The sequence below is a fragment of the Pseudoliparis swirei genome, chromosome 1 (genome assembly GCF_029220125.1).
Source record: "Pseudoliparis swirei isolate HS2019 ecotype Mariana Trench chromosome 1, NWPU_hadal_v1, whole genome shotgun sequence".
In the NCBI taxonomy this organism is placed as follows: Eukaryota; Metazoa; Chordata; class Actinopteri; order Perciformes; family Liparidae; genus Pseudoliparis; species Pseudoliparis swirei.
Genome location: NC_079388.1, coordinates 764,523 through 1,052,880, shown reverse-complemented (window position 1 = coordinate 1,052,880; position 288,358 = coordinate 764,523). Strand labels below are relative to the sequence as shown.

Sequence of the window (288,358 nt, the reverse complement as noted above, 5' to 3'; positions counted from 1 at the left end):
TGCAGCCATAATGACTCAGTCATTTGGAGTTTGGTCAACTTCTGGTAGACTTTCAAGTTATGTGTATCAATTCCAATGTGTTGTATTAACTCATTTGATCTAAACTGACATTACATACAGTGGCTGTGTCTGAAAACGTGTTCGCCTCGCAAATCATATCAACCATTATTTCTGGTTACAATAACGGTGTAATAGGATAGTACAGTGTCTATTTCTCGGTAACTTTTGAAAAATCTAAGCAAGAAAACGCCGAAAAATGTACATTCAGTTTTATTTTTTCAATTCAGTTTATTTGTATAGCCCAATTTCACAAATTACAAATTTGTCTCGGAGTGCTTTACAATCTGTACACATAGACATCCCTGCCCCAAAACCTCACATCGGACCAGGAAAAACTCCCAAATAACCCTTCAGGGGGAAAAAAAGGGAAGAAACCTGGAGGAGAGCAACAGAGGAGGATCCCTCTCCTAGGATGGACAGATGCAATAGATGTAATGTGTACAGAAGGACAGATTTAGAGTTAAAATACATTCAATGAATATGACAGAGTGTATGAATAGTTCATAGTAGGCATATTCCACGATGGAGACCTCCACGATCCATCAGGCAGATGGCGGTGGGGAGGAGGAGTGGCGGAGTCTCAACAGGACAGTGGCGTAGTCATGAGCAGGAATTCCACGACCCAGACGATCCATCAGGCAGATAGGATCTATGCCGTCTCATAGGGTCCGATGACCCCATGAGACGTAAAGTCAAAAGGACTTCCGGGAAGAAAGCAGAGTTAGTAACGTGTGATTGAGAGATGAAAATTCATCCTTAAGGAGAGAAGAAAAGAGGAGATAGGTACTCAGTGCATCCTAAAACGTCCCCCGGCAGCTATAAGCCTATAGCAGCATATCAAGGGGCTGGACCAGGGCAAACCTGATTCAGCCCTAACTATAAGCTCTGTCAAAGAGGAAGGTCTTAAGTCTACTCTTAAACGAGGTGACTGTGTCTGCCTCCCGGACTGAAATTGGAAGCTGGTTCCATAAAGAGGAGCTTGATAACTAAAGGCTCTGGCTCCCATTCTACTTTTAAGACTCTAGGAACTACAAGTAGTCCCGCATTTAGTGAGCGTAGCTCTCTAGTGGGGCAATATGGTACGACAAGCTCCTTAAGATATGATGGAGCATCACCAATCAAGGCTTTGTAGGTTAAGAGAAGAATTTTAAAAGTGATTCTTGATTTTACTGGGAGCCAGTGCAGAGCAGCTAGTGCAGGAGTGATGTGATCTCTTTTCTTAGTTTTAGTGAGAACACGAGCTGCAGCATTCTGGATCAACTGGAAGGACCTAAGAGATTTATTAGAGCAGCCTGCTAATAAGGAGTTGCAGTAATCCAGTCTCGAAGTAACGAACGCGTGAACCAATTTTTCTGCATCTTTTTGAGACAAGATGTGCCTGATTTTTGAAATATTACGTAGATGAAAGAATGCAGTCCTTGAGATTTGCTTTACGTGGGAGTTAAAGGACAAGTCCCGATCAAAGATAACGCCAAGATTCTTTACAGTGGTGTTGGATGCCAGGGCAATGCCGTCTACAGAATCCACATCACCATTACATACATTTACATACAAAACACGGCTGTCAGCGGAGTTTAGTCCGCCATCTTTGTTGACAATTTCCAGTTGCCGAGGGAGCTGGCGCAGATGTGTGGCTACACTCAAAAAAACGATTCAAGCCCTTCTTCGAGGTGACACATTTAAATATTGTTTGATACATTGAAATAAATCAATTACAAAACGAAGATATTTATATTGAATGGGTGTAACACAAAATGTATGAATACTTTCATTTATTAGATTTATTTAGGTTACACTCACAAAAACGATTCAAGGCCTTCTTAGAGGTGACACATTTAAATATTGTTTGATACATTTGAATAAATCAATTACAAAAATAGATATTTATATTTAATGGGTGTAACACAAAATGTATGAATACTTTCATTTATTAGATTTATTTAGGTTAGATGGTGTGCATATCAACTCAAAATAAATGTGTTTCATTGAGGACTACCCTTTGCGCATGCGCCTTCTGAAAATGAGTTGTTTACATGAGGTGAAGACACTTTCAGGGCTGTATGGTGGTGTAGTGGCTAGCACTGTCGCCCCAAAGCCAGAGGGCTGTGGGTTCAATTCCCACTCGGGGCGTTCTTTCTGTGTGGAGTTTGCATATTTCATTAGTTAGTTAGTTTATATTTTGAGTTGGACAAACACAAATTTATTTAATTTAATGAATATCGTTATTTTATTTTAGATGTATTTGATACAAATGAGTTGGACTAACTTAATTACATTTTATTGCACTGATGTGCTAAATTTGAGTTGGAGTTGCATATAATTATTGGATGGAAAACCTGCCAAAAATTTAATTGAGTTCATCCAATGAGTCATTTCTTTGAGTGTAATAGGCAGCTTCAAGGCTGCATCGATGCTAAGGGGAGAGAGGTCGTAAGACAGTGGGTCTGTCTTTTCTGTATGTAAATGTACATTTTTTGGCGTTTTCTCGCTTAGATTTTTCAAAAGTTACCGAGAAATAGACACTGTACTATCCGATAACATCGTTATTGTAACAAGCCATAATGGTTGATGTGATTTGCAAGGCGTCAGTCAGCCAACTTTCTAACATTAACGCAGTTTACAACCCTACATTTTTGTGATACAGGGTTGCAAAATCAGGATGAATGACTCCATACTCTGCGTTTTGGGGATCTAGACAAGCGATCTATTTCACATCGACGCAGCGCACCAGGGTTGCCAGGTCTGTGTGACAAAACCAGCCCAATGGCCAATCAAAACCAGCCCAAAAACCAGCCCAATATCAGAACTCAAAATATGCCCGTGCCAAACCATATACACTGCTTTTAAAGTCCATGTCCATGTGTGCACGTGCTGATCTGGAGTCAGTTTGGTCGGATTTGGGTATAAATAATTTATTTCATTTAAAATATGGATTTTTATTTAAAGATATTCATGTAATTTGCATGCAAAATAGGTCTACCCGTACCAGCGGACAAAAAATTCAACCCGCGGCAATACTTCAAAAGTAGCCCAATTCCGCGGGATAACCGCGGACCTGGCAACACTGCATGTGGGGCTACTTGTGGTTCCTAGGGTCTTAAAAAGTAGGATGGAGCCAGAGCCTTCAGGTATCAAGCTCCTCCTCTTTTATGAACCAGCTCCACCTTCAGTCCTGGAGGCAGACACAGTCCCCTGATGGAGACTGAGGACTTTCCTCTTGATGGTCTTATAGTTAGACCTGAACCAGGTTCACCTGGTTCAGACCTAGAGATGCTGCTACACTCAAAGAAATGACTCATAGGTGTAGTGCGTTGTTCGATTATGTCATTAAGTCTGCATTAGAGTTTGAGTCATGCATTCACATGAACCGCACTAAACAAGGCTTGTGTGAATGCGCCCTTAGTGACGATTGTGTTGTGTGGACTTGTGTAGGTTGAACTGTGCACTTTAAACCCTCTCTTAGTCGATGTGCATTTATAGAAACCATGCCTTTGTTTAATAAACTGGTAAATTCATAGCAAAACACACAATGCCCAGCCTCCTTGTATTGTCAGACAGCACCTTGGTGTGAGTATCAAAGAAATGTTCTAATGAGTAAGCAGTGATTAATACTGTTGAGAGAGTGGGAGAGGTCACCTCACTCCCTCTGCATTACAACATGGCATTAGTTACCAAACATGGACTCCAAATTGAAATGAATTTATTTATTTAGTCATTCATTATAATGTTGCTTTTGATTTTTTTTTAAAGCCTGTAACATTTCATCTCTTAGCTTAGTGACAATGCCTTATTGTGCGTTGGGTTTCATGAGTCCGAAAGGTAGGAGCATTTCCTAAACCCATAAAAGAGAATGTACTGCTTCAATTTCACTGAAAGAATAACACCAAACGCATTTTCATTAACCTTTATTTACACGTGCCTTTCTTTACTTTAACAATGTTATACTAAATAACATATTTCACCTGATAATATCATTTAAAGTACTTCATGGATACAGGAAGGAAAAAAAGCAAAGGCAATTAGCATTTATAACATATATAACTTGATGGCTCCCATTCATCCAGACACGTTCAGGGATTTACTGAATAGAACCCTGTTCGGTTCTTCTTGGGCGTGTCCCCCTGTAGAAAAAGTATGAGGAAAAAAATGTGTTTACATGCATGTACTACATACAGAATGATACAAATATATAAGCACACATACTGCACAGGTCTTACTGACTCTCTACTAACTTGCAGCACTTACAATGACTGGGGTATACCCTGGCTTCTGTGTCACTGGGGTTGGATGTGAGTCCACGGGCAGAGGGCTCGGAAGCGGTTGTTTCCTGTCAGTGAAATATGGATCGTATGTAGTGTCCATTTGACTGCTTTCTGTTGTCATACAACACCATCGGACCAACTGAAACAACAAAGCATAGAGGCAGAGTTCAGACAGTAGAAGTAGAGTGAACTACCATATCACAAAGCTATATCCCAATTAAATTCCTCCAACAAATAGCATGGCCTTCAAAGGAGCCAATGGATTGATCCTAAACCCAATCCCCAAATACGACAAAGGGAGTTCAGTTCAGCATACTCAGGGTATCTGTTGGTTATTCGGTTCAACAAAGCCAGACAAGTGTAATCTCTCTCAACGGTCCTAATAATAGCATTGAATTCTATGAAGCTGGTCATCAACTCTGTAAATCAACCAGGGTTTCTCAATCTGGCTTGTTTGCATTATCTGACCATCACACCATCACACATATTCAGACCAGAATGAGACCAGCTCTGTCTGCATTTTACAGGATTCTGAGAGCCACAAAGGCGCTAGAAGTTATGATCTCCATATTTGACCAGAAGAAGGCTGATATTTGGGAAAGCCAACTTGTTTTTCTCGCAACTGGGTTGCATATTCACATAAAAGGGAAATTGGTTTGCCCCCATTAACTTAAAAGGTACAAACTTTCAGGTTGTGGCTTCGAAACTCAACTTCTTCTTGTGTTTCAACCTTCCAGTGATGATCCTACTAGTAAACAGACTGTCCTTCGGGTTTGCACCTTCAGAATTAGTGTGGACACGATGCATTAGGTGCTGTAAGATTGAGGTATGAGGGTATTCTTTATCTTAAAGTCCTTAGGCTGTGTTGACCAATTTTCAGCCAGTCGGGATCAGTATGGTTGGGTCAATTCATCTAGCTCCATCCACTGTACCCATAGAGTCAAGTAGAGGGCACGGATTGTCTAACTGTAACAAAGGTTACAATATTATAACTCTAGTAAGGGGGCGACCCATGTCGATGTGTCCTTGGGCAAGTATGAATGTTCTATGAATGGCAGGTGGCACAGTCCCATCAGTGTATGAATGGGTGTGATTGGGTGAATGATGACAAGAATACTAGACAAATGCTATACAAGTACAGGTCCATTTAATATGTACCGAGTTATATAAGCACAGAGTGAGCCTTCTGTCAAAGGTGCCTGCCACTCCCAGAACAATCGCTGAAGAGGGTGCACAATAGCTTAGCAGTTGGTTGTGCTGCCTTAGAGGCCCAGACCACCTCACCTTCTCCTCATCTACAAAGCTTGATTGGCTGACTAGGCTTATGCAAATCTACAGTAGGAGAAGGGGTGACCACAGGGTGCAGTCGTCCTAACTAGGGTTACAATGTTGTAACTTTTGTGATGGACATACATTGAAATAAGTCAATGTTAACTTTAGGTTTCACAACAAATGAGAAATTATATTGTATTAAACCTGCTTGATGACTCACCATCATGATAAAGATGATTATGACCAGCAACAGGATGGCAGCGGCCAATACTAAGAGGGCAATACCCCATCCAGGTACCCAGTCACTGCTCCCATCTCTGCTGCTGCTGCTGGTGCCTGATGTCTGGGGATCAACTGACGTTCCAGTTGAAACATTGTGCGAATATGTCTGTTTGTCATTCACAGTTGTCTTGGTGGCTGAAGATGTTGTTGCAGAATCTCGGGTTGTAGTGGCGGATGAGAGCGCTGGAGTTGTGGGTGCATTGATAGTAGGTTTTGTAGTTGTAGATGTTATGGTAGTTGTAGGTGTGGTAGTTTTAGGTATAGTTCTGGTAGTTGTAGGTGTAGGTGTGGTAGTTGTAGGTATAGGTGGGGTAGTTGTAGGTATAGGTGGGGTAGGTGTTGTAGTTGTAAGTATAGGTATCGGGGAGGTAGTTGTAGGTGTGGTAGTTGTAGGTATAGGTGGGGTAGTTGTAGGTATAGGTGGGGTAGGTGTTGTAGTTGTAAGTATAGGTATCGGGGAGGTAGTTGTAGGTGTGGTAGTTGTAGGTATAGGTGTGGTAGTTGTAGGTATAGGTGTGGTAGTTGTAGGTGTGGTAGTTGTAGGTATAGGTGTGGTAGGTGTAGTTGTAGGTGTGGTCATTGTAGGTATAGGTGTGGTAGGTGTAGGTATAGGTGTGGTAGTTGTAGGTATAGGTGTGGTAGTTGTAGGTATAGGTGTGGTAGGTGTAGGTATAGGTGTGGTAGTTGTAGGTATAGGTGTGGTAGGTGTAGGTATAGGTGTGGTAGTTGTAGGTATAGGTGTGGTAGTTGTAGGTATAGGTGTGGTAGGTGTAGTTGTAGGTGTGGTCGTTGTAGGTATAGGTGTGGTAGGTGTAGTTGTAGGTGTGGTCGTTGTAGGTATAGGTATGGTAGATGTAGTTGTAGGTGTGGTCGTTGTAGGTATAGGTATGGTAGGTGTAGTTGTAGTTGTAGGTATAGGTGTGGTAGTTGTAGGTATAGGTGTGGTAGTTGTAGGTATAGGTGTGGTAGGTGTAGTTGTAGGTGTGGTAGTTGTAGGTATAGGTGTGGTAGGTGTAGTTGTAGGTGTGGCCATGGTATGGGGAGTCCAAGGATGTACATTGCCAACTAAAGAAAAACAAAAGGTATTGATTATGTATTCCATATACATAATCAATACCTTTTGTTGATAAAGAAACAAATTTGAATTACACGTACAAAATTAGATCTTACCGGTATACTCTGGGTCTACTTTGAGAGGTTGGTTTATGAGGTTTACGACATTAAATCTAAAAATGTTTTCGACAACTGAGGGATTGATAGCGTTGGTATCGAAGACAACAGTTGGAGTTGCGATCACTGATCCATGGCTGAAAGAGAAAGTATGTTTTCAAGAAAAACAAGTTATATACATCTATGAACTATTCATACACTCTGTCATATTCATTGAATATATTTTAACTCTAAATCTGTCCTTCTGGTCACATGACATCTATTGCATCTGTCCATCCTGGAGAGGGATCCTCCTCTGTTGCTCTCCTGAAGGTTGCTTCCCTTTTTTTCCCCCTGAATGTTATGGTTTGGCACGGAGTGCGAACCCAAGCGCAGAACCAGAGGCAGAGACAGGCGTTGTACAAAAACCCCTAGAAGGGTGTATTTATTATAGGGATAGATAATTGTCCAAGGGGGATAGGAGAGGAGTAGTCCGGGGCTGTGGAGGTTGGCGATGGCGGGGCGTGGGTTGGCGTAGACCGGTGGTAGAAGAGCTGATGATCCCACGGAGATCTACAGTACGATCCAGCCATGTGATGGAGGGAGAACCCGGGGTTTTATCCTGAAGAGATGATTAGTGAATGGAAGGCAGGTGTGCTGATGACCAAACGGGAGCAGGTGTGTGTAGTTGGAATGAAGGGAGCCGGAAACCACGCCCACGCCAGCCAGGAAGGTGAGGAAGTGAAGCAAAAACTAACAGTCAGGCTGGGGCCTGACAGTACCCCCCCCCCCGACGGACGCCACCAAGTGGCCCTTGAGGCTTGTCTGGGTTGAGCCGGTGGAAGTCCTTGATGAGGAGGGTCTAAGATGAGCCCTCGGGATACCCAACTGCGTTCCTCTGGACGTAACCCTCCCAGTCCACCAGGTACTGGAAACCCCGACCTCACGACGAACATCTAGTAGCTGCCGGTCCGTGTAGGCGGATGATCATCGATTATGCGAGGAGGTGGTGGTACCTCAGTGGGAGGAGACAGAGGGCAAGAGGAAACGGGTTTGATGAGGGAAACGTGGAAAGTGGGATGGATGCTGAGGGAAGCGGGTAGCTGGAGGCGGACAACAGAAGGGTTGATGATGGTGTCAATGATGTAGGGGCCAATGAATCTGGGTGCCAGTTTCTTGGATACCCCTTTAAGACGCATGTCTTTGGTGGACAGCCACACGCTCTGACCTGGTTGGTAAACCGGGGCCTTGGACCGGTGACGATCAGCGAAACGCTGGTTCTGGGTAGTGGAACGGAGCAGAGCGGCCCGAGTCTCTCGCCACACCTTCCGGCAGCGACGTAGATATGCTTGGACCGACGGGACCGCCACTTCCTTCTCCTGGAGTGGAAGTAGAGGGGGTTGGAATCCAATGGAGCATTCAAAGGGAGACATCCGGTGGCTGCGCTGGAGAGGGAGTTGTGCATACTCCACCCAGGGTAGAAGTTTGCTCCAAGATGATGGATTCTGGGCTGTGATGCAACGGAGGCTGCTCCCAAGTCCTGGTTAGCTCTCTCCGTCTGGCCGTTGGTCTGTGGGTGATACCGGAGGACAGACTGACCCCTGCTCCCAGAGCTTGGCAGAACGCCCTCCAAACCTGAGCGGTGAACTGGGACCCCCGATCCGAGACCATGTCCGTGGGAATTCCATGAAGGCGAAACACGTGTTTAACCATTAGGTCAGCGGTGCCGGAAGCTGTGGGAAGCTTTGGCAGGGCCACGAAATGTACCGCCTTGGAGAACCGGTCAACGATGGTGAGGATGACCGTGTTCCCCTTAGATGGTGGAAGCCCGGTGACAAAGTCCAGGGCGATGTGGGACCATGGACGGCCTGGAATGGGAAGTGGTCGTAGGAGACCAGCAGGAGGTCGATGGGACCCCTTACTCTGAGCGCACACCTTGCAGGCGGATACGAAGGCTTTAGTATCTTTATCCATGGTTGACCACCAGAACTGTCGACGAAGGAAGGATAGAGTGCGTCGAACCCCCGGATGGCAGACGTGGCGGGAAGCATGAGCCCACTGAAGAACTTCGGACCGAACCGAATCCGGGACAAAGAGTCGGTTCTCCGGCATGTTCTCTGGGACTGTCTGATGTTTTTGAGCCTCCTTGACCACGGACTCAATACCCCAGGTGACAGCTCGGACCACTCGGGACTCAGGGATGATGGTGTCAGGGATCTCAGGGGTCTCCACAGGAGTGAAGAGGCGAGAAAGAGCATCAGGCTTCACGTTTCGGGAACCCGGACGGTAGGTCAGGGTGAAGTTGAAACGCCCAAAGAACAATGCCCAGCGAGACTGGCGGCGTGAGACGTTTTGCAGATTGTATGTAGGCCAGGTTACGGTGGTCCGTCCATACAATAAATGGCTGTTCAGTACCCTCAAGCCAATGCCTCCACTCCTCCAAGGCCAACTTCACTGCCAGCAACTCACGGTTTCCTATGTCGTAGTTCCGTTCTGCTGATGAAAGTCGACGAGAGTAGAATGCACAAGGGTGGAGTTTTTGGTCTTTGACCGAACGCTGGGACAGCACCGCCCCTACTCCTTCGTCCGACGCATCAACCTCTACCACAAATTGTCTTGTGGAATCCGGGTGGACCAGCACAGGGGCCGAGGTGAAGCGCCTCTTGAGCTCCGTGAAAGCTCTGTCAGCTGCTGGTGTCCAGGAAAACGTGATGGTGGATGAAGTGAGTCTGGTGAGTGGAGCTGCCACTCGACTGTAGTCTCTGATGAACCGACGGTAGAAGTTTGCAAATCCAAGGTAGCGCTGGAGTTGCTTCAGATTTGCAGGTGTTGGCCACTCCTTTACCGCCTGGACCTTCAGAGGATCAGTCTTGACTTGCCCCTCCTCGATAATGTAGCCTAGGAAGTCAACAGAGGTGACATGGAACTTGCACTTCTCTGCCTTGACGTAAAGCTTGTTCTCCATGAGTCTCTGGAGAACGAAACGTACATGCTGAATGTGTTCCTCTTTGCTGTTAGAAAAGATGAGAATGTCGTCGAGGTACACGAAAACGAACCGGTTCAGCATGTCCCGGAGGACATCGTTTACCAAGGCTTGGAAGATGGCAGGGGCATTCGTAAGGCCGAAAGGCATGACCCTGTACTCGAAGTGACCCAGGGGAGTGTTGAATGCCGTCTTCCACTCGTCATCCTTACGAATCCGAACTAGGTGGTAGGCATTTCTGAGGTCCAGTTTGGAGAATATGGTGGCCCCATGAAGTGGTTCGAATGCTGATCTGATGAGAGGTAAGGGATACTTATTCTTGATGGTGATGTTATTCAAGCCCCGGTAATCAATACACGGGCGCAGAGTCTTATCCTTCTTGCTAACAAAGAAGAAGCCAGCTGCGACAGGAGACGAGGAAGGCGTGATGAGTCCGGCAGCTAGGGACTCTCGAATATATTTCTCCATGGCTTCCTTCTCTGGACGGGACAAATTGAACAATCGACTTGAGGGCAACGGGGCTCCTGGAAGGAGATCGATTGCGCAATCGTAGGGACGATGAGGAGGAAGAGAGTGCCCGCTCCTTACTGAACACATCTGCCAGGTCATGGTACTGGGAAGGCACTAAGGACAGATCGGGTGGGGTGGAGATAGGTCTGACCGGCGTGGTCCTGCCAGGTGTTTGGGCGGACTGCAGACAGTGAGAGTGACAGAACACGCTCCATCCATTGATCATGCCGGTGGTCCAATCGATCTGTGGGTTGTGGCACTCCAGCCAGGGACGTCCTAGAACCAGACGCGTAGTGGGTGTCTTGAGAACATAGAGCTGAACCATCTCCCGATGATTACCGGACAATAGGAGAGTAACAGGAACTGTGCGATGGGTAACACAGGCCAGCAGACCTTCATCTAGTGCGCGGGCTTCTAGAGGGACTTCCAGGACCTCCGTGGGAATGCCTGCTTCTCTCACAAACTCCACATCAATGAAGCTTTCATCGGCTCCGAGTCAATCAGAGTGTTAACGGGCAATACCTGATCCTCCCACAAGATGGAGGCATCAAGCTGCTTACGGGGTTGAATGGGCAGTGTGGATCTGGTTGGACTCGCCAGTACGCCCATTGCTACTGACGGGCCAGCTCTTTTGGCCGCTGGGGACACAGTGCGATGACATGCCCAGGAGCTCCACAGTAAAGACACATTCCCATGGAAACTCTGCGCTGTCGTTCTGTTGGAGATATTCTGGTGCGACCCAACTGCATGGGCTCCTCCTCACTGGGTGAAGAAGACCGATTAACGAGCCGTGGAGTGGCTCTAGATTGGGAGTTCTGCTCTGGGAGAAGCGCTGATGCCGGGGCACATGGGAATTGTAGTCTGTGGGTCTATGTGACTTCTCTCGTCTACGCTCCTGTAGGCGATTGTCTAGCCTGATGGAAAGCTCTATGAGGTTGTCTAGACTAGTAGCCCTGTCCCTGACCGCTAACCCATCCTTCACCTCATCGCTCAATCCCCTACGGAATGCACAGCGTAAGGCGTCATCATTCCATCCACTATTAGAAGCTATAATTCTAAATTCAACTGCGTATTCGGCTACGCTATGACTAGCCTGGGAGAGCGAGAATAATTGGCTGGCAGCATCTATCCCTCGGCTAGGGTGATCAAAAACTCTCCTAAACTCTTCTGTAAAAGCTGAATAGGAACTATTCATCTCCGATCCCCTAGACAGCGTGGACTCCGCCCACGTAAGTGCTCTACCAGACAATAAATTTGTGACATATGCTACTCTTACCTGCTCAGACACATACATAACTGACTGATGTTGGAAAACAAATGCGCACTGCATAAGAAATGCGCGACAATCTCCTAACCTGCCATCGTAACTCCTAGGGAGAGCTATCCTAGCCTCATGAGGAAATGATGATCGCTGGTTAGGTGGAGAGGGGTGAGATGGGGGAGAAGCGTTGAGCTGGGGTGGAGGCCCAGTGACCTCTCCGGAGGAGGTAGAGGAATCGGGGGGTGAAAGGACTTGGTCTACCTTGCAGGTGAGGTGCTGGACCTGGGTGTTGAGGGTTTGGAGGGCGGTGAGTGTCTCGTGAAGAAGTCTTTTGTGCTGCACCACGAGCGCTCCTTGGTGGGTGAGGGCCTGCCGGAAACTCTCCGATTCCGCTGGGTCCATAGTAGGCTGGATCGTTCTGTTAGGGTTTGGCACGGAGTGCGAACCCAAGCGCAGAACCAGAGGCAGAGACAGGCGTTGTACAAAAACCCCTAGAAGGGTGTATTTATTATAGGGATAGATAATTGTCCAAGGGGGATAGGAGAGGAGTAGTCCGGGGCTGTGGAGGTTGGCGATGGCGGGGCGTGGGTTGGCGTAGACCGGTGGTAGAAGAGCTGATGATCCCACGGAGATCTACAGTACGATCCAGCCATGTGATGGAGGGAGAACCCGGGGTTTTATCCTGAAGAGATGATTAGTGAATGGAAGGCAGGTGTGCTGATGACCAAACGGGGAGCAGGTGTGTGTAGTTGGAATGAAGGGAGCCGGAAACCACGCCCACGCCAGCCAGGAAGGTGAGGAAGTGAAGCAAAAACTAACAGTCAGGCTGGGGCCTGACACTGAAGGGTTAATTGGGAGTTTTTCCTGATCCGACGTGAGGTTTTGGGGCAGGGATGTCTATGTGTACAGATTGTAAAGCACTCCGAGACAAATTTGTAATTTGTGAAATTGGGATATACAAATAAACTGAATTGAATTGAATTGAATCTATATTCCTCATGTTCCTGTGATGTACTTTTGGCAAATATGTACATTTACTTGCATATATACATGCAAATGTAGTAGGACTTTGGAGAAAATTATGAAATACTAAAATACTAAATATCAGCCTCCAACCTGCTGTTGTTCCTCTTGTGCCAGGAAGTGGAGTCTGTGCTGCCACTATCATCTGGCAGACTATATACGCTGTACCTTTATGATTCAGAAATGAATGATATTGATGATACCTGAACGTCATTGCGATAACACCTCCATAGAACTTATTTGTAGGACATATTTTGTCGGAAGTGCAGTTATAGACTTGTTCCAACTGCAAAAGAAGAAAAAAACATCGACAGATCAACAACTCATCCGTAACCTAAATAAAGAGGTAATAGTACAGTGACAATGGACTATAATGTAATGTTGAGCACATATGTCATTACTGCTCACCCTACCTTGCAGCTGGACTGCATCCAGACAAATCACCAAGCATTCCTAGCCAATGGGGAGCAAGCTAGCTTGCCCTTTACTGTGTATAGAAAAATTGGTTCACGCGTTTGTTACTTCTAGACTGGATTACTGCAACTCCTTATTATCAGGCTGCTCTAATAAGTCTCTTAGGTCAACTTCTTATTATCAGGCTGCTCTAATAAGTCTCTTAGGTCAACTCCTTATTATCAGGCTGCTCTAATAAGTCTCTTAGGTCCCTCCAGTTGATCCAGAATGCTGCAGCTCGTGTTCTCACTAAAACTAAGAAAAGAGATCACATCACTCCTGCATTAGCTGCTATGCACTGGCTCCCTGTAAAATCAAGAATCACTTTTTAAATGTATCTCCTCACCTACAAAGCCTTGATTGGTGATGCACCATCATATCTTAAATAGCTTGTAGTACCATATTGCCCCACTAGAGAGCTTGTAGTACCATATTGTCCCACTAGAGAGCTTGTAGTACCATATTGCCCCACTAGAGAGCTTGTAGTACCATATTGTCCCACTAGAGAGCTTGTAGTACCATATTGCCCCACTAGAGAGCTTGTTGTACCATATTGCCCCACTAGAGAGCTTGTAGTACCATATTGTCCCACTAGAGAGCTTGTAGTACCATATTGCCCCACTAGAGAGCTTGTTGTACCATATTGCCCCACTAGAGAGCTTGTAGTACCATATTGCCCCACTAGAGAGCTGCCTCACTAAATGCGGGGCTACTTGTGGTCCCTAGAGTCTAAAGTAGGAGGAGCCAGAGCCTTCAGGTATCAAGCTCCTCCTCTTTTATGAACCAGCTCCACCTTCAGTCCTGGAGGCACCGTCCCTTCATGTAGACTGAAGACTTTCCCCTTGGTGGTCTTATAGTTAGACCTGAACCAGGTTCACCTGGTCTAGACCTAGAGATGCTGCTATAGGCTGAGAGGCTGCTGGGGGACGTTAGGATACACTGAGCACCTCTCTCCTCTCTCCTCTAGGATACACTGAGCTCCTCTCTCCTCTCCTCTCTCCTTATGGACGTTTAGGATACACTGAGCACCTCTCACCTCTAGGATACACTGAGCACCTCTCTCCTCTCCTCTCTCCTTATGGACGTTTAGGATACACTGAGCACCTCTCACCTGTAGGATACACTGAGCTCCTCTCTCCTCTAGGATACACTTAGCACCTCTCTCCTCTAGGATACACTGAGCACCTCTCTCCTCTCCTCTCTCCTTATGGACATTTAGGATACACTGAGCACCTCTCGCCTCTAGGATACACTGAGCTCCTCTCACCTCTAGGATACACTGAGCACCTCTCTCCTCTTCTCTCTCTCCTTATGGATGAATTGTCATCTCTCCATCACACAATATTAACTCTGCTTCCTCCTTGGAGTAAGCAGGATCGTGGTCCATGCCTACTACTAATTATTCATAATTTCTGTCATATTCATTGAATGTTTTTGTAACTCTGTTCATCTGGTCACATGACATCTATTGTTCTTCTGGTCACATGATCTATTGTTCTGTCCATCCTGGAGAGGGATCCTCCTCTATTGCTCTCCTGAAGGGTTTTTACCTTGTTTCCCCTGAAAGGGTTATTCTATTTCTTGGGAGTTTTTCCTGATCTGATGTGAGGTCAAAGGTCAGGGATGTCGTATGTGTACAGATTGTAAAGCCCTCTGAGGGGAGTGTGTAATTTGTGATATTGGGCTATATAAAATAAACTGAATTTAATTGAATAGCAACCGTATTTCTATCGGTGCATTCATGAGACTCCAATAATACTTAAAGCAATGCTATGTAACTTTTCACTTTTGGCGCCCCCTTCAGGTTTTAGGTATTTAGGTATCGATTTCAGTGTCATAAATACCCAGTGACGATAGATGCAGCCTCGCATACACTTGTATTGAGTTGGGATCATGTGTTGTCCTGTATTATAATATTATTATTATTATTATTTGTACGTGTCACGGGTTATAAAAGGTGACGAGGGGGAGGTGACGCGAGTTTTTTTTTGTTTGGAGCGAGCTGACCGACGGCGGACTCGGAACGGCAGCAATCCGGCGACTTTCTATTTTGGATTCATACCAACGGGTGGGATCACTAATAGAAGACTGCGCAGGAACACTGTGAACTGGCCCAGCACCGACCGGACTAGGGTGAAGTAGCGCGGGGATTGAACGCGGCGCCTCGCCACGTCTCTGCCTGGTCGATCAGCTGTTTGTCGGCTTTTGGGGGGGGGGGGGGCGCGCGTGCAGTCATTTCCTTTTGTTTTGGGGGACTGCAAATGTGGAGTACGTGTGATCGAATACAATATTGTTGACAACACCAAAAGCTACATAAAAGCTACCCTTATACTGTAGCTGCGAGCGTCGAGTGGCACTATATGACATTGCGTAATCACTGCCAGAAAGCAGGTCGAGTACATCCGCCGGATATACCGGGCGGCTCCAGAATCTTACATAGCGGAGTTATTTCCCCACAGACCCCCGATGGCAATAGCGGAGACGCAAATCGTCATATTAAAAGTCATTGTAGCGGCACAAATTTTTTCAAGCTGTTATTTTAAGGTCCAAAAGTTACATAGTGTTGCTTTAAGTACTGCTGTAGGGCAGAAATCACAAACGTATACAATACATACAACACATGACACCCTCTATCACGGGTCCGTCACATCGAAAAGGAAAAGTTCCCCCAAAAGACGCTTGGCAGACTCCCGTTCCCCGTAAGTGAAACTAAGGGGTCATTACCATGGCCAGAAGTGCAATATGTCATGTGAACAGCAGTCATACAGCACTACTACCTCCATTTTGCATTATTACCTCCATTTTCACTGTCGGTGTTGTGTTTTATAAGTGCAAAACTTCCTATCTGCAAAATGGTCGCGGAAAGGTAGGGGGGAACCTCTTATCTGAACTTTGTGTATTTTCCTTTTTTTCTCTTTAGTATGTATTAGCTTAACAAATAGCATTATGCAAGAAAACAAGTTTTCAAAAAAGTGTATTTTGTATTTACATTTATGTTTGTACATAGTAGCTAAAAGGTCATTATCTCGTGTTCATCTTACCAGGTCATTGACGTCTTTATACATGGTCTGGTATTCTTCAGATTCTTGGTGGAGCAGTGCAGGTGTGAAAACCTTGTTGGTGATTTTAATTGACATGTTGTAGACTCTCCTTGGAGGAGAGCTCAGCCACTCCACACTGTGAACGTCATGCAAGGGAAGAGACTGAAGAGGCGGAAGCCCTGCACGCTTCACTCTGACTTCTTTTTGGTTGATTGGAGAGAAAAAAACATGCACCAGAATATCACTCCCACTGATGTGTCCCATCAACGTCAAACATGTCACTTCAAAGCATTGAGGACAACATGGACACGTTCTTCAAGAGCTCCAAAGAATGTCATTGTTAGCATTTACAAGTCCATGGCAACTGGAAACCTCTGAGAGAGGTTGTGTGATACGACTGAAAGCTCCTGAAAAGCCACTGTCTGAACTTTGTGTTGAGATTACCAAAAACGGACACTTGATTTATACCTGCATGTCTCTATTACCACTCGGATGTCGGCATTTAAAAGCTCTCGGCTCTTGAGCATGTTCAATGAAGTATTCTCATTTAAATTCACTAACATGCACAAAAACACAAGGACAGGAAATTGAGCAGGACATCTAACTTTATTTGAGGACTTGTAAATGACACAAATATCAACATGTCATTCTTCACCAGTCATAATGAGTGTTTCCTACCTGAACTCGCCATGGTCACCAAACACAGAGCCATGGGCCACAGACATCTCAGTCGTCCCATGGTGGATACAAGACAGTAACTGTTAGTCCAATATTGCTCTGATGGTCTGCGCTCCGTTGCTGCTTGATTATAAAAATGGTGTTGTTATCTTTCACGTCAAGGGTTTTATTCATCAGGATAAGAATGGGCAGGGATTAGAGGCTGGTCCCCAAATGAATGATATCTCCTCCGCGTCACTGATTGTATGATTCAGACGTAAATGCACATCGGCCTCACATGCAGGTTTACTTTGGCTTGAAAACAGGGTTAATTGAGCTTGTAGATATCTTTGTAAATGTAATCTTTTTTTTATCACTTTATTGTGATTCTATTTAATTGAAAAAAACGGGTGTTGCAGGAGCATGTTGTACTATTACCAGGGTTGAAATGAATCTAGTGAAACTACACTCCTTAATTCTTTCCCACAGGTTGACTTGAGTCACACACACACAGCTGTAAATGTTAGTCATCATACAAATATTAGTAAGACAATAAATAGAAAAAATTTGTTCAGATAGCTAATTTAATTGACAATAAAATATCGGTTACGTTTTTCTTCGTAAGATAAGCGTACCGTATGCACTAAACTACAACTTACACATGTCTCGGGGATGAACCGCACAATACAATTCATAGTGTTCAGACTTGGCATGTCTTGAGTTAAAATATTGAACCCAAATCAAATATAAATATTTGATTCAGTGTTTAAGAACAGTTGCCATTTTGAGTGTCAAGGCATAGAAATGTAAGTAACTTTATAGAGTATACATATAGACCAGTGGCGGACCGCCCGGGCCTTCTAAGCCTTCTCTGAAGGCCTCAACATAATTACAAAGTTATAGATATTAAATTTGTTTTACACTATTGACTTCCTCTGTTACTGCGCTTCCATCCGGCAGCGCTGCAATTTATTTTAACGGGAGCTTTTATCCAATCAGATGTCAGCTCCACCGTCTCTATGGAAGTAGAGCAGCTCGTCTCAGGCCGGTTCATGGGGACCGCGTCATTGAGCTGTGTGTTGGCAAAGAGAGGAGGGTGGACTTTAACTTGAAGTCAGTGAGCTGCTTGTTGTGTTCTGCACTAGTGTTGTGTTCACTTGTCTGTTGTTTTTACGGTTATTTCTGATTATATTGAGTGAGGCGTTTTAGTGCCACAGTTCTGTCTGATTGTGTTGTTATATATAAATGTGGCTGGTTCTTGTAAATGTGTTTGTGGCAGCTGTGGGGGTGGGGTCTCTAATTGGTCTCGGCTGCTGGCTGATTGGTACTCAGCCAGCTGCTCTGGCTGCCTCGGCTGCTGGCTGATTGGCAATCAACCACAGCAGCTGGCTGAGTACCAATCAGCCAGCAGCCGAGGCCAATTAGAGACCCCACCCCCACAGTGTTCTTGTCATGGTGTTTATTACGGTGGTGAGGACTACAAGCATTGTCCGTTAATGACGCAGCATCCCGTCATGGCGTGTTTATTTATCTGCACTCTGCAGGTATGTATTTGTAGGTGTTGCGCTTCATGTAACATTTTATTTCACTTGTCGCAGTGTCACGTGAATACGACTAACAACCCACAACTCCTCTTTCCGTCTCCTCCTTCACAATAAAAGCCCCGCACCGGAACACTGGTGAAATAATATCTTACATTAGGTTGGTCAGCTGTACTAAGACGGCATTGAAGGCCGAGGGAGAAAATACACGGCCCACCAATGATATATAGAGAGATTAAAGTAGACCTATTATACTGTGATGTGTGCCTTTAACGTTAGCTCAGTATTAATGTGCTTAAACATACTCTCTGTTTTACATGTTAGCATGAAGCTAACTGCATCGTAAGCACAGTGACTCTCAGTGGGACATAAATGTGTCATTATTATTTCTGTTAAAAAAGACACTTGATGAATAAAAGTGATCATATTAAATGGTATATTAATGTAGGACCTGTTTCCATATTACACTAATTGATAGATGGGCCAGGTGGCTCCTCCCATCAGTGTGTGATGACATGTAGTGTTAAACCACTGAGTGGTCAATGACTAGAACAGAGAAATACGAGTGCAGAGCGTTCAGTAAGTCAGACCAGATACATTTACTGAAGAGATACTGTAAAGTATATTGTATAATTAATATTGTCATTTGTCTCTTTTAATAACGTTTGACTTCAAGATAAATTTGTTGTGTTGCTCAGTAAATGTTCATTACCTGTAATAAAGGATTACATTTTTTTATACAGGTTTCTTTACCATTCTGGGTGCATGTTTTTCATCTCACCTTTTTAATTAAATAGTAATTACTCAAGCCTTTGTGAGAGAACATGTTATGTTTGTCTAATACGACTGGATCAGTGATTGTCAATTGGAAATGAAAATGCCAAAAAAGTTTAAATGATGTTATGCTTTATCTTCAGAGCAGTAATATTAGTATTTTTATATATTTTTTTCTCTAAGGCAAAAACATCATTATAATCTCCTCCAATGATCACGTGTGTAAAGTAATAGTTATTTTTAAAATCTTTTTTTGAAAGTTTTGAACATACTCTTTACCTTAGTTTTGTTATTAGGGCTATACAAATGACATTATCAGGATAATCCATGAGCCCTCAACTGGACAATGTCTCATTGAAACATATGAAGCAGGATGGCGCCCCCTCCTGGTGGTTGAGAGGCATGACATAAATAGCGTTGGTCTCTTTCACCTGAAAAATGTCTTGAGACCTTTCCGAGGTTTGTTCCTTTTTAGTCTCGAATCCCTGGGTGCTGCTCCAAGAGGGACATCAGTCCCAAATGATTGATTGATTGATTCAGTTTATTTTGCCACAGAGTGCCTCGTCAAGGGAGACCGGAGCACTCTGCCGGAGCCGGACCCAGGAGCTCGCCAGGCTCAGCCCGGGAGGTCTTCAACTCCCACCTCCGGATTAACTTCTCCCACATCCCGAGGGTGGTTGGGGAAATGGAATCCGAGTGGACCATGGTCCTTCTATTGTGGACGGGCCGTTAGGGGCTGTGGTCGGAAGGTCATCGGTGCCTGTCTTGGCGGCAACCCGAGAACCCGGTGGGGGAAGCCGTCAAGCTGAAGAAGGAGGCCTTTCGGGCCTGGCTGGTCTCCAATATGGTGGCTGCAGCTGCGGTGGTTGCGGATGGGAAAACTCGTGCATGGGAGGAGTTCGGGGAGGCCGTGGAGGACGACCTTCGGTTGGCCTCAAGGAGGTTCTGGCAAACCGTCTGTGGCAGCTGTGTCTGATTTGGCCTCGGCTGCTGGTGATTGGCAATCAGTCAGCAGCCGAGGCCGCCCTTATAAAAGCTCCCACTTGAGAGTGGAGGGTGAGGTGAGCAGAGGCGCGTGTTTTGCGGTCTGCTCGGTGTCATTGTGTGTGCAAATAAATATGTCCGTGAACAAAACCTCTTGCTGCCTGGCGGATCCTTGGTGCTGGTGGGGGAAGCCCACGGGTGGCGGGGTCAGGCCTGCTACAGTGGAGCCCAACGTGGGGCCCCTGAGGACCCAGTGCCTGAAAGGGATGGAGCCAGACCAGGAGGAAGAGCTGATGAGCAGCTTGGGCCAGATACTGGCCCGGATAGAGGAGATGGGGCGGGCACAGGCGGAGGAGAGCCGCCTGTTCCTCGGAACCCTCCGAAACCCGCCGGCGCTGTGGCAGACTCCCGTTCCCCATGACCCGTCGCCGCAGCCGACCCCCGAGCCCCGGGAGCCGTCGGAGCTGCCGACCCCCGAGGTCCGGGACCCGTCGGAGCTGCCGACTCCAGAGCCCCAGGACCCGTCGGAGCTGCCGAACCCCGAGGTCCAGGACCCGTCGGAGCTGCCGAACCCCGAGGTCCAGGACCCATCGGAGCTGCCGACCCCAGAGCCCCAGGACCCGTCGGAGCTGCCGACCCCAGAGCCCCAGGACCCGTCGGAGCTGCCGACCCCAGAGCCCCAGGACCCGTCGGAGCTGCCGACCCCAGAGCCCCAGGACCCGTCGGAGCTGCCGACCCCCGAGGTCCAGGAGCCGTCGGAGCTGCCGACCTCCGAGGTCCAGGAGCCGTCTGAGCTGCCGACCATGTTCCAGGACCCCGGGGGGAAGGTCACCCTGGTTCCCGGGACGCTGCTACCAACCCTGATCCCGGGGCCCGTCGGTGGCGCTTGTTACCCTGCGTCCCGCCCCATCTCGGCTGGCCAGCTCCCGTCCCCGTCCCAGTCGACCCCAGAGCCCCACGTCCTGAGCCGGTCCCACAGAGCCCTCCTCCCGAGCCCGGTCCCGTCCCCAGAGCCCCTCCCGCCCTCTCTCATGGGGGAGGGGCTAGGCCGGATGGAGCCCGCCTAAATCGAGGGTGGGGGTGGGGCAGCTGTGTCTGATTTGGCCTCGGCTGCTGGTGATTGGCAATCAGTCAGCAGCCGAGGCCGCCCTTATAAAAGCTCCCACTTGAGAGTGGAGGGTGAGGTGAGCAGAGGCGCGTGTTTTGCGGTCTGCTCGGTGTCATTGTGTGTGCAAATAAATATGTCCGTGAACAAAACCTCTTGCTACCTGGCGGATCCTTGGTGCTGGTGGGGGAAGCCCACGGGTGGCGGGGTCAGACCTGCTACACCGTCCAATGGCTCAGGAAGGGACAGCAGGGCCGACCACAGGGGGGCTGGACATTGTTGGGCTGTCTTGGCTGACACACCTCTTCAATGTCGCATGGGGGTCAGGAACATGAGGGTCAGGGACATGAGGGTCAGGAACATGGGGGTCAGGGACATGGGGGTCAGGATCAAGGGGGTCAGGAACATGGGGGTCAGGGACATGGGGGTCAGGAACATGGGGGTCAGGAACATGGGGGTCAGGGACATGAGGGTCAGGGACATGGGGATCAGGTTCAAGGGGGTCAGGAACATGGGGGTCAGGGACATGGGGTCAGGATCAAGGGGGTCAGGGACATGGGGTCAGGATCATGAGGTCAGGATGGGGTCAGGAACATGGGGTGGACATGGGGGTCAGGGACATGGGGTCAGGATCAAGGGGGTCAGGAACATGTGGGTCAGGATCAAGGGGTCAGCATGGTCAGGGACATGGGGTCAGGATCAAGGGGGTCAGGGACATGGGGGTCAGGGACATGAGAGTCAGGAACATGAGTCAGGGACATGATAGTCAGGGACATAAGGGGCAGGGACATGGGGGTCAGAGACATGAGGGTCAGGAACATGAGGGTCAGGGACATGAGAGTGAGGGACATGAGGGTCAGGGACATGGGGGTCAGGGACATGAGAGTCAGGGACATGAGGGTCAGGGACATGGGGGTCAGGGACATGAGAGTCAGAAACATGGGGGTCAGAGACATGAGAGTCAGGGACATGAGGGTCAGGAACATGAGGGTCAGGGACATGAGGGTCAGGGACATGGGGGTCAGGGACATGAGAGTCAGGGACATGAGGGTCAGAAACATGGGGGTCAGGGACATGAGAGTCAGGGACATGAGGGTCAGGGACATGAGGGTCAGGGACATGGGGTCAGGACCACAGGGTCAGGGACATGGGGGTCAGGATCAAGGGGGTCAGGGACATGAGGGTCAGGGACATGAGGGTCAGGGACATGGGGGTCAGGGACATGAGAGTCAGGAACATGAGAGTCAGGGACATGAGAGTCAGGGACATGAGGGTCAGGGACATGAGGGTCAGGTACATGAGGGTCAGGGACATGAGGGTCAGGACATGAGGGTCAGGGACATGGGGGTCAGGGACATGAGAGTCAGGGACATGAGGGTCAGGGACATGGGGGTCAGGAACATGGGGGTCAGGGACATGAGAGTCAGGGACATGGGGTCAGGGACATGGGGGTCAGGGGTCTCGGGGTCTCCTCTCTGCTGTTTGCAGATGATGTGGTCCTCCTTGGACCGTGACCTCCAGCCTTCACTGGGGCGTTTTGCAGCGGGGGGGATGAGAGTCAGCGCCTCCACATCTGAGGCCGTGGTGCTCTGCCAGAAACCGGTGGAGTGCCTACCCCAAGCGAAGGAGTTCAAGTATCTCGGGGACTTGTTCACGAGTGAGGGTAAGATGGAGAGAGATCGACAGGCGGATCGGTGCGACTGTCAAGCAAGGTCAAACAAGGTCGCGAATACAAACAGCCAAAATGAGTTTCCTCCGTAGGGTGGCCGGGCTCAGCCTTAGAGATAGAGTAAGGAGATGAGTTTCCTCTGTAGGAGCCTTAGAGATAGAGTAAGGAGATGAGTTTCCTCTGTAGGAGCCTTAGAGATAGAGTAAGGAGATGAGTTTCCTCTGTAGGAGCCTTAGAGATAGAGTAAGGAGATGAGTTTCCTCCGTAGGAGCCTTAGAGATAGAGTAAGGAGATGAGTTTCCTCTGTAGGAGCCTTAGAGATAGAGTAAGGAGATGAGTTTCCTCTAGGAGCCTTAGAGATAGAGTAAGGAGATGAGTTTCCTCCGTAGGAGCCTTAGAGATTGAGTAAGGAGATGAGTTTCCTCTGTAGGAGCCTTAGAGATAGAGTCAGGAGATGAGTTTCCTCTGTAGGAGCCTTAGAGATAGAGTAAGGAGATGAGTTTCCTCTGTAGGGGCCTTAGAGATAGAGTAAGGAGATGAGTTTCCTCTGTAGGAACCTTAGAGATAGAGTAAGGAGATGAGTTTCCTCTTTAGGAGCCTTAGAGATAGAGTAAGGAGATGAGTTTCCTCCATAGGAGCCTTAGAGATAGAGTAAGGAGATGAGTTTCCTCCGTAGGAGCCTTTGAGATAGGGTAAGGAGATGAGTTTCCTCCGTAGGAGCCTTTGAGATAGGGTAAGGAGATGAGTTTCCTCTGTAGGAGCCTTAGAGATAGAGTAAGGAGATGAGTTTCCTCCATAGGAGCCTTAGAGATAGGGTAAGGAGATGAGTTTCCTCTGTAGGAGCCTTAGAGATAGAGTAAGGAGATGAGTTTCCTCTGTAGGAGCCTTAGAGATAGAGTAAGGAGATGAGTTTCCTCTGTAGGAGTCTTAGAGATAGAGTAAGGAGATGAGTTTCCTCTGTAGGAGCCTTAGAGATAGAGGAAGGAGATGAGTTTCCTCTAGGAGCCTTAGAGATAGGGTAAGGAGATGAGTTTCCTCCGTAGGAGCCTTAGAGATACGGTAAGGATTCAAGATTCAAGATGTTTTATTTGTCACATACACACACAGTAAGGAAATGAAAGTGGCCTCAGGAGCCTTAGAGCAAGAGAGGCAAGGAGATGAGTTTCTCTGCAGGAGCCTTAGAGATAGGTAAGGAGATGAGTTTCCTCTGTAGGAGCCTTAGAGATAGGGTAAGGAGATGAGCCTTAGAGATAGAGGAGATGAGTTTCCTCTGTAGGAGCCTTAGAGATAGGGTAAGGAGATGAGTTTCCTCTGTAGGCCTTAGAGATAGAGTAAGGAGATGAGTTTCCTCTGTAGGAGCCTTAGAGATAGAGTAAGGAGATGAGTTTCCTCTGTAGGAGCCTTAGAGATAGAGTAAGGAGATGAGTTTCCTCTGTAGGAGCCTTAGAGATAGGGTAAGGAGATGAGTTTCCTCTGTAGGAGCCTTAGAGATAGGGTAAGGAGATGAGTTTCCTCCGTAGGAGCCTTAGAGATAGGGTAAGGAGATGAGTTTCCTCAGGAGCCTTTGAGATAGGGTAAGGAGATGAGTTTCCTCTAGGAGCCTTAGAGATAGGGTAAGGAGATGAGTTTCCTCTGTAGGAGCCTAGAGATAGGGTAAGGAGATGAGTTTCCTTAGGAGCCTTAGAGATAGAGTAAGGAGATGAGTTTCCTCAGGAGCCTTAGAGATAGGGTAAGGAGATGAGCTTGCTGTAGGAGCCTTAGAGATAGGGTAAGGAGATGAGTTCTCCGTAGGAGCCTTAGAGATAGGGTAAGGAGATGAGTTTCCTCAGGAGCCTTAGAGATAGAGTAAGGAGATGAGTTTCTCTAGGAGCCTTAGAGATAGAGTAAGGAGATGAGTTTCCTCAGGAGCCTTAGAGATAGAGTAAGGAGATGAGTTCCCTAGGAGCCTTAGAGATAGAGTAAGGAGCTGAGGTTCCTCTAGGAGCCTTAGAGATAGAGTAAGGAGATGAGTTTCCTCAGGAGCCTTAGAGATAGAGTAAGGAGATGAGTTTCCTCAGGAGCCTTAGAGATAGAGTAAGGAGATGAGTTTCCTCAGGAGTCTTAGAGATAGAGTAAGGAGATGAGTTTCTCTGTAGGAGCCTTAGAGATAGAGTAAGGAGATGAGTTTCCTCTAGGAGCCTTAGAGATAGGGTAAGGAGATGAGTTTCCTCCAGGAGCCTTAGAGATAGGGTAAGGAGATGAGTTTCCTGAGGAGCCTTAGAGATAGGGTAAGGAGATGAGTTTCCTCCAGGAGCCTTAGAGATAGGGTAAGGAGATGAGTTTCCTCTGTAGGAGCCTTAGAGATAGAGTAAGGAGATGAGTTTCCTCCATAGGAGCCTTAGAGATAGAGTAAGGAGATGAGCTTCCTCTGTAGGAGCCTTAGAGATAGGGTAAGGAGATGAGTTTCCTCTGTAGGAGCCTTAGAGATAGGCTAAGGAGATGAGTGTCCTCTGTAGGAGCCTTAGAGATAGAGTAAGGAGATGAGTTTCCTCTAGGAGCCTTAGAGATAGAGTAAGGAGATGAGTTTCCTCCAGGAGCCTTAGAGATAGGGTAAGGAGATGAGTTTCCTGCAGGAGCCTTAGAGATAGGGTAAGGAGATGAGTTTCCTCTGTAGGAGCCTTAGAGATAGGGTAAGGAGATGAGTTTCCTCCGTAGGAGCCTTAGAGATAGGGTAAGGAGATGAGTTTCCTCCAGGAGCCTTTGAGATAGGGTAAGGAGATGAGTTCCTCTAGGAGCCTTAGAGATAGGGTAAGGAGATGAGTTTCCTGAGGAGCCTTAGAGATAGGGTAAGGAGATGAGTTTCCTCCAGGAGCCTTAGAGATAGAGTAAGGAGATGAGTTTCTCCGTAGGAGCCTTAGAGATAGGGTAAGGAGATGAGTTTCCTCCAGGAGCCTTAGAGATAGGGTAAGGAGATGAGTTCTCCATAGGAGCCTTAGAGATAGGGTAAGGAGATGAGTTTCCTCCAGGAGCCTTAGAGATAGAGTAAGGAGATGAGTTTCCTCCTAGGAGCCTTAGAGATAGAGTAAGGAGATGAGTTTCCTCTGTAGGAGCCTTAGAGATAGAGTAAGGAGATGAAGTTCCTCTGTAGGAGCCTTAGAGATAGAGTAAGGAGATGAGTTTCCTCTGTAGGAGCCTTAGAGATAGAGTAAGGAGATGAGTTTCCTCAGGAGCCTTAGAGATAGGAGATGAGAGCCTTAGAGATAGAGTAAGGAGATGAGTTTCCCCAGGAGCCTTAGAGATAGAGTAAGGAGATGAGTTTCCTCAGGAGCCTTAGAGATAGGGTAAGGAATGAGTTCCTCCAGGAGCCTTAGAGATAGAGTAAGGAGATGAGTTTCCTCCAGGAGCCTTAGAGATAGAGTAAGGAGATGAGGTTCCTCTGTAGGAGCCTTAGAGATAGGTAAGGAGATGAGTTTCCTGTAGGAGCCTTAGAGATAGGGTAAGGAGATGAGTTCCTCCGTAGGAGCCTTAGAGATAGGGTAAGGAGATGAGTTTCCTCTGTAGGAGCCTTAGAGATAGAGTAAGGAGATGAGTTTCCTCGTCCAGGAGCCTTAGAGATAGAGTAAGGAGATGAGCCTCCATAGGAGCCTTAGAGATAGAGTAAGGAGATGAGTTTCCTCCGTAGGAGCCTTAGAGATAGAGTAAGGAGATGAGTTTCCTGTAGGAGCCTTAGAGATAGAGGAAGGAGATGAGTTTCCTCTAGGAGCCTTAGAGATAGAGTAAGGAGATGAGTTTCCTCTGTAGGAGTCTTAGAGATAGAGTAAGGAGATGAGTTTCCTCTGTAGGAGTCTTAGAGATAGAGTAAGGAGATGAGTTTCCTCTGTATGAGCCTTAGAGATAGAGGAAGGAGATGAGTTCCTCTAGGAGCCTTAGAGATAGAGTAAAGAGATGAGATTCCTCTGTCGGAGCCTTAGAGATAGAGGAAGGAGATGAGTTTCCTCTAGGAGCCTTAGAGATAGAGTAAGGAGATGAGTTTCCTCTAGGAGCCTTAGAGATAGAGTAAGGAGATGAGTTTCCTGTAGGAGCCTTAGAGATAGGGTAAGGAGATGAGTTCCTCTGTGAGCCTTAGAGATAGAGTAAGGAGATGAGGTTCCTCTGTAGGAGCCTTAGAGATAGGGTAAGGAGATGAGTTTCCTGTGAGCCTTAGAGATAGAGTAAGGAGATGAGGTTCCTCTAGGAGCCTTAGAGATAGAGTAAGGAGATGAGTTTCCTCCGTAGGAGCCTTTCAGATAGGGTAAGGAGATGAGTTTCCTCTGTCGGAGCCTTAGAGATAGGGTAAGGAGATGAGGTTCCTCTAGGAGCCTTAGAGATAGGGTAAGGAGATGAGTTTCCTCTGTAGGAGCCTTAGAGATAGAGTAAGGAGATGAGTTTCCTCCCTAGGAGCCTTAGAGATAGAGTAAGGAGATGAGGTGCCTCTGTAGGAGCCTTAGAGATAGAGTAAGGAGATGAGTTTCCTCTGTAGGAGTCTTAGAGATAGAGTAAGGAGATGAGTTTCCTCTGTAGGAGCCTTAGAGATAGGGTAAGGAGATGAGTTTCCTCTGTAGGAGCCTTAGAGATAGAGTAAGGAGATGAGTTTCCTCTGTAGGAGTCTTAGAGATAGAGTAAGGAGATGAGTTTCCTCTGTAGGAGTCTTAGAGATAGAGTAAGGAGATGAGTTTCCTCTGTAGGAGCCTTAGAGATAGGGTAAGGAGATGAGTTTCCTCCGTAGGAGCCTTAGAGATAGGGTAAGGAGATGAGTTTCCTCCGTAGGAGCCTTAGAGATAGGGTAAGGAGATGAGTTTCCTCCGTAGGAGCCTTAGAGATAGGGTAAGGAGATGAGTTTCCTCTGTAGGAGCCTTAGAGATAGGGTAAGGAGATGAGTTTCCTCCGTAGGAGCCTTTGAGATAGGGTAAGGAGATGAGTTTCCTCCGTAGGAGCCTTTGAGATAGGGTAAGGAGATGAGTTTCCTCCATAGGAGCCTTAGAGATAGGGTAAGGAGATGAGTTTCCTCTGTAGGAGCCTTAGAGATAGAGTAAGGAGATGAGTTTCCTCCATAGGAGCCTTAGAGATAGAGTAAGGAGATGAGTTTCCTCCGTAGGAGCCTTTCAGATAGGGTAAGGAGATGAGTTTCCTCTGTAGGAGCCTTAGAGATAGGGTAAGGAGATGAGTTTCCTCCGTAGGAGCCTTAGAGATAGGGTAAGGAGATGAGTTTCCTCTGTAGGAGCCTTAGAGATAGAGTAAGGAGATGAGTTTCCTCCCTAGGAGCCTTAGAGATAGAGTAAGGAGATGAGGTGCCTCTGTAGGAGCCTTAGAGATAGAGTAAGGAGATGAGTTTCCTCTGAAGAGCCTTAGAGATAGAGTAAGGAGATGAGTTTCCTCTGTAGGAGCCTTAGAGATAGAGTAAGGAGATGAGTTTCCTCCCTAGGAGCCTTTGTGATAGGGTAAGGAGATGAGTTTCCTCTGTAGGAGCCTTAGAGATAGGGTAAGAAGATGAGTTTCCTCTGTAGGAGCCTTAGAGATAGAGTAAGGAGATGAGTTTCCTCTGTAGGAGCCTTAGAGATAGAGTAAGGAGATGAGTTTCCTCCGTAGGAGCCTTTGTGATAGGGTAAGGAGATGAGTTTCCTCTGTAGGAGCCTTAGAGATAGGGTAAGGAGATGAGTTTCCTCCGTAGGAGCCTTAGAGATAGAGTACGGAGCTCGGAACCCTCGAAAGGAGTCAGCTGAGGTGGTTTGGGCCTCCTGGATGCCTCCATTTAGAGGTTCTCCAAGCCCGTCCAACTGGGAGGAGACCAAACAACAGGCTTTTTTTTCCTTTTAATTTTCAAGTCTGTAACTATTACCTTTTGTTCCACGTGTTCCTGTGAAAGATCAGAAATCAGAAGCAGAATTTCAAAACATACAGACGCAATTAAATCCTAAATGAGACCAACGCATCCTGCCAATCGATCCTGTGTCAACAGACAGAGTAAAGATACTCAATGCAGTTTGTTAAACAGGTAACAGGCTAGGGAGAGAAAATATCCCCACAGGGATGATTACTGTGTCTTTATTAGTATTATACAGGGATGATTACTGTGTCTTTATTAGTATTATACAGGGATGATTACTATGTCTTTATCAGTATTATACAGTGATGATTACTGTGTCTTTATTAGTATTATACAGGGATGATTACTATGTCTTTATTAGTATTATACAGTGATGATTACTGTGTCTTTATTAGTATTATACAGTGATGATTACTGTGTCTTTATTAGTATTATACAGGGATGATTACTATGTCTTTATCAGTATTATACAGTGATGATTACTGTGTCTTTATTAGTATTATACAGTGATGATTACTGTGTCTTTATTAGTATTATACAGGGATGATTACTGTGTCTTTATTAGTATTATACAGGGATGATTACTGTCTCTTTATTAGTATTATACAGTGATGATTACTGTGTCTTTATTAGTATTATACAGGGATGATTACTGTGTCTTTATTAGTATTATACAGGGATGATTACTGTCTCTTTATTAGTATTATACAGTGATGATTACTGTGTCTTTATTAGTATTATACAGTGATGATTACTGTGTCTTTATCAGTATTATACAGTGATGATTACTGTGTCTTTATTAGTATTATACAGGGATGATTACTGTGTCTTTATTAGTATTATACAGGGATGATTACTGTGTCTTTATTAGTATTATACAGGGATGATTACTGTCTCTTTATTAGTATTATACAGTGATGATTACTGTGTCTTTATTCGTATTATACAGGGATGATTACTGTGTCTTTATTAGTATTATACAGGGATGATTACTGTGTCTTCATTAGTATTATACAGTGATGATTACTGTGTCTTTATTAGTATTATACAGTGATGATTACTGTGTCTTCATTAGTATTATACAGTGATGATTACTGTGTCTTCATTAGTATTATACAGTGATGATTACTGTGTCTTTATTAGTATTATACAGTGATGATTACTGTGTATTTATTAGTATTATACAGTGATGATTACTGTGTCTTTATTAGTATTATACAGGGATGATTACTGTGCCTTTATCAGTATTATACAGGGATGATTACTGTGTCTTTATTCGTATTATACTGTGATGATTACTGTGTCTTTATTAGTGTTATAGTGATCATGTGTGCAGACACAAACTTCTGAGAAGTCTCTCCAGCTGTTAAAGGCGACTGATCAGCCATCATCAGAAACCTGTGTCTCCACATGTGACACTTAAGAGGAAAGGATGCCTCGTTTCTCTCAAGACACATGTCTTCCTCTCTGGGTTTGGTACCCTGAGTCGGTGTCTTGTAGGCGCTACAGTGAGTGTTCATGTTGCTAAACTGTTCCAGTCCTGTTTCCCATGAGAGACCCATATTAAAGACTGTGTTGGGGGGTAAATGGTTGATGGACATGTATTTAATATATAATTGCCTGGGAATTACGCCCTAAACACATCATCACTTCAAAGATACTTGACTGACGGGCACAATATAAGCGAATGACTCCTTATTGCAACAGTAGGTGGCGATAGTGCTCCACTATAGGCACCACCGAAGAAGAAGAAGAAGAAGAAGAAGCCGTAGCAGCGGTAGCTTCAGTAGCATCACCAGGAGCTGCAGCAGCATCACAGAGAAACGGTTCATAGTTCTCATAAGATTTCCATTTTCTATTTTCAAAACGTCGTACGCAATGAGGTAATTATGTTTTACTGCATTTAACATTACATCTTGTTTAATTGTACATTTTACAACAGAAGCGTTGCCCGTAGTATCTCACCGTCCCCCTAGCTAACGTGACGCTAGCAGCGTGCACTGTTTGGCTATTAGCTAACATGTTGGAGAGGAACGGTAGCCGTGTTATAAACGTCATGTATCGCCTTACAGCGTGTGTATATATAATGTGTGTATATATATATATATATACATGTATGTATATTTGTTAGCTCATTCTGGAGCTACAGGAGATGCGTGTTACTTTGACAGAATCAACGGTACGCTATATCCCATGACTTACCAGCGGGCTGAGGCAGCTAGCCGCCTAGCCAAGGAGCTACAAGAATGAATGAAACGCAGACAGGTGTGTGTGGGGACGGAGCAGCAGATACCAGCGTTAGCTTCGCGAGGTGAAGTGGTTCCCCAGTGAGTCGCCACGGCGTCACGTCAGTGTGTGTCAGGACTCTGAACAACAGCTTTGATCAATGCCGACGTGTGTGTTGTGTGTGCAGAGGGGACCGCGGCCGGGGACGGGGAGGCCGCTTCGGCTCCCGCGGAGGGCTGGTCCAGGGGTAAGTCCAGCCGCCTGCAGCCTTCATGTATCTGGAACGCGTCAGGGGGCATTCTGTATATAATTAAACATGTAAACACATTGTAAACCCTGGGTTCGTACGGTCATGGAAAACCTGAAACGGTCAAGGAATTTTAAAATGGTCATTTCCAGGCCTGGAAAAGTCATGGAAAAAACTTAAATCATAATTTTTGGAAAAGTCATGGAAATTTGTTAAAATCACATGTTCATTCACGCGGAGTTTAAAATAATTAATGTTTTTAAAGAAAGACGCTCAAAATATAAGCCAGCGATAGCTCTCAATACGCAACATTTTCTACAGTTTTCATGTTTATGCCAAGATTTCAGTTTGGTCATGGAAATTTGGTTAAAAGTCTTGGAAATCCATTGGTCAAAATGTGTCAGAACCCTGTAAACTCTGTCCCGTCTGAGCTGAGTGGCACGACTGATGTGAAAACACATCCCCTTCCTGAAACAACAGACTGGCCCACTCCCAGGGTCATGGAAAACCTGAAAGGGTCATGGAATTTTAAAATGGTCATTTCCAGGCCTAAAATAGAAGCCGACATACGCTCTCAATACGCAAAATGTTCTAAATTGTTCATGTTTATACCGAGATTTCAGTTTGGTCATGGACATTTTCGTTTAGTCATGGAAAAGTAATGAAAGGATAAACGGCCATATCCCAATCACATTGAGTGCACTCAAGTAAATAAATACAGACTGAACAGCAGTGTTAAGCCTACCTGAGACACTATGGCTTTCCATTTATTTGAACAAAACAAGACGTATGATTAATAAACATTCACAAAGCTGATGGTGATGTCGTTCCATTATTGGGATAATCGTAAATATTATCACACGTAACTTGAAAAGGCCGCCCAGGTAAAGATGTAATGGTGTTTCTGTCGGTGTGTGTAAACAAACCAGTCGTAGATGCTCCATCCATCTTTATTTACGCATGGAGACTTATAATCATCTTTCATATTTAAGATTTATTTCAATACAAAAATATGTATCCCATGATTTGCTTACTAACAAAATATAAGGAAGGAACAAAGTCAGGATATATTTTCTGCCATACTTGCATAATACACAAGTGTTATGACCATAAGGAACCATAATGACAACAGCTTTTATCCGTATCGCCTCGCGTTGGTGTGAAATGATCCCGTCCATTCAACTCTATTCTGTTGGCGTCACTCAAAATTGGATGTCTGGTAAAGTAATAATTCAGCCAACGACCTTCTCTCGTTCTCTCCTTTCCAACGGGAGGATTTATTCTCTGGTCACATGTAAAACACGAGCTCGATGCGATTGCAATCACAGCGGGAGTCCTCTCCGTCTCATACTTCAGCTGCTACGGTCTGTTTATTCTGAGGTTTGAAGGGACCTGGATAGGACAGTCCGATTCAATAATTCAGATTAATATGAACAATGCCACATCATCTACATCAGATTGTTTTTATGGCCACTGATTGACTCTTTTTGTTTTCTACGTTCAGGTACCGACCGTTTGTCCCACACATCCCGTTTGATTTTTATGTGGTGAGTAAATAAATAGATTGTAATGGGGGGGGGGGGGGGGGGGCGTGTTTGACCTCCGCCTGCAGCCCCTGAGACGTGGTCCCACAGGGAGATGAGATGTTTCAGAGGGTGTTGAAGGAACAACGTGTCATTTCTAGCCACCGCACACCAAAGAAATCGGGCACATCATTTGACCCCTACTCCTGGGTCCAGACAACCCATGTTTTAGAGCTGTGTGCAAAGCACCTGAGACTCTGGAATGTTCTCAGGTGGCACTCAAACCTGTGTGTGTTTCACCTCAATCTGGGGAGAGGGAGCCCTCCTACTGACGGTCTACAGACCACGGGGTGTTACTGACGGTCTACAGACCACGGGGTGTTACTGACGGTCTACAGACCACGGGATGTTACTGACGGTCTACAGACCACGGGGTGTTACTGACGGTCTACAGACCACGGGGTGTTACTGACGGTCTACAGACCACGGGGTGTTACTGACGGTCTACAGACCACGGGGTGTTACTGACGGTCTACAGACCACGGGGTGTTACTGACGGTCTACAGACCACGGGGTGTTACTGACGGTCTACAGACCACGGGGTGTTACTGACGGTCTACAGACCACGGGGTGTTACTGACGGTCTACAGACCACGGGGTGTTACTGACGGTCTACAGACCACGGGATGTTACTGACGGTCTACAGACCACGGGGTGTTACTGACAGACCACGGGGTGTTACTGACGGTCTACAGACCACGGGGTGTTACTGACGGTCTACAGACCACGGGGTGTTACTGACGGTCTACAGACCACGGGGTGTTACTGACGGTCTACAGACCACGGGGTGTTACTGACGGTCTACAGACCACGGGGTGTTACTGACGGTCTACAGACCACGGGGTGTTACTGACGGTCTACAGACCACGGGGTGTTACTGACGGTCTACAGACAACGGGGTGTTACTGACGGTCTACAGACCACGGCGTGTAACCGTCAGAAAGGGGCCGGCCTCCAGAAGAACACCCCTGAGGTCTGACGTGGGCGTGTCCTCCGCAGTGTGAGATGGCGTTCCCCCGCGTGAAGCCTGCGCCCGATGAGACGGCGTTCAGCGAGTGTCTGCTGAAGAGGAACCAGGACCTGAGCCCCACTCCTGCAGAGCAGGTGAGGCCACGCCCCCGTCCCGCCCACCGCGCGGCTCACTTGGTGTTTGCTCCCTGACTGATGTGTGCTGTCCCCGTCTAGTCCGCCATCCTGTCGCTGGTCACAAAGATCAACAACGTCATCGACAACCTGATTGTGGCCCCGGGAAACTTTGAAGTGGTGAGTCCTCTTGTTTCCTTCACTGCACCATGACTCCTCTGACTCCTCCCCCTAGAGACACCTTCAGTCACGTATCCGTGTGAAATGAATGACGACACAGGCGTGTGACTGAAGGCATCAAAACATCACGTGAGACTGTTTGTCTAATGTCCTCTCGATGTCGTTGATGGACGTGGAGCCTGCCGATATGACGTGTGTCTTAAAGTTGGCCCACATGACATGTTAATGTTGTTCCTGTGTTTCTTTAAAGCAAATTGAAGAAGTGCGTCAGGTGGGCTCCTACAAGAAGGGAACCATGACGACGGGACACAACGTGGCCGACCTGGTCGTGATCCTCAAGATCCTCCCGACATGTGGGTGATGAGTGTTGCTGTCAGACATCCATCACCCACAGAACCTTCCAGAGAAGTCGTCTGCTAGCTGCTGGTTGTTGAGGCTGTGGTTCAGGATGAGGTCGTATAGTCGTGGCCCCCGGGGGCCTCTTCAGTCTGGTGGAGCTCAGAGACTCAGACTGTTCCCACCGGCCGAGGACCTGAGCTGTAGTCTGTTGTTCTGACCGGGTTCAGAGTCCAATGTTTCAGTACCAGTGCTGATCCAATACAGTTTACGTGTGTCCCTGTCACTAAACGTGATGACGGAAGCATTTGGCCAGAACATTACGTACCGATGCTGAAGAGCCGGTCTGGGCTCTCTGGTTGTCTCAGACGGTTGTTTGGCTCGTGGTGTTTTTCTTTACTTGGAGTCGTCTGATCCGATGTGTGTGTGTGTGTGTGATGCTCTCCTCTCAGTGGAGGCCGTCGCTGCTCTAGGCAACAAAGTGGTGGAGTCCCTCCGGACACAAGACGCCGCGGAAGGTAAACTCCTCTGGACCGTCAGTGTTCACTGGCTCTACGCTTCTGATTGGTCGATACCTCAGACGATAAGACCGTGTTTACAGTGTGTTCTATGAAACTCGTGTGTTTGTGTTTCAGTGCTGTCCATGCTGACCAATGAGACGGGCTTTGAGGTCAGTTCAGCTGACTCCACGGTCAAGATCCTCATCACCACCGTGCCGCCCAACCTGCGCAAGCTGGACCCCGAGCTTCACCGTAAGAGAGAACACGTCAACAAACAAACACTAATGTGTACACGGCATTTAACCCCGTAGCACACACACACTCCATGAGCCTGTCAGGCCTCTACTTCATCTCTCTGCTGGCTGGGAACAAGTTTTAAAAGATTTTTATTTATAAATGTATATGAACTTCCATTTTGGATCATTATGCTCTGTTTGGATAGAAAGGTGATTAAATAATCTCCAGAGTTCACACGTGTTTCTGGTCCAACGTTTGTATTTTTTATTTTAGTTCTGATGTGTGAGGCGTTTTGAGTTTGATGTGGAGTGTCGTGATATTCTAGGTGGTGCTCATGCTGACGGCTAGCTCTTTGTTTTCGGGACACTTGACTCGGGCCGCCCCACACACACACACTTGGTGTTTTCTGAGCCAGCGGTGCTTCTGCAACAGATTCATATTCATAAGTCGGCCTGTAAAAACCTTTCAGTTCTCACGAACTAAATGTGCCTGGTTGAAACTAAGATGTTGATCTGAGGGTTTGTTGTTGTTGTTTTCCCGTCAGTGGACATCAAGGTGCTGCAGAGCGCTCTGGCTGCCATCCGCCACGCCCGCTGGTTTGAGGAGAACGCCTCCCAGTCCACGTGAGTCTCTCAGCTCATTGGCCCTTCAGGCTGCAGCGCGTTGTGATCACCTGGTTCTCCTCTTCAGGGTCAAAGTGCTGATCCGCCTCCTGAAGGACCTGAGGCTGCGCTTCCCCGGCTTTGAGCCCCTCACCCCCTGGATCCTGGACCTGCTGGTAGGACCACACGGCGGCTTGACCCGAGGGCTGCAACAACGAATAGATGCAATCGATAATAATCAATTATTCAAATAGTTGGCAACGAATTTCATTATCGATTCGTTGTGTCGCGCGATTATTACGGCCCTCAATAAGTCACGGAGTATAAACAGAGTTGAGTTGAGCACAGAGCGGCGCAGGAGAAACCAAAGGGAGGGAGAGGAGAGACCGATCAGCTGAGCTGCTCCGCTGTTGATGAATCTAATTGGCTGCTGCTGCTCACGTGGCGCTGGAAGCGGAAGTCATTCACGTCGTCGGAGACATTCACGGAGCTGTGAGCGCCTCCGGGTGATGTCATGACCCCAGACACCAGGGCGCTACATGTTACCACGTGTGTGGCATTTCCACAAGAAGTATAACGTAGAAAAAGTGGTTATTCCGTGGCGTAAAATATTTTTCGCCGGAGATAAGCCACACCCCCTCACAGATGCGTATGACGCAGTTAAACCACAGTTGGCTGAGTAAAGCTGTCAGTCTGTTTGTGACGGGTCATCCACATGCTGACCAGTGGACCTCATGACCTTTAAACCAAATGTCCATGACCAAACATTTTGTGAAAACTCTGTGAAGACATGAAAAACTGAGAAGATGTCGTATTTAGACGAACAATGAGAATTCCATAGCATACAGTTTATGCTGTTTAAATGAACAAATGAAGATTAACACGTTTGCATTACTTTTCCAAAACTTTTGGGATCTTTTTTTCAATGGCTTTTCCGGCCTGGAAATAACCATTTTAAAACGCCATGACTTTTCCACGATTTCTATGAGCCTACGAACTCTGTTTTGAATAAAGGGTTGAAAATAACACTTTAGTTTTTTTTTATCCGATTAATGGAAAAATTAGTCACCAGATTAATCGATTATCAAAATAATCGTTGGTTGCAGCCCTGCTTGACTCCACATGTCCAGCTCCAGAGTGGAATATGGGGACGGAGCTTTAGTGACCTCGCGGGCGGCGGGGTCACGTGTCCGTTGTGTTGCAGGGCCACTCTGCCGTGATGAACAACCCGTCCAGGCAGCCCCTGTCCCTGAACGTGGCCTACAGGTGGGTGTCGGCTCCTTTCAGCTTCAATGTTGACCCGGCCCCTCGGGGCCGTGGTCTTGAGACTTGTCTGCCCCCCTGTGGTTGAAGGCGCTGCATGCAGATGCTGGCTGCCGGCCTCTTCCTGCCCGGCTCCGTGGGCATCACTGACCCGTGTGAGAGCGGGAACTTCAGAGTGCACACGGTGATGACGCTGGAGCAGCAGGTAGGTCTGGAGAGCTTCTTCTATCCATGTAACCACTACGGGACAGAGTACTGACTGTGTGTGTGTGTAGGACATGGTGTGTTTCACAGCTCAGACTCTGGTGAGGGTGCTCTCCCACGGAGGCTTCAGGAAGGTCCTCGGCCTGGAGGGCGACGCCAGCTGTAAGAACACTTTGTTGTCTTCCTGTTTACGAACTCGTCCCGAGAGCATCATGAGACGTTTCAATGAAGCTAAACACTTTCTAAATGGTGACGATGCAGCTCAGAAGAGTCGCGGTACCAGAGATGCAGCCATGTCGGCATGAGAGGAGAAGAAGTCCTGTGAGGATGTTTCCATACATGACGCTGTTTTCTGCCTGCTGCAGACTTGACGACCGAGATGTCCACCTGGGACGGCGTGATCGTCACGCCGTCAGAGAAGGCCTACGAGAAGCCGCCAGAGAGGAAGGAAGAGGAGGAGGAGGCGGCTCTGGAGGAGGGAGGGGATGTGGAGGCAGAGGAAGAGAGCATGGAGACCCAGGAATGAGGAGGTGAGGTTTGAGCATCACTCCTTCATCTCAGGCCCACCAGGAGGCGGGGCTTACCCGTGTGACCACGCAGGTCTGGGGATGGTGATCACTGGTTGGTTGCCACTAGGTGGCGCTATGACTTTAATTCAAAATGATCACATGGTTTTCTTTACGGACATTTTCATGGAAAATTGTGTTTGTTGCTGCTGCCACACGCTCAGTTTTATAGATGTTTTTTGTAGGGATGCACCGATATGATCGGCCGATATTCCCATTATCGGTTTTGATCGGCGTTCACAAAACGGCCGATCAGATGACGTAACATCTGCGAGAACTATCAGACGTTTCAATCGCGGCGCATTGCAACGGAGACGATGCGCCCGGCGAGGGCCGCAGAGTGAGAGGTCCACGAGGGGATCCTCACCACCGAGCGGCGTCCCCGTCCCCCGAGTTGAATCTCTGGGTCGACTCAGCCGACATGTCTGAGCCCCTATAGACTGATGTTGACGGTAAACGCATTCGATCGGGAGCGCGAGGGTTTTGATACAGTTAGCGGAAGGATTTACGTAACAACATCCGGTTTTGCAAAGTTAGCGGAAGGAACCACGTGAAACAACATCCGTTTTTCAAAATAAGATGTCGACAAATCATACACTAACATATAAAAGTAAACAATGAAGTGATTTTGTATCTTTATAGATCGTTTCTGAGATTTAGCTTAAATTATGCTAACATTAAAACATGTTTACTGTACCAAGGAAGAGTTTATAAAAATAAGTCAGACTTTTGTCTGTTAAAAAAAGTCCTGTATATAGATTCCCCAAGAGTTCCAGGAAATGAATGATGCAGATGTGTGCCATACATATCTGAAATCCCCTACAATAGCAATCAAACAATTTTTATGTATCAATTAGGACATTTTTCAAAGTAAAAGCACTAAATGTTTAAAGAAATCTGTAATTTCTTTAAAGTAACATTATGTAACAATTGTATCTTAAAATAACAGCTTGAAAAAAATTGTGCCGCTACAATGACTTTTACTATGGCAATTTGCGGCTCTGCCATTGCCATCGGGGGTCTGTGGGGAAATAACTCCGCTATGTAGGATTCTGGAGCCGCCCGATCCGGGGCGGATGTACTAAGACCTGCTTTCTGGCAGTGATTACGCAATGTCATATAGTGCCACTCCACGCTCGCAGCTACAGTATAAGGGTAGCTTTTTTTATGTAGCTTTTTGGTGTGGTCAACAATATTGTATTCGATCACACGTACTCCACATTCAAACATTTAGAAAACAACGTATATAGGCTGAAAACGCGATCGGTATTTCATCTAAACTAAATGTTGTCATTCTTTTAGTTATGTTGTTTCATTCGCCCTTAGCAACTCAATCAAGGGGAAAAGGTACAATACGCTAAAAAAAAAGGGAATGGGCGGATCTGAGTTCTGGTGTAAACTCTCTCTGCTCAAATGGTGGTAAAAGAAAAACAGTCGATATGCGGAAACCCAAATGTTATTTTATTAAATCAAATTCAATGCATCTGCAAGCCCCCAAAATGAACTCATACACTACAAACAATCAAACCCACTCAAAACGAAGTATAATCCCCGGATCCCGACAGCCCCAAAGTCTTTGCAGTCCCCCAAAACAAAAGTAAATGACACCCCCTCCCCCCAAAAGCCGGCAAACAGCTGACCGACCAGGCGGAAACGTGGCCCACGCTACTTCACCCTAGTCCGGTAGGTGCTGGGCCCAGTTCAGTGTTCCTGTGCAGTCTTCGTAATAGCAGGGCTCTCAAGTTTTGAAGACAGACAAGAGTGACATTTCCATCAGCATGTTTAGAGCGCGCCTGTCAGCGCGCTCTAAACAAAAAAACCTCGCGTCACCTTTTATAACCCGTGACACGTACCAATAATAATAATTATAATACAGAACACATGATCTCAACTCAATGCGAGGCTGCATCTATGGTAACTGGGTATTTACGACACTGAAGTAAATGTTAAAAACCTCAAAAACTGAAGGGGGCGCTAAAAGGGAAAAACTACATAATGGGGCTTTAATGTTTGAGTTGCTTTATATATGTATTTCCTCATAGTCCTAGGCAATAATGCGACACAAATAGAATGCTTCAATCAACACCGTGATCGGTGATTGGTATTTTCGGATTGGCAGATACTGATTTCAGTGATCGGTGATCGGTATTATCGGTGATCGGCAGATATTGATTTCGGTGATCGGCACCAAAAACCTGATCGGTGCATCTCTAGTTTTTTGTAATCTTTAACTTTTTACTACTATGAGCTTAAGATCAAACTGCTTACATTTTAAATCAATCAAGTTTCATTTAAAGAGTTTGTTATTTTACAACTTCCTATAACGCTAAACAGGCTAAAAAAGCAGATGGAGTGATTAAGTCAGGGCTCCAGACTGCGACCAAATGGTTGCATTTTGCACCTAAAATTAGACACAGTGCGAGTAAATTTTTCATCAACTCGCGCATGATTTTTTATTTTTTATTTTGTTGCTGACAAACTTGTTCTACACTTCAGCCCACTATAGTTAGCGGTAATGCCTGAATGACTGGTTTGCTAACCGACATTAACTCCATAAGAAGAAGAAAGGAGACGAAAACAGAAGAAGAAGGCTGGCCTGTGTGTGAGAGCGGGGGGGGGGGATGACCACGGTTATAGGCTAATGTGTGAAAAGAGGCAGATCTTGGGGGTTATCGCGCGAATCCAAAGATTTTACATAGCGGTGTCTCCTGTAAACAATGGACAATGGCGAAGCGGACTATCAGTTCGTACTTTCTTCCTACACCTAATGATATAGAGAAGACAAATCCCAAGAATGAGTCCGACTCAGATTGTGAGGAAACGGTCGTGGCGAAAAAAGGCAGGAGATTCAGCTTTCGCGATGAGTGGATGCGCGAGTTCACCTGGCTGAGGTATTTCAGGGAGACCAATTCAATGAACTGTACATTCTGCTGTCGATTCCCACAACATGCGGGGAACACGAAATGTGCTGATAAAACTGGCACTACACAATTAAAACACGACACGCTGATCAAACACAACGCCAGTCTGAAACATAAAATGTGCCGCGACCTGTGCAATGAACGACTGCGGTCAACTCAGCCGTCACTCGGATCTCCGTGGTCAACTCAGCCGACACTTACATTTCTGTGCACCTATAGACTGATGTTGACGGTAAACGCATTCGATCGGGAGCGCGCGAGGGTTTTGATAAAGTTAGTGGAAGGATTCACGTGACACAACATCCGGTTTTGCAAAGTTAGCGGAAAGAACTACGTGAAACATCCGTTTTTCAAAATAAGATGTCGACAAATCATACACTAACAATACAAGTAAACAATTAACTGATTTAGAATCTTTATAGATCGTTTCTGAGATTTAGCTTAAATTATGCTCACATTAAAACTTTTTTACTGTACCAAGGAAGAGTTAATAAAAATAAAACTCAGACTTTTTATGTTAAAAATTCCTGTATATCGATTTACCCAAGAGTTCCAGGAAATGAATGATGCAGCTGTGTTCAAGACAGTCCTGACTTCCATTATCCTGGAAATCAAACAAATCTACGGTCCCAATTGGGAGATATTTCAAATTAAAAGTCCTAAATGTTGAAAGAAATCGGTCATTTCTTTAATGTTTGAAGTGCTTTATATATGTTTTTCCTCATAAGCCCCGGCATTGACTGATGCAGCTGTGTTCAGGACAATCTTGACTTCCAACATTAAAGAAATGACCGATTTCTTTAAACATTTAGGACTTTTAATTTGAAATATCTCCCAATTGGGACCGTAGATTTGTCTGATTTCCAGGATAATCACGCTGAAAAAAACTCTCGGCTATTTAATGTTTTAATGTGCCGCAGCGCGCAAACATGAGCTGGCCGCGCTGCCCTCACCGTGGAGGAATCAAGCGCTCCCCTGGAGTTCTGCTGTGAGGAGCCACTTATCAGCCAATCAAAAAAAAGAAATGGTCTACACAATAGCCAATCAGAAAACAACCCGTATCTGGGTAAGATTCAATCCAGCAACCAATGAAAATAAAGCATCCTGGAATTGCGCGCGACTGACTAATATCCGAAAATTGCGTTCTGCGAGGGGGGGGGGGTGCTGATGGAAATGTCACTCTTGCCTGTCTTCAAAACTTGAGAGCCCTGCGAATTGCTATTGAAGTTTAACACGGCGTATTTCATTGCCGAAGAACTTTGCAAGTCGATTTATAGTGTGCGCCTCTAAATTTTCTGCTTGCGCCCCTAAAATTTTAAGTTAGGGGCCACTGTGCTCCTAGTAAAAAAAGTTAGTCTGGAGCCCTGGATTAAGTGGTTATTTTATCAACATATTTGTGGACTATACTGCACGTTTGGTGAGGAATAGGCCCAGTGATTTGGAAGTTAGGCTCCGCCCCTTAGACATTCATTGGTCCTTCTCTTTTAAACAGATATCAACACACTTTAAACCAATAAGGATCCACAGGACATGTTTTAAGGATCAGACCCAGAGTTGTCACAATTTTTTTTTTTTACAAAGTTCAAAATGGCAGGAAATCAAATTGGGTGCATTTTAATGCCATGATGGTTTTTCTGTAAAGCAGAACCACGGCTTTGAAACTCCAGGGGGCGCTAGAGGCACTTCTTCACACCCAAATGAGAGACTCCTCACATCCTGAAGTGTTCCCCAGGCTTGATACAGTCACATTGAACACCAACGGGTCCCTCTGGGGCCCCGATGACCGTAGACCCACCAGGACCTGGTTCTGGTTGTGAACCAGTTCAGCCGGACTGGGTGTAACTGGTTCTCTAACACACGGCTCTGCTCTTCCACAGTGGCCCTGAACAAACAGCAGCAGGGGCCACGGCCCACCTGGAGGAGCCTCTGGTCGTCCACTTGTCCGGTTTTAATTTTTTTAGATTTGACTTCCTCATTGTCATAGTAACGTCCTGAATTAAACCTTTGTTTTTGTATTTAACTCTGGTCTTGTTCTTGAAAGCAGGGCCAACGGTTTATTAACTCTTTAATGTCAGCAGCAAGAGAGCAGTTTCTCACACACACACTACAGGGACATGGCTGATGGAGTATTAGTGTTATGTAACAATCTGACAGTCCAATCGCCATGGTAACGTAATAAATGATGGCCCAGATGCAAATGAGCTCTTCCTGTCACTCGACCTCATTGGGTAGAACTCGTTTGAGCTGCACGACAAACTACATGTTCAATTGTAGATCCGATCACATTGTTCAGATCGTGCAGCCTCTGTTAAATCTATATATAATATAACTAGTACATCCATAAAGTATTCACAGCGATGAGCCGTTCCCACATTGTTACAGCCTCACTACTTTCCCCCTCAGTGACGAGATATGAAGCTTAAGATGTTCAGCAAATGTATTAAACAACACGTATTCACAGCCTCAGGTCCGAGTACCACGCTGGGCCCGCCTCGGGCCGGTTCTCCTTTGGGAGCTTCGTGTTCAGACGTTGAGTCGCCTCCGAGTCGCCATGGAGACGCTCCCGTGTGGTCTTGGCCGTGTGCTTCTGGGGCACAGTTTAAATCGCGATGTCTAGTCTGCCATTTCCTGCCGCTGCAATAGATGATAACCTAAATTCCTGAAGCATCCTGGATCCGTTCGGTCCCCTAAATGACGCCCACGCATCAGCACGGCCCACCACCTGGGAGACGGCGCTGGACCACGTCGAGGGCTCACCGGGGTCCTTGGTGTGTGTGTCGTGTTAGACTGGACGGGTCCACATGGCGGCGCTCATCAAGTTTCTTTATTTAGTTTTATTTTGCACCCTCTAGGATGACTTAGCATTGAGGACTGATGAACATCCTGGGGGCGGAGCTTGATGCGGTCGGCGCCGCTGGGTCCCGACTCGTCCTCCGTGAAGCGTTGACCGGGTCATGCAGGTCCATTATTGCCGCGAGCGAGAAGGTTAGTGGAGGCGGTGCCATGCAGAACAATCTGCGCCTGTTAGGAGTCTCAACTCAGTCCACCCTGTGGGTCCAGCGCCACTCCGGACCTGGGCTCACGGCTTGAGTTTGAGCCAGGGGTGCACCATGGCGACGATGGAGAGGACCGAGGAGGCCAGGCCACAGGCGCCCACGAAGCCGGAGCCTGTGGGGTAAATGCCGAGCCGGTCCAGGGGGATGAAGATGTCACACGTGTTCTTGGCCAGGTCCAGCAGCAGCGGCGGGTTGCTGCGCAGCACCGTCGCCAGCAGGCGAAGCCGTCTGCGCAGCCGGATCCACGCTGCGGTGGCGGGTGTGGAGGGGGCCCACAGGTGGTCCGCTGACAGGGGGGTGCTGGGGGAGCGGGGGGCTTTGGAGGCCCTGTAGCGGCCCTCACACTCAACGAGGAGGCGGAGCTCGTACAAATCTCGAGTCAGGTTGAGGATCAGAGCGAAGAGGTAGTACCTGCAGACGCAAGGCATTCAGAAAGGATGCTGCTTTAACCTCTGAATTTATCTTTTAAATCCATTTGATGGATTAAATCAATTTTAATACAAAGATTTTAAGAGACATTTTAAATTGAAAACTAAATCACAAGGTCACAGATCAGATTCCTGCAGCTCGATCATGTTCAGCAAGAATGATCCGACAAGACATCAAACTTCTGTCAGATGTCTTTCTATATTGGATAATTCCACGTTGAAGTGGCCTCAGTTAATATTGTTTTAATACAGACGGTTACAGATTCTTTAAAAGGTGTTATAGATGCGTCACACACACACGTTGCAGGTAACTAAAACACACCTATAAGACCGCTGACTCCACTTGTGCTGGTCCAGAGAGGGGGCGAGGCCCGTCTTCCCGGCCCACAGGACGTTGTCACAGACGAAGTACACGGCTCTGTTGAGGTGGCCGATGGTCAGGCACAGCCGCGGCACGCTGTCCGGCAGGTGGATGGCCCTCTTGGCCGCCTGCAGCGCCTCCACAGAGTTCCCCAGACGCAGCACTGTGGGACACAGACCGGCACATCAGCCCCCACCGCCTTCCACAGGTGGCGGGAGGAGAACTCCACGCGTCACTCACACTTCCGGGTCAGGCTCATGTGCGCCTCCAGCTGGGTGACCGTCCTGCGCAGCTCCGCCGTGGCCCCGCCCCTCTGCAGCGTGTAGCCCAGCAGGGCGCATGCGTACTGGGCCGCCCTGGGGACGCGTCGTCAGTACAGATCACATCGCACCTCGTTTGATATGCACAACAGACGAGCCTCGCTCTGATTAGATGTGCTAGCAGCGATGTAGCATTAGCTTGCTAGCACTGACAGTAAACATGTACATTATTAACAGTTGGCTAAGCCAACATTCACATGACAACCTCACCTGATGACCCGCTCCTTGGCTTGGCTCTGGGCGTTGAACCGGACCCACGCGTCCATGCTGGCGGGTTCTCCTCGGCCTGGACCCGCTGCTAGCAGCTCACTGACCCGCTGAGGTCAGAAGCTCGTGAGCTGCTAGCGACTAGTTAGCAGCTAACTAGCTAGCTTCTACTAGCGCGAGTCCAGAGCAATACGTTGAGGAAAGCTTTGATCAAAGGAGAGCTTCACTTTATATTAACCCAACACGCTGTCCTCACACACACTGATGTGAGTCTGTGACTAACAGACGAACTGGAAAAGTTGCTCAACGGCGAGTGGCGCAAAATAAGTTCGACTGCCGAGTTTAGAACTACGGAAGCCCTGCAGGGACGCGTGCATCAGAGGAAGTCCCGCCCCTTCCAGTGGACCGCCAATCCGTTACGTCTTTGTGTTTACTGCCAGATAGAAGCGCACACTGCCGCCACCGTACCTGTTAAATATGGACCTTTATGAATTGACTGAATCATCAACTTGAGTTTATTAGGAAAGCTTTTGATTCTTGATTATTGATTACTGATGGCCTTACTAAAATATTGAAAGCAACTTACCATACATTGCAGCATCGTTTGCGATAACTAATGAAATCAAAATATCTGACCTGTATGCATATGACCTGTGTCTACTTCTAATATATGTTCCAATATTTCTACTTTAAATATGTATATTTAAATATGCTTCACAATCCTCTGAAACACATGTATAACTGCAGAGGACCTCACACGTATAGTCATAAGAACTTCATGTATTAAAGTTCAAACTTAGCTTTATTGTCAATTTTCCAATGTTAAATATTCGATTTTCTGTATGTACATTGGAAAATTGACAATAAGTTTGAACTTTAATACATGAAGATAAGTTTGAACTTTAATACATGAAGTTCTTATGATTATACGTGAGGTCCTCTACAGTTATACATGTGCTTCAGGGGGTTGTGAAGCATATTACGGCTTTATGACAGGGTTTCATCATTATGACAATGCCACGTGTTCATCGTACTTTAATAAACAGTCAACATTACAAGAGCAGCACATTTTTACAATAAAATAATTACAAAATTAAAAGAACAATATTCTAACAAAGCCAAAGTCAACTCTTTAGTACACATATTGTTTCAGTGTCATCATAAACATGTTTAATGTTTTATAAAGGGGATTGTGTATTTATTGTTCTCACTTCGGGTCACCAAGTGGCCTCTGAATATTAAAAAGTGGATGACAATGGATCTTCGGTGGTTTTAGGATGAAGTCAGATTTTATTGTGTTTTATTTGTGAGGTGGAAAACAATGAATTCAATAAATGAATGTTGAAGACAAACCAGTTATGGAAATGGACGTTGCATTTATTTCAATCTGTAAAATTGTCTGACATTTTGAAGTGTCGTTGCAGCTGTAACCCGATCCAACGCCAGTCATCCCGACGCGTGTCGATATGATGAATGTCGTAACGGGTTATGATCGTTATCATGTCATCTTATTCAAGGTTAAAGAAACAGAGATCATCATATTGGTAAATGATCTTTCCATCTAAAACAGGACACACGTCTCCTGATTACACAGAACATACGTCTTGATGCATTTACCTGTCTGACAATGATGTTGAACATCAGCAGATTAAAAGGGTTTTATTATAATTTGGCTTTATGCTGATGATAGTTTAGTGTTTTGATATTAACCAACGCTGTGACGACCAATCAGACTGATCCGTGTGGGCAGCGCTCCACTCGAGACGACGTCAGACCAGAGTGGATGTTTCGTTTTCTGAAGAACGTAAGTTATAATTTCCGAGGCGTTTCCTGGAGACAATTATTTAATTAGGTTGTAATCGTTTTAAAAAATTAAATAAATAAACTTGAAGTTGTTACACTGTTCATGAATGCTGGTGGACTCCAGTGGTTTCTGTAGCGGCGGCCGAGCGGATCAGATGTCTCGACGCCTGTTCCTTCAGTTAGTGGCGAATGAAACCAAACTTTCTAAGAAACTTTTAAAGAAACTTTCTAAGAAACTTTTTAAGAAACTTTCTAAGAAACTTTCTTGGACGCGATGAGGGAGCTGAACCAAAAAATGAAGCGTCACAGACAAAGAACAGAATGGAAGCCCACAAGCAAAGTCACTATAATGCAAACCTGAAAATGTAATTCCACAATAGCATTATAAATGTCCACATGTTGTGTAAATACTTTCATTTAAATGCATGAATCCAATTTGTATTTTTCATTTAAAAATTTTAAAATATGATAGCTGTCTGACATTAATATCCAAAGTCATACCACACATGAAAATTTGATTTAATAAATGGATTTTTTTTTCTTCCTATTTATACAAGCATATTTTGCATAAATAGCCCAAATAAAAGATGCCATATTCTAAGAATCTGAAAATAAAAACGACATTTTATCATCTGATTGGCAAAGACATCACGTCACATGTCAATAAGCCAACAGTCCGTTTCATCCACACGTCAGCACGCTCCATGGGTGCCACACACACACACGCACGCACACACACACACACACACGCACACACAGGGCTGCAGTCCTACTGCATGACATTAAAACACAACGTGTGGTGGATCCGGCTGACATGACAAACATCTGTTCCATCTTCATTTAAATGGTCCGTACGACAATGTGAGTCAAAACACACGTAGAACCATCGAGTTTGAATCGTTACACATGGAACTCTTCTACGTTCTGACGCTGTATGACATCATCAGACTGCAGCCTGACGTGCAGTGAGGCTGCAGCGTGACTCCATGACACACACTTGTGTAATAGAGACGCACAAACGGAGCATTTATGGACACATTCCTGGAGGTGATGTGATTGGAGCGCGATGGGGACGATGAAGATGAGGATGAGTGGTGATCGTGGTCGGCGGCGACTTGAACACTCGTACCTCCCTGGAGACGGGCAGAAGAGAACCGGCAGGCAGGACCGCTGTCCGGGTCGCCCGTGCCGATATTGAAACAGTGCAGCGCGTACTCGTTCATATTTTACACTCACAGAAGACTAAGGCAATAAATAAAACGACTCGGGGTGAGGAGGGACGTGACACCTGGGGAAGTCTCCTCTGAGGGAACCACGGGAGACCGTCCCCCACAACGGGCCACACCTCCACGAGACCGACCCGGCAACTAAAGGCACAAAGCACACACACACAAGCATATGGTGGCTCTTTGATAAGCAGCTGGATCACATGACACACCTCTGGACCCCTTTGAACCCCTCTGGACCCCTCTAGACCCCTCTAGACCCCTCTGGACCCCTCTAAACACCTCCGGACCCCTCTGGACCTCTCTAGACCCCTCTAGACCCTCTGGACCCCTCTGGACCTCTCTAGACCCTCTGGACCCCTCCAGACCCTCTGGACCCCTCTAGACCATCTGGACCCCTCTGGACCTCTCTAGACCCTCTAGACCCTCTGGACCCCTCTGGACCCCTCTGGACCCCTCCAGACCCCTCTGGACCTCTCTAGACCCTCTGGACCCCTCTGGACCTCTCTAGACCCTCTGGACCCCTCTAGACCCTCTGGACCCCTCTGGACCTCTCTAGACCCTCTGGACCCCTCTAGACCCTCTGAACCCCTCTAGACCCTCTGGACCCCTCTAGACCCTCTGAACCCCTCTGAACCCCTTTGGACCCCTCTAGACCCCTCTGGACCCTCTGGACCCCTCTGAACCCCTTTGGACCCCTCTAGACCCTCTGAACCCCTCTGAACCCCTCTGGACGCCTCTGGACCCCTCTGGACCCCTCAGACCACACAGTCCCCTCAGACACCCACTAGTCTGACCTGTGGTCCACGTACACCACGGTGACCTGTACATCACACAGGACGCACATGTAGGGTCCTGTACTCTCTGCTCCTCTGCGTACTGATGGCATTACCCACAGTGCTTTGCTCTATGCAGAGACATTGGCGTGGAGCTGAAGATCAGTCGAGGTTTGACCACTTAGTTTGGGTTCTGGCTACAAGCCGACAAGAGAACCTTTAACTCACAGAGGGAGTTTACTCGTAATAACTCTGTTCTGCCTCGTGAGGTCAGCGAGGCTGGAGGAGGTCAGTGGGGCTGGAGGAGGTCAGCGGGGCTGGAGGAGGTCAGCGGGGCTGGAGGAGGTCAGTGGGGCTGGAGGAGGTCAGCGGGGCTGGAGGAGGTCAGCGGGGCTGGAGGAGGTCAGCGGGTCGAGCTCCGTCACGACTCTCTCCTCTGTGTCCAGACAGGACTCTAGGGGAGGGGCATCTCGCTGTGGTTGCAGATTCTTAGTTTTAGGTGACGATGCTCTAATGAAAACATCATTATGAATATCATAACCCATTCCCGCTAACAGATCACTGGAATGCTACACACTGGCCCTTTAAGATGGACTTGAACACATAGAGGACACAGATATCAAATAGTAATGACATGTTCAAATGACCACATGGCGGCCATCTTACCTGGGTCCAGCTGACCAATCAAACGGCTTCGATTGTCTTGTATTGTATTTCTCTATCAACGCTGTTTCTCGTCTAGACTGACGGAACCAAAACAAAGTATCGTGGTAGAGTTGTTATTGTTCGAGCTCCAAGAGAACAGATTCAAGTATGAACATAATCTCATGATTGTGTTTTTATGCTGCGGACGACGACTTTAACCCTCCGTCTGTCTTTGGCTTCGTGGCTCGTTGGCGACGTGTCGCTCATCGCGAGCCACAGACCGCCGAGTCAGGACTCCTGGAATGTTGGTTTCTGTGACGTTTGAGAGAAGTCAGACGAGACGACTCAAACCTGAACTGTCTCGACTCGTGAGAGCAGGTGGAGGCTCCGTCTGGGGGCGGCCCCCTGGGAGGGCTCAGTGGGCGGAGCTGTCGGGATGAAGGGAGCGGTTGAAAAGCTTCGGTGGAGGTTTTGGGGCGAAGCCCCCAGTAGAACTCCCGAGAGCCTCGGCCGTCTCAAGGTGACCTTCCCCCCACTGGAGGACTTTACTATCTGATGCTGCTCTGTGACGATTGGTCGACGGCATCGAGGTCGCTAACCGGGGAACGCTCCACGTTTACGTTGGACCATCGCCCTCTGAATTATGATTGTCTTGAGATATTATGAAATGAGATTACAAGCACCTCTTGATCATGAACACGTTCTATGTTTACTCTCACCGGCGTGGCATGCAGGTGCTTCATGGTAATAACTCATTTGTCACCTAGATGTTACATTTGAGCTTCGCCAGCTGGCTATAACTCATCTGTTTAGCTAACGGAGTTAGCAGTCAACAATCACTCTGAGTTCACTGACGCTTCTGTAGTTCTAGTGTCGACTCACAAGTCACACATCTCTCCTCCTGTGTCTTTGGTCCCTCTGGTAAAGTCATTCAGTGCTGCTGCCCCCTGGTGGCCGTTGAACCCACACCCAGGTAAGATGGCCGCCGGTTATTCCGACAGTGATGACGTAACGTCACATCCACTGTTTTACATCCGCGCGACCCACCTCGTGGAACTGGAATCATACGAGAAGCACTCGATCATAAGAATGCTGCTCACGGTTTCAACGCGCTACTCATATAGTCTACATTTCAAAATAAGAGCGCACTCTCTACTTAATATAAATTCGTCCGGGAATCAACCAATCGATCCTCGAGCTTCTTCCACAGCGAATGAGTTGGATGAGAATAAACAGCACGATGTTCTGACAACGGCCGTGGGTGGAGCCACGCTTGAAGAGGAGCGGGGCCCTGAAGGTACCACGACGACCCGGAGGTCACCGGAGAACAGACGGGCACTCGGGTTTCTGTCTCCGGGGCTGCCGGCGGTCGTCTCCGACGTATTCCAGCCGCGACGTGTAGAGAATAAGGAACGTTCCACGGAAACACAAGCAGCCAACACCGAGCAGCGCGACTACACACCACCGCACGTTACACAGCGCAACACAGACAAAGCTTCGGGAGGGTCGTCCTATCAGAGGGCTCCGTTGATTGACTTCAGCCGGTCAGTGACGAACAACGCCTGTGTGCGTGTGTGTATGGAGGACTTAAAATGACTTAAGTATAAATAAATAAATAAATGAATGCATGAATAAATACAAGAATAAATAAATAAATGCTTAAATAAATGTATAAATAAATAAATAAATGCTTAAATAAATGTATAAATAAATACAGGAATGAATACATATAAGTTATAAATCAACAAGACATCATTAAATAAATATATTTCTGCATTTCTGTATTTCTTCATTTATTTATTTCTCTATTTATGTGTCCACACGTATTTCTTCATTTATTTATGTGTGACATTTACGTGTCCGTATATTCAAATGAGCTGGGGCGGTCCGAACCTCTGTCTAAAGCATGATTGGTCACAGGAGTGTGATGCACCTGGTGTGTTGTGCTCTACTACTTCTGCCTGGCACATGACGCTGAAGTTGACTCGCTCAGCTAACCGTTAGTAGAAGTTAGCCTAGACAGATTTTTGACTTCAGCCGTTTATCAATTCCAAGTACACTGAGTACAGACTCGTGTTCTTTTGGAGTCTGGTCTTTGGAGTCTGGTTTTGGGAGTCCAGACTCTCGAGGACGCAGGACGGTCTTTCTGGTCTTGTGACGTCACCACATCAACTGTTCTTGCGCATGAATTTACTCAAATTATTCACTGTAAAATAATTTACAGTGGAGTAGAATGTGTTGCGGTGTTCACTGTTGTTTGGCGTAGGCTACGAATAAACGATAATAAATATACAACGTCTCGTAGCTTTCCTGACCCAGGGTCGCTACAATATGAAGTTATGAATCTTAACCCTCAGTCAAATTGACGTAACGTTATCTTTTAGTAAATAATAAACTCGTTGTGCTCTTTAGATCCTCAAAAACCTAATTATATCTCATGTTTAGCCGCTACGGAGACGTCAGAGCCAGCGGAGCATTTCAAAAAGTCCTGCCGAGATCAGGCTTCTCTCGGCGGCCACACAGCGCGCTGACCGCCCGGAGCTCACTGGTCCCGCGAGCAGGACATCAAATCTCCGTCGCATATCCTTATTAGACTGAATCTCGATAAACCGACCACAGATTTGATGCTTAAACAACTAACTTCTCGGCTGAAAACATCCTTAAATTACATTCCGTGACTCAACAGTAGTATTTAGAATGTACAGACAAGAATGCATAATAAACGCTGTTCGTCTACAGATCCAAGTGCTAGGGATCGATTGCTTCTGTCTTGCTCCCTGACTTGACCAATCCTGTTCAACAATGAGGTTCGGACCGCCCAGCTCATTTGAATATACGGACACGTAAATGTCACACATAAATAAATGAAGAAATACGTGTGGACACATAAATAGAGATATAAATAAATGAAGAAATACAGAAATGTAGAAATACATTTATTTAATGATGTCCTGTTGAGTTATAACTTATATATATTAATTGCTGTATTTATTTCTGTATTTATACATTTATTCTTGTATTTATTTATACATTTATTTAAGCATTTATTCATTTATTCTTGTATTTATTCATGCATTTATTTATTTATTTATTTATACTTAAGTCATTTTGAGTCCTCCATATGTGTGTGTGTGTGTGTGTGTAAGAGGAAATGTGACTGCACTGTAGTTATGAGGTATTTTGGCCTTTGGTGATTGACACCGACCCTTTGGTTCCACAGCGGGCAGCGCTGCTTCATCACGACTTTAAAGCTAAATGTTTTGGGCTTTTCTTTGAGCCTTTTGGTACAAAAATAATATAGTTGGAGCGGCGCATAATAAGAGGGCTAACCAGCTATCAATGCTAACAGTGTGGATCACCACACAGAGAGACACGACGGGTTCCCCTCATCTGAGGTGGGTTGGAGGTGAGGAGACCTGTGGTGCTGCCTGTGGTCAGTGTGAATGTACATCTGTCGGGGTGCTGCTCTCCTGGAGAACGCTCTACATCCGTGTGTGTATCCCATGGATGAGTGCAGAACACTCAATACTATTAGAAGAAATCCAAATTGCATATGGGGGAGCTGGGCTTCTGAACCTCCTCCCTGGATCCCTGCAGTGCACACGGAGGTCTTCAGACGAGGAGGTCTGAAGCTCCGCCTCCGGAGCTCCAACTCCCTCGTGTTTGACTTCAGATTATAAAGCATCGGGGGAAACCATCGACACCTGCTCTCCGTAGATTTGCTTTGTGGTATCGACTATAGATAGCATATTTGGCAACGTGTGCGTCTGTGTGTGCACATTGATCAGAATCCAGATTGGAGTTTGAACTTGGGGGTCCTCAGTTGGCCGGCCCGGGGTCGGCCAGCGGCATGGTGTGCAGCACCTCGTCCAGGAGCTGCAGAGCGCGGTGCAGGTGGACCTCCACCCAGCAGGGCGTGTGCTTGATGCTCTGCCGTGGGTAGTCGGGCCCCCAGCCCTTCACGAAGCTGAGCCGCAGGATGCACAGGCGCCGCAGGTCGTCCACGCCGATGCCCGCCGCTGCCGACAGACCTGCAGGGAACGGGGAGAACCGATTGGTGCTCGCTGTTCATTGCTCACACACGAGTCATGCTGGGCCTCACGCTGTGTGACGCACCGGAACCTTTGTGAGTTTACTCGCTTGACCGTTCGTGGCTTTTCATGTCATTCGTGCCTTAGAGGGGGCGGGGCTTAGAGGGGGCGGGCTTATATCTCTTTCTTTACTCCGTGGAAACAGTTATCATCTCCTTCATCCGCCATGAAGAACTAACCACTAGTTCTGCTTCAGACTTGTTGAGGACGTCCCACAAACGTCTGAACATGTAACGCCCTCGTGTTTGGGTTCATAACATTAATATCAGATATAAATATGTAATATATATATATATATATTTATACATGACATCCCCCGTAGGCTCACACAGCCCGGTGACCTTCACCTCTAGTCTGAATGTCTCTTCAGCTCCACTAGAGCAGCAGTTAGATTCACCAACGGAGGAGCAGCTCAACTCTGATTGGCTCTCACAACTCTTTGGCCAATCTTGAGCCAAAGTTGAAATATTGAAACTTGAGGCGAATCACGTGAATTTCTCGCTTCGCTCAATATGCGTGATTCGCGCCGCCCGGCGAAAAATTTGCGTCAATGGCAAACCGCTCGCGTCTGGACCTGGACTTTGTTTATGGGATCTCGTCGCGGGGAACACTCTCCACGCTGTTGTTGTGAACGCAGCATCAGCACCTCGACCCGTGGACATTTTCCATTTCATCGTTCAAGGTCAAATGCGGCGTGTGAAGGACTTACTGACTGCCGGTGCGATGCCTCCCACGCTGCCCGGCCCGGGGATGTTTCCAGCCACGGCGGCCGCCTGCACAGCCGCTGCAGCCTGAGCCGTGGCGGCCTGCTGCTGCATCTGCCTGTGGCACTGCCGCAGGTCAAACACCTGGCCAACACACGGCATTCATCGGCTCACACCTTGCTCACGACTCGCCGGTGTTCTCGAACCAACGGCAGCAGGTGGACAGTGTAAACACAGAGGATCTGACCTTGATGTAGGCGCCGGGGTAGATCTTGTGCACGGCGTCGCCCGGCGCTCGGCCCGCCTCCCTGTCCAGGTAATAGCTCTGCACGAACACGGCGTGGTCGCTCATGCAGCGCATCCACACGTCGCCCTCGCCGCGACACTCCAGCTGCACGCCTTTACCGATGTGCAACCTGCAGCACACACACACACACACACACACAAGGGGGGGGGGGAGAGACAGACGTGGAACCGCACTTTAGTTATTGTGGAAATAAACAAAAGAATAGTATTGTACTGGTCAGTTGTGTCTTTTCCTGACAGATGACAAATTGGGGGAGGGAGGGGGGCAGAGAGAGAGAGAGAGTGAAAGAGAGAGAGTGAGAGAGAGTGAGAGAGTGAAAGAGAGAGAGTGAGAGAGAGTGAAAGAGTGAGAGAGTGAAAGAGAGAGAGTGAGAGAGTGAGAGAGTGAGAGAGAGTGAGAGAGAGTGAGAGAGAGAGTGAGAGAGAGAGTGAAAGAGAGAGAGTGAGAGAGAGTGAAAGAGAGAGAGAGAGTGAGAAAGAGAGTGAGAGAGAGTGAGAGTGAGAGAGAGAGTGAAAGAGAGAGAGTGAAAGAGAGTGAAAGAGAGAGAGTGAGAGAGAGCGTGAGAAAGAGAGAGAGAGTGAGAGAGTGAAAGAGAGAGAGAGAGAGTGAGAGAGAGAGAGAGACCACCACTGGAATCAAACTGTTTTATAGTGGCGCTGTAATCAGCTACAGAAGCATTTTGTCTTTGTGAAGATAAATTAATCTTCATTAATCTAACTCCACATCAGAGGTCTTTGGCCCAGATGAGCACAAGGCTCTCCAGATGTGCTGCTCAGGTGGGTGATGAAGAGGAGAGTGGTCATCTGTTGTTGCTCATTATGCTAGATTGAATGACTTCTACATTTGTGGTGAAGAACAGTGAGCCTTCAGAGCAGCTCACACACTCCTGCGTTCCCGGGAACAACCACCGCACTACACGAAGGCCTTGGCCCAGAGACGGCGCCGCTCTGAGTCTCGTGGCGTCGACACACAACACAGTGAGGAGCGGGATGCAGCCGATACGGCCTTGAATGTTACAGATTTACAGCCACACAAAACCACCACTCATGAGTTTTGAATAGCCGTATATTAACTAACATTTACACGACAACAAAACCAAAAACACAAATGCTGTGATTTCATGTTACATTACACTACTTATCCAATCATGTGACACACACACACCGTAGACACAGCTACAGGGAGCATTTCAGGGTGAAGTGTCTTGCCCAAGGACACATTGACTCCTTTGGAGAATCTGAATCCAGTGGCAGCTGGAAGAATAGTTTGTGAACAGCTGTGTGGGCGAGGAGCAGAACGCCACACGGCGCTGGATCTCACAAAGCATCCGATTAGACCATTTATCTTTCCCAACGGACGACGACAAGTGATAGAAAGAGTCAAAGAGTCAACGAGCTAACGAGTCAACGAGCCAACGAGTCAAATAGCTAACGAGCCAAAGAGTCAAAGAGTCAACGATTTAACGAGCCAAAGAGCCAGAGTCAAAGAGTAAACGAGCCAACTAGTCAAAGAGCCAACGAGTCAAAGAGCCAACGAGTCAAAGAGCCAACGAGTCAAAGAGTCTAAGAGTCAAAGAGTCAACAATTTAACGAGCCAAAGAGCCAGAGTCGAAGAGTAAACAAGCCAAATAGCGAAAGAGCCAACAAGCCAAAGAGTCAAAGAGCCAAAGAGTCAATGAGCCAACGAGTCAAAGAGTCAAAGAGCCAAACAGCTAACGAGTCAAAGAGTCAAAGAGTCAACGAGCCAAAGAGTCAACGAATCAATGAGCCAACTAGCCAAAGCGCTAACGAGTCAAAGAGTCAGCGAGTCAATGAGTCAAAGAGCCAAAGTGCTAACAAGTCAAAGAGTCAGTGAGTCAACGAGTCAAAGAGCCAACGAGTCAAATAGGCAAAGAGTCAATGAGCCAACGAGCCAAAGAGCTAACGAGTCAAAGAGCCAACGAGCCAAAGAGCTAACGAGTCAAAGAATCAACGAGTCAAAGAGCCAACGAGCCAAAGAGCTAACGAGTCAAAGAGCCAAAAAGTCAAACAGTCAACGGGTCAAAGAGTCAATGAGCCAAAGAGCTAACGAGTCAAAAAGTCAACGAGCCAACCAGCCAAAGAGCTAACGAGTCAAAAAGTCAACGAGCCAACCAGCCAAAGAGCTAACGAGTCAAAGAGTCAGCGAGTCAAAGAGCCAACGAGCCAACAAGTCAAAGGGTCAATGAGCCAAATAGTCAAAGATCCAACATGTTAAAGAGCCAAAGAGTCAAAGAGCTAACGAGTCAAAGAGTCAATGAGTCAACGAGTCAAAGAGTCAATGAGCCAAATAGTCAAAGATCCAACATGTTAAAGAGCCAAAGAGCTAACGAGTCAAAGAGCTAACGGGTCAAAGAGTCAACGAGTCAAAGAGCCAAAACGTCAACGAGTCAAAGAGTCAACAAGTCAAAGAGTCAATGAGCCAAAGAGCTAACAAGTCAATGAGTCAAAGAGTCAATGAGCCAACGAGTCGAAGAGTCAAAGAGTCAACACATTAACAAGCCAAAGAGCCAGAGTCAAAGTATAAACAAGCCAAATAGTGAAGGAGCCAACGAGCCAGAGTCAATGAGCCAACGAGTCAAAGAGCCAACGAGTCAATGAGCCAACGAGTCAAAGAGCCAAAGAGTCAATGAGCCAACGAGCCAAAGAGCCAACGAGTCAAAGAATCAACGAGTCAAAGGGCTAACGAGTCAAATAGTCAAAGATCCAACGAGTCAAATAGCCAACGAGTCAAATAGACAAAGATCCAACAAGTCAATGAGTCAAAGAACCAACATGTGCCAAAGTAAACCTGAGTAACTTACACTTATATTTCATTGAATATTTATTAAATGAATATTTAAAAATATATATATTTGGCACCGATGCTAATTTGGAATACAACTATTGGTATTTCCCCCTGCAGTGCCTTTACGTCCCCCCAGGTGAGCACGCCTGCTCCACTCCCCTCCCTGACAGGGTGTCATGGCGGTGGCTGTGAGGTCACCGCCTCACACATGGCACGGTGACGGCGAGCGGCTCGTGGATGCATGAAACATGGAGGACAGCGCTCTGAGGCGTTTGGCTTCCAGGAGGATCTGGACGGACACACACCTCGCTCTCTCACTTGCGTCTGTGCGGTGGACGTTACTCAGCTGTCCGAGGCAGAAGCGGTCGCCTCCCGACGGGTCGACGTAGCCGTCCACGGTTACGATCGGGCAGCTGGAGGGCACCTTGAACATCTCGCCCACCTGGACGTCCATTTCAAAGTAGGAGATGGAGCACCAGAACTCGGGTCCTGCAACGAGAACAGAGCTGGGGTCTGTAGAGTATTCTGAAACTGGGCACTTCGCAGATGATGGAAAACAGGCTTCCGGACGCGCGTGAATTAAGTTATCAACATTTAATGGCAGGAAGTGTAGAACAAACATTCAAAGCGCTCTTCCTCGTGTCCCGGCTCCCGGCTCCTCCGGGAGCTCAGCCTTGCGGCCTCGGAGCTTACTTGTGGAAGAGGGCGATCTCTCTAAAACACGGAGTTTCATCTCACGGTCGAAACGTCACTTCCGGTCCAGTCGCTTTCACAATAAGAGTCCCGTCTTGTTATTGTCCGCATTAAAGTCACTTTCACAATAAAAGTCTCTTGTTATTGGAAGTCACTTGACGGAATTCAATCGGCCTCGTCAATCTATAATACTAACATACAGTCACTCTCATGCAATATACATTAATTCTTGCCATTTACATTTGCATAGAGTAAACATTACCCCTATGCTTCACAATACATTAATAACAATATCAATATTCTCCCTAATATTTTCTATTATAATATCTTTCTATATGTATTAATTTAAAACATAAGACCTCTGCAGATGTTATCAAAATAAACTATTACATCTTAACAGGTCACAGGTCACTGCTGACCCTGAGGCATCTGGGTGGAACGTCTCCGGCATCAGCCATAAATACACATTCACCAGAAGCTCTACCATCCCCATTCCTACAGAAATCTAATATTATTTTCTATACCAACTGTCAACGTACAATATTACAACGTAAATAAGGACGACAGATTGGATAAACAAGATATGAGCCCTGTGCAGCGCGACGTTTATCATAACAACAACAACAGGAAAGAATTCAATGCCTAAAGACCCGGTAGGAATTCAGATCAATTACATTTATTTTATAAAGCCCATTCTCACAAATTACAAATTTGCCTTAGAGGGCTTTACAATCTGTACACATACGACATCCCTGACCTTTGACCTCACATCGTACACATTAGACTGCAGATCGTATGTGAGGTCAAAGGTCAGAGATGTCGTATCTGTACGGAGTGTAAAGCCCTCTGAGGGGAGTTTGTGATTTGTGATATTGGGCTATACAAATAAAACTGAAAAAAGAACATCGGATCAGGAAAAACTCCTTTCAGGGTAAAAAAAAGGTGAAGAAACCTTCAGGAGAGCAACAGAGGAGGATCCCTCTCCAGGATGGACAGAAACAAAGGTTGTTATGTGACCAGAAGGACAATAGATGTCATGTGACCAGATGAACACTAGATGTCATGTGATCAGATGAACAATAGATGTCATGTGACCAGATGAACAATAGATGTCATGTGAAGCAGAGTTAATAATGTGTGATGGAGAGATGAAAATTCATCCATAAGGAGAGAGAAGAGGAGAGAGGAGCTCAGTGTATCCTAGAGGAGAGAGGAGCTCAGTGTATCTTAGAGGAGAGAGGTGCTCAGTGTATCCTAGAGGAGAGAGGAGCTCAGTGTATCTTAGAGGAGAGAGGTGCTCAGTGTATCCTAAGCGTCCCCCAGCAGCCTCTCCGCCTATAGCAGCATTTCTAGGTCTGGACCGGAGCAATACCAGGACTATGTCATATTAAGTTAATATTTTGATCCATAGTGACATCATCTCTAACCTGGATGGTTGGACACAGAAGTAGGGAAAGAGGCGGAGCCATGATGCTGGGACCCTGAAAGCAGAGACAGGAGAACCTCAGTCTGTAGCAGAAACAACACACAGATGAACCAATCACGTGACAGTGTGGCTGTAACTCCTCGTGGTACTAATCAAACGTGTGGCCAGTATTACTGTAACGCAATAACAATATAACAGAATATAAGAATTAAGGCAAGATGAATGCGACTGTAATTCCACAACATGTAATACAGTCTATAGAAATTCTCCAGGACAGATACACAAATACAGAATCTATTCCTGCAGCCATTGAGCGGTACACATGCTAGAGGTTACTTATGATAAGATCCAAAATATCTCATAAGCTGTTCAATAGGAAGGAGTCGGTGGGGTTAAAGCACCACTCACAGTGGTGGTTTGGATGATGACCACGCCCGTTCTGGGGACCTAAGGGAGTGTAGGAGGCCGTGCTGCTGCCGGTCCAAACTGCTGAATGACAGGGAAGCCAAATGTGACACATGCATCTTATTTACACTATTCAGTTACTGAAGTCTAAACATGTGACCAGACATTAAATACTTTATAGACTTGTATTACAGTCCAGCAGTGCAGCTCTGTCACCAAGCGTCATCGTCATATTATGATCACTTCATGCTGAAGTCGGTTGAAGTCTGAGTGATATTGTTTATACTTATTATTAAGATATATGATGAAAGATAGCAAATGTGTTATCTATCACTTTCATGATGAATGATGTTGTTATTATCTTCATTTATTATTATCTAAGATGTTTAGAGACGAGGAAAGGTTGTTGTATTATTCTTATATGTTTTAAGTAGCCATATATTAGCCTACGTTCACACAGCAATAAAACTAAAACACAACTTCACATTTTAAATCAACACTGAATGCTGCGACAGATGATACATTTTTCCGGGCGTTGCGATTTGGGCGTTTTGGGAGATTATATATATATATATATATATATATATATATAAATATATAAACACAATAACAGCGTTTGGATGTTCCGCTCTCATAGCGCTCAAGCGGAAGCCTTTCAGACGTAACAGATAACTTAATCGGTGAAAGACACCGAGCTGTGTGAGCCTACGGGTGATGTCATGTATAATATATATATATATATATATATATATATATATATATATATTAATGTTCTGAACCCAAACGAGGGCATTAGATGTTCACACGTGTGTGGGACATCCTCAACAAGTATGAAGCAGAACTCGTGGTTAGTTCTTCATGGTGGATGAAGGAGATGATAACTGTTTCCACGGAGACAAGTAACAGATACAAGCCCCGCCCCTCGCGGAGCTTCGCAACGCTTTTGGCGTGAACACGGCAAATGGTCGCGCGAGTAAACTCAAGCGTTTTGGGCCTTTTGGTGTGAACGTAGCAGGAGGGTCATGTTTAGTGTTTTCTCCTTCATGCAACTTTTAGAACTTAGTATTATTATTTATTCATAATATTTTTGTACATGTTCAAAATAAATATACTACATTATTCTGCATTCTGTTTCCCATTCCTTGGAGAGCAAACACACCATTGTTATTAGTAATCCTCATGTGTATCCATGTATGTAAGTGTGACTCACTGTGGAAGGCCGCCTGGCTCTGAGCGTGTTTACTGCTGCTGTAGCCGTTCTGGCCGTCCGGGTGGGGGGGAGGCAGGAGGGGTTGCTGTGGGTGGGGGGGCTGCGAGGCTTGCTGGGCAGCCTGCTGCTGAGGAGGGGGCTGGGTCGGGGTCGGAGGTCGCGGCGCCGAGGTCATGACCTGAGCCTGTGGAGACGCCTGTGGAGACGCCGTCTGGAGGCGGCCGTCACCGTGGCCGCCCTGCAGCGGGAGCATGGAGCCGGAGCCCGACACTGGGAGGGGGTCAGAGGTCAGAGGAACCAGTCAGGCCTGTTGTGAGTGACCCTTAACCCGTCTCGCCCCAGGTTGCAAATCACTAAATGACACATTATTGAATAATTGCTGTACTGTATTTTGAGTCAATACAAAAATAGCTAAATTGTCCATTTCCTTACTATGTTACATGTTATAAATATAAACATAACAAGATCTGCATGAGAAACTAGAACGGGCACTCGGTAGAGCGCATACCTTCGCAGATCACAAGTTTGGGCATTTAATTATGAACATTTTGGCATTAGTTGCATGCCAATTGGATAAAAATTGACCGCGCGCTATGGTAAAAAGAAGATTTTGACCTTTTCATGACCTTGACCTTTGACCCGATCGATCCCAAAATCTAATCAAATGGTCCCCGGATAATAACCAATCATCCCACCAAATTTCATGCGATTCGGTTACATACTTTTTGAGTTATGCGAATAACACGCACCCACGCATACAAATAAATACACGGCGATCAAAACATAACCTTCCGCATTTTCAATGCGACGGTAATTAGGAAACAGAATAACTATTTGGTTTTAATAACCATCCGCTTACAGCGATGCATTTAAGTGGGACAGATGTGAAACACTACCAGTGGTTTTCTATACTGTAATGGAGTAAATAGTATAAACCATCAGGAGTCCGCTAGCCATTCAGCACTGAACACAGACCTTTGGGTGAGACGGGCAGGTTGGTGTATCGGGTGACCGGTGGGGGTCCGTGGGGTTCAGAGGACAGCTGGCCATAGTGGTCTGGAGGAGGGAGCTTCATGGCCGCCTGGTGGTCGGCCAGAGGCATGCCAGGCGGGAGGTCCATCTGTATACAGTCATGGATGTACTCCTCTTTGATCAGGCTGCCCGGCGCTGCTGCAGGAGGCGAGAGGGGATGTCAGAGTGGGACGCGGAGCGGACGCCCAACTGTATGAGGTCATGAGAACATCGTAATACAAACAGGCCCTGAACATCAGTGATGGATAATCAGGAAATAGTATCGGAGCTCGGGCCATTAACCTTCCACCACGCCAATGAATGAAGCCACTACTAGCAACCGAGAGTCTGTCGGCATTACATCTCGTCATGAGGGTTGGGAACCGAAAACCGGCGCCAATGTGGCCGTGCGGAGCACATCAGCGGTCAGGCTGGGCGCGATGGGGAGACGGTCTCCGGTCCCCCTGAACACGTGGAAACCGATGATGACAAGAGCCGTAACTCAGATTAGTACCGGAACGTTGATTGCAAGTCATGCATTCATAGAAGTAGGCCAACAAATAATAAATTAGCCAGTATAACCATGTTTAAGCTCGTATGTTTAAGCTAGCTCATAGCTACGAGCTAGCTTAAACATACGAGCTTGCGCTAGTTACGAGCTACGAGCGTGACAGTCTGATATCCGTTGTTTGTCAGAGCTCCATGATAACGGCTTTCACAGGGAATCTGGCCGAAGAGGTTTTTAATGTCCTCATTGTGCTTCTTCTTTCGGTTCAGGCACCGTTTATTCACCGGTATCGTTTTAGAAGTACCGGTTCAGCACCGCTATCGGAGAAAACACAAACGATACCCATCCCTACTCGTCATTATTATCAGAAACATTTCAATGCACAGCGGCGGAGACAGAACCTTTCACTTCTATCAAGTGATCAATGCTTTTCAAAACTAGTTGTACTACAACTTCATACATCATTATTACATTTAATGTGTGCCTGGTTAAAGAGCAAGGTTACGCAATGTCATGGTCCGATGACAGTGCTGACGCACTGATGAAGCTGTTGTCAGGGTTACAATCACACGAGTGGGCCCCCTGCTGTGAGCGGCATGGTGGCGTCCAATGAAACAATGGCCTCGTCTCTTTTAAATATGACTGTCTCTCGACCTTCAGTCCATTCACGTTGCCGTTACCCCTTCACCTCCCCACCTCCCCATCTCCAAGGACTCTCTTCACGTTTCCTGACGTTTTCCTACTTTGAATTGAGGCGTCTCGTACTCAAACGTTACAGTCAAATGTGATTGGTCAAGCCTTGTGACAGTCGTTTCACCTCATAGCTCCTCCTCCATTTAACTTTCATTTCTCTATAGAAAGAAGGTCAAGTCCAACACCCACTTGGTTCAATCCACTTGACTCGTTAATCACTGAATTCTACTCAAAACATTACAGAAAAGCAAAAAGCTTGTGGGTTTAATTGTTCTACATTATTACTGAGCTAATCAATTCCAACGCCTCATGAAATGGAGTCAAAAGGAAGGAAAAGATTGCAAGAGCATCTCCTCGATGACCAGCAACCCAGAAACGTTTGGAACAAAAGAATAACAAGTGGAAGGAGACGCACCCATCAGCCACCTCCTCAAATACCACAACGCCACACTTACCACCTCGACCATAGCAATAGGGACAATGTTGCTCAACTGGAAATAGAGACCCAAGTTAACAACAACACAAAGCAGAACACCTCAGGGGAACACGTCACTGCAGTTAACAAAACACACAGCTCGACTCGGTGAAACCTGAACCTCGGAATTTGTGTTTTTCTGTTCTTTGTACCGTCGGTTTTTACTTCTGGAGTAGCAACGCTTTATTTGTTATTGCACACATTTAAGTAAAAACAAATAGAAAGGTCGTAAAAACAACGATGTTATTCACATTTAGCTTTGACTTGCTTATTCACATAAGAGGCCATCACATGTATGGAACAAGGTGCCCGTGTGAAGCGTTAGTATTTAGTATTTTGTAGGCGGAGCCTGGACAGTCCAAACTATAATATTATACATTATCAAGCTTGCTGCTTGCTCCTTTGACCTTGTCCTAGAGCGTGTTCCGTTTCTACAGGTTTTCAATCATAAATCGGGTGGAGTAGCTCTTAATAGCAACATGCCTTGGATCAGAAGAAAACAGCCCTAACTGTAATAAAAGCTATGACTGCATTCAAACAGTGGGATTTATACCATTCTTGGCTTAAGGGAGGTCAACATGTCCCACAGTTAAATCATGACGTGGTGCAGTAGAATGGAACTCACCTGTATTTTGAAGGCTGAGGCCGACTGTGAGAGAAGACGAGAAGAGAGAAGAAGATGAGGTGAAACCACCTCGCGCAGAAAATGAAGCATCATCAGCAAAGATTTAAACAACTGTGTTGAACTATGTTTGCAAATGTGTGTCAGTGATTCAAATGAAACTGTGAAGTGTGACCCACCGATGCCTGGCGACACTACCCTCTCATAATGGTAGGGGTTGACACATACATTGTCGTACTTCAGGTCAAAGGCGTATTGGCAGAACTTGACATGCTTAAGTTCATTTTTGTGGAGGTCAGGCCAGCGCCACAGCCGTGCATAAATGACGTGAGGAAAACCTTTTCTGCCTGCCACCTGGGGAGAGAGCACAGCATCATTATAGCCTTGGTGTCATGTCAACGGAATCTAAGTATTATTTACATCTACTCCATCCGAGACCTCCTCAGGGCTCCATATGACACACGATGATCCGGCACAAGGAACGCTATGCAAATCTTGGTGGGGAAAATCTCATCTGGATTTGGACTTTTGACCTCCAGCAGTAGATTGTTTCTTTAAATATGTTGGTTCCAATAGGCTTGCCAAAGAGTTAACGAAAGTGACATATAAAACGTAACTAATGGCTATGGTTTGTTTACGGTACATTTAGCTTGTCATCTAAGTGATGGTGTAGCGGTATTGGCAGAGATATGCACGTATTACACCTATTTAAAGTCAGCAACCCACTTCCAAAAACCTTCTTCGTTATAACCTGCACCGTGACATTGAGGGAAGTAGAACTTTAGGTACGTTGACTGGACGCAACAGTCACTCATGCTAACGTAGCTCCCAGTAACCTACAGCATAACATTGAGGGAAGTAGAACTTTAGGTATGTTGGCTAGAAGCAACAATCACTCATGCTAACGTAGCTCCCAGTAACCTACAGCGTAACATTGAGGGAAGTAGAACTTTAGGTACGTTGACTGGACGCAACAGTCACTCATGCTAACGTAGCTCCCAGTAACCTACAGCGTAACATTGAGGGAAGTAGAACTTTAGGTATGTTGGCTAGGCGCAACAGTCACTCATGCTAACATAGCTCCCAGTAACCAACAGCGTTAGCTTGAGGGAAGTAGAACTTTAGGTACGTTCGCTGGACGCAACAGTTATTCATGCTAACGTAGCTCCCAGTAACCTACAGCGTAACATTGAGGGAAGTAAAACTTTAGGTACATTGACTGTACGGAACAGTTATTCATGCTAACGTAGATCCTAGTAACCTACAGCGTTAGCTTGAGAGAAGTAGAACTTTAGGTACGTCGACTGGACCCAACAGTCACTCACGCTAACGTTTTCTATTGTGTAGCATTATACCTCAGTTGACCTGACCATGTAGCTCTGATCCTGTGTATTGCTTTTACAGTCTGCCTTTATAATTAGCACCAGCTTCATAATAGTCCTGCTTTACAAACCTCCCAAAATGTGTCGATTTCCCATTTATTTATTTATTTTTAATATATGAGGTATTTCATGTCACTGACCCCTCCCATCCTGGTCACACCCTGTTCGAGTCCCTCCCCTCTGGTAGGAGGCTGCGGTCCATCAGGACAAAGACCCATGGACGGATTAAGAAACCACGGGCCCCTGGGCCTGGACGTGTCAAGGCCCCCCCCCCCCCCCCCGCAAAAAAAAAAAAATCCCAAAAAAAATTGTACATCGCTAACAAAACAGTCCGTATGGAACAACGATACCGGAGCTGAGCAGACAACATAACGCAAATTATATGACCATGACATGAATGACTTAAGCCTAGCATATACCGGCTATGGCGCATCGTGTCATATCATCATATCAATACAAAGTTAATAACAGCTACTTCACGCAGAGGCTCTGGCTCACGGGCCCCTGAGCTCACGGGCCCCCTGAGCTCACGGGCCCCCTGAACTCACGGGCCCCTGAGCTCATGGGCCCCCTGAGCTCACGGGCCCCTGGTGCCGGTAGGCTCGTTCGGTAATCCATCCCTCAGTAGGACTTTTGGGGCCTTGTGACATGAATGACTTAGCCTAGCATATACCGGCTACGGCGCATCGTGTCATATCATCATATTCATATCAATACAATGTTAATCACAGCGACGTCACGCGCGGAGGCTCAGGCCCAGGGGCCCCCTGAGCTCATGGGCCCCTGGGCCTGGGCCCGGTAGGCCCGTTGGTTAATCCATCCCTGCAAAGACCTCCCGCCACACCAAAAGTTTTTTCCCGTCGGCAGTTGGGCTCATCAATGGAGCCCGGGTCCCCCACTGACTGACTCTGTCACCCCCAGGACTACCTCCTCTTCTTCCTCCTTCCTCTCTCCTCCTTCTTCCCCCTCCTTCCTCTTCCTTCTCCTTCTCCTTCTCCTCCTCCTCCTTCTTCTTCTTCTTCTTCTTCCTCCTACTCCTCCTCCCTCCACCTTGTTCTTCCCTCCTGGAGGCCTCCTCCACACACATGTCACTTTAACATGCACTTTAACTGGAGGCCTCCTCCACACACATGCCACTTTAACATGCACTTTAACTTAAACACACGTCACATGTAACATACACTTTTAACTTAAACACACGTCACTTGAAACACACACCTAAACACTTTAACATTATTTGTTGTCCGAGCACTTTATCTTTATCTTTATCTTATCTTATCTTATACTTAAGTTCACTGTTGCTGTCGCGTTGATTGTTGTTTGTCATGTCTAAATGTTGCACCTTCCGCCAAAAATAAATCCTCGTTTGTGTAAACATTCCTGGCAATAAAACTGTTTCTGATTCTGATTCTGATTTTGTTTCCACTTTTCTTTTAATAAGTCAACCAAATTAAGATACATGGATCATTTAAGTTTCTTCTGTAGTGAGGTTATTGCTAACGTTCTTCTTAAGAGTCTAATTTCATCTGTATTGTTTCTCTTAATACTTTTATTTTTTCCATTTTAATTTGCTCAGTTATTGTGGTGTTATTCAATATGCTTACAGTAATGTTTTCACTGTGTATTAGTGAAGTGGATTGCACTGAGCCAACAGCCACAGTCTGTTAACATATGCAGATCTGAGCCGCTCATAATTGCGTAGTTCCTTGGTTTAATGTGTATATTCTTTTTTCCCATTGGTCCCACTTTAAAACCTCCCACATTAGAATGCTGCTATGTCTGCTGCTATGACTGTATTACTAATTTTAAGAGATGCCCGTTACTCTCTGGGCTGCACGGTTGTGTGGTGGCTAGCCCGGTCGCCTCACAGGAAGAGGTTCAATCCCATGTCAAGACATCCCATAGCTCCACATGGGTTCTCATAGTAACAGCTTGTTGTTACTTCTGCTGGGAGCTTGCATCTTCTCCCATGTCAATGTGGGTTCTCTCCGGCTTCTCAAGCTTCCTCCCACAGTCCAAAGACATGCAGCTCAGGTTAATTGATGACTCTACTTTGTGTGTGAATAGTTGTCTCTTTGTGTTGGCCCTGTGACAGTCTAGAGACAGCTCCAGGGTGTACTGTGCCTTCGCCCAATGTCAGCTAGGATCAGCTTGAGCCCTCCAACCCTAAACAGGAGAAGCATTTACCGATAATGGGTGGAGTGATGGAACTCTCTGGTTTACACACTAACAAACACTTCCATGGAGGAGAAATGTCATCTGGACCATCCTCTTTATAGCTCCCCTCACTTCATGCTTGCATTTGGTTAGTGGACTGTATTTGTAAAGAACTTTTCTAGTCTTCCAACCACTCAAAGCGCTTTCACAATACATGTCATCATTCACCAATTCACACACTAATGGGAGGTGCCACCTGACCATCCGGACCAACTAACATTCGTACAACGTTCACAGAAGCTGGGTGAAGCTGGTTGAAGCTGGGTATTGAACCATCGATCCTCCGATTGAAGGACGACTACTCTACCGCTGAGCCAGTCGCCACATTTCTGATTCACAATCCCAAAACCATCGAACCTTCTTTCGCTCTCATTTTCTTCATTCATACTCAAAGTATTCTCAACCAGAACAAGTCCTTTTTATTCTTCCCCAACCTATCATACGACTTTCAAAACACTTTCCCCCTTGCCTTAACCACCTTTCTCTTCACCTTAAGTTGTGCTACTATCTACTTTCTTCATCTCTCGATCCTTTTCTTTGCTAACCTCTTCCTCTGTATACTTTCCTGTACTTCTACACATCATCAAGTCTCCGGGTCTTCCCTTCTCTGTCCAGGTAACACACCTAAAGTACTTCCTCGGTGCTGCCTCACCACTTCTGCAGTACTGTACTTTTTGCAACTCAGCGACAGTCTTAATTCCCTAGGTTTGAAAATATATTCAAACATTCAAAATATATGAAACACCCAAAATGTATTAGGGTCAGACTGAATTCATGTAAAAAAAGACACTTCAGATCAATAATTTTATTGCTGTTTCAATTCACCGTGCAGTGATTCGGAAGATTAAATTACATTTCATTGGAAAAGTGGCCATCAAATGATTGATTTTTTAAACGTGAGACAAATTCCTCTCTGTAAAATGTGAAAGCAAGGGATATTTTCAATATTCAAGAGATATCTAGATAAATCCTTGTGCATATTGCACAGCACTGATACGAAAGGGAACCTAGAAGTCATGCACGTGTAACAGTGAAGGTTGAGTGGACTGTTAGAGGTGCACTGACCTGCAGCCGGCCGTCCAGTGTCCTCTGGATGGTGACACACTTGCTGGGATGGACACCATTGGTGGTGATGGCGGTGATGAGCGAGTCCAGCTCGTCCTTCTTCTCCTTCAGCTTCTTCACCAGGCTCTCGATGGCCCGCTTGGCGAAGCCCTCGTTCTCTCCGCCCTGCCGGTGACACATGAGGCTGTGGACGATGCTGAGGCAGGCGTCATTGCTGCTCGGGGGGTTCACTGACATGATGCTGCTGCCACAACACACAGGAGGAGGGCGTGTTATGTTGAGAAAAGAGGTTGTATTAATTCCATCTGCACTGGTTCCCTGTAAAATCAATAATCACATGTAAAATTATTCTCCTCACCTCCAAAGCCTTGATTGGTGATGCTTAAGGAGCTCATATTACCATATTACCCTACTAGAGAGCTTGTAGTACCATATTGCTCCACTAGAGAGCTTGTAGTACCATATTGCCCCACTAGAGAGCTTGTAGTACCATATTGCCCCACTAGAGAGCTTCTAGTACCATATTACCCCACTAGAGAGCTTCTAGTACCATATTGCCCCACTAGAGAGCTTGTAGTACCATATTGCCCCACTAGAGAGCTTGTAGTACCATATTGCCCCACTAGAGAGCTTGTAGTACCATATTGCCCCACTAGAGAGCTTGTAGTACCATATTGCCCCACTAGAGACCTTGTAGTACCATATTGCCCCACTAGAGAGCTTGTAGTACCATATTACCCCACTAGAGAGCTTGTAGTACCATATTGCCCCACTAGAGAGCTTGTAGTACCATATTGCCCCACTAGAGAGCTTGTAGTACCATATTACCCCACTAGAGAGCTTGTAGTACCATATTGCCCCACTAGAAACCTTGTAGTACCATATTGCCCCACTAGAGAGCTTGTAGTACCATATTACTCCACTAGAGAGCTTGTAGTACCATATTACCCCACATGGAGCTTGTAGTACCATATTACCCCACTAGAGAGCTTGTAGTACTATATTGCCCCACTAGAGAGCTTGTAGTACGATATTACCCCACTAGAGAGAGTGTAGTACCATATTGCCCCACTAGAGAACGTGTAGTACTATATTGCCCCACTAGAGAGCTTGTAGTACCATATTGCCCCACTAGAGAGCTTGTAGTACGATATTACCCCACTAGAGAGAGTGTAGTACCATATTGCCCCACTAGAGAACGTGTAGTACCATATTACCCCACTAGAGAGCTTGTAGTACGATATTACCCCACTAGAGAGCTTGTCGTACCATATTGCCCCACTAGAGCTTGTAGTACGATATTACCCCACTAGAGAGAGTGTAGTAGCATATTGCCCCACTAGAGAACGTGTAGTACTATATTGCCCCACTAGAGAGCTTGTAGTACCATATTACCCCACTAGAGAGCTTGTAGTACGATATTACCCCACTAGAGAGAGTGTAGTACCATATTGCCCCACTAGAGAACATGTAGTACTATATTGCCCCACTAGAGAGCTTGTAGTACGATATTACCCCACTAGAGAGCTTGTAGTACCATATTGCTCCACTAGAGAGCTTGTAGTACCATATTGCCCCACTAGAGAACGTGTAGCACCATATTACCCCACTAGAGAGCTTGTAGTACCATATTACCCCACTAGAGAGCTTGTAGTACCATATTGCTCCACTAGAGAGCTTGTAGTACCATATTGCCCCACTAGAGAGCTTGTAGTACCATATTACCCCACTAGAGGGCTGCCTCACTAAATGCGGGGCTACTTGTGGTTCCTAGAGTCTAAAGTAGGAGGAGCCAGAGCCTTCAGGTATCACACTCCTCTTTTGTGGAACCAGCTCCACTTTCAGTCCAGATGTAGGTTGTGTGTCAAATGTATACAAAGGTGCATTAAGAGACTACATCTTGTTTGGTTATCATTATTATTGGAATCTAGAGTTGATAATCTTTAGTAACGAGTAACAAGGAGAACAATGGGAAAAGGTCTGGAAGAACATTTCATTATATTCCCGTAAAGAAAACAAAACCATCTGTTGCTTATTATTTATCAACTCTCAAACAAATGACTGCGTCCTCTCTGAGCAAGGTCTACATAAACATTGTGCTACTTGGGAATGTCCAAGAGGTGCATTCTGGGAACAGACAAAACCAATATTGATATATTTTATGAAATAAAACATGTTTTCAGCAAACTAGCAGAGCGTTGTCAGCTGCTCTTCTTCAATAAAACACGACTACTAACGTTTCCTCGGAACAGCCTTCACACGGCCAAATGAGCTAAAGAAAAATGCGTGAACAAGGGAACGTATTGGGTTCAGTCGCCGTGTCTTTAGGCTCTAAACAGTTTATGGTTACCAACAAATCTGTGCTTAAACCGTGCGTATGAATGTCTGACGTACAAATCCCCGACTCATCAATATATTTCTTACCTGAATTTGTTCTAACTCTGACCATGTGACTGAAATCACATTTAAAAGACAAAGACAACACTATTTAAAACAGTTAACGTTAGTATTTTATTTTCCAAATGTAATAAATATCTATGAAATGGATACCTTGTTATCCAAATCAGTTATTGTCATAATTAAAATACATGATATATTAAAATGCTCTATGGAGTTTTTTTCAATGACACTTTGTAGTCGTACTTCAGGATGCTGTCGCAAAGAAAATATCATCTGATATTACTGTGGTTGTTTATATAATTGTAATTTATGGTAGAGTTAGATTGCTGCATCCATAATAAGGGAGCATGCAGTTTTTGAAAGGTGTAATGTCATTTTTTTAAATTTGTTATAATACTAATAATATTAGTGTAGCCTTATCTTTATCTGCAACTGGGAAGCAGTACAGAATCATCATGAATCATCGCCACCCCGATGGGAACACCTTCCACCTCAGACACGATGGTGTCATCTCGTCGTTGGCTTGTCCCCCTCTTCACAACATATCTCCTGCTTTCTCCAAGACAACCGTCGAGGCAAACTTATTTCCCGATATAGAGAGCGTGCCAGTCTACTGACTGGGAGCAGCAGGCACCGGGGGTCAATTCAGAATGATTCTGATTCACGACATACTCGGCTCCGCCCCTCCATGTGACACCAACCACCTCAGAACCTGGAGCTCAGATCCGGAGATGGATGCTGCCGACAGTAAAAACGCTATTTCTACAATTCTGACTTTATAGAAACTGTCCCACATCTCGCCTCATTGTTATTGTGGACGATGACGTCACTCAGCTGGAAAGATGAAGGATATTGAAAGCTGATGATGATGAATCCTAAAACTCTTTGCAGAAAGAGTTTGTAGACGGCCTGGAGAAACGCCCACGGGACAACAACTGGATGAGACCACATGAACAGGTGATTGAATTATGACCCTTCAACTGGTTACAGACCCTTCTGAAGAGTTATTCTTGCAAACGACTCAGAGGAAAAGAAACGACTATTTCGCCATGTTGACCAGAAAAGTGTTGCAGTTCGGATTTGTGTTCAAAACTGGAGAAACAATATTTAGCGACAGACTTTTATGACCCTCACTCTGCAACACACACAGACACATAGAGACATAGAGACACACACACACACACACACAGGCCAATAAAGCACATTGGATGGACTTGAAGGTAAATGGGGATATATAATATTTATTCTGCTCCTATTTTAAAGAATCTCCCAAACTAAAGTTCATATTTGCGTGGCCGGGAACCAGGGCAGCAGAATGCTCAGGAGATATGAAATCTGGACCTACAATCTACACCTGCTGAGGAAGACCAGGGGACACACTGGACTCCATCACTCTGCCAGCCTCATCTCATTCCTGCTGCTTCCTGTATCCTGGTGAGTATTTACACAGCGGCCGTGGATCTGCACAATCACTTCTATCATAAACTCAAATGACAGGATAGTTATCTCACAGCTTTAAACTACAAACAAGCAGCACGCTCAGTCCACGTTGGGAATGGGGCTGTGGAGCCAGGAAGTAGATGCATCCATTCAGACCACAGCTCCACGTGGACAAGGCCTATCAGCCAATCGCTGCCTGGCTATGCATTGTGGTCATTTGATGGTCTGACTTGCCGTCACACAGGTGTGCTGTCCTCCTTACCTGGTGTTAAGTTGGTCAGCCAATGAGTGACCAGAGAGTTCACTGGCATCATGATGGCCCAGCTCTGAATCAGTCCCTGTTGGCACAGTGGGGAGAACGTCAGTTAGCTGGGAAAATAAAACAGTTATCAAAGATTAAAACAAAATGATCAGAGGTATTAAATCCTTTCCTCAGTCAAAAGTTGTCATACCACATTAAAACGAGGACAGTGTTATTATTTTAGGCCCCCGGTGTCTGGGAGCAGCTTCAGAAACACTCAGAATAAAAAGAAAAGTGATTGAGTCGGAAATTTGAGTTGTCCTCGCGTTCTTTGGAACTGGTGAACAAGAGTAGGACTTGACAAATGCATTTGGTGTAAATTAGTCTCCAAATGATGACATCACTCAGGCTTCTCTCCGACATACAGATTATACAATACTACCAAACCTAACTTTATGTGTACAATTGGAACGGTATCCCTTTAAGTAAACACACATTCGTATCATCAGCTAAATCTCCTCAAAGCATCAGAAGTTAATGGTGCGTGCTCTGCTGGCCGGCCCTGAAGCAGCCATTATGGCCCCGTACCTCGGCTCTCATCACGCTGCAGAGTCATCCACGACGGGTTGTTTACCGATGTGAGGATGATGCTCACTAGTTACACTTTAAGAGGTGCTAGGTCACAAGAGGAGACACTGAGGCATTATTCAGACTGCCCAGCACGTTTTTTGGGAATATCCAGATTGATGTGAGAGAGTCTGGACCGCTAAAGTCCACCTGCACGGCCCTTCGTTCAAATGAAATGCGGAGGTGATTTGCAATGTGATTCTAGTCACATTTCTACAGGCATCAGTGCGGCCGCCCTGGTCGCTCAGATGGGATTTCAAAGTGTCAGATCCAGAGAGAAGAAAGTGCTTGAGAGGTCGACGAAATGACGAGGGTGCTGTCATCTTGTGTGTGTGTGGGGGGGGCTTCATTACAACCTTCCAGAACACAAAAAACACATTTATGGATATCTCACAAAGATGTCAAAAGGAAAGCCCAGCAGGTTGTCTCAGCCACCGGTCAACAGGCGCCGGTTTCCATCACCGGTCCAGAGGCCTACAGGCGACATGATTGACCTTCACTTCTCATGTTTCAGCAGTGGACGGTCTCGTCACCACCAGCGTGGCTACGTAGTCTCCGACTCTCCCTCGGGATGCGCGCTGACAGCTGGCTGACTTCAAGACAATAAGGACTTGATAACAACAGTGACGACAACAAACCGGTCTTCAAGATCGGATTTGTCTTCAATCTGACCAGAACCTCAGAGCGCAGGCCGAGAGGCGTCAGGACCGTGAAGAGTTGGAGAAAGTTATCCAACATGGCCCTTTGAGCCTGGCGTTAATTATTTGATCCTCACACACACACACACACAGCGATGGTCCATTGCTTTCTGCTATCTTCTTGATTTAATGACCCTTTTCTTTACGATCATGTTATTACTTTTGACGCTTGGACCACATGTTTCGGTTGACAGCGTGTCAGTAAAGCGTTTGGGATTGAAACTACATCAATGTTCAAACTGCAGGCAACAGAGGCCCAACTCAGACGTGTTTTTCTATTCATAACCGTGGTAACAGCACACCTCACATGGACTCTGTTCTATTACTTCTGATTTGGGGCCACATTCATGTTGCTGGAATCCTAAATCTACTTTTCAGGACAGAAAAGTTGTAAAATGTACTAATAGCCAAATCCCTCCGTTGGTGTTGATGGGAAGGAGAATGAACCGAGGGCAGGGGGAGGGGCTTAAGGAAACACTCCTCTCCTCGCTCTCATTTGAATTTTAAACTTGGAAATCAAATTTTTTCTTCATGCGCCACTAAGACTCTAATGCTGTCTCTGGTTTTCTTTGTAAATCAGAATCGTTTATTCGCTAAGTGTGTTAGACACACAAAGAATTTGACTTGGCAAACAAAACAACAACAATCCAAAACAATCAACAGTCAACATAAGATAAAATAAATAAATCCAAGGTTGATAATGTTAATACGACGTCACTCGTGGATATTCACGTGGATGCGTTCCGTTTGCGTCCACCATGATCGTTCATCCTCGTGGCACCCTGTCCACACAGGTGTTCTGTGACTTCCGGTTGCATTTATCACACTTCCACGGTGGCGGAGTCCCTCTGGTCTGGATCATGGAATATGCCTATTGCCAACTATGCCATGGCCCTGTTGAGACTCCGCCCACTCCTCCTCTACCTCCATCTGCCTGATGGATCGTGGAGGTCTCCATCGTGGAATATGCCGACTACCAACTCTTCATACACTCTGTCATATTCATTGATTGTGTTGTTACTGTGTTTTAATTTGTGTGTAATGATTCCTTCTGGTCACATGACATCTATTGCACCTGTCCATCCTGGAGAGGGATCCTCCTCTGTTCTCTTCTGAAGGTTTCTTCCCTTTTTTCCCCGTGAAGGGTTATTTGGGAGTTGTTCCTGATCCGATGTGAGGTTCTGGGTCAGGGATGTCTATGTGTTCAGATTTTAAAGCATTCTGAGACAAATTTATAATTTGTGAAAATGGGCTATACAAATAAATTGACTCTGTGAAGGATCAGGGTCAGACTCTGAAGCTCAACCTGAGGGGTGAACTGTGACCTGCACAGAAGCCGTGTGTTCACACTGACCGCATGTCTCTGCTATTGTCTTTTTTACACATGCGGGTCAGTTCTGGACGTGATCAGTTCACGCTGGAATCTGATATTGGCCACATTTAAACAAGATAAAGTGAGAAACCAAAAGAATCACACAAACACTTCCGAGTTCAGCAGAAGGGTCGCAGCGTGAATGTCATCAGACACAACATCGCTCACAACTTGTGAACGGAATTTCTCTTCTGATCTTCTAAAGACTAAAAGATGGATCTAAACGAATAAAAAAAATTACAAATTATGTATTGAATAATAAGAACAATTGTATCATTGGAAATACTTACGTTGCATACTTCAACCCTGTGCAGCAGTAGCAGGAGTATGTGGATATGTACTTGTCTATCATACGTGTCACGTGCATGGACCTCATTTGAACATGAAGAGCGTTGGCCAAGTTTTTTCCACACTGTAACATATATATATATATATATTTACAATTATTATAAGTGTAGCTCAATAACTGAAACAGCAAAAAGCCTTCAAGCTGACAGTCACAGGGAACTAATGCTACATAGACACACACACACACACACACACACAACACACAATGAGACACCCAGACACAGACAGACTGAGAACACACACACAACACATACAGACAGACACACAGACACATACACACAGACACACACACACACAGACAGACACACACACACACGCAGACATACACACACACAGACAGACACACACACACACACACAGACAGACCCATACACACACACACACATACAGACAGACACACACACAGACACACACACACACATACACATACAGACAGACACACACACAGAGACAGACACACACACAGACGCACACACCTCCCGTCCACGCTCCTCTCAGGAGCCGTGGGGCCCTCCCGTCGCTCCAGTCGGAGACCCGCAGGGCCCCACGGCTCCAAATGAAACTTCCCACACCGGCTGTGGCTCCGCGGCCACACGGGGCTGAGAGCACCTGAGCAGCGGCCAGGCCGTGCGGTCCCTGCCGGTCCTCCGCGTGGCCCCCACTAATGGGACCAACGCACCGAGGGGAGACCCGCCATCTATGTGCACGAGCATTCATCGCTGCGTGAAGTTGAACGCGATGGTTCGTTGAGCCGCTGGAGGCCGTGAGGAGCGGTGCCGCTGGGCAGCAGCACCCAGCGCAGCTGCATTGGTTGCAGATAAAAAGCAGGTTACAGCCACAGAGTAGCAGGCTAATGGGACCGACTTCTCCCTCGTCTTCTCGGCCAGGCTGTCCTCCTGCAGCCCCGGAGGGAGCCGGAGGAAGACGAGATGGATGTTACGAGTGTGTACTTACACATCAGCCGGAGTTGGGAGAAGAAGTTGGACAAAAAGATCTTGGTTGTACTCCAGAAAGCGGTCCGCGTTGTGTGTGGACCCACTGCTCTGCGTGTCCTCTTTGTATCCACCGGGTCCCGCTCTGCGTTTCTGGACCGAGCCGCGGTTCTCTGCTCGGCGCTAGCTTGATGTTTCTCGCTTGTTTTATCCTTTTATCAGCGCCGCTGTCTACTCGCGCATCCTGTCTGTTGCCCTCGCGCACGCCACAATAACAATAGAGGGGAGACGTCGTGCGCGTCAGTGTCTCGACGCGCCGCAACCAATGGGCGGTCGGCTCTCACGGGGAATCCGCTCTCGACCAATGGCGTGGCGGCTCTCGCAACAGGGCCGGGAGCCAGGGACTGTCTGGTTCGTCGAGATTGACAGGTCCGCGAGACTGTTTTTTTAAGGTGGCGCCGCTGAGATTAGCCCCCCCATGCCCCCCTCCCCCCACCCCACACACACACAACCCGACACACACGAGCTGCCACTGTGGCTCGGTGGTCAGTTAACCTGCTCCAGAAGGCGCTGCGCCATGTCCAGGTGATCATGGAGGACTTTGAGAAGCGTTCACATATATGGTCGCTGCGTCGTGTGTGGCTCAGTAATAGCAAAGCAATAACTGGGGTCCAGAGCGGATGCTCTTTCTTTTTTAAAGAACATGACAGGAGCTCTACATGGATTGGAAATATCTTACCGATGCTGCTATTTCTGATAAAAATGAATAAACACCTTTAAACAAATCTTCCAAATTCTGCCATGACGCCATGTGGGGTCAGGTGATGAGATATAGTATGGATGCTTTCTTTTCTCTCCATCTCTTTCTATTGAATTATCCAGTAAGTCCTTTCTTCCAGGACTGGGGTGCTTGTGAGGTGCTAAGAGCAATAAATCATCACTGTGATATACATATAGTCTAATACCTTCATGTTGTGGTGTAATTAACATTCCAGCTATTTATTTCCAAAGCTCATTGACAAAGAAGTAATATAAGAAACAGTTAAGCACAAGCTCAACAAGTTGAGATGTATATATATGAAAAAAGCACAATCAATACGTGGGCATTATTAAGTTGTATCATCTTGGTATAAGTCTAATATCAAACCCGATTAATATCATTGTTTTTTCTTTGTGTTGCATGACATATTTATGTCAGCAGAGCTTTTTCGAAGTGTCCTTGAGGAAGACACTGAACCCCCATTGCTCCTAATGATGGGTTCAATGCAAATAACACATTTATGTATGTAAAAATATGTAATATGAACAAAAGAATACGGAATTTACTTATAACAGCGAAGGCAGTTGCATCCATAAACCAATCTTCCATACACAGATAAGTGGAACATGTGTTCTTCATTGGAAAATAAGACGCTGAAGTTAAAATGAAGTTTAAGTTAAACCTGCAACAGACCCAGTTTAGACTAGAAGACTAATTTAAACCAGGGGTGGTCCTAGAGGGGGGCAGTGGACCCCCTCTGGTCCCCCGAGCTGTGGGGACCAGAGGGGGGTCCACCCCGCAGTTATCCCCACAGAGGGATGATTAACATTGATAACAATGTATGTCAGCACAGAAGGAGATGATAGTAGTTATACAGAAACATGGAGGTGCCATCTGGAACCGAAAAGGGTTCTTCAGAGTGACGCCATAGAAGAACCATTTCTGATTCCACAAAGAACCTTTCAAATCAGGGTTCTTTAAAGAACCATGTCCTTAAAGAATTCTTCAAAGAACCTATAAAGGTGTCTCAAAGAACCTTAAAACATGGTTCTTTAAGGCAACATATCTGGTTCCACAAAGAACCCTACAAACCAGGGTTCTTTAAAGAACCATGTCCTTAAAGAGTTCTTCAAAGAACCTGTAAAGGTGTCTCAAAGAACCTTCACCAGGTGGCTCTTTAAGGCACTATTTCTGGTTCCATAAAGAACTTTTCAAATCAGTGTTCTTTAAAGAACCATTTCCTTAAATTATTCTTCAAAGAACCTATAAAGGTTTCTCAAAGAACCTTCACCAAATGGTTCTTTAAGGCACCATTTCTGGTTCCACAAACAACCCTTCAAACCAAGGTTCTTTAAAGAACCATTTAGAGTTCTTCAAAGAACCTTCAAAAATTGTTCTTTAAGGCACCATTTCTGGTTCCACAAAGAACCTTTCAAACCAGGGTTCTTTAAAGAACCATTTCCTTAAAGAGTTCTTCAAAGAACCTATAAAGGTTTCTCAAAGAACCTTCAACAAATGGTTCTTTTAAGGAACCATTTTTGGTTCCAGAAAGAACCTTTCAAACCAGGTTTCTTTAAAGAACCATTTCCTTAAATTATGCTTCAAAGAACCTATAAAGGTTTCTCAAAGAACCTTCAACAAATGGTTCTTTAAGGCACCATTTCTGGTTCCACAAACAACCCTTCAAACCAAGGTTCTTTAAAGAACCATTTAGAGTTCTTCAAAGAACCTTCAAAAATTGTTCTTTAAGGCACCATTTCTTGTTCCACAAAGAACCTTTCAAACCAGGGTTCTTTCAAGAACCATGTCCTTAAAGAATTCTTCAAAGAACCTATAAAGGTGTCTCAAAGAACCTTAAAGCATGGTTCTTTAAGGCACCATTTATGGTTCCATAAATAGTTCTTCAAAAAAACAATAATGGTGCCTTAAAACAAAAAACTGGTTCTTCAGTAGGTGATGGTTCTTCGTAGAACCACAAAGCTTTTTAAGAACCAGTATTTTTCTGTGTGTGTCTTGTTTATCTTTTGAAGAACCAAACCTATTGGGTGCTAGTTGGAAGACTTTCTTTCCCAGTCTTACCCTCTCACAAGCTGCCTGAACCCGTTCTGTCCACACGAGGCGCTCCTCGTGTAGAACCACGCTGCGGGGACATCATTTATTGTACAGCTTAAAATACATGTGTAAGTGTGCAGTGCCAAAAACATCCAGGTTGCCATGTAGTCCCCCAAGCTTCCATTCTTGGGCCGCTGCGTCCACCTGTCGGTGACCTCCAGGTCACACACAGCAACACGTGGTGCAGCGGTTCACGAGGTGTCCTCTGAGGTTCACGAGGTGTCCTCTGAAGTTCACGAGGTGACCTCTGAGGTTCACGAGGTGTCCTCTGAGGTTCACGAGGTGACCTCTGAGGTTCACGAGGTGTCCTCTGAGGTTCACGAGGTGTCCTCTGAAGTTCACGAGGTGACCTCTGAGGTTCACGAGGTGTCCTCTGAGGTTCACGAGGTGTCCTCTGAAGTTCACGAGGTGTCCTCTGAAGTTCACGAGGTGTCCTCTGAGGTTCACGAGGTGACCTCTGAGGTTCACGAGGTGTCCTCTGAAGTTCACGAGGTGTCCTCTGAAGTTCACGAGGTGTCCTCTGAGGTTCACGAGGTGTCCTCTGAAGTTCACGAGGTGTCCTCTGAAGTTCATGAGGTGTCCTTTGAATCAGTACTCCTCGTTGTTTACGCGTTTCCCCCAAAAGCCTCTCATGCGTGGACATGTTTCGTGACATCCACAGCCTTTTCAACACAATTCTGTCTTCACAGGAAACGCAGTTGGGTTTAGGCAACGTACTTCATTAGGTTTCGGCAATAAAAAATACTTTGGTTAGGAAAAGATTTAGAAATACTTAAGTTAGTTTTAGGCAATAAAGCCACTTGCACCGCTAACTAAGCACCGAAGTGAAGTGCATGACATCAGCCACTCAGCCGGGGGACCAACGATGCTTATGAATACTGTCAAAAGTTATGTTCTGTCCAGATGTTTTCAGACTGGAGAAAACTATAATGTAAAATGTGCAATTAAATTACATTTGTGATTACATTTTTTAAATATTGAAATTGTAGAAATGTGAATCTTTCATTATAACCATGGCTATCAACGAATGAAAAGTGCATCTGGTGACTACAGGTTGTATGAAGCCTCCTCCTCCTCCTCCTCCTCGAGCTTTTACTCCCTGGCAACAAGCGCCACCGCTGTGCTGCTGGAGGCCCCTTGGCTTTGGGGCCATTGGAGAACCAGAACCGGGGTCCTCAAAAGGGATTCAGGCCCTCCAAACACTCCCACTTTCATCCAAAGGAATAACAAAACTACACACAAGAAGAAACGTCCTCATGGTAGCTTGAATACAAATGTTTTTAATGTTGATTCATTGATTATGCAGTATTCATTCTTTTAATTTACATTAATTAACAATAATACACCTGGTGTTTCAAGAGTAAAGTCCTTCATGTGGCTCTTGATAAAAAATAAAAAAAGGTACACAAAAGAAACATACCACATAAAAAACAACACTGCAGCTGCAGTTGGTGCCAGTGCTCTTGTACATGATGAACATGCTGCATCCATTGCATTTGCATTGTAAATGTTTTGAGATGTACAATTTAGTGGGATTCATTTTGTGTGTCTGTGTCCATTGTGTTGAGCATAAAGGGGCATTGTCGTCATATCATACATCCACGAGCAGCCAAACAAGGGTGTGTTGTACTGGTCTACATTACCCTGGGATGACATTACGGTTGTGGTCATTATTTACATTTCACTTGAGGGTTTAGTAGTTATCGAGCCTGTAGAATAAACGTACGACCTGGTGTTGCCGTTGTTTTGAGTCATTTTACGGCTGAACAGACTGCAGACAGGACTTTTATCTGAAGACAACCTTGGCCAAAGCATTGCAGGCGAGCGTGTCGCCAGACCAACGGCTAACTGCATGTCAGAGGAAGACGTTGCTCCTGGTGTGATGGCGTGTGAGGCTCACCGAGCAGCAGGAGGCGGCTCACCGAGCAGCAGGAGGCGGCTCAGGGTTTGCTGGGGGAGCGCGAGGCGAACGCTCCGGAAGCCTCCAGCATGGTCTTCCGTCGAGCCGTCTCCTTGGCCACGTTGTGGTTGAGTCGTCTCAGACGCTCCTGGGGGAAGAATGATGAAGGTGATGGTGTCAGATATGGTTTGACAGTGTCTCTGGTCGTTCCTGTTTTTAAATGTTAAACATTATGGGGTAATAGTAGTAGTTATTAGGAGGAGTAATAGGGTCCATTGGACCTGGCTGTGTCTCAGGCCTCCTGCCATGGCCCTGCTGATGCCCCCCCCCCCCCCCTGCCTCCTTCTATTTCATGGATCATGGAGGTCTGGATCGTGGTCCATGCCTACTACCAACTATTCATACACTCTGTCATATTCATTGAATGTGTATGTAACTCTGTTCATCTGGTCACATGACATCTATTGTTCTGTCCATCCTGGAGAGGGCTCCTCCTCTGTTGCTCTCCTGAAGGATCCCCCCCCCTTTTTTTTACCCTGAAAGGTTTTTTTGACTTCTTGGGAGTTGTTCCTGACCCAATGTGAGGTCAAAGGTCAGGGATGTCTATGTGTACAGATTGTGAAGCCCTCTGAGGCAAATTCATAATTTGTGATTTTGGGCTGTAAAAAATAAACTGAATTTAAATAGTTGCAGCAGGACAGTGGTATTAAACCGACTCATCTGGAGCCATGTTCAAGCGCTGCTTGGATGGAGACAGACAAGTTGGGGCTGAGATGACAAAGAGTCACAAGTTGGGCCGGAAAAATGAGCAAAAATGAGCATCTCCAACCCAGCTGTCATGTTTCCATCACTGACAAACACATACCTGTGGCTACTGAGTCACTAACAGTGGGAAAGGTAATGGTTGCAGTCGTGGTGTTGATCTTAGCTGTATTAACAGAGGAACAGGCCAACATGTGGAATGGAGGTCTAATATTCACTTGGTCTCTACCAGCTGCAGAGAGGTGCCGTCTCTTTAGCTGCTGACCATGTTTACCGTAGTCTCTAAGAGTGTCGGCTGTTTTCTGCTGAGCAGGTAGGGCACGGTGGGGTTTAGAGCCTTTTCTCTGAAAAGAGTTTAAAGGCCAGAAAATCTAAAGAAGTTGAAGTTGCTAAAAAGCCCTGTAGAGCCGAGTTGGTGACACATTCGGCATTAAATATGAATTGGAGCAGCTTTAAAAGGTGCCACGCCACTGACCTGGGCGTTCTGCAGGATGTTGTTCACGAGCACTACTCTGCGCCTGGCATTCAGCAGCTTCTTCACGTACGGGTCCAGGTCCAGAGCCACCTTCTGGTGTTCATTAATCCGGCACAACTCTGTACATTCAGAGACACGCATGACCAATGCAATGGTTAACAAACAAAGTGATTTAATGTACTTCATACGTTTATCTTTAAATGCTGTGTTTGATATATACACTACCGGTCAAAAGTTTTAAAACACACCCATTATTTCAACCTACAAGTGCAACACATATGTGGGACCTTCTGCTCCAGTGTTGGGAACAACTTCACAAACAATATTTGATATCCATTGTAGAAAGAATGCTACACGAGTGTGTTTGGCTGTTATATCTGCAAGAGGAGTCAAACGTGTAGATTACAAGAGGAGTTAGACATGTAGATTACAAGAGGAGTCAAATATGTAGATTACAAGGAGTCAAATATGTAGATTACAAGGAGTCAAACGTGTAGATTACGTTGTGTTAAACAAAACGATTCCATGATTTATTTGTGTATCTCCCATTGTTTTTTCTATGCTTTAATTTCAGAGTACATTGAGAAATAAAACCGTGTACATTTGAATAAAAACTGGAGAAAGGTGTTCAAGAAGTTTTGACCGGTAGTGTGTATCCCCAATTTAATACAAACAAATAACAATTTAGCAGACTAGTACATGCAATAAATTACCTGTGGCCAGATTGTCTATATGTTCTCTTAATTCTACCTGGCTTTCTCTGTGAAGAAGAACAAACATCCCATTAATCCACAGTAAGGACACAAATGACCACACACAACATACATATTGTAAACTGTGACATGTTACAGCTCAAACAATAAAGGCTTATACATCCTGCGGGAGAGATAACTAATATACGTATAGCAACGATAACAACTCAAGAGTGAAAGAGAAGATAATAACCCGGATGGACACATTGCGGACAGTCACGAGACTGCAGGGCTGCTGCGGGGCACAGAGACCCGGGCCGCGGCAGAAACCCTCAGGGGAGCCGCGTGTACCTGACTGAGTGCACATGCAGGTCGAGCTGCTGGATAGCCGGTGTCATGAGGTCCAGCAGCCCCTCGGCCACCGCATCTTTACCGGAGGAAGTCGCCGCTACAGCCGCTGTCGCCATTTTAGTAAAACCAACAACACTGGAGTCAGACCGGAAGCTGCTCTACGTGCTCGTGACGTCACGGGCCTCTCCATTTTCTTCCAGTGGCCAGTACATTAAGCTAGCAGCACCATTTTAGGGAGACGCGTTGTGAAGCCTGTTTCCAGCATTTCGTGATTAGTCTGAGAAAGACCCGAATTCAGCTCGAGTTCGCTCATTTCACACAGCGCTCAGCTAGGAAGGTAGCGTCTTGTTATATTTCAACAAAAGACTAGGAGGAACCGCACACGGCCACACCGAGCCGGTAGCGTTACAAACTAGCTACCAAAGCTAACCCTAGCTGCCAGGCTTTTCTCCAACAACGCATCATTCACTGTAAGTAAAGCATTCTGGATAGTATTATTAGTAGTATTATAGGCACGTGCACGTAGTTGAGCTTCTTAAATGCATCTAGAGTTGACCAATTGGGCTCCTGGTGTTAGAAGCCCACGTCGGCCCAGCTAACTGAACTTGTTTGTGATAGCCAACGTAAGCTAGCTTCTTGGGACCAAGAATAAAGACGTGTGGAAAACGTCCTCATGAAGCTCCTCACTGGATGGAGGTCTCTACCGTGTAGTGGCGAACAGCACATCCTGTGGATCACTGTCTCAGAGCATCGATACATTCATTCAATCCACAGAGCCCTTCACCAAATGCATTAGACCGCAATGATGCATTAAAAGAGGTATAAAGTTTAGTTTATTTATTTTAGTTTATTTAGGATCCCCATTAGTCTACACCGTAGTGGAGACTATTCTTCCTGGGGTCCAGGCAAAAAAACATTACAATACAAATACATAAAATGCAGTACAGCATGATCAATTATCACAAAAACTCTTAGACTTAGAAAACAACATTTACATTTAAAGTAAAATAATAATACCTAAAATAATAACCTAATCTCCTATAATTTCCTTTCTGATTATTGCTGCCTTAAATTTCCTTTTGAAATCACATGTATTTCTTGTTAGTCACACATGAGGGGAGCACATCCCAGTATGCAATGGCTCTGTACATTACTGAGTTCTTAAGTGCATTGGTTCTGGGTAAAGTCTCTCTGGTGGGAATAAAACCAGCTCTGGCTCCTCAGGAAAGAGACCAGCTGTTAAGACGTGTTACACTGAACATGCGTTTCCTCCAACGGGAGTTCATGTGTCTGAATAGTATTTGTAATACTATGTATGAGTTCCGTAAGAGTCCCACAGCACAGAGGTGCAGTGGTGGTTCATTGGATCGAAACCCTTTTGAATCTAATTAGATTTTGCCTCCAACACTTGCAACTATTAAAGGATATTTAATAACTAAACCTAAAATATACTTATTTAATATACGTTTGTGTGGCCCACCTCCATTAGCCTATGCTGAGTTACTGCAGGTCCACATTCAGAATCCTGAGGTTGATGAGCTTTAAGAAATTATAGATGTATCTACATTTATCCAGGAGACTCTTGAATGATCCAACCAACACATCATTTCTCAAGAGATGAAACATCACTCCGGGTTTTGGTACCACCTAAACATGTAGTTCATCACATTGTCGTATTAAAGAGTGATGTCCTTTCCCCCACTGATCATCTTCGACAGCACAATAATTGATATGTGTCTCCAGCTAATGCCACCAGCACCATGTTGTAATTCCACCAGACAGCAGTGGTTAGACTCTGATGATGTTTTCACAACCATATCAAGATGGATCAGTTAGTAAAGTTAAAAGCTAATAATACCAACAATTAACATTCCTCTGTCCAACGTGATGTCAGATGGCCCCTCTGGTGACCACGTGTTATGTATTGTAAAGCGTGCTTACTTTCCTTCTTATGACCACCAAGTTGATCTTGTTTTATTTTCTGTCCCCTTCCAGGAGCCTGCAAGCAAAGTCTGCCAAAATGAGCGCACCCTCCTCCCAAAAAGTTGTGCTGAAAAGTACCACCAAAGTGTCCCTGAACGAGCGGTGAGGCGCCACGCACCCTGTCAGCAGTTACACACCCGATGCCAGGCCCCGCCCCGGCTTGTGACGGTTCTAGTGCTCCCGGCGGAAGGCTGCGGTCTGGGGGACCGGATCCGACACGGATGCTATTCTGGCCGTCCCCAGTGTGTGCACTGCTCACTCCACTTTGTAGATGGGGTGGTACCATTGAGAACATGGGCCGGCCTTGTGTGAGCAGTGCACACATGGAGACACGGGGAGAGGGTAGTGGTCGCCCTGGGTACGCCTTGGCTAGCCGATGCCGGACCAGACCACCTTCTACAAATGGCGTGGTACTTAAACAGCACAGTATACATGACGTATACACCTCCAATGGGGAGAGGAGGGCGTAAACTAAAGCAGGACGGAGGGTCGCCTCCTCATCCCACCTGCCTCTCTCCAGCCAGTGAATGTGAAGCACATGCTCCTTTCTGTCCTCCTGTTCTGTCTTTCATCCTCTTCTCTAAGTCTATAAAAGACCAGATACTCAGTCCTAGCTTGGACGTGACAAAGAGCTCCCCCCCCCCCCCCCCATGCCGTCATCCCCTCTGAGCCTCTTCATGGTTTAACCATACGTCACGGTCCATGCTGTAAGTGGCTGGGTGGCTCGGCACTCCTCAGGTCCAGGGCCTCGGCGGCTGCAGCATGATGACCCCCCGGCCAGTCAGCTGGAGGCCTGTAAGTGGCACATTGCGCTCTTCTCTGCTTCTGTCCCTCAGTCTGTCCTCGCACTGTCAGCCTTTCTTTCAGTGTGTCTTTCTTCTTCTCGGGCTTGTATGAAAACACATGCTAAATTCGAGTATAAGTCCTTCTGGATGGTCATGTCATTGAGAGAGAACGTGAGTGCCAACAAGTGGAACGTACGTGTTGCATAACTCCAGAGCCGCCACATGATCCTGTGTGGCTTCATCCATTCTGTGAGAACTTTACTTGCTGTGGAACCCGGCTTCCTCTTCTGTGTATCCCCTGTCCCCCTCTTTTACTTCCTCCCTCTTCTTCCCTCTCGACTCCCAAGCTTCACTAACATGCTGAAGAACAATCAGCCCACCGCGGTAAGCATGCGGGCCACCATGCAACAGCAGCATCTGGCCAGTGCTCGCAACCGCCGGTTGGCCCAGCAGATGGAGAACCGGCCCTCGGTGCAGGCGGCGCTGAGTCACAAGCAGGTGGGGGAGCGGAGCGAGCGGAGCGAGCGGAGCCGTGAACACTCGTCTGTCTGAGGAAAGACGACGCGGTCATGTTGAGAGGAGGGATGGGGATTAAGCAACTCTCTTTAGTAAGAAGGAAAAGGTGTCTAATGTAACCACATTGGTGTCACGGGGCTTTTATGAGTGACCTGTTTCCTCCCTTTTCTACTCTTTTGATTTACTAAACACAATGTCAGCCAGGGACGTAACCGGTCTCGGCTGTTAAACATAGCATCAGCTTCACCTCATCTCTGGATGGTCATAGCGTCACCACTAGAACACATCTGTATGAAGGCAGTGGATTATTCAGGTGGTTACTGAGTAGAACAATTAAGAATTTGGTCTGGTGAAACCATTTAGGATGTGCGTTTATTCAGAATGACAGTTTTATCAATAGTTCAAATGGCTCACCGTGTCCACGGTCACATGGTTACGTCATGGAACATGTGCTCTGCTATGCGTGTCAAGGATGAAACGTGAGATGCCACATCTGACAATAAGAAAGTTTACAAAAGAGGCTGTAATGCGTCCTGATAACTGGACTTATCTATCAAAGTCTAATGTCGCTCTAACTATCCTGTATTGTTATCCTGGTCATTAAAGGTGATTACATGACAGTAAACGCACTCTACTTCTCACCGTCTGCAGGTTGATCATAGCATCAGTCCTTCATGAACCTGTGGGGTCTGTTCTAGGTAACTTATGTAATGTTAGCCACTAAACAGCAGCCACAACCAACCAACATCCGGTTCTTGAATAGCACTCTACAGAGTTCTCGGCATCGGTTTTCTCCTGTTTGAACGTGGCCTCGATGGAGAGCCTGTGACCACCACCTGCAGAGTTTCCCTCCTTGTGTGTCCGAGTTGCTTTGGCCGTCATTTCATGTGTGAATACGTTGTCAGAGCCTGAAGCAGCGCCTGGGGAAGAGCAACATCCAGGCCAGGCTGGGCCGGCCTGTCGGGGCTCTGATGCGTGGAGGAGCTGTTCTAGGTCGGGGGGGAATGCGAGGAATGAGCCGGGGCAGCCTCCGAGGACGAGCCCGGGGAGGAGTGATGAGGGGAGCCCTGTCCCTGAGAGGTGCGACTCCACCTTCACAGAGCCTGCACCATGAAGCTCGTTGTGTCTGCCGTTGAGTGACATGATGTGCTTGTGCTGCACAGCGAAGCGAGTGTCCTCTACGGGCGGGCCCATGCGAGGTCGCGCCTCTGCTGGCCGCCTGGCCATGCGTAGAGGAGGCCGCCAGCGCGGAGCACCTCCTGGCAGAGGAGGAGCTCTGACCAGAGGAGTCGTACGAGGAGGAGTAGCCAGAGGTCAGTGGTTTAGTTGCTCTTACTTTAACTATGTCGTACTGTAACTGTTGATCGATGCCATTCAGTCACTATATCTGCGTGCGTTGGTGGACAGGCCGCGGTGGACTGCGTGGGCGCGGCGGTTTTGCCGGGCGCGGCGGCCGCGGACGAGGCCGAGGTGTTGGCCAACAAGGCGTGACCCGAGAACAACTGGACAACCAGCTGGACGCCTACATGTCGAAGACCAAAGGTCACCTGGACGCCGAGCTGGACGCGTACATGGCCCAGGCCGACCCGGACTGCATGGAGTGACCACGAAGAACTGAAGCAGACACATGTAGAGTCACTGCACGACTGGACAGCTGAACTCGCACATGCATGTTGTTTGACACCAGATTAATGGGCTCTGAATTCAATCTGTTTGTAATTTAGATGAGTGGTGACAGTCCGGGGTCTCAGCTCTGAAACAGCAGGACATCAAGTCCCCTTGACCACGACTCAATTCTGCATCAACCTGCTCACTCCCTTTCAATCTGGAAAACAAGTGTCTAGGGAATCTTTTAAACATTAACAACTTCTGTTGTCTGTAGACATCATTTTTTATAATTCGTTTTGATTTTTTATGACCTAAAAAACCCTTTGTGCGTTTGGGACGGATCCGTCGTGGTCAATGATCGAGGTGATGTCTCCAAACTAATTTAGAATTTCATCTGTTTTTTTAAAAAACTTTTTATTTGACATGTGATTTTAGCACTCGTGTGCTGACCTGTGAGGATTCATTCATTGGCTTGTCTTGGCAACATTTGCAATGCAAAACTTTTCTAAAATATTTGTTAAAAGAATGTAATCGAACAGTTTCCATTTGCCATTGTTTTGTATTTAAAATATGTCGTACTTTGAAGTGTTTTGTCCCTCTGTCTCTTCCACCTGTCGGCGTTCTCCAGGGGACGAAACCTTCTAAACTTGTACCTGAGAGCATTTGTATGACAGTATCCAAAGCAAGTGAAATAGGTTTTAATTAAAATGGAAAAGTGTTCCCTAATTGTGTGAATTGAATGAATTAATTGCCATCAATTGAATTGATGTGAAGCAATAATTAAATCAGCCAGTGTTGGTGTAATCCCAAAACATGAGAGCCTGCCTCAGTACCGTGGTACCCAACAGACGTCAATAAGTGGTTCCCAACCTTGTTGAGCCATTAAAGTTGAGAATTTGTCCGCCTTATGTTTCCCTAAGAAATACTTTGAGGACAATATCAGATTATTGCCGCTGAAGGACATTAGACTTCTTCACTCTTTACTTAATCATGTCTGATTCAGTCAGTGATGTCATCAGTTTGCTGGATGGTTCATGTTCTTAGTACAGGACCAGGGATGCTGACGCAGCAGATTTAATCCTCATGAGGGTTTCTCTCACATCTGTTGTGGCTAAGGAGTGAGCTGTGATTTGTGTTTAAATAACAGAGGGGCGGAATCTGGTAATTCCACTTCATTACACCAACATGGGCGAAGGTATATACCTTCGCCCATGTTGGTGTAATGAATACACCAACAACTATAGTTGGTAGTTTATCCCACATATAGAGACAGACAACAATTCACGCTCACATTTACATCTACAGGCTTGCAATTAACCTATGATTGATGCATTTGGGCTCTAGGAGGAAGCATTTATATATGTTGAGAGAATATCTGCTGATAAAATGTTGAACACGTCATCTGTCGAACCACAACCAAACAAAAAAAATACACTTTATTCCTTTGTTTTGAAAAGTGCTGTATAATTAAAGTATTATTATTAAATAGCTACTAGAGGAAATGTAAACAATATTGCCAAAACAACCTGAAAAACCCATATACAGTGTTTCCACATTTATAGCTTCAGGGGGTGGGACCGACCGAGACAAACACTTGAAACATGTCACCATGGAAACATTGTCACTGACATATTGTTGGAACGAGTAACTGTCACTCGCTGTCACTCCCTCACTGGTAAAAAAAACACTATATATATATATATGTACATATATATACGTGTATATTTATGTACATATGTATACATATATAAATGTATATATATTAATATATATGTACATATGTATATATATATAATACATATGTATATATATACATATGTATATATATGCATATATATATATATATATACTGATTGTATCATTCCTGATATGTTAAAAAACAAGACAATATATGAATATCATAGAAAGAAAGACAATAATTGAGCAATATTGGACTTAACCTTTGAACTTCCCTAAAATGTGGACAAACTAAACAAGACATTTGAAGACGAGTTTTATTATTTTATGACATTTGAGGCAAAACAAATGAACGGTAAAAATAATTGACACGTCAATCGACAGTGAAAATAACTGATTAGTTGCAGTCCAAATATTTTGGGTCAAAACGAAAAGAGTGCAGAAACAGAAAAGGTGGTCATATCCAGATATATATGGATATATACATATATATGGATATATCTATAATATATATATTATATTATATGTATATATACATAAAACTTTGATAACAACCTGGATATATATATAAATAAGATATATATAACACAAGGAGCCGAGTAAAGCATGAAGCACGCACTGCAGACTTCAGAGAGAAGCCAGCGTTCTGCTTCATGACGGAATTAGTTTGTAGAATATGCCAAGAACATTTTATATTTCCAACAAAACATACGATGGTAGGATTTCCGAGCTTCCCTGAACGCATTGGGTGGTTGTCGAAAAGTGGTCTCAACTGACGTAACTCACCCTATAAATAGGTTTGCGTCACGTCGTATGTTCTCTTCTCACGGCTCTCTGACTCGAGTCCACACCGGAGTCGCCACCGCATTGCAGGTAAACGTGACTGACCGCATGGACCCGACTCCACTCAACGCTTCACGCGCCGCCGTTATACGCCGTACACTGTACCTGGTTGTATTGAGCTAGTCGTTTACAACGTCGCGTCCTCACATTTTGCGCGCCACGTTGTACTTGTTACCAGAAAAGCTAGCTAGCTCGCAGCTAGCGTGACGCAGCAGCTAGCTGCAGCTAGCGTGACTGAAGTATCGGCTTCCTATAAGTGCATACGGTTTATGGTTTCACTTTGAATGTAACGTTAAGCCAACATCCGCCTCAGCTTTGTTAATTGAAAAACTACTGTGATTTAACATCATTAATAGTTAGCCGGAAGGCTCTTAACGGCGCTCTAGTCACGTGGGACACGACCGGGGTGTCCCATGAGCCTTCAGTGACGCAATCATCACGTTCCTCCCCTGAGCTGTTGAGCCAGTAGTATATTTGCTCTATGGCGCTTCTGAATGTTTGGATGTGTCGAATAAGTACGTGATTTAAAAAATACAAATATGACATGGGAATTTATTTGAGCAGCCATCTTGATGTCTCGCGCCACGTGCATACCTGTGGGACTGTCCTGCGCAGTGGGCTTATCTCCGCACTACTGTGGCCATAGTATTCATGTCAGGTTTTGCTTTCACCTCTGCACTGTTGGTTGCTGAACTGTGACAATGAGGCCTGGCACATACACACTATTGGCTGTTTATTAGATGCATGAAATGCACTGAATATTACTAATTTTATATTAGGTTACAAACTGCTTTACTTGTAGAGATTGAAACGTCTCATTAAAATAAACTCTTTCCTGCAGGATGACAGCCAAACTCTTCCCTGTAGGATATGACTTACTGCCACGTGTGATGGAGGGAACCTTACCCGACTGTTGGAGCTGCCCTTCTGGGACATGAGGTACGTTTATATTTGTAAAATCTTAAACTGTTGTCACGATTGTAAAAATCAACTTACACTTATACAATTTGATAAATGTTAGGGTATAGTCTTAACAGATTGTTTGTTTCATGGCTACTGTAACTTATATTTTAAATTCTTAACAAGTTACACAAGTCTTTATGCACTACACAGTAATAAATATACCCAAGCAAGTTATTTCACCAATGAATTGGAAAGGCTGTTAACTGACAAATAAATGAACTACTCTACATGACCCAAGTTATTTATAACGGCGTGGGTTTCTCAGGTTCACCGTAATGCAGCTTGATGTGGAAATGCATACCATCGCCTAAAACATGCACAGTGTCTCAAACTCGTCCCCAAAGGGAGCAGCAGGAAGTAAACATGAAATTGAAGCTGTTCATCTCGTTGGCACAGTCTGAGCTCTGGTCCTGTTCGGTGGGCCATAACGCTCAAACAGTGCACAGAGCAACTGCTTCTCTTGCAACCCACTGCTGCTCAATCAGTAGCAGTGTTACTTATGAGAACTGACATCTGTTCACTTGTTTCAAGTTGGTGTAATTGAATGTCAACTCTGTCTTACAGTGCTTTTCTCTTGACAGGTGCTGTGGAGCTCAGACCAGCTTGGTAAGTAGTTTTCCAGATAAATCTAGTCTTTACTATCGTCATGATGATTGGCAAAATGTTCAACTGCTCTGAAGTGTGATGATGGATGCCCCTCTGAACATCATGCCTTCCTGCTGATGAGAGTGCATAGCTGGAACACATTATCACGATCCTTCTGCCTCAGTAGGTTTCCTCACTGCCCGGGGCTTCTGCACCGATGCAACATGTGAAACATCATGTAAGTACAGAGGCCACACTCACCTGCATGAACACAGCACTCTGTATCTGCAACCAGTTGTTCCGTCAGCTGGATTGCTCAAAAGTCAGTGCAAGACAAACTCACCATCTGGCATTGTTGGTCTCCTGACAGCCAGTGTCTGGAGTCCTGGTTGATGGCTGAAACACAATGCATGTACTTAGCATACAGGACGTGTCAATGGTCACCTCAGCAATCTGTACTGTATGGTAACATGAGACTGCAATAAGTAATTTAAAAGGGGAAATTATACATATAAGAACATAGTTCCACAACAAAATGTAGAATAGTCTTATTGTGTGCGCTAGCTCGATGTCTTCATCAGCGCTTCGACCCCTGGCTCCACTAGCCCATGTCCATGTGTCATTGGGCAAGACGCTAAACTCAAATTGCTCCCGTAGCTGTTCTACTGTGAATGTTGGTTTGGGCTGGTGCTCCTCCGATCTATATGAATGATTTGAAGTGTTAAATGCACTTTGAGTGGGTGGAAGACTAGAAATGAGTTTTACAGGTCTCTTTATTTGTCTACACCACAAGGTGGAAAATGAATATTACAAAACGTGTGTATAAAATCCACCCAGTTCTCAAGGTCCTGACGAACTTGTTCTGTTTCTGCTGCAGTGAAGGATGGCCTGCTTATCCCAGACCTCAGCAGGGATTTTGCTTAAAAAGGTGAGTGATCTGAAAGTTGTTAATGAGACAAGTGGTCTGAGGTCTATCCCGACTGACCTTTAACTGTAGGGTCGTGTCGTTGGAAATACCTCACATAATAAATCTGTAGTTTTGCTTTATCCACGTGTTCACTGCCATTAGCATGCTGGGATATTACTGCAGAACACCTAGTAACATACCGGCCCTTCTGGTTGACCAATGGTGAAGTACCTGCACTTGTGTGTGTAATATGTACATGTGTGTTTGGCCATTTCCAAACCATGAACCACTTTTGTAATTGTAAGGCATGAGGTCCTGTAATATTAGTTCTGTTCCCGTCCATTAGTGAAATCCAAATCTGTGTTTAAGAAGCTGGTGCTCCTAGTCTGTTAAAGGTCTTATTGACATTTCAAATTTTCTCCTATATTTGTGTCATTCTGAGATTCATGCTTTAGCTAACCAAATGTAACCATGAGGTTGAATGCTTCTGCTTTGTAAATGTGTTTTTGTCAACGTCACTGAAAGTTGTCTTTGTCTTTAGTCCGTTGTGATGCTGGAGCTCTGAACTTGTAGCAGGCTGAGACTGAACTTGAAGCAGCAGTAAGTGTATTTCATTATCTGTACATGAACACAGCACTCTGTATCTGCAACCAGTTGTTCCGTCAGCTGGATTGCTCAAAAGTCAGTGCTAGACAAACTCAACATCTGGCATTGTTGGTCTCCTGACAACCAGTGTCTGGAGTCCTGGTTGATGGCTGAAACACTCTAACTTGTCTTTAAAATGCAGCAGTTTTATTTGTCTGGTGTTGAGAGATTTGTCCAAATGCATCTGCTGATGACTTGGTCGTGATTGGTTTGTGTCCTCGTGGCTGATCTCTTCTACTCGTTGTGCCTCCAGGTCTCTGCTGCTCAGCGAAGCCTCGCATCAGACCAGAAGGACCTAAACCTGAGGTGAGAATCGGAGCCGAGTGTTCAGAGAACCCCGAGGTCTATCCCGACTGACCTTTAACTGTAGGGTTGTGTCGTTGGAAATATCTCGCATAATAAACCTGTAGTTTTGCTTTACCCACGTGTTCACTGCCATTAGCATGCTGGGATATTACTGCAGAACACTTAATGTAATAAAAGTGAATCAATCCACACTTTCTAATCAGATACAGTTTGTTTGTAAACATCAACGCTTAAACACACTTTGCTGTGAGAATTTTGTTTTAACTTTACCAAATGAAATTTTCAGATTGTGAATTGATCCTGGAGGCGTGGCATGAGGAGCATCTCTACCTTCTGGCTGTAAGTAATGGTTCATATTATTGGTCATATACCAAGGCTCTCAGGACAACCCCGTTCCTGTCTCGCTGTGGAATTGACCAGAAATCAACCCCCATCCCACAGGTCCTCTGCAGCAACCGCTCAGAGGACCTGTGGGAACATGTTGTCTTATAATGTGAAATAAAACTGATTGTTTTACAGATTGGACCGACATTAATTTTACATTTTCAGATTGAAGTGATCGTGGAGGCGTGGCTACAGGAGCGTCGCCGCCTGCTTCCCTCTGTGAGTAACGGTCCTGTTCTTCATGTTGGTCATATACCAAGGCTCTCAGGACTCCCCGTTCCTGTCTCGCTGTGGAATTGACCAGAAATAAACCCCCATCCCACTGGGCCTCTGCAGCAGCCGCTCAGAGGACCTGCTGGGAACATGTTGTCTAAAGTCAGATCGTCTGTAAAAAATAAAGTAAATGAAGTGGTGGACTGACCTCCTTGCTGGTGAACTTAATGGCTGAACCTTTCCTTGTCAGGTTGAGCTGATCTGCTGGTGACCGACGGAGACGCAGCTGTGAGCCCTCTGATTGGCTGTGTTGTCTACTTATTATCTAATAAAATATTACACACCACAACTATCCTCACTTGTTTTTATTTTGTCTATGAAAAAATGTGAATTTGATGCAATGTTGAGCTGTCTGTACACTTGTATTCATTGAATGAGTTTAAACTCTAGATTCCTTCTGTTCATCCTGGAGAGGGATCTTGCTCTCCTGAAGGGTTATTTGGGAGTTGTTCCTGACCCGATGTGAGGTCAAAGGTCAGGGATATCTGTGTACAGATTGTAATGCCCTCTTGAGACATTTGTGAGAATAGGCTATACAAAATAAATTGACTTCACTCTTCAAAATGACTTGTCTGACCTCCTGGGAACCTTACGGTCCTGATGGGGAGCTTCAATCTGAAGCGTGGGTTTATGCACAATGATTGTCTAAATGTTTAATCTGAAGCAGTGAGACATTAATCCAGCCTACGATGACTGATTGGAATAGTCGTCACTCGTCAGCATGGTGCTACCAGCTCATTTGGAGTTGCTCAAACATGTTTGGATCTTGACCTCATGATGCATTCAAGTGTAGCAGCGTTATTCCGCCACTAGTGGGCAGTGTCGGCCCTGTTTTCAGGTTCTGAGGCAGAAGTTAAGAAGCCCATCACCCATTGCTTCATCTCTAAAGTAGTTCAAGATCTTCACTCCTGGATAAGAAGCTGGTCTCATTGCTACGTGTGATTGTTGGCCACTTCACATTGTGAAGCTCCCGTGTCTTCTATGTGATCTGTTTCTTTTGGCTTCAACCTTGTTAAATATACTGAAGCTATTGGAAGTATTTCAACATCTCTGCATGTTGATGTGAGCATTGATGGTGCCATAATCCAAAGGTGGAACATTTCACTATAAACCCCCACCAGGTGCTCAAGAGTGATCATAGAGTTGTGTAGGACCTCTTGTGGAAGAGCCTGTCAGACTAATTTATTTTAAAAAACAAACCGTAATCCAGACGAGAAGCCGGCTGAAGACTCCGCGGTGCAGTCTGGATGCATTCATCCGCTCCATGTTTGGAGCTGCTCCTCCACCCAGACACTGGAGGGGATCATTATGGGATGGGCCTGCTCGGCATACGGCTCTGACTGTAAACATGGACCGAGACATTCCAGATATAAAATCTGCTGCCATCCACCAGGATGAAGATGAGGCATGTCCAAACTATTACTTTTAATGTGACATAACATAAACAATTCAATTGAAAAGCATAAGTATCGGCGTGTGTGTGTGCAGCCTCTTATAACTGAGCATCACTCATACTGCTGTAGTAACATGGAAAGGTGTTTCCACTAAGTATTAGTTTAATAGTCTAGTATTAGGGTTATGCTTATTTATTAATCAGCTTATTGTACGTTGAGTTTTCTTCCCACTAAAAGCTTCCAGTTTGTTTTTCAGTTGATTTGTTGACGTTATGTCACATTAAAGGTGTAAAACGTGATTTATCTTTGTCTCATTTATTTGCATCACAAATCCCTTCATGTGGGAGGATTATGAGGATCCATAACTCTGAGAGGCGTCATTTACATTCGTCATCATTCCAGTTCAAGCGTTATCTTAATTTAAATTCTAACAAGTCAAAATGAAGTGTGGATACAACGCAGGAATAGTCATAATGTCACTGTAGATATCTATAATCATTTATACACTTGATCTATAATCTCAATGGCTCAATTGGAGAAGTATTAAACGTTTTTTCTGCCTAGTCAAAATGTAATTACTGAGTTGTGACAAATCTATTAAAGACACATTGAATTAAAGTAAAGATAAACCTCGTCTCAGCTTCTCTCCTCCAGCTTAAAGAACATCCAGACGTGGAATAGTTGTCATGTGTTATTAGTGTGTATCAAGTCTTTTGTTGTGTCTCCTATGCAAAGACAACAACATAACCTCGTGATGATGTCACACGTGCGCTCGCTGCTCTGCGAGCAGACCGGGAACATGTGTGTGTGTGTGCTCTGCAGAACACATGCACAACAACGCTGACTCATCATAACCACGACATCGACACATGTTATTTCTGGTCGTCAGTAATACTGCACGATGCATACCTGCAGCTGTCCGGTGTTGTTCTCCTGGACGTCGCTGGAGTCAGGAGGACGCTACCTCTCGCTTTAAGGCTGGATCCTCAAGCTCGGCCATTAATTCAATTTCAATTCAATTTTAATTGAATTGAAATTGAATTCATTTGATTAAGTGTTCAAACAAAAGTGGAAAGACATTCATACGTGTTTGTGTGTCCGCTGAATATGAGCGCGGGGCAACTTTATCTGGTACGCACATTTCAACAAGGCCATTCAAAGTGCTCCACATGAAACTATGAAGAGCATTAACACAACGCACAAGAAAACTATCAAGAACATTAACACACAACGCACAAGAAAACTATCAAGAACATTAACACACAACGCACAAGAAAACTATCAAGAACAGTAACACACAACGCACAAGAAAACTATCAAGAACATTAACACACAATGCACAAGAAAACTATCAAGAATATTAACACACATCGCACAAGAAAACTATCAAGAATATTAACACACATCGCACAAGAAAACTATCAAGAATATTAACACACAACGCACAAGAAAACTATCAAGAATATTAACACAACGCACAAGAAAACTATCAAGAATATTAACACACAACGCACAAGAAAACTATCAAGAATATTAACACACATCGCACAAGAAAACTATCAAGAATATTAACACACAACACACAAGAAAACTATCAAGAATATTAACACAACGCACAAGAAAACTATCAAGAATATTAACACAACGCACAAGAAAACTATCAAGAATATTAACACACAACGCACAAGAAAACTATCAAGAATATTAACACAACGCACAAGAAAACTATCAAGAACATTTAACACACAACGCACAAGAAAACCATCAAGAACATTCATTAAAACATTAAAACCAGTCAGAAAGACAAGAAATAGAATTATTCCCGATGTTTCCTTCTCTCTATTTCCTGTTCTCAGTTTGATGTCATACATCTAAAAAACACACACACACACACATTAAAGAGTGTCACTCATGAGAAGCGGCTCGTAAAGGGCGACTGCATCAGGGGAGCGGGTCGTCCTCAGGGGGCCGGGGGTTTGATCCCCGGAGCTGTTCCACGGTGTATGGATATAGATCAAATCCTCAATGTAATAACATCCAACAATGATTTTGATGAACATTTCAAATCCTTTTAAATATTCATATATGAGGTTGTTTACTTGTGTTTTTGTATATTTGTACATTTTCAACAAGAAGTATGAGCTTCATACACAAGCTCTCATGACTTAAGGCGGCATGGGGACGTTTACATGTTCAATCCAATACCACAAATTACTCATAATCCTCAGAAGGTTTTACAATCTGTACACATACGACATCCCTGACCTTTGACCTCACATCGGATCAGGAACAACTTGAGATATAAACCCCCTCCCTTGAGGAGCCGCTCATCCCCACAGCGCGAGGTGTCCGGTGGAGTTCTTCCTTTTCGGTGTAATAAGACTTCTACGGTAAGTGGGTGAAGGTTCACCGAAGGGAACAATGTGATCTCATCACATCGAAAACAGCTTCCAGCCTCCAGCGGCAGCCGGGCGGAGCAGGTCACATGACCCCACACGCCCACATGCAGGGAACACAGCGAGAGAGGACACGTCCTGAGAGTCTGGTAAACACACTCTGGGCCGGAGGGATCGGCTTCCACGTCGCTGTTTGTCCCGCCTGCACAATTCAGCTGTAATCTGTCCCTCCTCGTACACAAAGGGGTGGACAAAATAACAGAAACACACCCCACATGTGGTGCAAATGTTCTTTGCTAATGGGATGGCGGGTTACTGCAGATACACACACACACCAACACACACTTTCTAGGAAGTTGTTGCACATCTTACCTGTGATCAGCGCACACACGATGCAGCATGGAGTCACTTCAATGATTGCTATCTGCCTGGTTGTATGCCGTATTTGATGTATATGCATATTAGTCCTATTGACATAAGGATGTCTGTGGGTCAGTGGGCAGCAGCTCCGTCTTCAATCAGGGGGTTGGCGGTTCAATCCCCGCCCTCGTCGATATGTCCTTGAGCAAGATACTTGACCCTGAATGTCTCTCTTTAGCTGTGTCTACGGTGTATGAATGTAACAGGATTGTAAGTCGCTTTGGATAAAAGCGTCAGCTAAATGACATGTATTGCGATTAAAAGATAAACATCAAGTTGCTCTCAGGTTTGCTGATTTAAACATTCACTCTATTTATTTCTCGATGTTTGTGCTGCTCCGGCCGTGTTCATGTTATAACAACAACAAGCTCTGCATGTGGACATATTTCCTCTGCCTGGCCCTGATTAGCTGAGAGGAAAACAAACCCGTCGTATCATGCAGCTGTTATTGTGCTCCGGCTCATTCCCAGAGAGCATTCTGAGAAGAACAGACGCAGAGTTCACGTGTCTGAGCCCGAGCTGGACCGGAGCTCCACGGCCGTCAATGGAGTTCAAGATGTCTCATCGAATGTGGAGCGTTTGTCTTCTCACCACACTTCACCGTTTTAATCTTAACCAAACAGATCAGGACTGTATCGCACACACATTAGTTCTGCTGTGTGGATTCTGGGAGTGCCCACATGAAAAACATTGGCACTGAGCAATTCCAGGAACAGTGCACATGGCTGCACATGAGCTCAGCTCACGCCTCTCACGGTTACCTGTGACAGGTTGGTAGACTCTCAATAACTGGGACAACATGTAGCCCATAATAAACCGTGTGTACAATGAGTGTCGCCCTAAACAAATGCATTATTGTGGTATTGTATTCCTAATGGTGTGAAACTCTTTCCATGTCTCTCCCTTCTGCTCCACTCACATCTTTAATAAAGCCATCAAAACGGCCAAATTATTCTTTATTTAGTGTATTATATTCATACTTAAAACTTCCTTCATGTCCCTACAATAGCCACACATATATATATATATATATATATATATATATACACTAACGTTCAAAAGTTTGGGGTCACTTGGGGTCATGTCTTTATTTTTCAAAGAAAAGCACTGTTTTTTCAATAAAGATAACATTAATCAAAAATACACACTATACATTGTTAATGTGGTAAATGACTATTCTAGGTGGAAACGTCTGGTTTCTAATGAAATATCTCCATAGGTGTATAGAGGCCCTTTTCCGTCAACTATCACTCCAGTGTTCTAATGGTACATTGTGTTTGCTAATCGCCTTAGAAGACTAATATCTGATTAGAAAACCCTTGTGCAATTATGTTAGCACAGCTGAAAACAGTTATGCTGGTGATATAAGCTATACAACTGGCCTTCCTTTGAGCTTGAAGTTTGAAGAACAAAATTAATACTTCAAATATTAATCATTATTTCTAACCTTGTCAATGTATTGGCTATATGTTCTATGAAATGTTCAATTCATTTGATAAATAAAAGTGTGAGTTTTCATGGAAGACATAAAATTGTCTGGGTGACCCCAAACTTTTGAACGGTAGTGTATATGTATTTTAAACATGAGCTGTTGTTGCTAGGTATTCTTAGTTTTGTATAGTTTCTTGTATGTTGGTTAACATTAATGTGAACGTGAACATTAATGTTAACATTCACGTTAACATTTACGTTAACATTCACATTAACATTTACGTTATGTTCATGTTAACGTTAACATTAATGTTAACATTCACGTGAACATTCACATTAACGTTAACATGAACATTCACGTTAACATTTACGTTAACGTTAACATTCATGTTAACGTTAACATGAACATTCAAATTCACACTAACATGAACGTTAACATTAATGGTAACATGAACATAAACATGAACATCAACGTTAATGTGAACATGAACATTCACACTAACATGTACATGTACATCACTAAAGCTGTTTCAGGTGCAGGTGACTAACGTCCCGCTCTCAGCGTGTTTACTACTCTCTTCTCCCTGCTCCACACTTCCTGTGCGCACATCTGCTGAGCACGCTCTGAGATCTCGCGGCCACGCGGTGCCCACGCGTCGCTTCTGGGCGCCCATTGGCTGGAGCCGACAAAAACAAAGGTTTTCCACCAATCAGAGCGGTGTGCACGCGCTGAGCCACGCTGCACACCCGGGCCGCTCATGTCTCAAGCGCCGTGGCTCTTGTTAAAACCAGGCGCGCGCCTTTGTTGACAGCAGAGTGAGGCGAGGCTGTTGCTTCCCACGACGAGGACCCGCTTCTCAGCGACGGAACCAGCGCGACAAGTCCCCCGCCTTACCGTACGAATACCCCCGAACGACCAGCAGTCATGGTGGCCATGGCGAAGAGAGTGAAGAGCTTCCAGGTGATCTTTTCCGACCCGAGCAAGACGTTCTACTGCGGCGGGGAGAAGGTGTCCGGGCGCGTGGAGGTGGAAGTGAACGAGGTGACGCGCGTGTCCGCGCTCCGGGTTCTGGGTCTGGGCTGCGCCAAGGTGGAGTACGCGAAGGGCAAGCAGCGGTGCCGCCAGGAGGCCGAGTATCTCCGGTACGAAGACGTGCTGCTCCTGGACGACCACCCCACAGGTACGCTCACTCTGGTCACCGTGTCACCTGAAGCCGCTGGACAACTCCATGATGTCACCGTGCAGCACTTTAATGGATTATACAACTACTATTAACACTCTCTAATGCTTTATAAAACTACTAATAACACTCTCTAATGCACTAAAACTACTATTAACACTCTCTAATGCTTTATAAAACTACTAATAACACTCTATAATGCACTAAAACTACTCATAACACTCTAATGCTTTATAAAACTACGATCAACACACGTTAATGCTTTATAAAACTACTATTAGCACTATTTAATGGATTATACAACTACTAATAACACTAATGCTTTATAAAACTACTATCAATACTATTTAATGCTTTATAAAACTATCAACACTAATGCAATAAAACAACTATTAACACTCTAATGCTTTATAAAACAAATATTAACACTATTTAATGAAATAATACAACTATTAATACTCTTTCATGCTTTATAAAACAAGCACCAAGTCTCCTGTGTGCATCCACACTGTTTCAAAGGCAGTTGAACAGCTGCTGCTGTCACCCAAGAGGCAGGAGCCCCGTCCAGAAGGCCTATTTGACCTTGTGCCCTTTTCCCTCTCCAGACTCTGATGGATCAGTCGTCTTGAGGCCCGGCAACAAATATCAGTACCTGTTTGGATTTGAGCTCCCGCAGCAAGGGTGAGCCCGTGTTCCTCCCTCCAGACCAGCTGCCATGGTTGGTTGTGGTTGTTTTGTACCGTTGGCTTTAATTTGCCCCTCGCTTGTTTTCACAGGCAGCTTGTGTCGTCATACAAGGGGAAGTTTGGCTATGTCCAGTACTGCGTGAAGGCCCGGATGGAGAGGCCACAGCAGCCCACTCTGGAGTGTAAGAAGTCCTTTGAGGTGGAAGAGCCCCTGGACGTCAACACCCCCGACCTGCTGGTGAGTTCACTGACACCGCGCTGCTATCGCTCCGACGCGGCGTCTCCCCGTGAGGTCGGAGTCTCACCTCTCTCTTGTCTCCTCAGTCTCCCACAGGCGGCGTGAAGGAGAAGAAAGTCACGTGCATGTTCATCCCCGATGGCCAGGTGTCGCTGAATGCAAAGATCGACCGCCGCGGCTTCTGCGAAGGCGAAGACATCTGCATCAACGCCAAGTTCGAGAACACGTGCTCCCGCATCGTGGTGCCCAAGGCCGCCATCATCGCCAAGCACACCTACCAGGCCAACGGCCGCACCAAGGTGTTCCGCCAGAAGCTGTCCTCGGTGCGGGGCAACCACATCATCTCCGGCATGTGCGATGCCTGGCAGGGGAAGACCATCCGGGTGCCCAAGATCAAACCGTCGATGCTGGGCTGCAACATCATCCGGGTGGAATACGCTCTCATGGTGAGCTCCCGGCTGCCGCCTGTACCGGAGCATCCCGCCGATTTCTTTTGGTTGTTGCCTTTCGAGAGTCGAACGCCAATGTTAACGCGCGTTTTTCCTTGTGCTAGATTTACATCCACATCCCTGGAAGTGAGAAGCTGATCCTGGAGCTGCCGCTGGTCATCGGTACTTCCGGTCTGGGCAGCCGCAGCAACAGCGTGAGCAGCCAGGACAGTTTGTCCAGCTATGCGTCCCAGAGCTGGGTGTCCCTCCGGATGCCCCCGGAGCTGCCCAGCTACTGCGACATCGCCCGCGACTGCCGCCTGGACCAGCCGCTCACGCCGCTCCTGGACGACGTCGACGGAGACGACAGCCCCATCTTCATGAACACGCCGGCCTTCCAGTTCCCGCCCCTCCCGGCGTACGCAGAGGTAGGCGTCCCGACCAGGTCGCGAGCGTAACCCCTCTCCGTCGGACCGATGCGATCGGTCCGTCTCATGTGACAACCCTTCTCTTCTTCCAGGCGGAGGAGGAGTTCAACGGCAACGCTCGCATGCTGCCGGTCTGCTGAGGGACTCAGAGCGATGGTCCGGCTCTCGGGGACCGTTTATCTTAAGCACGTGAAAAAGGAGCAGAAGGTCCAAACTCCAGAGGAGCTGTGATGGCCGGAGGACGACGGGCCTGTGGGAAGACGCCGGCCCGCCCCGGGGGTCTTCCGCCTGCCGCTCTCCCGGTTGGGGACCCGGAGGCCCCGCCCCCGGCTGTGGCGCGCTGCATTGCTGAACACGCTGTCCCTGTGCAAACACTCAAGGGTCTCACTTCACTTCCCAGCCACTTTCTGACTTTGTCTCGGGGGCCCAGCGTTGTGTGCCCCCCCCCCCCCGGCCTGCTGCGACGCCTTTGCCCCGTGTGGCTTTGTCTTGTCCTCATGATGCGTTGACATCCCTGTCAGCCGCTGTGTCTTTAAGGGGTCTCACTCCACTCTCAGAGGGTTCAATCCACCGTTCTTCAACAAGTCAAAAGTTTGTGGGGAATATTGCCGCCTTTGAGAATCACAGCATGTCAAATAATCTTCCTTGGCAGCTCATGGAACATAATGCAGCATTTATATGTTCTTATCTACCGGTGTTTGAAAAACAGTTTCTTATTCCTGTATTTTATGCACTTTTTGATTGATGCATTTTGCTCTTCTCCTGCCTACAAGACTTCCATGTGTTATTGTGTGATCAATGATCGTGATGTGGACTTTCTGTTTGGAAAACTCAACTTTTTTGGAAACTGACCTCGGGATCCTCTGAACGGTTGTCCACGACGACATGAAACCACTGAGATCTCCACTGGGGTGGTTTACCAGCTTCACTGTTAAAGACTGATTCATGAGAAAGTATGTTTGCAATGAATTCTTGATACTTTATAAGGTGTATTTCTTTTGTATAAAACCCTATGGGTTGTTTTTTATTAAAGAAACGTTGAAAATAATATCGATTGGTCTGCTCTTCACTAACTCATCAGGGGTGAGCCGGGTCGGCCATTCAATCCCTGGTTCCATTACGCCATGTGGACACTTGACCCCGCCTCCCTCGGCTTAAGCCGAGCCGCCGGTACCAACGGTCATCCTGAGAGCAGGAGGCACCCGGCCTATGATCTTCATTTATATATGATATTCATCTATATATGATATTGATCACATGATATTGTTCGATATGATATTGTGATATACGTATATGAGATTGATTTATATATGATATTCATCTATATATTATATTGATCTATTTATGGTATTCATCTATATATGATATTGATCTATTTATGGGATTCATCTATATATGATATTGATCTTGTAGCAGCTCTATTGCCGCTGCCCGTGGGTTTCCCCCACAAGCACCAAGGATAGCCAGACTACCGCGAGGTTCCGTTTGGTTACATCTTTTATTCGTATCACACTCAACACCGAGCAGACCGCAAACCTGCGCCTCTGCTCACTCCCGCTCCACTCTCAACTGGGAGCTTTTATGAGGGCGGCCTCGGCTACTGACTGATTGCCAATCATCGGCAGCCGAGGCCAGATTAGAGACAGCTGCCACACTTCTATATATGATATTGTGATATATTCTAGTACAGGGGTAGAATCACATGATGAGTTCAACTGAGGATGGAGGTGATCTTACCAGAGGTGGACAGTATCATGAGGACATGATTTAGGCAAAAATAGAATTTTTGTCAAAAAATGATAGGCCATTATTTTAGGAAGGTGACGACATGTTAAGCAATGTTTTCTACAGAACTGAGTCACCAGCTGGAAACCAACGCTTGTATGAGTTTCTATTAATTTCAATGACTCAATTGTTGAATTCAATTCAATTCAATTCAGTTTATTTGTATAGCCCAATTTCACAAATTACAAATTTGTCTCGGAGTGCTTTACAATCTGTACACATAGACATCCCTGCCCCAAAACCTCACATCGGATCAGGAAAAACTCTCAAATAACCCTGAACAATGCACAACCTCTTATGGTTTGACATTCAAGACTCTTCTTTGACCAGCTCGTCTAATTCTGTCTTTTCTAATTAAGAAAATATTAAAAAAACAGCTCCGTTGTATGTGTGGAGAACTTGGAGATGGTGATGTGAGCATACACCCACATTTTTTATTTGTGATTTTGAGTAATACAAAATATACTGAATTGAATTAATAAGTAAACAAGTACCCGATCAAGATAAGCAGCAGCACATGGGCGTCCAGATGAAGCTCTATCACCTAAACCTTTCCCTTTTATAAAGGACTTGCAGCATACTGCAGGAATGCATCAATTACCTTCGTATGATTTAATGTGTTGTGCACCAACCGTCTTGATTCAATGACTATCATAGTCACTTGATTCCTTCCCTTGTTATGTTGCGCACACACAGGGCCTTTGTTTGGCTGTGAGAGAGGAAGCATCCTGTAGCTCCAGCCAGGGTTCCTGCTGCGGGCGTGCAGCCAGAGGACTGCATGATTTATTTTCCTTTCAAAGTATGTTCTCCGCCCCGAGCCGCTGACGTCCGCCAACTGCTGAGAGCCGCAGATAAGGAAACTGTTTACCTCTGAGTCGCTGTGAGGGGCTGGAGCTGCAGGCCTCTGGTGCCTCAGGCCTCTGGTGTCGCAGGCCTCTGGAGCCGCAGGCCTCTGGTGCTTCAGGCCTCTGGAGCCGCAGGCCTCTGGTGCCGCAGGCCTCTGGTACAAAGTTAATGTTGATGTTCATGGTAGTTTATAAATAAAGTTAGTGTGGATGTTCATGATAGTTTACAAACAAAGTTAATGTTGATGTTCATGGTAGTTTACAAACAAAGGTAGTTAGACAAAATATACATATACGTACTGATTAGATTCTAAGAATACCACATTATCAGTATGTTGTTTAATCAACAGACCGTCGGTGCAATAATAACAGACTCTAACCTTGTTTTATCCCAACCAAGCAAAACATGTCCAACCGTCTGATAGGATGCTGCCTCCTCCCTCCTCCCTCCTCTAACTTCAGGCCTCAGAATTCAAAAGTATAGTTTTTCTAACGGAACTTAAGCTATCAATACATTTACATCCATATGAGATACATAACATAACACATTAAAACAGGATTGTTGTGAAACTCAAAATGTTAACTGTACCGCTCAATGCACATCACATTAACAGTAAATGTGAAAATGTGCCGGACAATCAGGAAGTTTCTTCTCGAATATGTTATGTATTGCTTTTATTTGACGGTGTAGAGCAAATGTGCCGAGAGAAAAGGGAACGCAGCGCTGTGGGCCGGCTCTGCTCCCTGTGCCGGACCGGCCGTCTGTGTGCGTCAGCATGTTCTCCACGGGGCGGCGTGGGACTCCCCGGCTCCACGGCCCAAAGACAGCAGCTCAGTGGTGACTCTGAACGGAGTGTGAATGGTTGTATGTGTTGGCTCTGTGTCCACGGTCTAACTTCGCCCAATGTCCCTAAGATCGGCCCCACCGCAACCCTGAACAGGATAAGCAGTTACAGATAACGGATGGATAGATGGATGGATGGATGGATAGATGGATGGATGGATGGTATGCCGTGCAGCAAAGGTCCCTATAGGCTAGAATCGAGTCATGGACCCTATGATGAATTGACATGCACTGTAACCACTCGGCTACGTAGACGATCTACAAAATAATTCCGTAGCTCCAGTTCCGGCCTCTGGTTTTGGTGAGCCGCCCCATCACAGACTCCTCGGGGCACCACGAGCCTTGTGGTTGGAAATCATAGTGCAACGTTTCTTTCAGAAAACGTTACATTTGTTGATTGTCCTTCTACAACAAAGGGTGGAATGCTGGAGGCTGCGTTGAGGATGGAAGCTGCCCTGTAACCCACAATGCAGCCATGGTGACAGTTCCTCGTTGTGTCGGCAGTGATGCGACCGAGGGGAAGCGTTGCGGGGTCGTGACCTTGTTGCTTAATACTGCCGGTGGGTTGCGGAGGACCACGATGTGTGACACTGGGAGTTGTTACCATCGCCCTGGAGAACAAACATCCAGCGACAGCTCAACTTAATATCTCAGCTAGATGTATACATACATACATAATAACAGAACATATGAACAGGTGCAGACATCGAGGGTGAAGCAGCATGTGATGGTGTGGCAGTGGGTGAGGGGTCAACCACTGAGCGTGTCTGTAGGACCGACCGGTGCACGGAACATACTGCACATATGTCCACCATCGGATCTCCAAGAAAAGAATAACATGTGGGTGAAACTGACCCTCAAGTTTTCCATGACGTGGCGGTTTCATGACAGCAGAACAACACCACATAAACAAATACAACGAGGACATTGGAGTTGTTAAGAGTGATCGAATCCTCTTTGTGTTTGTCTCAGATTGTTGAATCTCATCGTCTGAGAGGAACATGAAAATGGAAAGTTACTCGCACAACAACGTCGGCGCTCCTCGACACGCCGCAGGAGCCTTCCTCCAAAGATGGGACCTCATCTGACGTGGCTAATGATGGCGATGGAGGGTGCTGTCCAACACGCCACGTCGCCCCTGGAGGCTGTAGAGTAGGAGTCACACCATAGAATTCAAGGAGGCCTTTGACCTCGACAGAAGCATCTGACACTTCGTTATGGTCATGGTGCAACAAACAGGAACCCAAACACTCTGAGACAAAGATGATTCCTCTTACTGGGTCAAAACCAGGAGATCATTCCGATCTCCTGGTTTTGACCCGCCTGTACCCGGTAGGAGGAAGGAGGCAAACAAGTCAAAAAAAGGGGCAGCAGAGAATCGAAGGTCAGGGCCGGCAGGCAAGTCAACGGGTCCGAGGACCAGTGAGAGACAGACTAACAAAGGAACGTCTACAGGTGGGACGGGCCTGAGCTCCAGGGGAAGGTGACGGTCGGAATGAGAGTTCATTAAACCAACAGAGAGAAAACAACTCATAAAACGGGGAACTCGTCTGGTTCTGTTCTGTTTCCTTGTGTCACTTAAGCCCATAGGCAGAGCCACACCAACTAGTCAGGAATGTACTAACACGTATTGGGTGTGGTTGAGAGTTGTTGGATTAAGGGATTAAACTCAATTGATTTAGTCTAGCCCAAAATCATAAACCACAAATTGCATCAGACGGCTTTACAATCTGTACGAATACGTCATCCTCCCAGTTACATGGGGTCAGGAGCAGCTCTTCAACGGGAGGGGGGGGTGGGGAGAACCCTCCAGGATGGACAGGAGAATAGAGGTCATGTGACCAGATGAACAATAGATGTCATGTGACTAGATGAACAATAGATGTCATGTGACTAGATGAACAATAGATGTCATGTGACCAGATGAACAATAGATGTCATGTGACCAGATGAACACTAGATGTCATGTAACTAGATGAACAATAGATGTCATGTGACCAGATGAACAATAGATGTCATGTGACCAGATGAATAATAGATGTCATGTGACCAGATGAACAATAGATGTCATGTGACTAGATGAACAATAGATGTCATGTGACCAGATGGACAATAGATGTCATGTGACCAGATGAATAATAGATGTCATGTGACCAGATGGACAATAGATGTCATGTGACCAGATGAACAATAGATGTCATGTGACCAGATGGACAATAGATGTCATGTGACCAGATGGACAATAGATGTCATGTGACCAGGTGAACAATAGATGTCATGTGACCAGATGAACAATAGATGTCATGTGACTAGATGAACAATAGATGTCATGTGACCAGATGAACAATAGATGTAATGTGACCAGATGAACAATAGATGTCATGTAACTAGATGAACAATAGATGTCATGTGGCCAGATGAACAATAGATGTCATGTGACCAGATGAACAATAGATGTCATATGACCAGATGAACAATAGATGTCATGTGACCAGATGAACAATAGATGTCATGAGACCAGATGAACAATAGATGTCATGTAACCAGATGAACAATAGATGTCATGTGACCAGATGAACAATAGGTGTCATGTGACACTATCACTCATGTGATGTCATGACAGAGGGAGCCCTCCTAAAGACCTTTTTTTAAACTCTGTGGTGGCATCCGCCATCTTTTATGGAGTGGTCTTCTGGAGGAGCAGCATGGCAGCGGCTGACAGGAAGAGGCGGAACAAGCTGCTAAAGAAGGCCAGCAGCGTGCTGGGGTGTCCTGTGGATACTGTGGAGGTGGTGGGGGACGGGAGGATGATGGCAAAGCTCTCGTCCCTGATGAACCTCCGACCCCATGCATGACACTCTCGCAGCTCTGCACAGCTCCTTCAGCTCCTTCAGCTCCTTCAGCTCCTTCAGCTCCTTCAGCCACCGGCTGATTCACCCCCGGTGTCTGAGGCAGAGATACCTCAAGTCCTTCCTTCCTGCTGCTGTCAGGCTGCACAACAAACTGCAGTAGATTGCTGGAGATCCTGGCAAACTCAACACTTTACTCAGCACTTTACTTTACTCAGCACTTTACTTTGTTTTCCCCTTGTATATTTAGTATTAGTATTTAGTTTTTAGTTTTTTTAGTATTTAGTTTTCTATTTAGTTTTGTGTTTTCTAATTATTTTTATTAATGCTATGATGTGCACCACTGCTGTGATTTTTGAAATTTCCCCACTGTGGGACGAATAAAGGTATATATCATATTATATCATCTATTGTTCAGGTCTATAAGACCATCAAGAGGGAAGTCTTCAGTCTACATGAGGTGACTGTGTCTGCCTCCAGGACTGAAGGTGGAGCTGGTTCATAAAAGAGGAGGAGCTTGATACCTGAAGGCTCTGGCTCCTCCTACTTTAGACTGGAGGAACCACAAGTAGCCCCGCATTTAGTGAGGCAGCTCTCTAGTGGGGCAATATGGTACTACAAGCTCTCTAATGGGACAATATGGTACTACAAGCTCTCTAGTGGGGCAATATGGTACTACAAGCTCTCTAGTGGGGTAATATGGTACTACAAGCCCTCTAGTGGGGCAATATGGTACTACAAGCTCTCTAGTGGGGTAATATGGTACTACAAGCTCTCTAGTGGGACAATATGGTACTACAAGCTCTCTAGTGGGGCAATATGGTACTACAAGCTCTCTAGTGGGGCAATATGGTACTACAAGCTCTCTAGTGGGACAATATGGTACTACAAGTTCTCTAGTGGGACAATATGGTACTACAAGCTCTCTAGTGGGGCAATATGGTACTACAAGCTCTCTAGTGGGGCAATGTGGTACTACAAGCCCTCTAGTGGGACAATATGGTACTACAAGTTCTCTAGTGGGGCAATGTGGTACTACAAGCTCTCTAGTGGGGTAATATGGTACTACAAGTTCTCTAGTGGGGCAATGTGGTACTACAAGCTCTCTAGTGGGGCAATATGGTACTACAAGCTCTCTAGTGGGGCAATATGGTACTACAAGCTCTCTAGTGGGGCAATGTGGTACTACAAGCTCTCTAGTGGGGCAATATGGTACTACAAGCTCTCTAGTGGGGCAATATGGTACTACAAGCTCTCTAGTGGGGCAATGTGGTACTACAAGCTCTCTAGTGGGGTAATATGGTACTACAAGCTCTCTAGTGGGGCAATATGGTACTACAAGCTCTCTAGTGGGGCAATATGGTACTACAAGCTCTCTAGTGGGGTAATATGGTACTACAAGCTCTCTAGTGGGGCAATATGGTACTACAAGCTCTCTAGTGGGGTAATATGGTACTACAAGCTGTCTAGTGGTGCAATGTGGTACTACAAGCTCTCTAGTGGGGTAATATGGTACTACAAGCTCTCTAGTGGGGTAATATGGTACTATAAGCCCTCTAGTAGGGTAATATGGTAGTGCAAGCTCCTTAAGATACGATGGAGCATCACCAATCAAGGCTTAGTAGGTTAAGAGAAGAATTTAAAAAGTGATTCTTGATATTACGGGGAGCCAGTGCAGAGCAGCTAATACAGGAGTAATGTGATCTCTTTTCTTAGTTTTAGTGAGAACACGAGCTGCAGCATTCTGGATCAACTGGAGGGACCTAAGAGACTTATTAGACCAGCCTGACTTATAGAGCAGCCTGATAATAAGGAGTTGCAGTAATAAGGAGTTGCAGTAATCCAGTCTCGAAGTAACGAACGCGTGAACCAGTCCTTCTGCATCTTTTTGAGACAAGATGTGCCTGATTTTTGAAATATTACGTAGATGAAAGAATGCAATCCTTGAGATTTGCTTCACATGGAGTTAAAGGACAAGTCCCGATCAAAGATAACGCAGAGATTCTTTACAGTGGTGTTGGATGCCAGGGCAATGCCGTCTACAGAAACCACATCACCAGATCATTGATCTCTGAGGTGTTCAGAGTAAAATAACTTCAGTTTTGTCTGAGTTGACAGGCAGCCCGTGGTGTGAGGTTGAAATGAGGTTACTGGGTGTTATGTTGTTATAACTCTCTGTACTTTCTTCTTTTTTACACTGACCTGACACAACACGCTCTTATGTTTATGTTGTGGGCATGTGGGTGTATGTGTGTGTGTTTGTATGTGTGTGCGTGTGTGTAAGTTACAACATCCTTACCATCATGATACCAGAATGTTGCATTTGCCACTTGACTGAGGGAGCGGAGAGCCCGCCTCCTCTTTGGCTGGAGCACACACACACACACACACACACACACACACACACACACACACACACACACACACACACACACACACACACACACTAACTGTAAAAGTCTTCATCCTAGTTTTGGGGATGTGCTCTTTGTCCAAAAAAAGAAAGGAATGTGTGTTCAGGACAGGTAACCCCCTCCACCCCCGCAGAGACGTTGGAATGGTTTCATCCATGTCCTCATCCTCCCTCTTTTGGTTCCCTCCTTGTGATTCATCACAGCAGGTCTGATCCTGAGCCTGCCGCTAACAATGATTTGATCAGGACTCGTCCTTTAACTCCACGTGAAGCAAATCTCAAGGACTGCATTGTTTCATCGACGTAACATTTAAAAAAACAAGTACATGTTTTAGGGACGTTTTAGGATACACTGAGCACCTCTCTCCTCTCCTTTCTCTTTCCTTATAGATGAATTCACATCTCTTCATTTCCACATGATTAACTCTGGGATACACTGAGCAGCTTCCTTGTAGGGTCCATTGGACCTGGCTGGGTCTGAAGCCGGTCCTGGGTCCTGGGTCCTGCATCCAGCCCCTAGCCTGGACCTGGCCTCCTTCTCAATGGCCCTGCCTCCTTCTTTGTGCCTCCTAAAGGGCCTGGCCTCTTTAGACCGGCCCCTTTCACGATGCCTCCTGCCATGGCCCTGCTGATGCCCCTCCTCCCTTCCTCCTTCTGTATCGTGGATGGTGGAGGGCTGGATCGTGGTCCATGCCTACTTAAGCAATAAGGAACGAGAGGCAGTACTGTACTGTGAGGGTGTTGTTTGGCCTGACGCGTAGCAGAGGGACGGCAAACCCGGCCAAAGGGCCCTTGTGGCGTGGAGTTTAGAGCTGGAAGGAGGAGGCAATACAAGTTCCTTCTCTCCCGGTGTGAATCGTCCTCTGAGGGGAGTTTGTGATTTTGAGGTGATTTGTCGTGTGTTGCGCAGCAGAGCGTGAAGGAAGTGTTCATCATGTGGTCATTTCTACTGACTTGGTCCAACACAGGGACTTTCTGTGTACTTTCACTTCTGGAATTTCTGTGTGTCACGATGTCCTTCTCTGTGTCTACACATCCAAATTACATATATTAAAAACTACACATGTTAAAAAAGTATGTAAAATGACCACCACGAAACAAAGAACCATCCATCTCTTAAAACATGTGTTTATATATCCAGTGTGGGAGCACGAGCAGCATCTAGTCTGAACCTGATGAGAGAACTCTGGAACAACGATCCAATCAAAATGAAGTAATATAATCTGCATCAATCCCAGAATAGAGCCCAAAGCTCTTGACGGAGTCATGAACCAACCCATCATGAACCAACCCATCATGAACCAACCCATCATGAACCAACCCATCATGAACCAACCCATCATGAACCAACCCGTCATGAACCAACCCATCATGAACCAACCCACAGTTGAATACAGTCTTGAATGTGTATGTTTGTGGAAGGTGAAAACGAGTGAGCGAGAGAGAGAGGGAGAGAGAGAGAGAGAGAGAGGGAGAGAGAGAGAGGAAGTAAACAGCCGGAGGGAGGAATGTCTTGCTCGACCTTCAGCAAACCAAATGCAAAACAAGTTTCCTGGAGGACACGAGGACACAAGGACACGAGGACACGAGGACACGAGGCCCTCAGCCTGACCCGTTGAGTTCTAGTTGACACAACCTTTACTCTCCACTATATAAACTAAGAGACATAATGACTTTAACGTTGACACACTGTGTTATGATCTGGTTTATACTGTGAGCACAATACAGGCTAGTGTAACTCCAGTCTTTAGAATACATTGTTGTCAAGAGCAACACATCGAAACAGACCTGATTGGTCACAGCTGTGTTCCAGTGCGCTAGTTCAATGGCAGCGTTCAGTCAACTAAATACTTTGAGTTCTGAAGGATGCGTCTCATGGAGATAAGATAGAGACGCTGCTGCAGGCTGAGAGGCTGCTGGGGACGCTTAGGATGCACTGAGCTCCTCTCTCCTCTAGGAGACACTGAGCTCCTCTCTCCTCTAGGAGACACTGAGCACCTCTCTCCTCTAGGAGACACTGAGCTCCTCTCTCCTCTAGGAGACACTGAGCACCTCTCTCCTCTAGGAGACACTGAGCACCTCTCTCCTCTAGGATACACTGAGCTCCTCTCTCCTCTAGGATGCACTGAGCTCCTCTCTCCTCTAGGACACACTGAGCACCTCTCCTCTAGGAGACACTGAGCTCCTCTCTCCTCTAGGATACACTGAGCACCTCTCTCCTCTAGGATACACTGAGCTCCTCTCTCCTCTAGGATACACTGAGCACCTCTCTCCTCTAGGAGACACCTCTCTCCTCTCTCCTCTAGGAGACACTGAGCTCCTCTCTCCTCTAGGATACACTGAGCACCTCTCTCCTCTAGGATACACTGAGCTCCTCTCTCCTCTAGGATACACTGAGCACCTCTCTCCTCTAGGATGCACTGAGCACCTCTCTCCTCTAGGAGACACTGAGCACCTCTCCTCTAGGAGACACTGAGCTCCTCTCTCCTCTAGGATACACTGAGCTCCTCTCTCCTCTAGGAGACACTGAGCTCCTCTCTCCTCTAGGATGCACTGAGCTCCTCTCTCCTCTAGGATGCACTGAGCTCCTCTCTCCTCTAGGACACACTGAGCACCTCTCCTCTAGGAGACACTGAGCACCTCTTCTCTAGGAGACACTGAGCTTCTCTCTCCCCTAGGAGACACTGAGCTCCTCTAGGAGACACTGAGCACCTCCCTCCTCTAGGATGCACGGAGCTCCTCTCTCCTCTAGGATACACTGAGCACCTCTCTCCTCTAGGATACACTGAGCTCCTCTCTCCTCTAGGATGCACTGAGCTCCTCTCTCCTCTAGGATACACTGAGCTCCTCTCTCCTCTAGGATACACTGAGCACCTCTCTCCTCTAGGATACACTGAGCTCCTCTCTCCTCTAGGATACACTGAGCTCCTCTCTCCTCTAGGATACACTGAGCACCTCTCTCCTCTAGGATACACTGAGCTCCTCTCTCCTCTAGGATACACTGAGCACCTCTCTCCTCTAGGATACACTGAGCACCTCCCTCCTCTAGGATACACTGAGCACCTCTCTCCTCTAGGATGCACTGAGCTCCTCTCTCCTCTCCTCTCTCTCCGTATGGATACATTTTCTGCTTCCTCCCAGAGTCCTTGTGACTTCCTGTTTCATCGGGTCCATTGGACCTGGCTGGTCTGAGGCCTCCTGTCATGGCCGTGCTGACGCTGTACCCAGAATCACAGGAAGTCTACATCTCCATGACGACTACACGGCCTGATGAAGATCGTAGAGATGTGGTGACTCTAGCATCTCTTTTCCTCGACCTCAATTCATCTTGGCTGGAGAATATAAATCAATGAACTTTATTTTGATTCTATCGTTGGATTTTCATGTTTCCAATAAGAACCCGTTGTCCATGCCGTGGCTCTCACTGCAGCGTCTCCTTCAGTATCAATCCATACGCCAGGATTGGACGCCACATCTTACCCACAATGCACTCAGCGTGCTCATCAGAGAGCTTTGAGGCTGCTGCGCGTGTCTCTAGAACATGATGAAGCCGTGTCCTCCTCCTCCACCCTGACTCCACCCAACACACCAACCAAAGACCCACATCAGCGTGTCTGACGCAGCCGCCTCGTTGCATAACGCGTTGTGGACATGTTGTGTCCCGTGACAAGCGGAAGGTCGCTCTGCAGGTTCATTCAAACAGTCCGGCGTGTGAGCGTCTTTCCTCCCGTTATCTGTGGCCTGCCGTCCTTGAGACCGACACGCGGGTAAACACTCAGAGGACTCACAGGCCCCGCCCCCTGCGGCCACGCCTCAGCTTGTGCAATGTGTTGTGCAATGTGTTGTCCTCCGCGCTGAAGATCCTCAACACGTTCAACGTAAGGAAGAAGAAATGCAAACAGGAAGTGAGTCTGTTTCCAGTGCAACGTGAACCTGGAGGCAGCTTCATGCCCATGTCCCTCAGGTCTAAATCTGGAGGTTGCCCCCCCACGAGCCCAGCTGCTCAGGAGGGGCTGCATGAAGAGCTAATTACAGCCCAGCTGTCACCTCTCACCCACTGCGCATCAAGCCCAACACGCCGACAGTCACACCGGGATCCGTGTTTAAATACATATTTGCAGAGTTGCAATTTGTGTTTTTTTGCGGTGATTATTTAACGAAAGTGAGGAGGGAACCGGAGGCGTTCTGTCAGGCTGATGTTGTCTTCTCCTCGGTGACGGCAGGAGGTTTTTTGGGATTCTCGCATTTGTGAAAACAGATAAATAAAAAAGTTTGGGGCTGATTTATTTTTCGTCTGGATTACATATTTGTTGTATTTACCCACTGAGCTACAGACAGAACACAGACAGAAAACAGAGCTATCTGACCTCTGATAGAGGTCCGAGTGGCCAGAGGAGCAGAGGAGTGCTCATGCACCGGTGTCGTGGGCTTTATGAGCTCGATGAATATCTTATCATACATTTGTTGCTGATGTTTTCTAAAGATCCCCCCCGTGGTAAATAAATGAATACATACATCATCAGAGCAGTCACAAGCTTCTTTGATGAAGAATATCCTTTTATAAGTTGGCTTATTCAATCACCATCAATAATAAACTGATCTTAAGGTCACAAATAAACTTTATTAACACGGCTGGAATAGAATTGAAAGAAGAATATAAAAGTGTAACCAAGGGATCGTCACAGAGAACAGACACGATGAATTAAATACGGTGTCCCACGAACTAGGCTGAGAGGCTGCTGGGGGACGTCTAGGATACACCTCTCTCCTCTCTCCTCTCTCCTCTCCTTATGGACGTTTAGGATACACTGAGCACCTCTCTCCTCTCTCCTCTAGGATACACTGAGCTCCTCTCTCCTCTAGGATACACTGAGCACCTCTCTCCTCTGGGATACACTGAGCTCCTATCTCCTCTCGGATACACTGAGCACCTCTCTCCTCTAGGATACACTGAGCTCCTATCTCCTCTTGGATACACTGAGCTCCTCTCTCCTCTCCTCTCTCCTTATGGACATTTAGGATACACTGAGCACCTCTCTCCTCTCCTCTCCCCTTATGGACGTTTAGGATACACTGCGCTCTCCTCTCTTCTCTCCTCTCCTTATGGACGTTTAGGATACACTGAGCACCTCTCTCCTCTCTCCTTATGGACGTTTAGGATACACTGAGCACCTCTCCCCTCTCCTCTCTCCTTATGAATGTTTAGGATACACTGAGCACCTCTCTCCTCTCCTCTCTCCTTATGGACATCTAGGATACACTGAGAACCTCTCTCCTCTCCTCTCTCCTTATGGACGTACCACATTGCTCCTTCGTGATGACTCCTGTCATAGCCCTGCTGATATAGTTCACTTTCTAACTCCATTGATTGTCTTTTCTCATTATTTGATGTGAAAGAACTTCTCTGCCAAGTTCCTTCACTCCTTCAGAAAGTATCTGACTCCTGGATTTAAACGCATGACAGCGCAACACTGACCCCTAGTGGCTCCAGGAGCAGCTGCAGGCCCTTGAGGGGAAGCTGTTGCTTAGCAACCAGTTCAGAACAACTTCCAAACTCTTTTTTCCTTAAACATGTTTAAGTTGTTGAATAGTAACATCTGTGAAAGCCCATTTTAAATGAAAGAACTTAATCTGATGAAAATATTCCCATGGTCATGATTATGAGGCTTAAAGATATAACTATGAAACAGTCATAATTATGAGATACAAAAGTTATAATTATGAGATGAAAAGTTATAATTATGAGATACAAAATTTATGATGACATACAAAAGTTATAATTATGAGGTGAAAAGTTATAATTATGAGAAGAAAAGTTATAATTATGAGATGAAGTCATAATTATGAAATAAAGTTATAATTATGAGGTAAAAGGTAAACATTATGAATTCATAATTATGAAGTTCCATTTGTGACCAAATTTCCCAAATGTTGAGCATAAAATGAAAAGTTTAAATGCAGCGATAACAATAAGTACTCAGAGTGACATAAACAGCTGTTATGTGCACTGAAGGAACAAAAAGGTGAATGAAGTCAAACTGGAAAGCAAATTGTTTCAACCTTTATTAAACATAGCTTGCAAGAGATAAATATTACAAAGTTATTTCCTCCAAAATTAGCTTATTTTTTTTTTTCAATCAATGCATAATTGTCAACTGGCAGTATTCAAACAGCATTATTTTCTTTTACTTTTTTGAAGACCGTTAAATATCAAGTATGTGCAAAAGGTCAGGATTGATGTCAGCAACACAAAAAGGACTCGAGTGTTTCCGGTGGGTTTCATCCTCTCGTTCTCTCCAGAGGTTCAGCACCGTCGACATTATGCAAAACGTCAACGCAAAATTGATAAAAACTGATTAGAAGTTCAACGTTTCCCTCGTGAGCAACGCAGTCAGACAGGAGAGGGCAGCGGCGGCAGGAGGGGGTCACCGGTTCAGGGTCGGCCGCTTACGGCGGTCAGAGCTGCTATCTCGTGTCATATTCACTGGTACAACTCACGTTATATGCCACCTATTCCAAGAGTTCACATTAATATGCTGTGATTAAGCTTAATAACTTGTATTAACTGATTGTTCGTCGACACACGTTCTCCTGCGTAGAAGAATATACACTTTTATTAATCCCCAAGGGGAAATTAGTTCTCTGCATTTAACCCATCCTTAGTTATTAAGGAGCAGTGGGCTGCGGTGAAGCGCCCGGGAAGCAACTAGGGGTTCAGTGCCTTGCTCAAGGACACTTCGACTTGCAACTAATGGGGAGAGCGGGGATCGAACCCACAACCCTGCGGTTGCAGGACGGCCCTCTTACCCCACTGAGCTAAAGCAGCTTTGACTTCCAGGTAGATCTGACTCCCTGTGTGCTGCTGAGAGTCACCGTCACGCCTCACGACTCGTTTCAACAGGCCGGAGGTCACTCCAGGGGTCAACGTGTGGAACGGCTTCAAGTATGGAGAATATATGTGAATCTGAAAAAGACCCCAGTCTGGAGCTCTAGAGAGAAACCAGTATCACACTGGTGCACCAGTCAGACCAGTGAGGAGGGTCCTCCAACACATTCAATGAAACATTCTGTAGGACATACCAGTAGAATACCAGTAGAGAACTACCAGTAATGACAACTACCAGTAATGTGAACTACTAGTAATGACAACTACCAGTAATGTGAACTACTAGTAATGTGAACTACCAGTAATGACAACTACTAGTAATGTGAACTACCAGTAATGACAACTACCAGTAATGTGAACTACTAGTAATGACAACTACCAGTAATGTTAACTACCAGTAATGACAACTACCAGTAATGTGAACTACCAGTAATGACAACTACCAGTAAACTACCAGTAATGTGAACTACTAGTAATGACAACTACCAGTAAACTACCAGTAATGTGAACTACCAGTAATGTGAACTACTAGTAATGATAACTACCAGTAATGTGAACTACTAGTAATGTGAACTACCAATAATGACAACTACCAGTTATGTGAACTACCAGTAATGACAACTACCAGTAATGTGAACTACCAGTAATGACAACTACCAGGAAACTACCAGTAATGTGAACGACCAGTTATGTGAGCTACCAGTAAACTACCAGTTATGACAACTACCAGTAATGTGAACTACCAGTTATGTGAGTTACCAGTAAACTACCAGTAATGTGAACTACCAGTAATGTGAACTACCAGTTATGTGAGCTACCAGTAAACTACCAGTAATGTGAAGCCGACGGTCTGAACCAATGAGCACCTTCCTGCTAACGAGTGTCCAATCAAAGTGATGCATTCTGGGAGGCGGCTTGGAGAGGAACAAAGGAATCCGAACATTTTGCACATCGTTACACAAGAACACATGATCACAAAACAAATGACAGCTTCACAATATTCATGGCTTTGTTTGCTTCTCTACACGATATACAACCATTTAATTTTATGTTTTCAGTACAAGGAGAAAATGCTTATGTACAATAAGTCATTATTACTTCAAACCTAGCAAATAGTGAGTCATTTATGTCATAGTCATACATTTGTTTATTTTATTTTTTAAAACTGCGATAGAAAGAAAAAACAGAACTCACTGAGACATCTGGAAAAGATTCAGATTGAAATGTTTTGGATTCCAAGAAAAAGATCTGCAGCCCGAAAACAACGAGACCCAACAGAACCAGGACCAACTCATCCCAGACCTGAACCAGGACCAACTCATCCCAGACCTGAACCAGGACCAACTCATCCCAGACCTGAACCAGGACCAACTCATCCCAGACATCAAGAACTCAGGAAAATATATCTGGAGATCCAATTGCAACCTCTCAAAGGGAATATTGATCTCGGAATCTAATCCTAGGTTCATAGTCTTGGCCTAAGTCTGACGGGCCGGTCTGGATCCAACAGAACCGGATGAACCAGAACAGGTTGGAGAACCCAGGACCGACATGTGGACAGGAAGTGGGCGGAGCAACAGGGACACAGGTTCACAGAGAAGATGAAGAGAAGTGCTGAGGCAGCAATTTCACGCCACACAGTCACGTCAACAGAACCAGACACCTAGAACGTCTGTATTAAGGTCATGTCAACAGAACCAGAAACCTAGAAAGTCTGTATTACGGTCATGTCGACAGAACCAGACACCTAGAAAGTCTGTATTACGGTCATGTCGACAGAACCAGACACCTAGAACGTCAGTTTTACGGTCATGTCAACAGAACCAGACACCTAGAACGTCTGTATTAAGGTCATGTCAACAGAACCAGAAACCTAGAACGTCTGTATTACGGTCATGTCGACAGAACCAGAGACCTAGAACGTCGGTATTGCGGTCATGTCGACAGAACCAGACACCTAGAACCTCGGTATTATGGTCATGTCGACAGAACCAGAGACCTAGAACCTCGGTATTACGGTCATGTCGACAGAACCAGAGACCTAGAACCTCGGTATTACGGTCATGTCGACAGAACCAGAGACCTAGAACCTCGGTATTACGGTCATGTCGACAGAACGAGAGACCTAGAACCTCGGTATTACGGTCTTGTCGACAGAACCAGACACCTAGAACCTCGGTATTACGGTGGCGCTGTGTGAGTGTCCTTAGAGAGCAGAGCTCAGGAGGCTCCTCCTCTGCTCCGCTACCATTGGCCAGTGTGTTTTAAAGGACTTCCTGTTGGTCCAACTGCAAAGAGAGACCAGAGAGCGCCTACTTGACCAATCATAAGTCCCGCCCCCTCAGTTGCTGGTTCATTGAGCCCATGGATGCATGAGCCGTGGTCAGGAAGGACTACTTTATGCGGGGGAAGGATTCTTGTGTTCCTGATGCTCAACATGGAGCACACACAAGAGATCCCAGCTCAAAGCTCCCCGACCTCCTCCTAGAGAATATAAAGTCCGCCCTGGACGTTAGGGTCTCGTGACCAGGCCCTTAAAGGAACAGGACATCTGATTATAGATGTCACCTGTTGGGTCACAAGTCAGATTGTGGGTCAGAGGTTACGGTAAACAATCTGTGAACGTTATCTGCACCAAAGTAATTCTGTCAAGAAGATGGCTGGTGGTTGAGAAAGCAGAGATTTGTTTAACAGCCGTAGCGTAGCATTGTGCACGTGTTGATGCCAATCCAGGATGTGACCACGCTCAGGGTTAACGGGTAGAACGCTGACACAGCGTTTACTGTCAGCTCACACCGTTAGCATGACGACACGATACACACCGAGTGAAACCACACTGCTGCCCAGGAGCCCAAGGAATCCAACATGGCCACCCGTAACCCCCGGCAACGGGTTCAGTCTGCTGTCAACGGCGGACCCCGGGCCCTGGGACGCTGTGTGACACGTGTCATCCGACAGTAAGCCGGCCAATCAGACGCATGACCTCAAAGAGTCACCCGAGGCCCCGCCCCCCCACAGCTCTGAACCAGCACCGCCACCGCGAGTAACACTGCGCCCGTTGTGGCGTCGGCTCCGTGACAGCGGACGCCGTGGGGACGTCGCTGCTGGACGCGCTCGTAGGTCCAGCTCGATGTTCTGGTGAAACCCATCGGACCGGACGGAGGAGAGGTCCGTGTGTCTGTGTGTTACGACATGAGCATCGTGGCCGTGGTCATCCTTTCGTCTCCCTCTCATCCTCCGCCACTCTGGTTGCCACATTCTTTTCTTCTTTAACAAAAAGAAAAAGAAAAAGGAAAAGAAGAGTTTTCCCCATTGTATATATGCAAAGTGCTCCATGTTGTGTGCATAGCGATGCACACGGTGATTGATCCTCGTCTCTCCCATTAAAGATATAATCCACACGTCCGGGGTTCTGGTCCGGCCCGTCTGTACATCCAGACAGATATTACAATAGTTTCTGTTTTTAGCTATGATGATTATTATCGTCTCCGGGGGCCGACACCTCTCAGGTGAGCCCCCCTTTCAGGAGGAGACGCCGCAAAACAAACAAACAAACAAACTATCCATGTAAAAACAATAAGGAAAGGTTGGGGGGATGGGAAGGGGAAGGGGGGGGGGTCAACAATCAGGATACAATCTAAAAAAACAACAAAATATAACAAGAAAAGGAACCCAGACTTCTGCTCTGGGTGAAATGCTTTTCCTCCTTCAGGTTGGAGTTCTTTCCACTTTGTCCTCGATGAACACGTGACGCCAAGAGGGGCTGCTGGGTAATACGGGTTCAGTCTGTGCATACTGGATCACCAAAAGGTACTGAGGAGGAGGAGGGGGGGGGGGTGAGATGGGAAGTACAAAATTCCGCCTCTCTCCTCGTGGACACCATGAATACTGGCGAGTCCGGCGTTCCTCTGGCTGGAGTCCAGACGTTGAGGCTCCGCCCATGTGTTAGAGTTCCATCCACCGGGGGACTGATAAAATGAGACGATGAGGACCCCGTGATGGGGGGGGGGGGGGCGACCACATAGGATTCTCTTTGTACACATCTGGCTGCCGGTCACCTCCAGCTCCTCCACACGGTGGTGGTGGTGAGGCGTGGCGCTCTCGGGGTCATGTGACCTCTCGTGTCTGTTCCCATCCCAAAATGTTTCACGTCGTTACGCCACGTTAGCGGGGCTAACACTTTTATACAAAGCTTCAAAGTCGTTGAACTTTACGTTGCATAGCAACCAGAATGCACCCTGTCGATGGCGTGTCACTAGAGTCACATCTTAGCTTTAGAATGGAGCGGAAGAGAAACCCGACGAGAGCGCCGGCCGCGTGGGAAAGAAACGACTAAAAGCAAAAGGAATAATTGTAACTGAAGCAAAAATGGTAGTTGCAGGTATAATAATAATAATAATAATAATAGTGCTACCAACAGCAATAATAATGGGAATTATAATTGTTAAACAACGTCTACTATAATAAGAACATTTGAGATGACAGTTTAGTGTCTTTGTCCGACTTGGTGGTGGTCATGGGTTGGTCTACGGTAGGCACGCGGACAGGCACTGCATGCGATGGGGGGGGATCTGGGAGTGCTTCAGTGTGGGGTAGGGGGGGGGGGGGCTCATTTCTGTCCGGTGATGGACTGCGATATGGACCGAGGAGGGATCATGTCCAACAGGTACTCTCTCTGCCGGTCCGCTAAGCTGGCGCTCTTATGGGCTCCGACGGCCACCGGGTTCAGATAGGCAATATTTAACCCTGCGGGGACAAGACACACACACGGCCGTCAGCGGGCTACAGGTGTGACACACACACACACACACACACACACACAGGTGTCCAGTGGTACCTGGGATGTTGTAGATCTGGCGCCGGCTGTCGTGCTGCATCCTGTTGCCACAGTGCTTGCCGCCGGTCATCCCCATCAGGCTGCTGGCCACCGACAGCTGGGAGGCCTGAGCGAAGTTAGACAGGACGCCGCGCGCCGAGTTGGACAAGCCGCGCTGCATGGAGGCCTGAGGCTGGGGGGCCTGAGCACAGACATCCCATAATCACTCCACAGCACAGACATCCCATAATCACTCCACAGCACAGACATCCCATAATCACTCCACAGCACAGACATCCCATAGTCACTCCACAGCACAGACATCCCATAGTCACTCCACAGCACAGACATCCCATAGTCACTCCACAGCACAGACATCCCATAGTCACTCTACAGCACAGACATCCCATAATCACTCCAGTGTTAAACATTGTTGTTCAGAGGGTCCCCTCCAGACCAGTGGGTGTGGCGTGAGGCGGCGTGAGGGGGCGTGGCCGTGTACCTGACGCAGTGCGTGATTCCGCATCATGGAGTCGGTCTTGGAGGCGTTGGGGCCGGTGGGGGCGGAGCTTGGGGAGAGGGCCGCCTGCTGCTGCAGCCTCTGCTCAATCTCCTGGCACGGACACACATGGGGGGACACCGGTTACAACAGACACACCCATTCGCCTGCTCGCCTGGCCGGGATCCTGCCTCTGGTGCCCTTCAAAATAAAAGCTCAACATTGAGCATGAATCAAGCCTGCCACTAAACATCTTGGTGGTGGAGAGCAGCTCGTTGGAGCCACTAACACTGACGACACAGAGGGCCACACGTCTCTGCACTCATGGTGTGTCTGGGACTTAGTGATTTAGTTTGAGAAGCACTGCTTAGGAAGGACAACTCAGTCACAGACAGCTCACAGACTGATGAGTCCAGCTACAAGCTCACAGACAGTGTTCAGTCTCATATGCATAGCTTTACTGAACATCATGTCTCATATCTATAGCTTTACTAAACATCATGTCTCATATCTATATCTTTACTAAACATCATGTCTCATATCTATATCTTTACTAAACATCCCGTCTCATCTCCGTGTGCTGTGAGACGTCTCCGAGTGGTGCTGACCTGCTCCTGCTGCAGGGCCTTCACGAAGGCGTTCTTCAGCCGGTTGGTGTGCTCCGCCTTCAGAGCCTTCTTCTGATTGGAGGTCATGCACTGCTCGCAGAGGATCCGCCCACTCTTCTCCTGCTTCCAGTGGGGCGTGAAGTCGGTTCTGCACTGGGCGCAGAAGAAGGGCTCCATGCGCCCCAGCGTGCCTCGGAGTTTACCTGCACAGGGGAGCGTTCCATCAGTTGGTTCTCACGGGGCGAAGGACTGCTTCTGTGAAGCTGCTTACCCTGACTGTCGAGCACACTCTGCACCACCTCCTCCAGCCCCACCATGTAGATGAACTCGCTGTTGGCGGCAGAGGGCAGGAAGTGGAGGAGTGGAGCGGGGGGCTTGGGCGGAGGGATCTCCAGCAGGGTTTTCTCCAGCTGCTTCCTCAGGGCCAGCTTGGCCGCCGCCTGGCTGCTGGCCTGGTCGGCCATGGAGCTCACGCCCCCTCCGGCCGAGTTGGACATGGTGGACGGGCTGACGGCCGAGGCTCCGCCCATGCCGCCCGCCGCGCCGCCGGCCGCGGCCGCCTGCATGTGGGCCAGGTTCATGTACATGGCGCTGGAGCCCGAGCGCTGGGACGCTGCCACCTGCTGGCTGGCCTGCACACACACACACACACACACACACACACACACACACACACACACACATTCTCTACTGCTTAGAAAAGTAAAATCACATTTCTAAGCATAAACACATATCCGTGACATTGAAGTCAGGAGGGATGTTGCTACTATTTCCCGCGTAAAGAAAAGCCTGACGTTCTGGTTTCCCTTTGAACGCATTAAGGCAGTCCTATGACCGTACATGCTGTGTCTGAATACTCATCTTCCTAATGTGCTGCTCTCTACCTCTCACTCGCTGCAACATTTACATCCCAACCCAACACACACGCTCCTCGTGCCGCTCGGGCTCCGTTTACCTGCTGGTAGCTGACGGGGTTGGCCATGCTGTTGGAGCGGGTCATGCCCGGCTTGGAGGAGATCCTCTGGCCCTGCAGCTGGGCGGGGTTGGGGGCGATGACTCGCTGTGACATCATCATGGGGGGCAGGCTGGCATTGGCTGCTGACCTGATGACCGTGTGACCCTACAGAGAGGAGGAGGGCCAGAGAGCACCTCTCAGTCAGTGTTCAGCTTATCAAACGGGACACAGTGAGCTCCTCTTGCATCGTCACAACCTGGAACACGACGTATGTGTCCATGTACTAACAGCCTGGTGTGAAGCAGGATGAAAGCTAAACATTAATGCTTTAAATGAGGGTGGATACGATATGCATCTTTGATGAAATGCTACTAAACTCCAACCCTTAAGTCACACTTAACATGTAAAACTCTTTTGGAGCGTCTCAATCAGCTGCCAGCTGCTTTACTGCGGCGTGAAGCGGGTCGGTTCTGGTTCCCCACCTAGAGCGTACACAGCTTAGTCAAACTGTCCTGCACTCAATGCTCACGTACGACGTTTGCATTTATAATATTTAGTCTACCACCATTGGTATGAATACTGTGGACATAATATTAGAAACACCCGTCACCATGGTGATGCCATACAATTTAACACGAGCTTTGAAGAACAAAAAAAAGGTAAATCATGACTGTATAACATTTATGGAGGGGGGATTTACTGCATGACGTTGTATGAGTTGGACCCAATACAATACTTGTGTGTGTACTGTGTAAAGTGTGTACTGTGTGTACTACCGTCCACACCAGTGGATAGAAAACAACCAACTCACACATGAAGGTGATTATTTTACCACCATGTCTCTTTGCATGTGTAGATTTCTTTTAAGACAATGCCTCATTTGCATACAGGTCAACTCTATTTGTAGCCTATTCCCCTGGCCCCGCCCCTTATTCACGAGCCACCCATGTTGGAATGAGTTACCACAGGCCAGCTGTAGTGAGAGCCTCTGTACTGCGGTTGAGACGTTATACCCAGTGCGGCCAGCAGGGGGCAACAGCTGCTCGCTGAGTGAAGTGACAACAAACCAGGCAGAATGTCACACACACAGAAATGTGCTGAATATTTAAGAGCGTCTCAACATGTAATGGAGGAACGGGGCGACGTCATGAAGAACAAAGGCTCCCAGCAGGAGGCCGTCTCTCACTCAGAGCGGGACGGAGCGGTCCCGCCGAGGTACTGCTGAGCAACATCGGCGAATTCATGTTAATGTAGCCTGAAGACAGACACACACACACACAGACACACACACACACACACACAGACACACACCTGTGCATTGCGGATGTTCTGGGGCTCGGTGCTGTGCAGGCCCGGCCTCATGGGCAGCTTCCCCAGGCCAGGAGAGCTGTGGGTGGGAGGCGGCTGCACGGAGGACGCAGCGTTCTGGACCACCGGGACCTGAACGCAGCACACACAGCACGGACGTCACATGGACTACTACACACTACTTCAACAGCGCACATCAGGTGACAGCATCGTTTACACCTCAACCAGAACTACATGTAACACTCACCACTAGTGCCACGCTTACCTCAGAACCACCAATCAGAGCGGCCGGTTGTACACCACGGTGTGTGTTATGAATGAAGTAATAAACATTTCATGATGATCTGTACAGAAATGTATTCTGATAGTTTAGTGAGATCAATGGAAACTGGAATATATTCAAACATGTAAGCGTGATGTGTTGAATAGAGCAACATGTAAACCCTGACATGGTGTTTATGAGTTACGCTCAGTGGGGGAAGAGCTCCTCAGATCTTCACTTACACTCACACCAAAAGCCTGAAAGTCTTAAGTTCCGGGAGCCTGACCGTGATCACACATGTCTTCAGCAGTTCAGGAAATTTAAAAGTCATATTTGTGGAATACATACGATTGACACCTGTTGTTTTCCCAAAGACACACACTGCAACATCTTGTGAATACCAAGGCTCAGTACAAGCCACCATGCTGTGTGAATGGAGAAGCTTCCTCTGGGAGGTTTGCCTGTGTTCCACTGTATGGAGTGTGAACAACGCCCGCAGTGATCCGGATGTGTGTGCAGCTACACACACTGCAGTGATGCTCCAAGCTGGTGTAACATTATGTTATGGACCAGGACTACAATAGACTCTTTACAATGCAATGTGTGGACTGACTCAGGTATTTAGAATCAAACCAGGTGGTGTACTTGTACTTTTTGTGTACTTGTATTTTTGGGTTTAGGTGTATCAATATTTCTTTCATTGACATTTTGAGTGTATTTAGTGTCCTTGTCCCCCGATGCATCCTGGTACTTGTAGGAGCAGCTTTTAATATAACATTAAAGGACGACATTGAGCATCGGCACACAAAGTTTGACAGGAGGACCGTAAACAATGTGGGACAAGAGGACAACATCGTCTCATGAGGGAACATGTGGCCCTTGGTAAAAAAAGTCCTGTGTTCAAAGTGTTACTGAAGCATTAAAATATACTTAAAGTACTTGTTATACTTTTCTGAATAATACGCTCATACGATTGGATGTAAATGATGCATTCAGATGAAGCTGAGCATGTGGAGCCCAGTGAAGGCCAAAAGATGAGCAGATCTTCATCGTCGAGGAGATGAATCCCTCATGAGACGACGTCATACAGTTATTCATCAGTTTGACATGAGTCGCCACGGTAACGGCACCGACCTTCTGCACCACGTTCTCCTTCTGCATCTGACTCTGACGGAGCTTCTTGAGCAGCACCAGCCGAGCCTCCTCCAGGCGGAGCTCCTCCCTCAGGGCCTTGATCATCTGCTGCCGCTCCTCCCCCGTCTTCCCCTGGAGCGCCACAGGGACATGAGACACCTGGGACCCCGAGACTCCCAGAGACACCTGGGACCCCGAGGCCCCCAGAGACACCTGGGACCCCGAGACCCAGAGAGACACCTGGGACCCCAAGAGACACCTGGGACCTAAAGACTCCTAGAGACACTTGGGACCTAAAGACTCATAGAGACTCCTAGAGACACCTGGGACCTAAAGACTCCTAGAGACACCTGTGACGTAAAGACTCATAGAGACACCTGTGACCTAAAGACTCCTAGAGACACTTGGGACCTAAAGACTCATAGAGACTCCTAGAGACACCTGTGACCTAAAGACTCCTAGAGACACCTGGGACCTAATTACTCCTAGAGACACCTGTGACCTAAAGACTCCTAGAGACACCTGGGACCTAATTACTCCTAGAGACACCTGGGACCTAAAGACTCCAAGAGACACCTGGGACCTAATTACTCCTAGAGACACCTGTGACCTAAAGACTCCTAGAGACACCTGGGACCTAATTACTCCTAGAGACACCTGTGACCTAAAGACTCCTAGAGACACCTGGGACCTAATTACTCCTAGAGACACCTGTGACCTAAAGACTGCTAGAGACACCTGGGACCTAAAGACTCCTAGAGACACCTGGGACCTAAAGACTCCTAGAGACACCTGTGACCTAAAGACTCCTAGAGACACCTGTGACCTAAAGACTCATAGAGACACCTGTGACCTAAAGACTCCTAGAGACACCTGTGACCTAAATACTCCTAGAGACTCCTAGAGACACCTGTGATCTAAAGACTCCTAGAGACACCTGTGACCTAAAGACTCCTAGAAACACCTGGGACCTAAATACTCCTAGAGACACCTGTGACCTAAAGACTCCTAGAAACACCTGGGACCTAAAGACTCCTAGAAACACCTGTGACCTAAATACTCCTAGAGACACCTGTGATCTAAAGACTCCTAGAGACACCTGTGACCTAAAGACTCCTAGAAACACCTGGGACCTAAATACTCCTAGAGACACCTGTGACCTAAAGACTCCTAGAGACACCTGTGACCTAAAGACTCATAGAGACACCTGGGACCTAAAGACTCCTAGAGACACCTGGGACCTAAAGACTCCTAGAGACACCTGGGACCTAAATACTCCTAGAGACACCTGTGACCTAAAGACTCCTAGAGACTCCTAGAGACACCTGTGACCTAAAGACTCCTAGAGACACCTGTGACCTAAAGACTCCTAGAGACTCCTAGAGACACCTGTGACCTAAAGACTCCTAGAGACACCTGTGACCTAAATACTCCTAGAGACACCTGTGATCTAAAGACTCGTATAAACACCTGGGACCTAAATACTCCTAGAGACACCTGTGACCTAAATACTCCTAGAGACACCTGTGATCTAAAGACTCGTATAAACACCTGGGACCTAAAGACTCCTAGAGACACCTGTGACCTAAAGACTCCTAGAAACACCTGGGACCTAAATACTCCTAGAGACACCTGGGACCTAAAGATTCCTAGAGACTCCTAGAGACACCTGTGATCTAAAGTCTCCTAGAAACACCTGTGACGTAAAGACTCATAGAGACACCTGTGACCTAAAGACTCCTAGAGACACCTGGGACCTAAAGACTCCTAGAGACACTTGGGACCTAAAGACTCATAGAGACTCCTAGAGACACCTGTGACCTAAAGACTCCTAGAGACACCTGTGACCTAAAGACTCCTAGAGACACCTGGGACCTAAAGACTCCTAGAGACACCTGTGACCTAAAGACTCCTAGAGACACCTGTGACCTAAAGACTCCTAGAGACACCTGGGACCTAATTACTCCTAGAGACACCTGGGACCTAATTACTCCTAGAGACACCTGTAACCTAAAGACTCCTAGAGACACCTGGGACCTAATTACTCCAAGAGACACCTGTGACCTAAAGACTCCTAGAGACACCTGGGACCTAATTACTCCTAGAGACACCTGTGACCTAAAGACTCCTAGAGACACCTGGGACCTAAAGACTCCTAGAGACACCTGGGACCTAAAGACTCCTAGAGACACCTGGGACCTAAAGACTCCTAGAGACACCTGGGACCTAAAGACTCCTAGAAACACCTGTGACCTAAAGACTCCTAGAGACACCTGTGACCTAAAGACTCCTAGAGACACCTGTGACCTAAATACTCCTAGAGACTCCTAGAGACACCTGTGATCTAAAGACTCAGAGACACCTGTGACCTAAAGACTCCTAGAAACACCTGTGACCTAAATACTCCTAGAGACACCTGGGACCTAAAGACTCCTAGAGACACCTGGGACCTAATTACTCCTAGAGACACCTGGGACCTAATTACTCCTAGAGACACCTGGGACCTAAAGACTCCTAGAGACACCTGTGACCTAAAGACTCCTAGAAACACCTGTGACCTAATTACTCCTAGAGACACCTGGGACCTAAAGACTCCTAGAGACACCTGTGACCTAAAGACTCATAGAAACACCTGTGACCTAAATACTCCTAGAGACACCTGTGACCTAAAGACTCCTAGAGACACCTGTGACCTAAAGACTCCTAGAGACACCTGGGACCTAAAGACTCCTAGAAACACCTGGGACCTAAATACTCCTAGAGACACCTGGGACGTAAAGACTCCTAGAGACACCTGGGACCTAAATACTCCTAGAGACACCTGTGACCTAAAGACTCCTAGAGACACCTGTGACCTAAAGACTCCTAGAGACTCCTAGAGACACCTGTGACCTAAAGACTCCTAGAGACTCCTAGAGACACCTGTGACCTAAATACTCCTAGAGACACCTGTGACCTAAATACTCCTAGAGACACCTGTGATCTAAAGACTCGTATAAACACCTGGGACCTAAATACTCCTAGAGACACCTGTGACCTAAATACTCCTAGAGACTCCTAGAGACACCTGTGACCTAAAGACTCCTAGAAACACCTGGGACCTAAATACTCCTAGAGACACCTGGGACCTAAAGATTCCTAGAGACTCCTAGAGACACCTGTGACCTAAAGTCTCCTAGAAACACCTGGGATCTCAAGACTCCTAGAGACACCTGGGACCTAAAGACTCATAGAGACTCCTGTGACCTAAAGACTCCTAGAGACTCCTGGGACCTAAAGACTCCTGGAGACTCCTGGGACCTAAAGACTCCTAGAGACTCCTGGGACCTAAAGACTCCTGGAGACTCCTGGGACCTAAAGACTCCTAGAGACACCTGGAACATAAAGACCCCTCGAGATACCTGTGACCTAAAGACTCCTAGCGACTCCTGGGACCTAAAGACTCCTGGGACAGAGACTCCTAGATACTCCTGGAACCTAAAGACTCCTAGAGACTCCTGGGACCTAAAGACTCCTAGAGACTCCTGGGACCTAAAGACTCCTAGAGACTCCTGGGACCTAAAGACTCCTAGAGACTCCTGGGACCTAAAGGCTCCTAGAGGATCCTGGGACCTCAAGGCGGTCTACATACGCCGTCCTAAATGATGACTTGTCCCGAGGACCGTCCAGACGTCCTCCTGACTGACATGTCTTGAGGTCCATCACGTCCCGAGGCCTCACCTTGAACAGGTCCAGGTTGGCGTGGTGCAGGCGCTCCTCGGGCCGCGGTGTGGTTCTGGGACTGGACGCCTCGTTGTCCGACAGGATGATGACGTCTGGAGACGGAGTTCGTCTGTCCAGGTCCACGTCGCTACACCGGAGAGGACAGAGGAGCACGTTTAGGAGAATCTGGTTGTCATCAACACTGGATGTGGACATGGAGCCGAGGCGGCATCAGGAACACACCGGGTCAAAGGTCAACACTGCCCCTAAGAAATATAATGTTGCCCCTGATACCACGAGGAGAGGCAACACATGCCCCTTAATGTCCTCTAAGAATTATGCTAATTTAATAGCATTTTGTTTTTGTTTCTTTTGTGTGTCCTATCTGTATTGCCGTACTGTACACAAACAAAATCATTAAATATAATGTCGAAGGCTCCGAATGTAGTCGTAGACGACTGTTTTCATCTTTAAGATCTTTACGTCATTTCATTCAATTTAAAATCTAAATATATAAACACCCACTCCTGTGGAAGTAGTCCTTTAAATACAAATATTAAAAGTAATCGTTTTCGCCTAAACTTTTGGAAGTGGCTAATTTTGAACACCTTCAGAATAAAAGCTTCGTTATCCTTCAGTCGTAATAACTCTACCATGCCCAGTACTTGCATGGTTGTCATGGCAGCAGCAATGTCAGGGTGCTATCGGTCTGGCGGACGTAGGGCCGAAGCTCCTGGCAGCTTTGAGGAGTAATCAAAGGAAGAGTCACGTTTCCCTGGGCTGACCACAGAGCCTGGGTTGGGTGAGGGCTGGAGCCTCGTGCGCTGCACTAGGGGATACGCTGACGCTTCATTCGGGGTGCAAAAGCAATTGATTGCATCTCAAAAATAAAAGAGCAACCCTGTTGTGTAAAGGCCTCAAGGACAGTGGGTGCTGCATGCTGTACAGACTGCAAAGCCCCATGGGACATCTTGGCAATGAGAGTGCCTTCAACCAGGATTCTTCCTCCTGGCCAGCAGGGGGCCACTTCAGGGGGGGGCAGAGAGGACAAAACATCGCATAATGCAGCGGACGCTTTAGCACACGACGCTGTCCAGCCTGGGAGTGTTCAGGCTCACAACTTTCACTCCTTCACAGGGTTTCTATATTTTATTAAAGTGAATTCTTAGTGGCCTAAAAACCACGTGTTAAAGGGTTTGTTGTACTTGGCTCCTCCCACTGGCGTCACAGCGGGTTGAAAGAAAACCAAGATGACATAACCGCAAAGCCGCAGTTCACAAACCAATGGGTGACATGAAGGCGACCATATTGGATCCGATCAGTCTCTGATCTGGTACGGTCAGACTGGGTCCATCTGAGGGACTCATTCAAAATAATAACATGATCTAAGTCCAGGGTTGTGTTTCTAACACAGCTTCACATCAACTGTACAATTATTTGGTTTGTAGCTAATTAGGTGAACGTCTGTTTCTGTAAGAACAGCCGCTCTGTATCATCATCAAATAAGATTTATAAATGAACAATATACAAGTTGTTTTCCGTATGTGGGGAGTCTTCTCTGGTAGGGAGCAGAACAGCTGGGTGGCCATGATGTCATCGCTAGCTATATCACTCACTGGTCAGTGAGATCACCTGACCTAGCATGTTGTTGTTATTATTGCTATTTACTTGTGAGTGGGTTTGATGCCATGTCCCTCCGGACCAGCATGGGTAAACCACCCATGCTGGTCCGGAGTGATCTTCAAAGATATTCAGTTCAGTTTACTGTGTCCAGCCCAGAATAATAACATCCTCCCCTCAGAGGGCTTTGCTGTACACACACAGCATCCTGATCCCAGGACCTCGCATCGGATCAGGACAAACCACCCCAACTAAATAAAATCAGAAAAAACCTTTCAGGGGGGAAGAAAAGGGAAAAGAAACCTTCAGATCTGTTCCCCAAACAAGAAGCCTGCCGCTCACAGTAAATAATGGAGCACTGTCACGGAGCCTGCATGGGAAGACTTAGAGGAAGAAAGAGAAACTGAGATCCACCCGACAGGCGGTCTGACCTGTGTATTAGACGCATTACTACATACGTGCATACTTTATGTGAACAGGGTCCAGAATTATTTTGTTATGCAAATCAAGTCAAACAGCCTGTGCTGTGTGACAACGTATAGATCAGTGAGAGCAGCAGGCTCCGCCCCCTGGTCCTTCCTCCTCCTCACGTGACACCCGATGACGTGGGACAGCAGGTGGAAACAATCACACGTCTTTGACGGTCTTTTCATCCGGGCTTCCTATTGGTCACACGTGTACGTTTCCTACTCTGTCACGTGTTTGAGTAGAGATGTCTGTTCTTACGTGTAAAGACGGTATTCTCACCATCTTCTCCCAGCGCTCATGTCCACCGGCTCGTCCATCATGTTCTCCTTCCCATTCTTACTGGGGCCAATATGGCTGCCGTGGCCTCCCAGCCGAAGACTCCCGTTCATCTTCTCCTCGTAAACGGCGCCCATGAGACTCTGGTGGTGGTGGAGGGTGCTGGCTCCGGGCCCCTTGCCGTCGCCCATGGGCCCCCCGACCTCCAGGGCCGCCAGGTCGGCGAGGTCCTTGCGCTTGAGCAGCGCCAGCATCTTGAGGCGCTCCATGGCCTCGTGGCCCTCCATCTTGAGGCGCTTGGCCAGCGCCTCCTCTCGCTCGCTGGGCGACTCCAGGCCTCGCTTCAGCAGGTTGAGCCTCAGCGCCTCCTCGGACATCCGCTCCATGCTGGAGGAGACGGGGGGACAGAGGGGTTACCAGAGACACACACACACACACACACACACACACACACACACACACACACACACACACACACACACACACACACACACACACACACACACACACACACACACACACACACACACACACACACACACACAATCCTCTTCCATTCATGTCAAACACTCATATATCTTCTGCTAACACGGGTTTGAACACTGTCACTGCAGAGCTGTCACCATGTGTCTATCTATCCACCTCCTACTGTGATTGGTCAGAGGGGACAAGGTGGGCGGGGTTAGATGATATACACGCTGTCCTGTTATAGCAGCTGTATCTACCTGAGATTCACCTGTGATGGTTTTATGGAGACTCGGATCTGGACGAGGACAAAGGCACACGGGTTGATCCATTTTGAAAAAAACTCCAATTTTAAATTATTTTGGCGAGCATTGCGATATGATTCGCTATATTTTGCTTTTTTAGAAGCTCACGGAGTGATTTTGCGTGGGCTGATGACAACATTTCATTTAAAATGAAATACTGGGCCTTCTGTGATTTGAATATTGCGGTACATTTTTTAGGTTTGAGAATGTGAACGCATCAGAGTTCACAGCATCATGATGTTCATGACATCTGTATATGTTGGTGGTATTCTGACGCTAACGCATCCCCAACTGTTGAACAGTTCTGGTCCAGGAACCAACACACGACTTTAGGAGTCTGCATGAGGGCAGATGTTCACCGTGGAGCCTGGAGGACTGCTCGCTCTGCACAGGGCTCCTCTGGAGAAGGTCCACACGCTGAACCCCCTGGTGGACACGGAGGGGTGGTGGGACTCGTGTCCGTCCTCCTCCGCTCACACACACACACACACGCCGGCTCGTCCACTCCACAGATGAACTGGCCTCTAACTGGGCAGACAAAGGAATCCTATTGCTCACGAGAGTAGGTGGCGCATATTGAGAGGAGCAATGCAGTTATAACATTGGGTATTTATAAAGAAACAAGTCCATGAATCAGCCTGAAGTGCAGACTCAGAGTTTGCTTCTGTGGGTAGAGTCCTGAACATTCGCCCTCCACCATAACCCCCAGTCGTATTGAACCGGAGGGACAGTCCCTCACATATCAGAGGGATTAATCCACGAGCAGCCCAGATGAGCAGCTGACCGTCAGCTCACTGACGTGGAAGTGGGTTAAACACAGCGGGCTAAGAATAGCTTGTGCTTGATGGTGACACGTACATGTATGAGACGTGTGACGCCTCCGTGTGTATGTGCTGGTGATTCCTACCAGTCCTATGGGCCCATGTGACTAGATCCATGGTGGCGGTTGACAGAGAAGGGGACCAATCAAGAAGCGGCAGCAGAGCACCCGCTGGAGGAAATGACCAGGCAGAAAGTCCCGCCTCACTTTAATGAAGTTTAGAGTCACAGTGCACCAGGAGCAGGCCACGGCGTGACCCCCCCCCCCCCCCCCCCCGGGTGTGGAGGAGGGCCTTTCATTACTCCTGAGAGGTGGCTTCTGGACTTCCTGTCTCATCGTTAAGCTAGAAGCATTGCTCGGTCCAACATTGATCTGCACCACAAGAACAGGAAACTCCAATAAAGCCCTGCAGTAAATACAGCCAGTACCACCGAACACAGAGTTACAGAGTTACAGAGCCGGAGTGTGAACGCAGCACTTTGCACGTGAGCGAGTAACTCCAGGCCAGATGTAGAATACAGCAGAGAAGGTTCTGGAACTCCCTCCCCCCACACATAAGACAATCAGACTCCATCACATCATGCAAGTCTCGACTCTAAACTCACCTGTTCAAACTGGCATACTCTTTAAAACTGGACCCTGTGCACTTCACTTGTTTTTATGTTAATGTTCTGTTTCTATCTTTCATGCTTTTATCTTTTCTCCTGCAGTGTTTCCCCTAGTTTTACAGCTTCAGGGGGCGGGACTAGTGCCGCTGCTAGCCATGTTGGTGCCCTAAGCTTAACTCCTTCACGATGCCCCCCCCGACCCACTGCGACCACACGGTCCTGTATTATTTTATTGTAAGGTGACTTGAAAGGCGCCTCCAAATAAAATGTATTATTATTATTATTATTATTAAAAGCCTGCCCGGTCGTGGCTCCAAGGAATCAACCAACATGTTTATGGCGGATGCTAACAATGCGACCGGATGTCAGGGCGTGTGCACACACATCGATGTGGCTCACTATCGTGTGTCGACATGTCCGCGACCGGTATCGACGACTTTGAAAATAAATCCTGAACACAGTTACGCAATGAGAATACAATATGTACTTTATACTGTCACATACTTGTTTGATGTGCATTTCAGGTCAGCGTGGTCTCCGCTGAGAGGTGCAGTAGTTTTGATGCAATTTGTCTATTTTTAAGTTATCAAAATGTGATGTATCCATTAGACGACATGTACAACATCAAGTTGTGTCTTCAGCTCCACTTTTACATTTTATTATGAGTATTGCAATGCAGTGCATGGATGTGTTGCAGCGCAGTACTTCCTCTAGGTGTTGACGTGAGGTGCTCGTCAATACACAACCCTAATAAGCAGATTGAGTTCCACTTGTGCTCCATTAATTCACGAGTCCCCCCCCCCCCCTCCCCGTGTGTTTCTGAAACAAGCAAAGAGACCCGCTCAATAAATCCAGCTGTTAAAATCATATTTGCAAAGTGTATGTAATATCATACGGAAGATGGAGGATTATCTTACTCTATGATCGCCGCTGGTCGGATTGAACAAAGACCAACTGCAGGGGGGGGGGGAGTATACGGCCATCAGACGGCCCCATGTCCACACTCTGAACATTTCCTTAACACATATTACTACATTTGTATTTTAATGGTGACCTTGATCTGAACCCTCAGAGCCCTGAGTCTGTCGGAGTGGGCCCCGTACCCGGGTTTGGAATGTTGCAACCCGTTTTCTACAAATCACAAACACAAGATATTAGTGACTATTGTGGACACGCACACGCACACACACACACACACACACACACACACACACACACACACACACACACACACACACACACACACACACACACACACACACACACACACACACACACACACACACACACACACACACACACACACACACACAACTGCTTAGAAAAGTAAAATCACATGTCTAAGCATAAACACATATCCGCTTCTCCCTCCATCATGAAAGACAGAGCCTCATATGTGTGTGTGTGTGTGTGTGGCCAGACTACATGCAAATGGCTGCTTTTCATTTGCAGCACGGCAGCAATGCCACCTGGGCCGGCGCTGAATTTGGCACCGGAAAAAAAACAAGTGTACAGCAGAGCGTCAGAGATTTAATTGTCACGTTATCACTTAATCAGCTTTCTATTAGCAGATTATTCCTGCCGGTTCCCCTCATCTATTGTACAGCGGTGTCTAATCGCTTTATCCTTAACGTCTCTGTTATCCATCACATCTCCAGCAGCCTCTTTAGCACGGGGGGGGGGGGGGGGAGGAGCCTGAATGGAAGCGCTGCGCCGCCCTCCCCGACTCTTCTTCTCCTCCAATTAATTTGCGACGCGGCGGAGGAGCCGAGTCGTCGCCTCCATTTGCTGGGAGGAAAAACACAGGCAGCCCCTGCAACCTCTCCGCCGAGCCTCCACCTTTAATGAGCCAGAAAGCACCGCCGAGACGGGCGCAGATGAGCCAATCAGGGCCGGCCTTGTGCTGCGCGTCAGTAACTAGCCCCCCCCCCTGGCCACCGACTGCCTTTACATAATATAATGACTGTTTCAGTCAGCTGCTACACGAGCCACACTCCCGCTCAAGCCACCCCCCCCCCCCATCTCTCCCACTACCTCCCCCCCCCTAGCTGTGGGCACTCTGCCAGGCCGATGCAATAAAGGAAAAGGAAAGAAACGGAGACATTGTGAGAGAGAGGTGGAAAAGACACGCGGAGCTCCACCTGGAGCATCGAGCGGGCACCAGGACGCGCTGGGCAGGTAGACATCTTTACAAATATATACGTATCTATATATGATCAGACAGAACCGCTCACACTGGGCTGAGCACCAAGCAGAGAGGCGCGCACACACACACACACACACACACACACACACACACACACACACACACACACACACACACACACACACACACACACACACACACACACACACACACACACACACACACACACACACACACACACACACACACACACACATTCCAGCAGAAGGCAGGATTCTGTAAGCCCTGTCCTGCTCCAGCTGTAGAGGACCACAAAGAAACCCCTCCCTGCTCCTCTCCCCTCCCCAGCCCCCCTCCCTGCTCCTCTCCCCTCCCCAGCCCCCCTCCCTGCTCCTCTCCCCTCCCCCAGCCCCTCTAACCCAGCGTCTCCCCCTTCGCTCACTGTAAAAATAAACACATGCTTACTTCCAGGGGCCCCTTAAATGTAGCCAGAGCTGAGCGTTTCATTTGATAATACTGCAGCAGCCAATCAGGAGTGTGTACGCAGCCTGTGAGGCGTGTGTCATGGGGGGTGATGAAGGAGTGACAGCCCACATACAGTAGAGGGATTCTTTTTCCATCTGCGCCATCTCACACACGTCTTTGTGTGTGTGAGTGAACAGGGAGAGAAAGGAGGCAGCGATGGCAGCTCCCTCCTGATGTAATGCCAACTCTTAATTCCCTCTGCCCATCCCCCACCCAACGATCCACACACACACACACACACACACATACAGAGGCACACACAAACACACACACACATAGACACACACGGCTGCTACTAAATGTCCTCCCTGTCCTGTGAACCCGCCTCCTACCCCTCTCCTACCCATACCCTCTCCTCTCCTCTCCTACCCCTTTCCTCTCCTACCCCTTCACTCTCCTCTCCCTCTCCTCTCCTACCCCTCTCCCTTTCCTCTCCCTCTCCTCTCTTACCCATTTCCTACCCCTCTCCTACCCATTTCCTCTCCTACCCCTCTCTACCCATCCCCTCTCCTACCCCTCTCCTCTCCTACCCCTCTCCTCTCCCTCCCTCTCCTACCCCTTTCCTCTCCCTCTTCTACCCCTCTCTACCCATCTCCTCTCTTACCCCTCTCCTACCCCTTTCCTCCCCTCTCCTACCCCTCTCCTCTCCTACCCCTCTCCTCTCTTCTCCCTCTCCTCTCTTACCCCTTTCCTACCCCTCTCTACCCCTCTCCTCTGCTACCCCTCTCCTCTCCTACCCCTCTCCTCTCCTACTCCTCTCCTCTGCTACCCCTCTCCTCACCTACCCCTCTCCTCTCTTCTCCCTCTCCTCTTACCCCTTTCCTACCCCTCTCCTCTCCTACTCCTCTGCTACCCCTCTCCTCTCCTACCCCTCCTCTCCTCTCTTACCCCTTTCCTACCCCTCTCCTCTCCTACCCCTCTCCTACTCCTCTGCTACCCCTCTCCTCTCCTACCCCTCTCCTCTCCTACCCCTCTCCTCTCCCTCTCCTCTCCTACCCCTCTCCTGCTCCATCCTGGGTTAGCACCGTTAATTGCCCCCTGAGTGTAATGGTGCCATGGCCGTGTCCCTCTGCTGCTTATCTCACACACAATCTGCATCACGATCATTCATCTGGCTGATGCAACTCTACTGCACACCAGTGTGCTTTCTTCTCTCCTCCACCTCCACCTTCTCCACCACCTCCTCTTCCTCCTCCTCCTCCTCCACCTCCTGGATGCTGCTTTTTACACGAGCGATGTGTTTCATTTCTCCACCGTCTGATTGGTCGGTGGACGTGGAGCTTATCGCTGAGGAGCAGGAGCCGGTGTGTCAGCCCTGACTTCCCACTCCACCCAAAGACACACAAAAAGGAATGAAAAAAAAAAAAAAAAAAAAAAGGTGCAATTACTGATCCGGTGCCGCGGATCACTCACCGCCTCCATTTGTGCCATTAATTCTGCCGTCAAAATGGTGGTTATGGGAGCAAAATGGCTGCCATTGCACTAAATTGGCAGGACCCCGAATCCAAATCAATATCCCGTTAAGCTGCTCGAGCTTCTCATTGGTCTGCAGAGACAAAGAAACAGCATCCACGAGGGTCCGGGGCTTTTTACAGACTTTACATCATTTCTTAAATTCCTTTTTTTTAAAAGGCTCTTGCATTTGACACATACCCATGTGTTATACATCAACACTCGTAGAACAACCTCAGCTCTCTGCAGAATGAAGCACCATTGTCTTGAGGTAAAGTGTAAAGAGGTCATTCGGGCCTAAAGCTCAAAATGAAATCCGATTTATTAAAAATTCTGTGTGAAAACATTTCTTCATGTGGACGAAATGATTGGTGATGGAAATACCAAAGCCGTGGTTCACAAACGTGGTGGAGTGTATGAATCAAATAGTAATGCATGTAATAAAAGTCTGGAACCAGATTTTGTAATATGGTTTCGGGTTGCTGTCACTCGACTTTCACCAAATGTGAGCGACAGAGGAAACGGGACTGAGCACGGACGTATAAATGAATAAAAATATAAAAACAAACTGTTCACTGACTGAAAACGGCCGTGTTCCTCCGAAGTGGGGCGGTCCTGAGTGATCCCATCGGGTAGTTACACACAAAATATTGACGGACACACGATTCCACAAATGACGTTGCCGGGCGGAGCTCGGCGGGAACGGCACACGGCTCTTTGGGCCGCTGTTTCTTTTTGGAGTAAACATCATTCATGATGATTATTATCATCATTGGAACTGGAGACATCGGCCCCCATCTATTTCATCTAAGTCTCACAAGTCAGCTGGATGAGCGGCCGTTGAGCCAACGTTCAGAACCAGAGATATCCACAGAGACACACTCATATATGTAGCAGCGGAGAACCTAAGGAAATTATCCATTTAGCTGGTACCATATTCAAAAGATCAAGCAGTCATTAGCCGATTGATATTAAAAAGCTAAATGAGGAGAGAGAGGAGACAGGTGGGGAGGAAGAGACAACGAGATGTGACTGATGATGTCAGGGCCCTGATACAGGGGACTGAATACAAGATCCGTTTCTATTAGTACTAATATTAACATACAAAAACACACTTACAAGTAAAGGTCCTGCATTCAAAATCTTACTTCATTAAAAGTATAGATCGCTATTTAGTCAAGAACATGTGGCTTTATGGTGGTGACATGATTACAACTATTAGATCATTATTACCTTCGCATTGAAAATGCGGAAGGTTATGTTTTGATCGCCGTGTATTCATTTATTTATTTGTTTGCGTGTTACTCGCATAACTCAAAAAGTTTTAAATTGAATCACATGACATTTGGTGGGATGACTGGTTATTATCCGGGGACCATTTGATTCGATTTTGGGATCGATCGGGTCAAAGGTCAAGGTCATGAAAAGGTCAACATCTTCTTTTTACCATAGCACGGTCAATTTTTATCCAATTGGCATGCAACCAATGCCAAAATGTTCATAATTCAATGCCCAATATTGTGATATGCGAAGGTATGCGCTCTACCGAGTGCCCGTTCTAGTTAATGATGCAATATCATTAACAATGCATTTATTTATGTGGTGGCTGGCTGCAGTAGAGCTAATTATATTCACCTTTACTCCGTTTCATTGTATTTAGAATACAGGACATTTAGTGAAAGGAAGTGAAAAGTACAATATCTCCCCCTGAAACGCAGTGGAGTAGAAAGTAGCATTGAAATTGGGCTTAAACACAAATCTAAAAATGTAAATGTCTAAAAATGTCAATGTAGTTAGTTACATTTCATCGCTGATTAATAACATGCTGTGAGCAAAAAAAGAGAGAAAGAAAAGGGAGTATGAATGGAGACAGTTGGTAGCACTGGTGTAAAAGTCCTGAACAGTAGGAATACTCTCTCTCATATATATATATATACAGGACTGTCTCAGAAAATTAGAATATTGTGATGAAGTTCTTTATTTTCTGCAATGCAATTAAAAAAACAAAAATGTCATGCATTCTGGATTCATTACAAATCAACTGAAATATTGCAAGCCTTTTATTCTTTTAATATTGCTGATTATGGCTTACAGCTTAAGAAAACTCAAATATCCTATCTCTAAATATTAGAATATCATGAAAAAGTATACTAGTAGGGTATTAAACAAATCACTTGAATTGTCTAATTAACTCGAAACACCTGCAAGGGTTTCCTGAGCCTTGACAAACACTCAGCTGTTATAAAAAAATTTTTTTACTTGGTCTGAGGAAATATTAAAATTTTATGAGATAGGATTTTAGAGTTTTCTTAAGCTGTAAGCCATAATCAGCAATATTAAAAGAATAAAAGGCTTGCAATATTTCAGTTGATTTGTAATGAATCCAGAATGCATGACATTTTTGTTTTTTTAATTGCATTACAGAAAATAAAGAACTTCATCACAATATTCTAATTTTCTGAGACAGTCCTGTATACAGGGTTCGTACACATGTTGACCAATGGAATTCCAGGACTTTTCCATGACTTTAAACCAAATTTCCATGACCAAACTGAAATCTCGGTGTGTACATGAAAACTTTTGGAAAATGTAGTATTCAAACAATGAGAATTACAAAGCATACAATATACCTTAAATGAAACAAATGAATGAGAGACAATAGTTTGATTAAAAGAATAAACATTAATATATATGTTTATTCTTAGAAACACTCATATACATGTTTATTCTTTTAATCAAAGTATTATCCTTTATGTGCAAATCCATCTGTTTGGACTTGGCGTACGCCGGCTTATAATTTGAGTCTTCCTTTCAAAAACATATGAATTATTTCAAACTCGGCGTAAATGAACATGTGATTATCACAAATTTCAATGACTTTTCAAAAACTTTTGTGATTTAATTATTTTCCATGACTTTTCCAGGCCTGGAAATTACCATTTTAAAATTCCATGACTTTTCCAGGTTTTCCATGACCGTACAAACCCTGTATATAACTAATCCAGCAGGAATGTGCTCATGCGTGCGGATGGCGCGGTGTCCTCTGGAGAGGCGCTGCAGACCCAGCAGGACGCCGTCCAGCCTTCTTCAACGTTCTGCCTTGTTGTGCCTGAGACTCCAGAGTTTTCAATAACTCGTCTCTTAGTTCCTCACAAAAGCTCCAACAGCAATGGCGCCTACATTTCCCACAATGCAACCAGCAGCATCCGGTAAACTCCACGACTATATAGAGCATACGTGTCAAACTCATGGCCCGCGGGTCAAATGTGGCCCGCCACGTCATTTTATGTGGCCCGCGACGGCATTAAATAAATATGATGCCTTTTCTTAAAAAAGGGAGGAAAAAAATCTTGTGCTTTTATTTTGAAGGTCATTTTTTTTGCAGCGGAGTGCGGGCCGTTCACGCTCCTTCATGCTGCGTTCACGCCAGAGGAGAGGCGAACCCTTGCGTTGCTTTACTAAATGTACTCGCGTGAGTTCAGTCGCCGGACTATTTGTCACGTTTTCTTCACTCGCGCTAGAAGCGCCGGAGGGGGCGTGGCTTATCGTAGCATAACAGTTCTGCGTCCTGTCATTCACGCGCCCGGCGGACATCCAGACGCGCGTGTGTGACCACATTGACTTTGTATAAACAAACATCCCCAGTTCCCCTATTATGAATTCCTCCATCAGGTCTATGTCAGTGGTCACTAAGGTTGAAGTGAGTGCTGCTTCATGTTTTTGTGTATTTATAATATAGTCAGAAGAAAAGTTAATGTTGAATATGTGAACCTTTTTTAATTACCCTTGTTTAATTTATTTAGAGTTTGTGTATAAAAGCTGCTCCTCAAGACTCTGACTTGTAGAGCAGCTTTATGTGTCATAGGTTCAGTGAGTGAGACGGCAGCTGACCCCGTTTGTGGTGACTGATTTTCCCAGCTGCTCCTGAACGCATCATCTCACTCTTCCGGTAAGCTCTGGTTGCCAGCTCAGCAGCGAGCATGACTTCTTCTTCTCTCCCTCCCGCTCCCTCTTGCTCAGTGTGTCTCATGTATAGTTATCCCCCTGCCTCCCTTAATGATAACGATACATGCAACAAGTGTAGTTTATTTGCTAGGTTGGAGGCAGGTCTAAGTGGGTTAGATGCACGGCTCTGCGCTATCGAAGCTCAGACAGCTATGCTAGTTAGCCCGCCCTCTCCCGTAGTCGGCGCGGAGCTACAGTCAGCTGATAGCTGTTCCCCGGCGGTAACCGTGCAGCCGGGTGGTTGGGTAACTGTTCGCAGGAGTAGTAAGTCTATACAGAAGCCCGCTGTGCACCAACCACTTCACGTGAGGAACACACCCTGGTTATCGGGAGCTCTATAGTCAGGAACGTGAAAATAGCGAAGCCGCGGACCACCGTCGTGTGCCTCCCGGGGGCCAGAGCGGGCGACGTGGAGTCTTGTTTGAAGCTGCTGGCTAAGGACAAGCGGAGATACAGTCAGATTGTAATACACGCCGGTGGTAATGACGCCCGAGCCTGTCGGTCGGAAGTCACTAAAATTAATGTGGAATCGGTGTGCTTATGCCAAGACGTTGTCGGACACCGTAATTTTCTCTGGCCCTCTCCCAAATTTGCAGACAGACGAATTGTATTGCCGAATGTCGTCTTTCAACCGCTGGCTGTCGAGGTGGTGCCCAGCGAATAATGTGGGCTACGTAGACAACTGGAAGACTTTCTGGGGAAAGCCTGATCTGATGAGGAGAGACGGCATTCATCCCACGCTGGACGGAGCGCGTCTCATTTCTGCGAATATGACCAAGTTGATCACCGTATCCATGACAACCCAGGGTTCAGATCAGGAACCGGGAGCAGAGTTGTAGTTTAACACCCTTCTCTGCTCTTCCATTCGAGCAGTTACCCACCCATGACTCTAGAGTAGAGACTGTGTCTGTCCCACGGCCACTTCAATTAAATAAATCAAAAGTAAGCAGAAGAGGAGTCGTACACAATAACCTTATACAAGTTAACACCATTATTTCAGCAGTGCAACAAAACAGGACTATTAAATGTGGTCTCCTAAATATTCGATCTCTGTCATCTAAAGCTGTGTTACTAAATGATTTAATATCAGATAATCGCATTGATTTATGTTGCCTAACTGAAACCTGGCTGAGCCATGAAGAATATGTCTGCCTGAATGAATCGACTCCTCCAAGTCATATTAATACTCACATTCCTCGAGGCACCGGTCGAGGAGGTGGAGTAGCAGCCATCTTTGAATCGAGCCTATTAATGAATCCTAAACCAAAATTACACTACACCTCATTTGAAAGCCTTGTTCTTAGTCTTTCACATCCAACCTGGAAAACACTACAGCCAATTCTATTTGTGATTCTGTACCGGCCACCAGGTCCATATTCAGAGTTTATATCTGAATTCTCAGAACTTATATCAAGTTTGGTTCTTAAAACTGATAGTTATTATTGTTGGAGATTTTAATATCCATGTGGATGTTGATAATGATTGCCTTAGTGCTGCATTCATCTCCTTGTTGGACTCGATTGGCTTCTGTCAGAGAGTACAGAAACCCACTCACAGCTTTGGCCACACGCTTGATCTTGTTCTTACTTATGGCGTTGACATTGAGCATTTGAACGTCTTCCCACAGAATCCTCTTGTCAGACCACAACCTCATAACTTTTGAATTTATACTACCGGAGTGTACTCCGTTAGTCAAAAGTTTCTACACCAGATGTCTAACTGACAGTGCTGTAGCTAAATTTAAAGAGGCGATTCCTTCTGTATTTGATTCAATACCACGTCTCAATATAACAGAGGACTCCTGGTCTAACTTTAGTCCGTCCCAGATTGATCATCTTGTTGACAGTGCCACAGTCTCTCTGAGAATGACACTGGACTCGATAGCCCCTCTGAAGAAGAAGACAGTGAGGAAGAGGAGGTTTGCTCCTGGTATAACCCTCAGACCCGCAAACTGAAGCAAACGTCACGAAAGATTGAACGCATATGGCGTTCAACTAATCTCGAAGAATCCCGCTTAGTTTGGCGAGATAGTCTTAAAACTTATAAGAAGGCCCTCTGTAATGCCAGAGCAGCCTATTACTCATCAGTAATAGAAAAAAATAAGAACAACCCCAGGTTTCTCTTCAGCACTGTAGCCAGGCTGACAGAGTCACAGCTCTGTGGAGCCGAGCATTCCTATAAACCTCAGTGGTAATGACTTTATGAACTTCTTTAATGAAAAGATTTTAACTATTAGGGACAAGATTAATAATCTCTTGCCCATAACCCGTGCCAATCTGTCCTCAAGTGGAATGGCCTTGGAAACCGCTGTATGCCCTGGTGTATATTTGGAGGGCTTTTCTCCCATCAACCGTGACCAATTATCTTCAACGGTTTCTACTTCTAACACGTCTACCTGTCTCTTGGACCCCATCCCGACGAGGCTGCTTAAAGACGTTTTGCCTTTAATTGGCGGCTCTCTATTAGATATTATCAATGTGTCTCTGCTAACAGGCCACGTACCACACTCCTTCAAAGTGGCTGTTATTAAACCTCTCCTGAAGAAGCCCACTCTGGATCCAGAGGTGTTGGCTAACTACAGACCGATCTCTAACCTCCGTTCCTCTCTAAGATCCTTGAGAAAGTGGTCGCAAATCAGTTGTGCGACTTTCTACATCATAATAGTTTATTTGAGAAATTTCAATCAGGATTTAGAAAACACCACAGCACCGAGACAGCACTGGTGAAAATTACAAATGACCTCTTAATGGCAGCAGATAAAGGACTCCTCTCTGTCCTGGTCTTGTTAGACCTTAGTGCTGCATTCGACACCATTGACCATGACATCCTGTTACAGAGACTGGAGCAGTCGATTGGCATTTCAGGCACGGCACTAATTTGGTTTAAATCCTACTTATCAGATCGATCTCAGTTTGTATTTGTAAACGATGGCCCGATAACCACCAACGTTAATCACGGAGTTCCACAAGGTTCTGTGCTTGGACCAATTTTATTTACCTTATACATGCTTCCTTTGGGCAATATTATCAGGAAACATTCCATAAACTTTCATTGTTATGCAGATGATACTCAACTATATCTATCGATAAAACCAGAGGAGAGCAACCAACTCGGTAAAATTCAAGCATGTCTTAAAGACATAAAAACATGGATGACCTGCAACTTGATGTTAAACTCAGACAAAACCGAAGTAATTTTAATCGGCCCTGAGCACCTTAGAGATCAATTATCTGGTGATGTGGTTTCTGTAGACGGCATTGCTCTGGCATCCAACACCACTGTAAAGAATCTTGGCGTTATCTTTGATCGGGACTTGTCCTTTAACTCCCACGTAAAGCAAATCTCAAGGACTGCATTCTTTCATCTACGTAATATTTCAAAAATCAGGCACATCTTGTCTCAAAAAGATGCAGAAAAATTGGTTCACGCGTTCGTTACTTCGAGACTGGATTACTGCAACTCCTTATTATCAGGCTGCTCTAATAAATCTCTTAGGTCCCTCCAGTTGATCCAGAATGCTGCAGCTCGTGTTCTCACTAAAACTAAGAAAAGAGATCACATCACTCCTGCACTAGCTGCTCTGCACTGGCTCCCAGTAAAATCAAGAATCACTTTTAAAATTCTTCTCTTAACGTACAAAGCCTTGATTGGTGATGCACCATCATATCTTAAGGAGCTTGTAGTACCATATTGCCCCACTAGAGAGCTACGCTCACTAAATGCGGGACTACTTGTAGTTCCTAGAGTCTTAAAAAGTAGAATGGGAGCCAGAGCCTTTAGTTATCAAGCTCCTCTTTTATGGAACCAGCTTCCAATTTCGGTCCAGGAGGCAGACACAGTCACCTCGTTTAAGAGTAGACTTAAGACTTTCCTCTTTGACAGAGCTTATAGTTAGGGCTGAATCAGGTTTGCCCTGGTCCAGCCCCTTGATATGCTGCTATAGGCTTATAGCTGCTGGGGGACGTTTTAGGATGCACTGAGTACCTATCTCCTCTTTTTTCTCTCCTTAAGGATGAATTTTCATCTCTCAATCACACGTTACTAACTCTGCTTTCTCCCAGGAGTCCTTTTGTCTTCACGTCTCATGGGGTCATCGGACCCTATGAGACGGCATAGATCCTATCTGCCTGATGGATCATCGAGGTCTGGGTCGTGGAATTCCTGCTCCTGACTACGCCACTGTCCTGTTGAGACTCCGCCCACTGTTGAGACTCCGCCCACTCCTCCTCCCCACCGCCATCTGCCTGATGGATCGTGGAGGTCTCCATCGTGGAATATGCCTACTATGAACTATTCATACACTCTGTCATATTCATTGAATGTATTTTAACTCTAAATCTGTCCTTCTGTACACATTACATCTATTGTTCTGTCCATCCTGGAGAGGGATCCTCCTCTGTTGCTCTCCTGAAGGTTTCTTCCCTTTTTTTCCCCCTGAAGGGTTATTTGGGAGTTTTTCCTGGTCCGATGTGAGGTTTTGGGGCAGGGATGTCTATGTGTACAGATTGTAAAGCACTCCGAGACAAATTTGTAATTTGTGAAATTGGGCTATACAAATAAACTGAATTGAATTGAATGACATCTTTTGAGGCTTTTTAAAACCAGACTTTTTTATTTCATGTTTATGCATGAAAGCACTGTTTAGACATGTTTTAAAGTCTGAAGTTACAGAGAAGTAATGTATGTTGTATTACCTTGTGTCCTTAAGATTCACTTGTTGGTTCATAATTGACTGTAAAAGGGAATATTACTAAATAGTTTTGTTGTGCATACTGTGATATTCTGAACTCAGGTTCAAACTGCACCATCTTTTCATTAAATACATTTGAGAAGTTAAAAATGTCCCTCGATTTAGGTCTCAGCTTGTCATTCAGGGGTGATAGTGCGTCCCAAAGTCAGACCAGTAGAGAACCACTACCCAGACCAGTGGAGAACCACCTGTCTCAACTGTGACAAAGCTTTTAACAAAGTTAATGTAATAATGTTTGTTTGATCTTTGATAAAGTAATGTGGGTTAAAATAGCAGCACACAAGCTTCAGCTACCTCGCCCGGACAAGGGAAACCGAGGCACCCTCCCGGAGCCAGACCCAGGAGTGGAGCTCGTCGGCGAGCGTCTGGTGGCCGGGCCTTCGCCTATGGGGCCCGGTCGGGCTCAGCCCGAAGAAACGACATCGAGCAGCAACCCTGTGGACCCACCACCCGCAGGGACAATCATCGGGGTCGGGTGCTATGTAGACCGGGCGGCAGGCTGGGCGGGGGGCCTGGGCGGGCCGATCGCCGGCGACATAGACTAGCTCTAGGGACGTGGAACGTCACCTCGCTAGCGGGGAAGGAGCCGGAGCTGGTGCGGGAGGTGGAGCAGTACCAACTAGATCTAGTTGGGCTCACCTCCACGCACAGCGCTGGCTCTGGAACCAAGCTCCTGGAGAAGGGTTGGACTCTCTTCTTTCTGGAGTTGCCCAGGGTGAGGCGCCGGGCGGGAGTGGGATACTCACAAGCCCCGGCTGAGCGCTGCCGTGTTGGAGTTTGCCCGGAGAACGAGAGGTCGCCTCCCTGCGCCTACGGGTTATGGGAGTAAGGCTCTGACTGTGGTTTGTGCTTATGCACCAAACCGCAGTTCAGAGTATCCGGCCTTCTTGGAGTCGGTGGGAGGGTCCTGGAGGGCACCCTGCCGACTCCATAGATCTCCTGGGAGACTTCAACCACGTGGCAATGACAGAGAAACCTGGCGGGAGTGATTGGGAGGAACGGCTTGCCCGATCTGAACCAGCGGTGTTCTGTTATTGGACTTCTGTGCTAGCCACGGCTTGTCTATTGAACACCATGTTCGAACATAAGGTGGTTCATAAGTGTACTTGGTACCAGAACACCTTAGGCCGGAGATCGATGATCGACTTTATAATCGTATCATCTGATCTGCGGCCGTATGTCTTGGACACTCGGGTGAAGAGAGGAGCAGAGCTGTCAACTGATCACCACCTGGTGGTGAGTTGGATCAGATGGCAGAGGAGTCGGCCAGAGAGACCTGGCAAGCCCAAACGTGTAGTGCGGGTGAACTGGGAACGTCTGGTCGACGACCCTGTCCGGGAGGTCTTCAACTCCCACCTCCGGATGAACTTCTCACACATCCCGAGGGAGGTTGGGGACATGCAATCGTGGACCATGTTCAAAGCCTCTATTGTGAAGCGGCGACAGGAGCTGTGGTCGGAAGGTCATCGGTGCCTGTCGCGCGGCACCCAAGAACCCGTGGTGGACACCGGGGTCAGGAAGCCGTCAAGCTGAAGGAGGCCTACCGGCCTGGCTGGCCCAGGGTCTCCTGAAGCAGCTGACAGGTACCGGCAGGCCAGAAGGGCTGCAGCTGCGGTGGTCGCGGAAGCAAAAACTCGGGCATGGGAGGAGTTTGGGGAGGCCATGGAGAAGGACTTTGGTTTGGCCTCAAAGAGGTTCTGGCAAACCGTCCGACGGCTCAGGAAGGGAAAGCAGGGTCTACCCCAGGCTGTTCTCAGCGTGGGGGGGAGCTACTGACCGGACAGGAGACATCGTCGGACGGTGGAAAATACTTTGAGGAACTCCTAACCGCCAACATGTCCCTCTAGAGGGGCAGTGCCTGTAGACTGGGGGGTCACCAATATCCCTGGCAGAGGCCGCTAAGGTTGTTAAAAGCTCCTTGGTGGCAAGCGCGGGGTGGATGAGATCCGCCTGAGATGCTGAACGCTGGACATTGTTGGGCTGTCTTGGCTGACACGCCTCTTCAATGTCGCATGGGGTCAGGAACAGTGTCCTTGGACTGGCAGACCCGGTGGTGGTTCCATTTTCAAAAGGCGGACGGAGTGTGCTCGAACTATCGTGGAATCACACTTCTCAGCCTCCTGGGAAAGTTTATGCCAGGGTACTGGAAAGGAGGCTCGACCGCTGGTCGAACCTCAGTTCAAGACGAGCAGTGCGGATTCCGTCCCGGTCGTGGAACTGTGGACCAGCTCTTCACCCTCGCAAGGGTCCTCGAGGGGTCCTGGGAGTTTGCCCAACCAGTCTTCATGTGTTTTGTGGACTTGGAGAAGGCTTTCGACCGGGTCCCTCGGGAATTGTTGTGGCGGGTGCTGCGGGGGTATGGGGTTCCGGACCAATTGCTACGGGCTATCCGGTCTCTGTACGCCTGCAGTAGGAGCTGTGTTCGCATCCTCGGCAGTAAGTCAGACACGTTCCCGGTGGCTGCCCTTTATCACCGGTCCTGTTTGTGATTTTCATGGACAGGATATCTAGACGCAGCCTGGGGGTGGAGCAGGTCAGGTTTGGGGGTCTTGGGATCGCCTCTCTTCTGTTTGCAGATGATGTGGTCCTGTTAGCATCCTCAGACCATGACCTCCGGCACTCACTGGGGCGTTTTGCTGCCGAGTGTGAAGCGGCAGGGATGAGAGTCAGCACCGCCAAATCTGAGGCCATGGTGCTCTGCCGGAAACCGGTGGATTGCTCCCTCCAGGTGGGGACAGAGTGCCTGCCCCAAGCGAAGGAGTTCATGTACTTCGGGGTCTTGTTCACGAGTGAGGGTAAGATGGAGCGGGAGATCGACAGGCGGATCGGTGCAGCTGCAGCAGTAAAACAGGCGCTGTACCGGTCTGTCTTGGTGAAGAGAGAGCTGAGCTTAAGAGCTCTCAATTTACTGGTCGGTCCACGCCCAATCCTCACCTATGGTCACGAACTTTGGGTCGTGACCGAGAACGAACGGTCGCGAATACAAGCGGCCGAAATGAATTTCCTCCGTAGGGTGGCCGGGCTCAGCCTTAGAGATAGGGTAAGGAGCTCGGACATCAGGAGGGAACTTGGAGTCGAGCCGCTGCTCTTTCGCATCGAAAGGAGTCAGCTGAGGTGGTTCGGGCATCTGATTCGGACGCCTCCCGTTAGAGGTTTTCCAGGCACGTCCTACTGGGAGGAGACCCCGGGGAAGACCCAGGACACGCTGGAGATATTACATCTCCCGGCTGGCCTGGGCTCTGGGAAGGCGCCGCCGATCCCCCAGAATGAGAATGAGCTGGAAAGTGTTGGGCGAGAGGAAGTCTGGGTCAACCTGTTGGTCTGCTGCCCCGTGACCCGACCCGGAATAATGGATGGATGGGGATGAGAATGGATGGATGGATGAATGGATGGATGGATGGGGTTAAAATAAATATAATGAAATTAAATAGATTTGTTTTATAATATAAAATACATTTGCATATATAGTTATACATTTATATAAGTACACCAAAATAAACAATAAACAAATGCAAAGACAGTTATTTAACAATATGTTCTGGAGTAGTTAGAATTATAGCGTGTTACAGTGACAACCGGCCCTTTGAGGGCAGCCATGAGGCGGATGTGGCCCTCTGTGAAAATGAGTTTGACACCCCTGATATAGAGCATGGGCTGTAATTGTCCTTCAAGTCGTTTCATCATGAGAAACATATGAGAACACAACAGCGAAAAAACGGGCGTTTCCCGGGGTGCCCCCCCGGTAAAAAGGGGGTGCTGCAAGCAAAAACTTTTCATAATATCGGGGAAGGAATTGTTGGCCCAAAAATTTTCATGGTCAGCTAAAGGAGCGGGTCAAGGTCCGGATGGCCTTGCAGCCGGAAAACATCGTGGACGGTGGAAAGAACTTGAGGACTTAAAGCCAACTTCCCTCCAATCCTTGACGGGGGTCGCTCCTGGCACCCGCTTGCAAAGCTCCTGCACGCTACCCGGCTAACACGGACATTTGGGTTTCGCTGACACGCCTTAAGCAGGGGTCAGGAACAGGCCGGCTGGCGACGTGGTTTCCCATCAAAACGGAAAGGGGCTGCCGTGGAACTTCAGCCTTGGGAAAGTGTAGAGGTCTGACAAGGTCCCCTGAGTCGAAGCCTGCTCATTCAAATCAAGAGATCGCATGCTGAATGGCAGCGTCGCATACCTATGCAGGGGTCTCTAACTGTTGCCAACCTCCAGGCATTGAGAGGCTTTCTTACAGGGTCTAGAGTCTCCAATGCTGAGAAAGCAAGGACAAGCCTTTCAAGCCTTGGCCTCGACAGTGACGCTGTGCGCATCCTTCGCTGGTCAGAAGTCGTTCTGTGTGTGGTACGCCCCGTACCCTTCTATCACATGGGCCTGTTTGAATTTTGGCAGGTTCCTGAATTGCCGGCAGGTAGGATGTCTTTCGCCTTGTTTGCACTGAGTGACCCAAAATTAGCAATCCTCGACCATACACACCCACAATAGCGATTCAAAAGTGTGATCGGATGGTTGCACACCCAAATGACATGGTCCGGAATATTCCCCAATAGATTTATTTTTAGTATGGACAGATACCATATCCCTAAATATACGGTATCAAATTTCGATTTAAGGTAAGATGGTCACGACGATCACACTTTGGGATTAAGTGCCAGTAATACACTGTCTTCTTGGTAACAGAGCTAGCTTAATGGAGTCAATTAATATAGCGTGTATAATCAATCACAACTGGCAGCTTTGAGGTCGACCTGAGGATAAACAGAATAAATTCCTTAGCGGGTAGTAGATAGGTGAATTCCTGGACATCAGGAGACCAGAGCTTCTGAGGCTGGTCGGCACATGCTCTCGCCGAGAGTCACAGCCTTTCCAGGCAACCCTACAGGCTGAGGACAGAAGGCGTGTGGGGCTCTCAAGTCGCCGTCCACCCAAAACAAAATTACTCGATAAAAATTTTAAACAATTCAGTTTATTTGTATGCCCAATTTCACAATTACAAATTTGTCCGTGCACAATCTACCTAGACATCCCTGCCCCAAAACCTCACATCGGACCAGGAAAACTCCCAAATAACCCTTCAGGGGAAAAAGGAAGAAACCTGGAGGAGAGCAACGAGGAGGATCCCTCTCTAGGATGGACAGATGCAATAGATGTAATGTGACAGAAGGACAGATTTAGAGTTAAATACATTCAATGAATATGACAGAGTGTATGAATAGTTCATAGTACATTCCACGATGGAGACTCCACGATCCATCAGGCAGATGGCGGTGGGGAGGAGGAGGGCGGAGTCTCAACAGGACAGTGGCGTAGTCATGAGCAGGAATTCACGACCCAGCGATCCATCAGGCAGATAGATTATGCCGCTCATAGGGTCCGATGACCCCATGAGCGAAAGTCAAAAGGACTTCGGGAGAAAGCAGAGTTAGTACGTGGATTGAGAGATGAAAATTCATCCTTAAGGAGAGAAAAAGAGGAATAGGTACTCAGTGCATCCTAAACGTCCCCGGCAGCTATAAGCCTATAGCAGATATCAAGGGGCTGGACCAGGGCAAACCTGATTCAGCCCTAACTATAACTCTGTCAAGAGGAAGGTCTTAAGTCTACTCTTAAGAGGTGACTGTGTCTGCCTCCCGGACTGAAATTGGAAGCTGGTTCCATAAAAGGAGCTTGATAACCAAAGGCTCTGGCTCCCATTCTACTTTTAAGACTCTAGGAACTACAAGTAGTCCCGCATTTAGTGAGCGAGCTCTCTAGTGGGGCAATATGGTACGACAAGCTCCTTAAGATATGATGGAGCATCACCAATCAAGGCTTTGTAGGTTAAGAGAAAAATTTTAAAAGTGATTCTTGATTTTACTGGGAGCCAGTGCAGAGCAGCTAGTGCAGGAGTGATGTGATCTCTTTCTTAGTTTTAGTGAGAACACGAGCTGCAGCATTCTGGATCAACGAGGGACCTAAGAGTTATTAGAGCAGCCTGCTAATAGAGTCAGTAATCGTCTAATAACGAGCTGAACCAATTTTCTGCATCTTTTGAGACAAGATGCCGTTTTGAAATATTACGAGATGAAAGAATCAGTCCTTGAGATTTGCTTTACGTGGGTTAAAGGACAAGTCCAAAATAACGCCAAGATTTTCTCAGGGTTGGATGCCGGGCAATGCCGCCTACAGAATCCACATCACCAGATAATGATCTCTGAGGTGCTCAGGGCCGATTAAAATTACTTGGTTTTGTCTGAGTTTAACATCAAAGTCAGGTCATCCAGTTTTATGTCTTTAAGACATGCTTGAATTTTACAGAGTTGGTTGCTCTCTTGGTTTTATCTAAATATAGTTGAGTGTCATCTGCATAACAATGAAATTTATGGAGTGTTTCCTGATAATATTGCCCAAAGACATGTATAAGGTAAATAAAATTGGTCCAAGCACAGAACCTTTGGAACTCCGTGATTAACGTTGGTGGTTATCGGCGCATGTTTACAAATGAAACTGAGATCGATCTGATAAATAGGATTTAAACCAAATTAGTGCCGTGCTGAAATGCCAGACTGCTCCAGTCTCTGTAACAGGATGTTGGCAATGGTGTCGAATGCAGCACTAAGGTCTAACAAGACCAGGACAGAGAGTCCTTTATCTGCTGCCATTAAGAGGCATTTGTAATTTTCACCAGTGCCCTCGGTGCTGTGGTGTTTTCTAAATCCTGATTGAAATTTCTCAAATAAACATTTGATTAGAAAGTCGCACAACTGATTTGCACCGTTTCTAAGGTCTTGGAGAGGAAGGGAGGTAGAGATGGTCTGTAGTTAGCCAATACCTCTGGATCCAGAGTGGGCTTTTCAGGAGAGGTTTAATAACAGCCACCTTGAAGGGTGTAGTCGTGGCCTGTTAGCAGAGACCATTGATAATATCTAATAGAGTCCGCCAATTAAAGGCAAACGTCTTTAGGCTGTCGGGATGGGGTCCAAGAGAAGGTAGCGTGTTCAAGTAGAAACCGTGAAAAAATTGGTCACGGTTGATAGGAAAACCTCAAATAACATGGGCAACAGCGTTTCCAAGGCCATTCCACTTGAGGACAGATTGGCATGGTTTCTTATTAATCTTGCTTGAAAACTTTATTTTGCATAAAGTAAAAAATTTTAAACCCGGGGCCGGTATCTCTTATTCTGGACTACATTGGAAAGGGAATTTTATTTTTTTAAAGTTGCTTACGAGTTCTTTTTCCCATTCAAAAATTAAAAAAGTAACAACTTCCATTTTATAAGTTTATGGGGGTTGAATGTCCAAACCTTTCAAATTTAAAAGGTCCTTACGTCAAAATCCCTTTTAAAGACTCAAGAGGGTCCCAGTGGATGAACCCTAAATTTGGTGCACAAAATCAGGCAGTGCTGTTGAGCGGTAATCCCGAGGGCCAATAGTTCATTTAAACATTTTTTAAACCACAAAAGTTACATGAATATAGACTGTTATAAAACAATGTATTTTAACTGTCACAATTACTTTTATTTTTAAATGACAATGTAACCACATATAATAGAACCAAGTCTGCCTTTCATTCAGTCAGATAACAATGAAAACGCTGTATATAGAATACCTTACATTTCTATGAGTTACATAACGTTGTTTAATGAACATTTTAAACAGGAGTTATAAGTAATGCAAAGTGGTCTGTTATCATTACACTTGCAAACTAATTAATTTTGCCCTTATCTTTTCAGAAACACAATAGTTTGTCACATCTACAGGTTTTTCACTGTTAATGACATATGTTACCCCTCAACACACTTCACATTTAGCTTATTGTGGCTGCAATTAACCTGTTTTGCACTGAATACCTTTTCAAGATAATATCAATAAAGTGCAACCTGTGACAAATTAAACCAAATAAGATCAAGAATTTGGGCATAAAGAGTTTTACTGAGTGTTAGTGACACTGCATATATTTTCAAAATAACACGCAACCTTTGAAAAACAAAACAAGTGCAGATATGTTTGAGTCATCACATTTTACTCTGTGATAAAATGGGCTTTCCACTTCACCTCTTTTTAAAACGGGCGTACTGGCTTGATACGGCCACTCAATAATGCTCAATGTTGAGCTCTTGTTTTGAAGGGCAACAGCTGGAACGCTGAGAGGTAACACCTGGCAAGTCGCCAATAATCTAGTCTGTCGCGCATGCGCAGCGTAACCGGTTAACGCTGTAACGTACACATTTACACGAAAGTAGGCGACAGGCATTTCGCTCTTTATTTATTAATGACTTAGTTTTATGTCCGTGTAGTTTGTAATATGTGAAGTTCTCAAACAAGGTCTTGAAATAAAAGAATCTGCATTTACCCTCACGCCCCACCTCGTCTCTGCTCTAGCAGAGAGCTACTCTGAGACGACGTGTCTTCACCACCGTGGGAACGCAGAGGTGTCGGTTTGCTGTTCACGCGACATATTGGACGCTCTCTGCCGGCTGGTTGGAGCGTGCTCACCTGTATAAAGATGGGGGCGGGATCGCGGGATACCGAGAGCCAGGAGAAGTGTGAATGCCACCACGAGAGACAGAAATGACATGCCGCTGTATCGGCGATCAATAATATAATACCGTTTAGTTGAATAAAACAACCTGACATTACTTATGTTGTAATCTGGCGCTATAGAGAACATGTCAGTGGGCGGACCCCACCCTGTTCTCATGGGAGGAAACATCGTAATTCCCACCGCTCCTGAAAGCGGCGGCCTCACTGTCAACGTTTCTCCTTTTTTTGCCGCCATGGCAAATAGGTTTCGAGAAGGGTTCACGCCACGGATGCAGAGCCAGATACATTAGAAAGGAGGAATTACGTCTTTCAAGTTTTTATGATTTATTTATTCTGACAGATCTGGCGGGCCACAAATAACACATTATATGACCGATGTCGCGGGCCATATGAAATCTGACCGCGGGCCACCATTGGCTCGCGGGCCGGACTTTGGACACCCCTGACATAACCAAACATCATTTGATGTTTGTAACAATAAAACGGTGTCTGGCTCTTTATCCAGAACAATCTCAAATGTGCAAACTGTTCATCCTGCTGCAACGAGGAAGGAGAGCGAGACTGGGACGTGATGAATGTTCATGCTGATTTGAGACAGACTGGAGTTTCACTTATGAACTACAACAACCGCCTCATGGTCGTGTGACTCGCCGTTCAAGATGTCATCAACTCACCAGGTCATCCACTTCAAACATCGCCGTGAAATCGGCAATTAGTGAGGAAAGAAAATGAATATAGCGCAAGTCTTGCGGTATTTTGCAGCAAGATATGTTTAGATAAACTAACGCCAAGTATTGTTTTTTTATTATATACACTATTACTATTACAGACTTTTCCAGGACTTTAAACCAAATTTCCATGACCAAACTGAAATCTCGGTATAAAAATGAAAAATTTAGAAAATATTGCGTATTGAGAGCGTACGCCGGCTTATATTTTGAGCATCTTTCTTTAAAAAAACATTTTAGTCATTTCAAACTCGGCGTAAATGAACATGTGATTATAACACATTTCCATAACTTTTCCAAAACTTTTATGATTTAAGTTTTTTCCATGACTTTTCCAGGCCTGGAAATGACCATTTTAAAATTCCATGACTTTTCCAGGTTTCCCATGACCGTACGAACCCTGCTATTAGCACTGCAATTAGGGGGTCAGGGACCCCTTTGTCCGTTGCTATGGTTATCCAAGTCCCGATTTGATAAGAACTGAAGAAGCCATGATATCGACGCCTTCGTTCACCATCGCGGTGAGAACAACGGTTACTGCTCGTCGTCGTTGGCCTGGAGGCGGCCAACCAACACGAGAATCCTTTCTAGTCGATAGTTGCATGTGAGCGGCGTACAGGAGAGCGAGTAACCATAGTAACGGTCGTAAACATAGCAACGCTGACATTAACGAAGACGGCTCTGCGGTACATTGTGATGCGTTCAAACTCCATTCAGTAAAAACGAGTATTGGACGAAAGTAATTCGAGCATTGTCATGATATGCTCAGCATAGAGCAATAATATCGTATCAGATCGAGATATTATCGTATCGTGGGGCTGATTCCCACCACGATAAAATGAGCATATGAATTCCGGCGTATATTTGGTGAGGTAACGGTTAGGGATGCACCGATCTGATCGGCGCCGATCCATATGGGCCGATATTCCCATCATCGGTTTTGATCGGCGTTCTCAAAACGGCCGATCAAACTTGGCCGATCAGATGACATAAAATCTGCGAGAACTATCAGAGACGTTTCAATCGCAGCGCACCGCATCGGAGACAATGCGCCCGGCGAGGGCCGCAGAGTGCAGAGGTCCACGAGGGGATCCTCACGCACCGAGCGGCGTCCCCGTCCCCCGAGTTGAATCTCTGGGTCGACTCAGCCGACATGTCTGAGCCCCTATAGACTGATGTTGACGGTAAACGCATTCGATCGGGAGCGCGCGCGGGTTTTGATACAGTTAGCGGAAGGATTTAAGTGACAACATCCGGTTTTGCATAGTTAGCGGAAAGAACCACGTGAAACAATATCCGTTTTTCAAAATAAGATGTCGACAAATCATACACTAACATATGAAAGTAAACAATGAACTGATTTTTTTTCATCTTTATAGATCGTTTCTGAGATTTAGCTTAAATTATGCTAACATTTTTTTTTTTTTACTGTACCAAGGAAGAGTTTATAAAAATAAGTCTGACTTTTGTATGTTAAAAAAAGTCCTGTAAATAGATTTCCCCCAAGAGTTCCAGGAAATGAATGATGCAGATCTGTTCCATACATATCCGAAATCCCCTACAATAGCAATCAAACTATTTTAATGTGTCAATTAGGACATTTTTCAAAGTAAAAGTCCTTAATGGTTAAAGAAATGTCATTTTTTAAATGTTTGAGGCGCTCTAGATATGTTTTCCCTTAGAGTCCCAGGCAACGACTGATGCAGATGTGTTCAGGACGTCCCTGACTTCCCCTAGCCTGGCAATCAAACATATTTACTGTCGCAATTAAGAGATTTTTCAAATTAAAAGTCCTAAATGTTTAAAGAAATCGGTAATTTCTTTAATGTTTGAGGTGCTTTATATATGTATTTCTTCATAGTCCTAGGCAATAATGCAACACAATAAATAGAATGCTTCAATCGACACCGTGATCGGTATTATCGGATCGGAAGATACTGATTTCAGTGATCGGTACCAAAAAACCTGATCGGTGCATCTCTAGTAACGGTGACTTGATCACAAAATCTAAATCATCCTCCAAATGCACCAGAGTCCACGTGGACATGCGTGCCAAATGTAAACAAAATCCAAACAAACAGATTTCCACTGGTTTGGGGTTAATTATTTGTATGTGCAGTAAATGTACTTAGTTATTTCCACTACTGCTAACACAACTGTTACAAGGAGCACAGCGTTGTCCACAGATCCAGACCCTTCATATTGCCTGTTGATGATCGTTGCATTTAAACACAAGACAGGAACTGAGGTGATATTCTCCCTTTCTTTGAATGGTATTTATTTATTTTCTGCCCAGGGAACAGAGCACAGTGAAAACACATTCAGTCTGAGCCGGGTTGTAAACTCAAGGTCTGGAATTATCTCTTAATATGTAGCCGTTAGTGGTCAAGACGTCACAGAGTAGGACCGTCAGAGAGAGAGAGAGAGCCGGGGTGGGAGGTGAGGAGGAGGAGGAGGAGGAGCAGCAGCAGCCCTGGTGTTTTCAGAGCAGAATGAGGAAAATCTCTTCCTCTAAGGGCTGGCACTTTGACAAGAAAAGGCTGAGAGCAGAACTTCAGACCACAGGGTGGGGCAGACACAGTTCCACCCGCCACACGAGGGGGAAAGAAGAAAGAAAAAAGCAGCGGGAACACGAGACATTCAGTCTGAGGTAGCGCAGACATCTTAGAACGGGGCTGAGCGTGTCACTACACAGAGGAGGCCATCGACACAACACTCCTCAGCAGAAGGACGGTCGCTGCCCGTCGCTTCAGTCACATCACACTGCATTCTGGGTATTTCAGGGGCTGACGCATTTTTTGTTGGATGCTGGTATTTGTTTACATATGGAGCAGATGTTCACCTGGTCCAGACCTAGAGATGCTGCTATAGGCTGAGAGGCTGCTGGGGGACACTTAGGATACACTGAGCTCCTCTCTCCTCTAGGATACACTGAGCACCTCTCTCCTCTAGGATACACTGAGCTCCTCTCTCCTCTAGGATACAGTGAGCACCTCTCTCCTCTAGGATACACTGAGCTCCTCTCTCCTCTAGGATACACTGAGCACCTCTCTCCTCTAGGATACACTGAGCACCTCTCTCCTCTAGGATACACTGAGCTCCTCTCTCCTCTAGGATACACTGAGCACCTCTCTCCTCTAGGATACACTGAGCACCTCTCTCCTCTAGGATACACTGAGCACCTCTCTCCTCTAGGATACACTGAGCACCTCTCTCCTCAGGATACACTGAGCTCCTCTCTCTTCTAGGATACACTGAGCTCCTCTCTCCTCTAGGATACACTGAGCACCTCTCTCCTCTAGGATACACTGAGCACCTCTCTCCTCTAGGATACACTGAGCTCCTCTCTCCTCAACGATACACTGAGCTCCTCTCTCTTCTAGGATACACTGAGCTCCTCTCTCCTCTAGGATACACTGAGCACCTCTCTCCTCTAGGATACACTGAGCACCTCTCTCCTCATGGAGTCGGTCCTGGGTCCTGCCCCCTGGCCTAGTCTCCTGCCTCCATGGCCCTTCTCCTGCCATGGCCATGCCGATGCTCCTCCTCTCTACCTCCATCTGTTTCATGGATTGTGGAGGTCTGGATGGTCCATGCTGACTCATTATTCATAATTTCTGTCAAATGCATTGCATGTTTATGTAACTCTGTGACTCTGTTCATCTAGTTACATGACATCTATTGTTCATCTGGTCACATGACATCCATTGTTCATCTGGTCACATGACATCTATTGTTCATCTGGTCACATGACATCCATTGTTCATCTGGTCACATGACATCTATTGTTCATCTGGTCACATGACATCTATTGTTCATCTGGTCACATGACATCCATTGTTCATCTGGTCACATGACATCCATTGTTCATCTGGTCACATGACATCTATTGTCCTTCTGGTCACATGACAACCTTTGTTCATCTGGTCACATGACATCTATTGTTCATCTGGTCACATGACTTCTATTGTTCATCTGGTCACATGACATCTATTGTTCATCTGGTCACATGACATCTATTCTTCATCTGGTCACATGACATCTATTGTTCACCTGGTCACATGACATCTATTGTTCACTAGGCGAGGGAGCCTCCTTTGTTGCCCTCCTGAAGGGTTCTTCACTTTTTTTCTTGGGAGTTGTTCCTGATCCGATGTGAGGTCAAAGGTCAGGGATGTCTTATGTGTACTGAACTGAATAACTAGAACGATGTAATGGATGTAACCAACTGCAGTAGATCGCTGGAGATCTTGGCAAACTTAGTACTTTATTTGTCCTCTGTATATTTAGTATTAGTATTGTTATTGTGTTTTATATTTATTTTATATTAATGCTCTGACGTGCACCGGCTGCTGTGATTTTTGAAATTTCCCCACTGTGGGACAAATAAAGGAATATCAAATCAAATCAAATGGTGGGTAGTATGAACTGTATGTTCTCTGTTATGTGTACTTGAGTATTATCTGTAAATTGTGCTTGTTGGAGTTGTTTTACAAGAAGATTACTCTACTTCTTAAATTTGGATTCATAAACTGTGCTACTTTATTCATGAGTTCATGCATGCATGGACCCGTGAAGAGCAGGCGGCAAAAGGAGTCCGGCTGCATCGAGAGTCTCTGAGACAATAAGTACTTCTCACTTGGCTCAGGACCTCAGTAAACACAGACTTGTGTTTACGGCTCGCTTTAGGGCGGGGCCAAACTCGGCCCCGACGGCTCTCTACCAAGGTGGGGTCCCGTCTGACATTTGTCTGTGCTTTCGTCTCTGAACTTAAAACGTTCAGTGTGTTTTCAGTTCGTTAAAGTTGGTTGTAACCTTTAAGACTAATGTTGTACATTTTAAATATACATGCTCTGCGGCTAAGAGGTAGAGAGGGTCGTCAGTAAAGATCTGCAGTTCTATCCCCGACCAACATACAGAATTGAGTGCGAGTGTGCGGGAATGTGCATTCGTTTAGATCCTGGTAGCTGGTACCTTGAACGCATCACACCATCAGGGTATGAGTGTGTGTGAGAAACGCGACACGTTGACAAGAGAAATCTGCTTTAAAGTGAAAGTCTATTTAATCATTGGGGGAAAGTCGACGGCATGGGGATACCCCAGGGGTCGCTTCTAGGTCCATTGCTATTTAGCAAGTATACCAACGATCTACCTCGAGTTGTCCGGGGGTTGGCTGCCAAAAGTATGCCGATGATACAGTTATGTATACATCAGCCAAGACATCTAGCCAGGCATCTGATCAGCTTACCGACCCCGGACATTCTGTATCACAATGCCTTGGGTCCTCTTAAAAAACAGAATCAATTTGTTTTTAAACGACATAAGAAACGCAAGATTTATGGTAAAAATGAAGAATGAGGTCATCAGTGAGTTTGACAATGTACTTAGGAATCATCTTAGACGTCTAAGATGTGATGAACTAGTGAGTAATCTCAGCCAAACAGTTCAATCAAATCTCGCTTCAGATTCATAGGAAACTTTCTGCCATTCAGTACAGCCCAGCTTTAAGGCACCATGGTATTCCCACAGCTATCATACTGCATCACTACCTGGTCACACGCCTCACAAACAACCCGTCATATGACCGAAACACCAGACATTAAAAATGATGGACAAAAAAACCAATGAGGTCAGATCTTGTAAAAACAGACGATGTTCAGCTGTGAGAGCTTTATAAGCTATTCCAGCTTAAAGCTTATGTTTAAATGTCTACATGGTCATGCTCCTTCCTGCTTAATGCATTTGTTACCAGACACCAGCAGAGTGAACCCACCGGCCTCAGGAAATGGGAACTGTCATATTGCGCAAGACCTCATTTGGATAATCGGCCTTCTCTGCTCACGAAGCCAAGCTATGGAACCGTCTACCAACACATGGAAATGTTTTTAATAGAGGTAAGAAATCATGGCTAAAAGGGGAACAACATTGTTCTCACAACCAACACCTCTTTAAAACACACTTGTACTTTGTGTATCTGTGGATGCATCTTATTTTTGTATTTTTTTAAACGACAAAAAGCCTCTTGTTGTAAGTTTGTGTTTCGCTACCAACACGTAACAGTGCATCTAGCTCTTGTGCATAAATGTATGTGACAATTCTAAAGCTACTGCTTGTCCATATCAAGTCATCTCAGGGGGAAATATTGCACTTTTACCTTCTCCTCGTGCAAAAGCTAGTTACTAAGAAGCACTAAGTTCACGGCAGTGCCGAAAAGCTGACGTGGCCGCAGCCGTGAGCCACTTTGATTTTCCGAGCCACACTCGAGCCTCTTGCTCCAGGACAGGGCCGGCCCGCCCGTTGGAAAATGTTAAAATGTTTTCACTGGATCAGAAAACGGTGGCGGCAGATTAGATGAACACCCAGTGTACCAAGAGGCGTCTCCTCAGCACCTTTGTGCATCGTCCACTTTTCACCGGGTACCGCTGAAGAAATGCCGCGACGCTGTGTGTGCCCCGTCGACCGGCTGACCTCGTGCAGCGCAGCGATGATGTGCACATTGCGTATCCACCGGCTGGATTAGTCACTGCTGGGCCACATCGACCACTGACAGATGAGTGCAATATGACCCCAAAGTTACTATATTAATATTACTACAGTAAGCTGCTTCAGTAACGCTCCTTCCTTTATGCATTCATAAGACATTTTCAATTCAATTCACTTTATTTTGTACAGCCCAAAATCACAAATAATAAACTCCCCTCAGAGGGCTTTACAATCTGTACACATACGACCTCCCTGACCTTTGACCTCACATCGGATCAGAAACAACTCCCAAGAAATATAAAAAACCCTTTCAGGGAAAAAAGGTAAAGAACCCTTCAGGAGGATCCCTCTCCAGGATGGACAGAATAATAGATGCCATGTGTACATTCAATGAATATGACATAAATTATGAATAATGAGTCGTAGGCATGGGCCACGATCGATTAAACTATCAATTGTTTTATTGATTAGTCTAGGAGTCGACTCAGTTCCCGCAACAACATTAAATTGAACATTGAAGTTCACTTTGTTGACAATCTGTCATCCATGTCATCGTGTAATGCAGTAACAGAACTATAAATGCTCCCTGAACTCAACACAGATATAGTAATGGAGGATTGAAACGTGCTCCCCATCGGCCCTCTGGTCATTTTTCATATCTTGCACAGACATAACTGCACTGAATGTCACCTTCGGGCTTATGGCACAATTCTTCATCGTTCATCCTTTATCATTACTCAGCATAATGATCCGAGCTGTATTTGTCATCTTTCTCTTTTGAGTGATCTCTAGACCTTCGGTTCCACCTGAGCAGAACCCAGTCGGCTCCCTGGCGGGACCGTTTCCCTCCATGCTGTTCACCACCACTTCAGGAGAATTTGAAAAAAGACATTTGGTGGGTTCGTTGCTCAACAGCTGCTCCTGTATCTTTTCCACTCCATGACCAAAGCGTGGTCCTCTGCAGCATTGTGTTTGGAGCGATACCGGGCAGATCCAGAACCTTGCTCACTGGCATCACTAGTAGTAATAGCATCTGGACACATCGACGTTGAGCCGAGAATCGAACCGCCAATCCTCTGATCTACCACAGTCAACCACAATATTTATTGATTTGTTTGTATCCACGAGTGCAAAAATGCCAACGGCGCCAGAATAATTAGATATTGTTGTGGTCACTACACGGTGAGGGCAGATCTGGGAACACACACACACACACACACATATATGTATGAAAGTAGATTTGTGTCTTTATTCCCCAAAAAAAGAGGAACACATTTCTGCTTTTAAATTAAAAACATTTGTTCTCAAAAAAAAAAAAAAAGGGCTCTCAAAAAATAAATAAAAAGTGCTCTCAATATTAAAAAAAAGTGCTCTCAAAATAAAAACCTGCGCTCTTGAAACGAAAATCTACCAGTTGAGTTTAGACGTAGTGGGCGGGGCTTACACTGCTGTAGCGAGGAGTTTCTATTGGTGGGTTTGACGGGAGGTTACGGTGAGGAGGACACGGAGGTAAGTTGGAATCATATTGTATATTACATGCATTAAAATAAACCTTATGAACCTGATGCATGTAACGTGGGCTAACATATTTTTTTTTTCCGAGAGCAAATGTTTTTATTTGGAGAGCACATCTTTTTATTTTGACAGCAAAGGTTTTTAATTTGAGAAATTTGCTCTCAAAACCTTTTTAGTTGTTTGCGTAATAAAGACACAAATCTACCTTCATACATGTGCACCCATGCACAGACGCACATATGCACGCACAGGGTGTACACTGAACTTTTTTTTAACGACCAATCTGGTCGTTAATAATCAAGAATGTCTGCCATATAATCTAAATAGCCATAAAATAGCCGACATTAAAAAAGCAATAAAGCACAAAAGTAATTGATGGGCCGATAAAAAACGTCCGTTTTAGAGTAGGCGGGGCTTCCATCAGAGGTTACAGCACACCGCCGGCCCATGGCTCCCTCACAGGATGCAGGCCGACCGCCCACCAGTTGTCTCTCTCTTCATTTTGCTTTTTAAAATAAATTGTCAGTTTTAAAAATCATATCAAGATCAAGATCAAGATGTTTTATTTGTCACATACACACACAGGGTGTGCAGTGAAATGAAAGTGGCAATGCTCAGCAGGAATGTGCAAGGGCAACAAGTACACACTATTTACAATAAAAAACAACACAATATTTACAGTGTGTGTGTGTGTGTGCCTAAGAGGGGCAGTTGTGTGGGTCTATGTGGGGGTCCTGGTGAGGTCGGAGTTCACAGTCCTGATGGCCTGAGGAAAGAAACTCCGTCTCAGTCTCTCTGTTCTTGCAGCGTGACTACGGAGGCGCCTGCCTGACCGCAGCAGCTGAAACAGTCTGTTGTTGGGGTGGTGAGGATCCTTCATGATCCTGCCGGCTCTGGTTCTGCACCTCCTGGTGTACAAGTCCTGCAGGGTGGGAGTGAGTTCAATAGTGCGTTCAGCCGAACGCACTACTCTCTGCAGAGCCTTCCTGTCCTGGGCGGAGCAGTTGCCAAACCAGGCTGTGATGCTTCCTGTCAGGACGCCTCACAGCTCCAGAGTAGAAGGACTGAAGGATCCTCTGGGAAACTTTAAATTTCCTCAGCTGCCTGAGGTGGTAGAGGCGCTGCCTTGCCTTTCTCACCAGAGTGTCTGTGTTTGTTGACCATGTCAGATCCTCGGCGATGTGGACTCCCAGGTATTTATACCCACCCTCTCCACAGTAGTCCCGTAATCCCCAGTGGTGAGTACGTCCTCTGTTGTTGTACCCTCCTAAAGTCCACAATCAGCTCCTTAGTTTTGGTGACATTCATGATGAGGCTGTTGTCCTGGCACCAGAGTGACAGATCAGCAACTTCCTCCAGGTAGGCCTTCTCGTTGTCGGAGATCAGGCCCACCACCACTGTGTCATCCGCAAACTTGATGATGGTGTTGAGCTGAACCTGGCCACACAGTCATGTGTGTACAGGGAGTACAGTAGGGGCTGAGGACGCAACCCTGGGGGATCCTGTGTTCAGGGTGAGGGATTTGAGGTGTGTCTGCCCACCCTGACCACCTGTGGCCTGGCGGTCAGGAAGTCCAGGATCCAAGCACACAGGGGGTGTTCAGTCCCAGCTCAATCAGCTTGCCGCCAGTCTGAGGGGACTATGGTGTTGAAAGCTGAACTATAATCAATGAACAGCAGTCTCACATAGCCCCCTCTGGCTGTCCAGATGAGAGAGTGTGGTGTGCAGTACCTGGGAGACAGCATCATCCGTGGATCTGTTTGGGCGATAAGCAAACTGCAGCGGGTCCATGGAGGAAGGGAGGAAGGCGCAGATGTAGTCCTTTATCAGCCTCTCAGCATTTCATGACCACCGAGGTGAGGGCCACCGGTCGGTAGTCATTCATACATGCTGGAGAAGCATTCTTGGGCACAGGGACAATAGTGGATCTCTTGAAGCAGGCGGGACCACGGACTCAGCCAGGAGAGGTTGAATATTGTGGTGAACACTGGAGCTAGCTGGTTAGCACAGGTCTTCAGTACTCGCCCAGATATGCCATCTGACCTGCAGCTTTCCTGGTGTTCACCTCAACAGAGCCCTCCTCACACTGTGCTCGGTCACAGAGAGTGTGTGTTCATCCCCAGCGGTAGAACTCACCGCCACGCTTAACGGTGTTGTTGTTAGCTAGCGCTGTTGTTGCTAGCCTCAAACCGCATAAAATGAGTTCAGGTCGTCCGCTAGGGATGCGTCGGCACTCACCATAGCGCGGGTCTGCTCTGGTAGTCTGTGATAGTCCGTAGCCCCTGCCATAGGCGCCTGGTGTCGCGCTGCTCCATCTGTGATTCCACTCTGTCTCGGTACTTCCTGTTGGCTTCCTTCACCGCCTCCTCAGTCCATAGACCGCTGCCTTGTACTGCCCATGTTGCCGGATACAAGACCGGAGTTATAGGCAGCAGTACGGGCGCTCACAGCTTCACGGATGGATCTATCAACCCACGGCTTTTGGTTAGGAAAGACCCTAACTTTTACCGTGGGGACGATGGTGTCCGCATTTTATGAGGCTCATTGCTACTTCAGAACTCGCTGACGCCACTGGAACTGGATTGGATCATGTCCCAGTCGACGACGCGCAGAGCGCCCTGTAGCTCAGCCTCTGATTGGTCAGACCACCGCTCACGCCTCGTCACTACCGCTTCCCGCGATCTTTGCCGGTATCCCGGAAGCAGAAAAATGGCGGCATGGTCTGATTTTCCGAACGGAGGAGAGAGACAGCCTTGTAGCCTCTTGAATGGCGATAGCAGTGGTCCAACGTTCTTTCCTCTGGTAGCACACGTAATGTGCTGGTGAAAGTTCGCATGACTTTTTAGGTTAGCCCTATTAAAGTCCCCAGCCACCACCACAGCCGGGATACTTGTTCTGATGCCGACATAACACATCGTGTAGGTCCGATAGTGCTACGCCGGTGTCCGCTTGTGGTGGTATGTAGACGGCTGTGGTGATGACCGAGCTGAACTCCCGGGAAGGTAGAATGGACGGCATGAGATCGTCAGATGTTCCAGGTTCGCGAGCAGGAACGAGAAAGAGTCTTAATGTTCTTGGGGTCACACCACATGTTGTTCGTCATGAAGCAAACCCTCCACCCTTAGATTTACCAGACTCTTCCGCTCTGTCTGCACGGAAAACAGAGAAGGACGTTGGGCATATGACTCGATCCGCAGCAGCGGGGTCAGCCAGCCAGACAAAAGATATTACAGTCCCTCATGTCCCGTTGGAATCTGATCGCCCTAACATCATCCATCTTATTTTCCAGAGACTGGACGTTAGCAAGAAGGATGCTGGGCAGAGGTGGGCGGTGGGCTTGAACTCTCAGTCTGTTCCGACCCGCCCGCTTCTCGATGTTTTCGCTGCCTCCCGTAGTAGCGGCTCCACTGTTGATGTGGTTCGACGATCTCTGCCGCCACGCTGGATCGATGGAAAAAGTGGACAAAAACCCTTGTTTTGCGCAAAAGTTTATGTCCAAAAGTGTGCTGCGGTCGTATGCTGTTAGTGCCGATGTGTTTGTGGCAAAGAAAACATTAAAAATAAACACAAAAACTAAAAGAGCGCACAATCCTGGACACAGCCGCGCCATCTTGATGATAATAACTCATTTAATTATCCTCGGAGGGCTTTACAATCTGTACACATACCACATCCTGTCCCGGGACCTCACATCGGATCAGGAACAAGGAACCCCCCTATTATTATTATTATGGTAGCTTAAATAAATACAAAAACATGGGAATATGTACAACAATTATACTTATACTCTGTATTTTTAGAACTCTGTCTGAAAGTGAGCTAGTCTGAATAAAGTCTTCATGTTTTCAAGATCAAAGCAAATGTGATTTTCAAGACATTAGCATAAGACTGCCAACGTTGAAAAATCTCAAATTTTGATTTCTTGCCTAAAAAATTATCAAAAGTGAATTATGTAAATATTGTCAAAATAAAATAACTCGTTCAGAATGGGTATCCTCTCTTAGACTGAGCTAGACTAAGGTTAGCGCTCATCAGCCAGCAGTCAATCAGAGGCAAAGTATTTAGGAGCGGGTCAAACTGGGCCGGGTCGTGTACTGAACCCATAACAACGTGGGGCCGGCACACAGCGAGCGGGCTGAGAGGAGCTGGACCCTCCAAGGTGCTTGCCAAGTTGACTTGAGACTGTGGAGGCGGCGGTGGGACGGACCGGGCTGACGTCTCCGCTGCATAACAATCATGATGCACACATTACTACATCTGGAGCCATGCTTATAATACACCATTTAAACTATTAAGAGTAGAGATGCACCGATCAGGTTTTTTGTGCCGATCACCGATTACTGAAATCAGTATCTGCCGATCCGATAATACCGATCACCGATCACGGTGTCGATTGAAGCATTCTATTTATTGTGTAGCATTATTGCCTAGGACTATGAGGAAATACATATATAAAGCAACTCAAACATTAAAGAAATTACAGATTTCTTTAAACATTTAGGACTTTTATTTTGAAAAATGTCCTAATTGATACATTAAAATTGTTTGATTGCTATTGTAGGGGATTTCAGTTATGTATGGAACACATCTGCATCATTCATTTCCTGGAACTCTTGGGGAAATCTATATACAGGACTTTTTTTAACATACAAAAGTCTGACTTATTTTTATAAACTCTTCCTTGGTACAGTAAAAATGTTTTAATGTTAGCATAATTTAAGCTAAATCTCAGAAACGATCAATAAAGACACAAAATCAGTTCATTGTTTACTTTTATATGCTAGTGTATGATTTGTCGACATCTTATTTTGAAAAACGGATGTCGTTTCACGTGGTTCTTTCCGCTAACTTTGCAAAACCGGATGTTGTCACATAAATCCTTCCGCCAACGTTATCAAAACCCTCGCGCGCTGACATGGGGCTCAGAAATGTAAGTGTCGGCTGAGTTGACCCAGAGATTCAACTCGGGGGACGGGGACGCCGCTCGGTGCGTGAGGATCCCCTCGTGCACCTCTCACTTTGCGGCTCGCCGGGCGCATCGTCTACGTTGCGGTGCGCGGCGATTGAAACGTCTGATAGTTCTCGCAGATGTGACGTCATCTGATCGGCCGTTTTGATCGGCCGTTTTGAGAACGCCGATCAAAACCGATAATGGCAATATCGGCCGATATGGATCGGCGCCGATCAGATCGCAGGGTTTTTCCTGCATAGAGAACATTTGGGCGCGCGCCTATGCCGTTTTCCCGAGCGCCTATGACAAATCCCGAGCGCCTAAGGCAAAAAAAAGTCCGCGGAAAAAAAAAAAAAAAAAAGAAGAAGTAAAAAAATCAGTGTTCAACACGTGCACGTCAGCGAATATGTTCTCAATAGTATGTTTCAAGTCGGCTACAGCCGAACCCTCGTTCTGTTTTGATCAATAGTAATTGAGTTCAGTGTTTCCCCTAGGTTTACAGCTTCAGGGGGGCGGGACTAGTGCCGCAAGCCATGTTGGTGCCCTAAGCTTAATTTAACACTGAGGTGTGCTCATCACCTGTGTGTGCGCATCACGGCTGATCGAGGCGCGCGCCAGCATCGGAGCCCGACTGCATGAACAGATGGCGCGCCCGCAGCGCGCAATTTTTTTTTGTTGGGAGCACCGAAGACCCATTTTGACCCAGGAAAAACCCTGAGATCGGTGCATCCCTAATTAAGAGGGAGCGGTTCTTTTTTATATAAGAAAGTATTTAGGTGACAACGACAAAGGGTGAAATTTTTTTGAACTTTTGAGAGTTACCAGTGGCATTAGGGTTGGTCGACGTTGCTTTTCAGGGACTCGCCACGACAGTGGTAAGTACAAATAAGTTATTCTGGAGCTTTACAGATTTTAGGACTAAAATCACACTTTGAAAGAATCGGACTTGGCATAGCTGCCGTTGGTGGCTGCAGAGGATTGTTTCTGACATGCATTTCTAGTGAAATAGAAAAAGGAGAGATGTATTCATTTCCAAGATCCTAACATAACAAAACGATCCGCTTCAAACCGCGTTTAGCCTTTCAAAATAAACTTTTTCACTGCGGTCAAAAAACATGTCCAACATAAAAGGGAGGCCGGCGGGGCGGCAGCAGAGCAATCTGCAATCTCAGGCTATTCACTACAGCAGTGATTCTCAACTGGTGGGTCGCAACCCAGAATTGGCCCGCAGGTCTTTGCATGGGCAAAAATAATGTTAACCCTTGGGTTGCCTTCGGGTCAATTTGACCCGATTCAATGTTTCACCCTCCTGTCGCCTTCGGGTCAATATGACCCGATTCAATGTTTAACCCTCCTGTTACCTTTATATTTACTAACATATTTTACCCTTGAGGTCAATATGACCCCAGCTATTAAAATCTCCAGAAAATTATTAGAATTAATATTGTTTTCCAAGTTTGAGGTACTTTATGTTTGTTTGTTTGTTGACTCCCGAAAGAAAACCGACATTAAACATTGAATCGGGTCAAATTGACCCGAAGGCAACACAAGGGTTAAGAAAAGATACTGTGCTTTTATTTTGAAGGGCATTTTTAATGCAGCGAAGTACCGTCTGTTCACACTCCTCAATGCTGCATTCACACTAAAAGAGAAGCAGTAGTCTGGACACTGAGCATGACCTCACTACTATGATCAAACTACTCACGACTATGACCTCACTACTCACCATTACACTACTATGCCCTTACTATTACACTACTATGACAACATTACTATGACCTCAATTACCGGGACACCCCTACTCCACTTCTATGACCTCACTACTACACAACTATGACTTCACTACTATGACCTCACTACTCACTACTCCACTAGTATGACCTGAGTAGTCCACTACTTTGACCTCACTACTATGACCTAACTAGTCCACTAGCATGACCTCACTACTATGACCTAACTAGTCCACTACTATGACCTCAGAGTGCCCTTGCGGGTGCTAGTTTCCAACACTGGTCGAGTGCAATGTATGTTTTATTTGCTGTAACTGCACTTGTCCTCCTTTTTGAGGAGCAACTTATAAAGATAAGCTACAACCAAGACCACGATATTACCCCCTCGTTCCAGGTGATGATGGAATAGTCCCAGTGATTATAGAGTAGTAACTTTGAGGCCCATTTCTACTCCCAACCACTTGCACCATTACTTTATGTTGCCCTTTTCACTGCTTTTTTATATGCTATATCATTGAGAGATTCGACGGCATTTTTCTGTCTAAATTAATTTGATATTCAAGCACATATCAATTGTACAAGCCTCTTTCACTCAGGGCTTTGGGATTTGATTTGCCACCATTTACTTTTCAGAAAAACATCTCCAGAAATCATCCAGCAGACCGTCCAGTGAGATCTTGGCTCGGTTCGTCTGCTTGGCAAGATGCAGGTTGTGCTATTGGAACACTTTACTCTTCTTCTTTTGGAGCGGCGCCATCGAAACAACGTCCAGCGGAATGGTCGTCTCAAACTACATCACATGTCATATGACCTTGATCCGTCTAAAACAGGGGTGTCAAACTCATCTTCCCCGTGGGCCGCATCAGCATCATGGCTGCCCTCAAAGGGTTGGGACTAAATCACTGTATCAACCACTCAAACATATTATTCAATAACTCTCTTTGCATTTTATTATTGTTATTATTTGAGTGTAGAAATATTGTACATAAGAAAGTTTCTCTAATATTATAACATAAATCCATGTAATTTGAAACCTTCAAAATAAAAGCACAGGATGTTTTTCTTCAATTTCTTTAAGAAAAAGGTGATCGTAAGTATTCAAAGTCGCCAGGGGCCATAAAATGATGTGGCGGGCCGAATTCAACGTCACAACTCCTACGCATGGGAATGAATAGCAGCACGGCTTTCAGACAGCCCCTCCCCAAAGCCGTCCACAGTGGAGAAGAATGTCAAAACAAAGAGCTTGAGGAGTTTAGATGTTGCGTATCTAGCCGCAGGATTTTTGCATTGTCAACATTTAGCACTGGAGGTTCCAGATGCTGTTGGATGATCCAGCAAAGGCTTGTTTTAAGCATACCGAGGCCTTATTGGGATGTCCAGTGACCATTTTGTGACACACAGAAACCAAGAAAACAAACGGGAAACAGTCATTTTTAGAAAACGGATTTGTTTAGGGCACCACGCTTTTATGTGATTCGTTTACGTAGCGAGACACACCAAGTCTGCCTTTTAGTGTATGAAAGCGTGCCAAAATTAAGGCGTCTACAGCTAATAATGCCACCGGTCCAGTCGTCATCCTCGGCCTAAGGATGTTTAACTGCCATTGTTGTTTGTTCAGTCAATATAAATGATGTTCAGCTACTTTAGTCTGATAGTCAATATTTTTGACGTTCATAAACAGTGTCTCTTTGAGCACACATCTTGAAGCAGTGTTCTTTTTTTATATTGTATTTTTTATTCTTGTGTGTTTAGTTTATTGGTGCTGCTACTGTGACGACAAATTTCCCCTTGGGGATTAATAAAGTATATATCTATCTATCTATCTATCTTCATATATATATATATATATATTAAATTAAATAATGTTCAAAAAGGTCCAGTTTGAGCTCCGGAACATCCCAATAATGTCTAACTTGTGTTATGATTCAGTCCCGTATGTATTGAAGTCGGTTTGTAGTTCTTTCAACGTCTGTATGTAGTCAACAACTGACTAACAAAGGAAACAATATTTATTATCAGTTATTCTGGATGAATAATGCATACATGTTTATCTCGTTCCAATTGCAATAAGGGCTGGATTTTAAAATGGGAAAACAACATTACATAAAAATTAGAAGAAGAAAAATCTAAAAATAAAGCTACAAATTATTAAACTTAATTGTCTTTGCCCCGTCGCTATAAATGCAGGCGTCTGGTGACGTCAGACAAAAACAACACGACAGTATTCTCTTATAAAATGTGACTAAATGTGTCTGTGAAGCCACTTGTTTCAGCTCTACTGTTGGACGGCGTTAGGATTCGGATCACATTGGGCTCTTGGAGCGTTTATGTTCATTTTCGATGTGAGTCGGTACCTTTGTCTCGTAGCAAAGCTTCAAATCGCCGCTTCAATAATGTTCACGTTCTCTGAACACAAGAGAGCGGCATCAGAAACACACCAGGGCAAAGGGCAAAACTGCCCCAAAGAAATATAATGTTGCCCCTGATATCACGAGGAGAGGGGCAAAACATAGTGTGTTGTGCCTGTACTAGGTAGGTACACACAAACATCAATAAATATAATTTTGAATCATATAAAAACAAAGAAATAAGTGATGATTGTTCATAGTTGTTTAAGAAATGTAATAACAAGAAATAACCACGACGAAATAAGAATAAAATGTAATATGATTGTCTGATTTATGTTTTCTGTTTGAATCTGTAGCCTAATAGACTTATTATTGCCCAATAGTCTTATTATTACCCAATAATCTTATTATTGACATTTTTATGACAAGTGCTCTTATACTGTAAGCCTAAATAAGTTTATTATTTTTGAACAAAGGTTAAATGTTATTTCTCAAGTTTCAAAAAGTGCCCCAATTTCTTTTTAAATGCCCCTGGATTTCAGTCAGGGGGGGGGGGGAATTGCCCCCTAACAAATCTGTAATGTCCTCCCCTGCCTGAGACATACTAGACTTTCACTGCCTTTGGGGAGAATGAACATAGAAGAGTGTGGCTAGGTTTTGCAGTCGAAGAACATATGAAATAACTTCATTCGCGTACGGTTGGGCCGGTTTAAATGTAAGTTCTCCGTCAACATTCAATAATTCTCAATTATCGATCGGTTATTGGTCCAGATACCACGGCGTCTGGGTCCGAATCGCAGTCAGCCCGTTAGTGCCCCCTGCTCTACACCACAGGAATAAAAAACTAAATCCATCATAATCTCCACCGCAATGAGATGATTGAAAATGCACTACATAGTCATACACAATGTCCAATACTCTAGAGGTGGTGTAAAGACCTCTCCTAACAGTATGGCTCTTCCCATCGGTATGCTCCAGGGACTCGGAGCTGGAAACTCCATCATTGAGAATACGACAGTTCATTCACACTCCTCAGCAGCAGGGCCCTTTCATTCACACAGACCCACTTCCACAATGTGAGTGGAGGGCTGAGTGTATCAAGGTCTGCCAACTTGTGCACAGAACCAAAGGCTGTGGGGCTCCTTCACTGCCACACTCGGATTAAGATGTGTTAAGTGAGCACATTGTAAAGCACTTGGAAGTGCCTTGTTGGGGGGGGGGGGGGGGGGGGGAAGGTGCCATACAAATAATGCTCACCTACCCCAAAAAAGGAGACGGGACCTGGAACAACCAGCTGCTAGAAAGTGATACAGCACTGGGGGAAGAGAAAGGCGTGCAGCTCTCCTGCTGTCTGTCAACTTCTCACGTCAACACTCCTGGGACTACAACGTGTATTACCCATATGTACAACTGCTGTAGAAGACACATCAAATGAGCCCTATTGTGCGCACGTCTACTCACATGGAGTCGAGAAAGAAGGCTTCATCCCCCCCCCCCCCCAGCTCTCCTCACCTCATGTAACCGCTCTGCGTGGCGAGCGTGTGGCAGAATGCGGTGCGCTCATCACAAAGACGGGGCTAGAGTGTGTGGGGCTCCATCTGCGTGTGACTCATGTGCATCTCGAGGAGCAGCGGAGGCCGACACGTACAATCCCATACTGCAGAATAATAGGCAGCACGCATTAAATATTGATTTCCCCGTTTGGTTGTCGAACGTCATCCGGACGTGTTCCTCCGTGAATCCGCCGCTCGGCCGGGGCACAGCCCGGTCCTTCACGGCGCGATGTTGCTGCTGCTGTCAGGCGCCAGGCAGCCATTTAGGTGCATTTGGAGCCAGTTGAGTAAATGGCTGATGCATTTCGAATTTTTTTTTCTCTCCACCTAATTGCCGAGAGCCATCAGGGACCCCCGGCCTCCTGCTCGCGCGGTTTAATCCGCCGCTTTCACCCCGCGTTGCTCCAATAAAAGCAGTGTAACGTGTCGTGTAATCCCGGTGCCCTTTAAAAAAAAAGAGCCGTAACAAGTATTTAGAGGAGCGGGTCGGAGTTAACCCCCAGAGACTCCGGATCAAACAATGAACGGATTGGAGGCATTCCGCGCTGCGTCCACCGTCACAATGCTACCCCGACATCCCCGGTAACAATTCGGTTATCAGCAAAACACAAACATTCGGGGAGGAATTAAGAGGTGCGACGGCGTTTCTGCCGCGACTACATACATTTAAATGTGAATTAACAGTTCGAGGCGACGGCTCCTGGCCGCCAACATGTCAGCCCGCATCAATAAATAGCAAAGCAAAGCCGCTCTATTGTCTACCCGCCAGTCCGCCGGCGGGGCAAAGACACCGCAACTTGCCGTCCTGCCACGACGTGAATCCCGCCGCTGCCATTTCAAAACGTCTCCCGCCGGAGCCAGGCCTCGCGCACATCCTCGGACTCACCTGTGTCTGCTTTTCGCCTCAGTGTGTACCGTCTCCGGGTTCACGGTCCGGTCCTGACGCGCTGCAGCGGCTCCTCACCACCAGTCCCCGGCACCGGTAGGCAGCACTGAGCCGCTGATTGGGCCTCAGCAGACGCTCACCCCCTCGCTGGAGCCAGACAGGCTGCTGATTGGTCCGGCGGACACTCCGTGACGGCTAGACAGACAGCGGAATGGCTGCTCGGTTTCCCCAAGTGAATCCAGACAGACCGCCGATTGGTCCTCTGGCACTTTCCGCTGAAGCACCGAGCCAGCGGATTGGTCACTTATTTCCGCGGTGGACACAGAGCTTGATGCGATTGGTTGGTCGTAGTGTTGTTGTCTGGGTCTGGTGGAAAGCTGTGTTCTCTGAAATGTGGCGAAAGAAACAATGTGTTCTACATTCACGTCGTGACCGGGTCTCCACGAGCTCCCCTCGTGAATACGTGAACGTGCTACAGACCTGGGACCAAGAGGGAGCTCTAGACACGTGATTCCTTAATCGGGTTCCTATCGGGGTCCTCACGGGGTCCTCACGGGGTCCCAACGGGTTCCTAACAGGGTCCCAATAGGTTCCTAAGGGGGTCCCAACGGGTTCCTAAGGGGGTTCTGACAAGGTCCTATAGGAGTCCTAACGGGTTCCTAACGGGGTCCTCACAGGGTCCCAACGGGTTCCTAACAGGGTCCCAAAGGTTCCTAACGGGTTCCTAACAGGGTCCCAACAGGTTCATAAGGGGGTTCCTAAGGGGGTCCTGACGGGTTCCTAATGGGTTCTTAACTGGTTCCTCACGGGGTCCCAACGGGTTCTTAACAGGGTTCCTAAGGTGGTCCTGACGGGTTCCTAACGGGTTCCTAATGGGGTCCTGACAGGTTCCTTACAGGGTCCGAAAAGGTTCCTCGCGGTGTCCTAACGGGGTCCTTACGGGGCCCTAGCGGGTTCCTAACAAGGTCCTAGCCGGTTCCTAATGGGGTCCTAACGGTGTCCTAACGGGTTCCTAGCGGGGTCCTAATTGGGTCCTAGCGGGGTCCTAACGGGGTCCAAACGGGTTCCTAACGGGTTCCTAGCGGGTTCCTAATGGGGTCCTGACAGGTTCTTAACAGGGTCCGAAAAGGTTCCTAGCGGTGTCCTAACGGGGTCCTAACGGGTTCCTAACGGGACCCTAGCGGGTTCCTAACAAGGTCGTAGCCGGTTCCTAACGGTGTCCTAACGGTGTCCTAACGGGTTCCTAGCTGGTTCCTAATTGGGTCCGAGCGGGGTCCTAACGGGGTCCTAGTTGATTCCTAATGGGGTCCAAACGGGTTCCTAACGGGGTTCTAGCGGGGTCCTAATGGGGTCCTACAGGGTCCTATCCACACACAGGACACAGACCCCAGACAGCCACTTAGACCGCGACTCAATCACAACGCGTGCACTGCTCATTGATCACCGTGACACCACGTGACAGAGGACCGGCACCGAGGACCGGCACCGAGGACCGGCACCGAGGACCGACACAGAGGACCGGCACCGAGGACCGGCACCGAGGACCGGCGCAGAGGACCGGCGCAGAGGACCGGCACCGAGGACCGGCACAGAGGACCGGCACCGAGGACCGACGCAGAGGACCGGCGCAGAGGACCGACACCGAGGACCGGCACCGAGGACCGGCGCAGAGGACCGGCACCGAGGACCGGCGCAGAGGACCGGCACCGAGGACCGACACAGAGGACCGACACAGAGGACCGGCACCGAGGACCGGCACCGAGGACCGGCACCGAGGACCGACAGAGAGGACCGGCACAGAGGACCGACACAGAGGACCGGCACAGAGGACCGGCACAGAGGACCGGCACAGAGGACCGACACAGAGGACCGGCGCAGAGGACCGACACAGAGGACCGACAGAGGACCGACACAGAGGACCGGCACAGAGGACCGGCACAGAGGACCGGCACAGAGGACCGACAGAGAGGACCGACACAGAGGACCGGCACAGAGGACCGGCACAGAGGACCGACAGAGAGGACCGACACAGAGGACCGGCACAGGACCGGACCGGCACAGAGGACCGACACAGAGGACCGCAGAGGACCGACACAGAGGACCGGCACCGAGGACCGACACAGAGGACCGACACAGAGGACCGGCACAGAGGACCGGCACCGAGGACCGGCACCGAGGACCGGTGCAGAGGACCGACACAGAGGACCGACGCAGAGGACCGACAGAGGACCGGCACAGAGGACCGGCACCGAGGACCGGCACCGAGGACCGGTGCAGAGGACCGACACAGAGGACCGGCGCAGAGGACCGACACAGAGGACCGGCGCAGAGGACCGACACCGAGGACCGGCACCGAGGACCGGCATGGCTCCAACATGGTGGAGGGATGGGAATGACCAGCTGGACACAGGGCACTGCAGGTGGAGGTGGAGGTGTACCAGACACTGGACCTATCTGACCCAGGCCGGTCGTGTCATCTCAGCTGTATTATTATTATTATTATTATTATTATTATTATTATGAACAGACACCTTTGTCTCACTGGTAAATGATGCACATGTTCCATCTTGGCTTGTATATACGTGTGAAGAGACAATAGAGACTCGTTGCTGACCTACTTATTGACATTATTGATCATCTATTTGATATATTCAGTTTGAACCCCATTGACCCTGTCGGGCCCCGGGGCCCCTCTGCTCTCCTGGCATGAGCAGGTACATCTGTACAAAAGCACTGCTCCATGGTCTCATCTTCATGCTGTTCATGTGGCTCTATTTACACCAGGATCACACATCATTCACAGATTATTTCTTTAAGAATTGAAAGTAGTGTTTCCCCAAAACCTAGTCCACCAGACACAGTCGGGCCATCCCATAATACTCAATGAACAGTCCTGGTTTCCGGCTGCAGAGGATGAATGAAGTCCGATGTTGTTAGCAGCAGCTGTTCGTATTGGAGACGGCGCCCTCTGGTGGCTTGACAGGTTTTAACCCACAGCTCTACGATATTCATTGTTTTGCTATTTTTTCCTGTTACATTAGAATGGTCATTTTATCATGCTATGCATCTTCAATAATATCAGTTGAACACATTCAATTCTATTACACCTTAGTTACTCCCATATGAGGGGCACTTATAAGGCAATTTAAATTCTGTTTTCATCTTGATTGACCAGAATAATCCACTCATCTTTTCCTGGGATTCCTATAGAAAAATACAATAATGAAAATACTATCAATCAGTGGTAATAGTCTGTTGATCAAGTGTCCTACTTGTGTCCATATTCTAAATATTGTCAAGAATAAACTTATTTGTAACTTTATTAATGCCCCGAGAACCCCGACGACAATGCTTCCACAAAGTCTCCACTCAAGTTCCTCCAGGCTGCTGTAATCTGTTCAGATCCAGGTACCCACATGGGTCATCACAACGAGAAACACACACTCATGTGCTGGCCACTATTCAATTGTAATTGTAAGTTGTTTCCAACTTGATGGGCACAGGGCACTGAATGAAAAAGGTGAGTCACTCAACGATGCACAAGCTGCTGACAAAAATGCGTCACTTTCTATTCCGAAGCGCCACCTCGGGCTGCTTCAGCAGGCTCTGTCAGGGCTCAGGATACCCTTTTATTTGCTTTCAACCCATAATCAAGAGCAGGTATGGTATATGTTGCATTTAGCGTTTGTGTCCTCGAGTGTTGTTAAACAAGGAAAGAGACTTATTATGGCCACATCTCACGGACACACGACGTATCGTACGTAATCTACGACCCCCCCCGACATTGTGCCAAATGTTTACGAGAAAATGAAGTGGTCACTGTCTGAAGCCCGACAACAGGAGCTCCACAGGGCTCTGTCCTGGGCCTCCTCCTCTTCCACCTCACAGCTTCTTCTGCTACCACTGCTATTCAAATGACCTCCAGCTGGTCATTCACGTTTTTTTGACTTTGGACTATTTGACTGGTCAGCCGTAGTATTTAAGGTGGTTCCACAAGTTGGACCGGGCTAAGAACCCAGTCGGGAATCACCATTCAAGAGTAAAACCAGCCTCATCAGACATTGGTTTGGATCTGTATACAGTGTGACAGGAGAGCCAATGATCCCTCCTCTCTTCCTCCTTCTGCCTGATGGATCATGGAGGTCTGGATCGTGGTCCACGCCTACTATTTCAATTCAATTCAATTCAGTTTATTTGTATAGCCCAATTTCACAAATTACAAATTTGTCTCGGAGTGCTTTACAATCTGTACACATAGACATCCCTGCCCCAAAACCTCACATCGGACCAGGAAAAACTCCCAAATAACTCTTCAGGGGAAAAAAAAGGGAAGAACCCTTCAGGAGAGCAACAGAGGAGGATCCCTCTCCAGGATGGACAGAACAATAGATGTAATGTGTACAGAAGGACAGATTAGAGTTAAAATACATTCAGTGAATATGACAGAGTGTATGAATAGTTCATAGTAGGCATATTCCACGATGGAGACCTCCACGATCCATCAGGCAGATGGCGGTGGGGAGGAGGAGTGGGCGGAGTCTCAACAGTGGGCGGAGTCTCAACAGGGCAGTGGCGTAGTCAGGAGCAGGAATTCCACGACCCAGACCTCGATGATCCATCAGGCAGATAGGATCTATGCCGTCTCATAGGGTCCGATGACCCCATGAGACGTGAAGTCAAAAGGACTCCGGGGAGAAAGCAGAGTTAGTAATGTGTGATTGAGAGATGAAAAATTCATCCCTAAGGAGAGAAAAAAGAGGAGATAGGTGCTCAGTGCATCCTAAACGTCCCCCAGCAGCTATAGGCCTATAGCAGCATATCAAGGGGCTGGACCAGGTGAACCTGATTCAGCCCTAACTATAAGCTCTGTCAAAGAGGACAGTCTTAAATCGACTCTTAAATGAGGGGACTGTGTCTGCCTCCCGGACTGAAATTGGAAGCTGGTTCCATAAAAGAGGAGCTTGATAACTAAAGGCTCTGGCTCCCATTCTACTTTTTAAGACTCTAGGAACTACAAGTAGTCCCGCATTTAGTGAGCGTAGCTCTCTAGTGGGGCAATATGGTACTACAAGCTCCTTAAGATATGATGGCGCATCACCAATCAAGGCTTTGTACGTTAAGAGAAGAATTTTAAAAGTGATTCTTGATTTTGCAGGGAGCCAGTGCAGAGCAGCTAGTGCAGGAGTGATGTGATCTCTTTTCTTAGTTTTAGTGAGAATACGAGCTGCAGCATTCTGGATCAACTCGAGGGACCTAAGAGACTTACTACCAACTATTCATACACTCTGTCAAATTCATTGAATGTGTATGTAACTCTGTAACTCTGTTCATCTTGTCATATGACATCTATTGTTCATCTGGTCACATGACATCTATTGTTCTGTCCATCCTGGAGAGGGATCCTCCTCTGTTGTTCTTCTGAAGGTTTCTTCCTTTTTTCCCCCATGAAGGGTTGTTTGGGAGTTGTTCCTGATCCGATGTCAGGTCAAAGGTCAGGGATGTCTATGTGTACAGATTGTAAAGCACTCTGAGGGGAATTTGTAATTTGTGAAAATGGGCTATACAGATAAACTGAATTGAATTAAATTGAATGACATCTATTGTTCTGTCCATCCTGGAGAGGGATATTTCTCTGTTGCTCTTCTCAAGGGTTCTTCACCTCTTTCCCCTAAGACGTTTTCTTATATTTTTTGGGAGTTGTTCCTGATCCGATGTGAGGTCAAAGGTCAGGGATGTCGTATGTGAACAGGTTTTAAAGCCGTGTGATTTAGCTACTAAGTTCTCAAATAGACCCTCCATAACCTAAAAGTTATGGTTTATTAATTGTTAACGACATTTTCCGATCATAATTTACAAACATAAACAATGCTGATGCAGGAAGACGCGTGGCGTCACATTCAAAGTCTTCCTGACCTACTTTTATACAATATTTTAAACAATCATTGTCTTTTGTACTTTGTATGTCCGTCAAAAAGTATAAAGTAGGTAAAATGCATCAACACATACTTCATCAGATATATTTCATCACATTGTTTTTCAACGTGATGAAATCAAGAGGCTAAAGGGAAAGGAAATTAGCAAAATCTACACTCGCCTCTTTAATGTTCTCATTTCTACTAGAAACCTTTATTTTGTATTATTCATTTGTTATTTGAATAAATGTAACGTCTCAGAACGTGCACATAGAACGTGCACTCAGAACTTAGAACGTGCACTCAGAACTCAGAACGTGCACTCCCTCAGGTCGTCTGTGTGAAGGCCAAAAGGAGTTCATAGTGGGCGCTATAGAACAACTATCATAGTATAAAACCCCTCTTGATCACTGGGGCTACTGGTTTGGAGGCAGATATAATTAGATATCATTCGTATGATTATATGAACAAAGAGCTCACTGCTGGTTACTGTGAGCACACAGCACATACTGAAGTCTGAGGGAGTCCCATCAACTTTCACCATAAGGATGTCTCGTTTCCATAAACAGCTGCATGGCTGCTGCTTCTTGTTATTGCTGCTGGACCGTACATCATTTTGACTTGTGATATGAAGAAACATCTGTATTGACTGGTTGAGCCACCATTGGGGTTTTCATGGTGCTAATGTTTCTGTACTTTTTGATTTGTGTACTTTTTGTTTTCCTCAATACAAGGTCAGAGTTTCTAGTAACTCACAAGTTCCTGTTCAATGTTAAAGGACCTGTTCTTCTTCATATCGTTCCAGTCTTCCGACCACTCAAACGCTTTAACACTACATGACATCATTCACCCATCACACCCTGATGGGAGGGGCTAAGCTTCCACCTGCACATCAGGACTAACTAAAGGGTTAATTGCCTTGCCCAAGGACACATCAACAGATAGATATAGCGGAGGCGGGGATCGAATCACCGATGCTCTGATTGAAGGACGACTCTGACCACGACCCACGATGATGATAGAATACATGCGCATGTGGCCCTAGCATAGGGTCCAGAGATACATGTGTGTGTATATATATATATATATATATATATATTAGGGCTGTGAAACGATTAAAAATTTTAATCGGATTAATCACAGGTTTTTGTGGATTAATCATGATTAATCACATATTACCGATATTCTCGGTATATTTTGTGAGAACATAGAGATTTATGACAAAAGACGGATATATACATTTATACATTCTTCGATACAATGGTGCTGCAACTCAGCAGTTATTTAGCAGTTTTCTTCCATATGGAACATCTTCATCCTAAACAGAATGTTTAACCCTCCTGTTACCTTTCGGGTCAATTTGACCCCATTCAATGTTTAATGTCGGTGTTCTTTGGGGTCAATTTGACCCCAGGCTGTTTTTCACTGTGTCAAACATATCAGAAATATCAACTTTTTTATTTATTTAAAGGGCTATTTAGGTAGTCAACAAACAAACATAAAGTACCTCACACTTAAACTTGGGAAGCAATATTAATTCTAATAATTTTATGGAGGTTTTAATTGCTGGGGTCAAATTGACCCCGAGGGTAAAATATGTTCGTAAATGTAAAGGTAACAGGAGGGTTAAACAGAACATTTTTCTCTTGTTTGTCAAACATTAACTCCACCATGATACAATCTAAAGGTGGACAGATTGACAAGTGACTTTTTTTTTGCTCGGTCCCGATGCGCGCGCACGGAGCTCTGTGGCGCGCGAGACGGAGATCGATAAGTGTTAACGCAACGCGAAGAGACAGAAATGACATGCTGCTGTGGAGATACGATCAACAACAGACGTTTAGTTTAATAAAAGAACAAAGACGTGCTATAGACAACATGTCAGGGGGCTGGCCAATCTTTTTAATGTCATGCGAATATGACCAAGTTGATCACCGGACTTAATCTATGACAACCCAGGGTTCAGATCAGGAACCGGGAGCAGAGTTGTAGTTTAACACCCTTCTCTGCTCTTCCATTCGAGCAGTTACCCACCCATGACTTTAGAGTAGAGACTGTGTCTGTCCCACGGCCACTTCAATTAAATAAATCAAAAGTAAGCAGAAGAGGAGTCGTACACAATAACCTTATACAAGTTAACACCATTATTTCAGCAGTGCAACAAAACAGGACTATTAAATGTGGTCTCCTAAATATTCGATCTCTGTCATCTAAAGCTGTGTTACTAAATGATTTAATATCAGATAATCACATTGATTTATGTTGCCTAACTGAAACCTGGCTGAGCCATGAAGAATATGTCTGCCTGAATGAATCGACTCCTCCAAGTCATATTAATACTCACATTCCTCGAGGCACCGGTCGAGGAGGTGGAGTAGCAGCCATCTTTGAATCGAGCCTATTAATTAATCCTCAACCAAAATTACACTACACCTCATTTGAAAGCCTTGTTCTTAGTCTTTCACATCCAACCTGGAAAACACTACAGCCAATTTGATTTGTGATTCTGTACCGGCCACCAGGTCCATATTCAGAGTTTATATCTGAATTCTCAGAATTTATATCAAGTTTGGTTCTTAAAACCGATAAAGTTATTATTGTTGGAGATTTTAATACTCATGTGGATAGTGCTGCATTCATCTCCTTGTTGGACTCGATTGGCTTCTGCCAGAGAGTACAGAAACCCACTCACAGCTTTGGCCACACGCTTGATCTTGTTCTTACTTATGGCGTTGACATTGAGCATTTGAACGTCTTCCCACAGAATCCTCTTCTGTCAGACCACAACCTCATAACTTTTGAATTTATACTACCGGAGTGTACTCCGTTAGTCAAAAGTTTCTACACCAGATGTCTAACTGACAGTGCTGTAGCTAAATTTAAAGAAGCGATTCCTTCTGTATTTGATTCGATACCACGTCTCAATATAACAGAGGACTCCTGGTCTAACTTTAGTCCGTCCCAGATTGATCATCTTGTTGACAGTGCCAGTCTCTCTGAGAATGACACTGGACTCGATAGCCCCTCTGAAGAAGAAGACAGTGAGGAAGAGGAGGTTTGCTCCCTGGTATAACCCTCAGACCCGCAAACTGAAGCAAACGTCACGAAAGCTTGAACGCATATGGCGTTCAACTAATCTCGAAGAATCCCGCTTAGTTTGGCGAGATAGTCTTAAAACATATAAGAAGGCCCTCCGTAATGCCAGAGCAGCCTATTACTCATCAGTAATAGAAAATAATCAACACAACCCCATGTTTCTCTTCAGCACTGTAGCCAGGCTGACAGAGAGTCACAGCTCTGTGGAGCCGAGCATTCCTATAAACCTTAGTGGTAATGACTTTATGAACTTCTTTAATGAAAAGATTTTAACTATTAGGGACAAGATTAATATTCTCTTGCCCATAACCAGTGCCAATCTGTCCTCAAGTGGAATGGCCTTGGAAACCGCTGTATGCCCTGGTGTATATTTGGAGGACTTTTCTCCCATCAACCGTGACCAATTATCTTCAACGGTTTCTACTTCGAACACGTCTACCTGTCTCTTGGACCCCATCCCGACGAGGCTGCTTAAAGACGTTTTGCCTTTAATTGGCGGCTCTCTATTAGATATTATCAATGTGTCTCTGCTAACAGGCCACGTACCACACTCCTTCAAGGTGGCTGTTATTAAACCTCTCCTGAAGAAGCCCACTCTGGATCCAGAGGTGTTGGCTAACTACAGACCGATCTCTAACCTCCCTTCCTCTCCAAGATCCTTGAGAAAGTGGTCGCAAATCAGTTGTCAGACTTTCTACATCATAATAGTTTATTTGAGAAATTTCAATCAGGATTTAGAAAACACCACAGCACCGAGACAGCACTGGTGAAAATTACAAATGACCTCTTAATGGCAGCAGATAAAGGACTCCTCTCTGTCCTGGTCTTGTTAGACCTTAGTGCTGCATTCGACACCATTGACCATGACATCCTGTTACAGAGACTGGAGCAGTCGATTGGCATTTCAGGCACGGCACTAATTTGGTTTAAATCCTATTTATCAGATCGATCTCAGTTTGTATTTGTAAACGATGACGCCTCGATAACCACTAACGTTAATCACGGAGTTCCACAAGGTTCTGTGCTTGGACCAATTTTATTTACCTTATACATGCTTCCTTTGGGCAATATTATCAGGAAACACTCCATAAACTTTCATTGTTATGCAGATGATACTCAACTATATTTATCGATAAAACCAGAGGAGAGCAACCAACTCGGTAAAATTCAAGCATGTCTTAAAGACATAAAAACATGGATGACCTGCAATTTCTTGATGTTAAACTCAGACAAAACCGAAGTAATTTTAATCGGCCCTGAGCACCTCAGAGATCAATTATCTGGTGATGTGGATTCTGTAGACGGCATTGCCCTGGCATCCAACACCACTGTAAAGAATCTTGGCGTTATCTTTGATCGGGACTTGTCCTTTAACTCCCACGTAAAGCAAATCTCAAGGACTGCATTCTTTCATCTACGTAATATTTCAAAAATCAGGCACATCTTGTCTCAAAACGATGCAGAAAAATTGGTTCACGCGTTCGTTACTTCGAGACTGGATTACTGCAACTCCTTATTATCAGGCTGCTCTAATAAGTCTCGTAGGTCCCTCCAGTTGATCCAGAATGCTGCAGCTCGTGTTCTCACTCAAACTAAGAAAAGAGATCACATCACTCCTGCACTAGCTGCTCTGCACTGGCTCCCAGTAAAATCAAGAATCACTTTTAAAATTCTTCTCTTAACGTACAAAGCCTTGATTGGTGATGCACCATCATATCTTAAGGAGCTTGTAGTACCATATTGCCCCACTAGAGAGCTACGCTCACTAAATGCGGGACTACTTGTAGTTCCTAGAGTCTTAAAAAGTAGAATGGGAGCCAGAGCCTTTAGTTATCAAGCTCCTCTTCTATGGAACCAGCTTCCAATTTCAGTCCGGGAGGCAGACACAGTCACCTCGTTTAAGAGTAGACTTAAGACCTTCCTCTTTGACAGAGCTTATAGTTAGGGCTGAATCAGGTTTGCCCTGGTCCAGCCCCTTGATATGCTGCTATAGGCTTATAGCTGCCGGGGGACGTTTTAGGATGCACTGAGTACCTATCTCCTCTTTTTTTCTCTCCTTAAGGATGAATTTTCATCTCTCAATCACACGTTACTAACTCTGCTTTCTCCCCGGAGTCCTTTTGACTTCACGTCTCATGGGGTCATCGGACCCTATGAGACGACATAGATCCTATCTGCCTGATGGATCATTGATGTCTGGGTCGTGGAATTCCTGCTCCTGACTACGCCACTGTCCTGTTGAGACTCCGCCTACTGTTGAGACTCCGCCCACTCCTCCTCCCCACCGCCATCTGCCTGATGGATCGTGGAGGTCTCCATCGTGGAATATGCCTACTATGAACTATTCATACACTCTGTCATATTCATTGAATGTATTTTAACTCTAAATCTGTCCTTCTGTACACATTACATCTATTGCATCTGTCCATCCTGGAGAGGGATCCTCCTCTGTTGCTCTCCTGAAGGTTTCTTCCCTTTTTTCCCCCCTGAAGAGTTATTTGGGAGTTTTTCCTGGTCCGATGTGAGGTTTTGGGGCAGGGATGTCTATGTGTACAGATTGTAAAGCACTCCGAGACAAATTTGTAATTTGTGAAATTGGGCTATACAAATAAACTGAATTGAATTGAATTGAATCTACCAACACTACGCCGCGATCGACTGGCAGGTCGCGATCGACGTGTTGAGACCCTGATCTACAGGAAGTAAAAGTCGAAACAAGGTTTCCGTAGGTGAACCTGCGGAAGGATCATTACCGATGAACAGACCGTCTGCATGAGAGCGGACAGAGTTCAGATTGAAGTGGTGTATTGGAAGCTCATTCTGCAAGTGACTTTTTTTTCGTCCCGACGACCAACAACAGACGGATTGGAAGCTCATTCTGCGCATGCGTTAAATGCGTAAAAAAAAAAACTAGTTAAACCTGTAATTGAATTAACTGAGTTAACGCGTTATTTTTCACAGCACTAATATATATATATATATACACACATCAATATTGGTTATAATATAAAAACCTTCTGCAGGTATATATACAGTATATCTATATATCTATATATCTATATATTTGTGTATATATATATATATAATATATATATATGTATATATATATACACACATCAATATTGGTTATAATATAAAAAACTTCTGCAGGTATATATACAGTATATCTATATATCTATATATTTGTGTGTATATATATATATAATATATATACACTACCGTTCAAAAGTTTGGGATCACTTAGAAATGACTTTATTTTTCAAAGAAAAGCACTTTTTTTCAATAAAGATAACATTAAATTAATCAGAAATACACTCTCTACATTGTTAATGTGGTAAATGACTATTCTAGGTGGAAACGTCTGGTTTCTAATGAAATATCTCCATAGGTGTATAGAGGCCCATTTCCATCAACTATCACTCCAGTGTTCTAATGGTACATTGTGTTTGCTAATCGCCTTAGAAGACTAATGTCTGATTAGAAAACCCGTGCAATTATGTTAGCACAGCTGAAAACAGTTATGATGGTGATATAAGCTATACAACTGGCCTTCCTTTGAGCTTGAAGTTTGTAGAACAAAATTAATACTTCAAATATTAATCATTATTTCGAACCTTGTCAATGTCTTGACTATATTTTATATTCATTTGATAAATAAAAGTGTGATTTTTCATGGAAGACACGAAATTGTCTGGGTCATCCCAAACTTTTGAACGGTAGTGTATATCTATATGTTATATAGATATATAGAACCATCACTTCACCGAGCGGCCTCATAAATAACGTCCTACATGTGAATGTCCTCCGGTGACACCGTTTCTATTGAACACATTGATGGAGGCGTTATAACTCGTAATGATGCACCAGGCTATGTTTAGCTGCAGGTATACGGCATCACCTAACACATGGAGTGGAGTTCAGAGCCTGTGGTTATTGGATGGAAGGGACACCGCGCGTGTATTTATGAATACAAATGAACATATAACCATGCTTAGGAACAGGACCGTTACAAGGAGAGAGGCCTAATGAAATTCAGGTGCTGCCTGCACGTCACCCGCCTTCATTAACCAATCAGCTGCTTCTCAGGGTTTAATATGTAGAAGGCACTGTGTGTGTGTGTGTGTGTGTGTGTGCGTGTTTGTGTGTCCGTGTGTTTCTGTGTGTGTGTGCGCGTCGGGGTGTGTGCGCGCGCGTGTGTGTGCGTTGGGGTGTGTGCGCGCCTGTGTGTATCTGTAGGTGCAGTGTGTTTGTGCGCGCGCGTCTGTGTGTGTGCGCGTGCGTTTTTTGTGCGTGTGTGGTGTATATATGCGTCTGTGTGCGCGCGCGAACCCGTGTCTATATACGTGTGTGTGTGTGTGTGTGTGTGTGTGTGTGTGGTGTGTGTGCGCGTCTGTGTCTGTGTGCGCGTGTGGTGCGTGCACGCGGGCTGATGGCGCGCTCAGATGTGACTCGTTGACTCATCACAAGTGTCGGGCTCCTCGCCCGGAGGACAAAGCGCGCGTGGGGCGCGGTGATGCTCCAGCCCGTCGGACAGCTCCGTGCGCCTCCTCTCCGGCGGACCACCAGCAGCTGGCCGGGCTGCTGTCCAGGTGAGGACGCGTCATCGTACCGCGAGTTGTTGTCCAGAGCACCGCGGCGTGCTAAGAGAGGATTTACTGTGTTTAAGTCCGTATCAGTGCCGCATCGGGCCGACGGGGGGCGAGGGCGGGTTCCCCCCCCCCCCCCCCCACACACACGTCCTTATAATGGGCTCCAACATCTGGAGCTGAGAGAGCGGAACAAGGAGTCAGAAGAGAGAGAAGACTCCACTAGACACACACACACATAGTTATGTTTGTGTTCATTCACATCTGGACCACGTCGGGATGCGTTACCTGCGCGGTGGCGGAGATGGAGCTGTTTGCGGCAGCAGCACTGTGAGCAGGGGCAGTGGTCCACCAGCAGGGGGCGCCCTCGCCTGGCATTGTGGAGGCTCACTCACATGAGTTTTCTGATTATTGCAATCATGAGCAATGAAGGGAGAGAAACTCAAAACTGTCTGGAGTAATTCTGGTTAAACATTCGATCCGCGAGACACTTCACCCTGAATCTAAGTCACTTTGGTCATTTCATTCAATTGTAATATGTTATGGACATTAATAGAGCTATTTGCAAAAATACATTTTGTATTTCTTTGTTTTCAAAACCTTTAACAATCATTAAGACGTAAAATACTTTGACCATGAGCCTCTGTAAGAAGTTAGATATCTGTTACATTAAAAGACAAACCAGGTCTGAAAAGTGTCTTCAAGTGTCATTCTTACGGACTCCTCTGGTTGTATAGAAGTCTATGCTTCACGTGTCGAAGCAGCATTCTCTCTCCTGACCACCAGGGGGCGACTCCTCTGGTTGTATAGAACTCTATGCTTCACTTGTTGAAGCTGCATACTCTCTTCTGATCACCAGGGGGCGACTCCTCTGGTTGTATAGAACTCTATGCTTCACGTGTTGAAGCTGCATACTCTCTCCTGACCACCAGGGGGCGACTCCTCTGGTTGTATAGAACTCTATGCTTCACGTGTTGAAGCTGCATAATCTCTCCTGACCACTAGGGGGCGACTCCTCTGGTTGTATAGAAGCCTATGCATCATGTGTTAAAGCTGCATTCTCTCTCCTGACCACCAGTGGGCGACTTCTCTGGTTGTATAGAAGTCTATGCTTCATGTGTTAAAGCTGCATTCTCTCTCCTGACCACCAGGGGGCGACTCCTCTGGTTGGTAAGAAGCCTATGCTTCATGTGTTAAAGCTGCATTCTCTCTCCTGACCACCAGGGGGCGACTCCTCTGGTTGTATAGAAGTCTATGATTCATGTGTTAAAGCTGCATTCTCTCTCCTGACCACCAGGGGGCGACTCCTCTGGTTGTATAGAAGTATTTGCTTCATGTGTTAAAGCTGCATTCTCTCCTGACCACCAGGGGGCGACTCCTCTGGTTGTATAGAAGTCTATGATTCATGTGTTAAAGCTGCATTCTCTCTCCTGACCACCAGGGGGCGACTCCTCTGGTTGTATAGAAGTATTTGCTTCATGTGTTAAAGCTGCATTATCTCCTGACCACCAGGGGGCGACTCCTCTGGTTGTATAGAAGTCTATGCTTCACGTGTTGAAGCTGCATTCTCTCTCCTGCCCACCAGGGGTCGACTCCTCTGGTTGTATAGAAGTCTATGCGTCATGTGTTAAAGCTGTATTCTTTCTGCCATGATACTGACATGAAATGTTCCCGTCCAATGAAAACAGAGCATTTGAATCACATGATATTTTCTCTGTCTTCTCCCACTGTGTCAGGATGACAGGCAACCTGTCCCTGTGGGGTTCCACGCCGGCCTCCTCCCCTCTGAACTCCTCTGCCCCGCCCCCCTGGGAGGCTCCGTCCTTCACCGCGGCCGCCCGCTGCCGGGTGGCGGCCACCGTGGTGCTGTTCGTCTTCGCGGCTGCCAGCAACCTCTCGGTCCTGATCAGTGTGTGCTGGGGGCGGGGCTATCGCTTGGCAGCACACCTCCGCCCGATCATCGCGAGTTTGGCGTCGGCCGACCTGGTGATGACCTTCGTGGTGATGCCGCTGGACGCCGTCTGGAACATCACGGTGCAGTGGTATGCCGGGGACATCATGTGTAAGCTGCTGTGCTTCCTCAAGCTGTTCGCCATGCACTCCGCCTCCTTCATCCTGGTGGTGGTGAGTGTGGACCGCTACTGGGCCATCCTGCACCCTCTGGACTCTCTGGATGCGGGCCTGAGGAACAAGCGCATGCTGCTGGTGGCCTGGACCCTGAGCCTGCTGCTGGCCTCGCCACAGGTACAGACGGTTCTAGGGTCTCAATTCAGTTTGTTTTATGTAGACCAATATCACAAATCACAAGCTCCCCTCAGAGGGCTTTACAATCTGTCGACGACATCCCTGACCTTTGACCTCACATCGGATCAGGAAAAACTCCCAAGAAATATAAAAACCCTTTCAGGCTAAAATAGGTAAGAACCCTTGAGGAGGATCCCTCTCCAGGATGGACATGCTCTACCAGCCGGCTGTGTCATGTGACTGAGATCCCATTAGTGATAACTGTTGGGCTTTCTTTTCCACTCACGTTGTCTCTGACACATCTCCCTCCGTGAGTGACAGTCGACTAGCTCTTCCATACAAAGAGGTCGAGCATCCTCCGGTTGGTCAAACAAATAGATAGTAGCCCAAAGAGAGAATAAAAAGCCAAAGGGCGGTTATAGCTCATCATAGAGTGGTGGTATGAAGATATTGTTGTAACAGTAGTGGAAAAGAAATGATGAGACACTGGGAAGAAGCTATGAGCAGGGGAAGCACCCTTCAGGAGAGGAAGAGGGGAGGATCAGATGACAGAAATTATGAATAACTAGTCGGCATGGACCACGATCCTGCTTACTCAGGGGAGGAAGCAGAGTTAGTAATGTGTGATGGAGAGATGAAAATTCATCCATAAGTAGAGAGAGAAGAGGAGATAGGTGCTCAGTGTATCCTAGAGGAGATAGGAGCTCAGTGTATCCTAGAGGAGATAGGAGCTCAGTGTATCCTAAACGTCCATAAGGAGAGAGGAGAGGAGAGAGGTGCTCAGTGTATCCTAAACATCCAAAAGGAGAGAGGAGAGGAGAGAGGTGCTCAGTGTATCCTAGAGGAGAAAGGTGCTCAGTGTATCCTAGAGGAGAGAGGTGCTCAGTGTATCCTAGAGGAGAGAGGAGCTCAGTGTATCCTAGAGGAGAGAGGTGCTCAGTGTATCCTAGAGGAGAGAGGTGCTCAGTGTATCCTAGAGGAGAGAGGTGCTCAGTGTATCCTAGAGGAGAAAGGTGCTCAGTGTATCCTAGAGGAGAGAGGTGCTCAGTGTATCCTAGAGGAGAGAGGAGCTCAGTGTATCCTAGAGGAGAGAGGTGCTCAGTGTATCCTAGAGGAGAGAGGTGCTCAGTGTATCCTAGAGGAGAGAGGAGCTCAGTGTATCCTAGAGGAGAGAGGTGCTCAGTGTATCCTAGAGGAGAGAGGTGCTCAGTGTATCCTAGAGGAGAGAGGAGCTCAGTGTATCCTAGAGGAGAGAGGTGCTCAGTGTATCCTAGAGGAGAGAGGTGCTCAGTGTATCCTAGAGGAGAGAGGTGCTCAGTGTATCCTAAACGTCCAAAAGGAGAGAGGAGAGGAGAGAGGTGCTCAGTGTATCCTAGAGGAGAGAGGTGCTCAGTGTATCCTAAACGTCCAAAAGGAGAGAGGAGAGAGGTGCTCAGTGTATCCTAGAGGAGAGGTGCTCAGTGTATCCTAGAGGAGAGAGGTGCTCAGTGTATCCTAGAGGAGAGAGGTGCTCAGTGTATCCTAGAGGAGAGAGGTGCTCAGTGTATCCTAAGTGTCCCCCAGCAGCCTCTCAGCCTATAGCAGCATCTCTAGGTCTGGACCAGGTGAACCTGGTTCAGGTCTAACTATGAGACCACCAAGAGGAAAGTCTTCAGTCTCCATCAGTAATGTTCTGACTGGTATAACTGCGACACTCTGAGGTGCATTACAATGACAGGTCACATGACCTCCTGATTGTGTGGATCTCTGTGTATTTGTTTAATATACACACAAGACACATTGTGTTTAATGAAAGCTAAGTACAATTCTTTTCCCGCTCCTCATCTGTTTTCTCTCCCTCTGCCTCCAGCTGTTCATCTTTCGCACCATTAAAGCCGACGGCGTGGACTTCACGCAGTGTGTGACTCACGGGAGCTTCCGGTACCCGTGGCAGAAGACGGCCTACAACATGTTCCACTTTGTGACGCTGTACGTCTTCCCCCTGCTGGTCATGACCTTCTGCTACACCCGCATCCTCATCAAGGTCAACGGGAAGATGGCCAAGGGAAAAGGTGTGTGACATCTGGAGGTCAAACTGGGGAGGAAACTAGGCCACAGTGTGCACTTTGACTTTTATCGGTTATTATTAAAAAAGCATTCCAAATCGGAAATATTTTACTCTACGACAGTCTCGTAAAAATATAAATAAACTACGTGAGTATTGAGGAGGTCTTTGTTCTTGCCAGTCATGATAGGAATGCCCTGATGTGAAATGAGATTGGCAATGAGATATACAATGAGATATGCAATGAGATATGCAATGAGATATACAATGAGATATACAATGAGACATGCAATGAGATATACAATGAGATATGCAATGAGATATGCAATGAGATATGCAATGAGATATACAATGAGATATACAATGAGATATGCAATGAGATATACAATGAGATATGGAATGAGATATGCAATGAGATATGCAATGAGATATGCAATGAGATATACAATGAGACTTACAATGAGATATGCAATGAGATATGCAATGAGATATGCAATGAGACTTACAATGAGATATACAATGAGACATGCAATGAGATATGCAATGAGATATGCAATGAGACTTACAATGAGATATACAATGAGATATGCAATGAGACTTACAATGAGACATGCAATGAGATATACAATGAGATATACAATGAGATATGCAATGAGACTTACAATGAGATATGCAATGAGATATGCAATGAGATATGCAATGAGATATGCAATGAGACTTACAATGAGATATGCAATGAGATATGCAATGAGACTTACAATGAGATATACAATGAGACATGCAATGAGATATGTGTGTGCAGATGGGGAGCTCTGTCTGAGACGCAGTGGAGCCGACATGATATCCAGAGCTCGGATCAAGACCCTGAAGATGACCATCGTGATCGTCAGCTCCTTCGTCATCTGCTGGACCCCCTACTACCTCCTGGGGATCTGGTACTGGTTCCAGCCGGCCATCATCCAGCGCACACCGGAGTACGTGCACCACATCCTGTTTGTCTTCGGCAACCTGAATACGTGCTGCGACCCGGTCATCTACAGCTTCTACACGCCGTCCTTCCGGGCCGACATTGCCGACGTGGTGGCGTGTTGCCGCGGGCGCCGCAGCAGCACCGCCTCCCCGAGCTCGGTGGACCGGCTGTCCGTACGGCGAGCCGGAGCCGCCGTGGAGATGGAGTCTGACGTGAGCTCCAACCAGCACAGCGGGAACCCCAGTTAGACCCAGTGGTGATGTCATGTCATGTGATGTCATGTGATGTCACGTGATGTGATGTCATGTGATGTCATGTGATGTCATGTGATGTCATGTCAGGTCATGTGATGTGATGTCAGGTCATGTGATGTCATGTGATGTCATGTCAGGTCATGTCATGTGATGTCATGTGATTTGATGTCATGTGATGTCATGTGATGTCAGGTCATGTGATGTGATGTCATGTCATGTGATGTGATGTCATGTGATGTGATGTCATGTCAGGTCAGGTCATGTCAGGTCATGTCATGTGATGTCATGTGATGTGATGTGATGTCAGGTCATGTCAGGTCATGTCATGTGATGTGATGTCAGGTCATGTCAGGTCATGTCATGTGATGTCATGTCATGTGATGTGATGTCATGTGATGTCAGGTCATGTGATGTCATGTGATGTCATGTGATGTGATGTGATGTCATGTGATGTGATGTCAGGTCATGTGATGTGATGTCATGTGATGTCAGGTGATGTGATGTGATATGATGTGATGTCAGGTCATGTCATGTGATGTGATGTGATGTCATGTGATGTGATGTAATGTGACGTCATGCTGAGCGTCTCACAATGACGTCCACGCCGGGGGCCGCCAGCTGTCTGACGTCGTCATGGTGGAAGGTCCACAGCTTTGCCAAAGAGAAGCTGCTCCCTGCTGCTACCTGTGAGCTCTTTGTACGCGATGTCCTGGTGTGACTGTAGCAACATTTGTATTTAATGCAAAAAGGTATAATATACAAGTATTAATCTCTTATATACTCAATACAGTCTTCTGGACAGTTGTAACAGAATCTCAGTTATGCCTGTTTCGGGTTCCTAATATATTTATACACGTTGACTCGTGGCTGTGTGTGAGTGGTCTCAGTGTGATTGTGTCACGCCTCCATACGGGGACGGGGACACCTCCTTCACATCATGTGTGTGTTGTATGGATGAAGAGCAGCAGCGTCTGGTTATGAATCCGTCGTGTTCAACTTGCATGAAATGGTTTGGACCCAGACTCAGTACCGCATGCCCCTTACAGACTCCTGACACATTAATATTGAATGTGTGGCTAAATAATCTAAATTAAGAGCTTTCCGCTGCACCTCAGGAACGTCTTCAGTAAAGATCTGACCAATCTGTTGCTGATGGTCATCAATTTATTTCACGACGAGTTACTACAAGGAGCCTTCAATGTGTCGTGTTGTCGTGTGGACACCAGCGGTATTGTTTCCCTACAGCGTTGCTCATGTCCTTCCATTGTTGACTTGTATTGCATACATTATTTATATTTACATACTGTTTGTACTTTTGTTTAGTTTCACATTTTTTTATTCAGTAAACTTTCAAAACCAGTCGCCGGCCTCCACTGGACTGTTTTATTGAATCGAGGGTTTCCTTACTGGATGGCTTACCGCCTGCTGACACCAAGGTCCTAGCAAAAAGACCAGCTGACCAGCTGAGCAGGTGACCATGTGATCAGGTGACTAGCTGACCAGCTGACCAGCTGACCAGCTGAGCAGGTGACCATGTGATCAGGTGACCATGTGATCAGGTGACTAGCTGACCAGGTGACCAGCTGACCAGCTGACCAGGTGAAAGACCAGCAGCTGCTCGTCCCACTCGGCCCTCCAACACTTCTTGCTGTTCTCCGTTACTCAACAACATGGAAGCGGTTAAAGGCTCAGATTCTGATGAAACATGCAGTGTTTGTTTCAGAGCTCATGATTATAATAAATGGGTGTGGTTAGCATGATGTGGTCGTGGTCAGCATGATGTCACACACAGAATTTCGGGCCGCTGTCTTGAATTTGGCCTTTTGGCCGGTGACGTCATGTTTTTGGCTCCACCCCCTCGTGGAGCTGACAGTCGGAGTTAGAAAGAGCTTTATATCAATAATAGATATCAAATTATAATACATTGGATTGTATTTATGTAATGATGTCAATCAAATATAAACACTATATATGTATTTATTATATAGTTATAGTATATATACAGTATATTACATATATGTATATTTATGAATATATATATATTACATATATATTATATATAATATATATACCACGGTAGGAGTCACGTGTCAAAAGAGTGTAAATAGTTACCAGAAGCACCATAACTCATCACGTGGCTACCTGGGATAATCTTTTGAAAGATCAAAAATATGGAGACAAAACTTCAATTCAAAAGTGTTTCTTTATTTGGTTTTAGGCTGTTGGCGTGTGATCAAGGAAGGAGGACGACATCCAGGAGAGCTCACGCTGTTTGGAGATGGACAGACTGACATATCTTCAGAAGTCATTTGGTCTAACTAACAGAGAAGGAACTACTGGACACATTCACTGACATACATATGTAATGTGTGAGGACTTTGTTCTCGTGTTTGTTATCATCAGCTCTCAGGCTCAGGAAAGAAAAACATAAAAGAGTCAGTTCAAACAAATCACAAAACAACCTTCTGTGGTTATTGAAGTTATTCTGGTTGTTTAACCACCGGACAAATGTTGTTACGCTTTAAAAGTCAACTTCATAATGTTTTAAAGTGAGCCCATGTTCCAGCAGAGTGAAATCAGGCTGTGAGCTGACTGAGTAATGCCAGTAACACAATAAGATTCAAATGACTGGTCATCGTACATAAGACTAACAACAAACATGTAATGCATGAAGCCAATGTGTGTTTCATCGATTATGCATTCATTTATTAATTCTATTATGTATTCATTTATTAATCTGCAATAGTAACCAAATGTGTTTCTTCTTACAATTGTATAATTCTAAGTCGTTTTTTGTGATTTCCAAGAACTGACCCATGTGTGTGTGCAGTGTCAGGTGTCCGGGTCTCGGCTTGTCTCTGTGTCCAGCTCGTCTACATCGGTCCTCCAAACCTTTTCATTTTGGTCAAAGACCTCCGTCCTAACAGGATAAAGCTTCAGCTACACTACGCAGTGGAACGCTCGGAGAACAGAAGCACTTCTACTCATAAAGCTTTGGTTCATAATCAGACTAGCTGGCTCTGCAGGGCGGAGCCAGAGACGGAGTGTCTCTGGAGAACTCTCACCTCTCGCTCAAAGGCCATCACAACGTGATCCTAACAATCATTTTCATATCATCCACACTTCAAAGAAAAGAGAAAACATTAGAAATGATCGTAATGAACGTTAGCCAATCTAATAATAACAATAATAACAATTATGAACTTTTGAAAAAAAGCAAACATTTGCTTTGGCACCTTTTCCTGAGCACAGCAGGAAGAACAAAAGACTGGAATGAGAAGGAGGAACGAGAGGTTCCAAAAGGAGCAACGAAAGCTTTACACATGAAAAACTACTCTGACCTCTAAACACGTCACACTACAAAAAACCTACACGCGACCTTTGGGGTTGCGCGTGTCAAATACATTTTTTGGTATCGCATTGGTTCAACAGCTTTCAGTCGTGTCCGAGGGGACACGTTTATTGTTCTACTGGTCTGTTCTTAAAGCACTCGTCAATAAAAGGTGAACCTCGAGGCAGTCTCAATCAGTCATTAGGGAAGAATACAGATGTTTTAACCGTATTAATATTATGTGTGGGTGTGAGCTCAGAGCGAGAGGAGAGGCCCAAGGGCTGAATACTCGTCCGAGATGGACTGGACTCTCACTGTGGATTATGGGATGGATATTATTGGTTATCAAGGAAGACAAAGGGTGGTTGAGTATACGCCTTCTTTTGTGGCTTTGCTGACATATTTGAATGGATGCATTCAAAGTCTTAATGGCAACCAACTGTTGTCCAACCTAACAACATTGAATTTAAATGTCTCCTTATCAGACGAACAATATGGAATTCAATTTCAGCTGGAACATCTTGTGTCTGTTATTAAAGCTGCTGCCCTCAAGGTTCACCTGTTACTAGCCATTCCCTCACATATACATATACTTACATACACACATATATATATATATATAATTATATATATATATTTATACATATATGTATATGTACATATACATACATATATACAGGACTGTCTCAGAAAATTAGAATATTGTGATGAAGTTCTTTATTTTCTGTAATGCAATTAAAAAAACAAAAATGTCATGCATTCTGGATTCATTACAAATCAACTGAAATATTGCAAGCCTTTTATTCTTTTAATATTGCTGATTATGGCTTACAGCTTAAGAAAACTCAAATATCCTATCTCTAAATATTAGAATATCATGAAAAAGTATACTAGTAGGGTATTAAACAAATCACTTGAATTGTCTAATTAACTCGAAACACCTGCAAGGGTTTCCTGAGCCTTGACAAACACTCAGCTGTTATAAATCTTTTTTTACTTGGTCTGAGGAAATATTAAAATTTTATGAGATAGGATTTTAGAGTTTTCTTAAGCTGTAAGCCATAATCAGCAATATTAAAAGAATAAAAGGCTTGCAATATTTCAGTTGATTTGTAATGAATCCAGAATGCATGACATTTTTGTTTTTTAATTGCATTACAGAAAATAAAGAACTTTATACAATATTCTATTTTCTGAGACAGTCCTGTATACATATATATTTATACATATATATACATATATATACATACATAAAAATACACATATATATACATACATATATATATATATACATATATATATATATATATAACCACGCTCAGAAGCATGTTGCTGTGCTCTGGGTGTGGGGAAGTGTAAAGGTAAAGACTCTGAAGGTAAAAAAGGCATTTGGTTACATATTTCTTTAAGATAGCTAAACATTTGGCAAGAATTCAACTACTTTAAAAAAGAAAGCAAGTATTGACAAAATATCTGACATCTTCATTTGGTTACTCTTTAAAAATTTAAACGTGAGGAACAAAACAAACTGTTCCATGTTGAAGGGCGCACCTGCAAAGAGCAAACTAAAAGGAAAGATTCAAATATATTGTGTTTTTAAAATGACAATACAACCGTGAGAATGTTTTTTGGCTCAGTTGGGCGCGTCACACACAGGTGACCCTTCAAAGCGGAACAATCCAAACAATGTGGAGTAAAATCTCTGAAAGTAATTCTAGAAAGGAAAATAAAGAAAACCATCAAAATGTTTACATCTTTGGGTATCATTCAGCTTGGTTTTCAGACAATTACTTTTGGGATAGGCTGACGGGTGGAACATGAGCATTCAGGCATCAAGTATCACCTTCAAGCTCCGCCACCAACTCAGTCATCCAGGTCCTAGACTGGGGACCGGTTCGGACTCTGGAGGCTTGGCCTAGCAGCACGGCCTCAAGCGGTCCTTCCTGGCCGAGTCTTCTGCAGGTCCAACAAGCTCCTGTTTGTTTTAACTTATTGTGTTTGATGGACTTCATTGGAGAGAAAAAAGGCCTCATGAAGCATTCATGAGTCCAAATGTTCTGCACAGACTTGTCTGATGTTGAGGGTCTTTAAAAGTCACAGAAAGCCACAAGTAGCACCATGAAGCAGGCGAGGCTACAAGGTCTCCTTGAGTCTTCTGAAGGTGAAGGTTTCCAGCCCAACTGGACGTGTTGAGGAAACGAGAGGCTACTCGGCTTCAACAGGAAGTTGCTGAGGCTCTCGCGGATCTCTGGAACCGCGAGGCTTCGTTCAGGCTCGGCCGCGGTGGTCTGGCTTTCCCCGGTCGTGTCGTGGTGAGCGCTCTCTGGACCGGACCGGCCTGGTTGGTGACTGGCACAGAACACTGGCAGGGGTCAAAGGAATATGTGCTCAAGGGGAAGGGTTTCCCTTGTTTTTTGGTTGAGGTAGACTTGGAGCAGCACGATCAGGCTACCGTTGGCCATTGGCCTCCACTATGGCTCAGACATTCCTGTCAGGCTGAGGTAGCGTTCTTTGGAGGTGTGCAGGTCTTGGCTGAGGAGTAAAGAAGGCCCGTTCACACGGTTCCTCTAAATGGCTCGTACGGTGATGGACAATCATTTCATAAGGCGTTCGCGAAGGCCACTGTGTTTCTATCCCTTTCTTATTGCAGAGGAACTGAAGGCAAAGTCAAGTCACTATGGACGTCTTCATTTGAGGTTTGAAGACCACAGTGCACATCTTCACGAGTCGGCTTAACACAGGAGGTCTGAGGAATATAATCTGTTGGTTCTGGAACAGACTCCCACTGGAAAGGCGACGGCGCACTGTGGCGTACATGCAAGAAGAAGAAGACAGGACGTCGTCTGGTGTGGCAATGCTCTTGTGAAGGCGTGTTCTACATGCACACAGGCAATAAAGGCAATACGCTTTGGTTTGAGGTAGAGGTGGAGGATGAGGTTTGGGGGGGGGGGGTAGAGGACCAGGATGTACACTGGCCCTGTATGCAGTCTGTCAGAGTTGTGTGGAAGCTACTTTCAGGTGACTAGCAGCCGGTTTGGGGCTAAACTAAATCTGTTAAAGGGCACAGAGGGTGCTCATTGGCGGTGGGGGTGGTGGAGGTGGTGGTGGGGGTGTTTCCTAAGTGAGGAGCAGACTGCAGGGAGGACAGGGGTGTGGACGTCGATAATGATGACCAGGTGTTAGCCAGTGTCCGTGCCAGGCAAACCGGACAAGTGCTGCTCAATGACCACCTGGTACTGCGCTGGACAGACCACCTGCTCACAGGAAGAGGAGGAAGGAGACAAGAGAGGACACAGACAAGGAATCAGATACCTTTGAAATGTTCTGTGTGACATGCACCAAAGAGCCAGTGATGTCACAATAAGACTATTCATAATTCCACCATTCATCTGCGAAGTCTTGGGCGACTGTGGGTCAGTGGTTAGCAGGTCTGTCCTTCAATCAGGGGGGGTTGGTGGTTCAATCTCCGCCCTAGTCGATGTGTCCTTGAGCAAGACACTTAACCCTGAATATCTCCCTGTGTCTACGGTGTGTGAATGTAACAGGATTGTAAGTCGCTTTGGATAAAAGCGTCAGTTAAATGACATGTATTGTAAAAAGTCTTCCGTAAATTCCGACGTATAAGCCGCTACTTTTTCACGCTTTGAGACTTCGGCTTTTACAACGATGCGGCTAATCTGACCAATGAAGTTACCGAACCGGTCGCAGTGGACCAATGAACTGTCTCGGCAGACTAAGAGGCTGTTTAATTCCGACACTGAAGAAGAGGACTTCAATGGTTTTAGTGCACAGGAGGACAAAGGCGAAGGTGACCCATGACTTTTCCTGGTTGGTTCCTATATTTTCAGTCAGAAAATGTGTGCTGTTCAATTCCGATACTGAAGAAAACAACTTTAGTTCTGTTAACAGCACTGTTCTGAAAAAAAACATTGGTATGTAGTTGTGGCTGTTACCGGCATTTATTTAATTAAAAGTTAAAAAAAAATCTTTCCTGTACTATCTCGGCGCATTAATATCTCGTGTTTCGGCTAACTTTTTTACAGTTCGGAATTTATGGTAGTTTTACTACTGTACAGTTTGTGTTTAAAAGAGCTCTATTTGTCTCAGAGGTCACTTTAACAATATATGTGGAAGCCCTGAACCAAAGGGATATTTTTTTTAAATTTGAATGTTTTATGTTTAAATCCCCTTTGCTGTGCGACTGCATCGGACATAATTAATTTGACTTCTAGATTAGGATGTTCAATATATAGTTCCTATAATCTATAATTAACTGTGTGGACAAAATACAGACACTTGAAATGTCCTCATTGGAATCATTAAAACCACAATTCTACGGCCCTTAAAGTCAGGCACGTGCACAGATAGAGCCCTAGTGGTGCTCAAGCACCAGCCCTTTTGCCCTGGATGAGAAAAGTGCCCTTTCTGCTGGAGCCACATTTTCTCTTCATTATCAGTATTTAAGAAATAAAGTTACTCTCTGTCATCAAGTCCCCCCAAATGTGTATGGATATCTGTCAGGGCCCTCCCTCCTCCACTTAGAGCGCAGTAACCACAAGAAAAAACAACACTTGTTATAACTATACTTACTAATTGAGAATGATGTCATGCCGGGAAATATCAGACTTCCGTGAAAACGTTATAATGCCTCAGTCTGATATTTCCCGGCATGACCTCACTCTGGGTTAGTAAGTAGTTATTCCAAGTGTTGTTTTTTCTTGCATTTACTCTTTTCATCCGAGCGGTCGAGGTTAGTAAGTCGTTTATTATATGGCATTTTTTCGCTCCTAATGTTTTGTAAGTAAAAACAAATTGTAATATGTCATTTTGTTCAGCTCTCATGTCTTCTCATGACACGATGTGTTTCAGTTGTTTCCTAGCAACCAATTACTTAACTTCAAGTTACAGTGATCAATAGAAAAACCATTTTGCCGATGGGTGCCCTTTTGGGGGGGGGTTTGAGCACCTGCCCCCCAAAATCTCTGTGAACGTGCCTGCTTAAAGTACATGTGTTTTAGCCCTGGCTTATAAATGGTACTTCTAAAAGTACAAATACACCTGCGTGAGTACCTGAGGTGGTAACTCCTCCCCGGGCCGGGTCGCTCCGTCCTTCAACCCGTGGAGTCCGGTGTTGTCCCTCGGGACGGACCAGCTGTCCTGAGTCCCTTTACTGCAGAACAGACTGAGAGAAGACTCCCGCTATGAGTACACACCATGCACAACTTACCATCAGCTGGAGGAGCATTACTCTAAACTAAATAAAACGGAATCATTCATTAAAGGTGCAGGATTGTCCAAATAACCAATGAAGACGGCTGGTCCAGGTATGCAGACTGACACACCGCTCAGTGGAGTATTACTACACGATAGAGTATGACTACATTGTAAAGAGCATCGTCTCTTACCTGCGCCGGTACCCAAACATGAGGAAGAGCACACAGAAGATGATGCAGGCGGTGCCGATGTGGATGCCGATGACGATGCTGCCCAGAGAGGCCTCTCCCTCCCTGCACTGGCACAGACTGTCTCCCCCTGAAAGCAGCACAGCACCAATGAGGAGCGTCCTTCACCAGCCACATGTCCCACAGAGCGTGTCCTCCTCCAGGAGGGCTCCACATGGGGATCATATCCTAAACCAGGTTCTCATTTGACTGTTTGCTGCCTGCGGTTCCTTTGGGTCTTTCGCCTGCAGCCTTTTTATCAAGAGATCTTTCTGTCCAGCAGACAACATGGTCTTCAAGACGAGGGTTTATTTTGGATTTCTCCAGGAATAAAGTGACAAAAGACCAATTACCTCCTCCTCCACATATCGGAACATGTTTATTGAGGTTTGTGTTGAGGATTCCAACAGATCATTGGATAATACTATGAGACGGCATAGATCCTATCTGCCTGATGGATCATCGAGGTCTGGGTCGTGGAATTCCTGCTACCGACCACGCCACTGCCCTGTTGAGACTCCGCCCACTGTTGAGACTCCGCCCACTCCTCCTCTCTACCTCCATCTGCCTGATGGATCGTGGAGGTCTCCATCGTGGAATATGCCTACTATGAACTATTCATACACTCTGTCACATTCATTGAATGTATTTTAACTCTAATCTGTCCTTCTGTACACATTACATCTATTGTTCTGTCCATCCTGGAGAGGGATCCTCCTCTGTTGCTCTCCTGAAGGGTTCTTCCCTTTTTTTCCCCCTGAAGGGTTATTTGGGAGTTTTTCCTGGTCCGATGCAAGGTTCTGGGGCAGGGATGTCTATGTGTACAGATTGTAAAGCACTCCGAGACAAATTTGTAATTTGTGAAATTGGGCTATACAAATAAACTGAATTGAATTGAATTGAATTGAATAAATACAGAGTGACTAATTGAGATGTGACTTTCCTGGTCCAGGATCTGGACCCGGTCTGGCCCAGTGGTCCTGGACCTGGTCTGGCCTAGGGGTCCTGGACCCGGTCTGGCCCAGGGGTCAGCAAGCTTTCCTATCCAAAGAGCCATTTGGCCATATACATTTTCTACCAAATAAAATGCATCTGTAGCCACAAAAAAGCTATTTAATATCACAATTTATTGAGTTTTATAAGTTTATATATATATATATATATATATATATATAAATAGTCATATTATATATGCAAAAACTATAGTTTGTTTTAGTTATGAGATTATAGAAGCAGAATAAAGACAATTGTTGATATTTTACCGGTTATAACAAAATCAAACTCTTATGAAGAGTTGGAAAAAAAATACACTGTTAAATTAATCAGACAACTATATCGATCTTTAAATTTATTTATCCATTGGCAGTTCAACGAGGGCGGGGTTCTGACAGCGAATATTACATTTCATTTTTTTATTTTCATTGACGCAGTAATAGCTCAAACTCAAAGATAAGAGGTGTTCCCTTTGAATGATCGTCCACTGAGCAAAACATAAATAACTAGAACGGGCACTCGGTAGAGCGCATACCTTCGCATATCACAATATTGAGCATTGAATTATGAACATTTTGGCATTAGTTGCATGCCAATTGGATAAAAATTGACCGTGCTATGGTAAAAAGAAGATTTTGACCTATCCATGACCTTGACCTTGACATTTGACCCGATTGATCCCAAAATCTAATCAAATGGTCCTCGGATAATAACCAATCATCCCACCAAATTTCATGCGATTCGGTTTAAAACTTTTTGTTGTTATGCGAATAACACGCATACAAATAAATAAATAAATAAATACACGGCGATCAAAACATAACCTTCCGCATTTTCAATGCGAAGGTAAATATATATATATATATATATTTTTTGTTTTGTTTTGCCAAAGCCTCATGGCTACAGGTCTAGGCTCCTACTCACCAGTGGCCGGGTCACTCACGCCCTCCTCGGCCAGCGACACCAGCCTCTTGAAGCAGTCGCTCTCTCCGTTTCCATTGTAGGCCACCAGCTTCAACTCGTACACGGCCCCGGGGTCTGAGACACATGATGAGTCAGAGGAGGTGTTGAGGTGGTGTGGAGTAACTGCAGATCGTTATTAAACCCAATATGGTTCATGAATGAGAATCTCCCGTTGTATTAGGTCATGTGACAACGAGACAGAACCTAACTGACCACATCATGGGACATGATCAATGACCTGTACTGTGGAGCTCTTTACCACGACACAACATCATCCACCCATTCACGCCCTGATGGGAGGAGCTACGGTTCCACCTGCACACCAGCAGTAACTAACATTAACATAATAACACGTATGTATTGGTCATATTGCAGGTGTGTGGAAAGAACGAGGAGTCTGGTGTTCCCTGAGGCGGATTTCTCTTCCCAACACAAACGTATTGACATTCACTTCCTGGTTTAACACCCCCGTCACCAGAGTTACGCCCCTTCTCTTAAAGGGCCCCCGTGTATTCGTCCTTAGAATTCACCTTGACCCCACCAGACCCTAACATAACATAAACATATGGATTATTGCATCAACCCATCCTTAGTGGGCTGCAGTGGAGCCCGGGGAGCCGCTGGGGGTTAAGGGTCTTGCTCAAGGACACTGTTAAACACACCACATCATCTTATTCAGGTTTCAATGACACGTCATTTTCTAATTTTGTAAATGAATTTTTCCGGGAGAGGTTTCATGAAGGCACCGTGCAGCTGCGGTCTCGTATTACACGTTAATCATTTTTCTCTTGGAGGTTGGGAAGACGAGAGCATCGCCATGGTTACGGGCACCGGGCCTGGAGGTGTCACGGTGAGAACTGAAGACGCTCTCTCACCCAGCGTGGAGATGGTGTGGGCGTTGATGTGACAGGGCAGCTGGATGGGCCCCTGGAAGTCGGCGAGGGGGACCCTGCGGTAGGACAGCCTGAAGCCCTCGGCCCGGCCCGCCTTACTGGGGAGCTCCCAGAGCACCTGCACGGCGCTGGAGTTCACCACCTTGGTGAAGAAGGTGGGAGAGGCCGGCACTGGAGGCAGAAAGAGACGGAGACACAAGCTGATGGAGACTAGACGAAGACACTGAGTACGTAAAGACACATTCATACCAACATGAACCTCTTGAGGGAGGGCGTTTTTCATATTATACCAAAGCAATTTTAATGTCAATTTACTGATGAATAACTTATCCACCATTTTTCATTTTATACCAAAGCAATTTTAAATGTCAGAGGGGGAAGCGAGCTGGCGTGCTGGTTAGGCTGAGACGTCGAGCCAATCGACCCCCACTACCCACCATTTTACTGGCAAATGTACAGTCTTTGGACAATAAGCTATGCGAGCTACAGGCTCGTATTCAATTCCACCGGGAAACTAAGGACAACTGCATCATCTGCCTTACGGAGACATGGATGTCGGAGGAGGTTACCGACTCAGCCATCGAGCCGGCAGGATTTTCCGTCCACCGCGCGGACAGAACAAAGACTCTCTCTGGTAAAGATCGTGGAGGGGGGGTATGTCTCATGATAAACAGATCTTGGTGCAACCAAAGTCATGTACATACTCTCAAGTCGTTCTGTTCCCCGGACCTGGAGTACCTAATGCTCATGTGTCGACCATTCTGGCTACGCGGAGTTTACAGCAGTCACCGTAACTGCTGTGTACATTTCGCCTCATGCTAACACGTACATAGCGCTGTAGGAACTCTTCGGGCAGTTCAGCGAGCAGGAGTCGGCACACCCGAGGCTGCTTTCATTGAGGCGGGGACTTCAACAAAGCGAACCTGAAGAAAGTTCTCCCGAAGTTCTACCAACACATAAAAAGCAACACGAGGGGGGAGCGGATTCTCGACCACTGCTACACTCCCTTCCGGGATGGATACAAAGCCCTCCTCCGCCCACCGTTCGGCAAATCGGACCACCGCTCCATCCAACTACTCCCCGCCTACAGGCAGAGGCTTAAGCAGCAACCAATCGCTGTGAAGGAAGTGCAGCGCTGGTCGGACCAATCGGAGTCTATGCTACAGGACTGTTTTGAACGTGCTGACTGGGATATGTTCAGGGTCGCGTCGGACAACAACGTCAGTGAGTACGCGTCCTCAGTCACCGGGTTCATCAAGAAATGCATAGATGACGTTGTTCCTACCAAGTCGGTTCGGTTATCCCAACCAGAAACCGTGGATAAATGGCGATGTTCGCGCTGCACTCCGGGCGTAACACGCCTTTGACTCGGGAATATGGCGGAATACAAAGAGCCCGCCACGACCTCCGTAAGACCATCGGCTCTGCCAGCGGGAGTTCAGGAACAAGGTGGAGGAAAAGCTCAAGAGCCATGACGTGAGAGGTGTGTGGAAGGGGCTACAGACAATCACGGACTTCAGAGGGAAACCAGCGGTGAAGAGAACTCCTCTACCTCCCTCCCAGGCGAGCTAAATACATTCTTTGCTCGGTTCGACGTGAACGGCAGCCCGCGAAGGCAGCGCCGCCGAGGAGACCAGCCTGCTGATCATCTCAGAGGCTGACGTGCAGAGCCTTCAAGCGGGTGGACATCCGGGCGGCAGGTCCCGACCACATCCCGGGCGCGCCCTCAGAGCATGTGCAGACCAGTTGGCAGGAGTCTTCGCAGACATCTTCAACCTCTCCCTGTCCCAGGCTGTTGTTCCTGAGAGCTTCAAGATGTCCACCATTGTGCCTGTCCCCAAACACCCCAAGGTAACCTGCCTGAATGACTGGAGACCCGTAGCCCTCACCTCGATTGTCAGTAAATGCTTGAGAGGTTGGTCAAGGACTTCATTTGTTCCATGTTGCCTGCCACGCTGGACCCATGGCAATTTGCATATCGTCAAAACAGATCCACCGACGACGCAATTGCCATGGCACTTCACCGCCCTTTCCCACCTGGAGGAGGAACTGTTGTGTGCGAATGCTGGTTGTGGACTACAGCTCAGCGTTCAACACTATTGTTCCCGCCAAGCTCGACACCAAGCTCAGAGGTCTAGGCCTGCACTCTACCATGTGCAGCTGGATACTGGACTTCCTGTCGGGCCGCCGCCAGGTGGTGAGGATGGGCGGTACCACCTCAGAGCCGCTGACCCTCAACACGGGAGCCCCTCAGGGATGCGTGTTGAGCCTCTCCTCTACTCCCTGTACACCCACGACTGCACGGCCATGCACAGCTCCAACGTCATCATCAAGTTTGCTGACGACACAACAGTGTTGGGGCTGATTACCGACGACGACGAGACAGCCTATAGGGAGGAGGTTGGATCACTGGTACAGTGGTGCCAGGAGAACAGCCTCGTCCTCAACGTCAAGAAGACCAAGGAGCTGATCGTGGACTACAGGAAGCGGAGAGGAGAGCACACCCCATCTCCATAGACGGAGTTGCAGTAGAGAGGTCAGCAGCTTCAAGTTCCTCGGCGTGCACATCTCCGAGGACCTCACATGGACCACGCACACCACTCACGTGGTGAAAAGGGCCCAACAACGCCTGTATTTCCTTAGGCGACTGAGGAAATTCAACATGGCCCCCGCATCCTCAGAACATTCTACACCAGTACCATCGAGTGTTCTGACAGGTTGCATCACCGTCTGGTACGGGAACTGCACCGCCCTGGGGCGTAGGGCACTACAGAGGGTGGTGCGGTCGGCACAGTACATCGTTGGAGGTGAGCTTCCCTCCATCCTGGACATATACACCAAGCGGTGCGTGGCCAGGGCCAATCGGATGATGAAAGACAATAACCACCCCGGCCACAAACTGTTCACCCTTCTACCGTCAGGCAGGCGATACCGCAGTATCAAGTGCCGCACAAACAGACTGAGGGACAGCTTCTTCAGTCAGGCCATCAGGCTGCTGAACAAGGACGGAGACCCTCATTAACACTACACACCAGAACATATTCTGTGAATATCTATGGCCATGGTGTATATTTTATTACATTGTTTATATATATATATTGTATGTATATACATATATATATATATAGTCTCAAAAAAAGTGTATATTTTATTACATTGTTTTATATATATATTGTATATTCTATTACATTGTTTTATATATATATTGTTAATACTTTCTTCTTTTTTTTGTCTGGATATTGTATAGTTTATTCTCATTCTTATTCTTTTTTTAGTCTGCTACTGCTGTCGGGTGTTTTGCACATAAGAATTTCACGAACCGATTATACTTGTATAAAAGGGGATGTGACAATAAAAACTTGAAACTTGAAACTTGAAACTTATAGCTATAGAAATAGACTCATGAACTTGCACTGAATTGAGTATTTATGCGTGGAAGCTGTTCTCTGGTTACACAACGGGCTCTTTGAACATAACATGGAACAATAGTGTTCACCTAGTTCAGTTCAAACATGTGTTTCCACCAGTTTTGCATTGATGCACTGTCACTTTACATTTGTAATTTTCTAAAAATTTGATTTGACTGCTGAGCATCTCGGGATATTTAACTTATGCTATTGTTTTCAACACGACTTCTATAGCTTCTACTGGACTTTGGAATCTTATCTTATTTTCTCTCGTCTGATCCGATGTGAGGTCAAAGGTCAGGGATGTCGTGTGTGTACTGATTGTAAAGCCCTCTGTGGGGAGTAATAATTTGTGATATTGGACTATATAAAATAAACTGAATTGAAAATTGAATTCATCTTCTTCTGCCTCAGAACCCCCCTCCGGTGTCTGGTGCTCTTACCGCCCCCTAGTGTCGTGGTGACCACGGTGTGGGACTGCTGGCTGGCGCCCAGAGGGGAGTAGGCCTTCAGGTACAGGGAGTAGGTGGTGGCTGCCTCCAGGTTGGCCACATCATGCTGGAAGCTTCCTTTACTGATCGCTTCCTGCAGCTCCAGACTGTCAGGGTCTGAACCACACACACACACACACACACACACACACACACACACACACACACACACACACACACACACACACACACACACACACACACACACATTGCTCAAGGACACTTTGCAACTATGGGGAGAGCGGGGATCGAACCGGGTACCTTGTGCTCTCAGGACAAAATTGAATGACGTACAGATGGTTTGTTTCTAGTAGACTTGCTGTGTGTGTGTGTGTGTGTGTGTGTGCGTGTGTGCGTGTCGTCACTCACCTCCTATCTTGCGGATGTGCAGGACGTATCCGATGATGCTGTCGGTGCCGCTGGCCGGCGGCTGGCTCCATGTGATCTGCAGGGCGGTGGTGGACAGCGCGCTGCCGGCCAGGCCCTGGGGGGCACCGGGCAGCTCCTGGTCCTGGGCCACCGCCAGGCGGGCACTGGCCTGGTTGGTGCCGGCGCTGTTCTCAGCGATGCATTGGTAGATGGCCTCGTCCTCTGAACTGATACGGGTCAGAGCCAGAGTGCTGCACGACAACACACAGCTCATCAACCCACTGCTCGTCATCTACCACTACTACAGCTAGTCTGTGTTACTACTACCACTACGACAGCTAGTCAGTGTTACTACTACCACTACTACAGCTAGTCAGTGTTACAACTACCACTACTACAGCTAGTCAGTGATATTACTCCCACTACTACAGCTAGTCAGTGTTATTACTACTACCACTACTACAGCTAGTCAGTGATATTAATAACACTACTACAGCTAGTCAGTGTTACTACTCCCACTACTACAGCTAGTCAGTGTTACTACTACCACTACTACAGCTAGTCAGTGTTATTACTACTACCACTACTACAGCTAGTCAGTGTTACAACTCCCACTACTACAGCTAGTCAGTGTTACTACTACCACTACTACAGCTAGTCTGTGTTATTACTACTACCACTACTACAGCTAGTCAGTGATATTACTACCACTACTACAGCTAGTCAGTGTTACAACTCCCACTACTACAGCTAGTCAGTGTTACTACTACCACTACTACAGCTAGTCTGTGTTATTACTACTACCACTACTACAGCTAGTCAGTGATATTACTAACACTACTACAGCTAGTCAGTGTTACAACTACCACTACTACAGCTAGTCAGTGATGTTACTCCCACTACTACAGCTAGTCAGTGTTACTACTACCACTACTACAGCTAGTCTGTGTTATTACTACTACCACTACTACAGCTAGTCAGTGATATTACTAACACTACTACAGCTAGTCAGTGTTACTACTCCCACTACTACAGCTAGTCAGTGTTATTACTACTACCACTACTACAGCTAGTCAGTGATATTACTACCACTACTACAGCTAGTCAGTGTTACTACTACCACTACTACAGCTAGTCTGTGATATTACTACCACTACTACAGCTAGTCTGTGTTATTACTACTACCACTACTACAGCTAGTCTGTGTTACTACTACCACTACGACAGCTAGTCAGTGATATTACTCCCACTACTACAGCTAGTCAGTGTTACTACTACCACTACTACAGCTAGTCTGTGTTATTACTACTACCACTACTACAGCTAGTCAGTGATATTACTAACACTACTACAGCTAGTCAGTGATATTACTACCACTACTACAGCTAGTCTGTGTTATTACTACTACCACTACTACAGCTAGTCAGTGATATTACTACCACTACTACAGCTAGTCTGTGTTATTACTACTAACACTACTACAGCTAGTCAGTGTTTCTACTCCCACTACTACAGCTAGTCAGTGTTATTACTACTACCACTACTACAGCTAGTCAGTGATATTACTACCACTACTACAGCTAGTCAGTGTTACAACTCCCACTACTACAGCTAGTCAGTGTTACTACTACCACTACTACAGCTAGTCTGTGTTATTACTACTACCACTACTACAGCTAGTCAGTGTTACAACTCCCACTACTACAGCTAGTCAGTGTTACTACTACCACTACTACAGCTAGTCTGTGTTATTACTACTCCCACTACTACAGCTAGTCAGTGTTACTACTACCACTACTACAGCTAGTCTGTGTTATTACTACTACCACTACTACAGCTAGTCAGTGATATTACTACCACTACTACAGCTAGTCAGTGTTACAACTCTCACTACTACAGCTAGTCAGTGTTACTACTACCACTACTACAGCTAGTCAGTGTTATCACTACCACTACTACAGCTAGTCTGTGTTATCACTACCACTACTACAGCTAGTCTGTGTTACAACTACCACTACTAGGCTACAGCTAGTCAGTGTTGTTACTACTACTAATACTGCTGCTACTACTACTACTCCCACTCCCACTACTGGAGGGACTGACGTCATGTTCCATGTATTGACTCCGCCCACCTGTTGTTATTGGTCAGTTTGACGTTGTGTCCGGGCATCAACACCTTGCCGTTCTTCAGCCAGATGAGGTGAGGCTCGGGGACGCCTTGGGCCACACAGGTGAATACAGCACTGCCCCCTGCTGGCCTGGAGACGGACTGCGGCCACTGCAGGATCTCAGGAGGAGCTGAGGAGAGGCAGAGGAAGAGCAGAGGAGGAGCAGAGGGAGGTGAGACACGATATGAATCTACACATCAGACTCAGGTTCCCCATGAACCCTTCATCATGTCATTGATACATTTATCTAAAATAATGTATTTACAATTTACAGTTTCAAAGACGTGATTGTCGTGCATTGCGTCTAGCTTTATTCAGTAAAGATGTGTCCTGGTCGAAGGTTCAATTATAACAATAAATCAGATTGAGATGAAATATGACTTCTTTAACTTCCTAAAACTCGCTTTGAACTAGTTTAAATCAAATAAAGACAAAATGGTGTATGATACTCATTTGACTTGCAGGTGTTTTTATGCAAATAAAATAGAGTAAAAAGACAACATTTAGAATTGACTCTGACTTCAAGACGGGTGAAACTAAATTTTGGGACAGTGGTGAAAACATTCCAGCCTTGCTGTAATTCTTATTTTAGGCAAAGAATCAGCTGGTCAAACTTTTAAAAATGGTTATCAGCCAGTAAAATTGTAATTGCAGCATTTTAATCGAGGGCTGTGGTCTCTCCCGTAACGATGCATCCAACCTAACGTGGGGAGTTATCAAAGCTTCTGAATAAAAAACATCTCATCCTCCAGACTGCAAGAGGGATACCTCTCAGGATGTCTGTTCAATGCGAGAGGCACATGAGATATGTGCTGAGATATGGGCAGCAGCAAAGCCCCTCCCACTTCAGCCCACGCTCAGCATCTCATTGACCTATTGACCTCAACACCCTCTGTGAACCCCCACCCCCCAACCACCCGTCCATAAGCAAGGGGGAGGGGGAAGGGGGGGGAGGGGTTCAGGAGGATGGCCATTTCAATAAGGACGCGTTCATCCAGTTTTCTTTCTTCTTTTGGTCAGAGCATTCCTATCAACTCTCCCCTGAAGGAGACAACAGACTGAAGGAGACAACAGACTAAGGTAGACACGTCTCTGGTGGGGTACAGGTGTGTAAAATACCTTCCATAAATCATATTCCTTTAAAATTCCTTGTGAGGTGATTAACAATTTGAAATTTTTTTCATGTAGGATTCAACAAACACCTGCCAGCCAAAACAAATGATATGTTGTCTCTCCTCTGATGACCACTTCCACAACATCCTACTGGACCTCATGCAGCCTTTGACTAGCAACCCTCCCTCCTTCTCTCCCGTCTTGAGTCCTCCCTCCTCATTACAGGCTCAGCCTCTCCTGGTTCAGGTCTTACCTCTCCAACCACCAACAGTTCGTTAGCATCAATACATTCAGGTATGACACAGCCCCAGACCCTCAAGGTGTCCCTCAAGGTCCAGTACTCGGTCCCCTCCTCTTCATCCTCTACTTGTTCCCCCTGGCAACATCCTACGCCACCACGGTCTCCACTTTCACGGCTACGCCGATGGCACACAGCTTTATATCTCTTGCGACTCGTCCTCATCCTCATCTTCATCATCAGTCTCAAATCACTAAACTAATCACATTGAAAAAAAAATATTATTATTATTATGGATTAGCTATATCAAGACAATTTACACTAATTTATCAAATGTGTGTGCATGTGTATGTGTGTGAATGTGTGTGTGTGTGCATGTGTGTGTGTGTGTGTGTGAGAGAGTGTGTGTGTCTGTGTGTGTGTGTGTGTGTGTGTGTGTCTGTGTGTGTGTGAGTGTGTGTGTGTGTGTGTCTGTGTGTGTGTGTGTGTGTGTGCTCATTCTAGCTGCTGTCCATCCATCATGTTAGAACGTGTTGGGCGTCCTCCGCTGACCGTTCATCAGAGTCCATCTGCTATTGATCGCTGATTCTGTTGACCTCACAATTTATTTTTATATATATATTTTTCCTTTATGAGGAGGAGGAGGGGAGGTGTGTGTGTGCGTGTGTGTGTGTGTGTGTGTGTGTGTGTGTGGGGGGGGGGGGGGTCCATTCATCTGTCATGTTGGACCGGCTCTAAACAGAACTACATTCACATCAGTACAGATTGGATGAAGAGTGAATGTATTTAAATACTATTAAATAAAGAAGAAACATTAAAAGATTCTAAATATTATTGCACTGAACTGCAAAGAGTATTTTAATGTGTAATACTTTAAAGGTCCTCTAACCTCTTAACTATTTTCAAGGATGTTAACTGAAAACAACTAACCAATGTAATCCAGTACCAATTACATTTTGGAAGGAGTTACTTAAATGTACGATGAAGATCTATCAGAGTCATCATCAGTCATGTCAGCTGCTGGAATCAGTGCAATATGTTACATAACACTATATTTTCTTTTGAGGTTAGGTGGAGTATCTAGTAATATGACATTGAAACACTTGGAGTATTTGTTTCTAACACCAAACACATTTGGACATTTATTTCAGTCCACTCGTGTAACTCCCTTTTTGACATCAACTTCACGACCTTGAAACAGAACTTAAATAAAGTCCAGACGAGGAGGAGGGGGGGGAAGGAGGGAAGGAGGGAAAGAGGGAAGGAGGGAAGGAGGGAAGGAGGGATTGGCCAATATGGCTGTCCATTCTTTGTGTCTCTCTGGTTGCCATGAGCCCTACCCCCTATTCATCTTCCTGCTCTCCCTAATTTACCCTGAGACCACGCCTCCTTTCTCCGTCCACCCCTCCATCCATCTGTCCTGACTCCAGCGCCTCCCCCCCCCAACTGTTTTCACACACACCCTGCATCCTCAGGTCAGGGGTCAGAAGTCGTAGGTCATTAATTCCCCTGGCATCCCCCCCCCCCCCCCGTGCACCTCGCACCCTGCATTGACCGTCTAGCTGTCCTCCACCTTTGTGTCTCTTTGTGTGTCGTCTTCTTTGTCCCTTCATCGTGACCATGACCGTGGACACACACACACACACACACACACACACACACACACACACACACATAGCAGCCGGTCTCACAAGTTCCCACCGTATTGACTGCAGCTGGATAATAAGGACATTCACCATTTATGTCTTCACATTCAAGCTGTATTATCTATTATATATTATATATTATATATTATATTTACACCTGTGCGTGAGTTTATCGTTACAAAAGACAAATGAACAAGAACAAACATGATCCTATTGTTTTATTGTGTCTAATTGCTCGAATTGCTTTTGTTTTCTAGATTTAAAAACGTTTTTTCTATTACTTAGAAAGCCAATTTAGAGCCTGTAAAGTGATACTTTTAAGAAATAATTGCAACACTTGTGGTTATAGATCATAAATAAATGAAATATATAAGTTTGTTAATGTGAAGAAAAGCACAAATGATATGAATGGACATGTCGCTGTGTGTTGCTTTGGTATCCATGCGTATAGAACTTTGTTCATTGATTCTGTGTGTAACGTCATCGTTGATTTACAATCATTTGTGCACACTTTGTATTCTTATTTGTTTCCTACAGCTACACTTTTTTTCTTATTTGACCAGATTTAAATCATGTTAAAACTTATCGGAGTCCACACTTACAACATATAAATATACAAAGTCATGTTTTATGCGCTACCATATGCAACATAATATCACATGATCTGTGACATATAAATATCGTCACTCTCGTTTTAATGTCAAAGTTTCCTCACACCATATTATGACTGGGCATTGTCTAACAGCTCTATTGAAGAAGAAGAAAAAGAATCTAATTTGCATAATGAGGACATTTCCATTTCTAAATCTGTGGGAACTGGTTTTCTCTCTCAAACCCAAAAAGATGAATAAACTGTTGAATATATTATAAATCTGCCCCGGCTCTCATCTAGAACTAGAAACTTTAAATCACTGAGATAGTGACAAGGTCAGTTATCACATGATCTGCTCAAAAAGTCGGACACAACAAAAAATGGATGAAGTAAAAGCTTAATTATATAAATCTATATTCATAAAAATGGATCTTTTTCCTTCTTATGAGAATACAATAATGAAATGTGCTCCGGTCTTTCTATTGCTTTATAGTCCAGAGTAAAGACTTTAACTCTAAAGTGTTTACTCCACAGACTGAGGACGTCTCATCACAACATCACATATTAAACTCCGTTTACTGGTCATACTCAGCCTGCACACGATTTGTATTATAAATTATTATTATTATAATATATTATTATTATACATTATTATTATTCGTATAAATTATTATAATTATACATTAGTATTATTATAATACATTATTATTATTATAATATATTATTATTATACATAATTAGTATTATTATAAATTATTATTATTATACATTATTATTATTCTTCTTATAAATTATTATTATTATTATTATTATTATATATTATTATTATTATACATTATTATTATTATAAATTATTATTATTATACATTATTATTATTATATATATATATATATATATATATATATATATATATATATATACAAAGCTCATAAGAGCACCACCTACATGAGCTTGTAAAATGCTCGTTGAATATTGTGTCCAGCAGTAAAAGAGGTGTGTTGGGTTCACGCTCAATCATGAATCAATAATGAATATAATGAAACCATTTATCAAATTAAAAGCAATGCTCTGGCTACAAGACATAAGCCAATCGCTTCAAACAAAACTCAACCAGCAAAGACAAACACAACCATGGGAATGGTTTGAAATGTCTTGTAAATTACTGAAAGAGTATTGAAATATGATGACTGGTCCCGCGGCTTTATGCTGCGTGCAAAAGGCAGATCTCTTCATCACACTCACAACCCATCCTCCCAACCTCTTCTCAGATGAAGCAGCAAAATACATACCACAGTGAATCCAGCCAAAGATTTATTTCTCAGAGACTGAAAAGAAATATGACTATATAAAATATTAATAATAATCCACACGCTCCATGTCGGTCTCTAAATGACCCCCAGCCCCCTCCGGCGTGAATCTCCTGGAGGCGTTTCGACTTACAGCCAGCATCCATCCATCCCTTCATCCACCCATTCATCCACCCATCCCTTCATCTATCCATCCATCAATCCATCTATTCATCCATTCATCCACCCATTCATCCATCCATCTATCCATCCATCAATCCATCTATCTATCCATCTATTAATCCACCCATCTATCCATCCACCCATCTATCCATCCATTCATCCACCCATCCATCCATCTATCCATCTATTCATTCATCTATCCATATGTGCATCTTTCCATTCATCCATCCATCAATCCATCCATCCATTCATCTATCCATCCATCCATCCATCTATCCATCCATTCATCTATCCATCTGGTCATCTGTCCATTCATCCATCCATCAATCCATCTATCCATCCATCCATCCATCATCCATCCATCCATCTCCGCGGTGGCAGCAGGCTCAGCAGGCCGACGCAGACTTCCCTCTCACCCGCTGGACAGAACGTGTCTCTATGAAACCATTTACAGTAGGATAACATGACAACTTCAATATGTTAATGTATAATTACAACTCATTTATTCACTCAGCCCTCTCGTCCCTGAATGCATCATGCTCTGTTTTTATATTACTGTAAAGGAACAGTCCAACGTTTGAGGTTTAATCAGCTTCATCTCTGTGGACCCGGTACATAGACACATCTCCTCCCACTGTACGCAAGAGAAATCAAATACCTGAATACGGATGCTGATATCTTAAAATACATAAGTCAGCGTCTACATAGTATGAATGATAATAATTGCATGCTAACCAATCATAAGCACGGCCTCAGCGTGTTAGTGTGACCCACCGAGCTGCTGTATTACAGTAAACTGACGTTAGTACCGCAGTAGCTGTAGCTAGAAAGACAACAGAACTTAATATATCTAAAAACACATTTATGATCACATATCAGAATGCTCTATGACAGAAACTCGTGATTCAGAAACAGCTCCTGCATTTCTGCTATGAACACAGTGCTGGCCAACTCAGACAGTGCTACGTTAGCTTGAAGACTTTATGAACAGAAATGTTGAGTCTTGAAACAGACACTCACGCTGCGTTCACGCCAAAAGCGCTGTGAACTTTTTGTGCAAGTCAATGTACGGACGCGAATGGTTACAATTGACATGAATTTTTGCTGGGCGTTGTGGATGACGCGAATTGTGCGGCGCCGAAAATTCGCCTCATGTTGAAATATTTCAACTTTGGTAAAAAACGCTGAGTTGTGAGAGCCAATCAGAGTTGAGCTGCTCCTCCGTTGGTGAATCTAACTGCTGCTCTAGTGGAGCTGAAGAGACATTCAGACTAGAGGTGAAGGTCACCGAGCTGTGTGAGCCTACGGGTGATGTCATGTATTAATATATATATCTATTATATTACAGTTTTTCTCCATTGCTTTGGCTCAATTCTTGAAACAGAAATGACATTCTCAAAACAACTCGTGCAAACCTCCAAACCACTGGGCACTTGTTCACAACAGATTTGAATTTCTCATTCCTTTCATCAAATTGCAATTGTTTTAGAAACTCCTTGCAAATGACAAGTACAATTGCCTACAGCTTGCACACATTTCAAATGATTTAGCACATCTGTGCACATGGTTAGGTACAATTGCCTTCAGTTAGCCCACTTACCAATTGAATACATCTTGCTGGTCTAAACCGACTGTTGCTTCTCAGTCAAGTGGTTGTTCTCTGCAAAACATCTTGGCATAATTTCCTTGTTTACATCATCACCTGCACAATAGTTCACTCCTCTGTCAAAATCGTTCAGGCACATAATACCATGAAAAACATCATGGTATATACTGTAATATGGATCTCTTGGATCATCGGCTACATTTTCAGGTTCAACTAGAACTTTACTAATCAAGGGGGATTTTCTCACATCCGATCACCAATCACACAGTAATTTTAGTTAGCTGACAGGTGCTATCCAGGAGTATAAATGCTTCCATCAAATATCGAGGGCGTGACAAAGTTCAGTAGAGTTTACAGTATGAACATGGAAGCACCTGGCCAGGTAAACGAACAAGGGCAACTGCCTGTTCGAGGAAGAGGAGGAAGAGGAAGAGGAGCAAGGGTGCGTGGTGGTGGAGGGTGTATGAGCATCGGGCTCTAAACCAGAGGTCCCTTCTCCAGGCAATGGATGCTGCTTGTGCCGATGTCACGGCAGATCAGTGCAGGGGATGGTTGCGGCATGCACGGCGATTCTTCCCCCGTTGCATCGCAAGGGAGAACATCAGATGCGATGTTGAGCAGGAGAGTGAGGATGAACTCCAGCTTTGAACTCCAGCTTTGCTTTACTTTCCTACTGTATGTTTTGTTACAGTCGTGTAGGCTATACTTAATTTTATTTTGTATGTGCTTTTTGTTTGACACTCTTTTTTGCTGTAGGCTACACATTTTCTGTTTCTGTTTTGCAATTACTGTAATAATTTCCATGGCAGTATAAGTGCAATACAGTATGTGATGTGAAACCTTGTTGGCTCCTCTTGAATGAATCTTTGTTCTGTTTGATACACATAGTATTCTGGAAAGACAACATCTCCTACAGTAACCATTCAGTGTCAAAGGACAAAGCCAAGATTGAATTGTGCACATGAGGGATATTTCTATGGTCCACTGCCATACTGACAAAACATCTAAACATTTTGACCTGCAGTGTTTAAACAATGACGAAGGGACTTTTTATTTTGGGGGCACTGACTATTTGTATGAGAAAAGGAATGAGTTTTGACTGATGAGTTGTCTGTTTTGGGAGAGATATGACCTTTTGCAGGTGTGCCATAGTGTTTTGCTAAACCATCTAGGTTATTTTGGCAAATGTATTTAAAGCTTTGAGAATGTCCTTTTTTCAAGAGAGAGATGAGCCACAGCAATTGAGAAGGAAGTTTTCATTTTGGGGGCACTGACTATTTTTATGAGAAAATGATTTGGGTTTGAAGCTTGAGTTAACTGTTTTGGGTGAGATATGACCTTTTGAAGGGGATCTATGTGGTTGTGCTGAACCATATATGCTATTTTACCAAATGCACTAAGAGCTTTGAGAATGTAATTTCTGTTTCAAGAATTGAGCCAAAGCAATGGAGAAAAACTGTAATGTTATGAACCCAAACACGAGGGCGTTAGATGTTCAGAAGTTTGTTGGACGTCCTCAACAAGTCTGAAGCAGAACTCGTGGTTAGTTCTTCATGGTGGATGAAGGAGATGATAACTGTTTCCATGGAGTAAAGCCACAGAGATAAGCCCCGCCCCCTCTAAGGCGCGAATGATGCGAATCACGAGAATCACGCGGAAAGCATAAATAGTCAAACGAGTAAACTCGCGCTAGTAAAGCCGTACGAATATTGGCCTTACGCTTTTGGTGTGAACGCAGCATCACAGCCCCAAAAGTCCCATCTGCGTCCATGTTCTGTATAACTTTAGTTCCACATATGATGGATTCTTTTAAAGCTAATCCCGATATAAAGTAGTCCCAGTATTGTAAATCTACAGACGTTTGGCAATAATTTCAATACAATTCATGCAAAATAAATACATTTAGTATTTGACCACCAGAAGTATCTTGCTAGCTGTAGGAAGAGGGTTTCGCAGGAGCCTTTGAAATCGACAGAAAACAAACGGGGAACTTTCGGCCTCACCTTGCACAACGAGTCGGCCCAGAGCCGTCCGCCTCATTCTGGTTCCGGGCCGGTTGGCAGCACACACATACACACCAGAGTGCTGCAGGGAAACGTCGGAGATCATCAGGTTGCCGGTCCCCAGAACCTGGATCCCCTCCACCCCGATGGAGCGTCCGTCTAGTGGACACACAGAGGTGGAAATACAACTCAAACCATGCACACAATTCTTATTAGTTATTATCGTCTGATCAAGTAAATTGACGGTATATAAGAAATGTGCAGTGGTACCTAGCCTGCTCCAGGAAACAATGGGCTTTGGGTTTCCTGTGGCGATGCACTCTAAGATGGCCGTCTGATGGACGATGATGGTCAGATTCTGGGGTCCGGACAGGATGACTGGCTCCTTGTATGTTCTGGGAGCTCCACCTGAGAGGAGGATGGGAAGCAACAAGGGAGTAGTCATCAAAGCCTTTTGGGATACAAGCAATGGTTGAAGACTGATGTCATCTAAGTTGTAACATCAGAGACGCAGTGACGGCCATTAGCTCTACAGCTACACCGACACCTTAAGGAATGAAGAACATAGTTGGGGCCATTGTTGACTCTCTTTAACTCTGTGTATGCTACATGTCCCCCTACCAGTGATCTTGAGCATGGCCTCGTGGCTGAAGCGAGTGTTGGCGGAGTTGGTGGCGACACAGCGGAACACCCCGGCGTCCACCTGCCTCACGCCGGTCACCTGGAGGATACCCATTGGCAGGAGAGTGTACCTGGACAGGGAGGAGAGGATGTTCCAGAAATAGGTGGTGCATTAAACGAGTTAGAAGGATGAAGACATGTGTCGCTTACACACACGTGTTGGACACGTGTTGACAGGTGGTAGAGGAGTAATGTGTGTCACCTGTTGTCGGTGGTGTTGAGTGCCACTCTCTCTCTCTCCCAGGTGATGTTGGCCTCAGGTACTCCGTTGATCTCACACTGGAAGCGAGCTACGCCTCCCTCGTCCACGGACATGGACAGAGGGTGGGTGTGGAACTTCGGAAGAGCTGGGGAGCAAGACACACACAGACATGATGTGGACGTCATGGCGTTACCCATCAACTCGATGGTTTCAGTCGGCTGTGACGTCTACGGTGGCTCTGGAGGAGCTTTGTCACGTCTGAGAGGACAACCCCGATGACATCATCATGATGCCTGCTCAACTGTCAACTGGGAGTTTACTGGACAGGGAAGGTCTAACAAAAAGAAACTATGGGTAATATTAAAGAAGTATAATATCCAGTGTTTCTGGAACCTCTTGATGATGAGTGGCTTCTATCTTTTTCAGTATCTCTTCTGCCAGATTTTCCAACTTCAAGCCACTTCCTGGTATTTCCAAGTTGGGAAATCTACTGACGCACATTTCCCATCGGCCTTTTGTTTACAATCTGTTGTTTCCATAACCCACTGGGATGGTATAGCTCACCAAGCTATTTGAGAATTTTGTTGTTGTCAGATTGTCAAAACTTTAAGAACAGAACGGTTTAATAATCCATCTCTGCTCACCTGTGTTCTCATGAATACGTTTCTCTCTTTCATGTGACCTCAGTCACTTAGAAACATGCAGAGTGCAATTGAGAAAGCACCATGGCAACACCAAGAGATGGCTTTGATTCTCCTGGATCAACTGTGAAGCCCTGGTGTTATTGGGCTGCTGAAAGGTGGGGAGGAAAAGTAAGAGTCGTGCAGGTGTGTGTGTGTGTGTGTGTGTGTGTTTAACACATTACTGTACACTCCTACATGTGCTGAGCAGTCATTTACAGGTTGTCCATAATGTGGACTGTGGGGCACCATGTGGTGAGACCCTGCGCTGCGGGTGATGTAGTTATGGGCTTTAATATCCCAGAAAAAATGACTGCTGATAAAATCCCGGTTGGAGTTTCTTATACAATCTTCATCATAACAATGCCAAAGAAACTGAAAGTGTAAAGAAAGAAGCTGATTGAAGCTGCCCTTCCTTCTTAAATAGTGAGCGGTGGAATGTGATGACTGCATGAAACATCATTTATCTATATTTATGTCAAATAAAAAACCATATTGTGAAACTTGTTGCTCTTGAAAACTTTCACTCTAACCAAAACTTAATTGTACAGCCAACCCAGCTGAAGGGATAAACTATTACCACCAGGCCACGCCTACCTTTGAGGTATTATATATTTATACAGTTTACATTCTACAATATTAAACAAACACCCGGTGGGGGTTTTATTGGCAGAATCCAGTATTTTTTGTTTATATTTAATTTGACTACTTACAGGTCAATAATTTATCAAGCAATACACTTATATCTATATTCCCAACAAGAAATTAATATAAATGGGCAATTAATAATATAACTATTTGTACAGTTGTGTGTTTGTCGGGTGTTGAGGGACTCGTGATCTCAGTATTTCTAAAATCCTGACAACAGCCATACCTACAGTGAACGTGTATGTTTGATGATGATGAATAGAAGGAAATTGAATCAACCCAAACAAATATATATCTTGATTTTGTTCTTGTAAATATAATATAACGTATCGTCTTCAAAGTACACAAACATTTTTTATAATTACAATATCACTTTCTAAACGATTAGATTGTTTCCATATACGTGAGATGAGGATCTCTTAAATATGATTTCTACATTTTCATATCTCATTGATGCAGCGGTAGGAACTCATGAAGCACCATGGTTTTAAAGTTGATGTAATTGTATGGCACACCAACACATGGATTGTAACAGTCATGTAACACTTACATGCCAAAACGACCTTGGCCTTGCGGCTGACCAGCATGCCGTAGCGGTTCTGGGCGGCGCAGTCGTACTCGCCCATGTCCGCGTCGCTCCCCTCTTTGCGCTTCTGGAAGCTCCGGATGACCAGCGTGCCGTTCTCCAGCACCTGGACCTGCGGGCTGGTGGGCAACGGCGCCCCGTTTTTACGCCACGTGACCGTGATTGGCTCCTCCCCCTGCACCCGACAGTCCAGCATGAGCGGGCGATCCCTCACCGCGATGACATCACTCGGTTCAAGCAGGAAGGACAGCTCCGAGGCCAGGCAGCCCCCTGGGTGGAAGAGAAGGTAATCAGAGGGACCACACATATGCGTCCTGTACATGGTCATGTGTGGTCTAATAAGCCTCAGTCAATGAGCATGAATACATTTATGTTTATTGACCGGCGGATGAAGCCTCGATGACCACTAACGTTAGACACGGAGTTCCACAAGGCTCTGTGCTTGGACCAATTTTATTTACCTTATACATGCTTCATTTTGGCAAAATTATCAGGAAACACTCCATAAAGTTTCATTGTTATGCAGATGATACTCAATTATATCTATCGATCAAACCAGAGGAGACCAACCAGCTCATTAAACTTCAAGATGTCTTAAAGACATAACAACCTGGATGAGATATATTACTCCTGTATTAGCTTCTCTGCACTGGCTCCTCGTAAAATCAAGAATTAAATGTAAAATCTTTCTCTTCACCTGCAAATTGGTGAGGTCTGTCATACCTTAAGGAGCTTGTAGTAATATATTTCCCAACTAGAGTGCTTATCGTATCATATTACACCACTGGAGTGCTTATAGTACCGTATTACCTCATTGCTCACAAAATGCGGGGCTACTTGTGGTCCCTAGAGTCTAAAGTAGGAGGAGCCAGAGCCTTCAGGTATCAAGCTCCTCCTCTTTTATGAACCAGCTCCACCTTCAGTCCTGGAGGCAGACACAGTCACCTCATGTAGACTGAAGACTTTCCTCTTGGTGGTCTTATAGTTAGACCTGAACCAGGTTCACCTGGTCCAGACCTAGAGATGCTGCTATAGGCTGAGAGGCTGCTGGGGGACGTTAGGATACACTGAGCTCCTATCTCCTCTAGGATACACTGAGCACCTATTTTCTATCTAATTTGTAATTTTGGGTTATCCAAAATACATTTAATAAAAAGTAATTTAACTGTGGTATTAGAAATACTGACACACAGATCAAAGGTGATACCAAGCTGGGGTCTACACTCACACAGCACATTGGCTATTGGTAAATCTGACCTGCCCAATCCATCCAGCAGTCCTTCTAACTAAATCCACACCAGAACCAAGTCATTGAGAACCGAAGGGAGTGTTTGCTGAAACACAGATGAGTTGGACCCAGAGGAGCAACCTTGAACTGAGAAGTCAAGATTTGGTAAAACTAACAAACTTCCCAAAGTTCCAGAGACAAAAGCTCGAGGGGAGGCTACTCTGTTGGACGCCGAGTCTCAGAGAACGCCACGCCATGTGCCTGGAGAACCCCGCTCACCACCAGAAACCACCTCGTTTGATTGATGGTGCGTTTGCTTTCGTGGCTCCAAGTGAAGCCACAATGAGAAGCTGGATGCCGGCGAGCCATCCAGCCAGAGAGGGCAACAACAATACCCAGCTGGGGAGGAGAACACTGGCAATGGCTGCCGGGGTCAAGTTAGGAGACCCTCCATTGAAGGAAGGGGCCAAGTGTAACAATAGTGTTGTGACTATGCTTATTTGTGCCTAACCCACAGTAACCTCTGTAAAAACTCCTGTCAGCCGCCACCATCTGCCCCTTCTTATGCATCCCCTCCACCCCTCCCGGCCCTTCCCGTTCTTTCACATCCATCTCTGAGGTGACTTTCCCATGCCACCAGAGCCCTCGTCCTCACCCTCGTCCCCTCCCCTGCGTGACCTTGGTGACACTCCCAGTCTTCCCTGTTTTCTTTCAGTCTTTTTCTGCTGTTAATGTCCTCGCATACAAAGAACCTTGAACCCTCGCAGTAGCCGCTTTGCGAAGCCGCGAGGCGGTAACAATGGCGGCTGCACTTGAACCTGCACAATACCTTATTAATGTCACTGAGGAGTCGTGCATCTGTTCAACCAAATATTGCCTTGAGGTCAGCTGGGCTGTGAGTCACACAGTCCTTGTTGTCCAGGGCTGCGATGGCCTCCGAGCATCACGTCCCACACCCAGCAGTGTGCAGATGAACTTGAGTTTGGCTTCAGTCAAGTTAATGTCCCCCTGCAGACCAGATGATGCTGCTGAGCATCACAACACGGACGATGTATTTCTAGTATATCTATTGGTATTGATTTCTATTATTATTGAAAACCTCAAACAAACACATTTTCTCACTTAACTACCAATGCAGACACACATATGTATATATTTATATATATATATATATATACTGCATTTATATACTGCATATATATATATTTATATATATCCATATATATACTGCATTTATATACTGCATGTACACTACCGTTAAAAAGTTTGGGGTCACTTAGAAATGTCTTTATTTTTCAAAGAAAAGCACTGTTTTTTCAATAAAGATAACATTAATCAAAAATACACACTATACATTGTTAATGTGGTAAATGACTATTCTAGGTGGAAACGTCTGGTTTCTAATGAAATATCTCCATAGGTGAAAAGAGGCCCATTTCCATCAACTATCACTCCAGTGTTCTAATGGTACATTGTGTTTGCTAATCGCCTTAGAAGACTAATGTCTGATTAGAAAACCCTTGTGCAATTATGTTAGCACAGCTGAAAACAGTTATGCTGGTGATATAAGCTATACAACTGGCCTTCCTTTGAGCTTGAAGTTTGAAGAACAAAATTAATACTACAAATATTAATCATTATTTCTAATCTTGTCAATGTCTTGACTATATTTTATATTCAATTTTCAATTCATTTGATAAATAAAAGTGAGTTTTCATGTAAGACACGAAATTGTCTGGATGACCCCAAATTTTTGAACGGTAGTGTATATACATGTGTATATATACATACATATATTTATATATATGTGTATATATACATACATATATTTATATATAAATATACATACATATATTTATATATATATAAATATACATATATACATACATATATACATATATATAGACATATACACATATATATACTGAATTTATTTACTGCATATATATATTTATATCTATATATATATATATACATACTGCATTCCAAAACATTGTGGTATTTATATATATATAGAAATATATATATATATATATAGAAATATATGTACCTGAATTTATATACTGCAGTACATATATATATATATATATATATATACATATACTGCATATATGTACCTGAATTTATATACTGCATACATATATATACTGCATTTAAAACCCTTTTTGATTTGTGCCTCTTCATCAATACACTGTCTTTTAGTTTGTGGTGCACACAGCCACATTTCTTCCAGCAGCTATATTTATTATTGCTGGCCGTACCTGGTGGATGGGAACGCAGCGTGATGCTATATTGAATACAGATAGCGTAGAATTTGCCACTCAGACATCGCAGCAGTGATTTTTGTGGCGATGAGCAGGTTGGTGACTCGTGTTCTGGTTCAACCTCGTGGGCGTTGATCAGATGAGCGTGCAGCTCTTCCTGGTCTCACTGGTGTGTCACATCCAGAAATGAGTATCTGGTTGTGAGGAGCTGTGCTGGAGGTGGACTGGGCTCAGAGAAGCCTGCAGCGCCCCTGAAGAGCCTCCCATCACTCAGGCCTGCTAATGAAATCCAGGGCTCCCAGGGGGGCCTTGCATCCCGTGGTTGTGGAACACATGGTGTGAGGCCTGAGAGGCCTGAGAGGCCGGGTTATGGTAAGTCAGGTTAAGGCTAACCTGGTTACCTCTGAGGCTATTGGGTCTTAAAACACTGATGCAGAGTAACATCTTATGTAACTACACCAGCTATTAAAAAATTAATTCTGATACAATTACTAATGAACTGCTACGATGTAGTCAGTGAACTAATTCAACTGTTACAATATCACAACTTGATTACCTTTCGCTACTTTTGGAGAACCTCAAAAATAAATACGAGGAAAAAGCAAAACAATTTTTTTTGTAATGATCGTAAATGTGAAAGTTGTTCTTTTATTGTGTTAGTCTGACTGGAAACAGTCACCGTGGTAGCAGCTGCACACTGCAGGAGGACTGGTTGCTTACATTTGATTTATTAGTATTATTAATATATTGACTTAGAAGTTTAAACTATAATTCAACTCTTTAATTATGTTTAGGCTTGGGTGAATAAAATAGGAACATCGTTTAATACAACGCCACCTCAAAGTGGAGCTGACCAGAGAGTCAACACAGAGTGGGTTTATCTTCATGAACCTGGGGTTCTATGATATTGTACAGGTGTATCAGCCATAACTCAGGAGGCGTTATTAACTGCACAGCATTAGAGATTGGAATATTTTCAATATCGGGCATGGAGTATATAATGAGATTTTCTTTTTAAGGGAGGGGGTTGTCCAGCAACCCCCACACCAACACCCTGAGCTCGTAACCCCGAGCCCCTCAGGGGTCATGAGGCAGTCAGAGGTGAGGAGGGTGGGTGTGTAGAGGGGGGGGGGCAGCTTGTGTCCAGCCCAAGATGTCCACTGCTATTGTTCAGGGGGTCTCAGGCCCTGATGTCCACAGACGTCTGGCTCCCTCGCGTACAAAGAGAGAGAAGGCTCCTGAGCTTCCTCTTCCTCACTCCCATTTATCCCTACATGCATATCGGATGTATGAACACATCCCTGTTGGAGGGATGTATAGATCTGAGCACAAGGAAAAGCTTCAGGCTGAGCAGGAGGTGTAAGACTCAGGGTTGGAGCTTCATATTCTAAGGACTCGATGCAATTACCTGCAGACATCATATTCAAGCAAATGTTGGCTAACTGATTTAAATATGAACAAATATGGACAAATCAGTTCTAATATTCCCTTTCTGGCCTCTTCTCCTCTCATATCCGTGCCAGAGGAAGCAGTTTAACTAACACACGTGTGGTTGAAGGCCTGAGCGTGACGCCGTGACCCTCCTTCGCCTCCTCATGGGAGTCAGACCCTCACGTCTGGCTCTTTCAGCCGGAGGTCTGCAAAGCTCTCTGGTTCCAGCCAACTGGCAAGTTCAGCGTTCCTGAGTTAGTCTGAGGAACGTGTTCATGACTCGTAGTGCTATGGTAAATTATAACAGGTATAGTTTAAGGCTGCTTGTACTGTAAAGGGTTATTTATTTATTTATTTAACAACTACATTAAGCTCAGTGTGGTCAATATTGGTCTTCCATCATCTGTTTAAATATATATATATATACATATATATATGTATATATATATACATATATACAGGACTGTCTCAGAAAATTAGAATATTGTGATAAAGTTCTTTATTTTCTGTAATGCAATTAAAAAAACAAAAATGTCATGCATTCTGGATTCATTACAAATCAACTGAAATATTGCAAGCCTTTTATTCTTTTAATATTGCTGATTATGGCTTACAGCTTAAGAAAACTCTAAAATCCTATCTCATAAAATTTTAATATTTCCTCAGACCAAGTAAAAAAAGATTTATAACAGCTGAGTGTTTGTCAAGGCTCAGGAAACCCTTGCAGGTGTTTCGAGTTAATTAGACAATTCAAGTGATTTGTTTAATACCCTACTAGTATACTTTTTCATGATATTCTAATATTTAGAGATAGGATATTTGAGTTTTCTTAAGCTGTAAGCCATAATCAGCAATATTAAAAGAATAAAAGGCTTGCAATATTTCAGTTGATTTGTAATGAATCCAGAATGCATGACATTTTTGTTTTTTGAATTGCATTACAGAAAATAAAGAACTTCATCACAATATTCTAATTTTCTGAGACAGTCCTGTATATATATGTATTTATATATTTATATATATATATGTAAATATATATATATGTGTATATATATATATATATATATGTATATGTATATATTTATATATATATATATATGTAAATATATATACATATATATGTAGTTGTGGAGATGAAATACCCAAGTTAAAGTACCAAAGCAACACTACTTTCTTGTTTCCAGGGTACCGGCCCTATTCAAGACATTCTCATAGAACTGAATTTTGTACATGTCCTGTAAAACTTACAAGATTTCTATCACGTGATATGAAGAGTAACTATTTTTCGATAACAAACCCATATAAGGTCAGTGCCATTGTTTTACCATTGTTGTTCTCAGACTTATCTCTCCTGGCTGATCACATGCTCAACGATGCATACACTGGTATTGGCCTTGGGCCCCCGGGGCCCTTGGGTGCCTTGAACGGTCCCATCTGCATTGGGGGGTCAGTGCAGAATTGAAAAGACTGGCCAGAACCGCGGCCCCCAGCAGCCAGGCAGATCAATAAGCAATAATCTGTAATGTGGTGGAGAGGCTCTGTGCTGCAGCTGTAGTCAGGAGGCGGCCGCCTCACGCCCACTGTGCTCCTCCTTTTAGGGACACGTCATCAAAAGCACAACGCCTTAAAAACCACGAGCTCAGAGGACTCCCAGAGATCCAATGGACTGTGATCTAATGGGAAAGGAAGAGCTGCACCAGAAGATAACTATTAGTTATACGGTCTGGTGCAACTCCTGTGAATGATATGGGACCACTGAATAATCTGAATCCCACCGTGACCATGGAGAGTTGACCCAGTTGGACATTCACTACCATAACTACTCAATCAGAAGCTGCCCCGCCATCTTTCGGCCATAGAGCATGAAGGAGTTCACCGAGCAACTGAAATAAAGTGATAAAGACGTGTGATGGACTGAGTGAAGTTGCCTTCCAGCGGGCTCATGCAGTCAGCTCCAGACATGACGAGGCCCCCGGCCTTCTCGTCTTTACAGGGCTCAGATCCTCTTAGCAGGATCCTAAACTCTGCACAGATTGAGCTGTTTGCCTTTTCTGTGTCACACGCCGGCCACCACAGGCCCTTTGTGTCCCAGCTGTGGATTAAAGCGAGGGGTGTGAAGCTGAGTGAGGACCCACACGGGGGGGGGGGGGGACGTCCTGGGCAGCTGGAGGGGGGGGATTACCTTCCACACACATATTTGTAATAAGGTCTCAATCTGAGCTCAGTGTTATGGAGATGAGGGTGTGAAGGTCAGCTCACTGAAGACAGAGCACTGGGGAGGGGGGGGAGGCTATTGTGTCTGTGCACCCCCCACACAGACTGATCTGCTGACCGGGACCCCCCCCCTCCCTGACCTTTGGGAGGGGTGGGGGGGGGGGTCCCAAAGGTCAGAGGTCACCAACTCACCGAGCTAAGGACACTGTCTAACTGCTGCCCCTCACATGGAAAGCTGCTCTGGTTTCTCTAATAAAACGTTTCTTCCCCGTCTACGACCTGCTGGGTGATTTTAAATGTTCATGATGTGATAATCGGGCCTAAAAAACTCTTTCTTACTGAAACGCTCTTTAAATAAATGTTGGAAATGTATTTTTATCTTTTCATATGACCTCAAACAATGAAACCCAGAAACAACTAGATCAAGTTCACAGGGTGGAAATAGAGTGTGAGTCTTCTCCTGGAGCTGTCTGCTCCTCTTCTTCTTCTTCTTCTTCTTCTTCTTCTTCTTCTTCTTCTTCTTCTTCTTCTTCTTCTTCTGCTCACTAACAAGCAATTTGTAAAACTATTGTTTTTAAGTTCAAGAATAAACTTTCTTGGTTAGTGATTTGATGACCATCAATTGTAACCCTTAAATGTTCATTCACGATTGATAATTACACATTTTGACCAGTTTATATTCAAATGTTGAAGAGTTTTTTTAGACAATTACCCCCCCCCCCCCAAAGACATTCACTAGCCCTCTGCTTATAGTGACACAATGGTCAGGTCATTTGCATATTGTTCTGAAGGCTAAACAATGTTATTCAATGTGTGTTCCATATAATAGCCTCTGAGGTATGTAAACATGTATTTACTGCGTTATGCATGTGTGTTGAAGGGTAGCCTGAGTGGACCAGGGCAACGTTGTGAGAACGCTTTTTGTCAAATTATACATGAATATTACCAGATCTACATTTTTCTGTGGAACTTAAGGCTCACCTCCAGTTTACATGCAGACATTTACCGTCACTTTAAGTTTGCATATTGTACATATTTGTGCAGGGGATGGAGGAAAAAACATTCACATATGTATATATATGTAGATATATTAACAAGAGCATACATTCATGTGAACACAGTGGAATTGATCATTCAGTCCCTATCAATAGTAATATAACCTGGATTAGTAAATGAGGATTTCAGAAACGTAAATGTCAGAGGCGATATGAAGACGATATGAAGACGATATAAAGACGATATAAAGACACAGCTCTAGTGAAACTCATTGATTCAATAGGATCTTCAAAAGGAAGCTGTTCTGAGGATGTTTCAGGCTTCCAGGCTGTAACCTGGCGGAGGGACAACCAGAGACGTGACTTCCAGCTGACGGAGAGTCACAGCAGAGCAGATGGAGTGCAGCAGCATCCTCTGCTCTCTGGACTTGAGCCTCATCCTAAACTCTCCAACAGCCGGACAAGCTCCGAATGTAAAAAGCTAAACTGTACTTACTGAAACAGCAGAAGGTTGCCAGGCAGGCGAGAAAGAGCCTTGGTTCCATTTTGGATGTTCTTCACTCCAACCTTCTTGACGTCAAGACCTCTTCCCTCAGAACACCTTCAAGAACCTAATAGATGTGTAAAAAGTAATCCCGATGGAGCGGAGCCTGTGTCCTCCTCTGGCTGCGTCGCTGCTGCTGAAGCTTTAATTGACTAATTGTTTTTCATGAAAGCATTATTGCTCTTCTTTGGGGTCCGTGGTCCAGCGTTCGGGCCCCGGAGGCTGCTGGTCATGTTCAAAGCTACTCGGAGGATAGCGTGAGGTCCACACTTGAGCCTGGACAGAGCTCATTAGTTATGCAGAGTCATTGTTGTCACTGAATGGACACTGATAGCAGCTCCAGGTTGGTCTGCTGTGAACCAATCACAGGCCCCGTGGCGACGGCTCAGCCGTGATTGATATTCATTTAAACAGAGAGCTGCTGGCTGTGGCCCCGCCCCCTGCCCGATGGGCCGGACGTGTCCAGAGCTGGACACAAGGCTGCCGGCCAATCAGAGGCGGGAGTCTCCATTTATTTAAATAACTACTCGACCTTTTCACCTTTCATAGGGCATACACATTTTCTATTGTTTGAACTCTACTCCAGAAATAAACGATGAGATTCAGATTTAAATAAAAAATACATTTGTAATCCTTTTTAACGTCATATTGTGCACATATTTAATAATATATAAAGATTAAATTTTAAATGAATATCCAATCATTGTTCTTCCTGTAAAACCCAAATATGAAGTGTGCTTACCTTAGTCTCAAACAATTTAAATAATATCAAGACATCAATCAATGGGCCGCAAACCCACCTGGGAAAAAAATGTTTGAAGGAAAAGATCCTGTGCCGTCTATTCCTACTCATCCATCCTGTGCACTGACTTCATGTGATCTACTCGCGCGCTTACGTTGCTCCAGCCTGGGTGGAGCGGCTGTGGAGCAGCAGCGTGGTCAGAGTATCCTTCAGTAAAGCCTCCAACCATCCAGCACCACCCTCTGAGGGAGGCTCCTCGGCTCTGGTTCAGCTGAAGACTAAACACAGGAAGACACTAAGCATGACCTCACTACTATGACCTCACTACTCACTACAATGACATCACTACTCACTACTATGACCTCACTACTCACTACTATGACCTCACTACTACACTACTATTACCTCATTACTCACTAATATGACCTCACTACTACACTACTACGACCTCACTACTATGCCCTCACTACTATGACCTCACTACTCACTACTATGACCTCACTACTATGACCTCATTACTCACTACTATGACCTCACTACTCACTACTATGACCTCACTCGTATGACCTCATTACTCACTACTATGACATCATTACTATATCATAGAACACCAGGGTCTTTCAAGATGTGACACACACACACTCTAATCTTGTCAATTATCAACATTACTGTTTGTATTATACCCAACAACAAAATGTCACAGGAAACATTTATCAACAGATATTTAACTAAAATACATGAAAGGGGTGACTGAGGAGTCCGTGCTGTGTGGACCCTGCAGCGGCTCAGACCATGTAGCTGGTCCAGTGTTACACGACTAGTGCAGTAGCTTGGTGGTTCAGTAGTTTTCAGCGTCTCCTACTAAATATGTTTATATACTACAAATTTCATTTACCACATGTGAATTGGAGGAAACATATTTGACAATAGATTGTGAAAGAATCCCGCTTAGTTTGGCGAGATAGTCTTAAAACTTATAAGAAGGCCCTCCGTAATGCCAGAGCAGCCTATTACTCATCAGTAATAGAGAAAAATAAGAACAACCCCAGGTTTCTCTTCAGCACTGTAGCCAGGCTGACAGAGAGTCACAGCTCTGTGGAGCCCAGTATTCCTATAGACCTCAGTGGTAATGACTTTATGAACTTCTTTAATGAAAAGATTTTAACTATTAGGGACACGATTAATAATCTCTTGCCCTTAACCAGTGCCAATCTGTCCTCAAGTGGAATGGCCTTGGAAACCGCTGTATGCCCTGTTGTATATTTGGAGGGCTTTTCTCCCATCAACCGTGACCAATTATCTTCAACGGTTTCTACTTCGAACACGTCTACCTGACTCTTGGACCCCATCCCGACGAGGCTGCTTAAAGACGTTTTGCCTTTAATTGGCAGCTCTCTATTAGATATTATCAATGTGTCTCTGCTAACAGGCCACGTACCACACTCCTTAAAGTAGCTGTCATTAAACCTCTCCCGAAGAAGCCTACTCTGTGATTACCTTTAAGCTAGTTTTCTTTGGAACATAACTTATTGTCAATGTTGAGCTATGCTCATTGTTATACTTATTTAAATCAGGTTATCTTGAGATATGAAATATTGTTTTCTTACAATCAGGACCTACATGCCTTCCTCTTCATGGTTTGGTCCCATCGTCTTGACAAAGTACACATTATTACATCACCTGTAGATGTCATAGAGTACACATTATTACATCACCTGTAGATGCCATAGAGGACACATTATTACATCACCTATAGATGCCATAGAGTACACATTATTACATCACCTGTAGATGTCATAGAGTACACATTATTACATCACCTGTAGATGCCATAGAGTACACATTATTACATCACCTGTAGATGTCATAGAGTACACATTATTACATCACCTATAGATGCCATAGAGTACACATTATTACATCACCTGTAGATGTCATAGAGTACACATTACTACATCATTTATAGATGCCATAGAGTACACATTATTACATCATTTATAGATGCCTATTTGAGAGGTAAATAGAAGAGGAGCTAGAGGACTGTGTGTCGGCCTCTTCGGCTGCTCTTCATCAGAGCTCTATCATCATCACGCATTGTTACAAGAAGAGGACGCAGGAAGAGTACTGTGATTATAAGAAGGTTATTACAAAATACCGATCTCATAGTCACAAAAGAGCTTGTGTAATTACCAGAGAGGGATGTTAGTAGCAGTAATAGTGTGATACAGATCTTGAAATAGTCTTCTATTAATGACAATATGCAAATTTTATAATTTATAAAATGTTTTTAATGCTGTAGATTGTTTCTTCTTCTTTGCTGAATGCAATTCACTTCCATCAGAAATAACATGTTCTATAGAAGTAAATAACCGCAGCCGTTCGTCAGACATCACAGCGGCCCATGTAACGCTGACTCAGCAGGGTGGGGGGGGGGGGTCATCCCCCTCAGAGAGGTGGTGTTCCCTCCACAGTCCACGTACTGGTACATCTCCTGAGACACCTGCTCCGCGTGGCCAAAGTACGTGGTGGTGACGGTCACTCTGCACGGGGGGGAGACGAGGTGAAGCCACACACACACACACACACACACACACACACACACACACACACACACACACACACACACACACACACACACACACACACACACACACACACACACACACACACACACACACACACACACACACGACACCTCACTGCATCGTGACGACGATGTTGTGGACCTTGATGGCTTGGAGAGTGCAGTAGTCACTGGGAAAGAAAACCAGTGCTGGTGAGTTTGTGAGTGTGTGTGTGTGTGTGTGTGTTGTGGCACCGCGGAGATACTCCCACTCAGTCACAAGCTAGACTAGAGCAGCTTCTTCCCTCCTCAACTCACACATCCAGAAATGGTCTCCAGGTATAGACTGTTTGATTTCATTTCCGTTTAATTCAATTCTAATTTAAATATGTGTAGACGTTGTATGTTCATGGAGCGAGTGCTTACTACATGTAGTTCATCTCATCTGCAATGGTGGTGGAGACCATGTAGTCGATCTGAAAACACAAGTGGAGGCGCTGAGGAGTTAGAGTTGTGTCCAACCAAAGGGGCGTGAGCTCATGAACATCTAGAGGGACGTGAGCTCATGAACATCTAGAGGGACGTGAGCTCATGAACACCCAGAGGGACGTGAGCTCATGAACATCGAGAGGGACGTGAGCTCATGAACATCTAGAGGGACGTGAGCTCATGAACATCTAGAGGGACGTGAGCTCATGAACACCCAGAGGGACGTGAGCTCATGAACATCTAGAGAGACGTGAGCTCATGAACACCCAGAGGTGTTACGAGCTCAGACACTTAGGAAGTAGGACCCAATTGCACGACCCGGGAGACAGAGATAAAGTATTTGTAAGTACTTTATTTTTCGGTTCTGCAGTGAACAAAATGAAAGCGCTCACGTAGTGAGGGATCAAAAACTTTTCAAGAGCACAACATAACCCGACCTGATCATGGCAAAAGACCAGACGAACTGACAAGGAACACTGGGAGACAGGGGAATTTAAGCACATGGTAACAAGACACAGGTGGGACCAATCAGGGGCGGGGCTGACACTGATGAGCATAGGAGACAGGTGTGATGACAGGTGAAAACAATCAGGAAGCCTGGAATGAGAGAAAGCGAACATAAATGACATGAACCTCTCTAGCATATCTGTCGGTGCACAACAGTACCCCTCTAGGGCCAACTCCTGATGGCCCAGGCTGATTGTAAAAGTCGTGGATAAGAGTCTTGTCTACGATAAATGAAGCAGCTATCCAGCTTCTAGCCTCAGGACCGTAACCCTTCCAGTCTACCAGGAATTGCTTGCCCTCCCTATTACGGACCTCCAGTAGCTACGGACCTTGTAAACGTCACCCCTTCAAAGAACTGGGGCGGTGGAGGGGCTTGAGGCGGAACAAGTGTGCTCTCACACACCGGCTTGATTCTACTAACGTGAAACGTTGGGTGCACTCTCAAGGTCCTGGGAGTTGCAAGCGCACGACGCCGGGTTGATGACTCTGGACACTGGAAACGGACCCACAAATCTCGGAGCCAGTTTCTTTGAGGCGACATGGAGTGGTAAGTCTTTGGTAGAGAGCCAAACCTTTTGGCCTGGACTGTAGGAGGAGCGACCCTGCGATGAACGTCCGCAACAGCCTTCATCCGAGCTGAACTGGAGAAGAGACTGGCGAGCACCAGCCCAAACTCTGCGACAACGTCTGATCATGGCATGTGCCGATGGAACCATCACCTCTTCCTCGTTGTTAGGGAAAAGTGGAGGCTGGAAACCATTGACACAATGGAATGGAGAGAGACCTGTGGCCGCCGTAGGAAGGGTATTGTGGGCAACCTCGACCCATGTGAGGTGGTCACTCCAGGTGGTCTGGTTCCGGGAGACGAGACAACGCAGCGTAGTCTCTAGTTCTTGGTTCAGACGCTCCGACTGTCCATTTGACTGAGGGTGATATCCTGATGACAGGCTGACGGTGGCACCTATGAGTCGACAAAACTCTTTCCAGAAGGCGGAAATGAATTGTGGACCCCTGTCGGAAACAATGTCATTAGGGAATCCATGGATCCTGAATACGTGATTCATCATGACCTCTGCGGTGACTTTGGCAGAGGGAAGCTTGGTCAATGGGATGAAGTGAGCCATCTTTGAAAATCGATCAACCACTGTTAGAACCGTAGTCTTGCCTCTGGATGAGGGAAATCCTGTCACAAAATCCATCGAAATGTGTGACCAAGGACGATGGGGAATCGGCAGCGGCAAGCCCATCTTAACTTGAGATGAGGTCTTATTACACGCACACACCGGACAAGCCGCTACATACCGGCCACATTTTCTTCATGGATGGCCACCAGAAACGTTGTTGAATCCTGAACATTGTTCTTGCTACTCCCGGATGGCACGAAAGCACAGATGAGTGAGCCCAGTGGATGACCTTGGAGTGAAGAGCCTCAGGAACAAACAGCAGATTGTTGGGACACTCGCTAGGTGCTGGATTCATGACATTTGCCTCTTTAACGTCTGACTCCACTTGCCAGGAAAAGGCTCCGATCACCCGGTTAAGTGGAAGGATGGTCTTGGGCTCTACCGCAAGTGGTTCGGGATCGTAAAGACGAGACAAAGCATCGGGTTTTTGATTCTGAGACCCGGGACGAAAAGAGAGTGTGAAGTTGAATCTACTAAAGAAAAGTGTCCACCTGGCCTGACGGGAGTTGAGACGCTTAGCCTTTCTTATATATTCTAGATTCTTGTGATCTGTCCAGACTAAACACGGTTGCTCTGCACCCTCTAGCCAGTGTCTCCATTCCTCGAGGGCAGCTTTTACAGCTAACAATTCCTTGTTTCCCACGTCATAATTCCGCTCTGCCGTTGTCAACTTCCGCGACAGGTAAGCACATGGATGCATCTTGTTGTCTTCTGCAGAACGTTGAGACAGTACTCCTCCAATTCCCTCATTGGAAGCATCCACCTCGACCATAAACTGGCGCTGGGGATCTGGAATGGTGAGTATGGGAGCTGATGTGAATCTATCTCTGAGAAGTTTGAAAGCAAGATCCGCCTGGGGGTCCACTTGAAGGAACCTTAGGAGAAGTCAGAACATGCAGAGGAGCAGCAACAGAACTGAAATTCTAATAAACTTCCTATAGAAGTTAGCAAATCCTAGGAACTGCTGAACCTTTTCCTGGAGTCTGGTGTGGGCCACTGGGATACTGCACTGACTTTCGCAGGATCCATTTGGATATGATTAGGTGAGACTATGTATCCTAAGAAAGACACCTCTTCTGTGTGGAACTCGCACTTCTCTGCCTTGACATATAGCTGATTATCCAGTAGTTTCTGCAAAACTTGGCGGACATGGTTAACATGAGATTTAGCGTCTGGGGAGAAAATCAGTATGTCATCCAGATACACAAACACTGAAATATTCAAGAATTCCCAAAACCTCATTCACAAAAGCTTGAAAACAGCCGGTGCATTGCACAGTCCAAAAGGCATTACCAAGTACTCATAGTGACCATTCTGAGTGTTGAATCCAGTCTTCCACTCATCCCTTGTTTTATTCTAACCAAGTGATATGCATTTCTTAAATCCAACTTGGTGAATATCTTGGCCGTTTGAAGCAGTTCAAAAGCAGATGACATGAGTGGCAGAGGATAGCGGTTCTTCACCGTAATGTCATTTAGTGGACTGTAGTCTATGCAAGGTCTCAGAGACCCGTCTTTCTTTCCCACAAAGAATCCGCTCCGGCTGGAGACGATGAAGGACGGATAATCCCTGATTTGAGTGAAGAGGAGATGTATTCATCCATTGCTGTTCTCTCAGGTCTCGAAATCGAGTAAAGTCTCCCTTGGGAATGGGGGCTCCTGTAAGAGATCAATGGGACAGTCAAAATCTCGGTGAGGAGGTAGCGACAAGGCTTTAGACTTGTTAAACGCTTCTTTAAATCATGGTAACAGGAAGGTACCTTGTGTAGATCAGGATAGTCAGGGTGATCTATAATGATCCTACTAGAGTCTGTTGGTGCATTAACAGGTTGCGAAAGTTTACACCTGCCCTTACAATCCTCTCCCCAGTCTATAACTTTCCTGAAGGCCAGTCTATGTGAGGATTGTGGATCTTCAGCCAAGGAAACCCCAAAATAATCGGGTGCTGAGTCGACTCAAAAATATGAAATTGCATGCTCTCGGTATGGTCCTTATTTATAGTAATCCGTATGGGCTCAGTGCAATGGGTAACTGTGAACAACAAGCGGCCGTCTAAGGCACTGGCACTAACAGGATGAGATAGCGGACAGTTTTTATTTTTAGCTGTTTGACTAGGCCCCAGTCTATAAGGCTTTCGTCAGCCCCTGAGTCTATTAACACACCCTGGTCAATGGTCTGATTGTTAATACAAATGTCTACCTGAGTAACAGGTCGAGGAGGGAAGTCTGCGGAAACTTGCTCACCAGCGCCTCCTTTTGACTGGTGAGCACGATCTTTTCCCAGGCATGAAGCGAGTTGATGACCCGGCTGGCCGCAGTAGAAACAGCAACCCTCCCGTAGACGGCGCTGCCTCTCCTCCAGAGAAAGCCTGGTTCTTCCAAGCTGCATGGGTTCACCGGAGTCATTCGGAAGTGTAGTCCTCTGATGGTCCGGTAACATGAGCTGGAAATCCTCCGCTGGCGGCGCGACCCTCCGAGGCGAATTCTGGAAGCTGGGAATAACATCTCGGTTGCGCCGACGCTCCCTCTCTCTTTCCCGAAGACGGTTATCGATCCGGATGGCCACAGCGATGAGGGATTCCAGATCCCGGGGTGTCTCCAGTGGAGCCAGCTGGTCCTTTATCGGTTCCGAAAGTCCTGTCATGAAGGCGCCACGAAGAGCCGGAACATTCCATCCGCTGTCCGCTGCTGCTGTACGAAACTCGATGGCATAATCAACCACCTGACGGTTGAGCTGACGTATTTGAAACAGTCTTCTGCTGGCCTCCGTAGCAGGCGATGAGTGGTCAAAATGCGCCTCATAGTCTCTATGAAATCGGCCAATGAGTAACATAGTTCGGTGTCTCTAGACCATTCTGCAGTAGCCCAGGCTGCAGCTCTTCCCGTTAAATGAGACACAATAAACGCCACTTTACCATGCTCAGATAAAAAAGCTGCTGGGTTGTGTTGAAAATGCAGATCACACTGTACCAGAAAGGCTCTGCAATTCGAAGAGTCTCCGGAAAATCTCTCCGGAAGAGCCAGCCGTAACGGCGAGGAAACAGCCTGACCTGGGTCGTCAGCTGGAGTATTGACAGGCAAATTCTCAGCTGTGGATGACGTCACCAGAGGAGCAGTGTGTTGATGAGTGAAAGAGTTATTCATTTGGGCAACCAGTTGTTGCATCTGTGTAGATAATTCTCCCTGATCCCCGGCCTGCCGCCCTCTCAGCTCTTGTATTTCCCGGCTGACTTTGTCCAGTTTTTCCTGGTGATGAAAAATCGTGACGGCCTGTACCGACAGAGCGGCGTGAAGCGGCCTTGGGTCGGGAGGGTCCATAATGTGGTCAGTCTGTTCTGTTACGAGCTCAGACACTTAGGAAGTAGGACCCAATTGCACGACCGGAGACAGAGATAAAGTATTTGTAAGTACTTTATTTTCGGTTCTGCAGTGAACAAATGAAAGCGCTCACGTAGTGAGGGATCAAAAACTTTTCAAGAGCACAACATAACCCGACCTGATCATGGCAAAAGACCAGACGAACTGACAAGGAACACTGGGAGACAGGGGAATTTAAGCACATGGTAACAAGACACAGGTGGGACCAATCAGGGGCGGGGCTGACACTGATGAGCATAGGAGACAGGTGTGATGACAGGTGAAAACAATCAGGAAGCCTGGAATGAGAGAAAGCGAACATAAATGACATGAACCTCTCTAGCATATCTGTCGGTGCACAACAAGAGGGACGTGAGCTCATGAACATCTAGAGGGACGTGAGCTCATGAACACCCAGAGGGACGTGAGCTCATGAACATCTAGAGGGACGTGAGCTCATGAACACCGAGAGGGACGTGAGCTCATGAACATCGAGAGGGACGTGAGCTCATGAACACCCAGTGGGACGTGAGCTCATGAACATCTAGAGGGACGTGAGCTCATGAACACCCAGAGGGACGTGAGCTCATGAACACCCAGAGGGACGTGAGCTCATGAACATCTAGAGGGACGTGAGCTAATGAACACCCAGAGGGACGTGAGCTCATGAACATCTAGAGGGACGTGAGCTCATGAACACCCAGAGGGACGTGAGCTCATGAACATCTAGAGGGACGTGAGCTCATGAACACCGAGAGAGACGTGAGCTCATGAACACCCAGAGGGACGTGAGCTCATGAACATCTAGAGGGACGTGAACTCATGAACACCGAGAGGGACGTGAGCTCATGAACATCTAGAGGGACGTGAGCTCATGAACACCCAGAGGGACGTGAGCTCATGAACATCTAGAGGGACGTGAGCTAATGAACACCCAGAAGGGAACGTGAGCTCATGAACACCCAGAGGGACGTGAGCTCATGAACATCTAGAGGGACGTGAGCTCATGAACACCCAGAGGGACGTGAGCTCATGAACATCTAGAGGGACGTGAGCTCATGAACACCGAGAGGGACGTGAGCTCATGAACACCCAGAGGGACGTGAGCTCATGAACATCTAGAGGGACGTGAGCTCATGAACACCGAGAGGGACGTGAGCTCATGAACATCTAGAGGGACGTGAGCTCATGAACACCCAGAGGGACGTGAGCTCATGAACACCCAGAGGGATGTGAGCTCATGAACACCCAGAGGGACGTGAGCTCATGAACATCTAGAGGGACGTGAGCTCATGAACACCCAGAGGGACGTGAGCTCATGAACACCCAGAGGGACGTGAGCTCATGAACATCCAGAGGGACATGAGCTCAAGAACACCCAGAGGGACGTGAGCTCATGAACACCCAGAGGGACGTGAGCTCATGAACATCTAGAGGGACGTGAGCTCATGAACACCCAGAGGGACGTGAGCTCATGAACATCTAGAGGGACGTGAGCTCATGAACACCCAGAGGGACGTGAGCGCATGAACACCGAGAGGGACGTGAGCTCATGAACATCTAGAGGGACGTGAGCTCATGAACACCCAGAGGGACGTGAGCTCATGAACACCGAGAGGGATGTGAGCTCATGAACACCCAGAGGGACGTGAGCTCATGAACACCCAGAGGGGCGTGAGCTCATGAACACCCAGAGGGACGTGAGCTCATGAACATCTAGAGGGATGTGAGCTCATGAACACCGAGAGGGACGTGAGCTCATGAACACCCAGAGGGACGTGAGCTCATGAACACCCAGAGGGACGTGAGCTCATGAACACCCAGAGGGATGTGAGCTCATGAACACCCAAGAGGGATGTGAGCTCATGAACACCCAGAGGGGCGTGAGCTCATGAACACCCAGAGGGATGTGAGCTCATGAACATCTAGAGGGATGTGAGCTCATGAACATCTAGAGGGACGTGAGCTCATGAACACCGAGAGGGACGTGAGCTCATGAACACCCAGAGGGACGTGAGCTCATGAACACCCAGAGGGACGTGAGCTCATTAACACCCAGAGGGACGTGAGCTCATGAACACCCAAGAGGGACGTGAGCTCATGGACACCCAGAGGGACGTGAGCTCATGAACATCTAGAGGGACGTGAGCTCATGAACACCCAGAGGGACGTGAGCTAATGAACATCTAGAGGGACGTGAGCTCATGAACACTGAGAGGGACGTGAGCTCATGAACACCCAGAGGGACGTGAGCTCATGAACACCCAAGAGGGACGTGAGCTCATGAACACCCAGAGGGACGTGAGCTCATGAACACCCAGAGGGACGTGAGCTCATGAACATCTAGAGGGACATGAGTTCATGAACACCCAAGAGGGACGTGAGCTCATGAACACCCAGAGGGTCGTGAGCTCATGAACACCCAAGAGGGATGTGAGCTCATGAACACCCAGAGGGACGTGAGCTCATGAACACCCAGAGGGGCGTGAGCTCATGAACACCCAGAGGGACGTGAGCTCATGAACATCTAGAGGGATGTGAGCTCATGAACATCTAGAGGGACGTGAGCTCATGAACACCGAGAGGGACGTGAGCTCATGAACACCCAGAGGGACGTGAGCTCATGAACACCCAGAGGGACGTGAGCTCATTAACACCCAGAGGGACGTGAGCTCATGAACACCCAAGAGGGACGTGAGCTCATGAACACCCAGAGGGACGTGAGCTCATGAACATCTAGAGGGACGTGAGCTCATGAACACCCAGAGGGACGTGAGCTAATGAACATCTAGAGGGACGTGAGCTCATGAACACCCAGAGGGACGTGAGCTCATGAACACCCAGAGGGACGTGAGCTCATGAACACCCAAGAGGGACGTGAGCTCATGAACACCCAGAGGGACGTGAGCTCATGAACACCCAGAGGGACGTGAGCTCATGAACATCTAGAGGGACATGAGTTCATGAACACCCAAGAGGGACGTGAGCTCATGAACACCCAGAGGGTCGTGAGCTCATGAACATCTAGAGGGACGTGAGCTCATGAACATCTAGAGGGACGTGAGCTCATGAACACCCAGAGGGACGTGAGCTCATGAACATCTAGAGGGACGTGAGCTCATGAACACCCAGAGGGACGTGAGCTAATGAACATCTAGAGGGACGTGAGCTCATGAACACTGAGAGGGACGTGAGCTCATGAACACCCAGAGGGACGTGAGCTCATGAACACCCAAGAGGGACGTGAGCTCATGAACACCCAGAGGGACGTGAGCTCATGAACACCCAGAGGGACGTGAGCTCATGAACATCTAGAGGGACATGAGTTCATGAACACCCAGAGGGACGTGAGCTCATGAACACCCAGAGGGTCGTGAGCTCATGAACATCTAGAGGGACGTGAGCTCATGAACATCTAGAGGGACGTGAGCTCATGAACACCCAGAGGGACGTGAGCTCATGAACACCCAGAGGGATGTGAGCTCATGAACACCCAAGAGGGATGTGAGCTCATGAACACCCAGAGGGACGTGAGCTCATGAACACCCAGAGGGGCGTGAGCTCATGAACACCCAGAGGGACGTGAGCTCATGAACATCTAGAGGGATGTGAGCTCATGAACATCTAGAGGGACGTGAGCTCATGAACACCGAGAGGGACGTGAGCTCATGAACACCCAGAGGGACGTGAGCTCATGAACAATTAACACCCAGAGGGACGTGAGCTCATGAACACCCAAGAGGGACGTGAGCTCATGAACACCCAGAGGGACGTGAGCTCATGAACATCTAGAGGGACGTGAGCTCATGAACACCCAGAGGGACGTGAGCTAATGAACATCTAGAGGGACGTGAGCTCATGAACACCGAGAGGGACGTGAGCTCATGAACACCCAGAGGGACGTGAGCTCATGAACACCCAGAGGGACGTGAGCTCATGAACACCCAAGAGGGACGTGAGCTCATGAACACCCAGAGGGACGTGAGCTCATGAACACCCAGAGGGACGTGAGCTCATGAACATCTAGAGGGACATGAGTTCATGAACACCCAAGAGGGACGTGAGCTCATGAACACCCAGAGGGTCGTGAGCTCATGAACATCTAGAGGGACGTGAGCTCATGAACATCTAGAGGGACGTGAGCTCATGAACACCCAGAGGGACGTGAGCTCATGAACATCTAGAGGGACGTGAGCTAATGAACACCCAGAAGGGAACGTGAGCTCATGAACACCCAGAGGGACGTGAGCTCATGAACATCTAGAGGGACGTGAGCTCATGAACACCCAGAGGACGTGAGCTCATGAACATCTAGAGGACGTGAGCTCATGAACACCGAGAGGGACGTGAGCTCATGAACACCCAGAGGACGTGAGCTCATGAACATCTAGAGGGACGTGAACTCATGAACACCGAGAGGGACGTGAGCTCATGAACATCTAGAGGGACGTGAGCTCATGAACACCCAGAGGGACGTGAGCTCATGAACACCCAGAGGGATGTGAGCTCATGAACACCCAGAGGGACGTGAGCTCATGAACACCCAGAGGGACGTGAGCTCATGAACATCTAGAGGGACGTGAGCTCATGAACACCCAGATGGACATGAGCTCATGAACATCCAGAGGGACGTGAGCTCATGAACACCCAGAGGGATGTGAGCTCATGAACACCCAGAGGGACGTGAGCTCATGAACACCCAGAGGGACGTGAGCTCATGAACATCTAGAGGGACGTGAGCTCATGAACACCCAGAGGGACGTGAGCTCATGAACATCTAGAGGGACGTGAGCTCATGAACATCTAGAGGGACGTGAGCTCATGAACACCCAGAGGGACGTGAGCTCATGAACACCGAGAGGGACGTGAGCTCATGAACATCTAGAGGGACGTGAGCTCATGAACATCTAGAGGGACGTGAGCTCATGAACATCTAGAGGGACGTGAGCTCATGAACACCGAGAGGGACGTGAGCTCATGAACACCCAGAGGGACGTGAGCTCATGAACATCTAGAGGGACGTGAGCTCATGAACACCCAGAGGGACGTGAGCTAATGAACATCTAGAGGGACGTGAGCTCATGAACACCGAGAGGGACGTGAGCTCATGAACACCCAGAGGGACGTGAGCTCATGAACACCCAGAGGGACGTGAGCTCATGAACACCCAAGAGGGACGTGAGCTCATGAACACCCAGAGGGACGTGAGCTCATGAACACCCAGAGGGACGTGAGCTCATGAACATCTAGAGGGACATGAGTTCATGAACACCCAAGAGGGACGTGAGCTCATGAACACCCAGAGGGTCGTGAGCTCATGAACATCTAGAGGGACGTGAGCTCATGAACACCCAGAGGGACGTGAGCTCATGAACATCTAGAGGGACGTGAGCTCATGAACACCCAGAGGGACGTGAGCTCATGAACACCGAGAGGGACGTGAGCTCATGAACATCTAGAGGGACGTGAGCTCATGAACATCTAGAGGGACGTGAGCTCATGAACATCTAGAGGGACGTGAGCTCATGAACATCTAGAGGGACGTGAGCTCATGAACACCGAGAGGGACGTGAGCTCATGAACACCGAGAGGACGTGAGCTCATGAACATCTAGAGGACGTGAGCTCATGAACACCCAGAGGACGTGAGCTAATGAACATCTAGAGGACGTGAGCTCATGAACACCGAGAGGACGTGAGCTCATGAACACCCAGAGGGACGTGAGCTCATGAACACCCAGAGGGACGTGAGCTCATGAACACCCAAGAGGGACGTGAGCTCATGAACACCCAGAGGGACGTGAGCTCATGAACACCCAGAGGGACGTGAGCTCATGAACATCTAGAGGGACATGAGTTCATGAACACCCAAGAGGGACGTGAGCTCATGAACACCCAGAGGGTCGTGAGCTCATGAACATCTAGAGGGACGTGAGCTCATGAACATCTAGAGGGACGTGAGCTCATGAACACCCAGAGGGACGTGAGCTCATGAACATCTAGAGGGACGTGAGCTAATGAACACCCAGAAGGGAACGTGAGCTCATGAACACCCAGAGGGACGTGAGCTCATGAACATCTAGAGGGACGTGAGCTCATGAACACCCAGAGGGACGTGAGCTCATGAACATCTAGAGGGACGTGAGCTCATGAACACCGAGAGGGACGTGAGCTCATGAACACCCAGAGGGACGTGAGCTCATGAACATCTAGAGGGACGTGAACTCATGAACACCGAGAGGGACGTGAGCTCATGAACATCTAGAGGGACGTGAGCTCATGAACACCCAGAGGGACGTGAGCTCATGAACACCCAGAGGGATGTGAGCTCATGAACACCCAGAGGGACGTGAGCTCATGAACACCCAGAGGGACGTGAGCTCATGAACATCTAGAGGGACGTGAGCTCATGAACACCCAGATGGACATGAGCTCATGAACATCCAGAGGGACGTGAGCTCATGAACACCCAGAGGGATGTGAGCTCATGAACACCCAGAGGGACGTGAGCTCATGAACACCCAGAGGACGTGAGCTCATGAACATCTAGAGGGACGTGAGCTCATGAACACCCAGAGGGACGTGAGCTCATGAACATCTAGAGGGACGTGAGCTCATGAACATCTAGAGGACGTGAGCTCATGAACACCCAGAGGGACGTGAGCTCATGAACACCGAGAGGGACGTGAGCTCATGAACATCTAGAGGGACGTGAGCTCATGAACACCCAGAGGGACGTGAGCTCATGAACACCGAGAGGGATGTGAGCTCATGAACACCCAGAGGACATGAGCTCATGAACACCCAGAGGGGCGTGAGCTCATGAACACCCAGAGGGACGTGAGCTCATGAACATCTAGAGGGATGTGAGCTCATGAACACCCAGAGGGACGTGAGCTCATGAACATCTAGAGGGACGTGAGCTCATGAACACCGAGAGGGACGTGAGCTCATGAACATCTAGAGGGACGTGAGCTCATGAACACCCAGAGGGACGTGAGTTCATGAACACCCAAGAGGGACGTGAGCTCATGAACACCCAGAGGGACGTGAGCTCATGAACACCCAGAGGGACGTGAGCTCATGAACATCTAGAGGGACGTGAGCTCATGAACATCTAGAGGGACGTGAGCTCATGAACACCCAGAGGGACGTGAGCTCATGAACATCCAGAGGGACGTGAGCTCATGAACACCCAGAGGGACATGAGCTCATGAAAACCCAGAGGGACGTGAGCTCATGAACATCCAGAGGGACGTGAGCTCATGAACACCCAGAGGGACGTGAGCTCATGAACATCCAGAGGGACGTGAGCTCATGAACACCCAGAGGGACGTGAGCTCATGAACACCCAGAGGGACGTGAGCTCATGAACATCCAGAGGGACGTGAGCTCATGAACACCCAGAGGGACGTGAGCTCATGAACACCCAGAGGGACGTGAGCTCATGAACACCCAGAGGGATGTGAGCTCATGAACACCCAGAGGGACGTGAGCTCATGAACACCGAGAGGGATGTGAGCTCATGAACACCCAGAGGGACGTGAGCTCATGAACACCCAGAGGGGCGTGAGCTCATGAACACCCAGAGGGACGTGAGCTCATGAACATCTAGAGGGATGTGAGCTCATGAACACCGAGAGGGACGTGAGCTCATGAACACCCAGAGGGACGTGAGCTCATGAACACCCAGAGGGACGTGAGCTCATGAACACCCAGAGGGATGTGAGCTCATGAACACCCAAGAGGGATGTGAGCTCATGAACACCCAGAGGGGCGTGAGCTCATGAACACCCAGAGGGACGTGAGCTCATGAACATCTAGAGGGATGTGAGCTCATGAACATCTAGAGGGACGTGAGCTCATGAACACCGAGAGGGACGTGAGCTCATGAACACCCAGAGGGACGTGAGCTCATGAACACCCAGAGGGACGTGAGCTCATTAACACCCAGAGGGACGTGAGCTCATGAACACCCAAGAGGGACGTGAGCTCATGGACACCCAGAGGGACGTGAGCTCATGAACATCTAGAGGGACGTGAGCTCATGAACACCCAGAGGGACGTGAGCTAATGAACATCTAGAGGGACGTGAGCTCATGAACACTGAGAGGGACGTGAGCTCATGAACACCCAGAGGGACGTGAGCTCATGAACACCCAGAGGGACGTGAGCTCATGAACACCCAGAGGGACGTGAGCTCATGAACACCCAGAGGGACGTGAGCTCATGAACACCCAGAGGGACGTGAGCTCATGAACATCTAGAGGGACATGAGTTCATGAACACCCAAGAGGGACGTGAGCTCATGAACACCCAGAGGGTCGTGAGCTCATGAACATCTAGAGGGACGTGAGCTCATGAACATCTAGAGGGACGTGAGCTCATGAACACCCAGAGGGACGTGAGCTCATGAACACCCAGAGGGATGTGAGCTCATGAACACCCAAGAGGGATGTGAGCTCATGAACACCCAGAGGGACGTGAGCTCATGAACACCCAGAGGGGCGTGAGCTCATGAACACCCAGAGGGACGTGAGCTCATGAACATCTAGAGGGATGTGAGCTCATGAACATCTAGAGGGACGTGAGCTCATGAACACCGAGAGGGACGTGAGCTCATGAACACCCAGAGGGACGTGAGCTCATGAACACCCAGAGGGACGTGAGCTCATTAACACCCAGAGGGACGTGAGCTCATGAACACCCAAGAGGGACGTGAGCTCATGAACACCCAGAGGGACGTGAGCTCATGAACATCTAGAGGGACGTGAGCTCATGAACATCCAGAGGGACGTGAGCTAATGAACATCTAGAGGGACGTGAGCTCATGAACACTGAGAGGGACGTGAGCTCATGAACACCCAGAGGGACGTGAGCTCATGAACACCCAGAGGGACGTGAGCTCATGAACACCCAAGAGGGACGTGAGCTCATGAACACCCAGAGGGACGTGAGCTCATGAACACCCAGAGGGACGTGAGCTCATGAACATCTAGAGGGACATGAGTTCATGAACACCCAAGAGGGACGTGAGCTCATGAACACCCAGAGGGTCATGAGCTCATGAACATCTAGAGGGACGTGAGCTCATGAACATCTAGAGGGACGTGAGCTCATGAACACCCAGAGGGACGTGAGCTCATGAACATCTAGAGGGACGTGAGCTAATGAACACCCAGAAGGGAACGTGAGCTCATGAACACCCAGAGGGACGTGAGCTCATGAACATCTAGAGGGACGTGAGCTCATGAACACCCAGAGGGACGTGAGCTCATGAACATCTAGAGGGACGTGAGCTCATGAACACCGAGAGGGACGTGAGCTCATGAACACCCAGAGGGACGTGAGCTCATGAACATCTAGAGGGACGTGAACTCATGAACACCGAGAGGGACGTGAGCTCATGAACATCTAGAGGGACGTGAGCTCATGAACACCCAGAGGGACGTGAGCTCATGAACACCCAGAGGGATGTGAGCTCATGAACACCCAGAGGGACGTGAGCTCATGAACACCCAGAGGGACGTGAGCTCATGAACATCTAGAGGGACGTGAGCTCATGAACACCCAGATGGACATGAGCTCATGAACATCCAGAGGGACGTGAGCTCATGAACACCCAGAGGGATGTGAGCTCATGAACACCCAGAGGGACGTGAGCTCATGAACACCCAGAGGGACGTGAGCTCATGAACATCTAGAGGGACGTGAGCTCATGAACACCCAGAGGGACGTGAGCTCATGAACATCTAGAGGGACGTGAGCTCATGAACATCTAGAGGGACGTGAGCTCATGAACACCCAGAGGGACGTGAGCTCATGAACACCGAGAGGGACGTGAGCTCATGAACATCTAGAGGGACGTGAGCTCATGAACACCCAGAGGGACGTGAGCTCATGAACACCGAGAGGGATGTGAGCTCATGAACACCCAGAGGGACGTGAGCTCATGAACACCCAGAGGGGCGTGAGCTCATGAACACCCAGAGGGACGTGAGCTCATGAACATCTAGAGGGATGTGAGCTCATGAACACCCAGAGGGACGTGAGCTCATGAACATCTAGAGGGACGTGAGCTCATGAACACCGAGAGGGACGTGAGCTCATGAACATCTAGAGGGACGTGAGCTCATGAACACCCAGAGGGACGTGAGTTCATGAACACCCAAGAGGGACGTGAGCTCATGAACACCCAGAGGGACGTGAGCTCATGAACACCCAGAGGGACGTGAGCTCATGAACATCTAGAGGGACGTGAGCTCATGAACACCCAGAGGGACGTGAGCTCATGAACATCCAGAGGGACGTGAGCTCATGAACACCCAGAGGGACATGAGCTCATGAAAACCCAGAGGGACGTGAGCTCATGAACACCCAGAGGGACGTGAGCTCATGAACATCTAGAGGGACATGAGTTCATGAACACCCAAGAGGGACGTGAGCTCATGAACACCCAGAGGGTCGTGAGCTCATGAACATCTAGAGGGACGTGAGCTCATGAACATCTAGAGGGACGTGAGCTCATGAACACCCAGAGGGACGTGAGCTCATGAACATCTAGAGGGACGTGAGCTAATGAACACCCAGAAGGGAACGTGAGCTCATGAACACCCAGAGGGACGTGAGCTCATGAACATCTAGAGGGACGTGAGCTCATGAACACCCAGAGGGACGTGAGCTCATGAACATCTAGAGGGACGTGAGCTCATGAACACCCAGAGGGACGTGAGCTCATGAACATCTAGAGGGACGTGAGCTCATGAACACCGAGAGGGACGTGAGCTCATGAACACCCAGAGGGACGTGAGCTCATGAACATCTAGAGGGACGTGAACTCATGAACACCGAGAGGGACGTGAGCTCATGAACATCTAGAGGGACGTGAGCTCATGAACACCCAGAGGGACGTGAGCTCATGAACACCCAGAGGGATGTGAGCTCATGAACACCCAGAGGGACGTGAGCTCATGAACACCCAGAGGGACGTGAGCTCATGAACATCTAGAGGGACGTGAGCTCATGAACACCCAGATGGACATGAGCTCATGAACATCCAGAGGGACGTGAGCTCATGAACACCCAGAGGGATGTGAGCTCATGAACACCCAGAGGGACGTGAGCTCATGAACACCCAGAGGGACGTGAGCTCATGAACATCTAGAGGGACGTGAGCTCATGAACACCCAGAGGGACGTGAGCTCATGAACATCTAGAGGGACGTGAGCTCATGAACATCTAGAGGGACGTGAGCTCATGAACACCCAGAGGGACGTGAGCTCATGAACACCGAGAGGGACGTGAGCTCATGAACATCTAGAGGGACGTGAGCTCATGAACACCCAGAGGGACGTGAGCTCATGAACACCGAGAGGGATGTGAGCTCATGAACACCCAGAGGGACGTGAGCTCATGAACACCCAGAGGGGCGTGAGCTCATGAACACCCAGAGGGACGTGAGCTCATGAACATCTAGAGGGATGTGAGCTCATGAACACCCAGAGGGACGTGAGCTCATGAACATCTAGAGGGACGTGAGCTCATGAACACCGAGAGGGACGTGAGCTCATGAACATCTAGAGGGACGTGAGCTCATGAACACCCAGAGGGACGTGAGTTCATGAACACCCAAGAGGGACGTGAGCTCATGAACACCCAGAGGGACGTGAGCTCATGAACACCCAGAGGGACGTGAGCTCATGAACATCTAGAGGGACGTGAGCTCATGAACACCCAGAGGGACGTGAGCTCATGAACATCCAGAGGGACGTGAGCTCATGAACACCCAGAGGGACATGAGCTCATGAAAACCCAGAGGGACGTGAGCTCATGAACACCCAGAGGGACGTGAGCTCATGAACATCTAGAGGGACATGAGTTCATGAACACCCAAGAGGGACGTGAGCTCATGAACACCCAGAGGGTCGTGAGCTCATGAACATCTAGAGGGACGTGAGCTCATGAACATCTAGAGGGACGTGAGCTCATGAACACCCAGAGGGACGTGAGCTCATGAACATCTAGAGGGACGTGAGCTAATGAACACCCAGAGGGACGTGAGCTCATGAACACCCAGAGGGACGTGAGCTCATGAACATCTAGAGGGACGTGAGCTCATGAACACCCAGAGGGACGTGAGCTCATGAACATCTAGAGGGACGTGAGCTCATGAACACCCAGAGGGACGTGAGCTCATGAACATCTAGAGGGACGTGAGCTCATGAACACCGAGAGGGACGTGAGCTCATGAACACCCAGAGGGACGTGAGCTCATGAACATCTAGAGGGACGTGAGCTCATGAACACTGAGAGGGACGTGAGCTCATGAACACCCAGAGGGACGTGAGCTCATGAACACCCAGAGGGACGTGAGCTCATGAACACCCAGAGGGACGTGAGCTCATGAACACCCAGAGGGACGTGAGCTCATGAACACCCAGAGGGACGTGAGCTCATGAACATCTAGAGGGACATGAGTTCATGAACACCCAGAGGGACGTGAGCTCATGAACACCCAGAGGGTCGTGAGCTCATGAACATCTAGAGGGACGTGAGCTCATGAACATCTAGAGGGACGTGAGCTCATGAACACCCAGAGGGACGTGAGCTCATGAACATCTAGAGGGACGTGAGCTAATGAACACCCAGAAGGGAACGTGAGCTCATGAACACCCAGAGGGACGTGAGCTCATGAACACCCAGAGGGACGTGAGCTCATGAACATCTAGAGGGACGTGAACTCATGAACACCGAGAGGGACGTGAGCTCATGAACATCTAGAGGGACGTGAGCTCATGAACACCCAGAGGGACGTGAGCTCATGAACACCCAGAGGGATGTGAGCTCATGAACACCCAGAGGGACGTGAGCTCATGAACACCCAGAGGGACGTGAGCTCATGAACATCTAGAGGGACGTGAGCTCATGAACACCCAGATGGACATGAGCTCATGAACATCCAGAGGGACGTGAGCTCATGAACACCCAGAGGGATGTGAGCTCATGAACACCCAGAGGGACGTGAGCTCATGAACACCCAGAGGGATGTGAGCTCATGAACATCTAGATGGGCGTGAGCTCATGAACACCCAGAGGACGTGAGCTCATGAACATCTAGAGGGACGTGAGCTCATGAACATCTAGAGGGACGTGAGCTCATGAACACCCAGAGGGACGTGAGCTCATGAACACCGAGAGGGACGTGAGCTCATGAACATCTAGAGGGACGTGAGCTCATGAACACCCAGAGGGACGTGAGCTCATGAACACCGAGAGGGATGTGAGCTCATGAACACCCAGAGGGACGTGAGCTCATGAACACCCAGAGGGGCGTGAGCTCATGAACACCCAGAGGGACGTGAGCTCATGAACATCTAGAGGGATGTGAGCTCATGAACACCCAGAGGGACGTGAGCTCATGAACATCTAGAGGGACGTGAGCTCATGAACACCGAGAGGGACGTGAGCTCATGAACATCTAGAGGGACGTGAGCTCATGAACACCCAGAGGGACGTGAGTTCATGAACACCCAGAGGGACGTGAGCTCATGAACACCCAGAGGGACGTGAGCTCATGAACACCCAGAGGGACGTGAGCTCATGAACATCTAGAGGGACGTGAGCTCATGAACATCTAGAGGGACGTGAGCTCATGAACACCCAGAGGGACGTGAGCTCATGAACACCCAGAGGGACGTGAGCTCATGAACATCCAGAGGGACGTGAGCTCATGAACACCCAGAGGGACGTGAGCTCATGAACATCTAGAGGGACGTGAGCTCATGAACACCGAGAGGGACGTGAGCTCATGAACACCCAGAGGGACGTGAGCTCATGAACATCTAGAGGGACGTGAGCTCATGAACACTGAGAGGGACGTGAGCTCATGAACACCCAGAGGGAAGTGAGCTCATGAACACCCAGAGGACGTGAGCTCATGAACACCCAGAGGGACGTGAGCTCATGAACACCCAGAGGGACGTGAGCTCATGAACACCCAGAGGACGTGAGCTCATGAACATCTAGAGGGACATGAGCTCATGAACACCCAGAGGGACGTGAGCTCATGAACACCCAGAGGGTCGTGAGCTCATGAACATCTAGAGGGACGTGAGCTCATGAACATCTAGAGGGACGTGAGCTCATGAACACCCAGAGGGACGTGAGCTCATGAACATCTAGAGGGACGTGAGCTAATGAACACCCAGAAGGGAACGTGAGCTCATGAACACCCAGAGGGACGTGAGCTCATGAACATCTAGAGGTACTTGAGCTCATGAACACCCAGAGGGACGTGAGCTCATGAACATCTAGAGGGACGTGAGCTCATGAACACCCAAGAGGGACGTGAGCTCATGAACACCCAGAGGGACGTGAGCTCATGAACATCTAGAGGGACGTGAACTCATGAACACCGAGAGGGACGTGAGCTCATGAACATCTAGAGGGACGTGAGCTCATGAACACCCAGAGGGACGTGAGCTCATGAACACCCAGAGGGATGTGAGCTCATGAACACCCAGAGGGACGTGAGCTCATGAACACCCAGAGGGACGTGAGCTCATGAACATCTAGAGGGACGTGAGCTCATGAACACCCAGATGGACATGAGCTCATGAACATCCAGAGGACGTGAGCTCATGAACACCCAGAGGATGTGAGCTCATGAACACCCAGAGGGACGTGAGCTCATGAACACCCAGAGGACGTGAGCTCATGAACATCTAGAGGACGTGAGCTCATGAACACCCAGAGGACGTGAGCTCATGAACATCTAGAGGGACGTGAGCTCATGAACATCTAGAGGGACGTGAGCTCATGAACACCCAGAGGGACGTGAGCTCATGAACATCTAGAGGGACGTGAGCTAATGAACACCCAGAGGGACGTGAACTCATGAACACCCAGAGGGACGTGAGCTCATGAACATCTAGAGGGACGTGAGCTCATGAACACCCAGAGGGACGTGAGCTCATGAACATCTAGAGGGACGTGAGCTCATGAACACCGAGAGGGACGTGAGCTCATGAACACCCAGAGGGACGTGAGCTCATGAACATCTAGAGGGACGTGAACTCATGAACACCGAGAGGGACGTGAGCTCATGAACATCTAGAGGGACGTGAGCTCATGAACACCCAGAGGGACGTGAGCTCATGAACACCCAGAGGGATGTGAGCTCATGAACACCCAGAGGGACGTGAGCTCATGAACACCCAGAGGGACGTGAGCTCATGAACATCTAGAGGGACGTGAGCTCATGAACACCCAGAGGGATGTGAGCTCATGAACACCCAGAGGGACGTGAGCTCATGAACACCCAGAGGGACGTGAGCTCATGAACATCTAGAGGGACGTGAGCTCATGAACACCCAGAGGGACGTGAGCTCATGAACATCTAGAGGGACGTGAGCTCATGAACACCCAGAGGGACGTGAGCTCATGAACATCTAGAGGGACGTGAGCTCATGAACATCTAGAGGGACGTGAGCTCATGAACACCCAGAGGGACGTGAGCTCATGAACACCGAGAGGGACGTGAGCTCATGAACATCTAGAGGGACGTGAGCTCATGAACACCCAGAGGGACGTGAGCTCATGAACACCGAGAGGGATGTGAGCTCATGAACACCCAGAGGGACGTGAGCTCATGAACACCCAGAGGGGCGTGAGCTCATGAACACCCAGAGGGACGTGAGCTCATGAACATCTAGAGGGATGTGAGCTCATGAACACCCAGAGGGACGTGAGCTCATGAACATCTAGAGGGACGTGAGCTCATGAACACCGAGAGGGACGTGAGCTCATGAACATCTAGAGGGACGTGAGCTCATGAACACCCAGAGGGACGTGAGTTCATGAACACCCAAGAGGGACGTGAGCTCATGAACACCCAGAGGGACGTGAGCTCATGAACACCCAGAGGGACGTGAGCTCATGAACATCTAGAGGGATGTGAGCTCATGAACATCTAGAGGGACGTGAGCTCATGAACACCCAGAGGGACGTGAGCTCATGAACATCCAGAGGGACGTGAGCTCATGAACACCCAGAGGGACATGAGCTCATGAAAACCCAGAGGGACGTGAGCTCATGAACATCCAGAGGGACGTGAGCTCATGAACACCCAGAGGACGTGAGCTCATGAACATCCAGAGGGACGTGAGCTCATGAACACCCAGAGGGACGTGAGCTCATGAACACCCAGAGGGACGTGAGCTCATGAACATCCAGAGGGACGTGAGCTCATGAACACCCAGAGGGACGTGAGCTCATGAACACCCAGAGGGACGTGAGCTCATGAACACCCAGAGGGATGTGAGCTCATGAACACCCAGAGGGACGTGAGCTCATGAACACCAGAGGGATGTGAGCTCATGAACACCCAGAGGACGTGAGCTCATGAACACCCAGAGGACGTGAGCTCATGACCAGAGGGACGTGAGCTCATGAACACCCAGAGGGGTGAGCTCATGAACACAGAGGATGTGAGCTCATGAACACCCAGAGGACGTGAGCTCATGAACACCCAGAGGGCGTGAGCTCATGAACACCCAGAGGACGTGAGCTCATGAACACAGAGGGACGTGAGCTCATGAACACCCAGAGGGACGTGAGCTCATGAACACCCAGAGGGACGTGAGCTCATGAACACCCAAGAGGGACGTGAGCTCATGAACACCCAGAGGGACGTGAGCTCATGAACACCCAGAGGACGTGAGCTCATGAACACCCAGAGGGACGTGAGCTCATGAACACCAGAGGGACGTGAGCTCATGAACACCCAGAGGACGTGAGCTCATGAACACCTAGAGGACGTGAGCTCATGAACATCCAGAGGGACGTGAGCTCATGAACACCCAGAGGGACGTGAGCTCATGAACACCCAGAGGGACGTGAGCTCATGAACACCCAGAGGGACGTGAGCTCATGAACACCGAGAGGGACGTGAGCTCATGAACACCCAGAGGGACGTGAGCTCATGAACATCTAGAGGGACGTGAGCTCATGAACACCCAGAGGGACGTGAGCTCATGAACACCGAGAGGGACGTGAGCTCATGAACATCAGAGGACGTGAGCTCATGAACACCCAGAGGGACGTGAGCTCATGAACACCCAGAGGGACGTGAGCTCATGAACACCGAGAGGGACGTGAGCTCATGAACACCCAGAGGACGTGAGCTCATGAACCAGAGGACGTGAGCTCATGAACACCCAGAGGGACGTGAGCTCATGAACACCAGAGGACGTGAGCACACCCAGAGGGACGTGAGCTCATGAACACCGAGAGGGACGTGAGCTCATGAACATCTAGAGGGACGATGGCTCATGAACACCCAGAGGGACGTGAGCTCATGAACACCCAGAGGGACGTGAGCTCATGAACACCCAGAGGGACGTGAGCTCATGAACACCCAGAGGGACGTGAGCTCATGAACACCCAGAGGGACGTGAGCTCATGAACATCTAGAGGGACGTGAGCTCATGAACACCCAGAGGGACGTGAGCTCATGAACACCGAGAGGGACGTGAGCTCATGAACCTAGAGGACGTGAGCTCATGAACACCAGAGGGACGTGAGCTCATGAACACCCAGAGGACGTGAGCTCATGAACATCAGAGGACGTGAGCTCATGAACACCCAGAGGGACGTGAGCTCATGAACACCCAGAGGGACGTGAGCTCATGAACACCCAGAGGGTGAGCTCATGAACACCCAGAGGGACGTGAGCTCATGAACACCCAGAGGACGTGAGCTCATGAACACCCAGAGGGACGTGAGCTCATGAACACCCAGAGGACGTGAGCTCATGAACACCCAGAGGGACGTGAGCTCATGAACACCCAGAGGGACGTGAGCTCATGAACACCCAGAGGGTGAGCTCATGAACACCCAGAGGACGTGAGCTCATGAACACCCAGAGGACGTGAGCTCATGAACACGTGAGCTCATGAACACCAGAGGGACGTGAGCTCATGAACATCTAGAGGACGTGAGCTCATGAACACCAGAGGGACGTGAGCTCATGAACACCCAGAGGGACGTGAGCTCATGAACACCCAGAGGACGTGAGCTCATGAACACCCAGAGGGACGTGAGCTCATGAACACTAGAGGACGTGAGCTCATGAACATCTAGAGGACGTGAGCTGAACACCCAGAGGGACGTGAGCTCATGAACACCAGAGGGACGTGAGCTCATGAACACCCAGAGGGACGTGAGCTCATGAACATCAGAGGGACGTGAGCTCATGAACACCCAGAGGGACGTGAGCTCATGAACACCCAGAGGACGTGAGCTCATGAACACCCAGAGGACGTGAGCTCATGAACACCCAGAGGGACGTGAGCTCATGAACACCAGAGGGACGTGAGCTCATGAACACCCAGAGGGACGTGAGCTCATGAACATCTAGAGGACGTGAGCTCATGAACACCCAGAGGACGTGAGCTCATGAACACAGAGGGGGCTCACGGCTCATGAACACCCAGAGGACGTGAGCTCATGAACATCAGAGGACGTGAGCTCATGAACACCAGGGACGTGAGCTCATGAGCTCATGAACACCCAGAGGACGTGAGCTCATGAACACCCAGAGGACGTGAGCTCATGAACACCCAGAGGGACGTGAGCTCATGAACACCCAGAGGGTCGTGAGCTCATGAACACCCAGAGGGACGTGAGCTCATGAACACCAGAGGACGTGAGCTCATGAACACCCAGAGGGACGTGAGCTCATGAACACCCAGAGGACGTGAGCTCATGAACACCAGAGGGACGTGAGCACCCAGAGGGACGTGAGCTCATGAACACCGAGAGGGACGTGAGCTCATGAACACCCAGAGGGACGTGAGCTCATGAACACCCAGAGGGACGTGAGCTCATGAACACCAGAGGGACGTGAGCTCATGAACACCCAGAGGGACGTGAGCTCATGAACACCCAGAGGGACGTGAGCTCATGAACATCCAGAGGGACGTGAGCTCATGAACACCCAGAGGGACGTGAGCTCATGAACACCCAGAGGGACGTGAGCTCATGAACACCCAGAGGGAGCTCATGAACACCCAGAGGGACGTGAGCTCATGAACACCCAGAGGGACGTGAGCTCATGAACACCCAGAGGGACGTGAGCTCATGAACACCCAGAGGGACGTGAGCTCATGAACACCCAGAGGACGTGAGCTCATGAACACCCAGAGGACGTGAGCTCATGAACATCAGAGGGACGTGAGCTCATGAACACCCAGAGGACGTGAGCTCATGAACACCCAGAGGACGTGAGCTCATGAACATCTAGAGGGACGTGAGCTCATGAACACCCAGAGGGACGTGAGCTCATGAACATCTAGAGGGACGTGAGCTCATGAACACCCAGAGGACGTGAGCTCATGAACATCCAGAGGACGTGAGCTCATGAACACCTAGAGGACGTGAGCTCATGAACCAGAGGACGTGAGCTCATGAACACCAGAGAGGGACGTGAGCTCATGAACACCCAGAGGGACGTGAGCTCATGAACACTCAGAGGGACGTGAGCTCATGAACATCAGAGGACGTGAGCTCATGAACACCCAGAGGAACGTGAGCTCATGAACACCCAGAGGGACGTGAGCTCATGAACATCTAGAGGACGTGAGCTCATGAACACCCAGAGGGACGTGAGCTCATGAACACCCAGAGGGACGTGAGCTCATGAACACAGAGAGGGAGCACATGAACACGCAGAGGGACGTGAGCACATGAACATCTAGAGGGACATGAGCTCATGAACACCCAGAGGGACGTGAACTGATGAACGCCCAGAGGACGTGGAGCTCATGAACATCTAGAGGGACGTGAGCTCATGAACACCCAGAGGGTGAGCTCATGAACACCAGAGGGCGTGAGCTCATGAACACCCAGAGGGGTGAGCTCATGAAGAGGGACGTGAGCTCATGAACACCCAGAGGACGTGAGCTCATGAACACCTAGAGGCTCATGAACACCCAGAGGACGTGAGCTCATGAACACCAGAGGGCCAGAGGACGTGAGCTCATGAACATCTAGAGGGACGTGAGCTCATGAACACCCAGAGGGACGTGAGCTCATGAACATCCGAGGACGTGAGCTCATGAACACCCAGAGGGACGTGAGCTCATGAACATCTAGAGGACATGAGCTCATGAACACCCAGAGGACGTGAGCTCATGAACATCTAGAGGGACGTGAGCTCATGAACACCCAGAGGGACGTGAGCTCATGAACATCTAGAGGGACGTGAGCTCATGAACACCCAGAGGACGTGAGCTCATGAACACCCAGAGGACGTGAGCTCATGAACACCCAGAGGACGTGAGCTCATGAACATCTAGAGGGACGTGAGCTCATGAACACCCAGAGGACGTGAGCTCATGAACATCTAGAGGGACGTGAGCTCATGAACACCCAGAGGGACGTGAGCTCATGAACATCTAGAGGGACGTGAGCTCATGAACACCCAGAGGACGTGGCTCATGAACACCCAGAGGGACGTGAGCTCATGAACACCCAGAGGGACGTGAGCTCATCCAGAGGGCGTGAGCTCATGAACATCTAGAGGGACGTGAGCTCATGAACCCCAGAGGGAGGGAAGAGCCGTGAGCTCATGAACACCCAGAGGGACGTGAGCTCATGAACACATAATACAATAAAAACACGGTTACATATGTTCTACAGTATATCATGGTTGTGTGTTTGTAGGTGGGGGATGGGCCACACAATAAAAACCTCTGCGACCATATCATGCATTACTCTGAAATGCATCACATGCATTACTCTGAAATGCATCACATAACCTTTTAAATGTGTTGGCTACATATGTGCATAACATTAATTACATAAAAACTAAGACATGAGAACATTCCTGGTAAATCTTACAGACACTTAATAACCTCAAAGAGAACTTTGGAAAGTATGCTCTTGTGTGTGGAGGGTTTTAAATAATAATAACACTGGAACGCTAACTGCTGGTTCTTCTGTTCTTCGTCTTCTTCTGTTCTTCTCCTTCTTCTTCTTTGATATTTATTGGCGGTTGGCAAACAGCTTGCGTCTGCATTACTGCCACCCACTAATCTGGAGGGTGGGCTTTACAGTAAGTCTCTTATCCTAAACCAAACGAAAACGAAAACAAACAAACATACAAATTAAATTAATACTCAGGTTCTATTCATGAGTCTGTTTGACTCTAACCATTCCAGAAGGATTTCCCAACATTCATCACTTAGCTTTTCTTTAGTACATTCATTATATGTCCATTTCCCATCTCTCTAGCCCATTTTCATGTCCATTCCTTATTCTTGTCATCACCCTCTCCTCTTTTCTATTTCGTCCACACACTCCTGCACTCCCAACCAGGTTTATTATTAAACAGATATCTTCCTTTGCTCCATATTTCCATTCATTCTGCCATATTTTTTAGATGTTTCCTTAATCACCACTTTAACTTCTGACTCACTTACATTAACAATATTTCTCCTTTAACCTCCTTCTCAATGCATCGACTCCAGCATGGACCCACACTACCCGCCATCCGCATGTGATAGATTCTGAATAGTGACTGTCATGTCTCACACAGTAAATCATCTCTGCTTCTAGAGACAATTGATGTCAAACTTGTGAGCACGGCACATGAGTCTGATGCGATGACCTCTCTCTGGCATGCATCATCTCACACGTAAACACAGAGAAGTCCTCACTGAGTCTTTTCCCACTCATACTGGATCCCCTGATGTTTTAAAGCTAACCCTAACCCCCATCTCTTCAATGTGAAGGAGCTCTTTTCCATTCCACACACACACACTTTTATTCTCTCAGTTGTTACCAAACAAGTTGAAGAACGTATGACAGATAAAGAGATGTTTTTATTGTTTCCACAAGGTGCATTATTACACAAAGAGCGTGATTGAAGGTTGAAAAAGTGGTTAATTACAAGGCCGGAAAGGTTTATTAGCATTATGGGAAAAGTCGGATACAGTGTTTTTAGAGCTTCTAGGAACTAAAACTCCTCATATTTAAATATTAGAATCAACAATAAATGTACATGATACAGTAGATCGGCTGCTGTAATACTCTTTCATCCGTTAATTGTGGAATGGCATTAAGACCTGTTTTAAATAGCATGAACACAATACAAGGTTAGTGTTATAACCACATAACAACAACATAACCTTTTTTCAACATTCAAATATGTTTGAAGCAAGAAAGGCAAAATAGTTCAAAGTGAAATCGTCAATGTGCCTTCACTCAAATGAACACAAACGGTGCATAGACTCTTAGATACGTGAATATATCTACATTCATATATATATATATATACTACACACTGAGCCTTCCCTCTGAACTTCAAGCTGAGAGTCTGGCTGTCTGTCTCCGTTATTTATATTTCTCTGTACTTATATTTCTCTATACCTATTTAAGTGATTTAGCATTTTAAGATGATCAACATTACTGTGACACAACATACTGTAGGAGCATAAGTTATCATACTTATTCTGTGTTCATGCCACGCCAGGAATAAAAGGACAGGATGACCTTTGACCTTTGACAACTTGTTGGGACACTTGAATTTATTTCTTCCACAACTCTTATTATATTCTTGCCTCCGACTATTACCACGAGCTGATTGGTTGTCCTGTTGTAATGGTCCACATTTTAATGACCTCCATGAGTCTCACAAGAATGTTTTTGTCCCAGGTGTGATCCACGTTTACACTCTGACGTGACAGAACACCCCATAGTGTGTGCAGGGCTCACGGCTCGGTTGCCACGGCTCTCATCGGCTCCACCTGGGGTTCAGTGGGCGGCGTGGAGATGTCCTCCACCTCCTCGGAGTCTGGTTCAGTCACAACAACAGCCACCTGTCGACACACAGAGAGCAATGCCATGTCCATATGATTTGCAGATTTCATAAAGGTGTTGAATGGTGATGGGTGGTTATTGTGTGTGTGTGTGTGTGTGTGTGTTGAACCCTGCTGGCCTGCTGTGGATCCTCAGATGACATGCAAACATAACAAACCACACCAAAAGGCTCAAAGTGTTATTGCCACAAGCTCAGAAATAATACCGCGCAGCATTTCAACCACATCATATATTACAAAAAGACAACGGTAACATAAAACTAACAGCAGGACGAGAACACACTTAAATTCCCCAAACTGAGAACCAGATACTTATGATTACACGCTCACTTCTCCAGTGGGTGTCTGGAGAGCCTATCAGAACAGGACATCAGGCAGGTTGCTCCGCCTCTATTGTTAAAGGACAAGAAGGAGATACTAAATAGGAATTGGTTGAAATAGATCTCAATGATCAGTAAAATGTGTGGACCACAGCAGTGTCACAATGTACACACTCAAAAAGCCTCTTGACTCACTAGAGAGATATTGGCTGACGTATTATATATATTGTATAACCAAAATCAAAAAATCTGCCTCCTCATGAATACCTAACCATGACTAAGGAGGTGTGATTCAAAACTATTCATAAAAATCAGCCCACATGCAGAAATGAAGAACAGTTAGTTAAACTGATGAATGATGAATATTCATGAATATTTGTCAATGATCAAATCTTTAAAGACATTGTTACAGGAACATTTAATATCAAATTGTTTGGTTTCTTCAAAAAAACTGCAAAATGTAGCAAACTAGTGTAAAATAAAAATAACATAACACTCATGTCCTATCCGGTCCTCCCCAATTAGTCAAGTCACACATAGTGGAGAGTGCACCCGACCCATTACATCATCCATGTTCATCTTTCATTATTATATTTTATGATGGAACATTTTTGCATGCAACTAAAAGTCCTTCATCATATTAATGTATATGTCATGCTTCAGAATGTACGTGTATATATATATTATATATATGTATCTAAATATATATATATATATAATATATATATACGGTATATTCATAAGTCGTTAGAAGGATTTCTTCTAAAAACACTCGTCTTGATTCTTTTGCATGTCGGATGTTAAACGAGGTTCTTGAGGTTTAATGAGCAGAAAAAAGAGGTTTCCTCTCTGATCTGGACTTTAGTGAACCCTAGTGGATCCTGGTGGACCCTAGTGGACCTTGGTGGACCCTACTGGACCCTAGTGGACCCCCAGACCAGCAGAGGTAGGAGTCAAACCAGACAAGAGGGGAATACATGAAGTCAGAGAACTTCAAAGCCCCAAAAGAAGCTTCAGACGGGAATCTGTCATATATATGGATATATATATGGATATACAGGACTGTCTCAGAAAATTAGAATATTGTGATGAAGTTCTTTATTTTCTGTAATGCAATTAAAAAAACAAAAATGTCATGCATTCTGGATTCATTACAAATCAACTGAAATATTGCAAGCCTTTTATTCTGATTTATTGCTAATTATGGTTTACAGCTTAAGAAAACTCAAATATCCTATCTCTAAATATTAGAATATCATGAAAAAGTATACTAGTAGGGTATTAAACAAATCACTTGAATTGTCTAATTAACTCGAAACACCTGCAAGGGTTTCCTGAGCCTTGACAAACACTCAGCTGTTATAAATCTTTTTTTTTACTTGGTCTGAGGAAATATTAAAATTTTATGAGATAGGATTTTAGAGTTTTCTTAAGCTGTAAGCCATAATCAGCAATATTAAAAGAATAAAAGGCTTGCAATATTTCAGTTGATTTGTAATGAATCCAGAATGTATGACATTTTTGTTTTTTTAATTGCATTACAGAAAATAAAGAACTTTATCACAATATTCTAATTTTCTGAGACAGTCCTGTATATATATATCCATATATATATATATATATAGATATATATATACCTTTAGACACACACACACACACACCTGGGGAAGCGATGCTGTGGCTGGAACCGCTGGCGGGCGCGTCTGTGGGTAGACGGGTCTCTGGCTCGGAGGCTGCAGGATACAAACAAACAATACTTTACAGCTCTTCGTTGTACTGTAGTGTTAATGCATTGTAAACATACTTATAATGTGTTCTAATCTGCTTATAGAACTGTATAGAACTCATAAATATTCATATTTCATATTTTTATTGAATAGCTTCTCTCTTAGCCATACACTGGAGGGGGATCGACACATTTTTAACTCAATATTTCTTCATTATCAGGCAATAAATGGGAGGCAGACACAGTCCCCTCATGGAGACTGAAGAATTTCCTCTTGATGGTCTTATAGTTAGACCTGAACCAGGTTCACCTGGTCCAGACCTAGAGATGCTGCTATAGGCTGAGAGGCTGCTGGGGGACGTTAGGATACACTGAGCTCCTCTCTCCTCTAGGATACACTGAGCAGCTCTCTCCTCTAGGATACACTGAGCACCTCTCTCCTCTAGGAGACACTGAGCACCTCTCTCCTCTAGGATACACTGAGCTCCTCTCTCCTCTAGGATACACTGAGCTCCTCTCTCCTCTAGGATACACTGAGCACCTCTCTCCTCTGGGATACACTGAGCTCCTCTCTCCTCTAGGATACACTGAGCTCCTCTCTCCTCTAGGATACACTGAGCTCCTCTCTCCTCTAGGATACACTGAGCACCTCTCTCCTCTAGGATACACTGAGCACCTCTCTCCTCTTCTCTCTCTACTTATGTATACATTTTCATCTCTCCATCACACATTACTAACTCTGCTTCCTCTCCGGAGTCTTTGTGACTTCACGTCTCATAGGGTCCATTTGACCTGCTGGGTCTGATGCCTCCTGCCACGGCCCTATCTACCTACTTACCTACCTACCTTTCTACATACCTACCTACCTACATACCTATCTATCTATCTATATATCTATCTATCTACATACCTACCCACCTACATACCTATCTATCTATCTACCTATCTATCTGTCTACCTACCTACCTACCTATATACCTACCTACCTAGCTATCTAGCTTTCTATCTATCTACCTACCTATCTTTCTATCTATCTATCTATCTACCTACCTACCTACCTAACTACCAACCTACCTACCTATCTACCTACCTATCTACATATCTGTCCTCTTACATCCCTTAGCGCTGCATTATGTGGATATGTTGGAGGAGAGTTCACCTGGGCTCCCCCAGCAGCGAGCACAGTGAGTCCAAACAGCATGGCAGTGATGCAAATCAACAGCTCCAGCACCAGGAAGATCACCAGAGTCCCCAGGATCCCATCAATCAACAGCTAGCCGGAGAAATCCAAGAGGAGCATATACAGTGAGAAGAACACAGGAAGAGTTTACACATCGAAACAAAGGCTCTCTGGTCTGTGACACTGACGATACTAAAACAAGTAGAAGTGTCTATTAATGATCATCTCATGCACTCTACAACACAACAAAGCCCATCTGACCAAAGTATGAGTTGTAACAGTCGTCAATCACTTACTTTACACTTTTGCTCGATCAGCCCGGTGCATTTCCTGAAACAATGTTGCTGCAGTGGACAGTAAAGACAAAGAAACATGGAGTCTTCTGTTTCACAACATGAAGAGTCAACTATGAAGTCACGAGATTCTACTAAGGGATCATGATGGCTTTGTGGACGCCTCCTCTACTGCATTACAAACAATGCATGCCCCCACATGGCCCTGGATTCAGCGACATGTGTTCATTTGTTGTAGTTTATATTAGTTTGGCAGCTCATTCATTCACATCGTTGGACCAGGTGTAACGTCCAATCACGAGTGGCCATCCTATCATATCTTCACTCTGCTGCGGCTCCCTCCAGCAGCGACCCACCTCCGGATGTGCTTGATTTAACTGAGGATGGAGGGCTCATGTATGTGCTTGATCAGGGTGAATTAGTCCTCAGAGTTATGATCATTCTGGAGATTCCTTCATATACATGTATATGACTGAGCTGCATGAATGAGACATACTCATTGGAAAACTTCTTAGTTCCTTCAACATGGAGCCATTTCCGACCAGCTGACTGATCCTGAGCATGTGTTTGTGATTGGTCTTCTGAAGCGCTGAGACACACAGGAACTAGGAATGGCTGCTGTGGGGGCCTTAGATCGTGTGGCGGAGACTCATTTGTGGACTCTATTGCCCTGGTTTTCATCTCATTTTTAATTCTATAGAGTGCTTCAGGAAATGAGTCAGCATGTTTGCCCTTCCGGTGCCTCCGTCTCAAAGCTGATCCATTCTGTGAATGTTTTTGTGTCTTTTGGTTAGAAACAAGCGCAGGACATTCTGACGTCTGTTCTGTGGGTAAAGAATCCCAATCTGAAGCTTGCTTGTGTCTTAAGAAGGCGGTGGTGAACTTGTTGTGACTAACGAGACAACTGGTGACGTGATAGATATATACATATATATATACAAATATGTATATGTATATATATATATATATATATATACAGAGAGAGAGAATGACATATAATATATATACATATACAGGACTGTCTCAGAAAATTAGAATATTGTGATGAAGTTCTTTATTTTCTGTAATGCAATTAAAAAAACAAAAATGTCATGCATTCTGGATTCATTACAAATCAACTGAAATATTGCAAGCCTTTTATTCTGATTTATTGCTGATTATGGCTTACAGCTTAAGAAAACTCAAATATCCTATCTCTAAATATTAGAATATCATGAAAAAGTATACTAGTAGGGTATTAAACAAATCACTTGAATTGTCTAATTAACTCGAAACACCTGCAAGGGTTTCCTGAGCCTTGACAAACACTCAGCTGTTATAAATCTTTTTTTTTACTTGGTCTGAGGAAATATTAAAATTTTATGAGATAGGATTTTAGAGTTTTCTTAAGCTGTAAGCCATAATCAGCAATATTAAAAGAATAAAAGGCTTGCAATATTTCAGTTGATTTGTAATGAATCCAGAATGCATGACATTTTTGTTTTTTTAATTGCATTACAGAAAATAAAGAACTTTATCACAATATTCTAATTTTCTGAGACAGTCCTGTATATGGTAAAAAGCTATATATATATATATTAGGGCTGTGAAACGATTACAACTTTTAATCGGATTAATCACAGGTTTTTGCGGATTAATCATGATTAATCACGTATTACCGATATTCTCGGTATATTTTGTGAGAACATAGAGATTTATGACAAAAGACGGATATATACATTTATACATTCTTCTATACAATGGTGCTGCAACTCAGCAGTTATTTAGCAGTTTTCTTCCATATGGAACATTAATAGATCTTCATCCTAAACAGAATGTTTAACCCTCCTGTTACCTTTCGGGTCAATTTGACCCCATTCAATGTTTAATGTCAGTGTTCTTTGGGGTCAATTTGACCCCAGGCTGTTTTTCACTGTGTCAAACATATAAGAAATATCAACTTTTTTATTTATTTAAAGGGCTATTTAGGTAGTCAACAAACAAACATAAAGTACCTCACACTTAAACTTGGGAAGCAATATTAATTCTAATAATTTTCTGGAGGTTTTAATTGCTGGGGTCAAATTGACCCCGAGGGTAAAATATGTTCGTAAATGTAAAGGTAACAGGAGGGTTAAACAGAGCATTTTCACTTGTTTGTCAACCATTAACTCCACCATGATACAATCTAAAGGTGGACAGATTGACAAGTGACTTTTTTTTGCTCGGTCGATGCGCGCGCACAGAGCTCTGTGGCGCGAGACGGAGATCGATAAGTGTTAACGCAACGCGTAGAGACAGAAATGACATGCTGCTGTGGAGATACGATCAACAACAGACGTTTAGTTTAATAAAAGAACAAAGACGTGCTCTAGAGAACATGTCAGGGGGCGGGCCAATCTCTTTAATGTCATGCGATCTACCGACACTGCGCCGCGATCGACTGGCAGGTCGCGATCGACGTGTTGAGACCCCTGATCTACAGGAAGTAGAAGTCGTAACAAGGTTTCCGTAGGTGAACCTGCGGAAGGATCATTACCGATAAACAGACCGTCTGCATGAGAGTGGACAGAGTTCAGATTGAAGTGGTGTATTGGAAGCTCATTTTGCAAGTGACTTTTTTTTCGTCCCGACGACCAACAACAGAAAGATTGGAAGCTCATTCTGCGCATGCGTTAAATGCGTTAAAAATAAATAACTAGTTAAACCTGTAATTGAATTAACTGAGTTAACGCGTTATTTTTCACAGCACTAATATATATATACAGAGAGAGAGAGAGAGATTATATATATATATATACATATACACTACCGTTCAAAAGTTTGGGATCACTTAGAAATGTCCTTATTTTTCAAAGAAAAGCATTGTTTTTTTCAATGAAGATAACATTAAATCAATCAGAAATACACTCTATACATTGTTAATGTGGTAAATGACTATTCTAGGTGGAAACGTCTGGTTTCTAATGAAATATCTCCATAGGTGTATAGAGGCCCTTTTCCGTCAACTATCACTCCAGTGTTCTAATGGTACATTGTGTTTGCTAATCGCCTTAGAAGACTAATGGATGATTAGAAAACCCTTGAAAACCCTTGTGCAATTATGTTAGCACAGCTGAAAACTGTTTTGCTGATGAGAGAAGCTATAAAACTGGCCTTCCTTTGAGCTAGTTGATTATCTGGAGCATCACATTTGTGGGTTCGATAAGACTCTCAAAATGGCCAGAAAAAAAGAACTTTCATGTGAAATTCGCCAGTCTATTCTTGTTCTTAGAAATGAAGGCTATTCCATGCGAGAAATTGCAAAGAAACTGAAAATTTCCTACAGCGGTGTGTACTACTCCTTCAGAGAACAGCACAAACGGGCTCTAACCAGAGCAGAAAGAGAAGTGGGAGGCCCCGTGCACAACTCAGCAAGAAGACAAGTACATTAGAGTCTCTAGTTTGAGAAATAGACGCATCTCAGGTCCTCAACTGGCAGCTTCTTTAAATGGTACCCGAAAACGCCAGTGTCAACGTCGACAGTGAAGAGGCGACTCGGGATGCTGGCCTTCTAGGCAGAGTGGCAAAGAAAAGCCATATCTGAGACTGGCCAATAAAAGAAAAGATTGGTATGGGCAAAAGAACACAGGCATTGGACAGAGGAAGATTGGAAAAAGGTTATGGACAGATGAATCCAAGTTTGAGGTGTTTGGATCACACAGAAGAACATTTGTGAGGCAGAACAGGTGAAAAGATGCTGGAAGAGTGCCTGACACCATCTGTCAAGCATGGTGGAGGTAATGTGATGGTCTGGGGCTGCTTTGGTGCTGGTAAAGTGGGAGATTTGTACCAGGTAAAAGGGATTTTAAATAAGGAAGGCTATCACTCCATTTTGCAACGCCATGCCATACCCTGTGGGCAGCGCTTGATTGGAGCCAATTTCCTCCTCCAACAGGACAATGACCCAAAGCACACCTCCAAATTGTGCAAGAACTATTTAGGGAAGAAGCAGGCAGCTTGCTGTCTGTAATGGAGTGGCCAGTCACCAGATCTCAACCCCATTGAGCTGTTGTGGGAGCAGCTTGACCCGTATGGTCCGCAAGAAGTGCCCATCAAGCCAATCCAACTTGTGGAGGTGCTTCAGGAAGCGTGGGGTGACATTTCAACAGATTACCTCAACAAATTAACAGCAAAGGTCTGCAATGCTGTAATTGCTGCAAAAGGAGCATTCTTTGACGAAAGCAAAGTTTGAAGAAAAAAATTAATACTTCAAATACAAATCATTATTTCTAACCTTGTCAATGTCTTGACTATATTTTCTATACATTTTGCAACTCATTTGATAAATAAAAGTGTGAGTTTTCATGGAAAACACGAAATTGTCTGGGTGATCCCAAACTTCTGAACGGTAGTGTATATGGTAAAATGCTATATATATGTATATACATATATATACAGGACTGTCTCAGAAAATTAGAATATTGTGATGAAGTTCTTTATTTTCTGCAATGCAATTAAAAAAACAAAAATGTCATGCATTCTGGATTCATTACAAATCAACTGAAATATTGCAAGCCTTTTATTCTTTTAATATTGCTGATTATGGCTTACAGCTTAAGAAAACTCTAAAATCCTATCTCATAAAATTTTAATATTTCCTCAGACCAAGTAAAAAAAAGATTTATAACAGCTGAGTGTTTGTCAAGGCTCAGGAAACCCTTGCAGGTGTTTCGAGTTAATTAGACAATTCAAGTGATTTGTTTAATACCCTACTAGTATACTTTTTCATGATATTCTAATATTTAGAGATAGGATATTTGAGTTTTCTTAAGCTGTAAGCCATAATCAGCAATATTAAAAGAATAAAAGGCTTGCAATATTTCAGTTGATTTGTAATGAATCCAGAATGCATGACATTTTTGTTTTTTTAATTGCATTGCAGAAAATAAAGAACTTCATCACAATATTCTAATTTTCTGAGACAGTCCTGTATATATAGAGATAGAGAGATACAGAGATAATATATATATATTTGTAAAAAGCTATATATATGTATATATAGAGAGAGAGAGAGAGGGGGATGTACAGAGATAATATATATATACAGTACATATGGTAAAAAGCTATATATAAATATATATATATATATATTGAGAGAGAGAGAGAGAAACATAATAGATGTTAGGACTGACCCGCCAATTAGTTTTAGGAGTTGATGCTAACGTTGCCATTTAGAAGCTACCGTTAGCTAATGTGTCAGACATTCCATGATTTTATAGTAACAGCATAACTCCAGCAGCTTGTCCAACAGTGTAATGGTGTGCGGGTCCTTCACACCCACAGAGGACACGTGTGCTACTAGGGGGGGACTAGGTCCCACTCCACGAGTCGGGTTACAACAGTGTCGTCAGGACACCGGAACAGACCTGTGATGACGTGACAGCAGCTCGACTGCAGATACGTCTGGAATGTATTAGTTTATGTTCACACAGTGAATGTTGTAAATGTGTTGTTTGATTGAGACAGTTTAACCATAGAGGGGTACTTTAGGAATATGTGTCTGTCCTGCCAACATTGTTTCAGTCTTGCACCAGGCAAGACTCACATGCTTCTCAATAACAATAAACACCCCTCAGTCGTGTGCTGTGGATGTCAGTCTTACTCATACTGTAACAGAATGTGACTACATGTCCACAGCTTCATTCCTTTTGTTTGCCACAATTTGTTTTATGATCACCGAAAACCTTTAAATCTGTTGAGTTTCACATCCTGCTCTGTGTGCATGTGTTCAATACCACGGCGTGCAGCTCCAGCCGGCGGCAGTGTTCACAGTGGTACGAGTCCTGGCGGTACGGCAGGTGTTTGGACATCAGACCCAGAGCAGCGGTGGCAAAAGCAGCGCTGACGAGGTGCAGCACCAGGACACATTTCACCTGCAGATGATAACAAACGTGCTTATGGACTCAAACCATGACCCCGGCATAGAAAAGCAGTGTTCTACGATGCTGTGTCATGACTGTACGCAGTAGAGATGCACCGATCAGGTTTTTGGTGCCGATCACCGATCACCGATCACTGAAATCAGTACCTGCCGATCACCGGTAATACCGATCACCGATCACCGGAATCAGTATCTGCCGATCCGATAATACCGATCACCGATCACGGTGTCGATTGAAGCATTCTATTTATTGTGTAGCATTATTGCCTAGGACTATGAGGAAATACATATATAAAGCAACTCAAACATTAAAGAAATTACAGATTTCTTTAAACATTTAGGACTTTTACTTTGAAAAATGTCCTAATTGATACATTAAAATTGTTTGATTGCTATTGTAGGGGATTTCAGATACAGGACTGTCTCAGAAAATTAGAATATTGTGATAAAGTTCTTTATTTTCTGTAATGCAATTAAAAAAACAAAAATGTCATGCATTCTGGATTCATTACAAATCAACTGAAATATTGCAAGCCTTTTATTCTTTTAATATTGCTGATTATGGCTTACAGAAAACTCAAATATCCTATCTCTAAATATTAGAATATCATGAAAAAGTATACTAGTAGGGTATTAAACAAATCACTTGAATCGTCTAATTAACTCGAAACACCTGGAAACACATTTTCAAATGTTTGATTTTGTTTTGCTGTTATAAATCTTTTTTTTTACTTGGTCTGAGGAAATATTCAAATTTTATGAGATAGGATTTTAGAGTTTTCTTAAGCTGTAAGCCATAATCAGCAATATTAAAAGAATAAAAGGCTTGCAATATTTCAGTTGATTTGTAATGAATCCAGAATGCATGACATTTTTGTTTTTTTAATTGCATTACAGAAAATAAAGAACTTTATCACAATATTCTAATTTTCTGAGACAGTCCTGTATGTATGGAACACATCTGCATTATTCATTTCCTGGAACTCTTGGGGAAATTTATTTACAGGTCTTTTTTTAACATACAAAAGTCTGACTTATTTTTATAAACTCTTCCTTGGTACAGTAAAAATGTTTTAATGTTAGCATAATTTAAGCTAAATCTCAGAAAAGATCTATAAAGATACAAAATCAGTTCATTGTTTACTTTTATATGTTCGTGTATGATTTGTCGACATCTTATTTTGATAAACGGATGTTGTTTCACGTGGTTCTTTCCGCTAACTTTGCAAAACCGGATGTTGTCACTTAAATCCTTCCGCTAACTATCACAACTCTCGCGCGCTCCAGATCGAATGTGTTTACCGTGAGCATCAGTCTATAGGGGCAGACATGTGAGAGTCGGCTGAGTCGACCCAGAGATTCAACTCGGGGGACGGGGACGCCGCTCGGTGGTGAGGATCCCCTCTGACCTCTCACTCTGCGGCCCTCGCCGGGCGCATCGTCTCCGTTGCGGTGCGCGGCGATTGAAACGTCTGATAGTTCTCGCAGATGTGACGTCATCTGATCGGCCGTTTTGAGAACGCCGATCAAAACCGATAATGGCAATATCGGCCGATATGGATCGGCGCCGATCAGATCGGTGCATCCCTAGTACGCAGCATCCTTCACACTCTGTCTTTACCTTGTGAGTCTGTGTGTGTCATAACGGTGACATTGACACACCTACTGCAGGAAACATCACGACACAAAGATGTGGTGCAATTGTGTAGTTGGTATCAAAATGGCGGTTGGGTTACCAGCTGGGTGGGGTCGGAGCCAGTGGGATGGAGGGGCCTTTGAGGTCTTATTGTTCCCAAATGACACCACAAATATGTATGATGGTGGATTTTTGTCATAAAAGTAACTTTTGTTGAAGCCACAGTGAGTTGATGATCATTTAATTGCGTGGCATCATCAGTGTAATCCGTGTAGGGGCGGATGCTTCTATGGACTGAGTCTTATTGTACTCACCCAGAACAAAGTGGGTTTCCTCCCGCTGTGCACCAACACTGAGCCGGACAGGGTCACCTGGGGGGTCACAATACAACTCACTGAGACACCGTGTGCTCTGCTGCGAGAAGCTTGAAGACTGGTGTTTCAGGACACTGACCTGTAGGACCACAATCAGGAAGAGGGCCACGTCTCCTGTGAAGTGGACCTCGTGGATCTGGAGCACAGAGGCACTCAGACACAGAATCAACGCCCCAATAACGATCTGGATCGCCTGAGAGAGAGAGGGGGGGGGGGGGGGGTAGTAGAGAGCACTTAGCCAAGATGACCAGCAATATATATATATATATGTGTATATATACATGTATACTAGTATGAATTTGTATATATACATATATATGTATATATACATATATATACATACATATTTATATATAAATATATTTATTATAGAATTTTAGAGCTCTTTCTTGTACAGTTTGTCCAAGAACTATTAACATATTTTGTCATATTCATTTAATGTGTTTATGTAACTCTGTAACTCTGTTCATCTGGTCACATGACATCTATTGTTCTTATTCGTAATGTGTGATATTGGGCTGTATAAAATAAAGTGAATTGAATTGAGACTGTCCTGCTTTAAAGCCGAGTGTTCCAACAAGCTGGTCCAGATTCATCAGATTGATTTAGGTATTTATTATTTTGAGTTTTAGCTAGTACCGTCTGGAATAGACTCAAAGACTCTTATGAATCTCTGTCATTATTATGTCGGCCTTTAAAAATGGTTACCACACTCAGAGCAACTGCTATGGTGTAAAGCTCAGGAGTGGTGGGGTCAAACCAACACCCGTCCTGGATGTGGTGGTCCCCAGTCAGCCACGTGTCATGTGAGCTCACCCCCAGAGTCTTTGGCTCCATCTTGTGGAGGGACAGCAGCTGGCCCGGGGAGAGGGTCCCGGCTGCAGGCATCGGATCCTTGTCATTGTTAGCCATCCTGCTACTGAGGCAGAACAGCAACCGTATTCACTAGGGGATTCAATCAGAGAAAAGGAGTACAGGTAAAGAATGGAGAGGATTGTTAATAAATATACCATTACATATGCACCGGGACGCACAGGTCGGGGACACGATGGCCCTCAGAGAGATGGGCGCATATCTTTTAGTTTAGCTTCATTCTACCGATCTGTTAGTTAGATGAACACAGCTGGTTTACAGATGTGGAGGTGTGAGAGATGCTCCTTAAAACTATTAACGTGCTGGTACCGTAAACACAGATGTCCAGAGCAAAGATGGATCACAAAAGGGGAATAGACCATCTCCCAAATCCACAAACTAGAGTGGCAACACTCCAGATGTAAAGCCTGGAACTCATCTCCATGGCAACGGTGGAAAGTCAGCTTCTTTTTAGTTTTAATTTGTTGCCTTTTTGTATTTATGTATGTCACTGAATACACACATCATAAACATCAACGTGCCCCTCTTTGATGGGGATTGGGTGATGTGCAGTGGCGACCCGCTCAGCCCCGCTGTGGGGTGACCCCGGAGGAGAGGGGAGGCTGCTGGGTGGCCACTCAGGATTCGCTCCCTGGTGACATCGTTTGTGTTGGGATGACGGACATTTCATCTGTTTGTTTTTGAATGACAACAAATGACCCGAAACATTCAATGAGGAAGGAATGTTCTAGATGTCACTCCGAGAACACGACAATATAATAAGGTGATTTTGGGTATATACAAAAATAGTAATAAACATGCTGTGGGTGCACAACATCACTGTATTCATTGCGGAGCAGCTTGATGACGTCACGAGTTTGAGAGTTCTCATGTTTCTGACTTTGAGAGAAAATAGTTCATGTTGATATATTGATTAAACTTTCCTCCGCCATGGACACAACATTGAGTTCCTCCATTTAGAGAGAAATGTCAACAACATGGACTCCACCTCTGGAGGGCCTCCATATTATAGTATTATATTGTAGTTACTTACGTGGTTGTTTATTACTACAAAAAGACCCTTTCTTTAAAAAAAATGTATAAGTGAAGTTATGTAGTACCCTGTATATTTATGCCATTTTAAGGCGTTTAAAGCATATTTTGAAGATGATATCTTGAATCCGAATGATGTCGGTGCTCCTCAGCTAGAGGACAACATCACAGACCGTTTGTATTATTGTTGACCGCAGCAGCCTAAACACGCATGTTAGTGAAGGACTCTGTCCCGACACCGAGAAGGGCGCGCGCGCCCCGCTGCCTGCATGGTGCGGACCGGGCCGCAGCCCTGGCACGGCTCCAGGACCGTGCAGGAGACTACCCATCTATCGAGACATCCGTAGGAGAAGAATGGCGTTCTCTCATCACAACAAGTGTGTCCATGTAAACTACGACAACAACATGCACGCGGACGCGTCGCTTCCTCGGCGCGCGCGTGTCAGTGACACTTCTTCCCCGTCCCGCGGTACCGAGGGTCCTGCGGGACAAAAGCCGGTGAGCGGCTGGTCTTACCTCCGCTGTGTGTCTCCGGGTCTGTCGGTGTGGTGGATGCTGCAGCAGCAGCAGGGTGTGGTGCGTTCAGGAGCCGCTCGCGCTGCAGTACAGAGAACGCTGCAACTTCTGCAGTCCGCGTGCACGACTGCAGACCGGAGAGCCACCGGCTGAGGATGTGACGTAGACTCCGTCCCGAGAAGAGCAGCACACACCACTCTGGTGTGGAAACGATGCTCTTTCTTTCTTCGGTGGGAGCCTGATCCGTTCAACACACACACACACACACACACACACACACACACACACACACACACACACACACACACACACACACACACACACACACACACACACACACACACACACACACACACACACACACACACACACACACACACACACACACACACACACACACACAGACAGCAGCTGTGACAATGTGTGTGTTACAAAAACATTGTGTAGGTCTGAGGCCAATGGCATTTTCATAACACGTTTGAACCAGGGGCGTCTCTAGGATGTTGATACATCTGGGGCTTAGCCAGTGTAGCTGCTCGCCATGTTGGTGCCCTAAGCATAACTCCTTCATGATGCATGGGGGGTGCTAGTGAGAGTGTGCTCACCTGTGTGCGCGAATGTATCGGCGCGCATCAAGGCAGTGCGATGCGACCCGAGAAGTGTTAACGGGGGTGCTGAGCGATTAAATATATCTCTTGTTCTGTTTTGTGGTGCCCCCTCAGGACTTGGTGCACTGCGCGTAGTGCGCGTTATGGGAGCGGCGGCGCTGGGCTTAGCCCAGAAGAGTGAAGCAGAGAAATTTTTTAGACATAATAACTCTCAGACAGCAGCTTGCTGTTACGTGCGCCTGCTGCCAGCCTGACTCCACTGTTTTGGGTGAATGACGTCACGTGGGACCTGGAGGTGTTAACCACTTGTGTGCCAAATCTTTATTTTTTATTAACATTCGGGGCTAATAAAAAAACATCCGGGGCTTTAGCCTAGGGACGCCACTGGTTTGAACATTAAGTGTTAGGTGGTGCAAGGTTTGGACCCAAATGCAGCAGGCAGAGTTCTCAAAATAACCACAGGATTTATTATTAATAACTAGCAGGAACAGCAACAAGAACCGGACAGGAACAAAAACGAACAGACCGCGAACAAGCAGAAAGACACAAGCTAAATACACTGGGGAAACGAGACACAGGTGGAGACACAGGTGGAAACAATCAGGGCGTGGCTGGGAACAACCAGGACCGAAACAGACAAGCACAGGGAAGGAAGCGCAGGGAAACAGGAAACGAGACAGGGACCTCAAAACAAAACAGGAAACACTCCAAATCATAACAGTACCCCCCCCCCCCCCCCCTTAAAGGACGGCTTCAAGACGTCCCAAGTGTTCAACACGGGTGGGAGGAGGGGAGCCGGAGGAGGGGCCAAGTGTATGGCGGACAGAGTCTGGGGGGCGGGCCGGATGACGACGACCAGGACGAGGGACGCGCTCCGGAGGGCGGGCCGGAGGACAGGAACAGGAAGCTAGGGGACCCGGCTCAGGAGATGAGGGGACTGAAGCCGGACAGGACGGGTCACGGGGAACCGGGGCTGGACGGATCGGAGACGGGACAGAGGGAACAAGAGCACCGGGGGCTGGAACCGGCGACGGAACACCGGGGACTGGAACATCGGGGACTGGAGCCGGCGACGGAACACCGGGGGCTGGAAGATCGGGGATTGGAGCTGGCGACGGAACATTGGGGACTGGAGCCGGCGACGGAACATTGGGGACTGGAGCCGGCGACGGAACATCGGGGGCTGGAACCGGCGACGGAACATCGGGGACTGGAGCCGGCGATGGAACACCGGGGGCTGGAACATCGGGGACTGGAACATCGGGGACTGGAACTGGCGACGGAACACCGGGGACTGAAACCGGTGACGGAACGCCGGGGACTGGAACCGGAACACCGGGGACTGGAACATCGGGGACTGGAACTGGCGGCAGAACACCGGGGACTGGAACATCGGGGACTGGAACTGGCGGCAGAACACCGGGGACTGGAACATCGGGGACTGGAACTGGCGGCAGAACACCGGGGACTGGAACCGGCGACGGAACACCGGGAACTGGAGCCGGCGACGGAACGCCGGGGGCTGGAATATCGGGGACTGGAGCTGGCGACGGAACATCGGGGACTGGAGCCGGCGACGGAACGCCGGGGGCTGGAACCGGAACACCAGGGACTGGAGCCGGCGACGGAACGCCGGGGGCTGGAACCGGAACACCAGGGACTGGAGCCGGCAACTGGAACCGGAACATCGGGGACTGGAACTGGCGGCAGAACACCGGGGACTGGAACCGGCGAGAGAACACCGGGGACTGGAACATCGGGGACTGGAGCCGGCGACGGGACACCGGAGGTGAAACTGGCCGGGGGCCACGAGGCGGCAGCACGAACGAACGGCCGTTCGTTCCTGTCGGCCCGCCGGAATCGCTCCCAAATTTCCTCCCGGGTCCTGGGTGTTGGCGTCGGTGGAACGGGAACTGCCGGGTGCTTCCATGGAATGATGAGCGGCGGGTAAGTCCGACAGATCAGGTCGGAAAAACTCTCCTGTGCTGGGTGCATCTTCTTGGTCTGTTCGTTCTGTTAAGTGGTGCAAGGTTTGGACCCAAACGCAGCAGGCAGAGTTCTAAAAAAAACCCACAGGATTTATTATTAATAACGAGCAGGAACAGGGACAAGAACGGGACAGGAACAAAAACTAACAGACCCCGAACAAGCAGAAAGACACAAGCTAAATACACTGAGGAAACGAGACACAGGTGGAGACACAGGTGGAAACAATCAGGGCGTGGCTGGGAACAACCAGGACCGAAACAGACAAGCACAGGGAAGGAAGCGCAGGGAAACAGGAAACGAGACAGGGACCTCAAAACAAAACAGGAAACACTCCTAATCATAACATTAAGAGAATGAATCTGCTGGACATGAAGAGGCCGGATCTATGAGAGCATGGTATCATGAGCACATTGTTGTGTATACATGACACACAACCCCGCGCACTGGAGACGTGATTGGATAAAGGTCAACATCTTATTGTTAGTGATCTATTGCGTAACACCTTTTAATTGGTGTATATTTGGAGGGATTTTCTCCTATCAACCGTGACCAATTATTTTCAACGGTTTCTACTTCGAACACGTCTACCTGTCTCTTGGACCCCATCCCGACGAGGCTGCTTAAAGACGTTTTGCCTTTAATTGGCGGCTCTCTATTAGATATTATCAATGTGTCTCTGCTAACAGGCCACGTACCACACTCCTTCAAGGTGGCTGTTATTAAACCTCTCCTGAAGAAGCCCACTCTGGATCCAGAGGTATTGGCTAACTACAGACCGATCTCTAACCTCCCCTTCCTCTCCAAGATCCTTGAGAAAGTGGTCGCAAATCAGTTGTGCGACTTTCTACATCATAATAGTTTATTTGAGAAATTTCAATCAGGATTTAGAAAACACCACAGCACCGAGACGGCACTGGTGAAAATTACAAATGACCTCTTAATGGCAGCAGATAAAGGACTCTCTCTGTCCTGGTCTTGTTAGACCTTAGTGCTGCATTCGACACCATTGACCATGACATCCTGTTACAGAGACTGGAGCAGTCGATTGGCATTTCAGGCACGGCACTAATTTGGTTTAAATCCTATTTATCAGATGGATCTCAGTTTGTATTTGTAAACGATGACGCCGATAACCACCAACGTTAATCACTGAGTTCCACAAGGTTCTGTGCTTGGACCAATTTTATTTACCTTATACATGCTTCCTTTGGGCAATATTATCAGGAAACACTCCATAAACTTTCATTGTTATGCAGATGACACTCAACTATATTTATCGATAAAACCAGAGGAGAGCAACCAACTCTGTAAAATTCAAGCATGTCTTAAAGACATATACACATGGATGAGCTGCAGCTGCTTGATGTTAAACTCAAACAAAACCAAGTAATTTTAATCGGCCCTGAGCACCTCAGAGATCAATTATCTGGTGATGTGGATTCTGTAGACGGCATTGCCCTGGCATCCAACACCACTGTAAAGAATCTTGGCGTTATCTTTGATCAGGACTTGTCCTTTAACTCCCACGTAAAGCAAATCTCAAGGACTGCATTCTTTCATCTACGTAATATTTCAAAAATCAGGCACATCTTGTCTCGAAAAGATGCAGAAAAATTGGTTCGAGACTGGATTACTGCAACTCCTTATTAGCAGGCTACTCTAATAAATCTCTTAGGTCACTCCAGTTGATCCAGAATGCTGCAGCTCGTGTTCTCACTAAAACTAAGAAAAGAGATCACATCACTCCTGCACTAGCTGCTCTGCACTGGCTCCCAGTAAAATCAAGAATCACTTTTAAAATTCTTCTCTTAACCTACAAAGCCTTGATTGGTGATGCTCCATCATATCTTAAGGAGCTTGTCGTACCATATTGCCCCACTAGAGAGCTACGCTCACTAAATGCGGGACTACTTGTAGTTCCTAGAGTCTTAAAAAGTAGAATGGGAGCCAGAGCCTTTAGTTATCAAGCTCCTCTTTTATGGAACCAGCTTCCAATTTCAGTCCGGGAGGCAGACACAGTCACCTCGTTTAAGAGTAGACTTAAGACCTTCCTCTTTGACAGAGCTTATAGTTAGGGCTGAATCAGGTTTGCCCTGGTCCAGCCCCTTGATATGCTGCTATAGGCTTATAGCTGTCGGGGGACGTTTTAGGATGCACTGAGTACCTATCTCCTCTTTTTTCTCTCCTTAAGGATGAATTTTCATCTCTCAATCACACGTTACTAACTCTGCTTTCTCCCCGGAAGTCCTTTTGACTTTACGTCTCATGGGGTCATCGGACCCTATGAGACGGCATAGATCCTATCTGCCTGATGGATCGTCTGGGTCGTGGAATTCCTGCTCATGACTACGCCACTGTCCTGTTGAGACTCCGCCCACTCCTCCTCCCCACCGCCATCTGCCTGATGGATCGTGGAGGTCTCCATCGTGGAATATGCCTATGAACTATTCATACACTCTGTCATATTCATTGAATGTATTTTAACTCTAAATCTGTCCTTCTGTACACATTACATCTATTGCATCTGTCCATCCTAGGAGAGGGATCCTCCTCTGTTGCTCTCCTCCAGGTTTCTTCCCTTTTTTTCCCCCTGAAGGGTTATTTGGGAGTTTTTCCTGGTCCGATGTGAGGTTTTGGGGCAGGGATGTCTATGTGTACAGATTGTAAAGCACTCCGAGACAAATTTGTAATTTGTGAAATTGGGCTATACAAATAAACTGAATTGAATTGAATTGAATTCTACGTGAATACTTAACAACAATGTGGTGACGTCATCCCTGTATCAGCTGTGTTTTCCTCCACACAGTCCATCGAGGATTACATCACTTAGAACCATGCAGTGGTTCTCAAATGGGGGTACGTGACGTCACTCCAGGGGGTTCATGAGATTCAACTATGCCATGGCCCTGTTGAGACTCCGCCCACTGCTCTCTACCTCCATCTGCCTGATGGATCATGGAGGTCTGGATCGTGGAATATGCCGACTACCAACTATTCATACATTCTGTCATATTCATTGATTGTGTTGTTACTGTGTTTTAACTCTAACGTTTCCTTCTGGTCACATGACATCTATTGTTCTGTCCATCCTGGAGAGGGATCCTCCTCTGTTCTCTCCTGAAGGTTTCTTCCCTTTTTTCCCCATGAAGGGTTGTTTGGGAGTTTTTCCTGATCCGATGTGAGGTCAAAGGTCAGGGATGTCTATGTGTACAGATTGTAAAGCACTCCGAGACAAATTTGTAATTTGTGAAAATGGGCTATACAAATAAATTGAATTAAATTGAAAAAATTGAATACATATTTAAAATTAGCCTCCATTCCTTTAAGAATCCATACAGAACAATGTACGCCAAAACAAAGAAAGCTCCTTACTCATACCTGCAAACTC

At 46.2% G+C, this 288,358-nt stretch overlaps 10 protein-coding genes, 1 long non-coding RNA gene and 3 other non-coding genes across 25 annotated transcripts; 8 read left to right on the top strand and 6 right to left on the bottom strand.

The window, feature by feature from the left end:
- The first annotated feature begins 30,644 nt into the window (after positions 1–30,644).
- Positions 30,645–42,836, top strand: ilf2 (interleukin enhancer binding factor 2). The gene is made up of 15 exons (XM_056439116.1): positions 30,645–30,751; positions 31,282–31,341; positions 32,846–32,888; positions 33,924–34,028; positions 34,110–34,187; positions 34,438–34,540; positions 34,976–35,041; positions 35,159–35,275; positions 35,805–35,883; positions 35,951–36,038; positions 37,067–37,128; positions 37,216–37,330; positions 37,401–37,491; positions 37,695–37,859; positions 42,694–42,836. Exons 1-14 carry the CDS (start codon positions 30,747–30,749, stop codon positions 37,853–37,855), a joined length of 1,173 nt encoding a protein of 390 aa, XP_056295091.1. The 5' UTR covers positions 30,645–30,746; the 3' UTR covers positions 37,856–37,859; positions 42,694–42,836.
- A 32-nt stretch (positions 42,837–42,868) lies between these two features.
- pex11b (peroxisomal biogenesis factor 11 beta) lies at positions 42,869–45,840 on the bottom strand. The gene is made up of 4 exons (XM_056439581.1): positions 45,192–45,840; positions 44,902–45,017; positions 44,623–44,824; positions 42,869–44,283 (listed from the first exon to the last, which is right to left on the bottom strand). Exons 1-4 carry the CDS (start codon positions 45,245–45,247, stop codon positions 43,896–43,898), a joined length of 762 nt encoding a protein of 253 aa, XP_056295556.1. The 5' UTR covers positions 45,248–45,840; the 3' UTR covers positions 42,869–43,895.
- Positions 45,841–52,561: 6,721 nt separating this feature from the next.
- smad10a (SMAD family member 10a) lies at positions 52,562–77,544 on the bottom strand. Of its 4 annotated transcripts, none has more exons than XM_056438666.1 (13): positions 77,333–77,544; positions 73,355–73,430; positions 69,253–69,496; positions 64,768–64,942; positions 64,592–64,615; positions 62,255–62,449; positions 61,280–61,549; positions 60,073–60,153; positions 59,666–59,719; positions 57,851–58,034; positions 54,681–54,849; positions 54,439–54,577; positions 52,562–53,669 (listed from the first exon to the last, which is right to left on the bottom strand). In XM_056438666.1, the coding sequence occupies exons 1-13, from the start codon at positions 77,334–77,336 to the stop codon at positions 53,458–53,460; spliced, it is 1,827 nt and encodes a 608-aa protein (XP_056294641.1). In that variant the 5' UTR covers positions 77,337–77,544; the 3' UTR covers positions 52,562–53,457. The 4 variants fall into 4 exon arrangements, with proteins under 4 accessions (XP_056294641.1, XP_056294851.1, XP_056294785.1 ...); XM_056438876.1 differs by having other exon boundaries at positions 57,893–58,034; XM_056438810.1 differs by having other exon boundaries at positions 60,073–60,150.
- Positions 77,545–81,442: 3,898 nt separating this feature from the next.
- snapin (SNAP associated protein) lies at positions 81,443–84,479 on the bottom strand. The gene is made up of 4 exons (XM_056439691.1): positions 84,363–84,479; positions 84,033–84,079; positions 83,320–83,438; positions 81,443–82,230 (listed from the first exon to the last, which is right to left on the bottom strand). The coding sequence occupies exons 1-4, from the start codon at positions 84,476–84,478 to the stop codon at positions 82,123–82,125; spliced, it is 390 nt and encodes a 129-aa protein (XP_056295666.1). The 5' UTR covers position 84,479; the 3' UTR covers positions 81,443–82,122.
- A 115-nt stretch (positions 84,480–84,594) lies between these two features.
- chtopa (chromatin target of PRMT1a) lies at positions 84,595–89,980 on the top strand. 4 transcript variants are annotated; one of them, XM_056439314.1, is made up of 6 exons: positions 84,595–84,832; positions 86,358–86,447; positions 87,478–87,628; positions 88,552–88,726; positions 88,810–88,959; positions 89,054–89,980. In XM_056439314.1, the coding sequence occupies exons 2-6, from the start codon at positions 86,383–86,385 to the stop codon at positions 89,248–89,250; spliced, it is 738 nt and encodes a 245-aa protein (XP_056295289.1). In that variant the 5' UTR covers positions 84,595–84,832; positions 86,358–86,382; the 3' UTR covers positions 89,251–89,980. The 4 variants fall into 4 exon arrangements, with proteins under 4 accessions (XP_056295289.1, XP_056295435.1, XP_056295367.1 ...); XM_056439460.1 differs by lacking the exon at positions 84,595–84,832 and having other exon boundaries at positions 86,364–87,301; XM_056439392.1 differs by lacking the exon at positions 84,595–84,832 and having other exon boundaries at positions 86,364–87,379.
- Positions 89,981–91,709: 1,729 nt separating this feature from the next.
- LOC130209871 (uncharacterized) lies at positions 91,710–96,126 on the top strand. 5 transcript variants are annotated; one of them, XR_008834741.1, is made up of 10 exons: positions 91,710–91,804; positions 92,616–92,713; positions 93,319–93,343; positions 93,507–93,560; positions 94,200–94,250; positions 94,771–94,829; positions 95,128–95,180; positions 95,467–95,519; positions 95,730–95,783; positions 96,028–96,126. It is a non-coding gene; the product is annotated as an uncharacterized LOC130209871 (long non-coding RNA). The 5 variants fall into 5 exon arrangements; XR_008834742.1 differs by having other exon boundaries at positions 95,700–96,126; XR_008834747.1 differs by having other exon boundaries at positions 93,510–93,560; positions 95,467–96,126.
- On the top strand, positions 94,286–94,419 carry LOC130199174 (small nucleolar RNA SNORA18). The gene has a single exon (XR_008832773.1). It is a non-coding gene; the product is annotated as a small nucleolar RNA SNORA18 (small nucleolar RNA).
- LOC130199158 (small nucleolar RNA SNORA8) lies at positions 94,862–95,015 on the top strand. The gene has a single exon (XR_008832768.1). It is a non-coding gene; the product is annotated as a small nucleolar RNA SNORA8 (small nucleolar RNA).
- LOC130199185 (small nucleolar RNA SNORA18) lies at positions 95,211–95,344 on the top strand. The gene has a single exon (XR_008832776.1). It is a non-coding gene; the product is annotated as a small nucleolar RNA SNORA18 (small nucleolar RNA).
- A 6,126-nt stretch (positions 96,127–102,252) lies between the features above and the next one.
- Positions 102,253–105,487, top strand: txnipa (thioredoxin interacting protein a). Its single transcript, XM_056438998.1, has 6 exons — positions 102,253–102,659; positions 103,265–103,340; positions 103,436–103,583; positions 103,670–104,029; positions 104,137–104,439; positions 104,532–105,487. The coding sequence occupies exons 1-6, from the start codon at positions 102,404–102,406 to the stop codon at positions 104,577–104,579; spliced, it is 1,191 nt and encodes a 396-aa protein (XP_056294973.1). The 5' UTR covers positions 102,253–102,403; the 3' UTR covers positions 104,580–105,487.
- A 13,727-nt stretch (positions 105,488–119,214) lies between these two features.
- On the bottom strand, positions 119,215–179,583 carry gatad2b (GATA zinc finger domain containing 2B). The gene is made up of 11 exons (XM_056438589.1): positions 179,500–179,583; positions 135,713–136,096; positions 133,364–133,493; positions 129,644–129,775; positions 128,251–128,379; positions 126,940–127,104; positions 126,256–126,616; positions 125,985–126,187; positions 125,380–125,490; positions 124,899–125,079; positions 119,215–124,807 (listed from the first exon to the last, which is right to left on the bottom strand). Exons 2-11 carry the CDS (start codon positions 136,093–136,095, stop codon positions 124,671–124,673), a joined length of 1,932 nt encoding a protein of 643 aa, XP_056294564.1. The 5' UTR covers position 136,096; positions 179,500–179,583; the 3' UTR covers positions 119,215–124,670.
- Positions 179,584–193,021: 13,438 nt separating this feature from the next.
- On the top strand, positions 193,022–198,599 carry LOC130197161 (gonadotropin-releasing hormone II receptor-like). Its single transcript, XM_056419702.1, has 4 exons — positions 193,022–193,096; positions 194,830–195,337; positions 197,187–197,388; positions 198,184–198,599. Exons 2-4 carry the CDS (start codon positions 194,831–194,833, stop codon positions 198,597–198,599), a joined length of 1,125 nt encoding a protein of 374 aa, XP_056275677.1. The 5' UTR covers positions 193,022–193,096; position 194,830.
- A 5,252-nt stretch (positions 198,600–203,851) lies between these two features.
- si:ch211-57n23.4 (immunoglobulin superfamily DCC subclass member 3) lies at positions 203,852–240,249 on the bottom strand. Its single transcript, XM_056420355.1, has 18 exons — positions 240,245–240,249; positions 240,025–240,084; positions 234,978–235,141; positions 228,091–228,396; positions 226,213–226,357; positions 225,951–226,081; positions 225,600–225,737; positions 225,330–225,488; positions 216,626–216,791; positions 214,494–214,744; positions 214,077–214,241; positions 210,209–210,397; positions 209,295–209,408; positions 207,342–207,468; positions 207,007–207,118; positions 205,133–205,190; positions 204,146–204,298; positions 203,852–203,892 (listed from the first exon to the last, which is right to left on the bottom strand). The coding sequence occupies exons 1-18, from the start codon at positions 240,247–240,249 to the stop codon at positions 203,852–203,854; spliced, it is 2,484 nt and encodes an 827-aa protein (XP_056276330.1).
- A 27,256-nt stretch (positions 240,250–267,505) lies between these two features.
- Positions 267,506–282,551, bottom strand: LOC130192872 (uncharacterized). Of its 2 annotated transcripts, XM_056413055.1 has the most exons (9): positions 282,374–282,551; positions 280,769–280,897; positions 280,032–280,145; positions 279,893–279,949; positions 277,797–277,934; positions 272,044–272,091; positions 271,727–271,840; positions 270,503–270,574; positions 267,506–268,521 (listed from the first exon to the last, which is right to left on the bottom strand). In XM_056413055.1, the coding sequence occupies exons 2-9, from the start codon at positions 280,862–280,864 to the stop codon at positions 268,414–268,416; spliced, it is 747 nt and encodes a 248-aa protein (XP_056269030.1). In that variant the 5' UTR covers positions 280,865–280,897; positions 282,374–282,551; the 3' UTR covers positions 267,506–268,413. The 2 variants fall into 2 exon arrangements, with proteins under 2 accessions (XP_056269030.1, XP_056269035.1); XM_056413060.1 differs by lacking the exon at positions 272,044–272,091.
- Positions 282,552–288,358: the final 5,807 nt, after the last annotated feature.

Excerpts from the sequence above, each read along its gene's own strand:
- ilf2 (XM_056439116.1), top strand. Across the intron at positions 34,188-34,437 it reads CCCCGGGAAACTTTGAAGTG|CAAATTGAAGAAGTGCGTCA; the intron begins GTGAGTCCTCTT and ends GTTTCTTTAAAG. Across the intron at positions 35,276-35,804 it reads GCTGGACCCCGAGCTTCACC|TGGACATCAAGGTGCTGCAG; the intron begins GTAAGAGAGAAC and ends TTTTCCCGTCAG.
- pex11b (XM_056439581.1), bottom strand. The coding sequence starts at position 45,247 with ATGGACGCGTGGGTCCGGTTCAACGCCCAGAGCCAAGCCAAGGAGCGG. Across the intron at positions 45,018-45,191 it reads GCCAAGGAGCGGGTCATCAG|GGCGGCCCAGTACGCATGCG; the intron begins GTGAGGTTGTCA and ends ACGCGTCCCCAG. Across the intron at positions 44,825-44,901 it reads CATGAGCCTGACCCGGAAGT|TGCTGCGTCTGGGGAACTCT; the intron begins GTGAGTGACGCG and ends TGTGTCCCACAG.
- smad10a (XM_056438666.1), bottom strand. Across the intron at positions 69,497-73,354 it reads GCTGACCAACTTAACACCAG|CAGCATCATGTCAGTGAACC; the intron begins GTAAGGAGGACA and ends GTGTTGTGGCAG. Across the intron at positions 59,720-60,072 it reads TCATCATCCAAACCACCACT|GGTCCCAGCATCATGGCTCC; the intron begins GTGAGTGGTGCT and ends CTCTGCTTTCAG.
- snapin (XM_056439691.1), bottom strand. The coding sequence starts at position 84,478 with ATGGCGACAGCGGCTGTAGCGGCGACTTCCTCCGGTAAAGATGCGGTG. Across the intron at positions 83,439-84,032 it reads TATAGACAATCTGGCCACAG|AGTTGTGCCGGATTAATGAA; the intron begins GTAATTTATTGC and ends CTGAATGTACAG. Across the intron at positions 82,231-83,319 it reads ACATCCTGCAGAACGCCCAG|GAGCGTCTGAGACGACTCAA; the intron begins GTCAGTGGCGTG and ends TTCTTCCCCCAG.
- chtopa (XM_056439238.1), top strand. The coding sequence starts at position 87,353 with ATGATCCTGTGTGGCTTCATCCATTCTGTGAGAACTTTACTTGCTGTG. Across the intron at positions 87,629-88,551 it reads CGGCGCTGAGTCACAAGCAG|AGCCTGAAGCAGCGCCTGGG; the intron begins GTGGGGGAGCGG and ends ATACGTTGTCAG. Across the intron at positions 88,727-88,809 it reads GGGAGCCCTGTCCCTGAGAG|CGAAGCGAGTGTCCTCTACG; the intron begins GTGCGACTCCAC and ends TGTGCTGCACAG.
- txnipa (XM_056438998.1), top strand. The coding sequence starts at position 102,404 with ATGGTGGCCATGGCGAAGAGAGTGAAGAGCTTCCAGGTGATCTTTTCC. Across the intron at positions 102,660-103,264 it reads CCTGGACGACCACCCCACAG|ACTCTGATGGATCAGTCGTC; the intron begins GTACGCTCACTC and ends TTCCCTCTCCAG. Across the intron at positions 104,440-104,531 it reads CCCTCCCGGCGTACGCAGAG|GCGGAGGAGGAGTTCAACGG; the intron begins GTAGGCGTCCCG and ends CTCTTCTTCCAG.
- gatad2b (XM_056438589.1), bottom strand. The coding sequence starts at position 136,095 with ATGGAGCGGATGTCCGAGGAGGCGCTGAGGCTCAACCTGCTGAAGCGA. Across the intron at positions 125,491-125,984 it reads AGGCCCTGCAGCAGGAGCAG|GAGATTGAGCAGAGGCTGCA; the intron begins GTCAGCACCACT and ends TGTCCGTGCCAG. Across the intron at positions 124,808-124,898 it reads CCAGATCTACAACATCCCAG|GGTTAAATATTGCCTATCTG; the intron begins GTACCACTGGAC and ends TTGTCCCCGCAG.
- LOC130197161 (XM_056419702.1), top strand. The coding sequence starts at position 194,831 with ATGACAGGCAACCTGTCCCTGTGGGGTTCCACGCCGGCCTCCTCCCCT. Across the intron at positions 195,338-197,186 it reads TGCTGCTGGCCTCGCCACAG|CTGTTCATCTTTCGCACCAT; the intron begins GTACAGACGGTT and ends CTCTGCCTCCAG. Across the intron at positions 197,389-198,183 it reads GAAGATGGCCAAGGGAAAAG|ATGGGGAGCTCTGTCTGAGA; the intron begins GTGTGTGACATC and ends ATGTGTGTGCAG.
- si:ch211-57n23.4 (XM_056420355.1), bottom strand. Across the intron at positions 226,358-228,090 it reads GGCCAAGGTCGTTTTGGCAT|CTCTTCCGAAGTTCCACACC; the intron begins GTAAGTGTTACA and ends CTTGCTCCCCAG. Across the intron at positions 216,792-225,329 it reads GGGCCGACTCGTTGTGCAAG|CTCCTCCTGAGATCCTGCAG; the intron begins GTGAGGCCGAAA and ends GCCTCTCCTCAG.
- LOC130192872 (XM_056413055.1), bottom strand. The coding sequence starts at position 280,864 with ATGGCTAACAATGACAAGGATCCGATGCCTGCAGCCGGGACCCTCTCC. Across the intron at positions 280,146-280,768 it reads TGGAGCCAAAGACTCTGGGG|GCGATCCAGATCGTTATTGG; the intron begins GTGAGCTCACAT and ends TCTCTCTCTCAG. Across the intron at positions 279,950-280,031 it reads TCCTGATTGTGGTCCTACAG|GTGACCCTGTCCGGCTCAGT; the intron begins GTCAGTGTCCTG and ends GTGACCCCCCAG.